The 235786-nt window shown below is 34.8% G+C and overlaps 10 protein-coding genes across 17 annotated transcripts; 5 read left to right on the forward strand and 5 right to left on the reverse strand.

Moving 5' to 3' along the window:
* Positions 1-15365: 15365 nt before the first annotated feature.
* LOC129800585 (splicing factor 3B subunit 3) lies at positions 15366-31432 on the reverse strand. 2 transcript variants are annotated; one of them, XR_008751636.1, is made up of 9 exons: positions 31285-31432; positions 30778-31032; positions 25080-26078; positions 24836-25012; positions 24211-24362; positions 19428-21536; positions 19189-19229; positions 15704-15746; positions 15366-15509 (listed from the first exon to the last, which is right to left on the reverse strand). XR_008751636.1 is itself a non-coding variant. In XM_055845076.1 (8 exons), exons 2-6 carry the CDS (start codon positions 31001-31003, stop codon positions 19428-19430), a joined length of 3663 nt encoding a protein of 1220 aa, XP_055701051.1. In that variant the 5' UTR covers positions 31004-31032; positions 31285-31423; the 3' UTR covers positions 15366-15746; positions 19189-19229. The 2 variants fall into 2 exon arrangements, 1 of the variants encoding a protein (XP_055701051.1); XM_055845076.1 differs by having other exon boundaries at positions 15366-15746; positions 31285-31423.
* A 432-nt stretch (positions 31433-31864) lies between these two features.
* On the forward strand, positions 31865-37383 carry LOC129800592 (peroxisomal membrane protein PMP34). The gene is made up of 3 exons (XM_055845088.1): positions 31865-31951; positions 32092-32152; positions 36207-37383. The coding sequence occupies exons 1-3, from the start codon at positions 31880-31882 to the stop codon at positions 36998-37000; spliced, it is 927 nt and encodes a 308-aa protein (XP_055701063.1). The 5' UTR covers positions 31865-31879; the 3' UTR covers positions 37001-37383.
* LOC129800590 (serine/threonine-protein kinase tricornered) lies at positions 31946-65896 on the reverse strand. Its single transcript, XM_055845085.1, has 5 exons — positions 64983-65896; positions 60438-61267; positions 56593-56756; positions 53333-53441; positions 31946-32145 (listed from the first exon to the last, which is right to left on the reverse strand). Exons 1-5 carry the CDS (start codon positions 65259-65261, stop codon positions 32118-32120), a joined length of 1410 nt encoding a protein of 469 aa, XP_055701060.1. The 5' UTR covers positions 65262-65896; the 3' UTR covers positions 31946-32117.
* Positions 40670-42841, forward strand: LOC129800591 (uncharacterized). The gene has a single exon (XM_055845087.1). The coding sequence runs from the start codon at positions 41330-41332 to the stop codon at positions 42683-42685; it is 1356 nt and encodes a 451-aa protein (XP_055701062.1). The 5' UTR covers positions 40670-41329; the 3' UTR covers positions 42686-42841.
* Positions 65897-65950: 54 nt separating the features above from the next.
* On the forward strand, positions 65951-67141 carry LOC129800595 (transcription initiation factor TFIID subunit 11). The gene is made up of 2 exons (XM_055845092.1): positions 65951-66444; positions 66506-67141. The coding sequence occupies exons 1-2, from the start codon at positions 66014-66016 to the stop codon at positions 66825-66827; spliced, it is 753 nt and encodes a 250-aa protein (XP_055701067.1). The 5' UTR covers positions 65951-66013; the 3' UTR covers positions 66828-67141.
* A 5082-nt stretch (positions 67142-72223) lies between these two features.
* Positions 72224-80511, forward strand: LOC129800597 (protein crumbs-like). The gene is made up of 3 exons (XM_055845095.1): positions 72224-72627; positions 73010-73155; positions 80140-80511. Exons 1-3 carry the CDS (start codon positions 72576-72578, stop codon positions 80320-80322), a joined length of 381 nt encoding a protein of 126 aa, XP_055701070.1. The 5' UTR covers positions 72224-72575; the 3' UTR covers positions 80323-80511.
* A 175-nt stretch (positions 80512-80686) lies between these two features.
* On the reverse strand, positions 80687-107641 carry LOC129800586 (cold shock domain-containing protein E1). Of its 6 annotated transcripts, none has more exons than XM_055845080.1 (10): positions 107527-107611; positions 106741-107011; positions 102895-105685; positions 97645-98250; positions 93776-94219; positions 89637-90230; positions 86667-87092; positions 82716-82895; positions 82463-82658; positions 80687-82381 (listed from the first exon to the last, which is right to left on the reverse strand). In XM_055845080.1, exons 3-10 carry the CDS (start codon positions 103708-103710, stop codon positions 82365-82367), a joined length of 3279 nt encoding a protein of 1092 aa, XP_055701055.1. In that variant the 5' UTR covers positions 103711-105685; positions 106741-107011; positions 107527-107611; the 3' UTR covers positions 80687-82364. The 6 variants fall into 6 exon arrangements, with proteins under 6 accessions (XP_055701055.1, XP_055701053.1, XP_055701052.1 ...); XM_055845078.1 differs by having other exon boundaries at positions 102895-105758; XM_055845077.1 differs by having other exon boundaries at positions 102895-107011; positions 107527-107641.
* A 2913-nt stretch (positions 107642-110554) lies between these two features.
* Positions 110555-216512, reverse strand: LOC129800583 (kalirin). 2 transcript variants are annotated; one of them, XM_055845071.1, is made up of 21 exons: positions 216308-216511; positions 210479-210787; positions 206146-206347; positions 200861-202825; positions 194554-196783; positions 191065-191186; positions 190490-190699; positions 162032-162284; positions 153092-153170; positions 140400-140775; positions 137660-137761; positions 137435-137550; positions 137228-137344; positions 136972-137161; positions 136743-136880; positions 130627-130899; positions 130284-130516; positions 115307-116162; positions 111527-111774; positions 110915-111455; positions 110555-110856 (listed from the first exon to the last, which is right to left on the reverse strand). In XM_055845071.1, exons 2-21 carry the CDS (start codon positions 210655-210657, stop codon positions 110743-110745), a joined length of 8544 nt encoding a protein of 2847 aa, XP_055701046.1. In that variant the 5' UTR covers positions 210658-210787; positions 216308-216511; the 3' UTR covers positions 110555-110742. The 2 variants fall into 2 exon arrangements, with proteins under 2 accessions (XP_055701046.1, XP_055701047.1); XM_055845072.1 differs by lacking the exons at positions 110555-110856; positions 110915-111455; positions 111527-111774; positions 115307-116162 and adding an exon at positions 120525-120585 and having other exon boundaries at positions 216308-216512.
* A 265-nt stretch (positions 216513-216777) lies between these two features.
* On the forward strand, positions 216778-217988 carry LOC129800594 (elongator complex protein 5). Its single transcript, XM_055845091.1, has 3 exons — positions 216778-216920; positions 216994-217709; positions 217767-217988. Exons 1-2 carry the CDS (start codon positions 216869-216871, stop codon positions 217704-217706), a joined length of 765 nt encoding a protein of 254 aa, XP_055701066.1. The 5' UTR covers positions 216778-216868; the 3' UTR covers positions 217707-217709; positions 217767-217988.
* A 2348-nt stretch (positions 217989-220336) lies between these two features.
* On the reverse strand, positions 220337-231773 carry LOC129800588 (xylosyltransferase oxt). Its single transcript, XM_055845083.1, has 3 exons — positions 230399-231773; positions 225699-226634; positions 220337-222041 (listed from the first exon to the last, which is right to left on the reverse strand). Exons 1-3 carry the CDS (start codon positions 231353-231355, stop codon positions 221172-221174), a joined length of 2763 nt encoding a protein of 920 aa, XP_055701058.1. The 5' UTR covers positions 231356-231773; the 3' UTR covers positions 220337-221171.
* Between the last annotated feature and the right edge of the window lie 4013 nt (positions 231774-235786).

The raw sequence follows: 235786 nt of genomic DNA on the forward strand, positions 1-235786 counted from the left end.
AAAAAATATTTAAGCTCAAAAATGACGAATTTTCAAATTTTTACGTTGATGCTTGAATTTTAATATTTTTAATATTTCTAATTTTTTTTTAAGCAAAAACCTCTTTGGACTAGAAACTATAATAACTATACATAATATTTCTCAACAAAGTAAAAATTATAGTTTATTGGTATTTTCGGGAAAGCTTCATAATTTTTATGGATCATATATGACCCAATAGTCCTTAAACGTAAAAAACACCGAATTTGTCTCTAGTGGATTTTCGAAGATTTGAGGTTAGACTGTTTCATGTTTTTGCTTATGGGTACGCAAAATAGTAATTTATTCGTGTAATATTGTGTGATTTATCAATTAGCTGAGATTTCCCAGTGCAATACTGACTGAAGAAGGTAATATTTTGATAATTTATAAGATAGTTTTGCGTATATGTTGTAAATTCATAACTTTTTACTCTTGTACATAACTTCAAAAATGGAAAAAAAAAATCATGATCAATGAACCCGAAATCATCCACATATTATGCCCGGAAAATAGCGATGATGCCGACAATCTTGTCCTGAACGAAAGCGACATAATATATTTGGAACAAGACGTGGATGAAGTGGACTTTAAAGTCTTCATCGAAAACGCATCGACTCCGGAAGAACTCCCAGATCCACAGCATTGTGCAACTGTACGTCTTAAATTCCCAAAGACAAACAACATTGCACTTACCCATTACCATCAAACATGTTTCGAAGAAAACTGAGGTGCACATGATGCTATCAGAAAAAAAGGATTATAAGACCAATTGTATTTGTAAGGCATGCGACATTTATCTCTGTGTTACCTTACCAGTATGCGAAATTTGTTTCGATTAATATCATAAAAATTAAAAATGAAGTAAACAATAATACATTTTTTCATAAAAATTATTGTTTTTGTGTGCAAGTCTTCAAGAGTCTTTGAGACCAAAAATTGAATGAGATTTTTTAAAATTAATTTTTGATCGTTTTAATTTTTACACGTACTCTAATTTTTTTTTTATTATTACAAATATATTCAAGTTATTTTCTTTCAAAAATAACAGAGCAAACGAGTAAACTAGTCGTCTGGAAAATGTTGTGCTTTTTTACCTTTAAGGACGATTGGGTCATATATGACCCATAGTTTTCCAGGACTCCTAGGGATGGGAAAATTTCTTTTTAACCGTAAATCTCTTATTTAGGCTAAAATATCGAGGGAAACTTGATTTCATTGAATTTCGCTGAGCGGAAAGCTTCTCGTCCTTAAAGGGTTAAATCAATGGGATTTAACCACTACTCAATCATAAGCAATATTAAGATATATCTTGACTAAAAGAATGGATATCCTCAGTTTCATTGTTTTAATTCTATGAACACTTTTTTAGAAATTGATAAAAATTGTATATTTTGACGTCTTAGTTTTGCTCTTTGCGTTTTATACCATAGCGATATATAATCAAAACTTTTTTATCTCATTAGCTAGCAGTGCAATCTGCAATCTTTGGTGTAATATCAGTTTTATGAACAATTATTACACCAAATTGATTACCCAATTATTACAACAAATTGATTTGTGAAGCGCCCGTTTTAGAGCAAAATGTAAACAGCCACAAATTCACTAATTTCCTTATAAAATATTATTATTTCATGAAAATCTATTTACTCACCTTGTAGGGGAATAATTGCACTTCACTTTTGATTAAACCTTTGGATTTAATTTTTTTCACAAGGAAAAAGAAATAATAAATGTTTTCAATCAATCAGCTGTCATTAGCGAAAATATCTCTGAAAGAAAGTTTTTAGTACAGAACTCAGCTGGCACAAGTTTGAAATGAGTCGGTTACACTCACTTATTAACGGATAAAAATATTATTTTTGCTTTTTCTCAAAAGTGAATAATTATATTATGTCATTGTAGTGACTATATTACGAGAATAAAAATGAAAATATTATTTGAAGTGGATTTTATCTAGGGTAAAGTGGTACAAGTTGGACAATGGTACAAATTGGACAGGGCTTTATGTGTTGATAAATTTAGTACTTCATTTTTATTTGTATATTTTTAATGTTTTAGTTTTATAATTTGGTTTCTTGGTGCTTAAAAAAAATTAGTACTGTATTCATCAAGAAAAAATCCCTGTCCAACATGTACCGGCAAATTGTCCAACTTATAACACTAATTCCAAATTATATCACTTTACCCTACTTAGCGTAGTCATAACGATCCACATAGTGAAGTGTCCGGATTAGCGCACTTGACAGTATCTAATCATTATTTTATTAGGCAAGGACAACTTTCCGGAAATTTTAGTCATTGAAAATATGCATGTTTGGCAAATTTTATCCTGATTTTTTTTTGCATATAGAGCGAGAAAAAGGCTTTTTCACTTTTATTAGATATTTAGGGATATTGCTTGGTTTTGTCTGGCAATAAAATTAGATTCATTCGTCAATATTCATTTGCAACAAGAAAAGAAATAAGCTAGAAAACTAGGGGTTTTCTAGAAAATAATTGTGTATCGATGAGAAAGAGGGTGTTTTGTTTGGAATAAAGTCGGTTGATCAGACAAGAGTTGCTAAATTGCACCCAAAACTCCCCCTCAAACTAAATATTCCCTCTATCTTTAGGCACGTGTCGCATCCACGTGCTCATTAAGTCGATTGCATTCCATGTTATCCATTTTTATTTCAGGGTTCAAATTAATGCATTTCACATGCTCAAACTTTTAATAAAATATCACACTGATGGAAAAATTCCCTGAAGATTGCCATCGTTAGCGGGATGGGGTTGATAAATGTCCCCCAAATTGGGGAAATGGTGAAGCGCATGAGCCAATCAATAAGATACGCCATTTTGCCCGGAATGGCTCCCATTGAGGATGGTACGCCCTGAGTTGCCCCTAGCAACCCTCTGGCCACCCTTCCTGAAGAATAACAACCTCCATCCTCCATCTCTCCTCCCAAAAAAAAAAAAAAAAATCCGGAAAAAAGGAAGCACTACAGTGGCTTCCCTCAGTGATACATTTGCAAAAGGAAATCTTTGGAATTTATGTTGAAGAAAATTATGACAAGTGTCCTTGTGCCAAGCAAATGGATTTCTAATGAAATTATATGAACAGAGAACAATTTGCTATGCAACCCCAAACGCTTGAACTCTCATTCTGGCATGTGGCGTGTCCTAATTAAATTCTTGCACATCCCATTTGAGTGATTTTCCTCCGGGATTTTTAGCTGGGTTTTCCAAGGGGTTGCTTTTGCTTTGCTCACTTACGGCCGTTGGCTTGGGAGGATAAATACAGCAATTTTCATTTTTTTTCACTGGTGGTTCATCTAACAGATGAAATATTTTGGCCATTTGTTCAATTTTTAGAGATGGTTTTAAAGTTGAAAAAAACAAGAATCGTTTTAGGGTGAATTTTTGAGACTTTTACTGGCAAAATAGTCCAATCGAATTATTTATTAGATATTGAGAAGAAAATCAATTTACATAAAGGAAAATGTGTTTATCTTTCTTAAAAAAAAAGAAAAACAAAACAATTTTTAACAATGGAATAATGAACTAAATTCAGATCAGGGATAACGATAATATTCTTCGAGTTTCAATGATACTTTGTGTACATTGTCCGCAACATTAGAAACGAATTAGCAATGTTTACAAAACATCGCTAATTCCAGAAAGATGCCATTAACTCTAAAAAATGCGACCAGGTTTAGTGTAAATTTTTTTCTGTTTTCATACACATTTCACGAGATATCTCTTAAACTCCGTAGGTTGTCAATTTGAGCTTTTCGGTTGCTCATTCCATACTAAATTGGCTTTCATTTTGTATTTGTATTTTTTTCTAATTCATTCTACAATGACAGAAAACACCGTATAAACTCCAAAGTTTTTTCGGCACGCTAGAAACATATGGGAAACATAGGAAACGTCATGCCCCTGGCTAATTCTAGGATCTTAAAATGGCTGGAGACAACCAACAATTTTACTATTTTTTCTGTAATAGGGGTAATCTTAATAAATGTTTTGACAAACTCGTGGAAATTTGCTAGTTGATAAAATTAATTGATATATCAGACAACCAAAGCTCTAAAAAGAATTTCATAAAAAAATACCAGAAAGTGTTATTTGTGTGAGGTAAGGGAAGAGTATCAGCGATCGGCAGTGTTCCTCGGATCGTCAGGTTATTACCATATTGATGCTCCAAATCAAATGAATTTTTAAAAATTATTAGCTATTTTTTACCATTTAACTCTTACAAGAATGCACTGTATTAGCTCTGATTTAATTTATAAAATCAAATTTCCGTGAGACACCCGATTGAATTCGTGACGATCCGAGGTACAGAGTACACAGTAGCAATTACACCTAATTTTTATTAATTTATTGTAAAAATTAAAAATTCTAATGCAAAGATATAGGTTAATGGATCACAAATATACTAATTAGCATGTACAAAAATACCAAATAGTATTTTGATGCTTGTATTTTCAACTACGAGAATGAGCCTGCTCACAAGTAGATTTTGATGCTCCAATAGTGTCTTGGATGAAAGGTAAATGGAACTCTATTTGCACAAAAAGTCGTTGAAGTTCGAAGAATTCAAATTCAATTTCGAATTTTCATAATAAATTTTCGAACAAGTTGGGGAAAATTTATCAAATATCACATTAAAAAGCTCGCAAAGGAGTTACTCAGTGATTATGGAGTGATTAAATACTGGGGCGAGAAGAGTAAACGTCGTTGTTCAGTTTTTTTCCTCACAACAATGTGAAGACCGTCACATTTTGACACTTGAGCACTTCGAAATTCGAACAGGATGTAACTTGCGCCACCTTGCGAAAGTATTAAGAAGTAAGAAAGTCTCTTTTTTGGATCTTCAAATAGATTTTCGAATTTTTCAAGATCTACTTCTGTACGGAAAGAATGGGTGTAAACATAAATAGATTTTGATTCTCCAATTGTGTCTCGGATAAAAGGTAAATGGAACTCTATTTGCACAAATAGTCGTTGAAGGTCGAAGAATTCAAATTCAATTTCGAATTTTCATACTATCCCGTCAAATCATTGCTCTGCCTGCCGATTTTACTCGGAGGTTTTTTGAATTGTAACGGTATGTTCTAGTACATTCAGAGGAAATCTGTAGATTTTCGGCAGAATTTCTGCGTAGAAAATCTGTAGATTTTCGGCAGAAATTCTGCCGAAAATCTGCAGATTCTCGGCAGAATTTCTGCATTGGAAATCTGCATAGTCTTCATTGTCTCAAGAAAAATATTGTTGATTTATCAAGAAACTATAGAAGTTACAAAAAATGGTATGCTCTGCTTAACAAGCATTACCGATTAAACATTTTAGATAAATAAAAAAATGCGAGCAAAAATACTAATTTCTTAAAAATCGCCAATCGAATGATACAAAAACACGAAATTTAGGTTGACACTGTGTTTAAAGTTATCACTTCACTATTCTCTACTTATAACACGGCGTCGCAGAATTCTTTATTTTATATAAACACTGTGATATCACCAAGAATAACTCTATTAAATTTTGCAAACTTCAGTGAAAAATATTACATCTTTTCAGACACAGCTGTCTGGAAAGTCTGGAATGTAGATAAAAATCCACAGAAAATCGGCAAAATATCTACAGAAATTCGTCAGAGTATGCATCAGGATTCGTCAGAAAATCTGCAAAAATTTCTGACGAATTTTGTCCCAAGCCCAAATAAAATTCGTAGGAATATCTACAGATTTCTCGGTAGATTTTCGGCAGAGGTGTAGATATTTTCTGCAGAAAACTTATCTGACGAAATTATTTGACGGGCAATATCCTCTGTAGTGAAACATTTTTCGTATAAGAAATGGGTAACAAACCTTTTCTTACATTTCAAATTTTCATTACCAGTCATTTTAAATAAAGATCTTGTCGTTTTTTTAAATTATTTATTTATTTGTCATAAAAAAAAATCGTAGCAAAATATAAGTTCCATCAGATATTCTATTTTACTCAAGACGTTGGGAGTGTAAGAACAGTTGTAGGATAGATTTTATCTGAGAAACGAAGCGCAAGGGTGTTATATATTGTTATAATCATGAACTGGCTTTCCAACTAGTCTTGTATAAAAGCGTATGATATTAATAGACCAGTAGGGGAATTCTGTAACTCTCGTGGCATTTTCACGCGTGAGTTCAAAACCTGACAATGCCAGTCGAGCTTTTTTTGTCATATCATATGAGTTCGAAAATGCATTTCACTGATTTTTTTAATGAAATGCCTTAACTTAGTGATATTATGCAAATACAGTCTGATTTGGTTGATTTGTTTAACAACATTCATTGTCATTCACTGAGAAAAAAAGAGGGTGCGATTAACTTTTTTTCCTCATAATTTTAACATTTTTTAGGTGTAAAAATATATCAACATTTTTTAATATTAATTTTACACCTTTTTAAGGGTAAAATTAACATGAAAAAGGGTAACTTTTACCCCAAATACACCTAAAAAGGGTAATATTTACACCGATTTCGGATACTACAGGGTAAAATTAACATTTCCAGAATGTTATTTAACCTTTTTCGGATTTCTCTCACTCAGTGTTTGAATTGCCAGGAATCTTAAATATGTGACTTCTGACAATGTCACGTGAGCTGAAATGACAATGTCACGGCTACAGAATCGCATTTTCGAAAAAGCTCTACTGAGATTCAAACCCAATTTGTCATATGGCATTGCCAGAGCGTTACAGAATTCGGGCCCAGATTAGTCTACCCCGAAACCTCGCCTTGTCGACGAGACTGGTAGGTTTAAATATCCTTTTTTCTTGTGTGCCTTGCAGGCAATCTCTATGCAAAGGTGCAAAATTGCACTTGGCACACCGGGATGTAAGACAGGCTAGAAAGTCTTTTGCTTGAGAATTTGTCGCGCCAATTCATTTGGCGCCTATCGTCTAATTTCCTCCACCCAAAAGCGGATTCTTGTCTTATTTGGTTGGAGTTTAAAACGTGACGAGACTCTCCTTTTTGCACTGGGCGAGACACTGAATGTGCGTTCTGAGACAAAATTAAGAACCTCTCACTCTTCAGATATTATAAAATCATTATATACCTGACGAGAATGCAAATAAAAGAATTGAGAATTTTCTTCGGGGGCGGAGATTGAATTGAAATTTTCCTCAGGTGCACACTCTCAAGACAATCGATTGTTTAAGCGCCAATACAACCTCAAGAAGATTTCCTAGAACCTACATTTAATTAACAAGCTATTGGTAATTTGTCGTGGACTCTTTCGTTTTGTTTTTTTTTTTTTAAGTCACACCTTCTCCTCCCAAAATGGTGAATCTATCATCAATTGTACACGTTTTTTCATCCACCAGAACTTCCGCTCAAAGACGTGACTCTTGATCTCAATGCTGTTGGTCTATCTTGTGCATTTTTTTTGCTCTTTGTAGTTCATGGGGCTTTGAGGAAAGATCACATTCTCTATTCCTCTCCATATTAATAGCAACTTGTGGTCCTGTGTGGTCTTCCTCGGGCTCTTTTGGTTCGCGCACTCTCCAAAGCCCAGCAAAATGGACAGTAAAATGCAAGAGAGTGTCCAATTAAATGAAGAACAAGAGCGCGACCACTTGGCTTACGGGGGGCCTCGGCAATTAGAACATTGTGAGAGAGGCTCAAATCAATGGAACACGTGCTAAAACAAAATCAGCCCAAGAGGGCGAGTTGCAGGAGAACAAAGTGTTCCAATTTGCACCGGAATCAGAGCGACACAGGGAACGTTCAATGCGGGATTTTTCATGCCATGTGTTTGATTGCAAGATTGCAAATAATTAATAAATAAGAGCGACTCAGCCCTATATGGAAATTTCTCTCAAGATGAATTAAAAACTGTTAAGGGGTTACGTGGGTCCCGAAAACTAAAAAAATGGGGGGTTCTTTGCGGGTAAGTTAGTTCGCTAGAGCATGCTGACTTGTGGGGGGGGGGGTCACTGCAGACCGGAAGTCAATATCTCTTACCATTTAGCAGCCAGGATGGTGAGGATTTGAAAAAAATTGATTGTGAAAACTATGCTCTCTCTTAGAGTTCGAGCAGTTAAAAAGTAAGGGAGACTGGGGCAAAAAGTAACAAAACGGATATTTTATTATTTTACAAGCTACTCGATCGCTTCAAAAATTTCTAATTAGCGCAGTTTTATAGGAAATTTACCGCTCTACAACTTTGTGAAAGTCATTTTTCTCTATTTTGTAAGGAAATACGTTTATCGAGCCAGTTTCTAAAAGGTAATTTTGTGACTATTTTCAAAAATGCTGGGGCAAATAGTACCAGACATGGGATATTTCATATTTTGATTCGCTTCATTACGGACTTCCGTAATTTTGAAAAAATACCTAGAAGAAATTTCGATATTTTTTATTTTCTAAATTCCTTATTCGAATTTTAAGAAACTTACGACATTGAAGGTCTATGGAGGATATCTATAGAAAAAAAATTGAGCCACTATCTTTATTATTATCTTTATTCTTAAATTTATTTAAGTTAAATTATTTATTTAACTTAATTTAAATATGTCAAACGGCTGAACCAGCCTGGCCTTTCTCTTGTTGACATCTCCCAAAAAAAAACAATGTACCCTATTTGTTAATATGGCTTATACAACCAGTGAAGGAGTTTTTCCATCGTTTTATTCTGGAGGTTGGTAATCGACGCTAAGACGGCGATGGACGCGGTGGATGATGTCTCGAGATGAAAATAAATACATACAAATTGATATTTTCTCAATTCAAATTTAAGAAAGATGTTTCACTGTCAAAAAATTATCATAAATAGGATCCAATAAAAGTATTTTGTGGAAAAAAAATTAAATAAAAAAAAATATATAGAAGAAAATGTGATTATTGACAAGTGACCTTATGATTTTGATACACTGGAAAACCATAAAAATCAGCATTTCTTCAATGGAAATATGGGAGAGCCGTTGCAGTGTCAAAAAATTACAATAATCTATTGTCAATTAATTCATTTCAAAGTATTTTGCAGAAAAAAATTTAAATAAAACGAATACAGAAAAAAATTTGAATTCTGTAAAGTTACCTTATGGTAATGGTACGCACTTTATACTTAAGAGTCTTATTTTGACGAAAAAAAAGATGTAAAGAAATTATGCATGTTTTTTATAATCTGCGTGACCTACGTAATCCCTTAAGAAAAAACTATTTCAGGGAAGACCAATTGCTGAAAATCAGCACTCTCTTAATTAAATTTTCGTAATTTTTTGCACTATTTTGCTAAGTTTCAGCATTTTGAATACGCTAGGCTGTTACGTTTTAAAATTAACGGATGTAGAGGAGACTGGAGATGTTTGGGACACCTTTTCGTGTTCTGAATTTGAAGCATTATTCCAAAGAGTCAAGAAACTGTCTTAGAATTTTATACAATCAGTCGAATACAGGTATTGACTTTAAAAAAAATGAAAAGGGAGAATGTTTGATGTGTCATTTTATCCCTAACATCCTCAGTCTGGGACAGAGTGGGACAAAAAAGGGGCAGTTCGGGTCGTGGTGTTTTTGGCATAAAAACGGTAAAATGTTCAAATTTGGTCAGCTTTTTAAGCTTAGATGTTGAAGTAATTTCTCATTTTCACACTTTAACTTTTAACTAATTAATTTTGTTTTAAAAATTCTTAACTGACCATCAAATTCAACAAAATATTGTCGCATCCGCTGTAACTTGTAGGCCAAGCGCCTGGCAAGTTGGCCTTATTATATGGAGCTATTTGAAGCCAATTCCTAAATTTATCTCGGACTCAGCTCACAGTGCTCCGAGGAAAAAATTTATTTAAACTAAAATTTAGTATATTTATCCCTCCATACGGAAAGGTATCTTATAATACGGGAAAACTTCTCACTTTATAAATATTTAGCATAACGGTAGCGAGTGCAAAAAAATTCCCATATAAATTTAAGTGCGAGTATGAGAAACTAGCTTCAAATTTCAGGCAACTTGCCAGTGGGTTGTTGTAGGCCATCATAAACGATCTGGCAGAAGGGAACCATCAGGAAGAATGTTTGAGGGAAGAAAGATCACCGCGGAGGGATATTCTTGAGAGGAGAGAATCCCATGTGGACTACAAGAAGTCTCTCACGGAGTTTCTGGATGAAGCCTCAGCTGAGCAATTTGCTTTCTTTTGCCCTTTCCTTTATTGTGCCTTCTTCTCTTTCTGTGAGAGTATTTATGGTTCAATTTATTGTCGCGACTTCCAAGCACACGTGTGAATTCCGGGGATAGAAATTCTGAAGCTGAGACACATGAAAGACTCCCAAAAAAAAACAGAGGCGACGACCAAGAAAGACTTTCCCTATGAATTATTCTCTTTTTGCTTTTTGAACAAGGGACATTCGCGAAAGTTCAATAAATTCTCAACGTCGACGACGGAGAAATGCACGTGTTCAACCCTTGACGGCTGATTCTTTTTTATCCATTCAAAAGGACCCCAGTCGCAATGATGGAAGCCAAACAAGAAATCGTCAATTGCGTCTTTGTACTCTGAGGCTCTCTTCAATGGATCTCAGGAATTTTCCTCACCCAGCTGAACAACACAAAAGGACACGCATTTGCCTCTCCTCAGAGAAGAAGAAAAAAGGAGCCAGCCAGAGATCTTGGACAAAATGTTTCTCATTGTTTGCTTGTACACAAAACACCGCAAAAATTTGCAGGTAACAAGCCCCCAAAAGAATTCTCATCCAAGCATCATCGGAGAAATTTGCCATGAAGAGATCCTTCATCTTTGATATTTCTTTTCTTTTCGAAGAATTTCTTGTGCAGAAAAATCTGAAGGAGACTGAAAGGATTCCACACTCTTGTATCCCTTTTTTTTCTTATTAATTTCGCAGAAAAAAAATACCATCAAACGGTTCGTCGACATCTGCTACATCCTTTCTTTGAACTATTGTTGGTGATCCTTTCGCTTTCTTTTAAGAAATGGACAGAGGAGATCCTCCCAAGGAGCTGGAGAATTGATTGAGGGATTTCGCAACATCAATTAGATTATTTTGTGGATGAAATTCAGCTCAAAGAAAAGGGATATTTCTTCAGAAATTGAATTAAAGTAGAAAATTTTGGGATTATTGTTACACAATATCAATGAAGAAATTCGAGTGATTCTGGCAAAATTATATCACTGAAATTGCAAAAAAAATAGGAATAGTACTAATCAAGTTCATTATAAAAAATGCTTTAAAGAATTTTTAAAAACAAAAGCATATTTTAAACAGCTTTATGTAAGATTTTGCAGAGAAATCTATATGTTCGACTGGTGCTAACCCAATGAAAATTAACATTCTTTTTTAGCACACGACTGTTCTTAAGTGCTTCTACATAATCGACTTTTTTATGTCTATTTCTGTAAAGGCTGTTTGGTGGTTATTTTAGAACACGACGAAGTCTGCAGAAAACAGTCGATACAAGAACCAACACAAAGAATAGTCGATAATACAGAAGCACTTGAGAACAGTTATGTACTAAAATCTATTTAACTATGGATAATAGGAAAAAATTGAATTTATGGAAAACTGCCAGTTATTCCAATCCTTAAGATCTAGTCCCCGGCGAGTGGCCTTCAAAGTTGAACTCAATTTCTTACTTTCACATACAAATGCGTATGGGAATTTTTCTGCACACGTGATCATTATGCTAAATATTTAAAAAGTGAGAAGTTTTCCCGTATTATAAGATACCTTTCCGTATGGAGGGATAAATATACTAAATTTTAGTTTAAATAAATTTTTTCCTCGGAGCACTGTGAGCTGAGTCCGAGATCAATTTAGGAATTGGCTTCAAATAACTCCATATATAATAAAAAGGCCAGGCGCTTGTATTTGTACAAGTATGTTAACGTCCACTTAATACAAATTCGTCATACTAAATAATTAAATTATTACAAACACCATTTATTTATAAAGTGTAACTAATTAAAAAAAGAATTAGTCTATCAGAATTTAAATCAGGCATTGGAACGAAGGAAAATATTATCAAAATCGACGCGATGTCAAAGAAAAGAGCCCCTGCCGGAATATATTTTTTTCCACATCATTAAATAAATAAAAATACTTTTCAAGTAATAATTCGAATATCACTTGCGCAGAAATAAATTAAATCGTTCATTTTGCGAAATTGTCCCTAGTGGGGTTATTTAATTTGAAAATATGACATAATAAAGAAAATCAAATTGATAAAATACTGTTATTAAATAATAAGAATTTTATGAAATGTGTCCAGTTAAAATTTTATCAACATGTTATTAAACAATTATTTTCATTAAACATTTGAGTCCCATGATGTTCTCGACGTGACTGAAATACTTCATAAGGGTAAATATTTTATTACTTATGGATAATTACTCAAAAAACCAAAGAATTGAGTCAATTTAGAACTCAAAAATGCTGTTAAATTAAGGATTTAATTTCCCTTTACGTCCTTTTAATGTTTACTGCTTGAATTCCGCAGAAAGGGGGCATTAAAATTCTTTGATTTTTTGACCCCCCAAATTTTCATCTCCCGGAGATCAGTTTTCTCAACAGAAAGTGATGAGATCAACGAAAAAAATTATTAAAAGAAGGGGGCAAAAGGTTGTGGAAAATCTCAGCTGAAATCAAATCTTGAAAACAGTCAGCCTTTCGCTGATAGTCAACGATTGATCAGATTTTTTAACTTGAAGATATTAATGCATAAGAATTTTCAGAATGTAAAATTCTTTTGATTTTTCATCATGCAAATTATACAGTAAAGCGCTTCTATAGGGTAAGTGTGCCAAATTTCGGCATAGTTGCATATAAGCACCGAAGTCCTAAGTTTGAAATACAATATTTTTAATTCATATTGATATTTCTTGTTAGTTCCTTTTCGGGAGGGTTGTGTGGAACCTTGAAGACTAGTTTATCATCTTTGTTTTCTTTAAATCACTTCCTAAAATATTGAAAAATTAATAAAAATATGGACATTGCTTTGGGTAGTATTCCGGACAGTTTGTGTGAAATACCGGACACCTTTTTTCTGACCACCTTTTGTGACGCAACGGATAGAAAATTTCAAAACGTCAAACGGAACGAGTTTAATATCTAGTTTAACCCTTTAACGACGAGACACTTTTTAAGAAACTGAAAATCAACAATAAAAATTAAACTAGGAAACATAATCAATGATAAGTCTTACATTTAACTTTGGAAACTCTAACAGAGTCCGATTCGGTGCATATTGTGCTTCTATGAACGATAGGGATAAAAATAGCCCAAAAATTTAAGTTATTTTTCTGACAATACCAATGAATAATATTTTTCGCTTTAACGAAAAATATTACGTATGAGTATCGTAGTTTTTATTGCCAAAAGGGTTTTGCTTAAAAAAAATTGAAAGTATAAAAAATTAATAAAATCAATTATGAATTTGAGAATTTAAAAATTCGCCATTTTTTGAGCTTAAATATTTACTACATAGCAAATAGCTAGAGACTTGCAAAAATATTCTAGATTCCTTCAACCTTCTACTTTACAATTATAAACAGACATAAGAAAAAAATAACTTTAGGTAGTCAGGAAAAATTATTTTCTTTATGGGACACCGGTGTCCCAATCGTCCTTAAAGGGTTAATACGTTTATATGACCCATACGCCCTGAGATCTTCCGTGTAATTTGTCCTGAAGACCTGAATAGTAGCATCTCAAATTTACGCGCAGATTCCCGTAGCAATTTGTCCTTCCTGAACTCTTCCAAGGCCTTTTCCACATCATCATTTTGATAGAAGCTATGGGTTTTTTCTCTAGACATTGTAGAACTCAGAAAATGAAAAAAAAAAACATAAAATGAATAAGAAATTTAGGGAAGTAAAAGATGTTGCCGGAATAGGCAACACTACCTCACCCACCGGAGAGACGCTTACTAAGCATCTACTTTTTACGCGAAATACAGAATCCAGCTGGGAAATTTTACCCGAAATTTAAAGATTGATTCATTATTAACATAAACAGAAATAATCTTTAATGAAAACTAATAAATTTTCATGAAAAACACCGAAGGAAAACCCTCTGCACTTCACCACAAATCACAAGACTGCTAGAACACAATCGATCTGTCACATTTTTTGTAAGACTCTTTCCACACTGAGTTTTTTTACAATACAATTTAAATTCAAATTATATCTAAAATTTAACGGTCTTTGTGTTAATACATCCTAAAATGAATAAATATTTGAAAGCAAAATGAATTCATTGACTATTCGAAGATTACATACATAATTTTAATTAATTTAGTTCCATGGCCGAATTTGCACTGAGAGAGTGGCCGAAATTAGAAGCTGGCCGAAATTTGGCACACTTCCCCTAATTTTTTATTAAATAAGTCATATTTTGCAGTAGAAATGTTCAAAATTTACCTTTCTGGAACGATCTTTGGATGATTCCTGAAAGTATCTATTGCAGGCATTTTAAATCAAAACGTTCTAATTACCTTGAAATTGCAAATAAACTGTAATGAACATTTCCAAGAGAATTCTCCCAATTGCTGGAGAAAATTGCAGTGAGAATTTCTTGAAAGAATTTGAAGAGGAAATGGGGAGCATTCACAGAAGCAGAACGTGGTTTATTCTTCTCCCAAATTAACCTTCCACGCTTCACGGAGTCTCGTCTCTCCGTCACACAAGGTAGAAATCACATCCGGAATCTCCTGCGAGACTCCTTCCTTCTTCTTTTGCTGCTTCACCTCCTCTTTAGTTTCTTATGTTGCGCCGTCTGAGCAGAAAATGCTATTCAATGATCATTCTCTCTCTTCTCTATAAAACGCACGTGGCCTCTTTCATTAACTCCCATTCGAAGTGATAAAAATCTTCCCTCCGGCACTGTATGTTTCATGCATGTTTCATTCAAGTTTCATCCATGTTTCACTCTCCCATTGAATCTGCATACTTCCAGGGACGGAGGATTTTTTTTCCATTTCATAAATCTCTTCCATCTCTTCAAGTCATCAGAAATCATTCATCACATCGCTCTCAATTTTCTTTCTGTTCTTTTTTTCAAGCTTAATGGGCTGGCGCAAAAGAAATGCCATTACTTCTCTGGGATAATTTAATATTGTCTTCCGGATAAATTTAATTGCCAATCTCACACCGTTATATTCCTCCTCTTTGTCCAATTATCGCCTCATTTCTTGCCTTCTGTTCTTCAGCGACCCACTTTCAACCACCCAGGAAGACTTTCAGACACCTTCTCTTCTATCCCTGTGGCTGAGATTGTGATCTCTCTCTTCTCTCACAATGTTCTGGCCACTCGAATTCTGGCGTAATTTTCACAGACTGTGACAACAGGGAAAAGAAAATCTTCTTTCGCAATTCTCACAAATTTATTCTTTTCTTTTCATTCTTCTTCTTCTTGGTCTATAGTAAAAGTTTTTATTCTTTTTTAATTCAAATACTTACTGATTTTTTATTATTTATAAATAATTCTACCGCAACTCAACGTCAGCATCTACAAAAAATAAATAAATAACTTTTAATGGGACGACTTAATAAAAAAAATATCAATTTTTTCTCAGTGAATATTTTCAGTTATCTTGTAGATATTTTCAGACTTTAAACTCAAAGGTGTCCCAAGAAGTTGCATCATGAAAGTCTTTCTAGAAATTAATTAAATTACAAAAAAAAAACTAGAGGATTTCTCACCTTAGACTAACATTCTTTCCAAAGAAATGGATCCAAATACTCTCTGAAACAATGAAGTAAAAAAAAAGTTGTTAATATTCTTTCCAGAAGGCTTTGAAAGGAAAATTCTAATGAATATATCAACCAATAAGAATTTAACAGAAAGAACACAACGTGTGTCTATTAGGAATTTTCTTGAATTGAACACTATCACGAGAAATCGTGATTGAAAATCTTTTAATGTTTTACAAGGCATTTATCCTACTTGTGGCCCACTTAAACCAGGGTATTTTGTGACTTAAAACAAATATCTCCCATCAAGATTTATCATGGTATCATTTAGCCTACAATTCGGCGTATAAAATCTCCTCCAAGGGCCCTATTAAGCGAAGTGGGATTTCGAATAAACCAATTTAGTCCAAACTTTCTTTAAACTTGAATGAAAAAAACTAGCCGAAATAATCAAGAAAATCGTCTAAAAGTGCATAATTAAGGCAAAATGCCCATGCTTCGTACGATCCCAAGCTTCATAATAACTAAATTTTTCCTAGGTTTCCCAATAAAAATGTGACTTCGCAATGTGTTTTAAAAACAAGACACTTTTTTCCCCTCGTTTTTAAAAAATGGGTGCGATGAGTCACATTTATCGCGAAAACCAGTGATAAGCCCAAATAAGCTTATGGTAGCTCAGATTCTTTACAGGTGATTTCGGAATGCGTGAAAATTCGATTGTGAATTGAATTTTGGGGGTAATGGCTCCGGCACACCTTTTAGGTCGGGAGAATTTCATGCGACCGAAATTTTCATCCCTTTCTTTCTAAAACGTTTTGCATACTTCTATTCCACTCTTTCGCACTAAGATCCAAGTTGTATTTGTTGTGAGAAATTAGGTCCATGAATTTCGGCTATTCAATTTCACTAAAAAACCTGTAGATTTGCATGTGGCCCCCCGAACGCTGAATTGCTTTTGAAGTGTCTGACCATTCACGAGGATGCAAACAATGCGGTAAGTGAATATGCTATGGTTTACCAAAGTGCGAGATTTCTTGAGCGTTTTAATGCAAGGGAAGTAAGATATTCAGTGCAAAACCACCAAAAACTATTGGCAAAAGGATTTTGCCAAAAAAAAAGTGGAGAATAATAGGACAGGAGCTGCAAGTTTCTAGTATACGTCTGAAAGGCTTCATACTGCAAGAACTCGAAAGCTTATTGCATCATTTTCTTAGCGATGAATCTCAGAAGGATTGAAAGAGATTGAAGAATTTCTACTATTATAGCCTGGGCTCTAAAACTGTCCAGTGGAAATGAAAGAAAAGGCATATATAAAACTGGAAATCATCAATTTATCGAAAGATATCATTTCTCCGAGAAAAGGACGCGTATATCCAAACTTGACGCAACTGCAAATCAGCGCATATTAATCGTTCTAAATTCATCTAGTGAAAAACCGAAATTCGCTCGATCTAAAAGGTGTGCCAGAGCCATAAAGAATCGCGTCGAGCCAATTTAATCCATTCACTGAGAGAAATCCGAAAAAGTTAAAATAACATTTCGGAAATGTTAATTTTACCTTGCATTATTGATCCGAAATCGGTGTAAATATTATGCTTTTTAGGTGTATTGGGGGTTGAAGTTACCCTTTTTCATGTTAATTTTACCCTTAAAAAGGTGTAAAATTAACATTAAAAAAATGTTGATATATTTTTACACCTAAAAAGTGTTAAAGTTATGAGGAAAAAAAGTTAATCGCACCCCTTTTTTTCTCGGTGTTTCGACCGACAAGAACAGTTTACTCGACGCGATTCTTTACTCCCAAAATTCAATTCACAATCGAATTTTCATGAATTCCAAGTTGCACGCATTTCGAGGTCACCTGTAAAGAATCTCAGCTACCATAAGCTTATCTGGGCTTATCACTGGTCATTTTCTATTTTAAATAGTCTGAGTGGGGAAGGCCAACAACAGAAAAAAAAGTTCATTGAAATCGGTTAATAAACATTAGAGATAAAGTCCGGTCCATATGGATATAGTAAGGATCGGGGTACAGTGCGTTGGAGTAGAGACGGATGGGACCCATTATTGAAAAGATCGTGCTCTCAGATACAATAGGCTAAAATTTCTTCGAAATCGCTTCAGAAATACTAAAATTCAGTCCGGGTAAGACATTTTTGATTCTAGCTCGGGTCAGGGAACATAGAGTGAGGAGTGTTACCCATCGTTGGAAAGGTCTCGACCTCAGCTATAACATACTAAAATTTAAAGAAAAACCATCGTCTAGTTTTCGTAATATTCGAAATTGAATTTTCAAAAATCGATTTTACGATTAATCGTACCTTCGATTAAATCGTATAAAATTGGAGTGTCACGGGGGTTGTAGTACTCCACGAAAACTTTCCAAAACACTAAAATTTTTGAAATTCCGTTAATTAGAACCGGTGATATGTCCATTCGAAAATTGAATTTTTAACCCCTTATTGCTCAGGTCAGGGGGGTCAGGGGGGCTTAAGTTTGATACTGATCGAAAGCTCTTAGACCCAGCTATGACGTACTAAAATTTGAGATTGATCGATGCCGTAGGGGCCAAGTTATTAAAAAAACAAAATTTAGTGGTATTCCAAAATGGCGGTAGGGGGGGGTTGGATCTGGCATCACCTATTTCTAGCCACCCTTCGACATTTAACCTTTGCCGAAAACCGCTTGTCGATATCTCTTCCGTTCTCTCTCCAGAAGTGGTTATACGACGGACGGACCATCCACGAAAATCGATTATAAGCGCATTTGATATTCGTGATCAAAACGTGTAAATCCAAAATTTGGGCGCGATCTGAAGGGGTCGGATTTCACCAAATTTAAAATTCAATAATGCACGGCACTCATTTCCTAAAAAGCACCGCGAGGCATCTCCTAGGCACAGCTTGCCTCAAAGCAGGTTCGCAACAGTACATTATAGCTCCTCTACATTCAGACAGACACTTGCGCACGGATTACAATCATAACTTTGTTGCAGAACAACACTTAATTATTATTTTTATTATTTTAAATTGTTGTTATTGTTCCAGATTCTGTCCCCCTCTCTACAGCGCTAGTCTTATTCGGGTCAGCAGAACCCATAAGTAGCCGTGCTATTGACAGACTCGAGGAGTTGGTCGGGAAATTTAGACAATAAATGTCTTTAATATGAAGCTAGCGTTTTAATATACGCTTCAACCTATTTTATCTCAGAAATTGATCATTAGAGCTTTTTTGAGACCTAACCGATTAATAATACTGTCAATAGATGCATTAGAAAATATACTTTCATCTGAAATTTCAATTTACGTTAATAAACTAAATAATTAAAATAAAAATATTTAATTGTCAATTCTTCTTTTTATGGCTGATTTCATTAGATTCAGTTGTCTTGTAGATATTTTCAAGCTTTAAACTCAAAGGTGTCCCAAGAACTTTCATCATTATTGCAAACTTTCCTTTACCACAAAATTCACTCAAAATAATAAATTACTTACCTTTTGACGATATTTCCTTCACCAATAGCTTTGTAAGTGTTCTGAAATTCAGTAAAAATCCTATTAAATTTTCAATTGAAAACAAAATCAAAGGGAATAATAAAAATTTAAAAAATTCAGCCAGCCAAGGTTATAGTTTCATTTCTTTAGATCAATAGTCTAGCATGTATAAGTTGTTTATCATCATGATGAAGAAGATAGAGGTAAACTGGTGAAGTAAAATAGTGAAGTGAACTTACTTAGAAGGCATATCGCGTCCGGATGTCTTCTAGCTTCTTAGCCACTTCACTGGGGATCCTTCCCAAGTCTGATGCGATATTTTTCTGTTTGCTTGGCTCCAGGGATGTAAATTGCTCACAGAGATCTCCATCCATGACATTCTTGACGGGATAGTAGTAACTGCGATAGCTGAGATGATCCCTTCCACAGAGTGGAGGATTTTCATTTCTCATGTGCATCTCCAGATGCTGGAAAAAGTCAAAATCCTCGCGACTGGTAAAGGGCACAAGGGCTCCAACAGTTCCACTGAGAGTGGCATAGAGAAGGGATTCTGAACCTCCTGGGATGAGTGTGGCTTTCTGCAGGGACATTACCACTTCACCAACGTGAAAAGTTGACACATTTTCTGCCTTCTGTGAAGCTCCACTGAGCAGACCACGATCCCACAGGGATTTATTCCCTGTGGGATCCTCATCGACGTCATCGGTGACAGAATGGGGCAGTCGAAGGATTGAGAGATTGCCAAATTTATCGGCTGTTGCGATGGTGTCGTAATCAAGGAGAGTTGTTGCTGTGATCCATCTTGGATGAGTATCATCAGCAAAGATGATCAATTGATTTTCTGCTCGTTTGTACTTGAGGAAGAAGACAGATTCCTGGACATCAGATGCATAAATCCGATGTCCCATTGTTTGAATGTTGACAACATTGTTGGGAATGTGCTTATTCTCACACTTTCTGAGGAGTTTCTTCTTGCCGAGATCATAAACGCGCAGTACTCGTCCGACTCCTGCCAGAAGCCGTCCCTGGAAACTAGCTAGAGCTCCAGGAACATCATCAATCTCTGTCCTGTGGACAAATTCGAAGGAATTGCAGGAAGAATCCACTCGATAAATGTCAATGTAACCATTTCCTGAGATTCTTGGATTCAACTGAAGTTCCTTCGTTATCCCAACAGCCAGGTAATACCTTCCATCTCCAGCTGCATGGAATTTAGTCAGAGCCATTGACATAATGGCTTCATTCTGCCCTAGGGGCACTTTGTGGATCGTATGACCATGAATGGGATCCATAATCCTAATCTGCGATGCCCACATTGTCTGTCCGGCTTTTGGAGCGGAAAAAACATCCTCCGGCAAGACTTCATTGATAAAAGCATCGGCCATTTCATTAGCCAACTCCTGTTCATCCTCTCCAGCTGCCTCCCTCATCTCATCCGCCATCTGTTTCTTCCTCAGAGTCTTTGTCTCTTCAGTATACGCATTGTGATCAGTTTCTGACACCAACAACCTCCCAGTATCCGGATGAATGGCAAATCTCCTCGGGGTATATTCAAGTGGAAAGGTTATTTGATTGAAAACAGCTCCCAACTTCTCCAAAGCCAAAATTCTCAGAGTATTCGTCGAAATGGCAACAATTCCCTCCGAACACTGCTCACTGGAAAACCCTGAAGCATATTCCAACGTTTCATACGACAACGGCGTCAAGTGGAAACGATTCTGATAGTAATAGCTCAACCATGTTCTACTAGACATAGCCAAGACAGCTTCAGATCCCTGCATCTTAATCCTAAACAACTTCACCGGTCTCGATCCTAAATATCTCGTTCTCGTATCCGCCAAGTCACCAGAAACCGGATCGAGGACAGTTCTCAACAAAACCCCATTGTTCAATCCAATATTCAAGTAAATCGACCCTGTCGCAGTTGAAACTCCATCTTCCTGACTACTACTACTCTCAGCTGATCCCATTTCCACCAAGCAAAGTGACTCTGCTGCCGATGGCAGAGCCTGCATTGACCTCGGGGAGAGACAATCTGAAGGATCAAGAGAAATAATCCTAACAGTATTGTCCGCCAGACCAACAGCCAAGAACCACGAACGCTGTTCTCCCGGCGGAACTGTACCCAGAGCCATGCACATCACATCCGATGGCATCTTCTTCCGTTCCGTGTACTCATTCAATTGTCCCGTTGGATCCATCTCAAAGTACACCAATTCCCCGCCCGAAAGGGCAATCACCACTTGACGCTGATTCACTGCACACTTAACAATTGTCTTCTTCCCAGGCGCCTTCCATTCATTCACTCGCTTATCTGCCCTAATGTGACGAATACCATCCGGATACACCTTAAAGTGGGAAGGAACAAAAGGCAAACTCTTGGAATTAACAGGGATACTTTTAACAAAGCGAAAACTTCTTTTCTAATGAAAAAATCAGACTGTAAATGTTTAAATCAAAGTATTTCATCTGAAACACGGATGAGTATGCATCATGGTAAAAAAAAAGTATTTTGTTTTTAAGAAAATGTAGTCCGTAGATAAAGTGTCTTCTTTGGTCTACTTTTAGAGATATACTGCAGCCATTTGTCCAATGGAACTTGGCCGGATTTCCCGGTTTCTTGTGGCACGGTTGCCTATAATTAGAATTTTTCTTGTAGCAGGGCGGTTGATTTGAGGTAGCGTGGAAGTAATCTCACGCCGTCGTTCGCCTATTCCCTCCATCCGTCACCTAAAATTATTACTGAGCTCAGCTCAGTCCCCATTGTCTAAGAATCTAAGGTCATCACCGACAATTCATGAGTTCCTGTTGAATATGTTCCATTTGGCCACAATGAATCTATGAGCAATTTCTTCGTCAACTTCATGGGCAGTGCCTCAAATGTTGCAGCTTTCATTACCGTGAATGCTAGCTGCTTCCTCTAATGAGCCTTTCCAGGTCGATGGAAGGATAATTTTGTGGTTGATTGAACACAGTCAACAGAATACAATTTTTCGCATTCAATTTGGCCAAGATTATTTTAGGAAATTCCATATTTTATGGTTGGCCAACATGAATAAAATTTTACAAAAACTGTATTTTTTAGTAATAAAATTTAATAAAGATAAATTAAAAATGTAAAAAAATCATTTACATACCAAAAAAATGTAAAATGTTCATTAAATTTGCCATGGAGAGTTCAAATCGACAGCTCCAGAAGTGTCGCTAAATTAGTGGCGAGAATTATCGACACTAGCGACAAAAAATGCAAGTTATAATCTAGATCGCGCATAATCGACACTCGACACTAGCGATGCCTTTCAAAGGGACAGTTATAATTTCACCCCTGAGCTGCCGCTCTTTTGATATCCTCCAGTTTCAGCACTTCTTTCTTAAAGATTTTAATTCTCTGGCTTGAGAATTTGGAACAATAGGGTGGAGTAAGTACTTTTGGCCACTTTAAGGTTTCATGTACTTGTAATTTTTATAATCTTTATTTAAATAAAATGAAATTTTGTACGAAGATTCCTTAAAGCCGTTTCTTCCTAATAATCCAAGAGAATTCCCAAAATTTTTTGGATATTTTAGTGAAAAATGCATTTTATGCAACTATGCAACTTTCAGTACTTTTGGCCACTTTGTAAGCACTTTTGGCTATTGTGTGTAAGCACTTTTGGCCACTTGTTTCCAATAGAATTTTAATAAAATAACAGAAGAAATAGCTTTCGAAAACTTTCACAAATACACAGCACAAGTCCTATTCTTATTTAACATCAATTTTATGTAATTATTAGAGTATTTTAAACGACTTTTTGAACATTTTCTATTTGATGTAAAAATCAGTCAAACGTCACGATTGTTTTTACTAAAATCCGCGAGGTGCGCCACGTGTAAAATGTATGGCAAAATGAATGGCCAAAAGTACTTACACAGCCGAAAAAAGTAAGCTCTTTTGGCCACATCCGATTTTCATTTAATTTGTTAGAAAATTTTATTAAGGATGATATCACAATAAAATTTAGTTAATTAAGAAATGGACTTTCATTGAATAACATAAAATATTTTCATCAAACATATGAAATAATGCAAAACAATTTCTCTTAACATTAACAAGTTTCTTAAGAATCCCATGATTTTTTTAGTGATCGTTTACCTTGTCGAGAATTTCTTTAAATAACTTAGAATTAATCAAGTCGATACAAAATCAAATCTGGTTTTCTGATTCGTTAGATTAGAGGTCACGAAATAAGACCCATTTTCCTGTTCAAAATAAACTCATAATTGCCATACAATGTGATTTTACTTTAGGTGGCCAAAAGTGCTTACATGGCCAAAAGAGCTGACTCTACCCTAACATAAAATGTGTTTGTTCCAAACTGTTTCCAGACTCTCTCCACAATCCCTACAAGTTGAGGAGGTTACGTCTACACTAACTTTGCAAGATGTGATTTTAGCCAGTGTCCTGTGTAAATTCCTATAATTACCCTCAAGTTCCCCCTGTTAAGATTTAACAGGAGTTGATATCTATTTAAATCTGATCCATCTATTACGGATTTCGCGAAACTACAGCCTCTTACATTATTCCAAAGCGCTGTATGCTCTATTCCTGTAATATATTGGAAGTAATCTTTCCGTAAGTCCTTTTCAACTCCGAAGACTGGTTCAGGGCCTGTAAAGTCCTGATGTGCACCAAAATCTTCGCGAGTTGATCTGCTATTTCATTACCTATAATATCGTTATGATCAGGACACCACAGAAGAATAATATTATTATTCTCTGCTAATCTACAAAGATTAGTCCTGATCTCCTTAACAACTTCAGATGTTATAATACCCTGATATGGCGCAGAAAGTGCCCTTTTACTATCAGAAGTAAAATAAATATCTTTCCCTCTGGGTTTTTCGTTCACTAACATATTCGTTGCAATCAGAACAGCTCAGATTTCTGCCAAGAAAGATTTCCAGATTAAATATTCAGACACTTTATCCGGGACATTCAGGATTTTCTTAAAGAAAAAAAAACCAAATGGAAAATGTAACTAACCTGAACAAGAGCATCGTCTCCGAGAGAAGAGCAACTGAGCGTTGGAGTTGTTCCCAGGAATCCACTGTCTGTGACTTCTTCAACCGTATCGCCAATGCTCAAGACAAGAGTGGCATTCACGAAGGATACAATAATGTAGGCATCGTACTCATCTGAAAAGAATAAGAAAACAGTGTATAATATTTCTTTCTTCATCCAAAAACAAATACATCCCCAAAAAGATTTTTAGCAATTAAAAAATTATAATTAATCGGATGATCATCCTTCCACTTTCTGGCACTTGTTCTTCTTCTTCATGTTCAGCATTTTTAAAAACTTACCCGGATGAGTTTAGTTTTTGGGGGGCATCTTTAGGGACTTGTGGCAAAATCATCCCAAAATAATTTTTCACACAATTGGTCTGGAATAGAAAAGAAACTGGTGTTTGAATGATGTCTCTCAATTTTTTTTTTTTTTTTGTATCATCATTTTAACACCAGTTCCCATTAGTATGTGCTCGATAAAGAAATTGTTCCCCTTTTTTATTTTTATTTTTTTTTATTTTTGGGAATTTGAAGGAAAAACTCTTGGAGTTTCTAAACGAGAAGTGGGTTTAGAGTGAAGAGAGAAGCATTTGAGTACTAACCATCAATTCGTTTCTTCACAGTCCACACGGCATTGGGATTTCCAGGAAGTTCTGAAACAGCCATTTCAGACACTTCCAATCCATGTCTGAGCACCCTAATGGAAGATCTTGGTCCTCGCCCGCACATCAAATACAACTGAGGGGTGTCTTCATTGGCAAGATCTGCCACTTGACAGCCTGAAAATCAAACAAATGTCATTCTCGAACGCAAAACAAAAATAAATGTTGAAAAAAAAATCCTCACCGAGAATCGGAGCGTAGGAGGGCATCTCATCGACCAACACAAGATTTTTCAGTGGACGCGGAGCAAAGAAGAAAGTATCTCCCTCCTCCAGTGGCATTGCCGAACTGAATTCTGGTTCATCATCATCATCTCCAAGGTGAGCAATTTGATAGAGATAGTGATTGCCGAATTCGCAAGCCACAAACAGAAATCCCGTCTTCATCACGCACATTGTCGTCGCCGGAGGAACTGTGTCAAAGTACTTCAACTTAATCTCCGACACAACATCATCATCCGTCTCCAGGGTCACCTTGAAGATATCTCCCTGCTCTGTCTGCACCAGGAAGAAGTACATGGACTTTGTGCGATGAGTAGCTGAACAGATGAAGATCATACCCCTCTCAGGATCATCCAAATCATTCCGACGACGCGGTATTGGACATCGGATATCATGTTGATCACCCAAATTCTTGTACGTCAGATAATTCTCTGAGCAAATCAACACTCCACTCGGTCCATCATTCCCTCCCGGCACGGAAATCAGGAAGTTCGCGTGTTCCTCCAGGGGCTCAGAATACTTCCGGACAACATGATTGAGTCCCAAATCCAACTCATAAAATGTCAGTGTTTGCTGAGTCTTCTGGGCAACTTCACCAGTTGGATCCGAATCAGCTTCTTCGTAGTCAATTTCGAGGCAGGCAAACATGGGATTCTCGTAGCCAACATCAACGCCAACCATGTGGTAGCACAGGGTGTTGGACTTGTGTGCTTCCAGGGGCGAAGAAATAGTCAAACGTGCTTCGGAATCTCTGTTGAGGATATAAACGAGCTTCTGCTTCTCAATGGCACCAATCATCACAGCTCGTCCTTTGGGATCAATTGCTGAATATTGACCAGGAACGATTCTGCGACATCCTGACTTGCCAAATGTCTCCTGATGCACCTTCTCCAGGATATTCTTCGCTGGGATATACTCCAAAATTACCACACGCCCAGAATCTGAGCCCACAATTGCGTAATCTGGAACATAAGGCGTTTGATAAAGATTACATGAATAAAAGTATTTAACTCTCTAACCCCTCTATCGGTGTTTTCTTTAATATGCGATAAAAAGTTCTAAAACAATGTTTTCTAGGATAATTATGATCCAATAAAGTCGAAAACACCATCCATTCTTAATTATCTTTTTTAGTTTAGGCGCTAGGTGAGAAAATATAAAAATTTTTGAAACTCTTTTTGCTTCTAAAATTCACATTTTTAGTTCTTTCAAATTTTCATATCTTTCAGTAATAAATAAATTTATTTTAGTCAGATAACTTTAAATCGGTATTTTTATGGAAATTGAAAATGAGTTTTTTTGCACTAATATTTTTTGTTGCTTTTTCTATGACCTGTCACACAAAACTGGGAATCGCAACAAAACGGAGATTCAAAATGAGTTCAAACTTTCAAGAGATGTTTATAAGACTATTAACGAGGACACTATAGCACTTTTAAATAAATAAAACCTTTATTGTCGCTGTAAATGCGATTTTTGTGAAGACCGCCTGGAGGCGGTCTTACCCGTTAGAGGGTTAATTTTATAAAATTTTACTATGTTAAAAAAAAATCAAGAAAATGCTTGCACTTTGGATACGGTGTGGGTGACTGCAATTTTTAATAAATACTAAAAAATCAACAATTTCTGATAATAAACGACAATAAAGTTCTTCACATCTAAGGGTAAGATGCACGAGATCTATAAGATGACGTGGTCGCCATCTTGATTTGACGTTCCCGTCCGCCATTTTGAATAACTGTCAAAATTTAAAACTGGTCCTATTGGGCTGAAATTTTAGTAGGGTCATTTGCCTAAAGCGAGACAGTTTGGAAAGTTGGACAAAGTAGTGTGGAATGTGAGACACCTCCCTAAAATTGATTGATTGATCGGCAGCAACCACGAATAAAATGAATTGTATAGTTTAATATAAAATCTATGGATTTGTAAGACACTAAGTGTAACAATAAATTGAATTGAATTGAATTGATTTAATCTCATGTTGCATTCAAAACAAGTTTTATGAAATCTTGGACAAGTTAATTTTGTGAATGAATTTGGTGGTTTTGTGCTGTGAAATCATGTTAACAAGAACGACAAAGATCCTTAAGTATCCGGAGAAATAGTTTCAACAGCAGTTAGCAGCTGATAAGGAGAAAATCTCCTGGAAAAGGCTGCCAAGATTTTCATATTCCGAAGACCACTTTTTCTGACAGAATGGATAGTAAATATCGCAAAAACTTCTGGAGAAAGACAAATATAGGAGCCTCTACCGAACTCCCAAAGCAAGTGGAAAAGGACCTGGCCGGATAAGGTATCCAAATCTGCTAAGAAGTTGCATCCGCTTTAAAGCTATAACTGTTGGACAGCGCGAGGCGTCTGTGAAATTTACAGAACCTCTTTTTGCTTGGACGTCCAGGAAGTTCTTGTTAATTAGCGTTCCTCAATTGTTACCCGGACATAAAGCAGGGATTAACATAACCATCAAATATGCACGTATACAGAGCAAATCCTCAACATTTGATTTTCTACATATTTTGTATGATATTTTGTCATTAATATCACTATGTCCAACTTTCCAAAATTTTGTCCATCTTTTCAAAATGTGTTATTTTCTAATTCTCCTGAATTTTCCAATTATTCGGTTGCAATATTTAATAACAACTGTTATGATTCTATTAAAATATTTGTCAAAGAATCCCATGATACAAAAAAATGGTAAAAAATAATTATTTATTCAGCTTAAATATGCATTTGAAATTGAATTTTTTCTTAAGTGTCTCGCTTTCCACTATTCACCCTATGCATATTTTGGCGATTTTTATTGATCTTTATTTTCTAATTCTGAATTTTGAAACCTAAAGAAATGCCTCAGTAACCATTAAATATGGTTGAGATTTTTATTTATTTATTTACTCTAACGTAATTAAAAAAATAAATAAACGAAATGCGCATTTATTTATTTTTTCATCTTTGCAAAAACAGTTTTATGACCAGCGCACAATAACTTTTGTTTTGTAAACATGTTTTTGACTTTTCTGTGAGAGTGAATGAAATCGAGATCTTGTGATCTCGCTCACTCTCACAGACAATTTTGAAAACATGTTTACTAACAAAAGTTATTGTACGTTGAGCATTATGCCCAACGCACAATAACTTTTGTTTATTACACATGTTTTTGACATTTCAATGAGAATAAGTGAGATCTAGATCTAGTCATCTCGCTCATTCTCATGAAAAATTTTAGAAACATGTTTACAAACAAAAGTTATTGTGCGCTGGTCATTACAGATCCTCAAAGAATATGCTGTTATAAACAAAAACATTACTTTTGTTTTTGTTTGTTTTTAGATCTCATCTACTAACGTTAGCGCTGTCTTTTTTCTGATGGATTCGATAAAAAAAAACTCGCCCCGTGATTCAGTATTCATGAAAATGTCAAAATTTTGAACTTGGAGTCCCAGTATACAAACAATTCCTTGACCTAGGCCGGATTTTATATATGTTCTGAAAAGGCCTTAACATCAGCTAGAACATACTAAAATTCCAGCTCAATCGGATGATATTTTTATTTTGACAGTTATTCAAAATGTCAAATCAAGATGGCGACCATACCATCTTGTACATCTCGGTCGTTTTATCTTAAGTTCTGAAGGAATTGGATAATTTTTAGCCAAATACTTCTATAATAAAGCTTTTGAACGGCCATTAGCAAAAAAAAAAAACATTTTAATAAAATAATGAACAAAATCGAAGTGGATTATTCTAGCTAGATAAATTTAGAATACATTTGGGCAATTTACTACTCTGAAATCAATTTTGGAATTGCAGCTTCAGATAACTTTTTTACGGAGCCATTTTTTTACAAAAACCATATATTAGCATTTCATTGACTATTACTGAAACTGCAAGATTCCTTTTGAGGATCATTGTATCTCACTTGGTACATAACATATCCCTATGTACTTTGACATGGTAGACCAGATCGGCGAAGACTATCAATTAGTACTAGAATTAATAAGTCTCACGAACAGCATAGTGCAAAGTCATTCCCCGAGTTCAAAGTCACCCACAACGACGGTAGTCAGGAAAAATTATTTTCTTTATGGGACACCGGTGTTCCAATCGTCCTTAAAGGATTAAGCAATTTTTTCTCAGTGTTTTTACTCAATTAATTCCCTATTTATTGAAGGGATCGTTCTCTGGAATGGTTTGCCTCGCGAGCGGAAGAGGGAGCTTATCCTTAGATTTATGGCTGCCACGCATTCCTCGTGTTCTACATGAGCTGGGGTGACATGATAACTCTCTCTAATTGTCTCATCGCTAGTGTCGAGTGTCGATTATGGGCGATCAAGATGATAACCCGCATTTTTTGTCGCTAGTGTCAATAATTCTCGCCACTAATTTATCGATACCTCTAGAGCTGTCGATTTGTACTCTCGAAGTGAAATTTAGAGAAGATTTTACATGTTTTTAGTAAGTAAATGCCCTCATTTGTTTTATATTTATTAAATTTTAATAATATTAAGTATAATTCTTGTGAAATTTTGTTTGTTCTGCACGGAATAACCTCGGGCAAATTGGATACGAAAATTTATGTTCTGTTGATTCTGCACAACCACAAAATATTTTTGGACCATCCGGGAACGGCTTATCAGAGGATGATTTTATTATACTCAGTGATTGAGTTTGACACACGCACTGTCCAGAAAGTTGATTAAGATGTTTCTCATGGATTCGTTCTCGTGAGATTTAATTTCAGAGTAAGAAATGGTCACATATACGTGTGATTCCTTCAGATCTTTTGCTCCTCCTTGCCAAATTTAAAACACTACAAGCCACCAGAAATCAGCGCGACTGATAAGATGAAAAATAATACCTTAAATTTCTGGAGTCATTTTTTCAGTGACTGACTTGCAGCAAGTCTTTGAGTGTCAAGTATTGCGTGAGAATGTAAAAGACAAAGTGAAAAGATCTGCGTAAGGCAGAAATTATTATATATAGATGATTTTTTTACTTGCATTTCTTCCGGAAGCTCCAGAGTTGTTTTTATACCGCAATTATCTCATCCTCGCTCCAAATGAAAGATGAGTTTCCGGGACTTCCTCAATAGCCCAATTTCCATAAAAATATAATTTATGGGTTGACTTTTAACTTAAAATTAATAAAATAACTGAAATACTCCGATTGCAAAATCAAAACGAGCGAGAGTGAGGTTATGTTTCACTGTCCCAAAGTGTCACAATAACGAGCCGACAATGCGTGAAGAGCCGACACTCATCATTTGGATTTAACGATACTAGAGATTAGATAGTATCGAATCGATACTAGCGAGAGTCAAAGTTATCATTTCACCCCTGTTCTTGAAGTTATTATTATTATTTTTTGTATTTATTTGTACAGAGGTCATATTGTCCTATGAAATATTAATAAATTGAATTGAATTGAAGAATTGAATTAAAATACATTAACAAAGAAGTCGGTGAGAAAGATGATTATAGTTAGACTGTTCCTGAATCGATCTAATCAGATGAGAACTATTTAATCTCATCCAATTGCGACGATTAGGATACTTTTCTCTGGCACATTTATTATGGTCGTCTTCTTTAGAGAAATTTTAATTTTTCTTCAGAAGCAACGCAGAGGGATGTGCTAATGAATTCCCTTTCCCAAAAGACTCACCTTTAGTTCCTCCCGTCAGCCGGAAAGCGATTAGAGAGCGAATGACGCCAAACACTTCAGTGGTAAGGAGCGTGTGAATCTTTCCGGTATTGGGATCTGGGCGCAAGAGTTCCAAACTCTTGCCACGTGATATAAGAATCTCTTGGATTTTCTGGCCAGAGAAGCTTCCATGGACCGCATGGGTGATCCCCGTGGCCTTCTGAAGGGTCAAATTGTACAGATACATACTGTAGATTCTTCAATGACGCCGGGATTCTGCAAAGACAAGGGTGAGGTTATGTCTTTCCGGAAACCTTTTACTCAAGCTTCTATCAATTCATTGCAATTGTATCTCCTAGTAGACCATGATTGCGGTGGAAATGCCACAAAATGCAACCAAACGATAAGGAGATGTGGCTAATATAGCACAAGTTATTACGAACAAAACTCCTTGGGAAAGCAGGAGGACTGCAGATACCTCTAGTGCAGGTTTCCTGGTGAAAAAATCAATTTATTCTACTTCCTCACCTTTAAGGGACACCTTCAGTTCATCTTTCAGCTGCCACAAGTGGATTTTTCACAGAAAAATGGGTATTTTTTGTGAGAAAACGCTTAGAAACGTGTTGACTTTGCGAGAGTTCAGCCGGAAAGAACAATTTTTGCAATATGGCGGAGCTTCCCGGGTTCTCCAAGCCGTTTACAGTGCCATCTAGCGGAAAGTCAAGCTAAACACTTCAGTGGGGCATGGCCAGCTGATCAGTCGTCAAAAACAACTGCAGGGGAGAAATTCTGCTTCTGCCCCGGGGAAGAGTAATTGTGACTGAGATCTAGCGTGACAAGTTCTACCAGGCATTTTATCCAGTATTATTGAGTGTAATTTTAAGTTTCAATTGCCAATGGTAATTGCAAAAGTGGGGGAATTCTCTCGCTGAAGTCTGTGATTTTTTTTTGGCGGATTTCGGAGAGGTTTGCTTAGAGTACCGAGGAAAAGGCGGGCTCTGTGTCTTCCCCAGGGCTGATAAGAGATTGTACCGAATCAGTGATAGCAGTTGGTAGGATTAAAGAAATCAACCAAAGGCACTCTCACAGATTATTTTGGCCTAGAAACAATTTTTTGAGGACAATGTCCAATTCCAAGGGCTTCAAGGATGTCTTCAGCTACAATTCCTGGGTTCATGCAGTGTCAGGAGCCTCGGTGAGTTGATTACTTCCTGAATAATTCATGCAATTCATGCTGGAAGTGAAACCAGTGGCCAGCAGTCGGTCTAAATAACTTTTCCATGGAAATTAATGCAAATTCCCGGGCGGTGTTTTCTTTTCTTTTCTCCTCTGCAGGGAGCTGTTGTGGCAATGTCAGCCTTCTATCCCCTCGACACAGTCAGATCCCGGCTGCAATGTAAGTTTGAGAAATCCATTAAGATATGCAAATCCTATGGATTTGCGATAACTCGTAGGTTTTGTGCATTTTTCTGATTAACTACCCCAAGTAACATTTTATTCTCGTCGCCTTTTAGATTTTTCAAGATAAAGAAATACTTTATCTCTTCCCTCGGCTTTGTTGATAAAAACGAGAATAGATTTACTTAACAGCATTTTACATATAAAAAAAACATGCGAATTTCTCAGGAAATTAAATAAAAACACGCTTTTTCATGAGGAAGATCGTAAGATCCTCATTAAAAACCGTTTAATTTGTTTCAAGTAATCGTCGTTTCCAGCAGCAAATGTCGTATTTTTGTTATAGTAAAACGTTAAAGTGTTATTGAAAACAAGAAAAACTCTCGTGGAATTTATACTGATAATCTTATCAAAATGCCTATACGGATTTATACAATCAAGAAGTATGGAAATTATTAATCCGTTTCAACTCCAAAACACGTAGGAGCAACCAAAAAAATTGGTTTGAAATCTTGGTTAAATTTTATTGACGCAACTTTTAAATTTTGTAGCCCTATTGGGCCTATTAAATTTTTTTTAAGAAAATAAGGCCTGAATTTTTGGTTTGGTATATGTGAGGTTAAATTTACTCAAGCTCACATTTTTTAAAGTTTAGTTGATTTAATTATCTAATTTCCCTGATGTTTATTGTCTAGATAATTACCAGACAATATTTTGTGCCAGAACAAAGGCTACTGGGCTCAGAAAATCACAAAGTAAAGAGGTTATTCTAGAATTTGAGGTTATGTATGCCTTAACCCTTTAACGACGAGACAGTTTTCGCTGACCGAAAATCAGAAATAAAAATGAAACAGATAAACCAAATCCGTAAAAGGTCTTACATCTAACCTTAAAAAGTCCAACGAAGTCTGATTTGGTATATTTTTTGTCTCTATGAACGATAGAGACAAAAATAGCCCAAAAATTTAAGTAATTTTTCTGATGATACTAATGACTGGTAATTTTCACTCTGATGAAAAATATTATGTTTGAGTGCTGTAGTTTCTTTTACCAAAACAGTTTTGCTTAAAGAAATTGGAAGTATAAAAAATAAATTTAGAAGAATAAAAAATCAATTTTCAATATGAAAATGATTTTCTGACAATACCAATGAATAATACTTTTCGCTTTAATGAAAAATATTACGTAGGGTAAGTGTGCCAAATTTCTGCATAAATAAGCATTGAAGTCCTAAGTTTGAAATGAAATATTTTTAATTCATATTGATATTTTTTGTTACCTCCTTTTCGAGAGGGTTGTGTGGAACCTTGAAGACTAGTTTATCATATTTGTTTTCTTTAAATCACTTCCTAAAATATTGAAAAAAAATAATAAAAATATGGACATTGCTTTGGGTAGTATTCCGGCCACTTTGAGTGTAATACTGGCCACCTTTTTTCTGACCACGTTTTGTGACGCAACGGATAGAAAATTTTAAAACGTCAAACGGAACGAGTTTAATATTTAGTTTAATACGTTTATATGACCCACAAGCCCTAAGATCTTCCGTGTAATTTGTTCTGAAGACTTGAAGAGGAGCATCTCAATTTACGCGCAGAGTCCCGTAGTAATTTGCCCTTCCTGAACTCTTCCAAGGTCTTTTCCACAACATCTTTTTCATAAAAGCGATGGTTTTTTTCTCTGGACATTGTAGAACTCAGAAATTGAAAGAAAAACATAAAATGAATAAGAAATTTAGGAAAGCAAAAGATGTTGCCGGAATAGGCAACACTGCCTCACCGGAGAGACGCTCACAAAGTATATACTTTTTTACGCGAAATACAGGATCCAGCTGGGAAATTTCAACCGAAATTTAAAGATTGATTCACTATTATCATAAACAGAAACAATCTTTATTGAAAACTAATCAATTTTCATGAAAAACACCGAAGGAAAACCTTTTGCACTTCACCACAAATCAGAAGACTGCTAGAAACACAATCGATCTGTCACATTTTTTGTATGTCCTGGACACACTTACGACTAAAGTCCAGAGACGACTAAGCTCGTTCATAGCCAAGTCAGTTCCTGACACACTACAAACGAGGCTTAACAATTTCTGGCACTCACAAAACATAACTTTCGTGGGTTTTTATACAGATATTTCAACTGAAATTGCACTAGTAGTCCTTTGAAAATGAAACTACTTTTAAATTTACTTCACAATTCACGTATAACAACAAGAATTATTCACTAGAATCGCCTAAATTGGCTTAAGTCGCGAGTTAGCTTCTACCTCACAAATAATTGTAATTAACAATAATTATTGGACGTGTACTGAGACATGATATTACAAATAGTTTCATTTTCAGAGGAGTATTAGTGCATTTCAGTAGAAATATCTGCATAAAAACCCAGGAAAGTTATGTTTTGTGAGTGCCAGTAAGCGTTAAGTCTCGTTTGTAATGTGTGAGGAACTGACATGGCTACGAACGAGCTTAGCCGTCTCTGGACTTTAGTCGTAAGTGTGTCTAGGGCAACTCTTTCCACACTGAGTTTTTACAACGCAATTTAAATTCAAATTATACCTAAAATTTAATGGTCTTTGTGTTAATACATCCTAAAATGAATAAATATTTAAAAGCAAAATGAATTCATTGACTATTCGAAGATTACATACATAATTTTAATTAATTTATTTGCATGGCCGAAATTACACTCAAAGTGACCGAACTTAGAAGCTGGTCGAAATTTAGCACACTTACCCTATCGTATTTTCGTTTTATTTCCTCAATTTTCTTAAATTATTTTCACCTAGTGCCACCGAGTATGAGACAAGGTAATACGCTGAGTGTAAATTTGCGTAATAATTGCAATGAAAATGCGTAAATTAACGAAATACGGTGAGCATTTTACTGTCAATGTGATTCTGCCCTAAATTGAAATCGATTAGCATTTGGTGCTCGCTGGGACAGAAGATGGTAATATTTTAAAAAATCCGTCTAACCAAATTTTTGTTGATCGGTTTTTGAAACATTGCTTTGCATAATTTTAAAAACTAGAAATTCATTTAATATTCTACAGTAGACTCTCAAATTCGGGCATTTAGGACCGAAATGTCAACCGAATTAGAGAGAAATTCGGGCGTCAAATTGTTTGAAATACAACGATTTTTTGTTTATCTGCATTTCTCATATTGAGTTTGCATGCTCATTGATGCTCATTGCTATTAACAATTTCATGAAAACTTCTTAATAATGCAAAATCACATGAAAACTAAGACAAATCATGACAAATTTGAGCATATTTGCTTCATTTGATAATAATAATCGAACTTGGAAAGTGTCAACAAACGTTTTTCGAATTTAACCCATTCCTTACCATGGTATTATGCATCATACGCAAATTGAGTGATTTTTGATGATTTATTTCTGGGAAATTTTTATCCGAATTGCTGTCGGGAATGGATTTTTAGTAATGTTAATTATTCAATTACTTGGGAAAAATAGTCCGACAGAGATTAAAACACATACATTCCGTCGAATTTCTTAAAATAGGCCTCTTTCCTCTTTCCTGATTTGAATTCTAGTTACCAATTGGTGTTCTTGGATAGTTACTCTATCTAAAGCAATAGAGTTTGTAAAGAATTAATGCACAGAATTTAAATTCAGTGACCGTTAAGACGAGTGTTTGAGGGCAACTCGCCGCGTCACCATAATGGATAAAAAATTTTTCTTTTCAAGAAATTCATCTATTAATCTGTAGGAAACTAATCCCAAAATATGAACATTCTATCTCAAGTATTTCTGGTACATTGACTGAATGGGTTAACTGTCGCCCGAATTAAAATGTAGCCCGATCTTAAAAGAGCCAAATTAGAGAGAGTCTACTGTATTAGCATAATGAAAATAATCTGTAAGTGCAGGAGTGCCTTGATAACCAAAATCTAACCTATTTCTTTGAGGTTAAGTCCGATATAACCTTACTTTTACAAATAATCTCTTAATATTAAGAGAATGAACCTAGCAATGTTGGTTTGCTAAGGTGTTTTTTTTTGCTTCTTGGGTTTGCAGTGGAAGATCCGGAGAAGCGAAAGAACTTGAGTACTCTGGATGTACTCAAGCAGCTGGTGATAGAGGAGGGTTTTGGGACTCTCTATCGTGGACTTGTGCCAGTTCTCGAGAGTCTCTGTATCTCGAATTTTGTCTATTTCTACACATTCCACAGCCTCAAGGCACTTAGGAGTGCCGGAAAGGGTCAGAATGCCCTGAGAGATTTGATTCTGGGATCTGTGGCTGGTGTAGTTAATGTTCTGACCACAACACCATGCTGGGTGGTCAATACGAGGCTCAAGATGAAGGGCATTAAGGCTTCAGGAGGCCAGGATAATGCTCCGTATAGCAATCTCTTTGAGGGTTTGCTGTACGTGGCTCAAACTGAGGGAGTTGCTGGTCTCTGGGCTGGGACTATTCCATCCCTCGTGTTGGTTATCAATCCTGCCTTGCAGTTCATGATGTACGAAGGCATTAAGAGGCGCCTGGTGAAAGTTTATGGAGATCTTCCGGCTGTGGGATATTTTGCCGTTGGAGCTGTTGCCAAGGCATTTGCTACTGTCCTGACCTATCCACTGCAACTGGTCCAGACCAAGCTTCGCCATGGAGATCGCAATGCCAGTCTGCCCCCAAATGCCGGAACCATCGAGATGCTTCTGTTTCTGGTGAAGAAACACGGAGTCATTGGGTTATTCAGGGGCCTGGAAGCTAAGCTCCTGCAGACTGTCCTGACCGCAGCTCTAATGTTCACGGCATACGAGAAGATTGCCAAATTTGTGACATCACTCCTAATGCGCCAGATCAATGGAAAATAGCCACATAAGGCACTTTTTCCAAAATTACTTCTTCTGTTCTGTGACTAATTTAGGAATTTTTTTTTTCTATTTATTGCGAGGCTTCTATTTTTCATCATTAATAATTTATTCTTCAGATGGAAAACCAAAGAGACAGGCAGTTTTTTTTTTAAATGAGGTAAGCTTTTTTTGTGTTGGTATTTTATTATTTTATTCTTTTTTTTTAATTTTAAATAACACCGGTGACTAGTGATATATTTTGCAAAATTCTTGTATATTCCGTCATGAGCATCGTCATGGCATTTCCCGCAAACAAAATAAAAGCAATTTTATATTTAAAAAAAAAATTGAGCGGGTGATAAAGTGATTGAGAAAAATAAAAAAAAAATAGTATCCATGACAAATTGTTGCATTTATCTATTTTGGGGTGTGAAAAAGAAAAGGTTTAATCCTTATCGCAAGTGAGTTGGAAAGTTATCTGTGAGGCTTTTCCTGTGAAAACTCTCACCATGAGACTCAACAGGATGAGTGTGGAAATGAAGTCAAATGGAAAGTGAAGGGGAGAGGGATGTGCATTTTACAAGCGACGAGGGAAAGTGGGGGAATGTGTATTTGGGGTGAAAATTCCCTCTTGGATGATTCTCTCCCTCAAAATCGATACGGACATGAGCAAAGAGGTGGATTTTCTCATAGTTTTTCACCCCCAAAAGGCATATCATTCCACAACAATTTGTACAAATAATTTTATAAATTTTTATTTTAAGTCTGGAACGCAAAGAGAGAACAGTAATATAATCCACTTTTTTTGCAACTTCATGGCTAGAGGCCAAACGGTAAGAGTAATCGACTTTCGGTTTTCGACGGACCCCGCATAAGTCAACATTATACAAGACAGTGCGTGTTTTGCTTCCCTCCAAAAATCATGTTTTTTTTATTTATTTTGAAAACGCCTCCTACGATTTCTTTCATTTTCGAATATGTTTTAGGATGAATATTTCGTCCTTCGACACCTATGTTCGAAAACCATTTCGATATTGAATTTTCGAAGATCAAAGTTTAACCACCTTGGAGGCCCAATTTTTCAACTGATTTGCATAAATTAGGTTTTTTTTGAAAGATCTTGAAATTTCCAACACAACTGCATCAAACCTAATCAGTGTCTTAATCAGTGACTCAATCAGTAGTGAATCGGTAATATATTAGTAGGGGAAAGTGCTCTCCCTTCGAACGTTCATGCCTTCGAATAATGTGAATATCTTTTGTTTTTCGTAAGAGATTTACACTAAATTATCACGGAATTATCAACAATTGATGATAAGCCAACTAATATTTAATAGAAATATGTAAGTCTCTTAGGTAAACTAAAAGAAAATTCACATTATTCGAAGGCATGAACGTTCGAAGGGAGAGAACTTTCCCCTAAATGATTTTACCTTATATCTCCATGACGTTTTTTGTTATTATCCCTCGAGTGTGTCTCGGTTTAATTAAAAAGTATCACAGACGATTTTATTCCTAAAACTGTAAGGGGGTAATTTGTTGTATTGAAAAAAATGGTGAAGTAATTTATGTCCAGTTACGAAAATTTAAGATGGAAGAAATGACAGAGTATAGGATCCATTTTTCTTTCAAACTTTTTAGTTTCTTATTAAAATGTTGACTAAAATTTTAGGAATATGACGTTTGCCCACTTTTTGTTGAGTGAAAACGAGGTAAAATTATTTGAATTCCCAAAATTAAAATAATTTCTATTATAACTTTTCTCTGTAAAAAAAAATGTCTACAATTTATAATTTAAAATTCGAAATTTTTGGTTAAATACTGTATCGACCAAAAGTTTCTTGACAAAGTTATATTCAAGAAATCAGATGGGAAAAATGCTAAAAAATTACTTTTTTTTTTAAGTTTTTCTTTTTACAAGTGAGTTGAATGCCATCCAAAGATGTTATTTATGCATATCAAAAAAAAATCAACTAATTTTGTGTCATTTCAAAAATAGTTATTTTACAAAAGTTGATTCATCTTCATCGGCCAAAAGTTTCTTTTGAAACATTTACAAAGTTAACTTTTTCAAATGTGTCAACAAACTTTTAGCCGATAAAAAATTATCAAGTTTTGTAAAACAATTATTTTCGAAATGATATAAAATTTGTTAATTTTTTTGATATGCATAAATAACATTTATAGACTTTATAGATTACAGTCAACTCACGTGCATAAAAAAAAACGTAAATATGTAGTGATATTGTCTACATTTTTTCCACCTGAAGGTAATGTTTGGGCTTTTTGGAAAGGTCTTGGAATTTCCGACAAAGCTGATCCAGTTCTAATCGATTTTATACCAGTAATGAATCGGTAATTCAATGATATTAGACTTAAGTTATTTTCTGCAATGTTTTGAGTGATTTATAAATCCGTTGAAATCGGTTGTGAACCGGTAATGAATCGGTCATTAACTGATAAATAATTTTTGTCTGAAAATCAATTTTGTTACTCTTTTTGTGGAATCTTTTGAGTGATTTATGAATTGGTTGATAGTAAACGGTAAATGAAGCGAAACTATCGCTTTAAGATCAATACCGCTATGAAAGCACTTTAAGATCAAGTGGCCATCAGTCGTGAATTTGACATGGCTTTAGGAAGCTTCGGAAAATATTTTCCTAAAAATATTTTAAATTCAATTCCCAAATGTCACAATAGTGAAAAATTATAAATCCACCAAATTTAGAAGGATAAATATTCTCGGGGATCAACTTGAATCTATTTAACCCATTCAGTCAATGTACCAGAAATACTTGAGATAGAATGTTCATATTTTGGGATTAGTTTTCTACAAATTAATAGATGAATTTTTTCAAAAGAAATTTTTTTTATCTATTATGGGGGCGCAGAGAGCCCCTGTCAAACACACGTCTTAACGGTCGCTGAATTTAAATTCTGTGCCTTAATTGATTACAAACTCTATTGATTTAGATAGAGTAACTATCCAATAAAACAAATTGGCAACCAGAATTCAAATCAGGAAAGAGGATGAAAGCCAATTTTAACAAATTCGACGGGATGTCGAATTTTCCGCCCGCCATTTTGAGCAAAAGTTTTGCATGAACTTCCGCGAAGCAAGAAATCAATAACAATGTATTTGCATCTCTGTCGGACCATTTTTCCCAAGTAATTGAAGAACTAAAATTACTTAAAATCCATTCCCGACAGCAATTCGGATAAAAGTTGCCCAGGAATAAATTATCTAAAGTCACTCAATTTGCGTATGATGTATAATTCCATGGTAAGGAATGGGTTAAGGCTTTACTTAAGATTTCGAGACATTTAGGGACTGGAATAGGCCTCCAGTCCGAAGGACCGTTTTCTGATTCGGCAATTGTCTGGTTTTATCGGTTGTATCCATTGAGAAGAGAAAGTACCAAATATCTTGTACAACACACCATTTCCTCTCTATCCGAGACACTTTCCTTCCATGAAGGCGGAATTATCTCGATAAAATACAAACAGTAACTGTCGAAATTTGACCTGATTACGCATGGGAATTGCCCTGAGCCTCTTCGTATTTATTCAAAAGATTGATGAGAGCACTTCAAGATTTAATGATTAGATAGGCCATAAGAGCTCATTGCTTTGCACTTTAGAATTCTCGAGATTAAAAGTGCTGTTCTTTCTTTTTTTTATCTTACCACTCAAGATTTAAAGCTTCCCTCTTTATATTTATTTTCTGTATGAGATTTTTTTTTCTATTTAATTTCTTCTGGTGCCTTTTCCAATTCGCTGACAATCCCCTTTCGTGGGGATTTGTTCTGCGTGTGGACGCCAGAGAAAATTTTGGCATAGGAGAGATCTCAGTGGAAGAGTGTCGGTGCTACTGTGAAAATTACCACCTAATACTCACTCCTCCTGGCCCTATTAAAGTTAAACACCGCGTGAAAGATCTCCTGGCTCTGTTCTGTGAGATATTTTTGGCTGAGTGAAAGTCCTGTCCTTTGACCAATTTTCCATGGAATTTTCTATCTCGTGAAATTTTCCCTCCATGCGCCCTCGTGAGACAACTTAAAGACTGCCACATTTGGTGAAAAAGCTCTCTCTGAACAACAAAAGAAGTGCATTTAGTAGGAAATTAATCCACCGAATCTTTATACACCAGAAGGAACCAAAAGGAGGAAAGGCTGTTTTTTTTCTGTGGCCAGAGTGATAGAAAGTCCGTGGTGAGAGTTTGTGTTAGAATTGAAAGTGACCCATTGGCCTAGAAAATTTTGAGGGAGTGAGTTTGTGAAATTTTCAGTGGAATGGGAGAGAAAATCCATAAAATGTGCTCCAGAGAGACGCAGAAGGAGGACTGAGAGGATGGACATGTGCGCTGATGGACGAATGGCAGATCTCTGCCTGCATGGTCCATGCTGCATCATCTTCATGATCCTGGGCGCCATTCAAATCACCTCTGGCATCTACTACTACCTCACCATTCCCGTGTTCAAGCTCATCTTCAACATTGCCATTGGCTGCTCTGTGGTGGTCATTGGGATCTGTGGAGTCATTGTCGTTTGCATCTGCACATCATCAATCAAGAAATATGAGATTCTTCTCTATTGTTCCACATCCATCATCTTCCTCAACACAGTTAATCTCATTTTGTTGGAATTCGGGCAATTCCGGGAAGTTTTTCACGATCCCGGCCGACCAGGAACTCTCAGGCTTCGCGAAGGACACTTTGAGTTCATCCCATCGGAATCCGGACGCCTAATCACTTCAGTTACTGCAATTGTGAGTGTCCTGGTGGCCTTCCTGGAATCCCAAATAACCTTCTGCTGCCTCAATCGAGTCCACCATGCTCAGCAGAAAGCCCTAGCGGCCACCTATCGCAAACGCCAAGTGGAACGTGGCTCAGATCAAGAATATGTTCTGGACAAGAAATCCATAGCACCAGAACCACTTCCTGGTCACTCGCAGAAAAAATCGAATGGTGAAAGTACGAAAATCGAAGTTTACGCACAATCCTGGGTCTTTGAGGAGTCCAATGCACTCGCAACTGGCATGCCTCCTGAATCTCCGGCTTCTATCTCCTCCCCGGACGAGAAGAAGCAGCCCGTGAAAACCCACAGACGCCACAGACGCACCAAAAGTGGCAGTTCGCAGATGGTGAGCTTCTCAAGAGCAGCAACCCCAATCCCATCGCCAGTTCCTCCAGAACACGACAGATCACCATTCGGAGGACATGTGCGCACCAATAGCGACTTCCTGGCCGTCACGACGCCCCGTCGGGAAGCCCGAAGCCCCAATCGACCGCCCAAGATGGGCTTCAATGACTTCGACTCTGTCATGAAGCTCAAGAGCAAAATTGCCAACACCGCTCAAGCAGATGCTTCCTACGCCACCCTCATGGCTGAACTGGGAAGATCTCTGAGCGGCAAGCAAGTACATTCACCTGCTTATTCCTCAGACGACAGCATAGCCACCCTAACAGACCATCCTCGATCAAATTCATCAAAAGAAGAATTTAGCAAAGAACTAGAAGCAGCTCTTCAACTCATCCAAGACCTAGAAACACCCTCGGAATGCCCTCCAACTGCCACAACTTTCGGTTATGGGGAACTCAACAGAGCTGGCAGTGATAAAACCCTGAGTGCTGTATCCCTAACAGACTTCACGTCACCCGATACAGCACCAGCGACTGTTTTTCCAGCTCCCGGAGGCACATCCTAGGCAAGGTTCATGGCTCAGTATTAAAATTGAAAGTCAAGGGAATGGATAGGACAGTCACTGGTTAGCCAAAAAACATTTCGGTCTAAATTATATTTAGGGTAAGTGTGCCAAATTCCGGCCAGCTTGCAATTCCGGCCACCTTTTTTATTCCTCGAATTTCCATGAATTTTTCGTTTTTACATACTCTAGAGATTATACAATGCAAAAGTATTACAAAAAATGTAGCTTCGACAAACGAGATGACGTGAAATAGACATTGAAAAAAATTCCTAAAGCTGGCTATACATTAGACATAATTTATTGAAGTATTTCTTTTCAATGTCAAATATTGACAAGGATTCCCTACACATTGCAAAAATTTATTGACATAAATGTTTCAATATTGAAGAAAATTGTCCAGTGTGTAGGCAAATATTGAAATATTTGTTGCAATATGGAACATTTTATTTCATTATTTTGAATGGCTACAAACTAGGCCAAATCATTTCAATAAAAAAATTCAAAGTCACATTGAAATAAAATTTCAAAGAAATTCTAATATCAAATTGATTTGATATTTCCTTCAATATTTTTTAATGGTCAGGAATCTTCGTCCTTCAGAACATCACAGAACTGCTGGATTTTCCTTGTTCATGAATGAAAACACATCCAAGATCAAAATCCAAGTCAAGACACATCTCTCCTGCTTCCTCCAGAAAATCCCAGATTCTGCTTTTTGCATAATGAACAATAAAATCCCAGCAGATCTGGGATTTCCTGGAGGAAGGTCCAGGAATCCTCTGACCACAGAATGTATCTGAAGTGCTGTGGGCATTATGAACAAGAAAATCCCAGAAGATCTGGGATTTCCTGGAGAAAGCTCCAGGAATCCTCTGACCACAGAATGTATCTGAAGTGCTGTGGGCATTATGAACAATAAAATCCCAGAAGATCTGGGATTTCCTGGAGAAAGCTCCAGGAATCCTCTGACCACAGAATGTATCTGAAGTGCTGTGGGCATTATGAACAAGAAAATCCCAAAAGATCTGGGATTTCTGGAGAAAGCTCCAGGAATCCTCTGACCACAGAATGTATCTGAAGTGCTGTGGGCATTATGAACAATAAAATCCCAGAAGATCTGGGATTTCTGGAGAAAGCTCCAGGAATCCTCTGACCACAGAATGTATCTGAAAACTGAAGTGCTTTGGGCATAATGAACAAGAAGATCTGGGATTTCCTGAAGGAAGCTGGAGAAATCTTCTGACCAACTTGGGTATTTTTGGGTGTTCTTGTCAAAATACGGAAGAAAATCCCAGAAGATCTGTGAATCCCTGACTAAACTGGTGTTTTTAATATTGAAGTTTTAATATTGAAATCAATTTGTTCAGTGTGTAGACAATTATTGAAATATTAGGTAAAATATTCGCTTCAATATTGAAGTTTCTTTTCAATGTCACTTTGAAATGATATTATTTCAATAATTTGTCTAACGTGTAGACAGCTTAAAGGGCAAAGAACTATGAGAATGAAGGTGGCTGAAATAGGGCACCAAAGCTATGTCTATATTTTTATTCATTTTAAAATGTATTAAGAATGATTCTAGAGTAAATAAAGACGATAAACGGCTTACAAGGTTCCAAGCAACACTCCTTAAGAAGAAGGAATAAAAGAAATCAATTTTTTACATTTTAAACTTGAGACTTTGGCGCTTGCATGCAACTATGCCGAAATTTGGCACACTCACCCTATCTCTTCCCTCCCCCAAAAAAAAGGAGATAAATTTTGCAATTCTATTTATACGTAAGAGAAGTTCTAAGAAGCTTCTTATGGCTCTGTAAATTGCTTTATATCCCAAACGTCTGACCAGTTTCAACTAATTTATTAAGCTAAAATTATCTTACGTATACCGGATTTATAATGAAATCCTTGAAATATTGTTATTACAAAACTTTGTTGGTTCTCAGTTAATTAAACATTCAAAGGACATTAAATATTTAATCTGCATCCAATATTTCAGAAGTGGGAAAATATTCTAAAATTAGGACCATTAAAAAATCCTCCATCTAATCCTTATCAAACAACATGAGCTTGGGTTGTTGTTGATTTTTTGAATGGGGACAAATTTAGCACAGAAAATTAACAACTGCTATTTATTCTATTGAAGGATAATCCAAGGATTTAAAATGAGAATATACTAGACAGGGATATTAAACCAAAACAAAAAATACAAGTGAAAGAGATAAGGACATATGATACTCGAGCACAGTTTGATCTTCTGATTTACTAATTTGAATAATTAGAAATCCTATGCACAAACTCAAAAAAATGTTCCCGAAAAGCTCTGTTGATTACTTATGGTTTTAATGTTTAACGAAGGGTTTATTTATTAAAAATTGGCACAAAAAGTAATGTTCAGTAGAGGAAAGTACTCCCCCTTTGAACATTCATTCCTTTGAATTATGTGAATTCTTTTATTTTTCCTAAGAGACTTAGATTAGATTAGATTACCGTAATCTAATCTAATCTAAAAGACTTACACATAATTATAAATAATTTATAATATGCTAAGGTATATGTAATGGAAATTTGTAAGTCTCTTAGGAAAAATAAAAGAAAATTCACATTATTCGAAAGCAGGAAGTTCAAAAGGAGAATACTTTCCCCTAACAAGTTATGCCTAACTGAACATAAACAATTTCTCAATCACTCGAATTAGGTTTTTTTTAATGTTAAATGTGAAAAATGAAAATAATTACTTATAAATTGATAGTAACAAAAATTTAGCTAAATATTCTGCTGCAATTTGATCAGTTATTTAGCTTTTAATGCTGCGTAGCACGCACAGTTACCTGAAAACAGCAGCGTTTTCAGCATATTCTTGCTGAGTCGATCATCAAAAATATGCTTACCGGTCAGCAGTTCTCGAACAAAAAATGCGCTTGGTGCTCCTGGGTTCCCATGCTAATCGATTTCAATTTAGCATGATTTCAATTTCCAAGCAGTGCCATTTCCATATATTTGGTTAGCACTTTTTATTCCAGAACTGCTGACCGGTCAACATATATTTGCTGATTACTCAGCAAAAATATCCTGAAAACGCTGTTTTTTTTTCAGCTAACTGGGCATCGCTGGATTATCAAATTTATGAATTTAAAATTGAGCTCCTAACGGACATTTTATAAGGTAACTTATTTAAAAAAAAAAAATAGACTGATTACTGTGCATAGGCTTTCTAGTTTAATATTAAAAGCCAATTTAAAAGAAAAAGAATGCATCTAAAATTTAAGGATACTGCAAAGAATCTCAGTTAACAAAAAGCATCAGGGTCACCATTATTTAAGATCAACAAAGCACTGTACACTGAGAAAAAAAAGAGGCTGCGCGATTGACTTTTTTTCGTCATAACTTTAACACTTTTTGGGTGTAAAAATATATGAACATTTTTTATTGTTAATATTACACCTTTTAAGGGTAAAATCAACATGAAAGAAGGGTAACTTTAACCCATAATACACCTAAAAAGGGTAATATTTAAACCGTTTTCGGATCAATAATGCAGGGCAAAATTAACATTTCCAGAATGTTATTTTGACTTTGTCGGATTTCTCTAAGTGTACAAATGAGTAGTAAAAAATTGGTCAGGAAAAAATCAAATTTGATCAGTTTTTCGGACTTTAGAATGCAAGTTGCGGCAAAGAAGAAACAAGATGTTTTCGTTTTTCTGCAATCATTTTCGATGCAAATTTATATAAATTAGATCTATTTTTGCAAAGATTCAGGCTTTTTACTGACCAAAATTTAATATTTTACTGTTTATTTTTAGTTTATCGCTATACTCATTTAATTTTTGCTTTAATGAATTACTTAAGGATTATAATCTAGTATAATTATATGGGTTCTTGACACTCAAAATTATAAGAAATTTTAGGGATCTTCAAAATGTAATGGATCACTTGCCCTTATCCAAAACTAAGTCAAAATTTTCCCAAAAATCTTGCTTAAAAAGAATTTAGAGAGGTCAAGCCATATGGCTAAACGTTAGATCTGAAAATGGTATAACCGAAAAACAAATCACGGAATCTCAAACTATTCCTGGCTCAAATATTTCTTGAAAGATAAGTACAATACTTCTTGAGTATTCTTTTCAAGTGAATATTCTTTGTATAGGTTCAAAATTTCATTGAAAAGACTTCATACAAACTAAATTAAATCCATTGGGCTCATTCATGGTTCGCCAAATCAAGAAAAATTAACGAATTTGCTTTGAAACATATCATCAACATTTTCCACATATCTTCATTGCGAAAAAAAAACCTTTTAAAATAATTTCCTCGCTAGTCACTAGTCTAGAATCAATCTACCTCAACACTACCATTTCCCTGATGATTAAAAAAAATCTAAATTGCCCATCGACAAAGAAAAACGAATAACTCAGCGGCCAGTGACTGTTTGAGGGCAGATACAGAGATGGGAAGACGATTAACCCATTGATTATCTTCCACAGTTAATAGCCAGACAAAACAATATTGTGTTTGAGAGTTGTGTAGAGCAGATGGCAAAGTATATCACGAAGAAAACATATTGCGATGAAATAAATCTGTGGTACGCGATGGCAGATAACAAAGGAAAAAATCTACATTATTATTAACTTCTAAAAAGAAAACAAGAAAAAAATTGTTGAATATTGCTCGTCATTGTTTCAAATTATCATTCTTCATTAAAATAAATAAATATATATAAATAATAGTTGAAGAAAAAAATGTGAAAATGTAAATGTCCGGAATATCGTGTCAATTGCGCTTAAGAAGATATATATACAATATACTATACCTTCATTCTTTTCTCTCGATGTACACAGAAATTTACATAAAGAGAGCTGGAGAAAAAAAGAAAGAAATAAAACCAATATTCTATATACACGTGTTAGGATCTCTGTTTTAAGAAAGGTAGTTGAAGGATTGACAAAAAAAAAACAAACTGACGATATGACTCTCTGTGGCTGTTTCTGGGATGAAGCAGAAATTCAGAGAAAGATCACGGATGGAGACAAAAGAACGTCGAGAAGTCAATAAAGAAAGATCATTCTGAGAAGATTGTCTTTGCCTTTTCTCTTTACTTAGCAATTTAATATCAACTGCATTGAAGACGCCAAGCCAAAAGGGCTTTCAACTGCCGATTCCAGAACATCAATTGCAATCATTGCAACATTTAACGTGAGTATTTCAATTAGAAGCTATCATAACTGAGCAAAATTAAGTATATAGCAGAGATTAATTGGTTAATTTGAAAATTGATCATTATGGCTTCGGCACAACTTTTAGATCAGGAAAATTTCATGAAGTCAAAATTCGAATCTCTTTCTTTCTCACATGCTTTACATATGTCTATCTTATTCTCTCGTACTCTTCTTCTTCTGGTAAACCTCAATCCAATTTCATTTTAGATCAATCGAATTTGGTATGAGAAATAATGGGATAGGCGAAACATGTGAAAAATAAAGGGATTCGATGTGAAAGCTCTCCTTTTCAAGGAATGTAGTACTCAATGTTGATCAACAGTAAAAAATCAAAATTTTGAGGAATGGTATTCTGATTAAGATTGTTTTGAAAACATGCACAGCTTAAGCATGAAATGGTTAATATTGTGCTGAAAACATGCACAGCGGTTGGACTTCATAAAACATATGATGCTCGTCAAAACCGGTACAGCCGCGCACAGCTCAAGAATAAAATGGTTAAAATTGAGCGTAAGTCCTGCATAGCTCAAACAAATTGAATCTAAATTTTTAACAGTTTTCTTAACCTTAATCGTTTTATGTTTAACAGCTGTGCGTGGTTTCAGCACAATATAAACAGTTTCATGCTTCAGCTATGCAGATTTTATGCACAATACCTGAGAAGTACGAGTTTCATGCACAATCTGAACCATCTTATGCTTGAGCTGTGCGTATTTTCAGCACAATTTTAATTTAATAATTTTGAAGTATTTTTTTTTATTTCAACTCGAACTCTTGAAAGAATATAAGGACAAAATGCATTTTAGGAGCAAGAGGAGCGCCAAGAAAGCTCTGCCAGAAATTAGGTGAGCCCAAAAAGCACCTGAAGAAATTTGAAGTGTCCCTTTTTACTTAATCATGAAATCATGCAAAAATATAAGGGCAAAATATATTTTGAGATCATTATGGCCGCCAAGAAAGCCTTTAGAACAGTTGGATCTCCCAGAGAGGGAATTAAAAAAGGATTATTCTTTACTTCAACGCGAAATTTTGATAGATAAAGACAAAATGCATTTTAAGAACTTGAGAGTTGCACGCATTTCGAGGTTATCCGTAAAGAATCTCAGCTACCATAAGCTTATCTGGGCCTATCACTGTTTCTTCAGTCAGCCTCACAAATTTTATCTCTTACCTCTTTCTCATCTTGTTGAAAAATTGAAGTAAATACTATTCGAATTGATTTTTATCTAATAAGAGTATAATGGTGTTATTCCAATGAAAGGTAAACATGGTTAGCCCTTTACTGTTCTAAAGTGCTTCTGCATTATCGACTTTTCTTTGTGTTGGTTCCTATAGTCGTGATAGAAACCAATAAAAAGAAGTTGTCTAAAGGGATAGCTGACGGTGGGGTAACTGAGCTAAGTTTTTCAGGACAATCTGTCCTTCTGGTGAGCGTCGGAATTTGTTGATCAAATCCTATGAATCAAACACAGAATTTCACCAGAGCTTTCGACACTTATCGTGTCTTCCTCAGTGGTTATTGGTTGGTCTTTTCTTTAGGATTTTTGTCACTAATTCCTCTATTTTCTTATGCGTCAGTTTTGAATTTGGTTAGGAGCTAATTTTCTTCTTTCTTTTCTGCACAGCGAACGGACTGGTAGACATATTAAATATAGATATATTTCAAGTACCAGTCCGTTCGCTGTGCAAAAAGGAAAGAAAATTAGCTCCTAACCAAATTCAAAACTGATGCATAAGAAAATAGAGGAATTAGTGACAAAAATCCTAAAGAAAAGACCAACCAATAACCGCTGAGGAAGACACGATAAGTGTCGAAAGCTCTGGTAAAATTGTGTGTTTGATTCATAGGATTTTATCAACAAATTCCGTCGCTTTTCAAAGATGAACATGGATACACAACATTCAAATATTTTAAGAAATAGTTCAATGTTCTTTAACTCTTTCGTCTCTTTTGGGACTGTAGTACCCAAAGAAGCATATGAATATTCTATGAAAAACAATGTTTTTTTAATTATTCAGAACTAATAAAAATCCGATTCTTGTGGATGATTACAAATTATAAGGATGTCCAAATGTAAGATATTTTTTGTAGGACCTCAATTAATTCCTGAGCTTAGATATTTTTGATTAAAAATTGTGAAATTGGCTTGCAGCATATGCTGCGGTCCGCAAAGAGTTAAAGCCCACTTCAAGCACATGTTAATGGTGTAGGGACTTTATCATCAAAATTTACTGCGAATCCCGATACATCTTGTGAGGGAGCTATCATCAAACAAGTGCTTTAGACTAAAAAGGCAGAAAACCTTCATCTTTCTTCCCAGAATGTTGATAGGATCCGTTGAAAGACTGAACTACTAGAATAGAATATTGAGTATTGCTGAGTAATTGCAATGCCCAAGGATGGGGCATGTTATTTCCCTTACTATAAGGGCCAAAGGAACGGGACTAGTCTCAATATATTTTCTATATCCTTAACTAATAGGATGATAGAGTCTCGTCGTTTAAGGACCCATAGTTTCCTTAATATATCAAAATCACTTTGTGCAATTTGCTCTTAAAAACTTCTAAATTTATCGATATTTGACTTGAATTTTCAAGGACTTTTGGAATGAATCCTGGAACAAAATTTGTATCAGAGTATTTCTGGGACTTTTAATTCCAAGGATTCATCCATAGAATCCTAATCATCTTTACAATTTAGCTAATATTAATGGAAAAGGTTATGATGTTTTCCAAATCATAAGAGCAAAATTGTACATTTTTAAGGCTAAATTTAACACATTTACAAAGGTAAATTGGAATTTTGACCTATGGCAAACTATTTTTGAAATATTCAAAAATATGTTTGCTAAATCAAAATTATAAAATAATCAATAGTTTAAGAACTATTGAATATTAAAAATATCTTAATTTCCCATCAGTAATTGGGTCACCCGCAATTGTGAAAAGCGACACCGGGAACTAAAAACAAAGCATGCAATCAGTCAGCAAAGATTTAGTAAATAATAGAATTATGTCATTAAAATTGCATATTTAGTTTTGGGTCATATTTTGATATTGAATGCTTGAATTGGGATATCAAAACTTTGTATAAAAGCTTTAAAATTTTTCCTTATAAATCAGACTAAAGCCAGCAATCAACAAGGTGTTTCACTACCGGCAGCAAAGTACAGCGGCATTACTCTTAGAAAGAGCAAGTGCCTTAATGACTTTGCAGGGCTTTTTTCTCACCATCCAGGGCCTTCCTGATCATCGGCACTTGAGTGCCTAAATAATTAACGGCCCAGCTCCAATTGCCTCCAGTGGCAATTTAGAGTCGGCTTTCAGAGAGATTCCTAGTGAATTTTCTGCTGAGATCCTGCATTGAGGCTCCCCATAGCCGAGTTGCGTGCAGATTTTTCTGCCCTTCCCCAGAGAGGCAACTGATTGTTGCCTATAACAGGTGGCATTTCTGCCCTATACCTGAGGCCTTTTGGCCAACCATTAGAGGCTATCGAAGGACGCCAGGGACAACTCAACCAGGATCCGCAGACTAGGAAACTCCTGGAGCTACTCGTAGAGCAGGGAATTGTTCTGAGCTATTCGGAATAATTTCCTCCTCTAGCCTGAGCTCTGCTCAAAGCGGAGCTTGGACAGACGCTCACCGGAAGGACAGATTGTCCTGAAAACCCTAGCGCAATAAAAAGAAGAGTCGATAATGCAGAAGCACTTGAAAACAGTTATGTGCTGAAAAATGTTAATTTTTCATTGGAATAGCACAATTACGGTGCTGAAAAATGAACATGTTTATTATAGGGCTGGGAAATGCCGTCGATACAAGCACCAACACAAAGAGAAGTCGATAATGCAGAAGCATTTGAGAACAGTAAAGTGATAAACATGTTCATTTTCATTGTTGCAGCACCATTAGTCAGTATATCTGTAAAAGAAATCAACAGCAGCAAGTATCAACTTTGCCTGAATTGTGAGCCCCTTTGGCAGTGGAGACTGTGTGAAATGCCAGGTGATTCATTGGACAATTAATTCTTCCAATTGACCTTTTAGGATTCCATTCAACATATATTTACACAGAATATCTCTTCCACAGTTTTGTTTTTAGAAAAACTTTATCCTCCTCACTTCTATTTCTTTTTCTTATCACTTAAACGGGTTAAATTTTCATTCAATTGTTATTCTTATGCTATTTTTTTCTTTAATTTACTTTTTAAGTTACGTGGTGTGTAAATTTTTTTTCTTGCATGAGAGAAGCCTTTTTTTGATAATTCTCCTTTGTTTTTTTAATTTGTTGAAAACCATCTGAATCTCATTTTTGCTAAAATTGCAATATTATCTTTTGTTTTTTTTATGAGTTTCACTTTAAAATGGATATTTTGTGATTTATTTTTCTTTTGTTTTTAGAAGGAATCTGGGTGAACTATCTCCTTAGAGAATTTTTTTTAATTATAAATATTATTGTTTTTTCTTTGTTAATTGCATGAACAGCTGAAACGTGGCTTTTGCTGATCATTTTTTTGCTATTTAAATTTGTTTTTTAAATATTGTTTTTTTTTACAATTAATGCATTAGCCTGATCTGCGGTGAAAAAACGTGAATAATTTAGATAGGCTCTCACCATTTCTTTTTGCTATTTTTCTTAATATTTTTTTTTTCTTTTTACAATTTGTAAATTCGAAAAGTGTTCTCTTGTTTTTTTTTTATTGAACACATCTTTCTCTCTCTTTCAATCAAACTCTAAGCCCTTTGTCACACACTCTTTTTCTCAATTATATTTTTTTTTTATATTTAAAATGTTACTTTTATTTTATTTTTTTATGTTTTGTTTTCTATTTGTTATTTAATTGAACTCACTGCAAGTCTTGCGGTTTAAAAATTCGTGTTGATGTGAATTTTTCTTTTTTTTTCTTCGTGTAGAATAAATTATTTATCTGAAGCGGTGACGAAGAGAATTAAATATTTTAACGATTTTTGTTTTCAATGGAAGTGTTTGTGTGTTTAATTTTTAGTAATGTAAAGTTGCTTTACTTTTTTTTAGCTCACACCTTTTTAAAGTTCCTAACACAGAAAGGAGAAACTTTTTCCTCTTTAGTATGCATTCTTCTCTCTTTTTGTTTTTTTTTACTATTTCTTTTCCAAGTAAAATCTACTTTTTTTGTGGATTTTTGTGACGTGATAAAGCATTCATATTTTTCTTGTAACACGATTTTTTTTTTGTTGTTTATAGTTTTTTTTGTTTGGACAGAGAAAAAAAGCAAATATAGGAGATTACTACGCGCAAAAGGTGAATACTAAACAAAGAAGGAACAAAAACCCCTTGAAAAGAACTCTTGGTGCACATTAACTAATTAACTTATTTTCTTTTTTTCTCTCTCTCTTTGTCTCACTAAAAATAAAAAACAAGAGAAATTTTTTGATCAATAATAATTTTTGCTCACTTTTTTATCGGTGTCCCTCGCTGAGTGAGCCCCTCGAAGCGCTTAAATGTATAATTAATAAATACCCAATCCTTGAGGATTTCCCCATCCTGTGGATGTGGTGCAGACGCTGCAAAGAAAATACAAAAAAAACGGCGAAAATTCAATTACTATCAATTCAGATTGAAGACATTTACAAGTGGACGCTTGAGTCAGCAAATGTTCTATTCTAATTTTATTACTACACTGAGAAAAAAAAGAGGGTGCGATTAACTTTTTTTTGCTCGGTAACTTTAACATTTTTTAGGTGTAAAAATATATCAACATTTTTTATTCTTAATTTTACACCTTTTTAAGGGTAAAAATAACATGAAAAAGGGTAACTTTAACCCCTAATACACCAAAAAAGAGTAATATTTACACCGATTTCGGATCAATACTGCAGGGTAAAATAAACATTTCAGGAATGTTATTTTAACTTTTTCGGATTTCTCTCAGTGTACTCTTCCGAAGGCACCTTATCAATTCGATAGTTGTTTTCCTTTATTTAAAAAAATAGTGTTAAAGTTAGACCTCCCAAAGTAGTATAATCCAAAAAGAGTTTTAGGCCACGCCCCCAAAAAAAAAAATATTTTGTAAAAATGTTCTTAAATGTTTGTGAATTCCTATGGGGGACTGACGAAATCGTATAGCCCACAAACAAGTTCGTAAAAGTTTGTACTTTTTAAAGGTACACAAACATCACTTGACGAGCATTTTTGATACTTTTACAAACATTTGTTCGTAAATGTTCGTAAACACACAAAATATGTTTGTAAAATTTTGCCATTTGTTCGTAAATTTTTTGTTTCCCTGACGAACATTTTACTAACATTTACGAACAAATGACAAAATTTTACAAACATTTTTGTGTGTTGTTTACAAACAAATGTTTGTAAAAGTACAAAAAATGCTCGTCAAGTGATCATATTACGAACGTTACGAACAATGTTTGTGAAAAAGTACAAACTTTTACGAACTTGTTTGTGGGCTATACAATTTACGAGCATTTCATAAGTTCCCAATAGGAATTCACAAACATTTACGAACATTTTTAAAAAACTTTTTTTTCTGTGCATTCTGAAAACATTATTTTTCTTGAACAAATAAAATATTAGAATTCTAAACCTTCATTTAATCCATTAAAATATTAGAATGTTCTTGGGGGTCTCGGTAAAAATCCAGGGATGCTAAAATCCTAAAATCCCGAATAGCCAACATTCTGAACAGCCAAAATTCCGAAAAGCTAAAATTACGAATGAATTGTGTTAAAATTCCGAATGGTCTCTAAAATCTCGAAAAGACAAATATTCTGAAAAGCTAAAATGTCGAATGAATCGAAATCCCAAATGAGTCGTAGACTCGAGAAGCCGAAATCCGAAATCCCGATTTGGCCGAAATTCTTAGTGGGTCAAAATTCTAAATAGGTCGAAATTTCAAATGCGTTGGAATCCTGAATAAGTCGTAATCCCGAAAAGACAAAAGCTGGAATTGGCCGAAATCCTGAGTGAACAAAAATCCTGATCGAGTCGAAATTCCGATTGGCCCAAAATTCTGAATATGTTAAAATTCCAAATGGTCTAAAATCTTGAAAGGCGAAATATTCTGAAAAGTGAAAATATCGAATGATTAGAAATTCCGAATGAGTCGCAGTCCCGAAAGGCCAAAATCCGAAATCCCGAATTGACCGAAATCCTGAGTGGGTCAAAATCCTAAACGAATCGAAATTCCGAATAACTCACAATCCCGAATTGGCCAAAATCCCGAATTGGTCAAAATCCTGCTTGAGTAAAAATCCCGAATGGGTCGAAATCCGTATTGGGCCAAAAATTTTGGAAATCTGGACACAGCTACTTTTGTGGGTGACAGTATATACTGAGTTTCGCTTATAATTTCCTATAAAAGAAAATTATTTTATTAAGAGCTGCCCTTAATAAAATCTGTGTTTAATATCGAGATAAAAAAAAGTGAATTTTTTTATGGATAAAATGAGTTTCAGAAGCTTATTGCAGAAACTTACCGATGTCCAAATTCAATCATTTATATATTTTTATAAGGAAAAAGTTTTCCTAACTTTCCCAACAAAATATTTCCCATTGCATATTTGATTTGAAAAAAATTATTAAAAAAAAAGTTTTCATAAGAAAATCTTATGAACTCACTAAACAAACTTGTTCTCATTTTTTCAAAGTGTTATAAAAATGAAACTTTACTTTTATTGTAGGGTAAGTGTGCCAAATTTCGGCCAGTTTGCAATTTCGGCCACCTTTTTTGTTCCTCGAATTTCTATGAACTTTTAGATTTTACGTACTCTAAAGATTATACAATGCAAAAGAATAACAAAAAATGTAGCTTCGACAAACAAGATGACGTGAAAAAGACATTGAAAAAAACGAAGAATTAGAAGAATTCCCGAAGGGCAAGGAACTATGAGAGTGAAGGTGGCCGAAATAGGGCACAAAAGCTATGTCTATATTTTTATTCATTTTAAAATGTATTAAGAATGATTTTATTAGAGTAAATAAAGACGGTAAACTCTTTACAAGGTTCCAAGCAACACTCTTTCAAAAGAAAGAATAAAAACAATCAATTTGTATTTAAAATATTATATTTCAAACTTGAGAATTTGACGCTTGCATGCAACTATGCCGAAAGTTGGCACACTTACCCTAATTTTAATTTTAATTTTTAATTTTATAAAAAAAAACTATTGTAAATTTTTCAGAATATTTTTTCTTAGTTTTGTGAAAAAAATCAAACCAAATAAATTCAGAGATTTTAATCTTACTTTTTTTATAAAAAAAATATTACACGTTTTGCATTGGCACCTGTCAAAAAATAGTCGTTTGAATCAACAATTGTCGTAACTGAATAAGTTACGACAAACACTGATCCAAGTGACGGAATAATATCCCCCTAAAATCAATTTGTGTTAGGTTTTTTTTATTTTTTATGATTGAATTACATCATAAAAATATTAAAAGTATAATATATCAAACAATGTAATTCTCAGTGGAAATAAAGTAGTAAAATTTCAAAAAATGCACTAGGACAATTGCTGATCTTAGCGACGAAACAATTTCTCCCTTTAAATCCATATTTTTGTGATTTTATAAACCACAAAAATATTAAAAATAAAATATACCAATGTATTTTGGGTGGAAATAAAATTATTAAATTTCAAAAATGCATTAGGACAATTGCTGATCTTAGCGACAAAATACACTGTAAAAAAAACTTACGAATTTCGAGAGATACATCCGGAAAGTCGTCAAAATTGGATGTATCATCGATTGAATGCACTTCAACTGGTATTGCAGCTGGCCTCTCACGGATGTGCTCCCAGTCGACGCCACGGAAGAAGGGCACAGATTTTGTCTCCTCAATTCCAAGGTGTGAGCCCAATCTGTCCCCCAAAAAAAGAAAGAAAAGAAAAACAATCCTACAATAGAAACTTTTATCGAGCATTCCACAAATTCTCCACAGAGCAAATTTATTCCAGAGGGCAAGAGAGACGACATCTCAGAAAGAAATTTTTATATAAGAAGAAACCCCCAAGAGATACCGATAATTACACTTTGTTCTCTTGCTCTTGTCTTCTTCCTCTCTACCGCAACAGCAACAACAACAGCCGAGCATTCTTCATTATTGAACAACAAGACTGTGTAAGATGATGAGAGCAAATATTTCGACATCACTTATCTATACACAAACCACAAGTATTTAGTCGAGATTGGAGGTTTTCTGTCTACCGATGGCCTCATCCAAAACCATTCATCATACCATTGGATTTTATGGTCAAAAATTTCAACTACAACTTCTTAATTACTTTTTGAGACTGAAAGACAAACAGAGCTCAACTTTGGGGAGGCAATTTTGCCTCGTGCTTTAATGATTTCGGCAAATTTAGTAGAAAGTTGAGGAAATTGCCTAAATATCAGGTTAAGGTCAGATCAAAAAGTCAAAGTGATGATTAATAATAATTCAATAAGGAAACAATCACTTTTAAAAAGGGAACTTCAGTTTTTTCCAAATTAATTTCCTGAGATTTAAATGCCTGAGAATATTTGCAATTACAGGAGTAATTAATGCAATAAAGGATAATTGGAATATAAACTTTATATTGCTTCTGGAAGAGTTTTCATCTTTGTTGAATATTCAAATTGATCAATAAAAGATTAAACAACTTTGTTTGATTTTATGGGCCATTTTCCAATCATTAATTTCGATTGCTTTCATTTATGGTAAGTAATAATTTTATTTGAATATTTTTGGAACGAAATGAAAATTTAATTCAATAATGTGTAGAACTTCATAGACTACTCCAAGTATATTAATACTTTGACTTATTATTTAAAGTGAGGTTATATTAAACCTAACCTAAATAAAAAAGCAGTTATGTAGGTTGTAATAGAGGGCATGAATGTGTAATTGACTAATAAATTGTTTAACCAGACACTTCTTTTTTATTCCTGGTTAATTCGAATCCTGGCAAATCAATAAAAAAAAGTACTAAAATTCAAAATTCTACTAAATTTCACTTTTCTTATGATTTTAGGTTATTTTATCCTAACCTAAAAAATTCAAGGCATATTTTTTGTTTTAGAATATACTAGGTAATCTGCAAAAATCCATGGCCCACTATGCCCATTATAAATCCTATCTAGAAATTTTTGATATAAGACAAACTTCCGTTTTTAAGGTTAGATCATAACCTTAAATTCTGAAATTAGAGCATTAGGCCAAACTAGAGAATTATGCCGAAAACATCAGTCAAAATGCACTTTTTAGCATTGAGTGTAGTTCTTTTATTTTATAATGAAATTCTAGATCAAGAATTTTGAGGCTAAATACGGTAAAAGATAAAAATGGAAAGATACCTTATAGAAATTTCCGAACTATAACATGATATTTTCTTTATAATTAGTGAATCAGCAATTACTCTGAAAAACTCTTCAATTTTTAAGGATATTCTTCAACTAAGAGGTTTCAGCCGAATTCGACGACAGGGTTATCAGAGCTCGACACAGAGACGCCTTAACGGAGAGTGAAAATCTGAACTTAATCCACTGAAAAAGAAATCTTCTGTCGGTTTTCCGAAAAAATGTATGGAACTCCACGTTCTCCGAGTTCCTTAACCTTAATCTTTATGAATAAATCAGTCATACCCAAAAATTCTGAAATAACCTCTTTACCAAATTAGAGTATTAGGGGAAGTGTGCCAAATATCGGCCAGCTTCTAATTTCGGTCACTTTGAGTGTAATTTCGGCCATGGAAATAAATTAATTAAAAAAATATGTAATCTTCGAATAGTCAATGAATTCATTTTGCTTTTAAATATTTATTCATTTTAGTATGTATTAACACAAAGACCGTTAAATTTTAGGTATAATTTGTATTGAAATTGTATTGTAAAAACTCTGTGTGGAAAGTCTTACAAAAAATGTGACAGATCACTTGTGTTTCTAGCAGTTTTACGATTTGTGGTGAAATGCAGAAGGTTTTCCTACGGAGTTTTTCATGAAAATTGATTAGTTTTCGTTAAAGATTGTTTCTGTTTATGTTAATAATGAATCAATCTTTAAATTTCGGGTAAAATTTCCCAGCTGGATCCTGTATTTCGCATAAAAAAGTATATACTTTGTGAGAGTCTCTCCGGTGAGGTAGTGTTGCCTATTCCGGGAACATCTTTTGCTTTCCTAAATTTCTCATTAATTTTATGTTTTTATCAATTTCTGAGTTCTATAATGTCCAGAGAAAAAAAAACCATCGCTTTTATGAAAAAGATGATGTGGAAAAGGCATTGAAAGAGTTCAGGAAGGGAAAATTGCTACGGGAATCTGCGCGTAAATTTGAGATGCTACTCTTCAGGTCATCAGGACAAATTACACGGTAGAAAAAAAACCTCTAAACCTCTTTTTAACCTCTCTTTAACCTCTAAAAAGAACTTTTTATACAAGGGAATATTATATCAATGATCCAAGTAACACTTACCAAATTTTTATATTTAATTAAAATATTTAGAATATACATTTAAAAATCCAATTTTAACTAATCCAATTTTTGAGGTTAGAATTTAATTTGGTTAAATTCCAAAGCACTCTTAGATCAGTTTCTTGTCGCGATTTAATTACTGATTATAAAATTTTTCTAAACAGCAGATTAAGGATTTCTTACACTGAAAACATATTCCTTGTATTTTTAAGGTTTGGTTTAGCATAACCTAAATCCTTTCGAATTAACCTATTTGGCAAAATACAATAGACTCTCGCTCAATCGAGCGAAAAATTTTGTTGACAATTTTCACGTTTAATTATGAAGCATATTTGCTCAAATTCGCTGTAGTCCTTCCTATTTTATCGTGATTCTTTATAATTGAGCGCTTTTTGTGGAATTTACAAAGGCTTTGACGCCCAAATCTATCGATAAACCGGATGACATTTCGCCCCAAATGCCCAATTGAGAGAGTCTACTGTAGATGAAGTTAATTGCCAAATTTGTTGGATAAATAAAGTTATTTTTAATATATTCTCCAGAATATAAATATTATTAGAATTTCTAAATTTGGGAAGGGTAAAAGACAAAAAAAATTAAGAGGTTATGGTTTCTAACTTGAGGCCAGTCTTTTTTTTAAATTATTTTCTAAACCAAATAGTACTTTTCTCTGAAATAAGTGAACTATACCGATTACAATTGGTATTTTCCTTATTCTTTTTTTTAGACAACTGGGATTTAAATATTTTTTAGGTTATGTTCAAAATAACCTCAAATAATAAGAGTGAATAAAAAGGCCAGTAATTGGTTATTTAAAAAAAAAGAAATAAAGATAAAAATCTTCAATTTTATCATTGAATTGAATTATCTTTGAATTCAAGATGATTTCCTAATTTTTGATGGAATAAAAAATTATCATAACCTTAAAAAAATGATACACAAAGAACACTAGATATTTTTCAGTTTTTATTGGGAATTTTGTTCTATTTCTTATCTGTTTGACGTCATAGAGAGGAAGAAGCTTGATTTAAGGAGAAGTCTCTTTGTAAAATATTTAAAAGTAGAAAAATATGGGAGATTGAAAGGACTCACCTTCGCTCAGCTTCACAGCAGAATCGGATTATTGTCTCCTTGGCCTCCTCCGAGATGGGCGTCTCGGGCGGAAAGATGAGCGTCTCACGCCAATTCATCACTTTGCGGTAGGTATCTTGGGGATTGTCGGAGCAGAAGGGCGGATAGCCCATCAGCATCTCATACATAATCACTCCAAGTGACCACCAGTCGCACGCTGGCCCATATCCCGTCTGCAGGAACACCTCAGGTGCAATATAATCCGGCGTCCCTACCGTACTGTACGCCAGCGCCCGACGGTTCCGCTTCCAACTCTCAGCACGCCTCTTGGAGTCCATGGGACTGGCGCAGGTGCCAATGAAGTCGGACGGTTTGGCCTGCGACAGATCCCGATAGAAATCCGTGCGATGGGACTTCTTGAGACCCGTGCACAGCCCAAAATCCGACAATTTCAGGTGCCCCCGGGCATCCAGCAACAAATTATCCGGCTTGATGTCCCGATGGATAAAGCCCAGTTTGTGGATGCTGTCGATAGCCAGGGCAGTTTCGGCAATGTAGAACTGCGTACAGTCCTCCGAAAGTGTGTCCTTCTTCATCAGCAGCGTCATCATGTCTCCGCCTGGCAGGAATTCCATGATGAGGTAGAGATTGACCGGATCCTGAAAGCTGTAGTACATCTTCACGACCCATTGATGATCAGCCTCCACCAGGACATCACGCTCAGCACGCACATGAGCCACTTGCTCCTTCTCCAACATATCCGCCTTCCGCAGCACCTTCATCGCATACACATGCCCTGTATCCTTCTTCTGCACCAGGCGCACCTCCCCAAACGCTCCTCGCCCAATCACCTGCATTTTCCCATCAAAATTTGTCGTGTCAAAATCACAAATCAAGGATTTCATTGAGGCTCTGATTGATGGAAAATTAATTCCCGTCGAAAGCAACTTTTAAAATCAATTTTAGAACTATTTTTGGATTACAAATTAAATTTAAAATTAATTAAATTTACTTGAGAAAAAATATCGGACTTGATACATACACTGAGAGAAATTGATACAAAATTGGTGTAAATATTACCCTTTTTAGGTGTATTGAGGGTTAAAGTTACCCTTTTTCATGTTATTTTTACCCTTAAAAAGGTGTAAAATTAACATTAAAAAATGTTGATATATTTTTACACCTAAAAAGTGTTAAAGTTCTGAGGAAAAAATGTTAATCGCACCCTTTTTTTTCTCAGTGTTGGTACTTGATATAGGACTATTTTCCGACTTCAGCGTTCTATAATATAGCTTTAGTGTTGAATTTTGGAAATCTGAAGTTTCGCGTTTTTTGGCGTCACGCTGTTCATCTGATGTGTCCGTCTGTTGGCAGCTCTAGAGACCAACCGGAAAGAGATAGCGATTTGAAGCATTCGGAAGACCCCCACCCCATAAATCGACCCAACACAGAGAAATCCGAAAAAGTTAAAATAACATTCCGGAAATGTTTATTTTACCCTGCAGTATTGATCCAAAATCGGTGTAAATATTACCCTTTTTAGGTATATTATGGGTTAAAGTTACACTTTTTCATGTAAATTTTACCCTTAAAAAGGTGTAAAATTAACATTAAAAAATATTGATATATTTTTACACCTAAAAAGTGTTAAAGTTATTAGGAAAAAAGTTCATCGCACCCCCGTTTTTTTCTCAGTGAAGGATCGTTAATATTCCCCTCATTTTTCGTCTATACCCCCCCCCCCCCCCCAAGCGGCTTTTGACATCCAAATAATGTATGTCTCAAATGTAACCAACATATTTTCAACATAATCGAGCTAATATCTAAAAAAAATATAAAGTGGACATGATGGAAGTAATATTATCTGAAAATTATGTGCACTGTATGCCAGAAAAATAACTGAATTAAAAAATGTATAGAAAATATCAGTTATTTACTATTAAGAAGAAAAATAATACATTTTATTTTACAAATTCCAGTTAATATATCGGTATTTCCCCTTAAAATTACGACTAGGGGAAGGTTTTGCACCTTCGTAACGTCGCAGGTTCGTAAATGTTGATTTTTTCCCAAGTTACTAAATAAATATCATCCATGGTCATATATTCTTATAGCTAGTCCTACATCTCACATTTCCTGACAAACTTGGAAGCTAGGCCTTTTTTTCCTGGGTCCAAAAGGCAAAAATAAAAAATGGGCCTAAAATCGTAATTCTGATGTGCAATATTTTATGCATTTTTGCACACTTCAAGTGTCTTTTCGAAAAAGCAACTATTCCAAGTTATAGAGGGTTTATTACGGTTAATATTTACTGTGAAAATCTTTTGCCTGAAGGGGGTTGTTTTTGTGGGTGGAGGAAAATTCATAAAAATTACCGCCCTTGCAGCTCAGGAGAATTGAATTTTGCAGCTTCGTAAAAACATCTGACCACCAAAATTGAGAATTCCTCACTGTTTTGGGTCACACTGTGCATGTCGCTCTGGATATTTGACTCAACAGAGATTCCAGTGAATAAATTCACAAGAAAATTGGGATATTAAACAATTTTCACTAAAATCTCGAAGGAAAACACGCACTTCCCCATCAAAATGAGACTTCATCAGATGTTTTTATTTCACTTCTGTCAAATTAAACATTAAGCCTGAATCTGTTTATGGTAGGTGTGATTCTTTCATTGCCCATGCGATGCGTTTTGAGAATTTTTCATCCAATTTGCTTTGTTTTCAAGCGGAATTTTTCACATTTTATTTTAAATTAATTACTGGTAATTCTAAGAATCACTGATGTTCAAAAAATGTTTTGTAAGACAAATTCAAGACGTTAGAGAAAAAACAAGGATTACAATAGGTGTGATTACTACTTTCTGATTTGTGTAGTGATGAAACTAGACTGCTTATGGTAGATGTGATTCTTTAATTGTCACTTCGATGTATTTTGAGTATTTCTCATTCAATTTTCCTTGTTTTAAAGTGGAACTTCCCACATTTCACTTTAAATTGGTGGCTGGTCATTTTTGAAATAAGTTACGTCCGAAATATGTTCTGTAAGACCCATTGGAGGTGTTAGAGAAAATCTGAGGATTACATTAACTGTGATTATGAGAGAATCATACCTAACCAAGTTCTTAACTGACTGTCAGAATACAGGGAAAAAATGGTTTTCCGAGTGTCAAAAAACATGTACTAGAAAAATAGCTTAAAATTGATTTTTAATGCGTGATACCTTCTACAAATGGTGAGAACAAGTAGATGAATGTTCCATCTAAGTAATGATGCCCAATTTTTTGTGTCCGGTGTAATGTTTCCGGGGAAAATAAGGCCTACAGAGGTGGGAAAAAGTGGTACGAAGCTGAGTTAACCAGAGCACCTTCATAAAAAATGCTACTACATTTTCATTTTCCTGTAGAGGAAAATCCAAGGACTTCCAGGAATTTTGTGAGGCAGAATTATGAACCCAATAAGTGAGATATTTTTTTGACACAGTGATATAATTGATTCGGTTTGTGTGGCATTCAGTAAAAAATCTTAAATCTTGGACTCCTTTTTTAATACGAACCTTCAAAACCTTCCCCTATAAAGGCGTCTACACATTGGGAGCAATTTTCATCAAAAATTGCATTTTTGACAGAATTTTGACGTTTTCGCATACAACACTGTAGGAAATTTCCTTCAAAAAATCAATTTTTGACGAAAATTGTTCCCTATGTATAAACACCTTAAAACGAATGGGGTCATATTTGGGCTCGTTGGAAAGGTCTTTTAAAATTGAACCGCTTCCACTCAGTTCTGAACCGGTTCATAATCGAAAACTAATTTTTATTCAAAATTCAATTTATACTATACTCTTAATGTGTTTTGGGCAATGTTTTGAGTGATTTGTAGATCGTTTCAAGTCGTCTAAGTCGACTAAGTCGTCTCTCGGCTTAAGTCGTATGTGTGTCTAGGGCATAAGTCACGACGAGCTCTACCACTTCGTAAAGCCTGGGACGATTTGCCATCCCTTTTCTTTGCTATTTAGTGGAATTAAAAGAAAATTCTAAATTCATTTTAAAACATGAGAAAAAACTAATTTCAAAGATGCCCCACTTCTCCCTAATTGGATATTTAATTCGAAAAAAATAAGGCGCTGTTCTCTGATTGGCTAAAGCCTAAAAACATTCTAAGCTTAAGCCAATCGGATGCACCTATTGTTTTATTTTATTTATCCTAATTTTTTCAATTAAAATATTTGTATTAAAATATACTTTTTTAAATATTTGTATTTTAAAAGAATTTATTCAATTGAAAAATCTTACAAATCACCCCCTGGTTTAGGTAAATAGTTTATTATATTTTTAATTTGGTATTTTCAAATAAATCTTTGTTTTATTATTTTTTGCTGGCTTTTTTTAAATGGGGTTTTTGCATGAAATCTGATAAAGCAATAAAGAGACCAATAACAATCTTTGTTATTAAATTCAGGTGATACGGAAGAATTCACATAAATAAATTTATTATTAGATGATTCATCAGAGCCTTTTAATAAGAATTTTCGAGGGAATTACAAAAAAATATCTTTGGTTCCTACCTTGAGTGCATCAAAATCCTCAACTCCGAGCCTGGAACGCTTGAGCCTGAGGAATTCTGTTTCTTTCTGAGCATGCTGAATCCTTTTCTCTTGCTTCTGCGTTTCCGTGAGTGTGTCATCCTTGAGGGAGGCTTCCAGTTTGGCCAGGCGCTCTTTTCGCTCCCCGTGCTGCGTGATCAAGTTGCTGTAGTAATTCTCCAGAGTCACCTTTGCCTTGGTCGCCTTGTCCAGTGTGTGATCACTGAAGCGAATGGAATTCTCAGCTGTCGCCATATTCATCTTGCTTGTCTCTCAGTTGCTGCCTTCTTCTTCCCCCAAGACCCAATCCCCCACCAAAGCCCCTTCAGAGTAGCTGTCCGGAAGGTGTTTGCTTGACCACAGACACCACTCCCGTGCTGTCGTCACGGGATCTCATCCGCCAACACAAGGCCACACGGTGTCCGGAAGAGGTGCGACTTTCACCCACAAATTTCTGTGCAGTGAGAGAATTACCTTCAAGGCGACCTATATTGCTCCCTCTTCGTCAAAATACGCCACAACGCAATTCCTCCCGCAAATAACTTAACTCTTGATCACTTTATGCCACCCCCGAAGCCACAGACACTGTCCTCGAGGTCTTTTTTTTGCACTTCTTTTGTCTCTTGCAATGCAAGGGCACTTTTTTTCACCTTTTACAATGATGAACACCTTCGTAGAACCACCAACTTTGCAGCCATCCTTTTTGCCCGCTTCACAATCATCTCTCCCAGTGCACTGACAGCCACTTTTCACACACCACTCCAACACACAACTGGCCAGGAACGTCTGACCACACAATTTGGCCACACCGAATGGGTCTTTTCAGGGAATTTATGTAATTTTTCTACCTGGCGCAGCCAGCAAAGAAAGCAGACACGGAAGAGCAACTTTTGACACTGAAGTTCGAAAAAAACATGGCGGCTGTTTTCGAGAATCTCTTTTTCGAACCAATCCGTCAGGCTGGAAAAAGTGTAAACAAAAACAGAAAAACTGCCACAGGGAGCCCAAGGAGGATGGAGAGCGTCCTGTATCGACACAATTCAGGCTCAGAAGGTGATGATGATTTCCCGGACACGAGATTGCATCAAGAGTACCCCGAAGAGAAGCAAGTGAAGGAGGAAGTGACAGAAAATGTTCGGATTAAGAGATCAGACAGCTTCCTCAGTCCATCGGATTCAGAGCCTGGAGATGAGGATTTTGACTCTTCCGACATGGCACATGCCATTGAGGAAAATCTCCTGCGAGAGCTCGATGACAAATCCACAAAACCCATCAAAATGGAAGAAGAAACAGGGAATCGAATGGAAGATGATATCATCCTCCCGTCTGAGGTGCAGCACACAATCTCCGACAGAGAACTCGAGCAGAGGAACCGAGACAGACAGAAGAGGAAAGAATTGAAGTCCCGGAAAGAAGCCGAAGAGGAAGAAAGAGAGAAAATGCAGTAAGTCTCCTTGGAAACTTCCAGAACATTCTCATGACTTCCCTTTCCTTTTGCCTTTCAGGGTTTTGGTATCGAACTTCACGGAGGAACAACTCGACAGATATGAGATGTTCAGGAGATCTGCCTTTCCAAAAGCCGCCGTTAAGCGCCTGATGCAGACAATAACCGGATGTTCAGTGTCCCAGAATGTCGTTATAGCCATGTCAGGGATAGCCAAGGTATTTGCCGGGGAAGTTGTCGAAGAAGCTCTAGACGTAATGGAGGCTGCCGGTGAGACAGGAGCCCTCCAGCCAAAATACATCAGAGAAGCTGTCCGGAGGCTCAGAGCACGAGGAATAATCCCTTCCGGACGAGCCCATAAGCAATTCTTCCGGCTGAACTGACATGCTCTGCTACTGCCCCCAAAAATATTCATCTGAGAGAGACAAAAAAAAAAGCCGGGAGCAAAAATGAGGAAGAATTTGAGAGGGCAACGACTGCTTTCCTTATCATACGCGTGTTTTTTTTTTAACTGACTCCAGCGATAATTTCTCCGCGGGCTTTTTCCTTCCATCTCTCTCCCCGGAGAAGCTCTGAACATCCCTGTGGGCTATTGCATAAAAATCCCATCGAGCAAAAAATGCACTCGCCTTAAAAAAAAACTAATTTACTGATAAGGATGTTGCAAGAGATCATTGAATAAACAAAGAAATTCACACATGTGTTTTTTTTTTCTAAAGAGAGATTGCATGGAGAAAAAAATCAGGATCAGGGTCTGGGCGGCAGAAAAAAAAAAACAATTAATGATGCAGAAAAACATCCGTCAGCTGGAAATTCTTCGTCAGGCTGCAATAAGAAGAAAAAAAGCAGAAGGAATTGCCTTTCTTTGTATTTCTCACATAAACATGCAACAAAAATAGCCTCCGGGAGAGAGACAGAGATGAAGAGATGAGAGGAAATTGGAATGGTCTGCCTTGTCTTGAGAAATATACAGATGCTTCCTATAAGAAAAATATTATCACGGAACTGCGACTTTGGAAGAACAAGGGGAAAATATATCTTTCTATAAAAGTCAAAAACGTGCCAATTTAAATTAATAAAACAAATAATAATCATAAATAATTAAAATACAAAAAATAAATAAAACCTTAAAAATTCAAGACTTAAAAATCTTCATAAAATATAGGAGTTTTTATTTATTAATGTCTATTTATATTTTTTCTTTTTTTAACAAATTATTATAAGCCAAGATCGTATCATCTCGCTTTGATAGATAATAGCGTTTCGTAACATCGCATGATAAAGCATATGCTGCATAGGAGGCATATGAATCAAAAGCAGTAGCGAACCTAGGAGGAATGGTAAGGTAATTTAACTCTTTCGTCTCTTTTGGGACTCTGAGTACCCAAAGCTGCATAATGTATATTCTGTGAAAAACGATGTTTTTTAATTATTCATAACTGATAAAAATCCTATTCTTGTGGATAATTACAAACTAGGGTGGAATCACCAGTTCTCGCCACTTACATTGAAATCGCTATTTTTCGCAATTTATGAAATAAATGAGTCGCAATTTTTTTGTATTGTTTCTGCTTCTACGCATAGAATCGAAAAATAATAATTATTCGTTTTGGATTCACGATTTTGATCATTTTTTAGAGCAATATTTTAAGCAAGTGCATCGAATCCAACATCTCTTACCAAATGTACTAAGTGTCGTCAAATATTCATCAGGCCAAAAATACCTATTTGGGTAAATAATTTGTCTATTGAATATTTAATTGCACTTGTTGAATACATAAAATTTGTATTTAGTCAATTAATATTTCATTTTATATTATTTTTGTATAAAAATGAGGCATGGCGAGAAGTGGTAATATTCTGGAATTGATTTTACCACCTGTCGCCATATCTTTTCAATAGGCGACGCTAACTTCACTTCGTACCTTCTCAGTTGTCAAATCTGCATTGTTTACTTTCTGCAAAAGCCCCATAATTTGATTTCTCAAATAAAAGTGAAGAAAAATCATTTAAAGAGAGTAATAATAAAGTGATTACAAGGAAAGAGAAATGGTGAATGTATTCTTTTCATAGCATTGCCTAAAATAACCGAGTGTGGTTCTTTTCAAGTGGGTGGCGAGAAGTGGTTACAAATTTTACAAAACTGGCGAAAAGTGGTAAAAAGTGGCGACGAAATGGTTATTTTTGCATTATTAATAAAAGTCAGTTTTTTAAGTAGTCCAGCGTTATGTTCTAGGATTATTGTTTTCACGTATCTAGAGCCAATACATCTAAGTAACTTTGTGTCAAATTTGACTTATCTTGTAACAAGGATTCAAAAGTTATGATTAAATGAATTTAATTTTTTCCTAAACATGGCGATAGCCGGTTATTCCACCCTATAAGTATGTCCAAATGTAAGATATTTTTTGTATGACCTCAATTAATTCCTGAGCTTAGATATTTTTGATTAAAAAATGATGAAATTCGTTTGCAGAATATGCTGGGGTCCGGAAAGAGTTAACGGAACCAAGGGTGTAGCAAAAAGGGCCAGGGAGGGACCGTTGCCTCCATACACAATATTAAATAAGTAAATAAAGGCATTGAATAAACGAGCAGTAAAAAGTCAAATTTGGTCAGCAAAAAATTCGAAATGATCAGTAAAAAATTAAAAAATGGTCAGTAAAAAATAAAAAAGGGCAGCAATAAGTTTAAAAAGATCAGTAAAAAATTAAAAAAAGAGCAGTGCTTTATTAAAAGCGGTTAGTAATTTGCTGACCAATTTTTATATTTTACTGCTCCTTTTTAATTTTTTGCTGACCACTTTTTAATATTTCACTGATCAATACGAATATTTTTAATGATAATTTTTAATTTTTTGCTGACCACTTTTTATTTTTTACTGCTCATTTTTAATTTTTTACTGCTTTTTTAATTTTTTTGCTGCTCATTTTTAATTTTTTGCTGATCAACTCGAATATTTTTACTATTCATTTTTAATTTTTTACTGACAGTATTTTCTTTTTACTGACCATTTTTAATTTTTTGCTGATTAATTTTCAATTTTTTTACTGATCAACTCGAATATAGCTACTGATCAATTCGAAGTTTTTACTGACTAAATTTAACTTTTTACTGACAAAATTTTACTTTTTACTGACAAAATTGATAAATTTTTGCTGATTATTTCGAATTATTTGCTGATCAAATTTGATTTTCTGCTGACCACTTTTGACTTTTTACTGACCATTTGTTTTTTGCCGTTAATAAATAAATAAAAGGGGGGCAAAGGGTCCCAGACTTTACGAAGTGCTCGAACTCGTGATTTAAAACTCCATCCCTCAAAAGTACTTTTCCATCATTGACCATTCATCGGTTCTTAACCGATTTAAATCGATTCGTACGTCACTCAAAAGATCCCGCAAAAAAATTTTAAGAGTAATACAATTGATTGTGAGACAAAAATTAATTATCAGTTCATTATCGGTTCACAACCGATTTGAACGGACTTATAAATCATTGAAAATATTGCCCAAAATCACTTAGGAGTAATATAACTCAATTTCGAATAAAAATTAGTGATAGGCCATGAACCATTTCAGAACCGATTGGAACCTGTTCAGTTTTGTGGGAAATTCCTAGACCTTTCCAACGAGCCCAAATATTACCCCATTCGCCTGATAAATGCGCTCTCTAGCCTTTTTTAGCCTTTGACCTTGAAAACCCGTTATTAGAAATGATTCAACCAGCTTCTGGGCGATGTGATATCATTGAGAAAAAAATGGGGGTGCGATTAACCTTTTTTCCTAATAATTTGAACGATTTTAACATTTTTAGGTGTAAAAATATAACATTTTTAATGTTAATTTTACACTTTTTTAAGTGTAAAATTAACATGAAAAATGGTAACTTTAACCCCTAATACACCTAAAAAGCATAATATTTACACCGATTTCGGATGAATACTGCAGGGTAAAATTAACATTTCCGGAATGTTATTTTAACTTTTTCGGATTTATCTCAGTGCCCCGACTCGACGGTCACAGTTGTGAGTTCGAATCCTGGCCATCCTGGCCGATGCAAATGACTCAAGCGTCTGAATGGACATATTTATCTTACACATTGTAAACCGAATAACTGTAAACGGAACAATGCACCACATGGCGATAAAAACCCGGTACACCAATAATAATTGCAACAATAAGATCCGTTCTGATTTGTACGTAGGATCGGATATCTTTGAACTCTCTGAAAGATCGACTTCGGTTCGTCCGAAGATGATCTTATGGGGGCGAACTCCTTGTCCCCGCTCTTTATGTATCACAAAAACATTGCAATGTTTCTTTTAAAAATTCCATGCTCATCTTTATTTTGATTATTTTGAGCAGATATCAAAAGCTTCAAAAAATCCATAGAAGCTCTTTGAAAGCATTGCAGTTTTCTTTGAAAAAAAATTGATCAAAATTTTTTTTAATTTCTTTCAAAACTTAATTAAAAAAATTTTAAAAATGTATTGTTTGAGAAAAAATACCGAAAATGAGCAAAATCTTAAGTCTTTGGTTTCATTCTTTTACTAGTTACTCAAACTCCACGGAGAGAGCAGTAGCACTCAGAAAAATAATCGAGTAAAACTTACTAGAATCGATGTTAAATTAACTCTTTTTCGTTGTGATTTTCGATTAACTATATTTTAGAGCTGATTTTACTTCTATTTAGGTGTAATATTCGGAAGAGTTGTTTTAACTTTTTTGTCATATGACAAAATAGTGTAAATAACTCTTTTTAAGACTGAAAATAATTTGTTTTAAGAGTTAAAATAACTCGTTTCAAGAGTTAAAAAAATCTTTTTAATATAAGTCTTTCAAGTCCCAAAATGGATAGTTCTTGCAATTTTATGTATTTTTTTTTCTATTTTATCATTTTCTTTATGATTATTTTCTTGACATCAAGTTCCTTATGTTCCGAGCGAAATGTATCTTTATGAAATACTGTTAGGCATATTTCTAGTTGATGTTCCATATGAACTTTGTCACATGAAAATCTTCTTGACTGAAGTATATTCTTAGAACGAAAACACTTAAGCGTATACTTCAGTCGAGATGAAATTTTACATAGAAAAAGCGTAATAATTACATCGATATCCGACGAGTTAATTCAACTCGATGATAGAGTTGTTTCAACTCTATAGTTTTTTTCTTAGTGTCATAATGCCTCATATATGAAGTCAAATATGAGACTAAATTTATTAGACAAAATTAAGGATAAAAAATTAAAAGAATAGTTATCTCGTAATTAATTCTATCTAAACGGTCTGAACAGAAAATGTACAAACCGTACAAACTTCTAACACTTGAATAACTCTTAACGGACGGTCTATTTGCTGTTCTTGTTAAATATTAAATCTTGTGGGAATGATACTCGTACAAATAGAGATTACTTGATAGATTAAACTTACTTCTGTGTAACCAATAAAAGTTAATTAAATAACTTATTATTAGTGGGTTAATAAAGAGGTCCAGTTCGGATGAATTTGACGATTATATCTGTTCACTCGAACTCATAAAAGTCGCAATAAAAGAGTTTATCTGAATCTGCTGAATGGGTCTTTCATTAGGAAATTGAGAAGAAATATATTTAATAATTTTTGTCTAGTGATCAATTGAATTCTGGATAGTTTTTTCTTGCCCTCTTTCCTTCAATTAAAATTCAAGTGTATAATTTTTCGCATCCCGCAGTGGACAAAATAATATAAAGTTGCTGGAATAGCTTGAATGAATAAAGTTGTTTGGTCGTTAAGAAGGTCAAAGCATCAATCGTCTGACTGAAGTGTGACCGAAATATTTCCCGGGATGTATCTGTTTTTGGGGAGGAAAAGAGTCGAGAAAATGATTACTCTCTTCTTTCCCATTCACTCTACCATCTGAGATTTGCTGTACTCTTCCCCAGTCTTCCAAGATTCAGTCTCAGTCAGCATCTTGGTCAAGAATGAGCTATTGCTAGACTCCCGCTCTCTTGCCCAGTACAAAAAAAAATAAATTAAAGTGATCCCTCTTCCCAGTTGCCTCATTTGAAGAAAAAAAAAATAGTGCCTTGTGCTGATTGATACGGAATATCTTGGACGTGATATTTTTTTCCGGAGAGAGACAGAGATTATGTGGCGCCAAGTGATCATTTCAGTTATCATCTTCACAATCTGTGTTCTGGGTAAAAGTAGCCACAGTGAGATAAGAAATTCCTCCCGTCCTCCTCCTCCTCATCCGATTTTATCTCTTATCCCTTGGGCATTGTTATCTGTCGTCATTCCGATGGAGATTGACCCACGAAGAGTCCAAAGGCAAAAACGCACCCACAATGGGAATCAAATGGGATAAAGTGCCTCCTTCTTTGTGATTATTTTCATCACACACGCCACTCTTTTCCCTCTAACTCTAGATTCTCCTTCTTCCCTCCCATGTCTGCGGGAGGCAATTTTCCCAAATGTTGGGCGTGGAGTGAAAGATAAATAAGACAAAAAAAAATGAAGAAAAGAAAATATACATAGACAAAATTGTAATAATGCCTTCTTCTTCTCCGAACAAAAATGCAGCGTTCAGCGGCCTCGAGGCGTGTGAATTGAATCAGAATCAGACGCAGTACGGATGTCGAATTGATAATCGTCAGTGCACTTGTGCCTACGGATGCCGCTCAGAATTCCGCTATTTGACCCGGAAGGAATGCCAGGATGCTCTCAAGGTGACCCCTTTTGCTTGATAAATCTCTCGAGGCTCTCTCGCGAGAGGGTTTCTTTATCAAAGTCAATTTTTCCCTAATGGGAATTCGTTACGTCTAGTCTAGATCACTTTGTTAAAAATTTGTAGCTTATCAAATTTCTTATCAGTAATCAAGTCAATCAAGTGAACGTTATTTGAAGGAAATCGTTTGTGGAGGAAGATCATGAATATTATTGTGCATAAACTAGTGAGATTTGATGTGCATAGTAAAAAAAATTAACATTATTATAGTGTGTAATCTTTCACACCACTATTATAGTGTTAAATTTGGAAAAAGTGTTTAATTTAAAATTGTGTAATTTAAAGTTTGTTGAATTTCTAGATGTTGAATTTTTATGTGTAAATTAAAAAATTGTTGAATTCTGTTTATTGTTGAATTTTCTTTTCATTTCGAAGATTTTGATGCCTTTTTAGACGTTTTTTTTTTTTGCCTTTTTAGACATTTTTATTGGTTTTTCCTGTACTCGGGATTCCCCCTAATGCGAAATGATTACATCTGATGCTCAGATCTTCACGATATACTTATTATGCATATAAATATTTGATGTTCTATATGACTTTTGCCCAATGAAAAGCATCTCGACTGAAGTATAAGTCTTAATTGGAAATTCAACAATTTTTACACAACTTTTGTTTAAAAATTCAACCACTCTTCACTGAGAAAAAAAGAGGGTGCGATTAACATTTTTTCCTCATAACTTTAACACTTTTTAGGTGTAAAAATATATCAACATTTTTTAATGTTAATTTTACACTTTTTAAGGGTAAAATTAACATGAAAAAGGGTAACTTTAACCTCTAATACACCTAAAAAGCATAATATTTACACCGATTTCGGATCAATACTGCAGGGTGAAATTAACATTTCCGGAATGTTATTTTAACTTTTTAGAATTTCTCTCACTCAGTGTTGTCTCAAAATTCAACAAATTTAGTTGAAATACACAAGGCTTCACACTATATTAGTGTTAAAAATTATGATCAAACTATAATAGTGTTAATTTTTAATCATGTCACAAAAAATACAATAAAGTTGTGTATTTTTTCATACTATAATAATGTGAAAAACTGTAATCATACTATAATTTTTAGAATTTGTCAAACAGTTTTAAATCACTAAACATTGTTGAAAAATTTTTATGATTATTACAGTGAGAAATTTTACATAGATCGCAATTAAATAATTAATTTATCTGATTTCACACTATTATAGTGTTAAAATTTTACACATTTTCAAATTCAACAACATTGTTGAAAATTTTTCAACTATAATAATGGTAATTTTCAATCACGTGACAATAAATTACCAAAATGTTGTGTATTTTTTAAACATTTTTAAATTAAACAACAAAAATGGCCAATTTTGCACTATTATAATTGTAAAATTTTACACATTTTTTTAAATTGTGTGTCAAAATTGCAGCAGCGATTTGAGCGTTAACAATTTCCTCGTGTGTCTGTAATAGGCAAAGGAATATTCAGCATTTCTTTGGGTTACTTATTCAAAGCTCAGATTCTACCAAACGGATTTAGATCACTTACGGCCCAAATGAAAGGTTTCAATTTCGTTTACAACTTAGAACGAAGACTGAAAAACTAACAAGAAAATTTCATGAAGTCGAATTTCGGATCCATTTCTTTCTCACATGTTTTACATGTCACTTCAAGCTTTTTTTTTAATTGATAGGCTCAATATCAAATCGACCATTCACTAAAATCGTTTTAATCGTTTTTTGGATAATTCTTTATACCCGCTACCTTCAAAAATCCTATGCTCTGCATGTAAAATCTCAGCTTCAAATCGCTCTCCTGTAAAATTTGCCTATTGCGAGTTATTCGTTTCTTATTCAGAGTGGTCGAAATAGGTATTCAGAGTAATTCAATTGCGCGGGGCCCACCAAAAAATCGGGAAAGATATTCTTTTGTTGAAGAATATTTTTTTATAGCGGTCCTGGGTGGTTGGACAACTAAAAAGAAAGTTCAATATGTACTCACTAATAGAAACCCTCAGATTCGAGCTTTTCACCGATCATGGAAAATTATTTTCGCACACTCTAGCAGACTTCATCACTAAACACTAACCACTCCAGTTCTTGGCCAAAAAGGTCAAGAACCGTTCACCAAATTTTATTTACATTCTGGAAAACAATTTCAATTTTTGAGGTCGCTTCGCTTGTTCCTTAAAAAATGTTCTAGCACTTCCTCTACCTGAGGTTGATTCATTCCTGAAAACGTTTTTTCAAGGTCATAGATAAAATGGCTCTATAGAGAGGATATTTTTTAATCAAACAGAATCAAGTTTAGGTTCATTGGAAAGGTCTTGCATTCTCTGACAAGTAATAAATTGAACCTCTTTCAATCTGCACTGAATCCGTAATTAATGAATTGTTTATGAACCGATGAGAAAGTTTTGTCCAAAAATCATTTGTATTACTAAGCTATTTTGGCGGATCTTTTGAAGTTCTTATAAATCGGTTCTAACGTTCTAATCAGTTGTGATCCGGTAAACGGTAAATGATGCGAAAGTACCTGGTTATCGGTAATTACTAGGCGGTTTGAAAAAGTGGCTGGAATATAGGTTTCTTGTTGAAGTTGACAAGGGTTCGATTCCACATAGATCCACTTTTTTTCTCCCTTTTTATTGTTCGGAAATTTCCTTCTAACAAGAAGCACTCAATGAGTCAAGTTCGAATCCTCTTTAGGTCACAATATTTTTTTCTGGCATTAAAGGTATTTTTTTTAATAGAAAATCTCGTTTGCGGGAAGACCTAGTTCCTCTACACTAAGAAAAAATATAAAAAGTTAAAACAACTCTATGACAGAGTTGAATTAACTCGAAGAATATCGATGTAATTGTTACTCTTTTTCGTTGTGAATTTTAGTAAATAAAGATGAAACAACTCTTCGTGCGAGTTGAATTAATTCGTCGGATATCGATGTAATTATTACTCTTTTTATATGTAAAATTTCATCTCGACTGAAGTATACGCTTAAGTGTTTTCGTTTTAAGAATATACTTCAGTCACGAAGATTTTTGTGTGACAAAGTTCATATGGAACATCAATTAGAAATATGCCCAACAGTGTTTCATGAATACAAGTGCAGTGCATCATAGGGGAAGTGCTTATAATTTTGGACAGTCTGCTTATAAGCATCGAAGTTCCAAGTTTGAAGTGCGATATTTTCTATACTAATTGACATTTCTTGTTACTCTCTTTTCAGAAGGGTTGTTTAGAAACTTAGCAAGCTATTTAACGTCTTATTTTTATTAAAATTAGTTTTAATACGTTTAAAAATGAATTGATAAGTAGAGGTGACCTTGGCTCTTATTTTGGACAACTTGGTTATTCATTTTTACAACTTGTCTGTAAATTTGGACAGCTAATCCGCCTCAATAGGATGCCCATTGTTCTTCATTTGATGAACCAATCTTACCAAGTCCTCTTCCTGTTCATGTAAGGGAAACGTAGAATGTCACAGAAGCCCGGAAACTTTCCATATCATTCATTAAAGTGAGTTGACTTCGATACTCCAAGTACGTGCAGATTCGCTCATTCCCTGACCTTTCCGGGAGTCTTTCAAGGCATTTCTCGCTACATCTCTTTCGTAGAGATGATGCTCCTTTGTTTCTCCAGGCATTTGTCCAACCTAGTCATCACAAAAGCTAAAACTTCACGAAATTTCGTGAGAAAAACACCTGTCCAAAATAAGAATCATCACCTCACTGGTGAATGTCTTAAAAAATTTCCCATTTTTCACACGAAAAATCTAATGCACAAGGCAAATCTCACTTCAGGTCAAATGTACAAATCATCAGTAACGTGAATCAACACAATATTCAATGAATATTCAATAATATCACTCAAAAACAGCGAATAAACTTTGTTAGTACTTCACCAAAACTAAATAAGACTGAAGTAAGCCACGAAGTTCTGTCATATTTCTCGTAAGCAATTGCTCACACTGAATTTTCAACAAAGCAATTTCAACTCAAATCATATTCAAAATTTAACGTATTTAGTGTCAAAATCTTCCAAAAAGAACAAATATTTAGATAGAATTCATTTTTCATCAAATATTGGAATAAAAATCCATCATTTTAATCAATTTATTTTTAGTGTCCAATTTTACCCTCAAAGTGTCCAAATTTAGAAACTGTCCAAAATTATGAGCACTTACCCTATGTGATATCTCGCTCGGAACATGATGAACTTTAGAACAAAAAATATTAATAAAGGAAATGATAAAATAAAAAAGAAACATAAAATTGCAAAATCTATCCATTTTGGGATTTGAAAGAGTTATTTTAACTCTAAAAACGATTTTTTAACTCTTAAAACGAGTTATTTTCAGTCTTAAAAAGAATTATTTATACTCTTTTGTCATGTAAATTTTAGGAAAAAAAGTTAAAACAACACTTCCGAATATTACACCTAAATAGAAGTAAAATCAACTCTATAATATAGTTAATCGAAAATCACAACGAAAAAGAGTTAATTGAACATAGATTCGAATAAATTTTACTCGATTATTTTTCTGAGTGTATGGAATCTTGTCTCACCATTAAAATTGTTTTTTCCGTCTAACGTAATGTGAGTACTCAATGGGTCAATTGGTAGCGCACTCGTTCTATGATGCAAGTATCCCAGGTTCGAATCCCCTTTAGGTCACTAGGAATTTTTCTGGTGTTAAAGGTGTTTGGATTGCATCCAGTGAGCTTCACTGAAATTGATTCTACGGGGTATGGGATTGATAACCCCCTAATCCCTGTATAACAAGGGAGGTCATAGAGTCATCAAATTCAGAGGGCCAATTTTTGAAATTCTCACTCGCACCCGCGAGCTCTTTAGTGATCGAGAGAAATTGACTAGCACACCCCGGAAATTCTTGAGTACGTGCAACGAGTACTTTATGTTATAAAGAAGACGTTACGGAAGGATTTGAATCTACGGGGTGTGCGAGTGGATTTCTCTCGGCCACTAAAGAGCTCGCGGGTGCGAGTGAGAGTTTCAAAAATTGGGCCTCAGATTGGCTTCATATTAAGAACATAGACGGGGATGGGTATCACAAGGAATGTGTCATACTCAAGAAGTGCCACATTTTTTTTCTTTAAAATAAAGCACTTTTAATTATGTCATAAAGGGCATAAGATAAAGCTGATTCCAAAACTAGCAGAAACAGCGGTGACGCAGCGGGCTAGCGCAGGGTGTTTATAACGCAAAGATCTCGGGTTCAATTCTTGCTTTGTCCTATTCTTGATTTTTTAATCTTGTTTTTTTTCTTGAATTTACATTTTTTGTGGCGTTTTTATTAATTAGTGACGGTAACTTTTCATAAATGTAGCAATATTTGCTGCTTTGCACTGTAATATACTCGCTCTATGATGCAAATGTCCCGTGTTCGAATTTTCTTTAGGCCACGATTTTTTCTGGCATTAAAGGTATTTTTTTAATCAAAAATCTCATTTGCGGGAAGGCCTAGTTCCTCTTTGGAATATTGTGTCACTATTATTATTATTATTTTCCTTCCAAAGTGGTTTTCTTTCAGTGTTAACTTTCACAACATTTTGCTAAGAGATATTTTTCCTTGATTAGCGATTCTTCCTAGAGAGAAGAAACGATGGCCTGTCCAAAGCTTTTTGTAGTCTTACTGTGTTGTTACACTTGCACATTAAAATTTTAATATGATTCACATTAATTGTCGCTGGTGAGTGTCCAAATATGTTATTTGTGTGTTTCAATCATTTTATATTCAAAATTTGATCTATTTATTGAGGTAGATTTGGCCCGCAAAATTTGATATATAAATTGATTTATAGCATTAGTGCGAAAAGTTAATGCGATTTTCTCTTTAATTTTTTAATGTGAAAAATATTTATGCATTAGGTAAATTTAAACTTATTTTTGCAGGCCAAGTTCACTTCTTTATCAATAAATAGAAAAACCCCAAATATTAAGTGACTCAAAGACAAAAATAACATATTTGGACGTTCACAAGCGACAATTAATGTGAATCACATTAAAATTTTAATGTGCAAGTGTGATAGCGCCGTTAGGCTGTTTTGTTTTTCTTTTTCTTTTGATTATTTTACTTTTTCTTTTGTAAATTCTTTTTGAATGATGCAGATGGCTCATACAACCTGAGAAAGAATTTTCGGAATTTTCACTCAGGAGGTTGGTCACCAACGCTAAGACGGCGGTGGCCGCTATTACTCAAATATGAGATTCTTTAAACTCTGTACTTCTGAAATATGCTTTCAAGAGCACCTAGCTCAAAAGCAGTTATATAGGGGAAAGTGCTCTCCCTTCGAACGTTCATGCCTTCGAAAAATGTGATTTTTTTTTTGTTTTTCGTAAGAGATTTACACTAAATTATCATGGAATTATCAACAATTGGTGATAAACTAACTAATATCGATCCCTCAGAATATAAACCGAACAACACGCGAATGGCCAACTTTTCAGGAGAGCGATTTAAAGCTGGGATTTTACATGCTGATCATAGGATTTTTAAGATTTGGAACCCATATAACTTTGGGAATAATTAACTTTTCGGTATAATATTCACCGGGAAGGTAAAGGGTGTCAAGGAGTGCCCGAAAAGCAAAAAATAAAAAAAAAACGAATTTTGCAAAAAATCGAGTTGTTCGGATTATATTCTGAGGGATCGATATTTAATAGAAATGTGTAAGTTTCGTAGGAAAACTAAAAGAAAATTCACATTATTTGAAGGCATTAACGTTCGAAGGGAAAGTACTTTCCATGCCCAACACACAATAACTTTTGTTTAGTAAACATGTTTTTAACTTTTCACTGAGAGTGAGCGAAATCTAGATCTAGTCATCTCGCTCACTCTCATGGGAAATTTTGAAAATATGTTTACAAACAAAAGTTATTGTGCGCTAGGCATAATAATAATAATAACAAATAAAAATGGATATTTTCAGGGTCGTGCAGGTGATATTTGCAGTGGAAATCCCTGCCTCAATGGCGGAGCATGTATCCAAGTATCAACAATGCCAGGGTACAAGTGTCGCTGCGAAGGCACCGGATTCTGGGGCAATCGATGTCAACTGCCCTGTCCCCTGACCCGAAACACCAATTACCCCTACGAGTGTATCGTGATCTAAAACCATCAGCTCGAGAAGTTCAGCGACAATTTCTCTAATCACTTCACTTCTGGGAGTCTCTGCCCTCTACTAATTCCTCTCGATAGCTCTGTCTCTGCCCCTCTTTTGTGTCTTCTTTTTTTTTACTTACCATGTTCCCATTTATTTATGAAAACAAAAATATTGAAGAATAAAGTAATTGAAACTGTATGTTGTGGTTATTCTTCTCTCTGTATTCGATGTTTGATAGTAGTTGGATGGAGAAAAACGACGCAAAAAAACGCTGATAAGAGCGCGTCACACAAAATAATTTCCGGAAACTGGACAAAAAACCTTCTGTTTTTCTTGTGCCCATCTTCCTTTCTCTTCGAAGTTTTTCGAAAGATTTTTTATAAATATTCCACAGTACTTTATTTGTTCTTTGTAAGTTTTTATCATCTTAAATGTTTCATTTTTTTCTTCTTTGTTTTTTTTTATCATTTTCTTTAATCTTTTTTTTTCTTTTCTTTTTATTACGATGCAATGCTTGAGTTCTTATAATTTCATGCGTAGCATTTAATGTTTCTCCTTTTTTTTACTTCATTTACTGCTTCTCTTATCTTCAATGTTTCTTCAGTTACTTTTTTTTCCTTCTTTCTTCATTTTATTTTAAACGCATAAATTCAGTTTCAATGTATCGCATAATGTTGCAGGGTTTCTTTCTTTTATTTTTCATTTTTTTTGTTTGGTATCCTTATATCTTCATGTTTCACATTTCCCACCCGTTTTCATTTTTATCCCCTTTTATGATTTTTATTTCAATAATTAAAAATAAAATCATAAAAATAATTCACAAACAATTTCTTGAGTAAATTACTTTAAATTTCATTACGCACTTTTTTTTACTCCTTTCTTTTTTTTAATAATTACTTTTATTGTAAGGTAATTCATTTTTTTATTTATTATTTCTTGTTTTTTTTCTTTTTAAATTTATTTCTGTTTTATGTATTTTGGTCAATTAATTAGAATTTTGTTTTTTATCAAGATTTTTTTATATCATATATTTTTAAAGATTTTTTTTTGTATAGCTTTTCACGTTTTTTTTTTTGTATATTTCTTCTTTAGTGTGTATATATAAATTCATAAAATTAAAAGTTTATTTCTTTATAATTTTCCCCTTTGCATTTAGTTTTTTTTTTCAAGGTTTGTTTTTTAGTGACAAAAATTTTAAATATATTTTTTCATTCCCTCAAATTGTGATTCCATTTTTAAACTTCAAAATTTTTCTTTTTTTCTTTTTTTTTACTTTTAAGGTAAAATAAGAAATTAATATAATCTATCAGTATTTCATCTCAAATCGTCAAAAAAATGTATCAAGGAAATTTTGTGGCTTTCATTTTTAAATGGCTTTTGTTTGTTTTTTTTTTCTTATTTAAGATGTGTATGTGTTTTTTTTTTAATGTGTAAAGTTTGAATAAGTCATTTACGTTCCTGTTGCATTATGTTTTTTTTTTCTTGTTTAACTCTTCATCTACTTCAATTTATTCATAATTTCAAAATTCTTGAATTTTTCTTCATTTTTCCGCGCACATTTCATCATTTTAAAAGTGTAAGTAAGTTAGGAAGTGGATTAAATTTTATTTTTTTAATTTCCCATTCACTAATACCTTTATTTCTTTTATTCTTTTTTTTCAAGAAATTTGAAAAATTCTACCTTGATTCTCAGCTCTCTATTTTAGACGAGAAGAAATTAAGTAGGATTTTACTAGGATTTTTTTTCTGGTTTTTTTGAAATGCTCAAGATTTTTTTTTTTTTAAATATTTCAAGGATGCATTTACAGGTGTCTTTTTTTTCATTATACTTCTATCTCATTATACGCGTTTTCTTTTAAAGCAAATTAAAATTTGATATTTTTTTTTCGGAGGAATAATTCCCGATTCTTCTTCAACTCTCCCCCGATTAAATTCAAAAATTTGAAAGCAAAAAATTAATCAAAAATCATAAATCGCTTCTAAGCTTTCCTATCACTCCCCGTCGTTATCTCTCTCTCTTTCTCTTGATGTCACACAACGCTCAGAAAAGCTTATTCCACAAATATTCCTGCATTCAAAAATTATTTTAAAAAAAATGTTAGACCGAAACCTGAAAAAGAAAAAAAACAAAAGAAAAATCTTCACTGACCTGCAATCCTCGGATTCCGATGATGAAGTGCAAATCCCTTGGTACCATCTGGGCCCTTTGGCGGTCGAATCACCATGAGACGCGGAACACTCTCATCCACTGAATTGATCTTGAGCCGTGACAGAAGTCTCTCTGGACGTGCCTGTGTGTTGTCCACAACTTTTACCACATTGCAAGCGGATGATTTTCCATTTCGCTGAAGGGAAAATGAACTTAGAACATTCATTGCCACCGGCACCTTTTCCACGCTCACCTGATTGGTGACAATGGAAAATTCAACAGTGTCACCCTGATGGAGACTATTGGAATTCCCCTGAACCTCGGACATGTGGAAAAATAGCTTCTTGCCCTCCTCCACTTCAAAGTCCAGAAAACCAAATTGACCCTTAATTGAATCTACATTGGCGCGCTTCTTCTGCCTAACAGCAACCACCTAAAAAAACGTCAACAGAATAATCCCCAAATACAAAAATATAATTGATTTAAATTTAAATGCCTGAAAACTTTTTCTTAGCATTTTACTCTTCTCAAGTGCTTCTACATTATCGACTTTTCTTTATGTTGGTTCTTCATTGAGAGAAATCCGAAAAAGTTAAAATAACATTCCGGAAATGTTAATTTTACCCTGCAGTATTGATCAGAAATCGGTGTAAATATTACCCTTTTTAGGTGTATTATGTGTTAAAGTTACCCTTTTTCATGTTATTTCTACCCTTAAAAAAGTGTAAAATTAACATTAAAAATGTTGATATATTTTTACACCTAAAAAGTGTTAAAGTTACGAGGAAAAAAGGTGCTGAATTTGCAACACGAGCAAAGACTGGGGATAACAGTCGAGACAAGAACCAACACAAAGAAAAATAAGTGATATTCTTAACGTGAGCTAACTCGGAATGCATGTAAATTCGATTTAGAGCTGAAGTTGGGGACGCCAATCAATTATCTTGAATAAAATTCATGAAATTATACAAATTTTGTATTTAAACCAAAACATCAAGGACTTGGATGGACTGACAGAAAAGTGATATATGGGTGAAACGTAGACCAAAATGTTCTCTACAATTTTGCCGAAAAACTTGATGTTATTATTGTTGCTCAGGAGCCGAGATAAATAAGGTTACAGTCGAGTTCCTCCACTGAGAGAAATTCGAAGAAGTTAAAATAACATTCTGGAAATGTTTATTTTACCCTGCACTATTGATCCGAAATCGGAGTAAATATTACCCTTTTTAGGTGTATTGGGGGTTAAAGTTACCCTTTTTCAAGTTAATTTTACTCTTAAAAATGTGTAAAAATAACATTAAAAAATGTTGATATGTTTTTACACCTAAAAATTGTTGAAGTTATGAGGAAAAATGTTAATAGCACCCCCATTTTTTTCAGTGTCAAATTTGAACGACGTTTGCATTCAAAATGTAAAATACGAGGTTATGTAAAAGAAATTTTGCATGGAATCTGAATCAGACCTATTTTTCTCTAGTGTTTCCTCAATATTGCCGTATTATATTAAGTTCCTCAACAAATTCCACCTATTTAACAACAAATAACAAATTCAATTGATAGACTTCTCTAAAGTTATTTTCCTTAATTTAGGAAAAGTGAATTGCATATCGTCAGTTAAATCAGCATTTGTCGTAACTTCATTTTTGCGATTTTGAGATATATACATATTTGGAATCGGAGTAATTTTGTTTATTAAACGCACTTGAGAAACAGAAACTTTTATAAGCCCATTGAAAACTATTTTACAGAAAAATTATCGTAAGTGCTCTTAATGAATAAAAATTTATCAGAATTTGTCGTAACTTCCATTTTTGGAGTAGTTACGATAAATTTCCATACAAAATTTTCAGTAATCATCATTTGCCGTAACTTCTTTTGCTCACTTGCGTGGCTTGTAATTTGCGGCAAAATTGCAATATTTCTCAATAAAACGTTTATAAACTCTTCCATATATCGAAAGACAGTGCGAATAGTGTAACATTAAATCATTTTAATTCGATATTTGTGAGAAAAAAGTGAGAAAAATCCCTGCCCATCTGTCATTAATTCAAAACAAAACAAGTGACACGGCGCGCAAAATTTATTCAATAAAATTTATGAAATAAAAGCTTTTAGGGACAGGGATAACAGTATTATTGACTAATTTAATCAAATAAAAGCGCTTATTATCACTAGAATAATTCAAATTGATCTAATGCATTTTAGAAAATTGTCGTAACTTCCAAGATCTCCATACATTGAAAGTTACAGCTTTATAAGCGATGGAAGTTACGATAAAATATTATTGTGTTTCTTCTAACATATTTCTCAATATTTCAGCTTTTAAATAATTTTATAAAGATTTTCTCAAGTTAATTTACAGTTTATTAGTGCCACTTTTATTATTTTGGCTCAAAAGTATCGCATTCGGGGCTCATTTTTAAGAAAAATAATATTGAACTGAAAATTTCGTCTCCTGAAAAGTTGTCAAAAGGAAGTTACGACAAATGCTGATTTAACTGACGATATGGCATTGCCAGAGCGTTACAGAATCCCCTCCTGGACAAAGAAAAGGTCAATCTTGATTAACAAAAGGGAACAATTTTGGTCAGAAAGGAGGACTAATTTTGTTCAATAAGACAAAATCAATTTGGCTTAGTAAATAAATCGATTTTTGGCAGCAAAATTTTTTTGTTTAGTAATGGCTCAGGAAGACCTTTTGGAACAAGGAAATTCCATGTAATCGAAATTCACACATATTTCTTTCTCAACATTTTGCATATGTCTATTCCACTTTTTCGGACTCTTCTTCTTCTTTTAAACATCAAACCAAATTAAATTTAGTTCAATCTAATTTTGAGCGCAAAGAATTAGATACATATATGCAAAACGTGTGAGAACGAAAGGGATGTGAATTTTGATTTCATAAAATTTTCCTGATCTAAAAGGTGTGTCAGAGGCATAATAAATGTTTTATGCCAATTATGCATACTCAATTATTTGTTGAGCACACACCTGAAAACTTGCATTTCGAAGCTTGGATCCAATTTATATTCTTATGGCTCCGGCACACCTTTTAGATCAGGATAATTTCATGAAGTCGAAATTCGTATTCCTTTCTTTCTCACTTGTTTTGCATATGTCTATCTCATTCTCTCGCACTCTTCTTCTTCTCTTAAACATCAATCTAAATTCAATTTAGCTCAATCGAATTTGGTAGGAGAAAGAATGAGATAGTCATATGCAAAACATGTGAGAAAGGGTTCCAAATTTCAACTTCATGAAATGTTCCTGATTTAAAAGGTGTGCCGGAGCCATTATGTCTCCGGCAAACCTTTTTGATCAGGAAAATTTCATGAAGTCGAAATTCGAAACCCTTTCTTTCTCACATGTTTTACATATGACTATCTCATTCTTTCGCATACCAAATTCGATTGAGCTAAATTGAATTTGGTGTGATGTTTAAGAGAAGAAGAAGAGTGCGAGAGAATGAGATACATATACATATACAAAACATGTGAGAAAGAAGGGGATCCGAAATTCGACTTCATGAAATTTTCTTGGCTCGGGCACATCTTTTAGATCAGGAAAATTTCGTTAACTTAAAATTCGAATCCTTTTCTTTCTCACGAGTTTTGCAAATAGCTATCTCATTTTTCCGCATTTCAAATTCGATTGACCTTAATTGAATTTGGAGTGAAGTTTAAAAGAAGAAGAAGAGTGTGAAAGAATGAGATAGAGATATGCAAAGCATGTGAGAAAGAAAGGATGCTTATTTCGACTTCATGAAATTTGCCTGATCTAAAATGTGTGTCGGAGCCATTATTTAGAGATTATGGAAGTCCTGTTCAACTTCAAATTTCACTGAAATTCTCAAGTAAAATCCAGGGATTTATCTTAATTTACTTTTAGAATTGAGTATTTTATAAGGAAGCTTGCAAAACGTTCAATAAATTTAATTTTCAAGCATTCTCAAATTTTCTTCATAACATCAATTCCATGTTTTTACCAGTTTAATACTAAATCTTTTATTCATTCCTTGTGTTTTTGTTCGAAGCTTCTCCACAAAGATAGAAAGTTAATCTTTCAAATAAATCATCCCAAATGACTTTTAATGCTTCACAAAAGGCACAATAAAGCTTTGATTTATAAGTGAAGATATTCTCTCTTTTTGCTATAATAAAGACAACAATTCCCAAGAGACTAATAAAGATCCACTCACCTCAGCTGCGCGTCCCCTGGCGTCCAGCTTAAATGACACAGCATCGTTCTTCTGCAGCAAATCGCGCTTATTGACGAGGCTCGTGATGCCAAATTCATGTGTGGACACCACTTCACCAGCATCACTAATCAAATTTATGACACCACAATACTCCGCCTGATCGGGATTAATGCACCTGAGCGGCCGAGAAACCACCCCATTGTAGATTCCATCGTGAATTTTGGGCTGATTTATCGTACCCTTGGGCACAATCTTCACATTCTCAGCCGGCAGACAATTTCCACCGCTTGGGGTTGAGCCACGTGTCGACAGACTGTACTCCACCTCCTGGCCCAACTCCAAATTGTTGGTGTTGCCGTAGAAATTGCTAAAGTGGAAAAAGACTTCCTCATCGTGATCCAGAGTCTCGATAAACCCAAAATTCTCCTGCAATTTGAACATTATTGACATTGATAGCATTCAGGAATTTCTTATCCTTATTGCAGTGATGCAACTGGATAAATTTGAAAGAATATAGCACGAAAAATGTTTTGATTTTCGTACTTAGTTTTCGAATATCACTTTTGAAAGTACTGTTTCGAAATAGTTTTCAATTAAGGATTTCTTGTTCAAATTTCGAAGTTCAAGCTGTCACAATCAGAGTTTTTTTTCAAGGAGAAAGACCTTCGAAAACAGATTTCGAATGCCAATCTTACCAAACACAAGAATACAGTTTGAAAAATTCGAAGAAGTTCTTCGAATTATTCAAAAGCCAATGTAGCTGGGAGTACTTTCTTTTCGAATTTCGAATTATTTGAATGTCAATGTCAGTCTTTAATTTTTTATGATGAAAATCACAAAACAACAACGCTTATATTCCTGTCACATAAGAAAATCACTCCATAATCACCGAATAACTCTTGCCAGTTTTATACTGCAATATTTTATAAATTTTCCCCATCTTTTGCGAAAATTTAAATATGAAAATTAGAAATTGGGTTTGAATTTTGAATCTTCGAACACCAACGACATTTTATCTAAATACAGTTCCCGTTATAATAATTTCATAATTTTTTTATAACTTTGCCATTAAATTTTTTGAATGAAAATTCGAAATTCTGTTTGATTTTTTCGAATATCAACATATGCTTCTTACACAGCTGGAGTTTAAAAAATTCGAAGATCGGTTTCGAATGTCAAAAACAAGACATTTTTACGTCGCGCTTCGTCCGCATGGTGACCGAAGTACTTCTAGTTCGAATTTCGAAGTATCTCAGGTATCAAAATGTATCTGTTTTTGCTTTGCTGCTGGGATAAAAAAAAGAAGGATCCTTCAATCAAAATTCACGTTCCTTTCCTTCTCACACGTTTTGCATTAATTTTTCTATCTCATTCTTTCGCGCTCCAAATTCGATTGAACTAAATTGAATTTGTTGTGATATTTAAGAGAAGAAGTATGCGAAAGAATGAGATGAACATATGAAAAACGTGTGAGAAAGAAATGGATTCCAATTTCGACTTCGAAAGTCAAATAGTTTTGAAGAGCCTTGGTTGAATTTGTTTTTTTTTTTTCTTTGAAATATCATGGAATTTCCAATCCGGCTGCATTGATCATCTAAATCCATAATGGTTTTCGATAGAGGTTGGAAAATATTTTCAAAATCGAATTTTACATACTTTAGGCGGCAAACTACAAGGGGACATTTCTTAAGCGATTTTGGCAAATTGGGATTTCAAAGATTTTTTAAATTTCCAATTCGAATGCATTGGCCCAAATTGATAAAAGTTAACGTATTTTTTTGAATATTTTTTTTTGTCCGAAAATATTTTCAAAACCGAATTTGTAAAGTCCAGTTAAACTATTAGACTTTAAAATTATTGGAGACTAATTTCATAACCGATTGGGGCAAATTAGAATTTAAAATGACTTGAAATTTTCTATCCGGTTCAAAACGTATAGTAGTAATTTTCGAAATCGAATTTTTTGAAGTCCAGTTCAATTACTGAGGGACATATTCCATCACCGATTTGGTCAAATTGGGAGTTTGAAAGCCTTCTTAAAATTTCCTTTACGCCTGCATCGGTCCAAATCGAAAGGTTGATTTATATTTCCAGAATTTTCTTTTCTATTTGGCCGAAAGTTTGTCCGAAAATACTTTCGAAATCAAATTTTTAAAGTCTAGTTGAACTTTAAACAGTCTAATCAAATTTGGATGTGAAAAATCTTAAAATTTCAATTCGAGTACATCAATCCAAATTGGTAAAAATTACTTATCTCTCCAGAATATTTTCCTAGACATTTCACTGAAAGCATGACCGAAAAAAATTCGAAATTGAATTTTTCAAGGCCAAAATTGAACCACTACAGCTGGGGGATTTATTTCTTAACCGAATTAGTTAAATTTTGATTTGAAATGTCTGGAATTTCCGTCGGTGTAAATATTATGCTTTTAGGTGTATTAGGGGTTAAAGTTACCCTTTTTCATGTTATTTCTACCCTTGAAAAGGTGTAAAATTAACATTAAAAAATGTTAATATATTTTTACACCTAAAAAAGGAAAAAAAGTTAATCGCACCCCCGTTTTTTCCTCAGTGTTTTATCTTGTTCATCCAATTCAATTTTTACTATAGTATTCTGGTAATTTATGAACCAGATTTAATAACCAGTAAACCGTTTCGGACTCAAACATTCTGCGAAAAGATAATTCAGGGACAGGGAAAGATCTATCTCATGAGTTCTAGTATTCTGGAATGTTGGAACACTTCCGCCTTTTTGTACTAAGTTTCAATTTCAAAAAGCATTCTACAGGAAAGTTCTTTGTTAACTTTCTTAAAACCGATTTTTTGTCATTTTCCCGGGTAGTCACTTTATTAAGACGGCGGTGGTCATTGCTTGGAGTAGGGAAATTTTCAACTTTGGGAAACAATAAAAAGAATCCTAGTTGCGTCACTGCTATAAACAGAAAAACATAAAAAATTTAAATAACTAACCTTGAGAACCGCGATAAATCCATAGAAGACAGCCGGTTTAGTTCCATTGCCATTGTTGTTGTTCTTAGCTGAGCTATTTGGACTCAATTTCTGGGCATTATTGGCAAGGACATTCATCTGACTCCCATTGGCTATTGTATTCTGCTGCATCGATGTGATGATAGAGATACTGCCGGTTGATGAACCACCACCACCTCCACTGACTGAATTGATGGAATTGGGAACAATTTCCTTAATATCAACAGCAATCAACTCCTTATTGCGCTTCACTTGGCAAATATTAAATCGCACATGATCCCCAATTCTCGGTGGTTTGTCGCAGTCTCGCAGAAAGTACATGATTGTTTTCTTATTTCCAACTGCCCCATAGCTTATAACACCACCCTCGGTGCGTTCCTGAGACTTAATGGGACTCTTTGGAGCCTCACGTGTCACCATACCCTCAATATTGCTCTCAATCAGCGTCTCAAACTGCACCGTACCCTCGGGCAGGTGTTTAATGCGAATTGCACTCTGGCGAGTATTTGCAAAGCTGGAATTCGGATCTTGAATCATGGTGAACTCAACTTCATCACCCACACAGATCTCACGCAGCTGCAAGTCGCCACGAAAGAAAAAGCACAAATGTATAGAAAAAAAATCACCAGGGGAAGTTTGAAAACTTTTTAGCTTGTGCTAAATGAAATTCTTAATTATGATTAATTTATTGACATTTGAATTTTAAAAAGTTTAGAAAAGAAATTATTTTTCTGCGCAACTTTTGAAATCTTTTAAAGTTCACTTTAAACCGCTAGAAACACGAGAATTTCAGTAATATTTAAAAGAATTTTTAAAAATATACTAAAGAATTCTAAAAAAAAGTAAAATCTTGGTAACACTTTACAAAATCTAAAATATTGTAATAAAAGAAACCAATTTTCAGTAATTTCACCAACACGGAGAGAAATCCGAAAAAGTTAAAATAACATTCCGGAAATGTTTATTTTGCCCTGCAGAATTGATCCGAAATCGTTGTAAATATTACCCTTTTTAGGTGTGTTAGGGGTTAAAGTTACCCCTTTTCATGTTAATTTTACCCTTAAAAAGGTGTAAAATTAACATTAAAAAATGTTGATATATTTTTACACCTAAAAGGTGTTAAAGTTATGAGGAAAAAAAGTTAATCACACCCCCTTTTTTCTGTGTATGAGGAAAAAAGTTAATCTAACCCCCGTTTTTTTCTCAGTGTGCTAAATGAAATTCCTAATTATGATTAATTTATTCACAGGTGAATTTTAAAGTTTTGAAAAGAAATTATTTTTCTGCGCAACTTTTGAAATCTTTTAAAGTTCACTTTATTGCCGCTAGAAACACGAGAATTTCAGTAATATTTAAAAGAAATTTTAAAAATATATTAAGAAATTCTAAAAAAAAAGTAAAATCTTGGTAACACTTTACAAAATCTATAATATTGTAATAAAAGAAACCAATTTTCAGTAATTTTGCCAAGAGGGAAAAAATTATGTTACACAAGGCCAAGGAAGGTCAAACATTGTGATTTTTTCGGATTTAGAATAAACGCCAAATAGATAGTTTCCTCTAACTCCCGTTTGCACATCCACCAGAAACGTTTTTCTGCGATTTTATTCACTTTTGTTTGGAATTTGACAACATGCTTATTTTATTCAAACATGCGAATGACCTTGAGACATTTTTTAAGAGAAAAAGAGTAAGAGAAATCCGAAGAAAATTTTGTAAGAGAAATCCGAAAAGTTAAAATAACATTCTGGAAATGTTAATTTTACCCTGCAGTATTGATCCAAAATCTGTGAAATTATTACCCTTTTTAGGTGTATTAGAGGTTAAAGTTACCCGTTTTCATGTTCATTTTACCCTTAAAAAGGTATAAAATTGACATTAAAAAATGTTGATATATTTTTACACCTAAAAAGTGTAAAAGTTATGAGGAAACAAATTTAATCGCACCCTCTTTTTTCTCAGTGTTCGACAATTTATTTTCGTGAAATAAGATTGTTTGATAAAACACATTTAGGGTAAGTGTGCCAAATTTCGGCATAGTTGCATGCAAGCGCCAAAGTCTCAAGTTTGAAATGTAATAATTTCAATAAAAATTTGATATTTTTGTTACTTTTTTTATAAGGGGTGTTACTTGGAACCTTGTAAACAGTTTATCTTTATTTTCACTAAAATCATTCTTAATACTTATATTTTAAAATGAATAAAAATGTAGACATAGCTTTGGTGGCCTATTTCGGCCACCTTCATTCTCATAGTTCCTTGCCCTTCCAGAATACTTTCAATGCCTTTTACAGATCATCTTGCTCGTCGAAGAGATATTTTTTGTTATTTTTTGCATTTTATAATCTCTAAATTATGCAAAAACTAAAAATTCATGGAAATTTGAGAAACAAACAATGTGGCCGGGATTGCAGGCTGGCCGGAATTTTATGCATTTACCCTAATTCTCTGATAAATACAAATCGATATAGGGTAAGTGTGCCAAATTTCGGCATAGTTGCAAATAAGCATTGAAGTCCTAATTTTGAAATGCAATATTTTTAATTCATATTGATATTTCTTGTTACTTCCTTTTCGGGAGGGTTGTGTGGAACCTCGAAAACTAGTTTATCATCTTTGTTTTCTTTAAATCACTTCCTAAAATATTGAAAAATTAATAAAAATATGGTATTCCGGCCACTTTGAGTGAAATACCGGCCACCTTTTTTCCGACAACCTTTTGTGAAGCAACGGATAAAAAATTTCAAAACGTCATACGGAACGAGTTTAATATTTAGTTTAATACGTTTATGTGACCCACAAGCCTACAGATCTTCCGCGTAATTTGTCCTGAAGGCTTGAAAAGTAGCATCTCAAATTTACGCGCAAATTCCCGCGAAATACAGGATCCAGCTGAGAAATTTTACCCGAAATTTAAAAATTTATTCACTATTAACATAAACAGAAACAATCTTTAATGAAAACTAATCAATTTTCATGAAAAACACCGAAGGAAATCCCTCTGTACTTCACCACGAATCGTTAAACTGCTAGAAATACAATCGATCTATCACATTTTTTGTAAAACTCTTTCCGCACTGAGTTTTTACAATACAATTTAAAAACAAATTATACCTAAAATTTAACGTTCTTTGTGTTAATACATCCTACAATGAATAAATATTTAAAAGCAAAATGAATTCATTGACTATTCGAGGATTACATACATAATTTTAATTAATTTATTTGCATGGTCGAAATTTCACTCAAAGTGGCCGAAATTAGAAGCTGGCCGAAATTTGGCACACTTACCCTCCTTACCCTAATCGGTGTGACCATTTGACCTTGAAAATTGGTGAAAATGTCTCGAAGATTTGTAAACATTAGGGCAACTACATTAAAAGCATTTAGTACAAAGTACTTAGAGGTAAATAGTTTAAATGTCATTAGTACAAATTACTTAGTTAAGGACTTTAACCAAGGCCTTAATTAAGTACTTAGTGCTAAGGGTTAAATAAAGAACTTGAAAATTTGTTTAAAAGATTCAACAAAATTTGTGAAAATGTGATATGGCGAAAATTCATTTTTCACTGTGTCTTTTTTTCTTTTACAAAATTTATCTTGAGCATTTAAGACAAATTTTCTTTTAACTGACTAGTGTACTTGACATGTACCCTAGAGTTCTCCCAAAAGTTCTGAAATACAGAAACTTAGATGGTTTTTTTTTTGAAGAAAATCTATGTAAAATTTATAAATTTTCACAAAGTAAAAAAAAAACCTAAAAATCTTTATAGAAAAAATAAATTGATGAGTCCAAGAATTGGAGTGAAGGTCCTACCTTTTTTGTTATGAATGTTTGCACTAACATTTTCGTTTTCCCGATTTTACGTAACTTTTTTCCTCGATATTTCTACGAACATTGGTTTTTGAAAAAAAAATTAGTCATCTTTGACGTTTGCTTTTCAAATATTGCGAAATTATTAAAATATTTTTGAATTTATTTTAAATTTAAAAGAAAATTCAATAGTTTATTCCTGAAAACTAAAAGTCTTGAAGAAAATCCAAGGATTTGTAAAGCATTACCAAGATTTTTCCTGTTTGAAAAGTGTAAAAGAGATATAAAGAAAAGATTTCACACTCACTGTATCCAGGACTTCGGTGAAGTGGAAAAAGAGACGAGTATTGCGCTCGACGCAGCGCAAAAAGCCAAATCCTTCTTTCAGTGCTGCCACAACGCCTTGCTCCCTCTTCTCTCCGGACACCTCAAAAGTTTCATCGAGCAGCGAAATGGCCGTGGCCCGTTGCAGTTGATCCCGTCGATCTGTGGCCAGAAGGAATTGCACCCAATCCCCATGACGCAGCGTAAAGTCACCCTTCTGATCCTTATCCCCAAATGGCACTTCCACCTCTGAATGATCCGGTGCCCGGAAACGAATTCTCCCAGGCAATGGATCATTATTGTGCCTCAGTGGATTATTCCTGTCCAGTGGCTTCAGCACCTGCCCCTTGTAGACATGAGTGCCCACATCTTCAAAAATCACCGATCCCGGAGGCAAGCGTGTTATATTGCAAGCCACTTCCTTGCCCTGAAAATCCATTTATTTTATTTTTTTGTCTCGTCCAAATAAAATTCTCTCGGCCTATTAGGTGAGATTCCTTCACAATCACACCTATTGTAATCAAGATGTTTCAAGTATAAGGTGGGCCAAAGCGAATTGCCAGTGACGTAGATACTTTTACCCGACTGGTACAGTGTTAACAACTCAGATTTGTCAAACATTTGTAATAGAAAAATAAGAATCGAATAATTTTGCAAATATTAATTAATTTTCTTCATAAATGAAGATATATTTATTGTTTCTCGTCTAATGAACTTCAAATAGGTATAATATTAAAAATTTTGATTAAAAAAAATCTCCGTTTTACTAATATGACCACATTCGGTATGATATTAAAGTTGCCTAGGATAAAATATTGTTTATATATACCATTAAAGTAAATAATTTCATTAAATCGATTTTCCATTGTTTAATTTTAAAATTTCATCTTATTTTGCAGCTAAAATGTTTAAAGATTACATTCAAAATTGTACACTTCTTTGTCAATTTTCAATTTTATTAAGTTTTTTGAAAAATTATAGACTACACATAAAAAATTCACAGCGTTCTAGGCAAGGCTAGCCTTACTGGCCAATCTAATATATGGGGTGTTGGATTACAGATTTTTTTTGTGTAGTAAAAATTAAGATTTATTTTCGATTTTCCCGGAAAAAGATGGTAACTGAACTGCAGAGAGCACTTTTCCCTAGTGTATAGAATATTTAATTAACTTTCTCTTTGTGAAAAAATTATTTGATAACATTTTTATGATTTAAATTAAAAAAAAAATAGACCAAGAATCAGAATATTGGGATATCATTAGAAAGTGCGGTAGAGTGCCATAAAGTGCCACATTTCTTATACAGAGTATAACATCATAAATGAATGAAGAATTGAATGAATTTTACCACAATTAAGACTACAATTATCAACAAGAAAGGTCGCGTTTTAAACCAGTATAGAAATTATGAGAATAACGCAATTGATTCTCAAAAATTCCGAATATCGTAAATATTTATCTCTAAAGTATTGGCAATATCAAAAAAAAAGAAAACTCGCTGAAGATGAGAAAATGCCAATTTTGTCTTAATGAATTTCCCTCGTTGGCAAAGTTCATCAGGTGATGACATTTTATGGGTTTCGTGGCATGAAAATTGGTTTAAAAACACAAAATAATTGTAAATGTAAAAATAATTGATAAAAATTAAGTAATATAAGATCCAAAATAGTCGTAAAATAGTACTTAAAGAACCATAAGTTGAGAATTCAAATATCACCTTAAATTTCTTTTCTGAATTGCTCTTGACAGTTAAATAAAATTTTCTGAAAAACTCATACTTGATACATACGTAAAAATGTCAATTTTAGAGGAAAGTATATTGGTATGTGTGATAGAATTATCGCTAAAGTGTTGGAAAAAAATAATAAATTAGCTTTTTGTTAATAAAAATAAAATCTATGAAAACTCATTTTAACATTTTTCGTGTTTTTTCTTAATTTAACACAAAACCACAAAAAAAATGTGAAAATCTTAATGAGGAAATGGATTTATGAGTCCATATTAAAACTATCGTAGAAGTCTTACGAAATTAAAGAAAATTAATATTTGCTTTTTGTTGAGAATGTCTGAACTCGGCATTTTATATCAAATTTGGTATTCTACGTGATTTATATTTTGAATTCTGTGTTATTTTACCAAGTTTTTTTTCCAAAGAACATATATTAGTATTGAATGTTCTGACACATTTGTGATTTGCTCATATGCTGTATGGTCTGCCGGGTTTCGTGGAAATAATTTTTGTCCAATGGAATTTTGTGATGAGAAAAACAGAAACAACATGAAATATTAGTTTAATTAATAATAATAGTCATTCCTGTTAACAACTGTCACGAACAGATGATTTTTGACATAACCTCCAAAAAGTATCTACGTCATCACCAGCCCGATCTGGCCCACCTTATTACTTTGTTATTTGTTTTTATTCATCTTGCTCGTAAGGTGGCATATACATATACGGTAAAAAATTTCGGCACGTATTTGTTCCAAAAATTAGCTCGTAAACGGACACCATGATTTTTGGAACAAATTTGTACCTTCTAGGAGGAACAAAAAGATACCCAATATTAGTAATGAATGTGTTCCAATAAATAGCTCGTCTAGTATAAAAGCGTATCCCACCCCTCACACTCAGTCACCCGTCACCGAAGTGAAGAGGACGCCAAATATGTGGCAATTTTCGTGCTACATGGTTTCACTTTTCAATTCGAGTTTCTGTTCCCCTTCTGCTGCCAGCACTCGCATATGATTTCGTCATGCACGCGTCTGTATAAAACTCTAGTTGATTCTTATTTGATGTTCCTTATGAACTTTCGCCACCGAAATCCATCTCGACTGAAGTATATGCCTTAACTGTAAGACGAAATCACTTACACGGATTTGTTCCCGACAATAGGAACAAAAAGATTCCCCATATGAGTAACAATTTGGTTCCAAAAATTACTTCGTCCACGGACATGGAAAATTTTTGGAACAAACATGTTACAGATGTAGGAATAATATTGTTATAAAAAATAAGTAGCAATTTGTTCCTGACAGTGGGAACAAAACAGCCGAGTGCAACAAATTCTGTTCCAAATTTCAGGAACAAATTTGTATAAAACGAAATCAACTCAAATTTGTTCACATTCCACTGTATCAAAACGGTTCCAAAAGAAAACACTAACAAAATTGTAACTGTATTTTGTAACGAAACTGTAAAGAAAACTTTTTGGAATAAACAAATATCTTCTCTAGGTACAAATTGATTCCAAATAAAATTGTTCCAAGGAAAACTTGTTCCAATATTTTGGTCAGTGTCCAAAAGTTTTTACCGTATACACGATCCGCGATGTCTTTCGCGGATCTTCGCGGAGTTTTTCGCGGAGTTTCGCGGATCGCGTATTTTTTCGCGAATTTTCTCGGGCGCGAATTTTTTCGCGGATTTTCGGGGGGCGCGATTTTTTTGCTGATTTTTACGGGGCACGAATTTTTTCGATGATTTTCGTGGGGCGCGAATTTTTTCCCTGATTTTTGCGGGGCGCGCATTGTTTCGCTGATTTTCACATGGTGCGAATTTTTTCGCGGATTTTCGGGGGTCGCTGACAGAGGTTCTCAATGAATGTAAAGTTTGGGGCCTCTATCTCTCATAGTTTCCGAGATAATCGACTTTAAAAATTTTCAGACACTTTTATGCATTTCTCATCCAATTTCCCTCATTAATAACGATAACAAGTTACATACAATTTAAACGAAATTTGCATTATTTATGTATAAATATCGTTCAAGTTGGCCACAATCCGAAATTTGCAACGAAGGAATCACACCTCTATAAACTGATCTAGGCTTATCACTGGCTTTTTTTTCTTGAACTTACATTTCTGGTCTGAATGATAAACTCGACATCATCACCAGGACGCAGTTCCACAGTCTCATCGGCTTCTGAGAAGTGAAAGAAGATCTCCTTGACAACATCAGCACGCTCAATGAAGCCAAAGGATTCCTTCATTGAACAAACAACTCCACGATATTTCACCGGATGCACCGGATTTTCCAGCCGAATGTGGCACGCTCCCAAATTCCCACGCTGATTTGTGGCTATCTGAAAGCTGACTTTGTCACCAGAATGCAGAGTCACATTGCCCTCGACGTCATCTTTGGTGTATGGCAGAAAGAAGCATTCACCGCTATTCTCATAGCTAATTCGTCCAGTTGTCTCACTCGAATTTCCCGATCCATTGCTACTCCCATCTGACTTTATCTCAGTCGTCACTGTCCCCGTGACACGTTCCTCCGAAAGCACCACCTCGGGCGCAATCTTCGTCACCAGGCTAGCAATGGGCTTTCCCGTGCGACGATCATAGGTCATCTCAAATTCCACAGGATCTCCAATCTTCAGATGTTCAATATTTCCACTGAATTGCGAAAAATGGAAGAAGAGACGAGCCTGCCTCTCGCAACACTGGATGAATCCATACGAGTGCTACAACAGAGGAGAGACACAAGAGTAACAACCCTCAAACCTCTCTCTCTATCTGTTCACCAATAAAATTTTATCTTTCGCCTCTGCTTGCGGCAGGGAATAAAAAGCGACAAAATAATCCCAAATGTGCTCCAAAGAAATTTGTGATGGCATTGTTTTTGCCTCTGACCATTTCTCTGGCTTTTTAAAGCTCGCAATTGACTACTATTTTTTTTATTTTGTTAAATGACGTGAGTACGCGAACCAAGCAAACTATTTAGCATCAATGCAGTAATTGTCCTATACATTGTCTCATGATAGAATTTTTGATGCTCAAACTTCATAAAATTTTGCAATACAATTTCACCATTTTGAGATATTTAAATTGATTGACCTCATTAACCCCATTAGCCCTTTAGCCTAAAAGCTTTAGGGCATTGTATTTGTGTATAATTCCAACACTACTGAGAGAAATCCCAAAAAGTTAAAATAACATTCCGGAAATGTTAATTTTACTCTGCATTATTGATCCGAAATCGGTGTAAATATTACCCTTTTTAGGTGTATTAGGGGTTAAAGTTACCCTTTTTCATGTTGATTTTACCCTCAAAAGGTGTAAAATTAATATTAAAAAATGTTGATATATTTTTACACCCAAAAAGTGTTAAAGTTATGAGGAAAAAATGTTAATCGTAGCCCCTTTTTTTCTCAATGCACTGAGAGAAATCCGAAAAAGTTAAAATAACATTCCGGAAATGTTAATTTTACCCTGCAGTATTGATCCGAAATCGGTGTAAATATTACCCTTTTTAGGTATATTGGGGGTTAAAGTTACCCTTTTTCATGTTGAGTTTACCCTTAAAAGGTGTGGTCTTTTTTTTCTCAGTGAAAATCTATTGCTCGCTTAGAGGATACCCAGATTGAAATAGGGTAGAGTAAGTACTTTTCGCCACCTTAAGGTTTGACACCCTTATAATTCTTACACTTTTTGTCGAAATAAAATGAAATTTTGTGTACAAGTGCTTTGAAGCATTGTCTATCTATTGAACCAGGAGACTTTCCGGGAACTTTTGAGTATCTGGTTGAAAAAGTACATTTCCTGCAACAATTCATGTTTCAGTACTTTTCGCCATCTTGTAAGCACTTTTTCGCCACTTTTTTTTAGTTGATTTTTAAGAAACAGCAGCTTTCGAAAACACCCAAAAGTACATGGCACAGTACTTTTCTAATTTAACACCGGTATTAGACAATTATTAGAGTATTTCGAATGAGTTTTTGCACATTTTTTTATTTGCGACAAAAATCAATTGAAAATTACGCCTGTTTCAACTAAATTCCGCGAGGAGCGCCACTTGTAAAATGCTTGGAAAAATGAGTGGCGAAAAGTACTTACACAACCGAAAAAATTAAGCCCTATTTCACCACATCCTTATTTCTTTATTTTTTTGGAAAACATTATTAAAAAATCATATTACAGTCGAGTTCTTCAAACTTGAACTCCTCAAATTTGAACGACGACGGTTGAGTTCAAAATGTAAAATTTGGGGTTATGTGAAGAAAGTTTTGCGTGAGTGCCATTTTTCTCTGGTATTTCCTCAATATTATCTTATTATATTAACTTCCGCAACAAATTCCATTTATTTCATGATAAATTACATTGATATATTCTCTAAAGTTGTTTATCTTAATTTACGGAAAGTGCATTTCACATGAATTCCGTTACGTTTTTGAAAATATCGTTCAAATTTGAGGAGTGAGAAATGTCATCTATACCCCCCAAATGTTCAAAGGAGAATGGTCCAAAACTATATGGGCGCTGGTCCCGGAATCGCCACAAACGAGAGTAGGCGCATTTTGTAGGTACTGATATAAGATTGAAAAATTGACGGGACCCAGGACGATAAACGCTGGGAGCCCTTCTAAAATGGCCTTTATCCTTCCGAAAAATCGCTGTTTTGACAACGAATTACACAAGAACTGCTAAAGTGATCTTGATGAAATTCGGTATAGGGTCACTGTATGACTTAAAGTTTTTATCCATGCATATCACCCCCTCCCCCCACCCTCCATTCTGATAGCCCCCATACAAAATGGGGGCGCTTTACCTTATAACTCCTTTCTAAGAGGAGGTAGAAAGCTGAAATTCGACAAGGGAACAAAGCTTAGGGAAGACTTTTAAACCATGTATAATATCTCCCTCCTCTGTCCCCCTTTCTGGTAGCCCTCATACAAAATGAGAGCATTTCACATTATAACTCCTTTCTGAGAAAGGATAGGAAGTTGAAATACAGCATGGGAACAAGGCTTAAAGAAGACTTTTTAACCATACTGACCAAAGTCTTCCTCCATCACCCCTTCTGGTAGCCCCCATACAAAATAAGACTATTTTACTTTATAACTCCTTTCTAAGAGGAGGCAGAAAGCCGTAATTCGACTAGATGTCTATAAAAGCATATAAAATCTAGAAAATTATTGTTAACGTTATAAGTTATTCATTTTTTTCATTCTTTTACAAACAACTACTTCTTCTCAGAAAGGAGGTCAAAATGCTCTCATTTTGTATAGAATTACTAGAAGGGGTGGTGGAGGAGCGGGTTAAAATGCATGGTTGAAAAGCCTTCCATAAGTATTGTTCCCTTGTTGAATATCAGCTTTCTACATCGTCTTAGAAAGGAGTTATAAAGTAAAGTGAGCCCATTTTGTATGGTGGCTATCAGAATGGAGGGTGGAGGGAGGGGGTGATATGCATGGATAAAAACTTTAAGTCATACAGTGACCCTATACCGAATTTCATCAAGATCACTTTAGCAGTTCTTGTGTAATTCGTTATCAAAACAACGATTTTTCGGAAGGATAAAGGCCTTCTTTTACAAGGACTCCCAGCGTTTATCGTCCTGGGTCCCGGCATTTTTCTCAACCTTATATCAATATCTTCAAAATGCGTCAACTCTAATCTTTGTATGAAGATGAACCAGCGCCCATATACTTTTGATCATTCTTCATCATTGTAAAAAATAGTTTTTATGCTCTAGAACTGTTCCTCCATGGTTTAGAATATTGATCCCAGAACAAAAGTTGTTACCTATACTAATGTCTATCCAATGACATAGGTCCCGTTCGTGGCGATTCCGGGACCGGATTTGACCATTCTCCTTTGAGGAACTCTACTGTAGAACAAAGCTTAGTTAATAACGGATTGACTTTCAGTGAAAAAATATCGAATACTGTACTGAAAAAACATAAAATAATGCAAGACAATTTGTCTGAGCGTTGACAAGTTTATTAAGAACTCCATATTTTTTTGGTGACTGTTCACCTTGTCGACAATTTCTTTAATTAACTTGCAAATAATCTAGTCGGTGGAGCATCTGATATGGTTTTCTGATTCATTTGGCTAGAGGTCACAAAATAACACTCATTTCGTAGTTCCACGAACTCATAATTTTCTTAAAATGTGATTTTAATTTAGGTGGCGAAAAAGGGCTTACTGGCGAAAAAGTACTGACTCTACCCTACCATGCAGTTGTCGTAAAATCAAACAGAAATCCGCCAATGAGTTCAAAATTAAAAGTGTTAAAATAATCTACTCGCCTGAGGAATTTGATGATCATGATTGCAATATTTAGAATTAAAAAAAGCAAATAATAGTAAATGGAAAATAAGAAGAAAATACTTTAAATAATTGATTGACAATAAATGACTCAACTGTAGAAATAAAATTGATAATAATTTCTAAGTATGAAATAAAAGATGAAAAATTTTTATTTTTATCAGAAATATTTTCATTCTAGTATTTAAAATTAATTAACGTGCTCCAATAATGCAAATTATGCGAGAAAAAATGCGTCCCATACTGCCCCACATCGGGGATGTTTGGGACAAAGCGTCAAGTTAAATGTTTTATCTTCTCCAAGAAAACTCAGTTGTTTTCCAAGTTCTATCGAGTACGTTTTATAAAGTCAATACCCATAAGTAACCTATAGACCGCATAAAATTGTAATACACTATCGTGATTTTTTGGAATAGTGTCTCAAAGTCAAGACATGAAAAAGTGTCCCAAACCTTTCCGGTCTCCCCTATTTTTTTTAGGACGAACAATAATTATTTAGAAATTGTCCTTTATATTTTCAGATAGTCAATACTCAAGAGAAACTAACGTAACGTAGGTAGTTTAAATATGGTTCATATTTCTTTAGTAAATGAGTACTAAAAAAAAAGATCAGGTGTGTGAAACTGCCCCATCCTCCCCTATAAATCTTAAGCTCTTCTTATAGATATTTTTTATCAGGTTTAATAACTAAATAATTAAAATACGGATTTCGAATCATTTTTGGATATGCTTTCTGCAAACTGACAGTTTGTCCTTGTATGCTAATGACCTTCAATTATTCCTTCTTGAGGGTTTTTCAAGGTCAATTTTAAAAAATCTCAATTGAACGGATTTTTCAAACAATTCAGACAAATTTTAATTCGTTTCAAAGGTATTTGGGTATCTCAAAGTGTTTTTCACCATGCAGAGCAAATAGCATTAAAAAGTTGACTTTTCCTAGCTAAAATCACTATAATCACAATGTTATTAATAGAAGGAGCTTCGGGAAAGCTTTTTATAAAGTTTGAGATGACATTATAAAGTAATTTGATTGGAAACTAGATAAATGGACTCACCAGAAGCTTTTCAATGATGCCCGTCTCTCTGATTCCCTGGTTGACATCTCCTCCATTGTTGTTGCCGTACGTCTGCGGAGTGCATCCATTCATCATTGGTCCACTATTCCCTCCTGGATTGAAGATACCCATGCTGCTGGTTTGAGCTGGTCCACTGCCACTGCCACCATCGCCCATTCCATACCCCGGAGAGACACTCTCCAGCGTAAAGGTGCCAATGGGCGGGAAGGCATTGGCAGCTGCTGCAGCAGCAGCTGCATTGGTTGCACTCCTTGCAGCCTGGGCAAAAATGTCCCTTGACGTGGAAAAGTCCCCGCCAAAGTCATTTTGCTGGCCATAGGTGTCTCCACCATTGCGAAAATGGTGATTGGCTTGACCATCCATGGAATTTCCAGGACCACCGCCACCACTGCCAAATCTATGGACATCTCCTGAGGAGAAATCCGTGGCAGTGCGATGGGACAGGAAATCCATGCCACTTCCATCACTCAAATGGCTATTTTGCTTGACAATTGACCTTCCCGTTGGCTGCTGCTGCTGCTGCATTGCTCCCATCCAATTGCGATAGTCTGCATCTGAGGCTTTTCCAATGCCCGGACGTATTCCGGGAGCGGTAAGGGGAGACTTGAGGGCTAGGGCTGGGGCTTGGGTAGCATGTTTGGGTATCTTGAGGTTCAGTAAATTCATATGATCCGTGGCACTTCCATTCATGCCCCCCGAAAGGAGCTGCAGTTCCGGTGACTGAAGCCCAATGCCAACTCCACCACCGCCACCCAGTACCAGGGAATTGTTGATGTCAATAAAATTCTTCGACATGTCTCTTGTCTCATCCAAAGGAATCAGGAAACTTTTGTTTGTCTTTCACTTCACTTTCACTTTTATCACTTTTTTTCAAGTCTTTTCAATTCACAATAATTCTTTTTTTTAATTGTTCTATAACTAGTTATTTTTCCTTTTTTATTCTATTCACTATATTTTTTTTAATTCTTGTTTTTTTTCACAATATTTAATTCTCTTTTTTCTTTATTACTTTTAATTCCCACTGTGTCTTCTTCAACTTTTGTGGCTTTTTTTTACACTTTATTTAATTTGTTTTTTTTATCAATAGAAGGAAAAAATATTGTCCAAAAGAAAGGAGTTTTATCTCAAGATTTTTTTTTTTAATTCATAAGGTTTTGTTGTAATTTCGTTTTGTTTTTTGTGTTCCCCGATAGAACGGCGCAACACTTTTGGCCGCAAAATACACCGAATAGTTCTTTTTTGATATTCAAAAGTAGATTTTTAAAGAAAAAAAGCTAACACTTAAAAAAAAATAATAATTTTTTCAAATATGACTTACAAAAGAAAAAAAAGTGGTTTTCAGGCGAACACTTAAAGTTTTCTGTTACATATTTTCACGAGCAAAAAAGAATATTGTGTTCAGAGTCTTTCCAATGTTTTCACTTGGATTTTCTTTATTTTTTCAATATTTAATAAAGTTATGTTTTATTTTTTAATTATTTTGTAAAGTCCTCTAGAGTTCATTTCTTTCAGTTTTTTTCACTTGTTTGTTTCTTCTTTTAGTTTAGAAAAGACTCAACCGATAACATGTATTTATATATATCATACAATTATTAATATATATCACAGAACTGTTTTTTTTCTTTTTGTTTTTTAAAAATTTCTTTTTTTTTTACTTCTTTTCTGTCTTCACGTTACTCTTCAATGCAAATGTCTCTCCTGTGTTTTTAAGCTAAATTTTATTTTTTTAATCGCTAGTTTGTTATTGGTTCACACTTTTACTGGTAGGTTTTTTTTTTTAATATTCTTTATAAGCATTTAAATTATAGAATTAATGACGATATATTGGAAGTGATAGAGATGTATAGGGATGTGACTTTACCTTGTTTCTTTTTTAGCGGTGTGTGTTTTAGAGTCTCTTGTTAGTTTCCTTTTTTTCTTAGTTTCTTTTTGTACTTGACTGAGTAATTTGTTTTTTTTATTATTATTATTTTTTTTTGAAAATTCACTTTACTGTTGACTTGGATTTTTTTTTGGTTGATTGCAGAATGTCCTTTTGGTGACTTTCACAGCATCCAAAAGTCCTTTTAACACACACTTTATTTATTTTTTGTTTTTTTATTTTTATTTATTTTTTTTATATTGTTTTATCCCAAATACGAGTTGAAAAAAATTCTTTTTTTCAAGGAAAAGAATGAAGAAACTGGCTAGACGTTGGTCAACGAAAAGAAAAAAAAGCTTTCGACTTGTTTCTCTTTACACTTTCTGTCTCTCTTAAAAAGAAGTCACTTAAGAAATCACTTGTTGTTTTTTTTGTTTCCTTAACTTCTAAACACGATTTTTTTTTTAAATTACTTTCTCCTTTTCACACTTCACTTTTTATTCTTTTCTTCTTTTTTTGGTTAAAGGATTTCTGTTGTCTTTGCTTTGCACTTTTTAATTATCCTAATTTTTCTTTTTCACTATTTCCTTTTTTATATATTCTTTTTTTCTTCACTCTATCTCCGTTGACTATTTTTTAGTTTCTTGTTTTATTTATTTTTTAAATTTGTGTTTTTTTTATTTTTAATCCTAAGGTTTCTCCTTGATTTTCTTTTTATTTATTAGATTTTTTAGATTACGGTGTTTCGGCTTAAATGTGTTTTTTTTTTTATTTCACTATTCACTGTACTATACTAAGTTTTTTTTTTAAATCGTAGAGTCAAGAATTGAAGAAAAGTTCTTGTTTCTTTTTTTTTAATATTATTACAGTTCTGTTGCTCTTGGGATGTTGATTTGTTTCCTCACTAAACTACAATGTTTTTTTTTTGTTGTTAGATGATGCTTTTCCAAAAACGAAATTTTCGGGTTTTGCAAAATGACGTCTGCCGAATTTGGGAATTGTTGATTTGAAGATGGGATTGGTTTTTTTGAAGAAAATGAAAACAAAAATCTAAGATCTAAGTTCAATGTCGTCAATGCGTGCTGAGTTGTTTGAACTTGTGGGATTTCCAAATTTTGCGTACTTGTCCTCTTGGCCAGAAGGACCGAGAAGAATCCCGGAGGATCCACCCGCTCAAGCACAGGACCGAGAGAGAGAGAGTCTTTGTGGAATAAATTCGTGTTTTACAGGTGATTTAGTGGTGTCAATATCACAAATTCAACTCTTAGGACAGTTTTTTTTCTTTTTGAGGCTTATCTTCACAGTTAAAGTTTTTTTTTTTTGATGATAGTTCTTTGAAGAAGCAGTTAAACAAATAGTTCCTTTCCTTAATCTTGTTTTTCTTATCTTTTTTTCTTTTTTGGATAGTAAATTAAAAACTTATTGTACTCGTTGTTGAGCCACTTGTGGCCAATATTCACTTGTTTTATTTATTTATTTTATTTTTTTTAATTTCACGTTTTTTTTTTACTTCATTTCTATAAAGATTTTTTATGTTTTTTTCTTATTTCTTGTATAATTAACACAATTATTTAGTCTTGCAATTTACGATTTCTCTACTTTGTAGATTTTTTAATAATATATACTATATTTTTTTTTTATTATTTCTTAAATCTTTTATCTCTCTCGCGCCTCTGTGTCCTGAAAACGAAAAAACCAAAAAAATCTCTCTGAGCTTGATTAGCGGGGATCAGAACCTCTAATCTCGTACACGCTCCTATCTTCCCCTTCAGTCCGTTTTTTTTTTTGACACTTCCGGGAAGAGTTCTGCGAGGTGCACTTTTTTCGATTAATCTTTCTTTTTTTTTTCAGAGGTTTTCCGACACCTTTTTTTTCTTCTCAGTGGGGCTAGCGATTTGTATTTTATGAGAGGACAAAGGGGGGACCACACAATGGCAAAATTATCGATTTAGATTTTATACTACTTTTGGCTTCACGTCGAGTTTTTTTTTTCTTTCACAGTTCCGTTGCAGATACGAGTGTTGTTCCAATGCCGTTTTTTTTTATTCACAGTGTTTCCGTTTATTTTATTATTTGAATTTGGGAGTCAAAATTTGCAGAAGTGTTTTGAATGAGAAAATTTTTTGCCGTCTTTTTTACGTATTAGTTTTGGATTGATTTTTTTTATTTATCTTGAAATGGTTGCAGTTTTGTTGGTATTTTTGAGTTGTTGAAAATTTAATTCAGAGACACAAGCTGCAAAGGGAGAAATTTACATGTTTTTCTTGTTCATTCTTTCGGGAGTTTGGGCAGCAAAGTCGTCTAGTTTCCTGCCCATCCAATAAAAAAAAATTGCGTGATGGCTTTGAATGTATGCGAGCAGCAAAAAAAAAAGGCCAGAAAAAAATGGGGGAGGGCAGAAAACTCGACGAAAATGCTAAGAAAACACCACCCGCAGAGGCACCTTCCTGACCCACAGCATCCAGGATAGACTTCCACCCGATAAATCCACTCCCGGACACTTTTCCAGCCAGGAAAAACGACCCAGGAAAAAAGTGTCTCCCTTTTTTTCTTCAACCGACTGGAGAAGAGACACCTTTTGTCGGACAATTCGTGTCAATGATGCACAGCCAAAAACACCATAATTCCCTCAATTTTCACTTGTATTCCATGGGAAAACTACTCCACGGACATTGGTACCTTGCTGGACGGCTGATGAGGGTTGAGAAAATGCCTCCGAGGGGGAAAAATCACAGAAAATTTGCACTTACCAACGACACAGCACTGCACGAACGACATGCGGCCATGTTGATTTTAGTTGTTCTCCTCGCATGCAAGTGCAATGCCGAATCGATCAGCTTGCTTGCATGCCTACTCACATGCCAGCACTTTGATTTTCTCTCAAAAATTCAAATTTTAACCGTTGCGAACATGCTATCTTCTCCGAGGGGTTACGTCTTCTCCAATCTTCTCAAAATTTTCACTTTTTTCCTAGTTTGAAAAATAATTGCAGACACGAAATACGCTTACTACAAAAATGTAATAAAATATCACACAAATATTGTAGAAAAATGTACTTTAATACCTCAATGGAGAGAAAAATCACATAAAAGACTGAAGCAAGGGGGAGATATTAGGGTCGGAAGTGGTGTACAGCTGAAAAGGAAGTTCTTGGAAGTCTTTGGAAGTGGGAGTGATCAAATATAGAGTTTTTTTTGTCTAATCAGAGGAACCAACATATAAGGAAAAAGTCGTTTTTCTGCTTTTGTAGTGGTAGTCGCCAGCATTTGAAAAAAGCATCGCCAAGATTGCTTTTTAAAGCCAATTTGTGAAGTTTAATTAATGAAATTCCAATGAAAATTGATGTTAACATTAAGGAAATAGTTTTTAGAATTAGTTTAGTGACATAGAAATGGTTAAAATGCGTGATTTGTTAGTAAAAATAGGCTAAATATGGGTCGCCCAGCGACTTTAGGAAAATTTCATAATTCTTTGAAAATTGTGAAGATGACGTGGAATATCGGTGATTTATGAATTAGAAAAGAAAATTGGAGAGTTTTGGAAGCATTTGAGACTATTTATTTTTTGAATTGTTCGTGGAAAATCCTCTGGAAAACGTCTTGAAAAAGTGCTTGCTTTGCTCGAAAAAATGAACCAAGACGGTTCAGTTGTCAAATAAAAGATGGCGGACGGTGTCCTTTGCGATATTTCTGTTGATATTTTTCACGTAATTTTACACGGAAGTAACCAAATTTCCGTAGTAAGTTCATTAAAAATTATTAAAGAATTGGCCAGTGAAGAGATTTGTGAGAAAATTCTGTGATTTTTCCTGTTTTTTCTTGTGTATTTTTAGTGAGAAAATTTCCCTCCAAAAAGAGCATGCAAACTACATTTTTCATTTGTTTTGGGGCTCTTGAGACCTTTTTTGGGGCATCTTGGCATACTGTCTTCTCAGGAAGAGGCCCTAGAAGGTTTAGGTAGACTTCCAGATAATCTGTGCACTTGTAAAAAACCTCCTGGACAATAAAATTCATTCCATTTGATCACCATAAGTGTCACTGAGTGGAAAAAAAAATCCTTTTTATCCTTCTAGAATTGGAAAAATTTCACATGCTCTGCATTGTAAGGATTCTAGAATAGTTTCTTTTTAGTTGTAAAGGAAGAAAACAAAAAAAAAAACTTAGAAGAAACACAAAAATTTTCCAATTTTCTATCAGTGTTCATTAAGCTACCTGTCTTTTGGTCTCAAAAAAACCTGTCTTTTGGTCTTCTTGCCTGCAAAATTAGGCAAGAAGATTTCCACAAGAATAATAAAAATTCCTAAAAACATTAAAAAAAAATAAATGCAACATCAGCCCGCCGGGGGGTAGGTGCAGGCCTGAGCTAAAAGAAAACCCGAATAGAATTTGGTGGTGCCTGTTGGCATTTTTCGAAATGTCGCGAAAATTCACGTAGAGAAAATGAGAGATTTTTTAATGTGAAAATTGTTTAATTCCTTAGAGTTAAGTCATTTTCACAAGAAAATTCTTTTAATGCCCAACGCACAATAACTTTTGTTAAGTAAACATGTTTTTTACATTTCAATGAGAGTGAGTGAGACCTAGATCTAGTTATCTCCCTCACTCTTATAGGAAATTTTGAAAACATGTTTACTAACAAAGTTTGTTGTGCGCTGGTCATAATAATTAAGTTGAATACAGCTATTTGGGTTAATTGTAAATACTTGTCGATATTACAACAAAAACTTTGGGATAAAATTTTGAGCTGGAAGACTCATATTCTTTTGAGCTGTCTCAAAATTCAGGATAAGTTTGAGAAAAATTCTTTTGTACAATACTATTTTGGTTAATAAGGAATGCAAAAGTACATATTACAAGAAAGGACACGACCTGCTAATAAGGATAAAATAGAGAAGAAAATATTTTGTCGCATTTCAGAGATTTTCCTTATTGTTTTTCCTTATTCGGGTCTAGAAATATCAAAAAAGTCACAATATCTGCAAGGAAGCAGAGAATCGAAAATTCACGATTTTTGACCAAAAATCCTGGAAAAATCCGATCCTGCAAAAATATCATAGATTTGGACATCCTTATAGTTTGTAATCATCCACAAGAATCGGGATTTTTATCGATTCTAGATAGTCCAAAAATATTCTTTTTTCCATGGGTACCCAGTGTCCCAAAGGAGACGAAAGAGTTAAGACAAATGGCAGCAGTGTGAATTTTTGTAATGGCTATTGTAATTTTGTGCACACATTTTTAAAAATCACTTTTCTTGTGCAAATATTACCGGAAAAATTGTGAAATTTTTTATTTAACATCGTGAAACATAAAGTAATTAAACAATTATATAATAATTACTATTCATGTAGAAAAATTATTTTTTTATCCATCAATTGGAAGAGAAGTCGATATTACAAGCATCGCTTGGTCGATATTAGGAGCGTTTTGGTAATACCAGCGTCTACCCTACATGCAGATTTTTTAAATAATTTTCCTCGGAGATAAACTTAAAGTCAAGTTTAATTTAAATTCAATTCAGTCAACTAAGCATGAAGAGCCATTGAGCAAGGTTTGCAATGAAAAAGTGCAATAAAGGCTCAGAAACCTTGCCTAAACAGCACACCGTGCAGAGAATTTCAAGACCTTTCCAACGTCATCTCATTTGCCCAGATTGCATAAATAATAGAGCAGAAAATTGAAGAAAATTGTGACATTGCAAATAAATTGATTTGCAATGTCGCCATCTTTATTTTTAATTTTTAGGTTATGAGAATCCCAATCCAACGCATAAAAAGACATTTTCCTCTCTCTCGAATAATACAATTTATTGATCATATTGACACAGCCAAGAACATTTTAAAGACAATATCATTAGAGATATTTCTTGTTCATTTTAAGTGCGCTCTTATGCCACATTTCCCGGCCTTTTCAGCCACACTCTCAATATAGTTTTTTTTATTAAATTTATTCCTAATTATTACTGGGCTAATTGTAATTGACGTAGAATTTACTCGTAGGAACAGCAAAATTCACCTTGGGTGTCCGTCGATCCACAAAATTCTGCAAGCGCGACGTTGTAATCACGGACACTCGAAGATTCTGCAACAAAAATTGCTCAATCCCTGAAATTTTAATTTTCTCAAATGGTTGTCCCTACCTGAACAATCCATGGGGCTTCTAGGCATTGATCTGCACTGAGACGCTCCTCAGGATTCACCAAGAGGAGCTTCTGCACGAAGACAATGGCCTCTGGGGAGATGCCCCGGAAGTAGTCTTCGGGGAAGCAATAGTCGCATTTTTGGATATTGGCACTTGTCTCTTCGGAAGAGTCATCCAGGAAGGGAGACACCCCACTTAGGAACACATACAGGAACACTCCCACGCTCCACATATCCGTGGCTGGACTCAATGGGCGATCACAGACCACCTCAGGAGCGACAAATTCCAGATTATTCGCCGGAATCTTCTCTCCCAGGGTGTATCTCACGTGATTCCCAAAGTCAATGAGCTTCAGCACCGGAGAATAGATATTGCTCACATCCACGAGAATATTCTCAGACTTAATGTCCAGGTGGACGATTTTGTGGGCATGGAGCCATGATACCCCATTCAGGAGTTGCTTCATGAAGAACTGAACAGTAGTTTCGGTGTATTCCTTGTTCTTGCAGATGTACGACAGCAAATACGGCCCATGAACGCTGCGTCAAATTTCATGCAACATAATAAAGTTTCATGCAATTTGTTTCATTCATGTTTCACATTTACTTACTATTCCATCACGATGGTATCTGTTCCCGGATGAGGAGCATTCTGGTAGAGACAGAGGCCCTTCACGATATTCGTATGCTGAATTGATGCAATTACTTTGTACTCAGCCTGAGTTTGAGCAAAAGTTTGAAAGTTGCGTGAGATTTGTTTCGATGCAACCAACTGGCCAGTTCCTGTGTCTCTCGCCAAGCGAACTACTGAGGACTTCCCTCTGCCCAGCTCAGACACAATCGTATAGCGATGGGAGAACTGAAGAATTGCAAGATAAAATTGATTTTTGACTTGGAAATTTTACAAAAATAAATTTCTTTTAAAATGACTTTCTGTAATGGTAAAATCGACTAAAAAATATGTAAAATGGAAAAAATCAGGAGGGTGCCATTAGCTCTGAAAAATATGACCAGTTTTAGTGTAATTTTTTCCTGTTTTCGTACACATTTCACGAGATATCTCCGAAAATACGTAGGCTGCCAATTTGGGGCTTTCGGTTGCTTATTCTATATTAAATTAGCTTTTATTTTATATTTTTAGTTTATTCTAATTCATTCCACAATGACAGAAAACACCGAATAAACTCCAAAGTTTTTTCGGCACGCTAAAAATATGGGAAACAGGAAACGTCATGCCCCTGGAAAAACTTGGTAATTAAAATAACTTCTGTAAGATAAGTATTTTTTTTTAGAAATTCCTCTCCAAAATACTACAATAATATGCTAAAAATAAGACTGATTTATTTTCAAAATAATTTTTATCTAAATTGGGAATGACAGTTGAACATTTTGAATACCATTTCCCTAAAAAGGTGCAACTGTTCTCATTTTCGCCGTGACTCTTCTAAATTTTGCCATATCTGTTCCTTATTTCGCCATAACTGTTCCTAATTTCGCCGTATCTGTGTCTATTTTTACCTTATCTATTCCTAGCAGGAAATAGACGGAGACACTGAACCTTTCTTGATTTTCACAATTTTATTTTATTTTCACAATTTCTTGAAACGTCGTAGAGAATAAAATTGTGAAAATCAAAAAGGTTCAGTGTCTCCGTCTATTTCCTGCTAGGAATAGATAAGGTAAAAATAGACACAGATACGGCGAAATTAGGAACAGTTATGGCGAAATAAGGAACAGATATGGCGAAATTTAGAAGAGTCACGGCGAATTAGGTATCGAATGTGGCAGGAAAAATTACGTACAGGTGGGAGTTGTTACACTGTACTTGAACTTTGATCACAACTTAATCCGTGATGTTCACAGAATACACCGTGTGACACAGAATTGTGTGTCAGCCAGTTGAATGGTGAACATCACGGATCAAGTTGTGATCAAAGTTCAAGTGCAGTGTAACAAGTACGTGTTTTTCCCTGCCATATTCGATACCTGATGCAGAGGACATTCATCCTCGAAACGTCGTAGAGAATAAAGTTGTGAAAATCAAGAAAGGTTCAGTGTCTCCGTCTATTTCCTGCTACATTCTGTCGAACCGAAATTCTTCTGAATTATCTATTCCTGTGTTAAAATACCGAGATCATTTTCAGGATTTCCGGAATCTCTTTCGTGTTCGTATAAGTGTCTGTTGTCTATTATTACGAGTGACAATAAGGTGTCTTCCCCTCTCAACAGGGGACAGTCTGGGATAAGCAGTAGATTTCTCTATAAAGTCAGTGGGAGGAATCAAAGTAAGGGAAGTACAAGAGCCTGCAGTCCCTGCCAGCCTGATGGAGAGAGGAACACTTTCTGAAAACCACTAGATAATTCCCACAGAGGGAAGAATTGGAACCTTTTGAGGCCGAGAATGGATGATCTGGTGGAAAGGTAGAGGAGAAGATGAAATGGCAAGGCCTCAGGTGGTTGAAGCGTTTTTTAGAGAGTCTTATGATCTTGAGATCTTGTGATCTTGATAAAATACAAGAAATTGATGTGAGTATCTATCAGCAGCAGTAAATATCACCAGGTGGAAAAGAGATTATTATAGTTCTGTCCTATTTCTTCCTATTTTCGTCTTATCTGTTGCCATTCTCACCATATATGTTCCCATTTTCGCCGTATGTGTTCCCATTACCGCCGTGTCTGTTCTCATTTTGCCGTTTGTGTTCCCATTTCTACCGTATTTATTCCAATTTTCGTACAGTCCATATTTTCAACGAATGTGTTCCCATTTTCGCCGTATACGTTCATATTTCCACTGTATCTGTTCTTATTTTGTCATATGTGTTCCCATTTCCACCGTATCTCTTCCAATCGGTTTCCATTGTCGCCATATATGTACCCATTTTGGCCGTATCTGTTCCCATTCTCGCCGTATATGTTCACATTCCCACTGTATCTGTTTTTATTTTGTCGTATGTATTCCCATTTCCACCGTATCTCTTCCAATCTGTTTCTATTTTCGCCGTATTTATTCCCATTCCCGCCGTATATGTTCCTATTTTCGAAGCGTGTCTTCCCATTCTTACTGTACCTGTTCTTATTTTAGCCGTAAGTGTTCGAATTTTCGTTCCATCTGCTCCTATTTTTGCCGTATGTGTTCCTATTCTCGCCGTGTCTGGTCCCTTTTCACCGTATCTTCCAATTTTTGCCCTGTCTGTTCCTATTTTCGCAGAATGTGTTCCCATTCTCGCTTTATCTGTTCCTATTTTCGCCGTTTGCGTTCTCATTTCCACCGTATCTGTACCTATTTTCGCCATAAGTGTTCGAATTTTCATTCTATCTGTTCCCATTTCCACCGTATCTGTACCTATTTTCGCCATAAGTGTTCGAATTTTCATTCTATCTGTTCCCATTTCCACCATATCTGTTCCCATTCTCACCATATCTGTTCCTATTCTCACGATATCTGTACCCATTTACGTCTTATCTCTTCCCATTTTCGCCGTACGTGTTCCCATTTTCACTGCATCTATTCCAGTTTTCGTTCTATCTGTTCCCATTTCCACCGTATGTATTCCCATTATCTGTACCCATTTCCTCCGTATATATTCCGATTTCTGTCTTATTTTTTCTATTTTCGACTGATCTGTTCCTATTTTTGTCGTATGTGTTACCATTTTCGTTGGATTAGTTCTCATTTTCGTAATCTCTATTCCTATTTTCGCAGCGACTGTTCTTAATATCGCCGCATGTCTTCCTAATTTGCTAAGCTTGTTTCTAACTTGCATTTGATTTGTCAACAGCGCATCAGAGCCTTCCTTCAAAACCTTTTTCATATTCTATTTCAGTTATTAAAAATTTGTTATAATAAATTTATAAATGTACTACAATAATCTTATTTTGTTTTTTAAATATTCCGATAATTTTCTTGAAAAAGAAAATTATTTTCAGTGAAAATAATTAAATTTAATTCTTTCGAATTTCTATGAACTGTGAATACCCGAGGGAAAATCGTAGATATTCTGTGAAAAATGATTTTTTTGGACTGTTAGAATTAATAAAAATGCCCAAAATCTAGTATATTTTTTCAGAAGTCTGAATAATTTCTGAAATAAAATATTTCTAATCAAAAAATGTCATCAAGTTTGTAAGAGGCGTGGCTTATCATTTTGATTCTTCATACGCGTGATACTATTTGTTCTTAGTTTAACCTCTTTAAAGGATTTTGCTGGATAGGGAATATATTCAGATTAGAAGCAATTCACAATGAATTGGGGGTTCAAGCGTTCAAGAAATATAAATTTATTCAGTCACAATCATTTAAAGGGGCGTGGTCTAAAGTTAACAAAGGCCGAAGGGGAAAAAAGACAAATATTTAAGGTTTTTTTCAAAGATTTTAACTCAAAGATACTCACATGCTGTTGCTGCCAGAGCTCCATATCATTTGTGGGAAGAGTTACAGAGAGACTGGATACGCCCGTGAGTCCAGTGGATGGATTCACCAAGCGGAATGAGTAAGTCTCTCCGGGCATGAGATTTCCCACTTCGTAGCTCGGCAAAACAGGTGATTTGGTCTCAGTGACCCATTCTGCAGCCCCAATCTGGCAGTGTTCGATGATACAGGGATTCGGTGGACTCCAGGTGATCTTCACCGTGGTGGAGTTGACAATACTGAGGATGGGATCATCGTGAATGGGCGTCGGAGATGCCAGAACAGTCAGTCCAATTGTGCACTGCAGATTCTGCGACAAGTGCAGACTATTCTCTACCCCACAGACATACAGTCCGCTGTCTGAGGTCCTGGTGTTCTTGACAATCAGCCTGGCTTCTCCATTTGGGGTCATTGAAACGTCAAATTTCTCATCTTGCCGAATGATAAAGGTATCGGGCTCAGTTTTGCGCCACGTAATCTTGGTGTATTGATGATTGCGAAGGCGACAGCTAAGAATAGCCGATACACCTTCCTGAACAGTAACATCCTGACTCCGGGAAACGATCTCTGTGCGTCCACTTCGACTTATCTGAACAACAACTCCCTGAGATGTGGCTTCATTGAGGGACATTGAGTGCTGGAACTCCCGGGAGAGTCTAGAGTCAGCTAAAGTGTTGAAATTAACCTCATCTGGGGCATTGCTGTTGCGATTGTCAGCATTCCATGCCCGACGATTGTCCAGTCGCGTGGATGGGGATGTAGGTTGCAGGGAAAAAACTGGCTGACTGTGGGACTTTCCAGAGAGATGATGCAAGCAGTCCGGGGTTGTTGCTTTTTGTCTTGGATAATTCGAAAAACAGAGAGGTTAGAAATTCGTGAAACATGTTTCAACGGAGGGAATTTTGCATTTCTTTGGTGTTTCAAAGAAGTTTCAGCGTTTTTACAAAATTCCACTCCACTTTGGAAGTAACGAAATAAAAACAAATAAACTGCACCAATTGAAATTAAGAGGTCAATTTCCAGTAGTTCTTATTTTTGTGCATTTTTTTTTGACGGGAACCAGAATTTTGCATCCTTTCAAATTAACCAATACAGTTTTTTTAGGTTGCCCAAGCTGAGACGGCGGCGGACGCATGGTACGGGAGGTTAAGTAGAATTATTAAAAAAATATGTTTAAAAAAAAATTGTGCCAATGGCGAGTTTAAACTTTGAAAACCTTGAATTGCCAAGGTCAGAGCAAAAAAAAACAGCTTCGTATAGTGTAAATGTCGTAATTCAAAACCATTTCCAGACGCTTTAACTTTGACAGAAGATTCAACACAATAAGTTCATATTTTTTCTGAAGAGAATTACATAAATTTGCTCCTTGACTCTTCTAGAATGTAACTGTTTAGTGAAAATTCTTTTATTATAATTTGAAAACTTCTTAAATACGAGAAAAATACGCGAATGTAAAATGCTTCTATTGGAAACATATTTTTCCAAATGGAGATAAGGGAAAGTTTCTAATTGGAGACAAACAGTGTAAGTGCAACCGCGACGAAAGGCTTCCAAAACTTTATTAAGTTGCTCTTGAGTGCAGGATTTGTTCTTATTCCTGGTCTTTTCTCCATTTCCATCTAAAACGATAAGAAAATCTCTCCAAAAAAATCATATTTCCGGGGTTTCCTATTGAAGCATTTGCAGACCCTTCAGAAAAAAACCCTTTTTGTTCACGAAATAGGTAATTATTTCATTTGAAAACTTCACGTACCGTTAACAATAAAGATTAGAACTTAATTTAACTAAAATTGGCCAGAAATATGACATAAATGTTAAACAAAACGAATAAACAACAGTCACTTCATTGCGTTTTTCATTGGAAAACATGGTCGATCTATGAAAAATTCGATGGTGAAAAGGTACACTTTTAATTTTTCTGAGAAATTAACAAAATAAAATTTGTGAATATTAATGTATTTTCGCTTTATTTGGAGCAAAATTAACTAAATAATGAAACTGTGGTATAGAAAATATATAAATATAATAATTTAGTACTGTATTTATCATGAAAACAATGACGTTTCCATTTGGAGTAGCGAAAAAATTCCATTTGGAGCAGGTTTTGAATTAGCTTAATTTACCCTATGTTCTTATTAAAGTAGCCCACTTTTGCTATGAACTGGCACAATCGATACGTTTTCAAGATTTCCGTAAGTTTTTCTTAATTAAATCCAAAAGGGCGTTATCTAAACATTTTCACTATATCTTGTAGAAAAATTCTAGAAGATAACCCCGGGATATTTTGGAAAAAAGGGATAGCACATTTCATTGTGTAAACCTTTCAATTTCATGACTTGTAAATCCAGTCAAATGCAGATAACGCGGAACATTCATCCGTAACGCTTTAAGTCAAGGAATGCACATGGGTTCCTCGGGTTCCCCATGGACTCTTGGGGTTCTACGTAAATTGTAAAGTATTCTCCATGAGTTTTTTGGGTTCCCTGGAAGTTATTATGGTTCTCCAAGACCTATCTAGCATTTCCCATGAACTTTTCGAATTCCTCATGATCCAAGCATTCCCCACGGATTTCTCTGGATCCCTGTGGGTTTTTGGGGCCCTTCGTGAAATCTAAAGTATTTTTCATGAATTTTATTGGGTTCACTGTGAGTTATTTTGGGTTTCCCAGGGCTTATCAAGTATTCCCCATGGGTTCTTCGGGATTCCCGAGGGTTTTTGGGGTCCTCCATGAATTGTATGAGTTTCTTTTCTTGGATTTTCCAGGGATTTCAAGCAGTTCCCATGATTTTTGCGGGTTCCCCAAGAGTTCACAAGCATCCCCCATTCATTTCTGGAGATCCCCGTGGGCTTTTGGGGTTCTGCGAAAATTCTGAAATATTCCCCGTATGTGAGAAATGAAGAGATAAAGTAGAAGACCAACGATCAAGTAATTTCGAAACTGAGCAACTGAGCAATAATTTTGTAGAATCTTCATGAATGTTCAAGTGTGGCTACCAGAGAAAACGACGCGTTTGAACTCCGAGAAAAAGATTAATATCTGTTCAAATAAGTCCTCTATTTACTTTAAATCCATTGTCAATAGTAAATTTAACTTACGTTTATTAGTAAATTAAAAAGTTATCGAAGAAAATCATCGAATTTGTGGAGAAATGAAAGAAAAGGATAAAAGAGTTTAGGCGTCTCAGACTTTAGACCCGTAGAGTGCAGCAGGAGAGTCTTTTGAGATAAAGAACCTATTGTGGTCACTCAGCCGAGATCGAGAAGCTTTACGAAATTGGTCAATTCGACCGGATTGTCTATAGAGGATTTTATCTTTATCCATTTTCTGGTCAGTTAAGAAGTTCGAGGGGGTTTTCATTTTGAGAGTGGAGTACTTCTAACGAGTTTTTGGTCATTATTCAAGAAGTTTGTGCGGTTTGTGTAATCACCGAGGGGTGTGTTATTCCACTGCTGGAATACCTCTAAAGGTTTTTATTATTACACAGGTTGGTAAAGCTCACATCGTGAGTTCCTTGAGTTCTCCAGGGATTATCAAGCATTTCCCATGAATTTTTCAGTTTCCTCAAGAATTTATAAACATCACTCATTCATTTCGTCGGTTGCGGCTACCTCTGTTGTATCTGAATTTCTTTTGTGTCAGCATTTCACGCAAGAGGGGACGTCTGTATTGTAATTGCTCCGAATGCGGATACAAAAAAAATGCAGATACGGCAGAGGTAGCCGCAACCGACGATTTCTCGAGGTCCCCGTGGGCTCTTGGGGTTCTGCATGAATTCTAAAATATTCCCCATGAGTTCCTTAGGTTCTACAGGGATTATCAAGCATTTCTCATGAATTTTTCGGTTTTCCCAGGAGTTTACAAGCGTTCCCCATGGGTCCCTCGGGATTACCGTGGGTTATTCGCGAATTCTAAAGTATACCGCATGAATTCCTTGGAATCCCTGTGAATTATTTGGGTTTTCTGGGGATTAGCAAGCACTAAAATGGATTGTTTGGGTTTCCAGTGGGCTCTTTGGGTTCTCCGTGAATTCCCAAGTGTTTGTCATGATTTTTTCATGTTCCACACGTGAGTTATTTGGTACACAAGCGTTCACCTGTCGATTGTCTAAGTGTTTGGAAGAATTAGGAAAAACTGTTAACATTATATGGGTTCCATCTCATGTGGGAGTGGATGGAAATGATCGGGCGGATCAAGCAGCTAAACAAGGAGCAGAGATATCCAGTGAAGAAGGATATTTAGAAAGATCTGAGGACTGGTTTGCGCTATTAAAATGGGAGAGTTTTACTCAGTGGCGGGTTGCATGGCAGCAGGATGAAATGGGCAGGTACTGCCATTCTATCCTACCTGATTGCAAAGAAAGTCCTTGGTTTAAAGGTTTGGGTGATTTAACCAGAGGAGTTATCACAACTATTGGCCGGCTAATCGCAAATCACTATAGACTTAAAGCGCATTTGTATCGTGTCAATGTTGTAGAGGATCCGCTGTGTCAGATGTATAATGTACATGAGGACATTGATCACGTCCTCTTAAAATGTCCGCACTTCAGAATTGGAAGAGATGAGCTAGTGAACTCCTGCAGCCGTATATTCCCTAATCTTTGTGTTAGGGACATTTTAGGGCTGTGTATGGAGCACAAGCTTCCAGGACTCTTGAAGAAGATTGTGGCGTTTCTAAACAGTAACGACGTTAGAATATAACTGATAGTGATAGAGTTTTATTAAGGACATTTGTAATTTGTATAATTGTTAAGTATTTGATTATAACGGGATCTTGGTCACAATAAGTCGATAGGCTTCAGACCTATATCAAGGGTAAGGGGGAGATAAAAAAAAACAAGCGTTCACCGTGGGTTCCCTAGGAGTTTACAAGCGTTCCTTATGGATTTCCCAGATTCCCCATTTGCTCTTCGAGTTCTTCATCGCGTTTCCTGGATTCCCAAGCATTCCCGATTAGATTGATTCACGTTCCCCGCCATTCCCCGCAAATAGCCACTTTTTTTTGTTTGTTAAAATGCCCTACACAAGATGGCGCTTTTACCTAGTCTCCAAAAACACTAATATATTATCATAAATCTCTCCAAAATCTTTTACCAAGAATAACCCCGAAATATATCAACAATTTTTATTAATTTATTTTGGCATATGGAAAATGTTTACTGAAAATTGACCTCTAAATTGTAGCAAATTGTGATCTACCTACTTTATTGAGAGAGAACAATTTCTGTACAAACTGTTGAGCAAGTTGTTAGAGAATGAGATGGCTAAAGAGAGATTGAGATTATTCCAAAATTAGAGTCATTTGCGCTCACGCAGTGTTAATGTTATATCCAAAAGAAGCTGGCTACGGATTTTCTATGGATTTGTCCAATTTGTTGGCATGCAATACAGAGAAAAAATATTGTTAGAATAATTAGCAAAAGATTGACTACAAATTAGTTATTCACACAATTTGCAGGAAGCAACTACTTTTTACTTATTTCCATTTTTATTATCAATTTAATATACATTTCTAATATATGAATATTTACATGATAACATCAAAGCATTTTTGGTTGATTTTTTTTTGGTGTTTTTTTTCTTCTTCACTTTTAATTCTTTCTGTTTTGCTTCTTCATTCGAACTAAAAAATTTTTCAACCCAAAATTTTTCTCACATTTTTTTTATTTGGTCTTTTAGCAATCGTCCCATTTTTTGAACGATGTTTTTTTTTTCTCTTCTTGCATTTTTTTTGTCATAGAAGTTTTTCCAATTAGGAAAGGAAAGTAGTTTAAAAAAACCTAATGTTTCGTGGAAATTTTCCAATAAATTCAAAAAAATACTTCTAAATATTTACACAAAAAAATTTAATACTTTCCACAAATAATACGTTTTTTTTCTTTTAGGAAAAAAGCATTAAGTTTTCTGTTGTTTTTTTTAATGTTGTGTTTTCTTCTAAGCAACACGATGATCTTCTTTCACTAATATTTTATCAAAAATATCGTCTCTTCCTACTTTTGTCCCTTGATTCAAGTTTCTTGTTTTTAAATCGTCCTCTTCCATCGCTACATTATATTTTCTCTCTTTCTTCAAGTGCTATATTTTTAATGTAAAATTAATTTGTTTAAAAAAATTCTACATTGTGTCTTTTTGGTTTTTTTTCATCTTCTCCATCTCTAACCCTCTTTTTCTTTTATCAATTCATTATCTCTTCACGTAGGCATAAATATATTTATAAGTCCATGTAGAATATTTTTGTTTTTTCATTTTTTTAAATACATTTAATATTGTTTTATTCATTTGTTATTTGTTTTCTTTTTATTCTTTTATAAATATTTACATTTTAATACCTTCAATGTTTTCTTTTTAGTTATTTTTTTTCGTTACTCATTTTTCTTTCCTATATATACTGCAGTGTTGAGAAGAATTTTAAAAAGTGTTTTTTTTTTCCTTAAGCAAAGAATCAAGAATTTGTTTTGCTTAATTTTAAAGAAGGAAACTTTTTTTTTAAATGCATTTCAAAAGAGTGACCTCCATTTTTTCATCAAATATAGAAGGTGCTTATTGAAAGTATTAGATTAGCAAGGGAAGTTTTGTTTTTTGTTTTTTTTCTTTAAATTTTCAAAATTTTATTCCGAATTTCCCCAGCGGTTGATTTTTATGCTTCTACATTTTTTTTTAAATATTTTTTTTATCCTCAAATATCCCTAATAAAAAACAGACTACAACGATATACAATATTTGAAAGGAGGGTGATTTTTTTGCATACCTTGGAATTTGAATTATTTCGATATCTCTTTTTGTTAATATATTTTTTTTAATATATCCCATAATCACATTACTATTAAATATAGAAACACTAACATTGAGTAGAGATGATGAATATTTTTTTGTCCTTCTTGCTATTCATTTTAATTTTAGCAGAGATTTTTTTGTTAAATTTTTACTAATTTATGTTTTTTCTTTAAAATTTCAAACAGGAATTCTCCACCATTTGTTGTTTTTTTTTAGTTTATTTACCTAAAAATTCATCTCAAATTGTTTGTTGATAAAATTTTGTTTTAGTCTAAAAATAGCCGAAATAAATGGTCGACAATCACTTTGTGAGAGTTTTCTCTTTTTTTCAAATTTTATTTCTCACTTTTTTTTTTTTTTTCTTTTAGAATTAAAATACTTCACACACATTTCTCCAAAAATATCCAATTGCAAGTTGGTTAGGGTAGGATTTTTTTTTGTTTTCTTAAAAAATGTGTCGACAAAACTCGGGAATAGAAAAAGTGCTTGTCTTTTTGTATATTGCTTTAGCGCGTATTTTTATTTTATTTATTTTTTGGAGAAAATACCAATTTTCCTCCGCCTGCAGTAAACCTGGCTTATCTATAGTTTATTGTAATACTTTATACCACTTTATACAGGAAATCAGTGTCAGACCTTCTGAGCAAGATCTATCAACATGTAATTTAGACCACGCCCCTTTAAGTTTTACAATCAATTTCTGGGAAAATTTTAGAGTTTAGGCTGTTAACTAAAATTTAGAAGCTACGAGAGTGTTTTTTTTCGCAGTTACTCACCGCGGTGTCACATATAAGATTAATATTAATATTAAGAAAAGCCGGAGAGAGAGGTATATAGTATTCAAAATTCAAATGGAATATCACGTGTGTTAGAAAGAGTACACTCTAGTGGAGTAATACGATGAGTAAGATATTACTGTTCGTATTAATTGCTTTCTGAATCGTATTACTGTCAATTCGAGCAATTTTCCATGCGTGCCAACTGTGATTCGGTCAGTTTTCGAGCGAAACGCGAAAGAGAGGCATGATGAAACACTTGCTATCTTTTTTTGGCATTCTCGCAGTTCAGAAAGTATTAATCTTAATATTAATCTTATATGTGACATGGTCATCATCGTGGTGTCATATAAAATTGAAGTATACGTGTGCTAGAAAGAATCTAGACTAGAGGAGTAATACGATCAGTAAGTGTTCATATTAATAATTTACTGAATCAGCAGAAAATCAAATTGATGAATTACCGAAGTGTGCCAACTGTTTTTTCGGGCAGTTTTCGAGTATTCCCACGCCTGCCAACTTTATACGACCGTGTTCGCAAATTGGCAAGAGCGAGTCGGAGGCAAGATCAAACATTTGCTATCCTTTTTCTGATATTCTTGCAGTTCTGAAAAGTATCCACATTAGTGGAGTAATACGATTGTACAGATATTACTGTTCATATATCAATTGTTCTCTGAACTATCTGACAGGCAATTTGAGCTCATTTTCCATGCGTGCCAATTGTTCTTCGATCAGTTATCTATTAGTTTCCATGCTTGCAAACTTTGCATGCCAAGTGTTCGCAGGTTGGCAAGAGCATAGTAACATGGTGAACGCTTTACTGAAGTGATAGCAAAAGAGATTCTGTAACTTACGATAGCTTCACGTGAAAGGATCACTTTGAGGTTATGTATTTCCTTATCAATTTTTCAGTGAAATATGATGTTATCACTCGGTGAAGCCAGTAAAATTTTTTTCCATGTTCAGCTTGAAAAACAACACCACATCATTTCTAATACTCAATTCTAGTGTTTTTCATAGTCATTTATTTGAGATATTGATGAAAATCTCAAATTTAATGAAAATTTCAACACACTTCCATCTCACTTCACACAGTTACAGAATAACTTTTCTAGCAGTCGTGAAAGGAAGCTCGTGAACCTTTCACTAGTGGTTTCACTTCAATTTATACCCTGGAAGAATTCGGATGGGGCACAAAACTGGGCCGTTGCCGGGCAATTGACCGCGATAAACCTTTGTTTCCCTAAGGAATCTTTCTTGTTTGCAACACTACGGTCAGTCCCTCAAGATGCAATTGTAATAAGGGGATCCACTACAACCGTACATTCGTAACGATCGATGGTAGGGTAAATGTCCTAATTCAAAACCATTTCCAGACGCTTTAACTTTGACAGAAGATTCAACACATTAAGTTCAATTTTTTTCTAAAGAGAATTACATAAATTTGCTCCTTGACTCTTTTAGAATGTTATTTTTTAGTGAAAATTCTTTAGACATAATTTGAAAACTTCTTAAATACAAGAAAAACACACAAGTGCAAAATGCTGCTATTGGAAACATATTAATCCTAATGGAGACAAGGGAAAGTTTCTAATTGGAGACAAACAGCGTAGGTGAAACCGCGACGAAAGGCTTCCAAAACCTTGTTGACTTGCTCCTGAGTGCAGGATTTGTACTTATTCCTGATCTTTTCTTCTTTACCATCTGAGACAATAAGAAAATCTCTCCAAAAAAATCATATTTCCGGGGTTTCCTATTGAAGCATTTGCAGACACTTCAGAAAACCCTTTTTGTTCACGAAATAGGTAATTATTTCATTTGAAAACTTCACGTACCGTTAACAATAAAAATTAGCACTTAATTTAGCCAGAAATATGACATAAATGTTAAACAAAACGAATAAACAGTCACTTTATTGTGTTTTTCATTGGAAAACATGGTCGATCTATGAAAAATCCGACGGTGAAAAGACGCACACTTTTAATTTTTCTAAGAAATTAACAAATTAAAATTTGTGAATATGAATGGATTTTCGTTTTCTTTGGAGCCAAATTAAGTAAATAATGAAACTGTGGTATAGAAAATATATAAATATAGTAATTTAGTACTGTATTTATCAAGAAAAAAATGACGTTTCCATTTGGAGTAGCGAAAAATTTCCATTTGGAGCAGGTTTTGAATTAGCTTAATTTACCCTATAGATATAGAAGAACTTTCCAGATGCGTTAGAGATACTGATCCTTTCAGAATCCAAACAACAATGGTTTATAGCCAGTGAAGATGGCGTACTGCTGCGCCGAAAGCTCTAGCGAAAAAAATATTATTGTTTGATCTTTGAAAGGATCTGCATCCTTAACGCATCTGAAGGGAGGTTATTTTCCTATTACATCGTTTCCTAACAAAATGATTTAGTTACTCAAATTATTTAAAAAAAAAAATTTCACATTCTTAAAAATCGTTTTAAGACCTTGAAATTCCAAGTGGGCGGGGCTTAAAAATAGCTGAAGTATTATTATTATTTTCTTTGCCTAGATTTTGTACTAAAATAAGTTTCTCTTAAAAAAAAACTATAAAATTTCGATTTAAAGTTCCTTCGACTTTGGAACATTGGAGAACATATAAAATTCCTCTTAAAGCTTAGAGCAACCTGTTAGTAATTCTTGAAGGGGGCGTGGCCTAAAATTACTATTGAGCAGACTTGCTCCAAAAGATTTAAAACTCCTCCTCTGCAGAATGTGAAATTAAAAATAAAGTAACAATAAAATGTAGCACTCTCGTGGTTATTTTCCCATCATCTGATAGAAAATGGGATGAAAGTGAGAAAGCTTTTTGCTAAGAATGGCTGCTAAAAAGAGCAAGAACAAAGTGTTATACCACCTTTTCTTATTTATCATCATCATTTCACCCTCTAATTTTCTCTTGCCTGTATCGTGTAGTTGTTCTTTGTCTCTGTTGCATTTTCCTATTTAATTCATTATATGCACTACATTGTTAATAAAATTCCATAAATAAATGTTCCAGTGACACTATTTTTCCTTCTTTTTTTCCCCCTACTATGATTAATAATTCTCCTCTATCTATTGTGGCTTTTTCTTTTAAATTTCTTCTTTCTTTTATCATATCCTTTTTGATCAGTACATTTATATGGAAGATTTGTGAGAGTTAACATACAGTTTACAATCATTATTCTATTTTTATCCCTTGTTTTTTTTTTATTATTCATCTTCTGTTATTTAAAATCTATATTTCCTAAGAGATGTGTTATTTTTTTTTATTACGAGTGTATAGTATGATTTTATCGTTGGAATGATTATTATTCTAAAGGAAGAAGCATTGAAATTTCTTCCTGAAGAACGTGAGTGTTATGTATAAAATATTTGAGGAAAAATAGCCTTTGGTATTTAGTGATAAAATACGTTTTGTCTGAGTGATGACAAAGAAATTTCCCAACTCTTTTTATTTTCGCAGAAGAATAATTGGAATTGCAACAAAAACTTAATAATTTTAAACAGAAATATTAACCACAACCTCCAGATTGTACTTTAATCGATTTATTTACCTTTTCACAACTTGTTTTTTTTCTTTATTCCTGTACATCCTACCTCTGGAAAATCCCAAACGAAGAGGAATAGATAAAAGAGAATTATTCTCTCCTTAATAATTTTTCTCCTGTGAAATTTCTTTTTCATCACTCTGTTTTCTTTTACCTAGGATACTTTTTTTTCTTTTTTTTCAACTTTGTTCATGCACACGACATCAGATTTTGAGCAAAAATTCCATGCTTGAGTGCTGTTTGATTGAACTTTTTTTCTTTAAAATCAATTAAACAACTGCCTTTAATCACATAACCCCTTGCCTCTCTAGCCAATATCTCACTCATTCGTTTACTTTCCTCGCTGTTTTTTCATCCTTTCAAATAAAAGCTCTCCCTTTAATCGTTTTCTTTTTTTTTCTTTCGTCAATTGAGCTCCTGAATTTTACATCAGTTAATTATTTTTGAACTCACTGAATTTTGCATTATGGGCTCTGCACAATACTTAAGATTGAATTGATTCCAAAGTTATTATTTTCTCGTTCTATTTAGAGAATATTCCGCATTAGAGTATGCAACTGAAGAAGAAAATAAAGAAGAAAATTTTAAAGAAGTACTTTAGCTAAGTGCATAGAAGAAGTCCTTAATAAGTACTTAAGTTAAGGCATTTTTAGGTGAAAGTAGTGACGTCTGGCGGAAAAGCGAATTATTAAAATAGCGAATAAGATGGGCGCATATAAACCATTGGATAGAAAGAGGTGGGATTAATCTGATATGTCAGAAAATCATAACCCCAAAATGTTACTGTAAGTGAGAGTGACTTTAACACCCCCCTGTTCATAAGCTTTTCTTTACTTCTAACGACGGTCTTTACCGATCCGATCTACAGTAGACTCTCACTCAATCGGCTCTTTCTCAATCGGGCGACAAATTTTGTTGACAATTTTCACGTTTATTTATGAAGCTAATTTGCTCAAATTCGCTGTAGTTCTTCCTATTTTATCGTGATCCTTTACAATTGAGCGCTTTTTGTGGAATTTACAAAGGCTTTGACGCTCAATTCTATCGCAAAACCGGATGACATTTTGTCCCAAATGCCCAATTGAGAGTCTACTGTACAAGGAGGCCATTTAAACCGCAGCATTAGATTGATGAATGTTCCAAATTGTCCCAAACCTTAGAAAGTGCATTTGAAGGGATTTTTATATGCAAGTGATTGTTATTTTTTGTCGAAAAAACCGAAAATCTCCAAGAATCTTAGTGAAAGAAGCAAGGACAAGTAAAAATGAGTGATAAAAAGAACTATAGTCTATCGAAGAAACGTAAATATTTGCTATGTTGAATAATAAAAAATATCAGAACTCTGAGATTTTCAAAGTTGTGAAAAAAGACCTCCGGAACACGGGACACATGCCAGATTGCAAACACCTTGAAATAAAGTTTAAAAACTTGAAGCAGATCTAGGGTAAATGTCCTAATTCAAAACCATTTCCAGACGCTTTAACTTTGACAGAAGATTCAACACATTAAGTTCATATTTTTTCTGAAGAAAATTACATAAATTTGCTCCTTGACTCTTCTAGAATGTTACTGTTTAGCGAAAATTCTTTAAATATAATTTGAAAACTTCTTAAATACAAGAAAAATACGCGAGCGTAAAATGCTTCTATTGGAAACCTATTAATCCAAATGGAGACAAGGGAAAGTTTCTAATTGGAGACAAACAGTGTAACTGAAACCGCGACGAAAGGCTTCCAAAACCTTGTTGAGTTGCTCTTGAGTGCAGAATTTGTTCTTATTCCTGGTCTTTTCTCCTTTCCCATCTAAAACAATAAGAAAATCTCTCCAAAAAATCATATTTCCGGGGTTTCCTATTGAAGCATTTGCAGACACTTCAGAAAACCCTTTTTGTTCACGAAATAGGTAATTATTTCATTTGAAAACTTCACGTACCGTTAGCAATAAAGATTAGCACTTAATTTAACTAAAATTAGCTACAAATATGACATAAATGTCAAACAAAATTAATAAACAACAGTCACCTCATTGTGTTTTTCATTGGAAAACATGTTCGAGCAATGAAAAATTCGATGGAGAAAAGGTACACTCTCAATTTTTCTGGGAAATTAATAAATTAAAATGTGTGAATATGAATGGATTTTCGCTTTATTTGGAGCAAAATTACCTAAATAATGAAACTGTGGTATAGAAAATATATTAATATAATAATTACTGTATTTATCATGAAAACAATGACGTTTCCATTTGGAGTAGCGAAAAATTTCCATTTGGAGCAGGTTTTGAATTAGCTTAATTTACCCTATGTTACTATTAATGCGCACAATGCAGAATCGGGTAATAATCAAAGTACCTAATCCTCCTCGTCCAGTAATAACCTTTCCGATTTGAGAACTCTCTCCGGTTGAGGTTTTCCTTATCCGGAAATTAAAATTAAATTACCTTGACATTGCAAGGAAAGTGGACGTAATTTAATTCTAGTCATCTTGTTCACTGGACAGTTCCAAAAACATAGTTACAAAACAAAAGTTATTGTGTGCTAGACATTATGCCAAGCGCACAGTTTCTTTTGTAAACATATTTTCGAAATGCCTATAAGACAGAGCGAGATGACTAGACTCACATTTCATTCGGTCTCAAAAGTCGAAAACATATTTTACAAAAGAAGAGTTATTGTGCATTGAATGTCAAACGGTTGTCAGAGCCTGGCCTTGTCTCTTGATTGAGTTGACATTTCCTGACATTCCTCAAAACATTATTTATGACCAACGCATAATCTTTTGTTTTATAAACAAGTGTTTGACATTTCAGTCAGAGTAAGCGAGATGACTAGAGCTTGTTTTCACTCACTTTCTGTTCTACTTGTCTAACTTGCTTTAATTCAGAATATCGTAAAATACGCAGGATAGTTCATTTGCCTCTTTGAAGATTTTGCGTATTTTTTTCACATTTCAGAAAGAGACAAAATATTCCAATTGTATTATTGTCTCCCTCACTCTCACGAAATTTTCAAAATACGTTTATAAAACAAAAATTATTGTGTATATTCTATTTTCCTTTCCAAACTCTGTTTTTTTCTCTATTCAAATAATTTACTGCTCCCCTTTTAGATTTGACACAATAAATTTTCTTAAAATATTAATTGTGCAAAGCCCATTAGACAAATTTAAATATTAATCCGTCGGTATAGTTAAGTAATAAAGCGATAGTTTTTGTGTAAAATTCCAACTCTTTACAGTGGTATTATTAAATTTTCTCGTCTTCCGTCAAGTAACAAAGCCAATTTCAAATACAAAAAAAATTACTAAAATGAACCTTTAAATTTTTCTCCCACAGTTGCTATCACTTCTGCTTCCGACAGAAGCTTTTGTATTTTTTTTTCATTCATTATTTTCATCACATATTTCCTAGTAATATCATGATCTTTCTTTTTTTTAGAGCAGTTATATAGAAGCAATTTGTAGTCTTTTGTTGAAAAATGAGAATAATGGAACAATTCTTCTATGATTAAAAATTACCATAATTATTGTAATGTGTATGATTCGATTTTTGGTTTTAAGTAATTATATACTTTAATTCTTTATGTGTCTTATACCTTTTTCTCTTATCAGAGAAAATGCATAGAAAACATTTTTTTTTTCAAAAAGAAAAAAATAATTCGCATGAGTAAAAATGTCGATCTAGGCGCAATAAATTATTACACAAATTTATCCCTTTGCCGCATTTTTTTTATGTTGTTGCAGGGTGTTAGTTAATAAAAAAAGAAATGATTTTGTGGCTGCTTCATTACTTCAAGATGGTTGATTGTTTTTTTTTATGTTTTTAGTGGGTTAGTAGAGAAAGAAATTGTGGGACTCACGAATTCTTCTTCTGCTGCTGCTCCTTCTGGTAATCAATGGGACGCTGAATGGCATTGGCAAAATCACTTTGATTCCTGATGATTTCTGATATTTTATCATACCACTTTTTGTGCATCTCACTAGTTGATGCACTGCAAATATATCCGACTCCCTGACGCTTATGATCAGTGGATTTTATCAGGAATTTTTCACCGCTGGCATTTGAGATATCCTTCAGAATCATCTTATTGAGCTGTATAGATGTGAGCAAAGTAAAAAAAGAAAGAAAGAAAAGGTTGAATTTAGAATCATCAATTGCATTTGATGGCAAGTTCACTTATATTTCCACATAATCTCACGTACTTGAATGTGAATTTTATAGATGTATCCTGGATTTGAAAATTGAGTCTTCTTGCCAGATATCTCAGAAAATATAATACTCTGATCAAAGAGAAACACTTGAAGTTCCTTAGCTTTTTGCGTTGTACTGGAATTCCTTTCGGAATTTGCACCATTATTGCACTCAATACACAACAGTGGACCATGTAGCAGAAGATTACCCTGAGCTGTTATTTTTCCCTCAAAATTCTGCAATCTACCCACATCCATCATATCGTTGGCCTCTTTGGGAATCACCTGCAACATACAAACACGAATCATGCACAGAATTATTGTGCAGATTTTGTGCCTCATAAAATAAAAAAAAATCACACAGCTAAAATCGTAATAGTCGATAGATGGCGTTATCTCAATTTGCATCGGGCAATACTAATTGTCACTTCATCGCGCAACCAGAGGAACCACCCGGCCGGCTATTCGTACTGACTTTACAGATCCTACTGAGTATATACAGCGTATTTATGTGAGGAAAGTACTAATTTCCATACTTTCTAGGTATATACTATGTATTTACGTGAAAGATATACAAATTTAAATATATAGTCAAGTAATACGTTGTATCTCTACGCAAAAAATACTATGTTGAAGAAGTGCCCGGAATATATCGAGTATAAACTTTTGTATTTCTGGTTTAAAGTCCCTACAACTACACAACCTTGCTGTGTCGGTGTGCCCGTCGACCATTTTCTCTCTAGTTGACAAAGTTGTGACGTGTCTGATGGTGAAAGATTTGCGTCGCTCGTGGAAAAGGGTAAGTTTTCCTTAATTTATATTAATTATTTTCAGTTAATTCAATCAAAAGGGACGCCTCTCAGTTCCATTTCACAAAAACAATCTGGAGATAAGTGTGCGCGGTAGTTTTCGTGAACAAATTAGAGGAAAAAATATATGTCATTTTTAGTGAAAAAAAGTGTTCAAGCTTCTTGATGTTCGTTCCGGAAACCATTCGAATCCAATGTACTTAGCTTTCGCGTTCAGTTAAGCATCTTGATGATAGGGATTAAGACGGAAAACAAATGTCGTATTGTTGATAATCTCTGTTGAAAGATCGTTCTGTGAAACAAGTGTAGGCTGTGCGTGTAGAAAATTCTGCGAGAAATTATAATGATGGTTTTGGAGGATCAAATCATAAACCACATATTGTTAGACAGGGTTCGGTATTTGTTATAAGTGATATACAGAGATATATTTCAGAATCTGTTGAAAATTTCCCATCTTTCTCATTTTCTTGCGCATAGTAATTTTAAATTAGACTTGAAAAATTGTACGTTATCATCCTGTTTGTTTACATTTTTTTCCAGAATATTAAAAGATCGAGATTCTTTGCTGAGACACATCACGTTCCTGCCATATCCACCAGGACTATTACATTCCCGGAACTAGCATCGCACGCAGATCAGTTACCGGAAGTCGTCTATAATGGCCTCTACTAAGGATTACTCTACTATGGATACTTGGTTAAAAATGTATTTTAAAAAAAGTTCAGATAATAAATATTTATAGAAAATAAAAAAATTTTAGTATTTACTTAGTATAAATAACCGAAAAATACTAGGTATCACCTCAGTACCAATACACGAAAAATACTTAGTATAAATATTAGAAAAATACACGGAAAATTTGTTGAAAATTAATGAGGAAAATCAAGTAAATACAAAGTAAATGTACTCAGTATATACTCAGTATAAATGTCGACTCACACACACTAATGATGAGTATTTGGGACATTTCATACAAAATCTACTATGTATTTTATATGGGCATACTAGTTTCGTACTAAGTATTATACTCAGTTTATACTGAGTTTGTACATACCCGGCCGGCTATCTACTATGTACAAACTCAGTATAAACTGAGTATAATACTTAGTACGAAACTAGTATGCTCATACAAAATACATAGTAGATTTTGTATGAAATGTCCCAAATACTCATCATTAGTGTGCGTGAGTTTACATTTATACTGAGTTTATACTGAGTACATCTACTGAGTATTTACTTGATTTTCCTCATTAATTTTCAATAAATTTTCCGTGTATTTATCTACCATTTATACTAAGTATTTTTCTTGTATTGGTACTGAGTCGGTACCTAGTATTTTTCGGTTACTTATACAAAGTAAAAACTATATTATTTATTTTTCATAATTATTTATTATCTAAACTTTTTTTTAAAAATACAATTTTTACCAAATATCCATAGTAGAGTAAACCTTCATAGAGGCCATTACAGAAGCCTTCCTGTAACTGATCTGCGTGCGATGGTAGTTCCGGGAATGTAACAAGCCTGGTGGATCTGGCAGGAACGTGATGCACATCAACAAAGGATCTCGGTCTTTTAATATTCTGGAAAAAATTTAAACAAAGTGAACGATAACGTACAATTTTTCAAAACTCCAATTTAAAATTACTATACGAAAGAAGATGAGAAAAATGGGAAACTTTCAACAGATTCTGAAATATCTCTGAAAATAAGTTCTAATCAAATACCGGATTGTGTAACGATTTGTGGTTTATGATTTGATCCTCCAAAACCATCATTATAATTTCTCTCAGAATTTTCTAGACGCACAGCCTACACTTGTTTCACAGAATGATCTTTCAACAGAGATTATCAACAATACGCCATGTGCTTTCCGTCTTAATCCCTATCATCAATATGCTTAACTGAACGCGAAAGCTAAGTACATTGGATTCGAATGGTTTCCGGAACGAACATCAAGAAGCTTGAACACTTTTTTTCACTAAAAATGACATACTTTGTTTTTCCTCAAATTTGTTCACGAAAACTACCGGGCACACTTATCTCCAGATTGTTTTCGTAAAATGGAGGCTGAGAGGCGTTCCTTTTGATTTAATTAACTGAAAATTATTAATAAATTAATCAAAACTTACCCTTTTCCACTGAGCGACGCAAATATTTCACCATCAGACACGTCACAACTTTGTCAACTAGACAGAAAATGGTCGACGAGCACACAGACACAGCAAGTGTGTGTAGTTGTAGGGACTTTGAACCAGAAATACAAAGTTTATACTCGATATATTCCGGGCACTTCTTCAACATAGTATTTTTTGCGTAGAGATACAACGTATTACTTGAGTATATATTTAAATTTGTATATCTTTCACGTAAATACATAGTATATACCTAGAAAGTATGAAAATTAGTACTTTCCTCACATAAATACGCTGAATATACTAAGTAGGATCTGTAAAGTGAGTACGAATAGCCGGCCGGGTAGTAGATAGCCGGCCGGGCACTACACCACTACTAAAGGAAAAAGTCGTTTTCGCATTCGAATCTGGCAACACTAAAAAAAGTAGCTGATGTTGCATTTATTTTTTGATGTTTTTAGGAATTTTAATTATTCTTGAGGAGATCTTCTTGCCTAATTCTGTTACAAGAAGTCTAATAAATATAAGAAATACGATAATTGTGATAAATTTGTGAAACTTGCATGTTTTTTTGAGAACAAATGACAGTAAGTGAAAGAACGCTGATGGAAAATTGGAAATTTTTTATGTTTCTTGCAAGTTTTTTATTCTTTTCTTCATTTACAAGGAAAAAGAAACTATTCTAATATCTTTGCAGTATAAAAAATGTAAGATTTATCCATTTTTAGAACGATAAAAGGGATTTTTTCGTGTCAATGACATTTATGGTGATCCTATGAAATGAATTTCAGTGTCCGGAAGGCTTACAAACAGCACACAGATTGTCTGGAAGTCTACCTAGAACTTCTAGGGTCTCTTCCGGAAAAGATAGAATGTCAGGATGACTAAAAAAAGCCCTCAAAAGCCCCAAAAACAGACGAAAAATATGGTCTGCATGCTATCTTTTCCAGGGCAATTTTCATACTAAAAAAAACACAATAAATGGCAGTAAAAATCACAGAATTTCTCCAGAAATCTCTTTACTGGTCAATTATTTATTAATTTTTAATGAATTTAGTACGGAAATTAGCTTACGTCCTTGCAAAATAACGTGAAAAACATCAACACAAATGTCGCAAATGGCACCGTCCGCCATCTTCTATTTCACAACTGAAGTACTTTTTCAAGACATTTTCCTGAGGAATTTCCACGAACAATTCAAACAACAAATAGTCACAAATGCTTCCAAAACTCATCAATTTTCTATTCCAATTTACAAATCACCGATATTCCACATGATTTTCGTAAATTTCCACGAATTATGAAATGTTGCAAAAGTCGCTGGGCGACCCATGTTTAGCTTATTTTTTCTGTCAAATCACGCCTTTTAACCAATTCTATGTCACTAAACTAATTCTAAAGACTATTTCCTTTATGATAACATCAATTTTTAATGAAATTACATTAATTAAACTTCACAAATTAGCTTTAAAAAGCAATCTCGGCGACGTTTTTTTTTTCAAATGCTGGCGACTACCACTACAAAAGCAGAAAAACGACTTTGTTGTCCTTGTTTTCCTGTCGAACATTTACGAACAAATGACAAAATTTTACGAACATTTTTTGTGTGTTTACGAACATTTACGAACAAATGTTTGTAAAAGTACAAAAAATGTTCGTCAAATAATTATGTTACGAACAATGTTTGTGAAAAAAGTACAAACTTTTACGAACTTGTTTATGGGTTATACGATTCACGAGCATTTTGTAACTCCCCCATAGGAATTTACAAACATTTACGAACATTTTTACAAAATATTTTTTTTCTGTGTACCTACTTAACATCATAAATAAAATCAATCATATTCACGAAAAGGTAGAGGATAGAAAAGGCTGTATTTGGTCTTAGAGCCAGTTAGTCTGTTTGGTAATAGCTATAAGCACGTATCGGCATCCTTGCTTCTACGAGAAGTAGAATAATGTTTCACAGTATTCTGCTCTCAAAACAACCAGGTAAAGCACCGGAAACGACCTATGCAAGGCAAACTGTTGCTTCAAGTACTGGTCCCCGAGGGGTTCGGAAGGCATCATCAGAGCGACCGATGAGAGTTTGGTGTGACTTCTCGCGACCCCGATTCAAAAAGTAATCGATTTTGACTACAAAAATAATCACATTAAAATCTTCAATTTCAATCTAGATTGACAACTTCAGGAAGATCAAATATTTATAGAATATTTTAACTTCATTCTAAAAATTTCATTGGATCATTCAATTAGTGCTATATAAGCATTTTGACAGCTTTCTCAGATACTTTTTAAACCCCATTCTTCCATCAAATTGAGCACTGAATAATAGATTTGTGAACATAACAAAAATGTTAAGAATGAAGATTGCTCAAACGAGATTTTCGGATAAAATTTTTTATCGTCTTTTAAAATATTCCTAAAAAGGGCACTTTAGGTTATGTAATTTTTTAGCTTAACCTCTTTTTCTATCAGATGAATTTATCTTTCCGTAATAATTATCCGGAATTTTTCTAATTCTATCGTCCAATCCTATGAAAGTCTGTATTGAGTAATGTCAGTATGTCACTGTTTATTGAGTAAAACCTGTAAAACCTAACCAATAATTTATAATGTTAGGTTACATTTCTTCTAACCTGAAAAAGAATGAACACGTATTCAGCCCTAAGCTCCTTAAATTTCTTTTATTACTGATTTAAATTTGTATTTCTGCCAATTTTTAACAGTTTTTGTTGGTTGGAAAATCGTCAGAAATTATGATTTTTAGGTTAGGAAGTAATACGTTTCGAAATACATAAAAATGTAAAGATAAATAAATACGGAAATGTTTCAATTTTCTCTAATTGTCCACCTTAATGCCCAGTGCACAATAACTTTTGTTTATAAACATGTTTTCATAATTTCCTATGAGAGAGAGCAAGATAACTAGATCTACGTGTCATTCACTCTCATTGAAATGTCAAAAACATGTTTTTGACATTTCAATGAGATCTAGATCTAGTCATCTCGCTCTCTCTCATAGGAAATTTTGAAAACAAGTTTACAAACAAAAGTTATTGTGGGTTGGGCATAATACAGAAATATTTATTTTTTATTTTATTTTTTTAGATGTTTTTAGGTTATGTAATATAACCTCACTTTTCAAAATAACCTTTTTAAGGAAATATTAAAGGATACTTACATTCATAACATTGATGGCCTGCTGCAAACTTGCGCATTCTTCTTGAAGACCTGCTTTTTCAGTTTGCTTCAGGACATCCTTGAGAATCAACTCGTACTTCATCAATCGCTGAACAGGCTTTATCAGAAGGTCATTTATCTTTTGTTTTCCACAGAAAAAAAAAGAAATATTAGACCAAGTCCAAAGAGAAAAATTCAATTTGCCAAAAGCAAAAATCAAAGAAACTTACCACTAATTTGTGTTTAAGTTTCAACCGGATTTCTTCAAAATATCCCGGATGTTCAGCAACGATATGTTCAGATACTGGCTTATTTTGACAGTAAACTATATACATTCTCAGTTTTATCTTGCTTTTCTCAATCAGAGGCCCCAATTTAGCCGGATGAGTTACACACGGATGCAGTTGCTTAAGGAAATAGCTGAAGAAAATGGGATAAATTGCACAAAAAAAACTGCAACAAACTAAAATCTCGTAATAAACTTACTCTCTATGCCACTCGTAAATTGCCTCAATATTCCCAAAAACCATCCTCTCTTTGCCACACTTTAAATCTTCAGGAATTACAATGTCACTATTTGGATTTCTTATCTCCGGAATGTACCTATATAACCAATTCCCAAAGTAAAGGAAGAAAAGTAGATTTATATCCCTTCAGTCAATAAATCGAAAGAAAAATAAATATATTTCTTACCCTTCAACAATAAGAGCTAAGTCTTCAATATATTTCTCCTCTGTCGCTATTAACTCCTTGAGAGCGTAATTTCTCTTCCTTAGTGCATTTTCTACCGTATTTTCACTTCCTGTCGTCTACATTTGCGCACGGAAAAGAGGAGAAAAACGAAGAAAATGAAATTACATTTGCTGCATTTGCTGCAGAGTAGTGCAAGTTTTTGAAAAGTGTTTTCCGTAACAATACCTCATCCGCTGTCTCATCATGTCCTTCCTCACCAGCTGCTGTAGAATTTTCATCAATTGATGTCAATGTGTCCAATCCTTTAGATTTCCCTTCGTGCTGTTGCTGCAATTTTAATTGACAAGTCATCAGTTACAAAAAGCTCACAAAATAGAGCTCTTTTTTTTTCTTTTGAAAGTGAGATTGCTACAATGTGCAACCGCATCTAAAGAGTGAACGGCGAGAGATGGCTACTTGAGGTTTTTTTTTAATCGGAGGTTACCAAAAGACGGCCAAACACTGAGAAAAACCTCACAATGGAATAAAAGTCGCAGAGCTTTCCACTTATGAATATGAAATCCTGTCAAATTCTTTTTTGGAGATTTTTAAAATAACATTTGAAAGGTTTACAGTTTTCTGCGAACGAGGATTTAACGGTAGAATCGAACCTAGAAAAGTAGCACCACAAATCTAGAGTTTTTCTTTCACTAAACAACTGAACGCCCTGAATTATCCATGAAAAATAAACAATTTTTTGTTAGAAACTGTTCAATTTCAAAGGTTTTAAAACCTGTTAAATGCAAACAATGAATAATATCAGATTCCAATTTTAACATTATATTCTTCCATTTTTTCTAAAAAAAAAAATTATATCCGGAAATGGGATTTTAATAGTTTTTCCATGAGTCTTCCCCGTACATTTTTGACAGTAAGCACTGAAAGTTACACAATTAAAGATTTTAGCGGTTCTGATCGAAATCCCGAATGGGTCGAAGTTCAAATGGATAAAATGCTGAAAAGCTAAATTCCCGAAAACCAAAATCTCGGAAGCCAAAATTCCGAAAAGCCAAAATGTCGAAAGTCAAAATGCCGAAAGTCAAAATTCCGAAGGCCAAATTCCCGAAAGCTAAAATCTCGAAAACTAAAATCCCGAACGTTAAATTAACGAAAGTTACAATCCCGGAATACAAAATCTCGAAAGCCGAAAAACCGAAAGCCAAAATTCCGGAAAGCAAAATCCCGGATGCCGAAAACCCGGACGCCAAAATTCTAAAAAGCCAAAATGTCAAAGCCGAAATGCCGGAAGTCAAAATCCCGAACGCCAAAATTCTAAAAATCCTGAACGCCAAAATCCCGAAAGCCAAAATCAGGGAATACAAAATCCCGAAAATCAAAATTCCGAAAGCCAAAATCCTGGAAGCTAAAATTCCGAACGGCAAAATTCTAAAACGCCAAAGTTCCCTGAATACAAAATCCCGAAAGCAAGAATCCCGAAAGCCAAAATTCCAAAAGCCAAAAACCTGAAAGCCAAACTCCCTAAGGCCGAAATTCCGAAAACTAATATTCCGAAAGCTAAAATTATAAAACGCCAAAATTCCCTTAATACAAAATCCCGAGTACCAAAATTCCAAGATCCAAAATCCCGAAAGCCAAATTCCCTGAATACAAAATCCCGAACGTCAAAATTCTAAAAAGCCAAATTGCCGAAAGCCAAAATTCCGAAAGCCTAAATTAAAGCCAAATTCTCGTAAGCTAATATCCCGGAAGCCAAAATCCTGAATGCCAAAATCCCGAAAGCCAAAATCAGGGAATACAAAATCCTGAAAACCAAAATTCCGAAAGCCAAAATCCTGGAAGCTAAAATTCCGAACGCCAAAATTCTAAAACGCCAAAGTTCCCTGAATACAAAATCCCGAAAGCCAAAACTCCGAGAGCCAAAAACTCTAAAGCCAAACTCCCTAAAGCCAAAATTCTAAAACGCCAAATATCAAAAAAGAATACAAAATCTCGAAAGCCGAATCGAAAGCCAAAATTCCGGAAACCAAAATCCCGGAAGCCGAAAACCAGGACGCCAAAATTCTAAAAAGCCAAAATGTCAAAGTCGAAATGCCGGAAGTCAAAATCCCGAATGCCAAAATTCTGAAAAGCCAAATTGCCGAAAGACAAAATTCCGAAAGCCAAACTCCCTAAAGCCGAAATTCCGAAAACCAATATTCCGAAAGTCAAAATTCTAAAACGCCAAAATTCCCTGAAAACAAAATCCCGAGAGCCAAAATTTCAAAAGCCAAAATCCCGAAAACCAAAATTTCGAAAGCCAAAATCCTGGAAACTAAAATTCCGAACATCAAAATTCTAAAACGCCAAAGTTCCCTGAATACAAAATCCCGAAAGCCAAAAGTCCAAGAGCCAATAACCCCAAAGCCAAAATTCCGAAAACCAAATTTCTAAAACGCAAAAAATCCCTGAATACAAAATCCCGAAAGCCAAAATTCCGAAAACTCCTTTTGTTTCATTTTTGTTGATAAATTTCGATGAATACCTTATGCCCTAGACACACTTACGACTTAAGCCGAGAGACGACTTAGTGGAAAATTATGGAAATGAAGTTTAACCATTATGTCGAGTATAATTACGCTAAGCCGTCTCTCGGCTAATCCTCAGGTCTGTCAAGGCCCTTAGGCTCTATTATATCATGGGTCTACCTAAAATTTGATTATGATATTATAGCTTGATCTTAAGCCTTACCATCTATGGAGAAACATCCCACTTCAGACTCGAAAAGAATTTTGAAAATTTTCTTTAAATGATTACAACTCCAATTGCGAGAAATTGCAACTTTTCAGAACATTGAAAATTCAATTGCCTACCGATAGGAGCGGTACACTATACATAACCTCAAATATTATTACTGGAAACCGATTTTTAAACGCACTTTGAGTTGGTTCACAATAAGAATCTCACCTAGATCTTCGCATCAACTTACCATTTTCTCCTTGAAGATCCTCTCGATTTCCGTGAGATCCGCCGGTGGACACACGTCGATGTTCTTTAGCGTGGAACTGTCAGCTGTGGCTGAATTAGGCGCTGTAGCATTGACCACAACCGTAGGATCCTGGATGGGCTTCATGGGTGGCGGAAGCTCAAGTGTTGGCTCCTCCTCAGCCTCCACTTCCCCATGCGTCGGTGGAATCTGCAGTGGGGATGTTGGCAATTGTGCCGTTGGCTCCTCATCCACAGACACCTTATCCGATGGCAATTTAAATCGCTTATCTGACCCCTTCTTAATCAATGGCCGATCTGTCGGTTTATCCACTTTTCCTTGTGACAATTTCCGCAGAGGCGGTGGTAACCACTTGCGCCTATATCCATTGGAAAATACGAGGAAATCAATTAAGTGTTCACATTGATTGCATATCAATTTAGCCACCTCCCCCCCCCTCAAGCTCAATTTTCAATTAGAAGGATGCTATTTCAAAATTATCAAGCACTTGTGTGTGCTCTTGATAATTCCCCCCTCAAGTAATATTCTCCAAGCGGAAATCTTTCCTGTTAAGACCATCTCAAGGATTAATGAATTATTAGTTGCACCGGAAGAATTTCTCCTTTTAGCTCTCTAAAAGTATCTAATTTCCGGCTTTTGTAAGCAATCTTTGCAGGCAAAGAGGATTTACTTCATTAACTCCATCATCTTGGTAATTCTGTACCAAGGTTTATGTTCAAAACCAAATGTTCTTGTGCGGTTTTTGTTATTTACAAAATGCTTCTTATTTAGAATTACTACTCTAAATTATACCCAGAACAAAATCTTCTTGCACAAACAACATAAAACAATATTGAATTTCACAATTTACGTGATTTGCTTCTGCAAAACTATTAATTATGACGGATTTGCACTTGAATATGCATAATAAATCATAATCTCGCTAATTTTGCTGGGAAATGCAATATTAATACAGTATTTCTCAATTAGAGAGCTGCATTTTCTGCATATAAAAATTAAATTAAAATTCTCTACAATGTCCGCATAAAAATGAGAAAGATCTTAATATTAGTAACACTCTAAATATTTTAATTTCTTGGCCTAAATCACAAACAATAAATCAAAGAATAATTTGTATTCTGAAGTAAAAATGATTATATAGATTCGTGTGTTGATAAGACTTTTGGGAAATAAAATATCTCAAACACTCAGTTAGTTTTGAAATGTGAGATTTTGTTGATCTCTCAGTAAAAAGCAGAACGATAAGGTATACTTTTGTGATGATTTAAAATAGGGAATAATGGGGCACTTTCATACATTTTTTTTTAATCATAACCGTTGGTGAGCATATTCAAGATAACTATAGGTGAACTATATAAGTGAAGGCGTACTACGCACTACCTTTGAACGACTTAAGCTTCGGCCAACTCATTTGTTTTTGTTATGTTTTTAATGAATTGCATAAACAGGTCTTTTGTGGAAATTTGAGGCATTGTACCAGACATTAAAATATAATTACTCTATAATGGGCTAAATTAATTTTAAAACGCATTGAAAAAAATGGTTGGGAAAGCGTCCCATGCTTTACGACATATTTGAACTCGTGACTGGCTATCCCTCAAAAGTACTTTCGCATCATTAACCGTTTACCGGTTCTCAACCGATTTAGACCAATTTGTAAATCACACGAAAGATCCCACAAAATAGTTTTAAAAGTAATAAAATTGATTTTCGAACAAATAATTCTTATCGGTTCATTACCGGTTCATTACCGTTTCATAAACGATTTGAACGAATATGCCCAAAGTGTTATAACGATTTATAAATCACATTGCCCAAAATAACTTAGGACTAAAATAATTGGCTCAAAACCGATTGGAACAGGTTTATTTTTGTTGGAAATATAAAGACCTTTCCAACGAGCCCAAACATGAGCCCAATCACCTAATATAAATAAGCTCTTTAGAGCCTTTTTTAACCTTCGATATTTTCACACATGATCAATTGTCCGCCTGGCTCATTTATAAAACATATCCAAAAAGTAAAAAAAAAATCGTGTGACCCGTTTTCGAGCAATCCCAAAAACCAGGTTTTGAAGGAAAGGGGAGGGGTGGGGGTAAAATGAGAGACATGTTGAAGATCCCTCGGTCGACTGATGGGGAGGTCCCCCTTTTAAGATATTCAAACCCTTCTAAAACCTCTCAAAGCCTTGAGACCAGAATTTAATTCATTAAAAGTTTAAATACTTTAAATAATTAGGGAAAAGTACTCTCCCTTCGAACGATCATGCCTTCGAATAATGTGAATTTTCTCTTAGTTTTCCTAAGAAACTTACACATTTCTATTAAATATTAGTTATCATCAATTGTTGATAATTCCGTGATAATTTAGTGTAAATCTCTTGCGAAAAACAAAAGAAATTCACATTATTCGAAGGCATGAACGTTCGAAGGGAGAGCACTTTCCCCTATTATCATGGATAGATTTTATTGATAAAAAAACTTTGAAAAATTTCAAAATATCAGCCGTTGGGACATGATTTTCAGAGATCTTTTTTGAAACTTTGCAATAGTCACGATTACTCAGAAAAAATGTGATGAAAATCAGCAAACCAAATACTTTCTGCAAGCGGATAGGGTGGAGTAAGGACTTTTGGCCACCTTAAGGTGTCATGTGCTTGCAATTTTTATAATCTTTATTTAAATAAAATGAAATTTTGTACAAAGATACCTTAAAGCTGTTTCTTCTTAATAATCCAAGAGAATTTCCAATTTTTTTTGGATATTTTAGTGGAAAACGCATTTTATGCAACTATGCATGTTTCAGTACTTTTGGCCACTTTGTAAACACTTTTGGCCATTGTGTGTAAGCATTTTTGGCCACTTGTTTCCAATAGAATTTTAATAAAATAACAGAAGAAATAACTTTCGAAAACTTTCATAAATACACAGCACAAGTCCTATTCTTATTTAACACCAATTTTATGTAATTATTAGAGTATTTTAAACGACTTTTTGCACATTTTATATTTGATGTAAAAAAAATCAGTCAAAAGTCCCGATTGTTTTTACTGAAATCCGCGAGGTGCGCCACGTGTAAAATGTATGAGAAAATGAATGGCCAAAAGTACTTACACAGCCGAAAAAAGTAAGCTCTTTTAGCCACATTCGATTTTCATTTAATTTGTTAGAAAATCTTATTAAAGATGATATCACAATAAAATTTATTTAATTAAAAAATGGACTTTCATTGAATAACATCAAATATTTTCATCAAAAATATGAAATAATGCAAAACAATTTCTCTTAACATTAACAAGTTTCTTAAGAATCCCATGTTTTTTAGTGATTGTTTACCTTGTCAATAGGGCACTCAATGGGTCAAGTGGTAGAGCACTCGCTCTATGATGCAAGTGTCCTGGGTTCGAATCCCCTTTAGGTCACCAGGAATTTTTCTGGCGTTAAAGGTGTTCGGATTGCATCCAGTGAGCTTCACTGCACTTGATTCCACGGGCATGGGACTGACAACCTCATCCCGTACAAGAAAAAATAATAATGCATGTCTAGAAATCCCCTTGCGGGAAGGCCTTGTTCCTTCATGGAATGTTGTGCTAGCATTATTATTATTATTATTACCTTGTCAAGAATTTCTTTCAATAACTTAGAATTAATCAAGTCGATACAAAATCAAATATGTTTTTCTGATTCGTTAGATTAGAGGTCACGAAATAAGACCCATTTTCCTGTTCTAAATAAATTCATAATTGCCTTACATTGTGATTTTACTTTAGGTGGCCAAAAGTGCTTACATGGCCAAAAGGGCTGACTCTATCCTAAGTTAAATTCGTTCTTGAATGAAAGATTTTTTTTGAATTCTTTGATTTTGGTAAGTTAGGTTCTTCAAATGGACAACTATGGGCACCCTAATGAGGCGGATAAGGTGTCCAAAATTACAAGCAAAGTGTCCAAAATTACATGCAAGGTGTACAAAATTATATTCAAATTTACACAGTAAAAAAATATTACAAGGATAATCGTTGGTTTGCTGTTTTACTACGATTGTTCTGAAAATAATCTGATCTAATTTTTGAAAAGGTGTAATTTAAATTTTATTTGATGGTAAACGGTGTAACCAACTGCGAATGATTATACACAGTTGTGTACATTTATTTTACATGTAGTGCAAATTTACACAGCTTTCAGACAAAATGTGTACAAATTACACAAATGTCTATCAGTATAGTACACACGATTACATGTTTATGTAAAATTTATAATGAAAATCATGGTAAAGTACAGAAGACTCTCGCTAATTCGGGTCCTTTAACATGAGGCTACTTTTTAATTCGGGCAGCAGTTGAATTTGAAAAAAGTTTATTGACAGTTTTGAAGTTCGATTATGATTATCGAATGAAGCAAATATGCTCAAATTTGCCATGCTTTGTCTCAGTTGTGATGTGATTTTGCATTATTAAGGGACTTCAATGAAATTTACAATTAATATGAGCATGTAAACTTAATATGAGTATGCAGGTAAACAAAAGATCGTTGCATTTCAAACAATTTGATGTCCGAATTTCTCTCTAATTTGGGTGACGTTTCGATCCCAAATGCCTGAATTTGAGAGAGTCTACTGTAGCTGGAAATTTTTTTACTGTACATCTCTATATATTTATTCATTTTTAAACATTTTGAGATTAATTTTAGGAAAAAGTAAAGATGATAAATTGCTTGTCAAGATTTCAAATCAAATTTTTCAAGATTTTGAATTTGTCAAAAAGATTTTCAAGAATTGGTCAAGATTTCAAAACAGATTTTTTCTGTAAAGGCAGCAACAAGAAACTTGAATTTGTATTGAAAATATTGCATTTCAAAATTGGGACTTTGTTGCCTATACGCACCCTGTCCCAAATTACAAGCAATTTCCCTACTTCTTTTTCAGGAGTGTTCTTTAGAATCTTCTTTAGAACCTTCAAATACAATGTTGCTGTTGTGTATTATCGGACACAGTGTTTTCCAAACTAGAAAACTTGAAGTATTCCAGGAATTTTTCTATAACATCTCATTCGTAGATGTGCGCTCTTTCGTTTTTTTTTAACATTGTAGAGTCTCTAGAAATTGGGAAAACTAAAATTTCATGGAGTTTTGAGAAACAAAAGAATTGTCCGATATTGCAAACAAACTGTCCGAAATTTTGTACAGTTTTCCTATAGAATTTTTCTCTCAAGAAATGCGCTATTTTTTGGGGAGTTTCGTTTAACATAACCTCACATTGTAAAATAACCTTTCAATTTATGAGTGAATGAGGATGAGTTAGGCCGAATTTAACCCATTCAGTCAATGTACCAGAAATACTTGAGATAGAATGTTCGTATTTTATGACTAGTTTTCTACAGATTAATAGATGAATTTTTCGAAAAGAAATTTTTTTTTTAATCTATTATGGGGGCGCGGGGATTCGCCCTCAAACACACGTCTTAACGGTTACTGAATTTAAATTCTGTGCATTAATTCATTACAAACTCTATTGCTTTAGATAGAGTGACTATCCAAGAACATCAATTGGGAACTAGAATTCAAATCAGGAAAGAGGAAAGAGGCCAATTTTAACAAATTCGACGGGATGTCGAATTTTCCGTCCGCCATTTTGAGCAAAAATTTTGCATGATCATTCGCGAAGCAAGAAAACAATAACAAAATGTATTTTCATCTCTGTCGGACTATTTTTCCCAAGTAATTAAAGAATTAAAGTTACTAAAAATCCATTCGCGATAGCAATTCGTGTATCAGTTGTCCATGGAATAAATCATCTAAAATCACTCAATTTGCGTATGATATATAATACCATGGTAAGGAATGGGTTAAGCACAACACAACCTCAGGTTCTTATTTTAAAAAACCTTCATTCCATTTAGTTCTTTAAATCTTCCATTGATTTCTTGTCACATTGGTCTAATTTTATACATCAGAATGTGTAATGGAGTAATTTGTTGATTAAGATTGAGATTTATTTAGAACAGACACTTCCTTCTGTTCTACCAATGTCATTCTAATTGCGATGTGATAGACAGTGAACATGCAATGGGGAGGAGGGTAAGAAGAAGCATAGAACATCTTCTTTAGCCACATAAAATCGTACAAAATAATTTTTAAGGTAAAAATCTCGAGATAAGATAAGAGAACCTTTTTGAGCGTTACGAATGCAGAATTGTTGCAAGAAATTGCAATTCAATTTGATTCTTGCAAATGCAATATAGACGTTTTAAGAGGAAATCTACATATAAAAGGTATTATACTTTTTCTTTTGCTCTTGTAAGAAATTTTCATTCAAATTTCCCTTTTTTATTTTATTGGCACTGGCTGCCTTACCTAGATAAACAGCAGCACAAGCAGCAACAGCAAAAATAGTAAATGCAATCACTGCATGAATTCAATCCCATTTTCTCTCAACACAATTTTCACTTTTCTTCCTTCTTTTTTCTTTTTGCTATTGGTGTTTTCTCCCCTTTTGGCACACACAGAAGAAACCGTATATGCATGAAAAATCACCAGGAAAGTACACATAAAAATACCTCACATACACACTCTTTATATGCAATTTTCCTGGAATACCATATCCTTCATGTGGTTTTCCCAGAAAAGGAAACGGGGAGAAGTGAAAAGTTGAATGTCAGATATTGCAATTTGAGATGAAATTGTTTTCATGGATTGAGCACAAAATTGTAATGCTATTGAAGAGGAATATTTACTTTTTTATAAATAGAAACTATCTTTTTTTGTCATTTTCCAGTCAGGAAAAAAAAACACCACAAAAAAGCCTCTTCCGAGTTTATCAAGCAAATACACTATCACATTGCCCACCTACATTAAAATTTTCAATATACAATTAAAAAAAAAGAGTTTGAAGTTTGATGTGATGAAATTTTCAACTTTTCATCAACACAACATTTTCCCGGGAATGGACTTTGTCAATTTCTACAGCTTTTCACTAATTTAAAAGCACTCTCTCGCGTCAATCCTTACAAATGAGTTGCAGGGATTTTCACAGAAATGGCTCTGACCAGGGAAATTCTGCACAAAAACTTCCCACGCACAAAATGGACAAATTCCACAACAAAAACTTTAAGCTAAATTTTTCTATATAAAAATGTCTTCACCAGAAGCACTCACATGTATTTATTAAAGTTCCAGAAACTCATGAATAATTGCACTGTTACTAATTGTTAATTCTGTATGGCATTCGTGCCCCCAGAAAACTGGACACAATGGGAAATTTACCAAACCAAAAAAAAAACTGTCTTAACTGATTATAGTGAACTTGTATAAAAAAAAATGAAGTTAAATTGGAAAATGTGACTGGTTATCCAAGACCATTACAACTCACTCTCATACATACTTTAATAATTTTTTTTCCATTGAACAAGAAATACCTTTAAAGTGTACATTTTGCAATTGGGTGGATAAAAAAAAACAGAATAAACGTGTATTTCAAATCATATCAGGCGCTGTGTGATAAGAAAAAGACTCTCTGGGGATATTGCGGTATAACCTCCACATACAAGAGAGTTGGGTAGCACAAAAAAAAAAATATTCCCAGTATATACACAACTTCCGATAAGACACCCAAAGTCCATTTTCAGGTGAGATTTTCCACGCAAAAGTCGTCACAGGAAAACCAAAATGTATATGCGCGTGTGAGAGAGAGACAGAGGGATTTCAAAATGGGAAATAAGCTTAGTAAAAATCCATAAGTACGTCACTAACACAAGATAGACTATCTCCCTTGGTCCTCTCTGTACTTACTTTATTATTATTATTATTTTTTTCAATTTTCCCACTCTTGGGCGCTTATACACAAGTACTTCACACACCAATTCCAATTCGCACTGATAATTCCTCACTCTGATAAAATATTTCTATTTCTCACTTCCTCTAAAAGACCCAAATAACAGTCGTATTCAACTTACGAGATATTAAGTGTTGTTTTTTGCTAAAAGTTTTATACCGCCTACGGATTTTAAATAGAGTTCCATTATTTCATAATCGGTTTTGCAAATACGGCATATCCAAAGGAACTTTAGACCACGCCCAATACGTAAAGCCCAAAATAGACACAGGGATCGGCTTAGGGATCATCCCGAAAAATGGGGATTGGTGTCGATACACTCACGGATCAGCCCATAATTTGGAGGATCAGGCTGATCGTCTAAATTCGTGAGGTCTAGTGAAATTAAGGGGATTAGGCGACATCAGCGCCAGTGCTGAAAATAAAAAGCTTCACTTTGGGAGTTTTTGGGTGCTTTTCGAAATGTCAATTGGGTGAAAAAACATGGAGAGTAATGGTACGCAATATCGTAAAATCCCCATTCCTTACCATGGTATTATACATCATACGCAAATTGAGTAATTTTAGATGATTTATCCCTGGGCAACTTTTAACAGAATTGCTGTCGGGAATGGATTTTTAGTAACTTTAGTTCTTCAGTTACTTGGGAAAAATAGTCCGACAGAGATAAAAATGCATTTTGTTGTTCTTTTTTCGCTTCGTGGAAGGTCATGCAAAATTTTTGCTCAAAATGGCGGGCGAAAAATGCGATATCCCATTGAATTTGTTAAAATTGTCCTCTTTCTTCTTTCCTGATTTGAATTCTGGTTGCCAATTTGTTTTCTTGGATAGTTACTCTATCTAAAGCAGTAGAGTTTGTAATGAATTAATGCACAGAATTTAAATTCAGTGACCGTTAAGACGTGTGTTTGACAGGGGCTTGATTGGAGTAAAGAGAAGATCAGAGTGCTCCTTACTGTACGAAAAATCCATTGATGTTGCACTTAGAAAATCTTTCAGCAATCAAAGTGTGGAGATTTAATAGAAATTTACGTTGAAAACGCTAATCCTTGATCTTAAATCCTCAGTGTATGATAGTTTGGGCTGATCCTTTACCGCCAAATTTTTCGAGCTGAGTATTCTCTAGGATCAGCCTGTGTCTATTTTCGGCATAAGTCGCAGTCAACGCAAGTTGATAATTTCTGTTTTTCTTTTAGTATTTAATAAAAAGAGTACTACAGTAGAGTCTCGCTATAGTCCATATTTGGTTTCAAATTTGACACTTGGGTCGCACTATAGTCCATGTAATTTTTTAAAATTATCAACGATTTTTAGTATTGAAATTGCTCGACGGCTTCCACTTTCTTTGCGATTGTGGTACTTGTCCTTGCTCTCTTCATTGTGAATCACAATTATCACAACTACTTAATAAAGTTTGCCAAAAAAATTAAAATAATTATGCATGTCGCATACTAAAAAACATAACCTAACTTAAAATCAGTGTTTTGAAATCAACGGTCGATAAATTGTGGACTATAGAGCGATGGCCTATAGCGAGACTCTACTGTACTAAAAGTCCTCTCAATTTGAAATCCGCCGCTCATAGTTGAATGGCGCTAGTGACATATAGGGGAAAGGCTCATAATTTTGACCAGTTTCTTATTTTAGACACTTTGAGAATAAAATTGGACACTAAAAATAAATTGATTGAAATCATGGATTTTTATTCCAATACTTGATGAATAATGAATTCCATCTAAATACTTGTTCTTTATGGAAGATTTTAACACTAAATACGTTAAATTTTGAATATGATTTGAGTTAAAATTGCTTTGTTGAAAATTCAGTGTGAGCAATTGTTTACGAGAAATATGACAAAACTTCGTGTTTACTTCAGTCTTATTTAGCTGTGGTGAAGTACTAACAATGTTTCTTATCTGTTTTTGAGTGATATTATTGAATATTCATTGAATATTGTGTTGATTCATGACCATGTCACATATAAGATTAACATTAAGATTAATACTTTCTGAACTGCGAGAATGCCAACAAAGGATAGCAAGTGTTTTATCTTGCCTCTCTCTTTTGTTTCGCTCGAAAACTGACCGAATCACAGTTGGCACGCATGGAAAATTGCTAGAATTGCCTGTAATACGATTCAGAAAGCAATTAATACGAACAGTAATATCTTACTCATCGTATTACTCCACTAGAGTGTACTCTTTCTAACGCACGTGATATTCCATTTGAAATTTTGAATACTATATACGTCTCTCTCCGGCTTTTCTTAATATTAATATTAATCTTATATGTGACACCACGGTCACGTTAGTAGTGATTTGTACATTTGACCTGAAGTGAGATTTGCCTTGTGAATTAGATTTTTCGTGTGAAAATTGGAAAATCTTTTAAGACATTTACCAGTGAGGTGATACTCCTTATTTTGGACAGGTGTTTTTCTCACGAAATTTCGTGAAGTTTTAGCTTTTGTGATGACTAGGTTGGACAAATGCTTGGAGAAACAAAGCAGCATCATCTCTACGAAAGAGATGTCGCGAGAAATGTCTTGAAAGGCTCCCGGAAAGGCCAAGGAATGAGCGAATCCGCGAGTACTTGGATTACCGAAGTCAATTCACTTTAATAAATGATATGGAAAGTTTCCGGGCTTCTTGTGACATTCTACGATATTTGCCATCCTGTTGAGGCGGATTAGCTGTCCAAATTTACAGCCAAGTTGTCCAAAATAAGAGTCAAATTCACCTCTACATATCAATTAATTTTTACTACAGCCAACATGTACAATCGAGTATCAACCGAGAAAATTTGTTAAATGCTTCAGACAGAAATGGTGATTTCGATGCAAAGAACTAAAAGACCAAAAATAATTAATGGCGCTGATCTATAAGCGTTTCTGGATGAAGATTATAAAATTAGCTTTCTGGGGCATTAAATGGGCTTCGGTGAAATATTTTCAAGGGTTTGCATTCCATTGAAAAATCAAAACGAAGGAAAATGGGTGCCACATGAATTGACACAAAAAACAGGCAAAAATTCAAAATCCACTTCCGAAATTTTGTCTTTGAAGGATTTTGTCTAGTAAAATACCTCGAAATATTTCCCTTTTCAGAAAATAAATAAAATAATAATCGATTTTAATTAAGCAAATATTCTCAAAAGGGTGTTGCCTGTTATTATTTTTGGGCGTGGCTTATTGAAAAAGTTGAATGAAGAACAGAAAAGAATATAAAATAGCTAACAAGGAGCATGGAATATTAAATGTACAACAAACAAATTAAAATTCATTGGTTAAAATTTTACAAAATGGTGCACTATAAAATGAGATCTAAGAAGTTGAGTGAGGCTGTAGCTGTAGCAAAAGTACCCCGAAAACATTAAAGAAAATTGCAAATAAAATATTCTCTGCACACAAACCACTCAAAAATTGACTCTTCAATCCACCAAGAAAAACTATATATGAGGAAAATCCACAAATGTAAGTTTGTTGGTACAAAATTCTGCCCCTTTGACTTTACATTTTCATCCTCATTCAACATTACTCACTTCCGCCACACTCTCGCACACACATCATGGTCAAAGAATCCCACACATAAATTGTGGATCTCTCCACCCAAAGCTCCCTTACTCCAACATCGCGCGCACAGCATACAAATATATGTATGTACACACTTTTCTATATTCCCACCATAACTAAAAATAAGTGTTAGAAAAAATCCCCCGAGATCTCAAGACTCTGGTGCTTTTACACATTGTAGAGACCTTTATTTTTCACCTCTATCTTGCAAAATATTTACCCTGCAAATCGCTTAAGGTATTTATGCTAAAACGCAAAATGCATCCCAATAATCAAAAAATGATAATAAAGTTCTTTCAAGTCAGAATAAATGACGTAGTTTGTAAATGCAAATGCACATTCAACAGAAGCAAATATCTTTTTCCCATGAATTATGCTTTTGCAATGGAAAACATCACTGTGAATTTTCCATGAAAAATATTAACTTTGAAAATATTTGTAATATTTAAAATATGAATTTTTGGAAAAAGAGAATTTAAATTTCGAAATCCCCTTTTCGAAATCGAAATCCCCCACTGAGGTTTACCCTGAACCAGGGGTGTGCAAGAACCGTTGAAACCGAATAAACGTCAAAATAAGTTTGTTCAGGTAGCGTTTTGACCAGTTTTGACCGTTGACGTACATGTTTCATTTGACGCTTGTTCGGTTTCAAGCGGTTCTTGCACACTTTTGCGCCTGAATCTTCTGCAAAAAGGTTTATATTCGAAATATACTTTCGAAAATCTGACAGGATCAGCTGTTTTGTGGTGCGAAGTGAATTGGATAACTAAAGTTTTTTTTTGTTAACTAATTGAAACTACAAAGCTACAAAGTGCAACATTGAAAATAGAATTAAAATGTCTTCTCATTGAAAAAAAGTTTTTCCAGAAATAATAAAATGATTCCCTATAATAGAAAATTTAATTTGAAGCACTTGAGGTTATATCTGAATTTCTCCTTAGTTATTAATTAAAATTTTATGTTTTCGCAATTTTGAAAGTTTGCTGTAGAATCAATTTAAACTTCGTCTAGCATTATTTTGTAATTGGCTGAATTAATAATTTTTCCTCTTCCATTTAACCTGCAATAAATCTATGTCGGAAAAAGGACGCATTTATACCAATTTGCAATCATCGAAGCAATTCCGCAGTTATACCCAAACCCTTCCTGCAAAATTCCACAAAATCCACTCAATTTTCCACCACGGACTCCAAATTCAGAGACACTCTCGCTTGATTTTGGGGAAGGGGTTGGCTAAATGGGACAGTAGATGGAGGAAATTAATCGGAAATTTACATACCCACGTCGTTTATTGACCGGTGAAGCTGTACTTGTAGCATTATTTTCACTGACTGCTCCTCCTGCTGCTTCAGCCGTGGCTGCAAAAAAAAGAGAAGAGAAAAATGTGAAATGGGAGAAAATACTCAACATGCAAAGTAATGACAAAGGAAAATTCACAGAATGCTCGAATTTGGAAGAATTTAATAAATTCTTCGCTATAATTCTGATTTACTATTTTGGTTGTGCCTTTGAAGGCCTTTGAAATAAATTACGTTTTAAATTGGTTCGCTAATAATCTTTCGAAGAGATGAAGACAGTTCAAAGCCATACCAAATCTGTTCGAAAATCGACCAGAAATCTGAACCGCAAGTTTACATATTCGCCGCTTTAGCGCTGGCTGTTCTTCCATTTCGAATTTTCGGTATTCATGACAATTCAACTTTTAACAACGTTAACAACACTGAGAAAAAAAGAGGGTGCGATTAACTTTTTTTCCTCATAACTTTAACACTTTTTGGGTGTAAAAATACATCAACATTTTTTAAATGTTAATTTTACACATTTTTAAGGGTAAAATTAACATAGGAAAGGGTAATTTTAACCCCTAATACACCTAAAAAGTGCAATATTTACACCGATTTTGGATCAATACTGCAGGGTAAAATTAACATTTCCGGAATGTTATTTTAATTTTTTCGGATTTCTCTCAGTGAATAGATCGTAAACGTTTCGCTGCAAAGTTTTTCTTTTGATATTTTTTTTTTTGAAATTTCAGGATAACAAAACGCTTCAATGTCAATTTCATTAACTAAATGTTCTTTTTCGTTAACTTATTCATTTTTCTACAACTCGTCAGTTTAAATTTTCGAACTTCCAGCGGATATTTAGATAAGTTCTCTTCAAAGAACTCTATAAAGATACAAAATAACAAATTATTATTGAAATCGCTTCATAAACGTTGCACCAAACGTTGGCAAACTTTCGACTTCAGCTAACATTCTAAAATTTCATCTACACTAAAAATGGAAGTTTCGAGATATTTGACATTGAATGTTCGAAAACCAATTTTTCGATTAATTGGACATTCGACTAAATAATAGGATGAAGTTCGGGTGTTTAGTAAGGTAAATTTGATCAATGGAACGAGGATGTCTCCAATTGCGGAATTATGAAATTCCTTTTCAAATGTACAATGTTAAAGTCGGGCAAAAAAAATTGCTATATCGTAGATGCGAGAGATTTTGGTCTTCGCGTATGACTTCTCCCCTTCATAAGGTTTGCTTTCTCTTTAAGTTTAGCATATAAGGATGGTCTTCTCCTAGTTCAATCTTAACCAAAACATCTCTTTACTAAAATAAAGTTTTCAATACGGGATCCCGAAATCCTTGGAATTTTTATGTTTTGAGATATCGAGATTATTACGGGGAGTTCCGGCTTAAGTGAAAACGGATTGAAAGAATTTGATATGAATTGCACACTATTGGGAGCTCATTTACAGAATATTTTTTGAAATGCCCCTAAAAGTAAGTAAATATTTAATTTCCTATGAACCTTTGGCGCTGAAAATAGTCTGAAAAATTGGCGCCGAATACAGTAGACTCTCTCTCAATTGGGCATTTTGGTCCAAATGTCATCCGGTTTATCGATAGATTTGGGCGTCAAAGCCTTTGTAAATTCCACAAAAAGCGCTCAATTATAAAAAATCACGATAAAATAGGAAGAACTACAGCGAATTTGAGCAAATTAGCTTCATAATTAAACGTGAAAATTGTCAACAAAATTTTTCGCCCGATTCAAAAAGAGCCGATTGAGCCAGAGTCTACTGTATGTTTTGCATACATCGCGGCGTTTCCGTAACTTATTCCAAAGACCTCTCCTGTGGGTGTGCAATTTTTTCCGTGTCACTGAAGTGAATTCGCGGGTTTTTTTCAGTCCCCAGAATTCCTTTGAAAGCGAAACTCCCTGTAGAAACGGACTCTAGGATTCCGAAAATCTTTAATATTGCGATACCGGGTTCTCGAAAATCTCAGGATCTTCAATATTCCCGAATTCCGAAAATTTCGATGACCTAAAAAACCTGTGATCTCGAAATCTCGGGATCCTGAAAATTCTGAAATGTCCAATAGGTAAAGACTGAGCTTAAGTATAAGAATTAAAGAAAAGTTTAGGAATAGTAGGGGGTCAAAATCAACTGCATCTACGGAAAATAACATTCACTATAAATTTTTTTACGGCGAGCGACACATTTGATCTAAATCGGATTAATCCTAAATAAAGCAAGTGCAAGTGACATTTACCCCCTCCTGTTCGTAAGTTTTTCTTTAATTCTAATGTTTAAGAACGGTTCTCACGGATCAGATATTGTAGATCGGATCGGTAAATCAAGAGAACAAATGTTCAGATTTTTTAAATCTAATAATCAGAAAATCTTACAAAAGAGAAATTAAAGATTAGCAGTTTGAACTATATAACTGTACACTCAGAAAAAAAGAGGGCGCGATTAACATTTTTTCCTCAGAAATTTAACACTTTATAGGTGTAAAAATATATCAACATTTTTTAATGTTAATTTTACACCTAAAAAGGGTAAAATTTACACCTATACAGCAGGGTAAAATTAAGATCAATACAGTATATATCAATACAGTAGGGTAAAATTAAGATTTCCAGAACGCTATTTTAACTTTTTTCGGATTTCTCTCAAGTGTAAGTACGGATGACATTGATCCTATGCGGGTGAATTTGACACCCTCCTGTTCGTAAGCTTTTCTTTATTTCTAGAATTTAAGAATGGTCTTTACCGATCCGATCTACCATGCCTGATCGGTAAAGATTATCCTTAAGTTCTAGAAATAAAGGAAAGCTTACGAACAGGGGGTGTCAAAGTCACCCGCAGGAGACAAAGTCACCCGCACGTGGTCTTGAGACTACAGGCTTAGTATTGGAATGGTACGGTCAGATAGTTATACTTGATGATAATTTAAAACACGGATTATGACCTATGTTTGGATTTATTCAATTGTAACTTCACACGACGTTTCGGAGATGTTTGTCTCCTTCTTCAGGTCTACAAATTTTGTATAAGAACAATTTAAAAACATTAAATAGCAAAGATTTTTTCACATTACATTTATATTGACTGATAACTGATACAGAACATATACGAGAGTATCAACAAGAAAACAAGCGCGAGAGGAGAAAAACTTGCTGGAATCTTTCGTGTTTAATGTTATTAAGCCGTCAAGTGGTTCTTCATTCTCCCACTCCTCACACTTGATACACTTTTCACCGGGAGTTCAACATTTTCCTCAGCCACCTTTTCCCCGCATACCTTTTGCCATGTTCAGTTAATAATACAATAGCAGAGAGGTCTTTCGTGACATGGGGTGTATGTGTATGTTAAGGGTGAAAAGTTGTGGGTAAATGGGGCGGAGGGTTTGAGAAAAATCCTTCATGAGAGTCCAGTATTATTGCATTTAACACGCAAAAAACACACCTGTTGTAACTGTCGAGTCCTTTCGATTGAAATTTCTGTAGATTAACCTCAAGCTCAAATCCATGGTTTAAGAAAAAATAAACTTTTAAAACTTGTTCACTATTGCAATTTATGAGTCATTTAAAAAAAAAGGAATTTTGGCGGTAATTGGGAAAACTTGAAATAAAAATTTCAATGTTTCATGGGTGTTTCATTTAGAAAATTCACCAAGTGCCTTCCTTATCACATCTCTCTCTAAATGATATCTAAACTAAAAATACCCCATGTTCTCGACTCACAATTATTACATAATCTCATTTTTCACACTTGAATGACAAAATTGAGATGCAAATTTCAAACTCCAACACACACAGCACAGCATCAAAACCATATTTCTTCATTTATTCCATCGATTTCTGCTGGGTTGGGGTTTGGGGAGTTGATTTGTAATTGGCACTTTCTTCATTATTTTAATAATTGAATCACACTTCAGTAGCTCCCAAGATAAATCTACAATCTGAATTTTCCTCCTTCACCCACACAATCACTCACTCGCACACGAAGCCCAAGATAAGGCTTCAAATTACTCACAAGATTTTATTACTAAACACATTTGCTTCTCACACCCCCCACACAGCATCTTTTATATATCACTTCTATTTATCCATCTCATAGAGCCACTTTGCATGTTGCGAATATTATCCGAGGATGCTGCCTCATCCACCACATCGAGAATATGTTTGGGACTATTTAGACGGAAAATTCATGTATCAATTGGATGTACAAATAAACTATTAGATCAATTTTAATTTGCCCGAAGTTTACACAAAATTTTATCGTATGTTTCTCATATTTTCCCACCAAATTTTGTTTTTTTTTTTTACTTTTCTTGTTATTTCACTTTTTAGTTTACCAACTGTTCAATCTTTTTTTTTTGTTGTTGAACAATATGATTTTGTCACTCAAGTTCGGACATTGATTGCAATTTGCCCCCGAAAAAATCATGTGCCAATGGCATCAGACACAAAATGAGGTGAAACACTCGACAGAAAATCAGTGCCAAGGAGTTTGGAGGTGACGACGAGATTCAACAGAACCCAAGAGATCTCTCGCGAAAATGCGACTGTCTCGCCAAAGTGCTTATGATTGACTCTCTGCTCAATTCACTTGCTCGAGTTAAATCCCCCCAAATCTCAAATTAAAACCAATCTCTCGCTCTTCAAAAAAACCTCTCTTGGGTGATCTTCTCCCTGACCACAAACAAAACAGCCTACACGGTAAAAAATGTGTTAAATTTAGCACTACAAGGGTTTGGCTGTTTCAGCATAAGAGGACAAACGGTTAGAGACAGATAGCGACTTGGGGTTTTTATAAGACTGCCCTATAATTCAAACAAGAAACTTTAGACCAATTTGGATTCGGGGATCTCAGAATTAAGCATATCGGGATTATGCGTAGGGTCATTTGCCTAAAGCCGAGACAGTTTGGAAAGTTGGACAAAGTAGTGTGGAATGTGAGACACCTCCTTAAAAACTTGATAAAACACTTAAATATTTAAATTTTCGATAAAAAGATTATTAAACTTAATTGTATGATGATTTCAGAAGTTAAAAATGCAAAAATCGTTATAAAACAATCAAAGGGTGACTTGCAAGAAGAATTTAAAAAACGTATTGCATGCGTGATATTCATAACCTTCACACGGTAGTTGTTATTTTCTCTGTTTCTTATGGAAGTTGCTGGGAAAATATAAAAGTGTTTTGTTTGATTTTTCGGCATAATTTGAGAAATATTATTAAGTCCGTAGTGAAAATCTAAGGACATACATCCAGGTGAAGGTGAAGAAAATATATTATATTAAAAAAGGATAGAAAAGTGATTTAATTTTGCGTTGCATTCAAAACAATTTTTATGAAATCTTGGTCAAGTTGATTTTGTGCATCTGGTGATTTTGTGCAGTGAAATCATGTTAACAAGAACGACAAAGATCCTTAAGTATCCGGAGAAATAGTTGGAACAGCAGTTAGCAGCTGATAAGGAGAAAATCTCCTGGAAAAGGCTGCAAAGATTTCCAGATTCCGAAGACCACTTTTTCTGACAGAATGGATAGTAAATATCGCAAAAACTCCTGGAGAAAGACATATAGGAGGCTCTACAGAACTCCCAAAGCAAGTGGAAAAGGATTTGGGCGAATGGGGAATTGAAATGTGCTAAAAATTGTATCCGCTTTAAAACTATAACTGCTAGACAGCGCGAGACGTCTGTGAAATTTACAGAACCTCTTTTTGGTTGGACGTACAGGAAGTTCTTGGTAATTAGCGTTCCTCAACTGTTACCCGGACATAAAGGAGGAATTAGCATAACCATCAAATGTGCAAGCATGCGCAGAAAACCCTCAACATTTGATTTTCTACATATTTCGTATAATATTTTGTCATTAATATCACTATGTACAACTTTCCAAAAGATTTTGTCCAACTTTCCAAAGTTTTGTCCATCTTTTCAAAATGTGTTATTTCTTAATTTCCGTGAATTTTCCGATTATTCGGTTGCAATATTTAATAACAACTGTTAAGATTCTGTTAAAATATTTGTCAAAGAATCCCATGATATAAAAAAATGGTAAAAAATAATTATTTATTCAGTTTAAAAATGGATATGAAATTGAATTTTTTCTTAAGTGTCTTGCTTTCCACCATTTACCCTATGCATAAAGCCATTTCGTGCGATTTTCTTTGGTGCCGAAATTATGCACAATCCCGGGACCCCCTGTAAATATTTTGTTAATATAGGGGAACTGTGCTAAATTTCGGACAGCTTGCAATATCGGACACTACTTATGTCTTGGCTTGGTATGGCTAGGCGTCGCCTGTTCTCCCTGGGTTTGCGCGGTTCGGTTTTTTGAGATTTCTCTTTTCCAGCTTAAATGGTTTTCACTTTCTCTGGGAGTGGGGCGCTTTGGCACCGGAACGTGGTCTGCGAGGGTGTGGGAATGGCCGGGGGGCGTCGTTCTTTGTCTAGTTTGAAGTATCCCGCCGTTACTTATTATTTCAATTTCAATGACATCAATTAATATTAAAAGAGATATGGTTATAGTTTTGTTTTTTTTGTTTTTCTTTCTTTTTAATTTATCTCTCTATTTAAAATAAATTTTAAGTTTCCGGAAACCTAATCTCCTGTGCCTTTGCGCTAGGCTTCTGTTATTGAAAAAATTATAAATGATTTTTTTTATCATCGAATATTTGAAATATTACACAGCCAGTGATTATTAAGCATTCCTGCCGTTTGGATTCGGAGGTTGATTGTTGAGGTGAACGCTAAGACGGCAGCAGACGAATCGGAGGGTGGGAAATATAGAGTTTGAAGAAATCATTAATATTATTATTATTATGTACAATTCAAAAAAGAAACACTAAAAAGCGCGTAATTGCGATAAATGTGCCTTTCAAAAAGCTTTGGAAGAGTTCCGAAAAGGCAGGAAATTTAACGCAACTTTGTGTCCGATATTTCACACAAGCAATTGGCACGATTCTTTCATCCCCTATTCAATGTCAAAAATTCAATGTCAATGTCGAGCTAAATTGGCATGAAATTTCAAAGGTGATTGCTAAGTTAAAAGCTGTGATACACTTGAATGATTTATTTTCCAAAAGACTTCTAAAATATTTCCTTGTTTAATATAATTAAGTTTAACTGGAAATTCGATATATTTTGAATTATTTATCCAAAGAACTTCCAAATTAATATAGGTTATTAAAAAGTTATTTTGAGCTTTTCATCTAACTGATTTTTAACTGTCAGGATTTTTTTAGGATTGCAGTCAGTTCCAAAAGGTGATTTATTTTGGCTGCAAGAAAATGGGCAGTTTTGGTTTTGGTTTTGGTTAGTAAAAAAAACTGTTTTTTTTACTAACCCAAATTAATTTCTTTACTGATAAAAATCATTTTTTTTACTACCTCAACTATTTTTATGGCTCCGGCAGACCTTTTAGATCAGGAGAATTTCATTTAACATCGCTTTCTTTCTAAAAAGTTTAGCATATGTCTATCCTACTCTTTTGCGATCTTCTTCTTCTTTTGAACATCACACTAAATTAAATTTAGTTCAGTCTAATTTTGAGACCGAAAGGGTGGGATATACTTATGCAAATCTTTTGTGAAAGAAAAGGATGCGAATCCCGATTTCATGAAATTTTATCGGTCTAAAATGTGTGCCCGAGGCATTACCATCCAAATTGAATTTTTTGCTAGTCAAAATTGACTTGTTCACTTAGGAAAATTTATTTGTGTTAATCAGTGATTATAGTTCCGGCACACCTTTTGGATCAGGAAAATTTCATGAAGTCGAAATTCGCATCTCTTTCTTTCTCACGTGTATTGCATATGATAATCTCATTCTTTCGCATACAAAATTCGATTGAGCTATATTGAATTTGGTGTGATGTTTAAAGGAAGAAGAAGAGTACGAGAAAATGAGATAGATATATGCAAAGCATGTTAGAAAGAAAGAGTGATTCGAATTTCGATTTCATGAAACTTTCCTGATCTAAAAGGTGTGCCGGAGCCACTAATATTAATTTGATTATTGAACTAAATCCATTTTATACAGACCAAAAAAATTTTTACTGATAAAAATGGTTTTCTTTACTAATCTAATTTGTTATTGTGTTGACTCAATTGGATACTTGAGTGATCAAAATTGATTTATTTACTGACGTTTTTTAACTGATCACAATTTTTTAGTTTCAGTGACTTAATTTGTGTTTTTTTGACTTCGGCACATCTTTTAGATCAGGAAAATTTCGTAAATCAAAATTCATAATCCTTTTTTTCAAAATTGAGTGCGAAATGTGCGCGAATTATTAAAAACATTAAACAGCGTCACAATTAAAATTACTATACCGAGTGATAAACCAAATGGAACACAAAATAATGTTAATCGTTTTTCACCGTGTAGCCATAAAGTTCTTTATTTTCCTCCCAGACCACTTACTCTCTCTCTCTCTCTCGGGATTCTCGCAAATATTTTGGGAAAACTCATACACTCAATCCTGGGCATCCCAACAAAACTGATTCACCTTCAGTCATTCACATCTTAATGAGTATTTGCAAAAATTTTCTCGAATCTATTGCCATTACAGCACAAAGGAGTTTGTGTGTTTGTTTGGCTCAAAAAGAAAAGCCCCAGAGTGTTGTGTTTTCGCGTGCCGCTGAGCTAATTGTGACCTTCCCGCCACATTCTCCACTTAATCAGCTTGAGGAGCCAAGAAAATATACATTACTCTTCTCCTCACCTCAGCCTATACAATTCACCCACTATTTTGCAGAGATTCTCTCATTTTCTCTCTCTCTCTCTCTTGAGCATAAATTTGAAAAACACAGAATCTCAGGGAGCTTAAGGAAATGTGCGCAGAAAATTGATTTCCTTGCATTAGCTCCCCCATATAGAACAAACAAACATTAGAATGTCTTGAGATTAACTCACCTGGCTGATCGAGATCGACATTGCGTCTAGGACTGGTTTTATTGAGTGTCGGTGGTGGCTTTAGAATGGACAGGGGTACAAGACCCTCCTGAGGATTCTTCCCTGATCCATTGAGGCGCACCAAACAGAAATCTGGCTGAGTTGAACTCACTTCCAGTACTTCCACTTGCTGCCCCTTTGTCACAGATAACTCTCCACTTCCCGCCGTGGCCACATAGTCTGATATCACCCATGTCATCTCCACTGTTCCCACCTGCAATCCAACCAAATAAATTTTATTAATTTCCACCGGGGAAAATTACTTTGTTAATTTGCTGTTATGACTTTCTACCATCATTGCATATTTATTCAATATACGAGTAGTAGACAGGAAAAAATAATGAGAATAACGATACAATAGATGGCGTTGAAGTCATTTCTTGCTGATTCCAATTACTCTTATTAACCCATTAACCCTTTAACGACGAGACAGTTTTCGCTGACCGAAAATCACCAATAAAAATGAAACCGACAAACAAAACTTATGAAACGTCTTACATCTAGGTTAAGTGTGCCAAATTCCGGCCAGCTTGCAATTTCGGCAACCTTTTTTGTTCCTCTAATTTCCATGAACTTTTAGGTTTTACGTACTCTAGAGATTATACAATGCAAAGGAATAACAAAAAATGTAGCTTCGACAAACGAGAAGACGTGAAAAAGATATTGGAAGAATTCCCGAAGGGCAAGGAACTATGAGAATGAAGATGGCTGAAATAGGGCACCAAAGCTCTGTCTATATTTTTATTCATTATAAAATGTATTAAAAATGATTTTAGAGTGATTATAAAGACGGTAAACTCTTTACAAGGTTCCAAGCAACACTCTTTCAGAAGAAAGAATAAATAAACTCAATTTGTATTTAAAATATTACATTTCAAACTTGAAATTTTGACGCTTGCATGCAATGCAACTATGCCGAAATTTGGCACACTTATTCTAATCTTCGAAAAGCCAACAGAATCTGATTTGGTGTATTTTTTGTCTCTATGAACGATAGGGACAAAAATAGCTCAAAAATTTAAGTAATTTTTTCTGTAAAATTAAGATGAAAAGGGTAACTTTAACCCCTTACATACCTAAAAACCCTAAAAAGCATAATATTCACACCGATTTCGGATCAGTATTGCAGGGTAAAATAAACATTCCCGGAACGTCATTTTAACTTTTTCGGATTTCTCTCAGTGTATGTATTTGTACCCGATATCGCAATTAAAAAAAAAATATTATAAAAAAGTACGATTTAAGAAAAATCACAAGTGATATTACTTAAATCGAGTTTTTTTGCCATAATAACATTATTTAGAAAATATAAACTATTGATCTTTTTAATAAAAGTCCCTTGGCGATATTTTGCAAGTACAGGCTGTCTTTGTCAAAAAGTAACTAAGTCAATTGAATTGCCAGAAATCTAAAATACGTAACTTCTGATATTGCCAAGTGAGTTCGAATGACAATGCCACGGTTATAGAATCACATTTTCGAAAAATATCTCATGAGATTCGAACGAAATTTGTCATATGGTATTGCCAGTGTTACAGAATTCCCCCTTGAGTTCTTTTTTGTAAATTTCCAAGTACGTTTTACAAGACAAAATAGGGAATTTCGAAAAGGTTAGATGTTCGAAAAAGGTGCAAAGAAATTGTCACAAGCTTTTTGCAAAAAGCACCAAAGGGAAACGTTGAATTCTACGTTTTTAAAATAAATAATGTGAAGATTACGTTGTGTCTATAAAAATTTCTGATGTGATAGCAAAATGTTTGTGCTAAAAATGTTGTATAGGAAATTTTATGTTCCTTAAAAGAGACAATTGTAACCGGAGGTAAACCTCGGTGGGAGGTTTTTATTTCGAAAGAAATTCCGAATCCAATACCCTTGCTTAAAGAGACAGAAACTGCCTAAAAACATAATTCATCAGCATCTTAGTACAGGGAGTCCTGTCTTGAAAGAATTATTCGGGACTGAAAAAAACCCACGAATCAACTTCAGCGACTTACGAAAATAATTGGAATAACTTACGAAAACGCCGTGATGTACGCAAGTTTTTCTGCGCCAATTTTCCAGCGTATTTTCAGCGCTAACGGTTCATAAGAAGTGCATTTCCAATTTACCGCGCGAAAAACATTTGCATACAGGAATTTAAAAAATGATTTTTATAAATTAGTTCCCAATAATATGCAATTCATATCAAATTCTTTCAGTCCGTTTTCTCTTAAAAAGAAGCACAAAAATAGGAAAATTATCAAAAATGACCAATTTTGCAAGTGATAATAGATCACATGGGGCCCTAAAGAGCCCATCTAAACGAGGTAATTTGGCTCAAAATCTCCATTTCGTAATAAAAGTGCCCCACTGAGCTTTAACCCGGTCTAATTTGCCTATTTTTCTGGCGTTTATAACCTTTTTCTTTAAAAGTTCTGTGGGGTTGGAATATTTTGGAAAATGTTTGGGAAACTGCCTAAAATCTACTGTATTTTTTTAAGGTGGAGTAGAATGATAACTCTTCGATACTATCGAATCGATAGTATTGATAAATCTATATCTGTTAGATCAAGTAAATTTCGACTTTTTAGGTATTTTTGGGCCATTTATTGGGACCATTTTTAAAAGAATTTGACTGTTGTAAATATCTGTATGAGTATGAGTTACAGGAAGTGCAGCTATCGATTAATTTTTTTCAGAATCGACAGTCTATCTATACTATCGAGAATAAGTTATCATGCCACCCTTGATTTAATAAATAAAAGTTATAGAATTTCTAAGTTACGGAACAATAAATAGAAGTCATAATTGAAAGAATTATTCCAATTTAGTATGTCCATAACCAGACGTAATTAGGCATATTATAACTTTTGAAATGTCAATGTTTTGTTTGTAGAACACCGTGTAACAGATCTTCAATACGATTCGAAATAAAATAGTCTGTTAGGGAGCGTCTAAACGGGGGGATTTTATTTCGAAACCGCCATTTTGACACAAAAGTCCCCCCATTGAGCTTTAGACCGGTGCATTTTTGTCTATCTTTCGGCGCTTAAAATCTCCCTCTTCGAAAGCTCAATTTTATGTTCGAATATTTTGACATTTCAAGCGATTTTAATTTTTTTTTATTGTTTTTCAAGAGATGTATTTCTCGTGAATTATTTTCAAAAAAGTCGAAAAGCAGGTGAAATAGGGACACGGTATCGATCACTCTTATGAATGTATCGTTTAATCTTTATTAGAATATGGTCGAATTGTTAAATAGACATCCTTAAATAGAAATAAAGAAATAGTCGAAATAGTTAAATAGAATAAAGTTGATTTATAGAAAAATAAAAACTTAGGATATTTTCTTAATTTAGCAACAATATTGGCATAAAATCCTGCGGTAGGACGGTTTTGATGTAGAGGATGGGTGCCCCATCTCCTCTTCCTTATAAAGTGTTCGTCACCAGGCATAAATATTAACTTTACCACTCTTTAACAAATTCTTTGATTGTAAAACACTGTGTGATTGACGTTTGAAACGTTTCGAAATAAAATAGAAAGTCTTCCAGATTATCTATTTTAGTTAGAACAGACTTGGAGTATTTATAACAGAGGGTGGAGAAAATTTATCTCAGGAATGAACCACTAGGGGGAGATTTTCCGAGACTCACCGGTGCATAGTACAGTGGAGTGCATTTCGAAATCCCCTCGTATAGAAGACGCCTTAGACTTTCTATTTTAGTCGAGACACTCTTAGGGATATTATAACAGACAGTAAAGAAAATTTATCTCAGGAATGAACCACTTGGGAAGATTTCCCGAGATTCACCACTGCATGACACAGTGGGGTGTATTTCGAAATACCCCTGTTTAAAAGAGCCTCAATGGGTTAATTTCCTGTAGACTGAAAAATTATCATCACACTTTGTTTTTTATCCTCACAGTGATACGATTTATATGCCTCTCAATGTTCTCTTCTACTGATGCTGAATTGGTACCCAATTCATTATCACAAGATTTATGGCAGTTACAAATTTAGGTCGCCAAAATATTCCCCACACTCTCTTAGTTGCGAGCTAAGAAATATCTCTCAGCATCTTTTTTATCTCCCAACACGCATCTTATTTTGTAGCTCCTTCGTCAAAAAGATTTTCCTCTTATAAGATTCCCGTCAAGGTTCCCCCCTATTCATACACTTATTATATATATTTCTTTTTTTTTCTCTTCCACTTATTGGGATTCTCTTTCTCTACCCATCCAATAGTCTGAGTATGGAAAACAAATAAAAATGAGGGTAATTGCAAACAAATGGATATTTTAATCAAAATCTATCCCAAAGCTTCAAATACACAAACTCCTTTGAGTCGTAAAATATGATTATAATTGATATATAATTGCGCTCTTTTCTCTCTCTCTCTCGTTTTGATTTTCCTGAAGGAATATACCCACTGTGAAAGAGGAAAACTTTAATAAACAAGAAATGATGAAAAAAAAATCCACCCAATTTATTCAAAGAGCCCCCTCATTCACTTGACTGATCATTTAAGCAGAAATATTCACAAATTATTCCACAAAATCAACCTCAATTTTCTTTTTCCATCATCTTTCTTGTAACCATCCATTCAGACTTCTCTCTTATAACAAATTTTTGATTTTACTGTAAATATTATTTCAAAAAAACCATGTTAACCAACACATGTAGTTTTTCCATGCAGATTTATTCGACAATATTGTCTAAAATGGGGATATAAGTGTTAGAGAGATGGAAAAACATTCAAGAGGATATTTTCCACGCACTCAAACCCCCATCAACCTTTTCATCTTTAAGCACACAAACCCATTTTCCTAAATGAGAAGAATTTTCGCAAAATGAGAAAATTTTAATGCCATCTCATCCTTCAATATGGCATAAATTCCATGAAAAATTCTTGCGCTCTGCAGGGAAAATTCCACATAATATACGTGAGTCATTTGGCAAACCCATCACAGAAAAGGGGTTTGTAATGGTTGTAAAGTAGTTTGACAGAGAAGAATAGTCACAAGTTTGCTTCAACTTGTGGAAGGTGAGATTCCCATTGTAAACTATTATAATTCGAAATTTCGAAATGCACTGCTGCATACCGCTGAGTGTCGGGAAATCATCCCTATTGGTTCGTTCCTGTGATAAATTTTCACCGTTGTCTGTTACAATTTCCCTAAGTGTGTCTCGACTAAAATAGAGAGTCTGGCGTCTTCTATACGGGGGGATTTCGAAATGCACCCCACTGTGCTATGCACCGGTGAGTCTCGGGAAATCTCCCCTAGTGGTTCGTGCCTGAGATACATTTTCTCCATCCTCTGTTATAAATTCTCCAAGTGTGCTCTAACTAAAATAGATAGTCTGGAAGACTTTCTATTTTATTTCAAAACGTTTCAAACGTCAATCACATAGTGTTTTACAAACAAAGAATTTGTTAAATAGTGGTAAAGTTAATATTTATGCCTGGTGACGAACACTTTATAAGGAAAAGGAGATGGGGCACCCATCCTCTACATCAAAACCGTCCTACCGCAGGATTTTATGCCAATATTGTTGCTAAATTAAGAAAATATCCTAAGTTTTTAGTTTTCTATAAATCAACTTTATTCTATTTAACTATTTCGCCTATTTCTTTATTTCTATTTAAGGATGTCTATTTAACAATTCGACCATATTCTAATAAAGATTAAACGATACATTCAGAAGAGTGATTGATACCGTGTCTCTATTTCACCTACTTTTCGACTTTTTTGATAACTTTGAAAATAGTTCACGAGAAAAACATTTCTTGAAAAACAAAAAAAAATTATTTAAAATCGCTTGAAATGTCAAAATATTCAAGTAAAAACAAATGGAGCTTTCGAAGAGGGAGATTTTAAGCACCAAAAGATATGCAAAAATGCACCGGTCTAAAGCTCAATGGGGGGATTTTTGTGTCAAAATGGCGGTTTCGAAATAAAATCCCTCCGTTTAGATGCTCCCTTAAAGTCGCTTGAAATGTCAAAATATTCGAACATAAACAAATGGAACTGTCGAAGAGGGAGATTTTAAGCGCCGAAAGATAGGCAAAAATGCACCGGTCTAAAGCTCAATGGGGACTTTTGTGTCAAAATGACGGTTTCGAAATAAAATCCCCCCGTTTCTCCCTCTAGGAGACTCTCTTTTTCTATTTCGAAAAGTTTCGAACATCAGTCACACTGTGCTTGAATTTTATTTTTAATATTTTCTACTAGATTATAAATCCTCTTCATAGGAATATTGTGCTTTCGTGAAATCCTAGCGTGAAAGCTTAGCAAGTTGCTCTTCTGTTCTATATCAAAAAGCCTTGATTGACTGAAATTAAATCTAAATGAAATAGTATAACTAAATACAGGGAACTCATTTATAAAATAATTTTCGAAATATTCCTAAAAAAGGCTGAAAAATTGCCGCCGAAAAGGTTTTACATACATCACGGCCATCACGTCGTTTCCGTAACTTATTCCAAAGACCTCTCCTGTGGGTATGCAATTTTTCTGTGCCATTGGAGTGAATTCGAGGGCTCTTTTTCGGTAACGACAATATCTTTGAAAGCGGAACTCCCTGTAATTACACTATTCACTAAATAATAACTCACTGCGATACAGGATATTTTTCAAGTGTTATATAAAGAACAATTACGAGAGAATGAGATATCTCTTGCAAAACAAAAAGAAACAGCTGATTTAAAATAGCTTCACTGTCAATATATTCGAACACAACTACACAGAGCTTTCAAAGAGAGAGATTTTATGCGCCAAAAGATAGGCAAAAATGCCCCGGGGACATTTCTTTCGAAATGGAGATTTCGAAAAAAATACCGCTGTTTAAATGCTCCCAAACGATCTTTTAATTTAAAGTTTGTCTATATGGCTTTTCTAAATTTTAAGCATTGAAAGTTGTTTAAGAAAATTTTGGAAACATTCTGAATTAATAATGGAAATTAGTTGATAAAGTATTGAGATGGAGATTACGTTTTGAAGAAGATTTTTGTTTTATAAGAACGCCCATACCGGAAGTCTAAAAAAAAACTTTTAATGTTTTAGAAAAGTTATAAATCGATTTATGAGATAATCAAAAACGGTCAAATAAAAAAACCGAGATACAGTCTAATGTTTTACATCTTTGTTAACGAAGACGTAAATTTAAGTTTGGGAGAACATATCCACACAGTAAAAAAATATTACAACTAAAATAGTGGGTAATTTTTTGCATCACTATTTTAGTGGTAATTTTGAAAAACGTGTAATTTTTGAAACGTGTAATTTCCCGCGTGTAATCTCTTGCGTGTAATATGCAGAATGTAATCTAGAATTCTGTGTAAAGTGGTGAGTGTAAAATACAAAAACTTGTAATTTCAAACGTGTAATTTTATTTATCTCAAATCTTTTCACAAAATATAAATTGTTATTTTCCCGCTCTTTTTCTTGCTCCATAATTTTTTCTGTTTCCAACAGATGATGTCCAGAGTACTAGGGATGACTTTTTTGTTGATGATTATGAGCGAATCTGTAAAATAGAGATAATTTTTTATGAGAGATTGAAATAGAAAATTTACTGTTCCGGGAGCGATATTAACACGATCATGAACATATACTCACGAAAAAATAAGAAAAAAGCTGAAACCTTAAGGGTGCTGCTATCTTCCTTCACTGCTCCACCAGCTATTCCTCCTTCACGTCCTTACAAATTGCTGAATTCCGTCTTCCTGTCATTCCGTCAGCCTCTTGATTTTTTATCCCGTCTTGTTGTCCATCCCCATAATGTTTTCCTCTGTGAATAGAAAATAAACCAAATTGTATAAAAATGGGGATGACGTGAACCCTTGATAATCAGAGATTCTCTGTAGGGAAATTGTTCCCGGAATGGCAGAAGTGCGACTGGAGAAATTCCATAATGAAAAAATGAGCTTAAGATAAATCAGTTGAACATGCGGGGATCACTGAGGGATGAATTTTGAACTCACTAAAACCACAGGAGAGCACTACAGGACAGAACACCGAGAGAAATCGTCTGTTCCGGGAACAATACATGGAATTTTGACAAGTTTGGAACACGTTCAAAACCTGTTGAAATAAATGCAGTTTTTTCACCGTATTTTTAAGGGTGATCATCACTGTAGGATGATGATCACCCTGGGGGGCTACTTGGGGGGCCACCAGTGGCTAAAAACTGCCCTTTTAGACAAAAAACTTGTGAGTAAAGTGACGCTCCGCAACCAAGCATTTCACACTGGATTTTTTCACTATTTTTCGCAATAACACTTGAAAACCCGCACTGAGGAGATGCATTTTACTTTTTACTTAAGAGATTTGGTCGTTTTTAAACAAAATTAGGGCGTAAAACTCGAAAAACAAAGGGAAATACTCACCGAAGTGGATGCTTCCTGCAGCTGTCAAACTGTAGTGGAGAATTTACACGTTTTCGATTACACGCACCAAATTTTACACGCAGTGGAATTTTTACCACTTTTTTAGTGACACAGTTCCACTTGAATAATGGTAAAATTACATTTTTGAATTACACGCTAAAAATTTTTACAAAAATTATTTTTTACACAAAATTTACCATTTTAATAGTGGTAAAAATTAAAATTTACAATTTTTTTAGTGGTAATTTGGAAATTACACGTTATTTTTTTTTTCACGATTTTTTACTGTGCAGTTAAAGCCCATTTAAACGGAGCTATTTCATTCAGAATCTCTCTTTAAAAAAGTCCCCTATGTGCTCTCTCTAAGTTCGTTTTGCATACATTTCGGGGCGTAATAAAAATGAAATGCTATTTTTAAATTTATGTTTCTAAAACCCTTTACTCATAACTTTATTACGTTTCAAAATAAAACGCTAAATGTACAGTGCCCGCTCTCTAATGCGGAACGCCGTAATCCGGACGAGTTATCGACAGTTACATTTAAAATCATTTTGAGGTCATGTATGCATGTGTGTTCAGCAACGAAAACGAATTATCTTGTGATGTTTTTGGTTGATAAATGAAGTATAATAGCATAGAATTCTCTAATTATGTATTTTTGAGCTTCTTTAAAACTTTTATTCTAATTCTAGAAAAAAACCTTGTATTATATTTTCGAGACGTTGAAGAAATTCAAAAAAATTCATCCGGATTACGAAGTGGACATCTGTCATATTGTCCCCCAATCATCCGAATAACGAAGCGGACACTGTAAAATGGTTTCTATTTTAGCTGAGACACACTTTGGGTATTATTTTCTAACATAAAATGGTACGTAGAGGGTGGATTTCAAAATACCTCTGCATAAAAAGGATGCCGATGTTTCTTTCTTTTTGAAATGTTTTAGAGATTTTAAGAAATGGAGGTAAGACATTCATTGAATCAGTTTACATTGAATCAGTAATGGGATAGATAAACAACAATCCGGTGATGGTCAGTGAAATTCAAGTCACTTAAAAAAAAACATCATTTATTCAATCTTGCCTAGAGCTTCAGGTCCTGGTCACTAGTGGGATTCTCTACGATACAAAGGTGTATAGAGCAGTAAACTGAATTTCGAAATACCCTCGTTTAAATCAGAATATTTTAATTCGAAACCTCCTTATTGGAAATTCTTCCAGATTTTCTTTTTAGTCGAGACACCCTAAGGGAGATTAAAACCGACAGCTGGACTGTTCTATCTCAGAAACAAACCTCGAGGAGAAATTTTCCAAGACAGATCAACAAAGTGGGATGAATTTTGAAATGCTCTCATTTAAACTGGTAATTAAGGGTTAGTTTTTCCGATAGATCTTGGCAAGTAATATTTATTTAAAAAAGTATGATGTTCCAATCAAAAACTAAGGAGCGCAAAATTAAATTTTGAGTCTTTTTAAAATTCCAAGTGGTTAATTTTTTTATCTTTTTCATATCCTACTGATATGTAACATTTACATGAAACCCTATGTCGGTATCTCTAACTGTTCTCTCTTCGGAAACACTCTTATAACAGATAGTCAGTTAGCCAAGATATTTCTAACTGTTGTCATTTTCTTGACCTAGGGAACCTAATTCGTGCTTCCCCTATGTTCAGAGCTTTCTCCGATGACTTTCATTTTCCACGTCAATTACATTAAGTGGGGTTATAAGAATCTTATCTAAGTACAACAAGGACTATGTAAAATGTCCTGACTCATTGTAATAATACTTTTTGTCCATTAGAGAGACACTCTCCTAATTTCAAATTAAAATAATTTTCGCGATATTTTCCTCACCCAAAAAACACCCACAAAATTAATCTTCTCATTTTATTTATTTATTTACCTACATCCCAGTGTAAGCAAATAACACACGTTTTTTGTCCAAATTGTTTTCAATGCCATCGAAGAGGAGAATATACAGCGATGCTACACATTTAAATGGATATTTTTGTACATAAGACTGAGAGTGAGTGAAAATAAAGGTATATCTCAAGATGTGGTATAAGTTTTGGTGGACCCAAATTGAAGGGGACAGCAACACCAAATACAATTGACTTCTCTCACTTTAATTGGAGATAGTGTACCATTAATTTTTCATAATGTACCTTTATCTTGTTGACTGAGTTTTTTTTTCACAATAACTATATACTTTACGACAGTGTAAAAATGTATCTCATTTATCGCATTTTATGCTCAATTAAAACGTAATGACATGTATGATAAAAAATTAATTCAGCAGCATTGCACAACAATTTACCGAAGCATTAAAAACTTAAAAAAAAATAATAATGAAATCAAACATTTTACTCAAATTCTTGTAATTCCTGGTTGAAAGCGGATTACGAGAATTAACCGCCTCTACTGATACGAATTTTCCAGAATTTAAAGTGCATAATAGTTGAAGATAATTTTCACCATTATTGTGAAGAAATTAATTATTGCACTTCCATGAAAACTTTTAATGTTATTTCCGAACTAAAATGCAGTATATTCAGAAAAGCCAGCGATAAGCCTAGTTTACCCTATATGCGATGAAATTTAAAGTTTAGCGCTGAAATTACTAAACGTAATGTGTATATATATATGTAGGGGAGACTGGGGCAAAAAGTTACAAATCGAACATTTCAAAATTAAATATCTTCCAAGATAAAAAAGATAGCGACTTAAAATGTTTTCTATAGATAGCCTCCATAGACCTTCTTCAATGTCATAAGTTTCTTAGAATTCGAACAAAGAATTTTGAAAATAAAAAATATCGAAATTTTTAGCCCTATTTTTGAAATATTTTCCTTGCAGATTTCAAAATTGAATTTATTTTTCAAAATTGATGCACTGGTAAATATTTTCTAAATGACTTGGAATCTTTGAATACGAAACCGCTATCCGTTTTAGAATTTTCGAAATATTCTTTCATCTAGAAATATTACTAAAAATGACCACTTGGGGTAAAAAGTAACAAAAACCGGAGCAGTTTTCGATGTCTCAAAGCGAAAACTAACGTCACTGCTATGACTCGCCGCTTGTTATTTGCAATGGTCAAACCGGTCAAACGATTTGTAATCTCTAGTTACCCTTTTATCATGTTGATTTTACGCTCAAAAGGTGTAAAATTAACATTAAAAAATGTTGATATATTTTTACACCTAAAGTGTTAAAGTTATGAGGAAAAAAAGTTAATCGCACCCTCTTTTTTCTCAGTAGTGTAGGAACAAATTTTCTGTGAAAATATGTCATTTAAGTATTTTCTTTTTAAATTTAAGGAAGCCCGTAATAAAGCGAATCAAAATGTGATAATACCCCATGTCTGGTACTATTTACCCCAGCATTTTTGAGAATGGTCAGAAAATTACTTTTATGAAAACGGATCTATAAATGTATTTCCTTACAAAATAGAGGAAAACGACTTTCAAAAACTTGTAGAGTGGTAAATTTCCTATAAAACTGCGCTTATTAGAAATTTCTTGGGCGCTCGGGTAGTTTGTAAAATAATAAAATATCCGTTTTGTGACTTTTTGCCCCAGTCTCCCCTATCCAATTAAATTGGAGACATAAGCATGAATTTAGTAAATATTTAGGTTTTAGTATTAAATAAGTTTCGCTTATAGATAACGAAAAAGAAATGTAGTAAAATGAAAACCATGAATTGGTATAGGTTTTTTGATACATCAAACTGAAATCCGTCTTTAGTCGACTAGGAAAACCTCACAGTCATAATAATTTCAAAAGGATCATGGCCTAAAAGAATGCTTTGCATCAAAGTATTTTTACCATTCAAATAGATCATTTCAAAGAAATTAACACTTAAGCGTATACTTCGGGAGAGAAAACTATAATGATTTAGTTAAATACAACATTCTGCCAAGAACGCCAAACTGGCATGACTGGAAGCAACTCTTTAGAAGGCTATGTTTCCTCCGAAGTTAGTCTGGAATGTTCATTTTTTTTAGAAGACGATGGGGGAGACTGGGGCAGAATTAGATTAGGATTAAGATTTGTCTATGGGTCGGTTATATTCTTTTGGAACCGTTTTTCATATTGTTTGTTACGATGTAAACAATTAACAAAAGTAACCGCTTTCAAACCTTGAAAATGTCAGCGAACTTTTTTTTTTTTAAATTTAATTGCTGCCCGAATTAAAAAGTAGCCCGATCTTAAAAGAACCGAATTAGCGAGAGTATACTGTACATAGATTTTTTTCTCGAAACTTACTCGAATCGATGTTAAATTAATTCTTTCGTTGTAATTTTTGATGGACTATATTTTAGGGTTAATTTTACTTCTATTTAGCTGTAACATTGAAAAGAATTCTTTCAACTTTTTTTCAGAGTAACTTCTCTTACTCTTTTTGTCCTAATATTTACACGGAAAAAAGGTTATACTAACTCTTTTTAAGAATTAAAATAATAGATTTTGCTATTTTATGTTTATTGTTTTATTTTTTTTTTATCATTTCCTTTACTATTTTTTTTCTTAATCCCAAAGTTAGGTATATTTCTATTTGATGTTCCATATGAAAATCATCTTGACTGAAGTATATTCTTAAGTCTAAAACACTAAAGCATATACTTCAGTCGAGATAAAATTTTATGAAATGGGATATTTTTGAATTGGGGCAGCTTTGAAATTAAATTTTTTCTCTTACTTTTAAATTAAACTGGACCTTATCATGATGAAATTTTTGCTCCACAAATTGGGAATTTTAATTACATTGTAATAAGGCTAAATTCAATTTAAAAATAGGAAAATAAGTCCTATTTCAAAGCTGCACCCTTTACCAATTCAAAGGTGCCCAAATTCTCTCTACACTGATATCCTTCGAGTTAATTCAACTTGAAAGACACACTAAACAAAGAATTCTATTTAAAATAACTAATAGATAACCATAAGAAAACTTCACTAATTTTGAAGTATAAAATAACTCCCATATAGTGTTCAAATTACGTTGGAAGAGGAACCAAATTTGATACTTGGCAGAACTTCTTGCGGTCCCCTCGGAAAACCCAATATATGACGTACACACTCTGTGTTTGGAAGTATTTCTGCATATAAATTATTATGGCATAAACCATGGAAGAAGGAAATTCCTGTACATTTTCTCGTCTGAGAGCGAATCTTCCCATCGACTTTTAACCCTCCACCCACACTCAATAGACATTCTTCTGCCTTCCCCCCGTTTTCCTGGCCATTCGAAGCTAAATACCATCGTCGTACCTGACATTATTTTGGATGAATATTAAATAAAAATCACGTTTTTATTATGCACCAACGAGAGAAAATGCCAAAAAAGGCGACTGTCCAGCAGGTGAGTGGCAAAGTTGAAGTGAAGGTGGATGTGAGAATTAAAATAAAAAAGCTTGTATTGGACTAAAAGACTGTCTCTCTAATGCCGGAGGAAGATGTCGAATTAAAAAAAAAGGTCAACCTGAAATTTGCCGGATGGAAAGCGAAATGATGCTGGTGAATCGATGGTGTGTTGCCTGGAGAGCCCCGGATGCGGTGGCGTAACGCTGTTCTGCCTGAACCATGGCAATGAAATTTTTCTGCGACCCTTTTGGGATTTTGTGGAGAAGAATGAGGACGGTCCTTGATTGGATTCAGTCATAATTTTGCCGTTTTTCGTATCTCTCCTCCTTTGTATATATATCTATATATATAATTTTTTTTGGCTGACCCCTCGTCAACTTCACATTCAATTAACAATACACAGGTTTTTGGGACGAACAAAAACCACGCACAGAAAATAACAATGTTTCACTATATTCTTGAAAAAGTTCACAGAAAAATCTTTTTTGGGCGTCTAATGAAGATGTTACATAGAAAAAATCTCTTCTTTCCTCAAGCTGGCTACATATTGCGAGATTAAGTCAATAATTTCAATCAATATTGCATTATTTTCTTATAAAAGTCTCTTTAAGGCGTTTACACATTGGGAGCAATTTTCGTCAAAAATTGCGTTTTTGACAGAAATTTGACGTTTCCCCCTACAACGCTGCAGGGAATTTCCGTCAAAAAAAGCAATTTTTGACAAAAATTGCTCCCAATGTGTAGAGGCCATTAGAGTCAAAAATACGTCAAAATATTCCATTTTGACAATTTTTTTTGACAATGCGCAGAAGATATAAAGACCCTAATATAGTGACATAAAATTTTCGAAATCAACCTCTATATATTATAAATTTTGTTCATCCATATTTGACGTATTGAAGCAAATTTTGTCTACGCATGTTTACAGAAAAAAAACTGTCAAAATTTCTTCAATATGTCAAATATAAAGAAGTTTTCATCAATATTTTGAATATTGAACAAAATGGTTTACGCTTATGGTGAAACCTTGTTAAAGTTTAAGCTGTCAAACAGTTTCAAGAAAACAAAATGTCATATTTTGACAGGATGCATTTGTGGAACCTAAAATGTCTTAGCTAAGAATACATATATTTTAAGATTTTCCACATTTAACGAAATGTAATTTTTGACGAAAATAGTGACTTCTTTTTGGAATTTGTTGAAATTTCGCCACAAAAACTAGGAAAACTGATTATATCCTGAAGAACATCCTTTTGACAAACTTTTATTTAATTTTTTTCTCTGAGTAGAAAATGGCTTGATAACCAGATTTCCCTTTAAGATAGTTAAAGAATATTCTGATTATCAGTTTCCCAGTTTTTCTAGGAGCTCGTGAGAAAATACAATAAACGTTTTCTTCACATTTTGTCCCCAGTTACTCTAAAGGTCTCTACACATTGGGAGCAGATTTTCGTCAAAAATTGCCTTTTTTAAAGAAAATTACCAGCAGTTGTGTTGGTAGAAACATCAAAATTCTGTCAAAAATGCATTTTTGACAAAAATTGCTCCCAATGTGTAGAGGCATTTACAGATGGAAACGTCAAAATTCTGTAAAAATGCAATTTTTGACGAAAATTGCTCTCAATGTGTAGAGGCCTTTATAGATGGAAACGTCAAAATTCTGTCAAAAATGCAATTTTTGACGAAAATTGCTCCCAATGTGTAGAGGCCTTTACAGATGGAAAAGTCGAAATTCTGTCAAAAATGCAACTTTTGACGAAAATTACTGAGAATGTGTAGAGGCCTTTACAGATAGAAACGTCAAAATTCTGTTAAAAATGTCATTTTTGCCGAAAATTGCTCTCAATGTGTAGAGGCCTTTACAGATGGAAACGTTAAAATTCTGTCAAAAATGCAATTTTGTCGAAAATTGATCCCAATGTGTAGAGGCCTTTACAGATGGAAACGTCAAAATTCTGTCAAAAATGCCATTCTTGACGAAAATTGCTCTCAATGTGTAGAGGTCTTTACAGATGGAAACGTCAAAATTCTGTCAAAAATGCCATTTTTGACAAAAATTACTCCCAATGTGTAGAAGCCTTTACAGATGGAAACATCAAATTCTGTCAAAAATGCCATTTTTGACGAAAATTGCTCTCAATGTGTAGAGACCTCCACATATGGAAACGTCAAAATTCTGTCAAAAATGCCAGTTTTGACGAAAATTGCTCTCAAAGTGTAGAGGCTTTTGCAGATAGAAACGTCAAAATTCTGTCAAAAATGCAATTTTGTCGAAAATTGCTCTCAATGTGTAGAAGCCTTTACAGATGGAAACGTCAAAATTCTGTCAAAATTCAATTCTTGACGACAATTGCTTCCAATGTGTAGAGGCTTTAATTTAAATTCAAAGAGGCATTTTTTTTAATCATTCAATTTTATATCAATAGTGCTTTACAGTATTATTTATTGACATAATTTGAGCAATGTGTAGCCAGCTTTACATTACAAATGGATGAAAAAAGAGAATGTTTTGTCTATTTTTCTTCTATGCTTCACGACACAACAAAATCTCACTTAAAGCACCAAGTATATCTCTTTTTTCTTGTGTTTTCTCAATTTTTCACAATTGCTAATAACACTCCCATGACCTTCCTTTTGGTACCATATGAAAGTAGCAAAAGTTCTTCAAATGCTACCCATCAATTTTATATGGCAATTTCTTTCACCCTCCCCAGTTTTTCAGTCACCTTACACAACACTGACCATTCCAATGGTTTTCACACAACTGCCCAGAGACTATTCGAAAATTTTTCCGGATGTTCTCCCCAGAGTACTTTTCTTATCACACATTAAACACTTCACTTGTGTCTCTCTTGAGAAATCTTGAAGCTAAAATAGTTTATTGTTTATTTCTCCTCTTTTTCACAACTCTAAATCAATTAATATATCAGTGATATTGTGCAAAATGTTCCTTTGGCAAAATACAGGGAGAAATTCGAGATGGGGAAAATGTGAGCAATTTTCAATTGAGACATTGAGCCAATTTTCACCATTCACGGATAGCATTTTCTCAATCGGCATTCTTCTCTCCTTTTTCTCTCAATTGTACAACAAAAAGAAAATCCCCGAATCACTTTCTTTTCACTCTCAACAATATTTCTATATTTGTTTTTTTTTTTTATTTTATAAATTGGTAATCACTTAAAAATCTCTATCAAATATTTATTCATCATAATCATTCAACATGGGACGTAATAATTGTTCTATTTTAAAAAAATAAGTCTGCCATCTCAAAATATATAAAAATAGCTTTAGAAAAAATGTCCTTTTCTTCTCACAAATCTCATTTAATCAAACACATTGTTTTTTTTTCCTTTTTCCCCCCACAAGAAAATTCTATATTATTTCACAGAGTTTTCTTTTTCTTCTTCTCTGGATTATATCACAAAGACACTTTTTTCTCTTTTTTTGTGTGGTGTGTTTGGAAAATTTCTCAGTCACTAATTTTTAAACATTTCGCACAAATTTTCCTCCGGGATAACTTGCAATTTATCCTCTTCCTCTTTATGTTGCGCCTCCCTGAATTTTCAGAGATAGAAAAATCCCGTGAATTCACATGATTTGGCAAAAACAGCCATTTAAGAGAATATAGATAAAAATCGATTTTCCCCGCACTTTCCGGGCGGACACAGCATTTTCCACTGTCTGTGCCGTTTTCCACACAATCTCTGTGGTCGCGAAAACTCGTCAAGGGTAAAACTGACTGTCCATGGAGAAGCAAATTTTCCAGGGCGCATCACACCCTCTCCCTCTCTCTCTTCCCTCCCCCTTTTATTTTTGGGGAGGATGATGTGAAGATACAGGCAAGATATTTTTTGAATTGAAAATCCCATCACTTTGTTTCATTCACACTCACATCATTTTCCTTCCCCCAAAAAACCATAAATTTCCCCTCTTTTCTCGAGACACTAACACACCATCAAAGCCCAATATTGTACATATAATATTTTCCTCTCTCAATGTCACTGAATTGAATTTTGAGGCAGGAAAAACAGGTCCAAGATATTTTCCACACATAGAGGAAAATTTGGGGGTGAAAGAGATCCAGAGAAATTTCAAGAGGGGAAAAAGCACAAAATTTTCACACATTTTCCCCATATTTTCTCTGTCTCTGTTTTGTCACACACCAAAAAAAAATAAAGATATTTTCCTCTCCGCAACATAAAAATTCCCCATTTCGTGATAAAACAGTGCACTGAAGAATAATAAATTCAACATAATTGTTCAGGGTAATGTATGAAGGTTTGCATATTTAAATTTAAAAATCAATTTTCATAACAGAAAAATTCACGCGAAGGGTAACAATATTTCAAAGTAAGGTAAGTGTCCCAATTTTCGGACACTTTGAAATATTGTCCACATTGAATGAAATATCGGACATTGCAATTAAAATCACTGAAACCAGGGGCATGAAGTTTCCTATGTTTCCCATATGTTTCTAGTGTGCCCAAAAAAACTTTTGAGTTTATTAGCTATTTTTTGTCATTGTAGAATGAATTACCAAAAAATATAAATGCAAAATAAAAGCCAATTTAATAATGAAGAGGCAACCGAAAACACTAAATTGGCAACCTACGTAGTTTTGAAGATATCTCGTGAAATGTGTACGAAAACAGGGAGAAAATTACACTAAAACCGGTCGCATATTTGAGAGCTAATGTCACCCTCCTGACTGAAACTATGAAATGACACTCCTGAAAAGGTACTAGTAAATACACTCCAATTTGTAATAAAAATATTATATTTCAATATTATATTGGAGCTTTATATGCAACCTGTCCAAATTTTGTTATAGTTACTCTAAAGAAAAAGTTAAAAAACAAGGTAGAGGAAGTGTTCATAATTTTGGACAACTACTAATTTTGGACATTTTGAGGGTAAAGTTAGACACAAAAAATAAATTGATTAAAATAGAAAAGCCTTAAAAAGGTCCCGGAAAGATCAGGGAATGCGCGAATCCGCGCGTACTTGGAGTACGTATATATAAACTGGACGACAATAACATGCTGGTGGTCAGAATGGTTCAGTCGCATTCTGACCACCAGCATGTTATTGTCGTCCAGTGTATATGTACGTAGTTATTTTGTGTCCAGCCTGTTTCCCACCCATTACTTTGCATTCCTGAGGAAGGGGCCAACAAGCTCCGAAACGTTGTCCTAGTAAGAAAGGAGGAGAAGGATCTAGGTCAAAATCCGTGTTTCTTTTCATTCAAATTAATCTACTGACCGAACATCTAATATTGTTATCTTCAGATCGCTAGGTCAGAATTTGAGCGCCGGTTAGGCAGTCTGATTTGACGGTTACCTTATCGTGAAAAATTAGGGAAAGGCTTTGAAACTTCGGATGACAGAAGTTCCGTGCCAATTGATTTTTCCTATATTTCTCAATGAACTTGACTACTGACCCTTCCTTTTCAGGACATATTTGAACAACGTTCCATAGAGGAACTAGGCCTTCCGCCAAGGGGTTTTCGGGCAAAGGCAATCAAAATCCTGAACAACAAAATCCCGAACTCGGGGATCTCAGTGGCGCAATAGGCAAGACCGTTGGGGTTTTGAGCGGACGATTTGACTCGCAAAGTTATGAATTCGAGTCCCGCCCGGAATCATCCACACTACGGTATACATACACAATGGATATTAGCGGATTCTTCGGTAATAAAGTATTTCGATACGATCAGTAATAAATACCCAAGGACAAAATCCCGAAAGTCAAAATGGTGTAAAATAATTTCCCAAGTAGGGTAAGTGTACAAAATTTCGGCATAGTTGCATGCAAGCGCCAAAGTCTTATGTTTGAAATGTAGTATTTTTAATACAAATTGAATTTATTTGTTACTTTATTTAGGGAGTGTTCCTTGGAACCTTGTAGGCAGTCTATCGTCTTGATTTTCTATAAATTCACTCTTAATACATTCTAAAATGCATAAAAATGTAGACATTACATTTGTGGCCTATTTCGGCCACCTTCATTTTCACAGTTCCTTGCCCTTCTGGAATTCTTCTAATGTCTTTTTTTAGATCATCTTGTTCGTCGAAGCGACATTTTTTGTTATTTTTTTTTCATTGTATTATTTCTAGAGTATGCAAAAACTAAAAATTCAATGAAATTCGAGGAACAAAAAAATGTGGCCGAAATTACAAGCTGGCCGGAATTTGGCACACTTATCCTAGCTATTACACTTTTAAGAATTCCGGATTATGGCTTTCGGAATTGGGACCGGGACCCATTTTCGGGATATCTATTATTATTTTTTCTTATACAAGGAAGGGGTTGTTAGTCCCACCCCCCGTAGTCTCAAGTCCAGTGAAGTTCACTAAATTCAGTTAAAACACTTTTAACACTTGAAAAATTACTGAGGACTTAAAGATGATTTGAACCCAGGACACTTGCATCATAGAGCAAGTAATGCCTTAACCCATTCAGTCAATGTACCAGAAATACTTGAGATAGAATGTTCATATTTTGGGATTAGTTTCCTACAGATTAGTAGATGAATTTTTTGAAAAGAAAAAATTTTTATCTCATATGGGGGCGCGGGGAGCCTCTGTCAAACATACGTCTTAACGGTCACTGAATTTAAATTCTCTGCATTAATTCATTACAAACTCTATTGCTTTAGATAGAGTAACTATCCAAGAACACCAATTGGCAACTTGAATTCAAATCAGGAAAAAGGAAAGAGGCCAATTTTAACAAATTCGACGGGATGTCGTATTTTCCGTCTGCCATTTTGAGCAAAAATTTTGCATGACCTTCCGCGAAGCAAGAAAACAATAACAAAATGTATTTTCATCTCTGTCGGACTATTTTTCCCAAGTAATTGAATAACTAAAGTTACTAAAAATCCATTCCCGGCAGCAATTCGGATAAAAATTCCCCAGAAATAAATCATCAAAAATCACTCAATTTGAGTATGATATATAATACCATGGTAAGGAATGGGTTAAATATGAAATATAGGACTTGGTGTTAAAGTAATGTATTCCAGGTCCTTAATACGTAATGTTTCGCAAGGTCGATACGTTATACAAGGTTGTTCTCTTGATTTCTTGCGAAAAAAATGACTAACTAATAAAATGATTAAGAGTTAATGCATTATTCTTCGTAGCACTGTTTTTTCGATTGTAAGTGAACTCTCTGGGTGAAAAACCACCCTCTTTCTCTTTCCATCTCACACACACCACATGAATATTTGGGAAAATTGCGGCCCACACAGAATCACAGAGGCACGAAAAAAGCGCGTGACATTCAAACCGCAGCAGCTGGAGGAACACTGAAAAACCCTACCACAAGTATTCTCGTGATATACTATGAAAAATCTGTCCCATTTTTTTTGCCGCCAACTCGCCATCAGCAATCTCTCGTGCAAATAAGGAGGCAAAAAAAAAAGTGTAATATTGTGACAATTTTTTTTTCTTTCCATACAATCTCTCTTTCGCACTTAACCACTATTATAATATAGTAAATTTTTATCAGTATCGTCTCTCTTTCTTCTTTTTTTTTGTTATATTCCTTCCCATACCACCCACAGAGTTTCTGATAACAAATAAATCGAAATTGTACATGCAACTCTCTCCATCCAATGAATTCCCTTCCTTCTCAAGAGCCCATATCGATCACTCAGAATAAGAAACGAACAACTCGCGAATGGCCAACTTTACAGGAGAGCGATTTAAAGCTGAGATTTGCATTTGCTAATAAATCAATTAATTTAACTTCACTTTCCTAATATTGTACATCAAACGAAAGGATTCGATAATAGCTATCTTAATTCCATAAAATTTTCACAAAATAATGTGTATTTTAATAACTATTACAATATTTTCCGAGTTGTAATATATTTTTCCTGAGCTGTCATACAAAAAGCTCAGGATAAGACCCGAACAACTCGAGTTTCCCACGCTGCCAAAAGACCCGGCTGGTCACGCATCATTTGTCAAAATTGTTTTGATATCATTCCCCATACGCATCACTATCTATGTATACCAATTGTACTAAGTAATTTTTTCACGACATTTTAACACTTTAAAACCCGAGCCAAAAAATCACGTAAAATACCAAACTGGCATGAAAAGCCAGTGCAGATATTCTCCACAAAAAAGCAAATTTTTCAATAGTTTTTCGTCCCGTAAGACTTCTACAGCAGTTCTAGGACTCATAAATTATTTTTTCAATAAATATTTTACCATTTTTCTTGTCATTTATATATGAAAATTGACAACAAATGCCAAAATAAATTTTTACAGATTTTCGTAGCAAAAAGGCAATTTCTATTGAATTTCCTTTTTTCTAGCAATTTGGCGAGAATCCTAGAACTCATATCTATATATTTCCTTTAAAATTTTCAAATTCTCATATATAGTTTGTGCTTTTGTTTAAGAAAATTTTATGTGAAATTCCAACTGGGAATCGAAAAAGAAAAACAAAGCGAAAAGTGAATTTTCACCTTACTTTTTTTTTACATTACCATTCTACAACAATTCTAGTTTTTATATTACTTAATTTTTAATAATTATTTTAACATTTTCACGTATTTCTTACGATTTTTTTCGAATCGTGACAAAACGCAAAAAATGTTAACATTTTTTAAGTTATGTAGTATAAGCCATTCAAATGTCCATTTCGGATGCCAACTCCATATAAAAAAAAGGTGGCATTTTACGCCAATTTGGTATTCTACGCCCATTTTTTGGTTTTTTTCAATTTTTAAAATAATAAAAAAGTTATCAACTATTTTTCTACTAAACGAAAGCTAATTAAATTCTCTATATATTAGTGTTATCACTTTAGCATAATATTGAATAGAATTTCTACAATGAAGCTCCAAACTTAAAATTGGAGTAAAATGCCACTTCGGGTTTTAAAGAATTAATTAATTGCATTTTCGAACACATGTGATATGAGAACAAAAGTTCGATTGGCATTGACAGGTTTCAAGCGTGACTATTCCACGACAATTACAGTATTCCCCCTGTGGGAACTGTAGTGAGGGGAGATGTCGATCAGTTGGTGTGTGTCTAGATTGGGGAACAGGAAGAGGAAGAAGAAGAACATGAAGAAGTGAAGTATGGAATGGCGGCTAATTATCCGAAAGAACATGTACAAGACTTTCATGTGAAAATTGATTACAGTAGAGTCTCCTAAATTCGAACGTTCGGGGGGTATTTTGACATTTCTCACCTCCCAATTCGAACGATTTTTTCAAAACTAACGAAATTTGTGTGAGATTAAATTGTACTTTCAATCAAATTCCCGTACTTTCTCGCAAGTCTTAGTGGTAACGTACTTCCTTTTCAATTTATACGATCATAATATACGTAAACATTCGGGAAGAAGCACATAAATATGATTTTCATTCACCTAGAATACGAACTTTTTAACATAACCTCACAATTGACATTTTGAATCCAAACGGCGTTCGAATTTGAGATATTCAGATTTGAGAGACTCTACTGTAATAAAGATATAATTATCGAACCAAGAGGAAGTGTTTCAGTGAAGTAGGATTCCCAGGACGGGTAACCCACACCAACTATAGGTCTTATATTATTTAATTTTTATTATTTTCATTTTTCACATATATCTTGTTATTATTTCAAACCAGTTTTCAAGCAATAAAACCTATTAAAAGTTAACAAGGAGAAGTTTCCTGCATAACAAATTAGCATTTTATCGCTTTTATCCAGTTTTTGCAACACTTGCAATACTCGAGAACCTCAAAAAATATCAAGATATCAGTAACATTAGATAAATAATTGCAATATTCGCAAAATTTATATTCTGGATTAAATCGTGAAATTTTCTTTGGTCTTTATAATAAGAGCCATTCAAATGTCCATTGCAGCTGTCAAACTCCAGATAAAAAATGTTAGCATTTTACGCCTATTTCGTATTCAATTTCCACTTTTTAGTTTTTGATCCATTTTTTTTAATTTTATAGAAGATTTATTAACTATTATTAACTATATTAGTTATTAACTAGTTATTACCAAATTGAAGACTATAGGGGAAAGTCGTCTGCCTTTAAATGCAGCAGCCTTCAAATGTTGCGATTTTTTCGTTGTTCTCAAAAGCATAAATTATATTCTATTAACTATTAGGTAGCTATCCATCATCCTCACAAATCATAAAAAAATGGAGAGCCTAGCTCCTATTTCCTAGATGCTAGATCAAAAAAATGAAAATGAGCTCTAAACTGTAATTTTGATGTTCCACAAATCATGTGATTTTTCATAGTAAAAACCATTTTACAAATAAATCTTCCATTGTGACACATAGAAGGTTAATCAGGCTTAATATTTCTGTTAAATACATTTTGGTTCAGATGACACAATTTTTGTGGGTGGCAAAAATTTGCAAATATCACCCTGCAGCAGCCTTTAAATGCTAATGTCGTGTGCCTTTAAATCCTATCTTTCCATACATCAAAACATGTGAAATCGAACTCCTACTTTTCTCTGACGAACGTCATACAAATACTTATAACCTGCTATCTTGCTCCGGCCGGGATGTTTCAAGATGACGATTGTCAACTTCAATTGCTTTTTCTTCCAAATTTTCAAGTGCAAAACAGTGCTTCAGAAAAATGTGAAGAAAAGTTATTGTGTAATGTCTTTTGACTGCAGTGATGATTTTAGTGAGTGCCTTAGGCTTCAACCTAATCATTTATAGCCCATTTAGTTTTATTGATTCAATATTCTCAGTGAAAAAAAAACATTTAAAGGCAGCTGCCTCGCGTTTAAAGGCAGACTATGCCAGCTGCCTTCATACAAATCGACATCACTTTTTTTAATTTCCTCAGAAGGAAGTGCTAAATGACGTAATCATATACGCTGAATGAACAAGAGAATTTTTTGGTGTAGTAGAAAATAAAATCCATTTTGTGGATTCTTCAGAAAAAAATCTTAAATTTGGAACTCCATTTTTCGTTTGAAGGCAGACGACTTTCCCCTACATTACATATTTGCAGCCAAATAATAGCTTATCTATTGTCGTGAAATCAGCCGGGATACTTTTGACAAGCAAAATGATGGCGTCACACGGTCGAGTTATGCGGCTCTTATCCTGACTGAATTGAAAAATGAGTAAGATTTTGCTTTTTTAGAAAAAGCGCTATAACTTTGGGAATAATTTATTTTCCGGTATAATATTCACAGGGAAAGTAGAGGGTGTCAAGGAGTACCCGAAAAGCGAAAAAAAAACGAATTTTGCAAAAAATCGAGTTGTTCGTTTCTTATTCTGAGGTATCGATATACACAATTGGTCGTATATATTAATTATTTTGCATATTCCCACCACATATCCTATCTTTAGCTCAAATGTATGTATATAGTATCATATTGAAATATTCATATCTCGGCTCTCTTGCAAGGAGACACCCTGACACCAAGTGTCCTGGCACACGAATAAAGGTCAGACAGAAGCCCTCCCGAGGCATCGTGAATTTTCGGGCGGGGAGCACGTGAAGAGGACAAAAGTACACCCATATGGAGGGGTAGTTAGTAATTTTGCAAGAGCAAGAACACGAGATATTTTGCCTCTGAAGCTTGCGCACTTTCAATTTCCCACGCAAATAACACACAGACACAATTTTCCCCCCAAAAAACAGCAAAAAGAAAAAAAAAAACACCAACCACCCACGAGATATAGGTGGTGTGTGGAGCACCAGCGGCAGCAGCAGCAGCAGCAAAAAAGAGCATATATATTCTTACCAAGGGAGTCACCCGCACTAATCGACCCGAAAAGTACCAGCGACAGTATCAAATGACTGATTAAACATCCCTCCCTCTCTCGAGACCTCCCACCAAAAACAGGCAAAAAAAAGCCTCCCTCAATGAGCCACTCATCTCTAATTGCCCAAAAATCAACAAGCCCCCCAACTGAGGCATCTTAGGCAAATTACTCATTATCCCCCCCCCAGTCCACTTGAAAGCACTAAAACAAAAAAAAATAAGAGAGAAAGGAAATCATGGAGAAAAGCGCGTGGAAATGAGCGGATTTTCACACGATTGAAACATACATGAAGCACACGTGAAACACGTGCCATTCTCCGGAGGACAAATTTGCCATAAATCATCCGAGATTCACATGTCATGCGTACAAAAGGAACAGGATATGCACTTCATTTCATACGGCATGAGATTCGCTATCCAATTGATAAAAAAAAATAATAATAAGAACTTTGCTTTATAGAATTTATAGGAGAAGCCTTCAGGCTTCGCACACATTCTGGTTTCGAACATTTCATATTTTTCCATATTCCTTTAGTGAATCTGACCTCACTCATCAGATTCATTAAAGTATTATGGCAAAATATGAAGTGTTCGAAGCTAGACCGTAGTGCCACATATAAGATTAATATTAATATTAAGAAAAGCCAAAAAGAGAGGTATAGGAGAAAGCTTTGATCGTTCGCACATAGGGTAAAGGCTCATTATTTTGGACAGTCTGCTTATAAGCATCGATGTTCCAAGTTTGAAGTGCGATATTTTCGATACTAATTGACTTTTTTTTGTTACTCTCTTTTCAGAAGGGTTGTTTAGAAACTTGGCAAGGGTTTATTGTCTTTGTTTTTACTAAAATTAGTCTTAATACGTTTAAAAATGAATTGATATGTAGAGGTGAATTTGACTCTTATTTTGGACAACTTGGTTATTAATTTGGACAACTTGGCTGTAAATTTGGACAGCTAATCCGCCTCAACAGGATGCTCATTGTTCTTCATTTCATGAACCAATCTTATCAAGTCCTCTTCCTGTTCATGTAAGGGAAACGTAGAATGTCACAAGAAGCCCGGAAACTTTCCATATCATTCATTAAGGTGAGTTGACTTCGGTACTCCAAGTACGTGCGGATTCGCTCATTCCCTGGCCTGTCCGGGAGCCTTTCAAGGCATTTCTCACTACATGTCTTTCATAGAGATGATGCTCCTATGTTTCTCCAGACACTTACACAACCTAGTCATCGAAAAAGCTAAAACTTCACGAAATTTCGTGAGAAAAACACCTGTCCAAAATAAGGAGTATCACCTCACTGGTGAATGTCTTAAAAAATTTCCCATTTTTCACACGAAAAACCTAATTCACAAGGAAAGTATCACTTCTGGTCAAATGAAATAAACACCACTAACGTGAATCAACACAATATTCAATGAATATTCAATAATATCACTCAAAAAAAGCGAAGAAACATTGTTGGTACTTCAACACAGCTAAATAAGACTGAAGTAAACACAAAGTTCTGTCATATTTCTCGTAAGCAATTGCTCACACTGAATTTTCAACAAAGCAATTTCAACTCAAATCATATTCAAAATTTAACGTATTTAGTGTTAAGATCTTCCAAAAAGAACAATTATTTAGATAGAATTCATTATTCATCAAATATTGGAATAAAAATCCATCATTTTAATCAATTTATTTTTAGTGTCCAATGTTATCCTCAAAGTGTCCAAAATAAGAAACTGGTCAAAATTATGAGCCTTTCCCCTACACTACCTTCAAACACTTTGTATTTCTTCTGTATTCATTTATGAATCTTACCTATTGCTATTATATTTGAATAACTAATCTTAAATTCCACTTTTTCTGAAAAAATTGGGAGTCTAATCCTTTTTTCCTAGTTTCAGGAAGCAAACATTAAAAACAGGTCCAAAATTGTAATTTTTCTGTGTAAAACAACTCTTCGAAAAGTTCCAAAAAAGTGATATTAAAACGTTTTAATCCTTATAAAAACGGTTTAATCAAGTAGATTAGAGTTCCCTTCAAACAATGATGTGCAACTTTTAGTGTCCGGTGCAAAATTTAAGGTAAAAATAGGGTTTCAATGATGACGTGAATCGTGTGCGAAGATGGAAACTTGATTGAACTTTCGCACAAATCGCCATTAAATTTTCATTTTCCTCTAGAGGAAAATCTGAGAATTTCCTGGGATTATCAGAGGTGGGATTATAAACCCTACAAGTAAGAGACTTTTTTGACATACTTGGAGAATCGATACGCTTTGCATGGAAGTCAGAAAAAATCACTAGACTTGAACATCATTTTTGTGTGCGAAAGTTCAAAGCCTCCCTCTATATTTGGAATATTTTTCTTTCGGAAAATAGCAACAAAGATTAACTTTAATTAAAGCATATTTCTCGTTAAGATAGAAAAGCATTGTCTTTGACAAAGTTTCAGGGATAAATTTCCTATAATTCAAGTCTGTAATCGTTCCTGTTCCTTTGTTAAATGTTTTGTGAATTCTATGAGAATACATTGGACAATCTTTTAACAAAAAATTACAAAGTTTCTTCCTAGAGTATACCATTCACAGAAGAATCTCATATGCTCGAAATTTGATAACGAATTTTTTTGGATCAAGTATTGAAACAGAAACCAAATGTTTACAGATATAAATTTGGAGTTTCCGATGACCCCCCCCTCAATATTTTGTTCTATTCTCGATTTTCATTACTTATTTGCTATGCAAAAATGTTCATAAAATCAAATTATAGTAACGTTTTTGCCTGATCGCAAGGCTACACTTCAGTTGTACGGTTCTTATCATGTTTTTCTTCAATGAATTACATTCCCTTCAAGATGATTCGAATAATAATAATTTGATAAATAATATTGGCAAAGAAACTGAAAGAATTCACTTACCTTATCGCTGTCAGTGGTATTCCCAGAACCAAAACTGGCCAGAGAGCTGCCGTCATTGTCATTCTCAGCGAGAGCTTCGTCGAGATCCCTCGAGGATCTCTGTGAAGATGTTGCCTTTGCAGTTGTTTTTGCCGGTGATTTTGGGAATGTCAGGGATGCAGCTGAGAAGTACGTCTCCTGAATCACTTCACGCAATTTTTTCACCCACATCTGCAAAACATTTGCAAACAACAACCAAACAATCAGCCCAGAAAATTAATTTCAAAAGCAATATTTTTTCTTTCTTGTCTTATAACTGGAAGTTATTGCGCAACATCAAAATCTTTTACCGGGTCTTTAGGCATAATTACTTGATCTCTTCCACTGAAAGGAATTTAGAAATTCACTTAGCGTAAAAAAAAAATATTATAGTAACTAATAAATTTATGATGAAGTTATGTTGTGTCGGAAATTATGACTCAACTCCATGAAAATTTCATGTACCATTGGATTAAATTACAAGATGCAGTTGAACATCAAGTGCTTCACAAATGTTTAACTTTCTAATAGCATATTTTTTCTTTCTTTTTACTCACCTGTTTCGTCTCCAAATTGTGAGCCTTCAGCACAACACGGAAATCCGCCACCATTGGAGCTCTTCCTGTCCACACCGCAAACTTTGTCTCATCGCCCTCAATGTGCTCAGTCACTCCGAGTTCTGCAAAAATTTATGGTTAATTGCTTAATGTCTTCCTAGAGCAAGTGCCCAAGAAGCATTGAACCCTTTAAGAGGTCTTGTTGCTACGTAAAATTGAAAAGTTGCATAATACAACTACATACTATCGATCATGTTAATAGGATCATGTGAATATCATGATAGACTGATAAGCAAATCCTTAAGAAGATTCAATTTATTACTGGCACACTTTATAGAACTCTTCAATAATTTTTTAGAAAATTCCCAATAGAGACATGGAAATTTTAATAGGTTTTCTCCGAGAAATCCGAATGAAATTAATTTTTACATAAAGATATACTTCAGTCGAGATGTTTTAATTGAAAGAAGTTTAAATAGAACGTCGAAGATTAATATTTGGGTATAGTATTTTAAGCAAAGAATTAAGGAAGAAGTACAGGGAATATCTGGAAAACTCAGTAGCCTATCTCAAGGAAGCCCCGAGGTTATCCCTTAGGAAATCAAAATTAGAAATATAAAAAAGGTAAATTAGATTAAAAAATTATAATAACAAAATATAGAATAAATTTATCCTTGGAATTCCCAGGGAAATCTAAATCTAGCTGGGTAAGATTCAGAGACCTTTCCTGGAGATTTATTTGGGAAACATCCTTAATTTTTTTCTAAAATTCAACTAAATTTCTTGGGAAAGTTTCAAAATGCACCCCTATAAAAAAATCTGCGGCATTCCATAGGAAAATCCATAAGAAGTGTCATCACTTCCTCACCGAAAATTCTCCAACGGGTACTTAGGGAGAAGTATGGGGTGGCCAAGTAACAAAGCCGAATTGGCATGTAACGCAACTTCCTAGGGAATCTTCCCCATCTCGGGGAAGAAGATTCTTCAGGCTCTCCTTGAGAAATAGTCCTCCCCAGTAATATGGCACAGGAAAACGGAAATTTTTCTTAAGGAAATCCCGGACACCTTTCTAAGAATGATGAGGAAAAACTGAGAGATTTTACCCAGGGGGATATACCAGTGAACTCCCCTGAAAAAGTCAGGGATCTGAAAAACTACAAGACTTTTCTCAAAGAAATTCCTGAGAACTCTTTGGGAAAGCTTGGAAAAATTTGAGAATAATTCTCAGGAAAATCCTTAGGAAAAACCATAAAAATATCCCCACATTTTACTTTCTTTTTTGATTTTTCCTTTATTATTTCTTATCTTTGTATTTCTTTTTCTTTTAGGTCTCTTAAATTTTTTCCGACGTTCCTTTTGAACTTTTCAACCAAAAAGCCATCTCGCCTGAAGTATAAGCTTAACTTTTACAGAATTTCTCCCAGAACTTTCCTTGAACTCGCCACGGAATTTACATATTTTATTTATTTATTTTATTAATTTATTGAAATACGCTCGAGTTCCTTTACAATATATCTCCATCTCCCGAAAGAATTTTCTCCTCGATTTCCCTGGGAAATCTTCGAGAATGGTCTGGGAAATTCGAAAACTTTTCCTTGGAAAATTTGAGCGAATCCTCTAGCAATGGCAACGGAATTTTCCCAATCACTATGAGGAAATTTCCCCTTGAATTCATCGGGAATTCCCTAGGAGCCAGCCAAACTTTCTGAGGGAAAATTTAAGAAAAATTTTCCAAGGGAATTTAAAGGGATCTCTTTGGAAAATGTCGACACTTCAGCAGAGTAGTTTTTCCAGACATTCCACCCTAAGTCTCGTTGTTGAAATCGCCGAAGTTTTTAGGAAAAAAAATCCTGACATATCTACATTTCGGTGGGAAATCCTAGAGAACAATAATAGAAATTGCACATAGAAATTTCTCTAGGAATACCATTGAAATTCCCTGGAAAGTTACCATGTTTACCGAAAGAAGAAAGTTCCAATGGGGTAATTTGGTACCATTTACAATTTGGGACACTTGAGATTTTCTCATTATTTCAGATCAACAAAGAGAAAACAAAGACCGCGAAATAGAAGAAAAAAACGATTAAGAAGAAATGGAAGAACTTTTCATCCTTTTGAATATCTTAAACAGTGAAAAAAACTCAAATGTCCCTAATTGTAAATCGTTCCAAATTACCTTAGTTTACCCTACTTTGGAAATTTCCACTCTTTAATGGGAAATTCCTTGAGCAATTCCACTCAAAGTCCTATGACGGGTAATCTTGGAAACTTGTGGAGGAAAATTCTTTTGGTGTCTTTGAAATTTCCTTCGGGAGGATTTCTTTTTATAGGGACGCAAGGATAATTCATCAAGCTTTCCCTGAGCATATCAGTGGCACAAATCCCCCAGTTTTCCAGGAAGATTTACTAATATTTTTCCGTGAAATCTGTAGGAAATTTCCCCAGAAAATCGGGAAGAAGTTCGTCAAATTCTCCTGGGAATGTCCCTAGGACAAATTCCCCGTTTTCCGTTAGTCTCTTCGAGATATCTCGAGGAAATCTATAGGAAATTTCCTCAGAAAATTGGGAAGAAGCTCATCGACCTCTCCTAGAAATGTGCCAAGAACATTCCTAGGAATGTCCCTAGGACAAATTCCCCATTTTCCGGTAGTATGTTCGAGCGAGGAAATCTATAGGAAATTTCCTCAGAAGATTGGGAAGAAGTTCGTCAAATTATCCTAGAAATGTCCCTAGGACACTCCTAGGAATGTCCCAAGTCAAATTCCCCGTTTTCCGGTAGTATGTTCGAGATATCTCGAGGAAATCTATAGGAAATTTCCTCAGAAAATTGGGAAGAAGCTCATCGACCTCTCCTAGGAATGTCCCAAGGACACTCCTAGGAATGTCCCTAGGACACTCCTGGGAATGCCCCTAGGACAAATTCCCCGTTTTCCGGTAGTCTCTTCGAGATATCTCGAGGAAATCTATAGGAAATTTCCTCAGAAAATTGGAAAGAAGCTCATCGAACTCTCTTAGAAATGTCCCTAGGACATTCCTAGGAATGTCCCTAGGACAAATTCCCCGTTTTCCGGTAGTCTGTTCGAGATATCTCGAGGAAATCTATAGGAAATTTCCTCAGAAAATCGGGAAGAAGTTCGTCAAATTCTCCTGGGACTGTCCCAAGGACACTCCTAGGAATGTCCCAAGGACACTCCAAGGAATGTCCCTAGGACAAATTCCCCGTTTTCCGGTAGTATGCTCGAGATATCTCGAGGAAATCTATAGGAAATTTCCCCAGAAAATTGGGAAGAATCTCATCGACCTCTCCTAGAAATGTGCCAAGGACACTCCTAGGAATGTCCCAAGGACACTCCAAGGAATGTTCCAAGGACACTCCAAGGAATGTTCCCAGGAAAAATATGAAGTGTTCGAAGCCAGAATGTGTACAAAACCTGAAATTTCCTGGTGAAAAACCTAGGAGAAATTATTAAAAAGTTGAAGTGAACTTACCAGAAGTCATTAGCTTCATCTTGTACTGGTACTTGACCACTCCATTGGAGTCCTTGGTCTCCTTGGCCAGCAACACGTACAGCTCAAATAGGAAGACATGGCGTTCTCTGCCCTTGCGAATTATCTGTTTATTGTCCCACGCCAGGAAGGAATCCTGCAGAACAACTTCTCCCAAACTGTCAATCTTCACATCGCACTGCTCCAACAGAGACAAGTGCATGGCATCATTGGCCTTCTTGGGAACATTCAGCATCACATCAAGTCCATCCCGGATCTCTCCCTGACCCTCTTCGCAGCACGACTGGAGATCTTTGAGCAGCAATTGATACTTTGTTATGCGCTGAACGGGTTTGATTAGAAATGCCGCCAGAGGATGTTCTATTTTGTGTTTCTTCTGGATATCCTCGAAGTATGTGCCTCCATGCTGTACCATTAGATTATTCGACAGTGGCTTATTCTTGCAGTAATGAACGTACATGTCAAATTTCAGAGCCCACGTAACGAAACAATGCCCGACGTCTTCAGGCATTGTTTCGTACTTTTCGAGTTCTTTGAGGAAGATCTGTTCATGGAACTTCCAGATCTCCTCCATATTGCCAAACAGGACATCCTTCTTTCCCAGCAAACCCGCTGGAACATTGCTTCCGGATTCCATTTCTCGCATAAAATACTTTATACAGATCTCCAGATCTTTGACGTAGGTTCTTTCTGTTTGCATTAATTCTGCCATTATGAATTCCTTTCGGCGAGCAGATTTCCTCTTGTCCTCATTGAGTTCCTTGCCTCCGGGTTGGGAAGCTGCTGCACTGAGTTTAGTCTCCAGGGAAGGGTCAGAGTGACGATCTCCTGGCATTCCTGAGGAATTTGACGAACTTAGTGAATTTTGATCTTCCTGAACTTGAGCTGGAATTCCTAGAGATTTTTCCAGGTGAGCCCGATAGGCATCCATTCGACCACTGAAATCCTTGTAGCGATTGTCCACAGCTGCTACCCATTGCTTAATTGACGCTGCATGGGCATGTCCTTTCTCCACGAGGCTGTCTGCCAATTGAATAAGAAGTTTAACTCGTTCCCGGGTCTCCTTGGCCGTTCCCTTGAAGTCATTGTGCTCCTTCAGGAGAGCATCAGTCTCCTCGGGATTCTTTCCAATGGCATTCGTACGGGAAGACAAGTAGGCTTCTCCGGTATTGTGAATCCATTCAATGGCCTGCTTAGCTGAACGTTCAAAAAGAACAAATTGCTGACACTGATCCAATCTCTTTTTGCGCTGTGTCCAAAATTCTAGAACTTGATTTTCCTGCGTCAGCAATTTGTCTAGGATCTGTTTGACACGGGATTCACTCGTTCCTGAACCCTGATAGTCGTAGAACTGAAGAGATCTTGAGGTATACTTCAGAAACGTCTCAGCTGTCCTCCTGGCCAGAGTGCAAGCCTTCAGAAAGGCTTCCTTCTGCTCCTGATGCTTCGCTATCAAATGTGCCACTGTCTGGGCTTTATCGCTGGATCCACCACTTCCGCACCAATCCTCATCTCGCCTGTACTCCCTCTCCAGGCTGTCCAGCACCGTACAAACTTGCTCAGCTGTCTTGAAGAAATTTATCGAAGCCGTCACGAGTTTATGCCTCTCCTCGGCAAATGTCACCAATTTCTGCCATTTCTTCGTGACTTCCTCCGAAATATCCCGGATACTTTTGGGATCGTAGTGATTGGCATTTATCAGAGCATCAGCTCGATACTTTACCTGAACTGCCGACGTATGGGTCTTCTCAATGGCCATCTGAAATTGTTCATGTTCCTTCCGCAAATGTTCAGCTTCCTGCAAATTCTTCGGAATTGTAAAACTAGCCACGAGCATCGCTTCCCCATTGCGTATCCACGAAATAACCTGATTGGCATCATTCTTGAACTGACACAGCTGAACAGCCTGTTCCAATTTCACCCTCTTCACCTCTCCCAAATCCTCCAAATCCAACTCACGATCATGCAAAAACTCTATCAAATACTGAATCCGCGACTGTGCCGTATTTGTCCCATCGGCCATTATAATAAACCCAGCAGATTCAAAGATCTGAAATAACTCCTGACCCTGCTGCAAAATATCAAATACCGTACTCTGCATCTGATTCACCAATTCATTGTGCATCCTCAGCAACTGTTCAGCCTTCTGATAGTCCATAGAGAGCTCCGTGTGTTGCAGTTCTTCTGCCCAAATCTCCAGCTGAGACGAAATCTACACCAAATTGAAGGTCAGTGACATTGTTGACCAATTGGGCAATTGTTTTAAACTTTCACTTGACCAATTACACAAAAATGAAAAATGTACGAGGTATTTAAAAAGTGAGACTTTTTATGTAATTGATGAATTAATTTGGAATATACAGTATTAAAAATGTTGGAATGAATTATACGGCAAAAATAAACACAAAATTTTACTGTTAATTGTGATTACAAGAAAGCATTTGGAAAATTAATTTCTGCATTGAAAATAAGTTTTCTTCTATCTACCATCCAAGGGGCATATCATAAAATATAAATAATTGACATGTCGTTTCTATAAACATGTTTTTTGTTTCAAGAATGATGAAAAGTGAAACTTATGTTTCTTGGAATGCATTTTAGCATTTCTAGAGAAGGGATTTCTGAGATGGGAATTCGTGTTTCTAGAAAGATTTTCGTGTTTCATTAACATGTCGTCAGTTAAATCAGCATTTGTCGTAACTTCATTTTTGCGATTTTGGGATATGTAGGGTCATTTGCCTAAAGCGAGACAGTTTGGAAAGTTGGACAAAGTAGTGTGGAATGTGAGACACCTCCCTAAAAACTTGATAATAAATCAATTAAATATTTCAATTTTCGATAAAAAGATTATTAAACCTAATTTTATGATTATTTTTTAGAAGTTAAAAATGCAAAAATCGTTATAAAACAATCAAAGGGTGACTTGCAAGAAGAATTTAAAAAATATATTGCATACGTGATATTCATAACCATGACACGGTAGTTGTCATTCTCTCTGTTTCTTATGGAAGTTGCTAGGAAAATATCAAAGTGTTTTGTTTGATTTTTCGGAATAATTTGTGAAATATTGTTAAGTCCGCAGTGAAAATCGAAGAACATACATCCATTTAAAAGGTGAATAAAAAATATTTGTGAAATATTACATTTATAAAGAATAGAAAAATGATTTAATTTCGCATTGCTTTCATAACAAGTTTTATGAAATCTTGGACAAATTGATTTGGTGGTTTTGTGCAGTGAAATCGTGTTCACAAGGAAGACGAAGATCCTTAAGTATCCGGAGAAATAGTTTCAACAGCAGTTAGCAGCTGATAAGGAGAAAATCTCCTGGAAAAGGATGCAAAGATTTCCAGATTTCGAAGACCACTTTTTCTGACACAGAAAATATCGCAAAAACTCCTGGAGAAAGACAAATAGGAGCCTCTACAGAACTCTCAAAGCAAGTGGAAAAGGATCTGGCCGAATGAGGTATCCAAATCTGCTAAGAAGTGCATCCGCCTTAAAACTATAACTGCTAGACAGCGCGAGGCATCTGTGAAATTTACAGAATCTCTTTTTGGTTGGACGTCCAGGAAGTTCTTGGTAATTAGCATTCCTTAACTGTTACCCGGACATAAAGAAGGGATTAGCATAACCATCAAATGTGCAAGTATACAGAAAAAACCCCCAACATTTGATTTTCTACATATTTCGTATGATATTTTGTCATTAATATCACTATGTCCAACTTTCCAAAAGATTTTGTTCAACTTTCCAAAGTTTTGTCCATCTTTTCAAAATGTGTTATTTTTTTTAATTTCCGTGAATTTTCCGATTATTCGGTTGCAATTTTTAATAACAACTGCTAAAATTCTGTTAAAATAATTGAATTTTTTCTTAAGTGTCTCGCTTTCCACCATTCACCCTACATATTTAGAATCAGCGTAATTTTGTTTATTAAATTCACTTGAGAAAAAGAAACTTTTATAAGCCCATTAAAAATTATTTTAAACAAAAATTATCGTAAGTGCCCTTAATTAATAAAAATTTATCAGAATTTGTCGTAACTTCCACTTTTGGGGAAGTTACGACAAATTTCCATACAAAATTTTCAATAATCAGCATTTGCCGTAACTTTTTGAGCTCGCTTGCGTGGCTTGTAATTTGCAGCAAAAATGTAATATTTCTCATTAAAACGTTCACAAACTCTTCCAAATATCTAAAGACAGTGCGAATAATGCAACATTAAATCATTTTAATTCGATATTTGTGAGAAATAAGTGAGAAAAAAATCCCTACCCATCTGTCATTAATTCAAAATAAAACAAGCGACGCGGCGCACAAAATTTATGAAATAAAAGCTTTTAGGGACAGGAATAAGACTTTAATTGATTAATTTAGTCAAATGAAGGCGCTTATTCTCACTAGAGTTATTGAAATTGATATAATGCATTTTTGAAAATTGTCGTAACTTCCAGAATCTCCATACATTGGAAGTTACGGCTGTATAAACGATGGAAGTTACGATAAAATATTATTGTGTTTCTTCTAACATATATCTCAATATTTCAGCTTTTAAATCATTTTATAAAGATTTTTTCGAGTTAACTTATAGATTATTAGTGCTACTTTTATTATTTTGACTCAAAAGTATCGCATTCGGGGCTCATTTTTAAGAAAAATAGGGCTGAACTTGAAATATCGTCTCCTGATAAGTTGTCAAAAGGAAGTTACGACAAATGCTGATTTAACTGACGATGTTTCTGGGGCTTAATAGAAAAGTTTACGTGTTTATAGAAACGCTTCCGTGGTTCTTTAATGAATTTCTGTAATTGTTAAACCGTTTCTGCATTTCTTGAAAGTGTTTCCCAGATTCTAGAAACTCGAAACGTTTTCGCGCTTCTTAAAGTGGTTTCAATGTTTCCAAAAAGCACGTTTTCACAGGTGCCTTTATAAATGTTTCCAAGTTTCCTGAATGCGTTTCCCTGATTCCAGAAACAGTTTTCGGACTTCGCGAAACGTTTTCGAGCTTCTTGTGTATTTTAATGTTTCTAGCAAAAATGTTTTCAAGCCCATTTGCAAATGTTTCTGAGTTTCTTGAATGTGTTTCAATCGTTTCAATGATTCCAGAAACAGTTTTCAGGCTTCACGAAACGTTTTCGAGCTTCTTAAGCGTTTTAATGTTTCTAAGAAACACGTTTTCAGGTGCCTTTACAAATGTTTCCGAGTTTATTGAATGCGTTTCCCTGATTCCAGAAGCAGTTTTTCGGACTTCACGAAACGTTTTCGAGCTTCTTGAGCGTTTTAATGCTTCTAGGAAACATGTTTTCAAGCGCCTTTGTGAGTTTCTTTAATGCGTTTCTCTTTTCTAAATACGTTTCCGTGTTTCAAGAATCGTTTTCGCGTATCTTAAGACAACATTTATTTATAATATACTCATATTTAAGTACTCTGTATTTTTGGGCATGAATAAAATTCAAATTCAATTCAATTCAATTCAATTCAATTCTTAAGAGCGTTTCAGTGTTTTTTTTTTTAATAGAAATTTCACAATTTATTCCCGAGTTCCTTGACAGTGTTTCCATGTTTCAAGAAACGTTTCTCTGCTTCTTAAATGCATTTCGGTATTTAAAAATATTCCGGGCTTCTTGAATGCGTTTTCGCGTTTCTTTACAAATATTCCTGTGTTTCTTGAATGTGCTTCCCATATTTCTAGAAACATTTTAGGTAGTTCTTGAATGGATTTCCGTTTTTTTCTAAAGTTTCCGCATTTCTACAAACGTTTCTGTACTTTTTAAATTCATTTCAGAGTCTTGCAAAAAAGTTATCGCGGTTCTAAGAACCTTTACAAATATACCCGAGTATTTCCGTGTCCCAAAAGATGTTTCTGCATTTCAAGAAACATTTTCTTGTTTCTGTAAATATTTTCTTATTTCTCAAATGCCTTTCAATGTTCCTAAAAACAAGTTTCCCCATCTTTTATTTATGTGCATTTTCGCGTTTCTATCGTTTTTAAGTGATTCTGAACTTCTCAGGGAACCCACGCGAAACCCAAGGAACCCATATATTTTTTCAGGTTTCTAGGGATCAGGAGCCATTCTTTTCTCAAGGAACTCAGGGAACCCACGGGAAACGCAAGGAACCTATATATTTTTTTCAGGTTTCTGGGGACCGGGAATTCAAGTGACTTAGATCGTTTATGAGTTGCCCCTTGGAAATATTGTGAAGATTGTTTTTTCAATGTTAAAATCAAGCTGAAAAAATGTTAATGAAAGGATAGTCAAGATTGTTATCAAATGATTCAACTCACCTCAAGGGCATCCCTCTCGAAGAGTCTCAGCCGGAGGAACAGATCCAGTCTCATCTTCCTGGCTGACCAGAGTTCTTCTAATTCAATTCGTTGCTTCGAGAGATTCTCGATGGTGGTTTCGATGGCATTGACAGATCCACTTGGATCAAGTTCCTCCGTGGCTCTCAATTCCTGCAGCAATGCCTCTCCCTGGGCAATTGTCTGATCGCAAATGGTAAGTGTATGTGCCTTCTGATCCTGACACTGCTGCAGTAGCCTTTCCGTGGACGAGAGATTCTCCTCCGGGAGCAAACTATCACTTGCCGTGATGTCATTGCGCAGCTGAACCACCCAATTGCAGATCTCCTTGTCATGAGTATAGAATAGCACAGCCAACTCCAATCGCCTCCTCCTCTGTTCCACTCGACTGGCAAATGATGCCACGTGCGTCTCCAATTCACGTGTCACATTGTAAATCTCATTGGGAATAACTTCTCCGGATCTGGCCAGTTCGTCGGCGGCTGAAAGGAGTTTTTCGGCATTGCTGTAGGTATTTTGAGCGACATTTTCAAAATGCTCATGAGACTTCTGATAAACTCTGGCCTTTTGCAGATTCTTTCCTATTCCTGTGTTTTTGCGCAGGAACACTTCTCCATGGTTTTCCAGCCAGTCTAGGACTTGCTTAACATCTTCCTGGAAGAGCCTAAGAGCTAGAGTTTGATGCAATCGAACTTTTCCTGCATGCCATTTGGCTTCAAGGGCACGATGATGCCCTAGAATTTGATGAATAACCGCTAGGACATGGGAAGCTCCTTCGCTGTAGTCAGCTGCTGGATTCCCAGCTCCATAGCTCGATCCAGTTTCTGATTTTTTGTGTTCGGGCACTCCCGGAGGCGGAGGTTGATTGCAGACCTGAACGAGGTGATCCAGTTGATAGAGGAGCTTCTTGCTGGTCGAATGAACTTCAGTGTAGGCCTGACACATGGATTCATACAAATTCTGATGCGTACAGATAATATTCTCCAAACTCTGAATATCCAACGGAAGTTGCTGTCCAGCCTCACAGGCCGAAGCCCAAGATGGTACATTATCACAGTACTGTTCGGCTTTATGATGAAAAATTACACTGAGTGCCAGGACTGCCGTTCTCTCATCCAATCCCGCCGCAAAATCCTTCCATGTCCTATCCAGGCGACTTGCCACCGTTCGAATATGTTGAGCTGCATAGTGATTGCCCTCAATGAGTTTTCCCGCCACCGCAAGAATCCTATTGATATTCACGCAAACATTCATCGATGCTACGGCAAATTTCTGATGTTCATCCTGAAGATTCTTAGCCACAGTGTAATTGTGCCCAATTTCCACGTAACTCATCTGAAAGATATCCCTATTGTGCAATATCCAATCGAACATCTTCTCACAATCCTGCTCAAATAACTTCAACTGAAAGCACTGATCCAATTTATTCTTACGCTGTTGCCACATTGTCAGCAAATACTGCTGTGCACTGTGAACAGCTTCCAACTGCTGAAGTATCTGATTCACCGATGCAATCCTATCTGGATTGCCATGTGATCCATTTAGCGAATGAGTATTGTTTGAATTTGATGCATGTGATGCCGAATCTTCACCACCACTGCCACTTCCACCCGGACATTCAATATTGAGCTTAGCCAGAAGACGTTTTCCCTGCAAATCCAACTCTTCCAGTGGCAACTTCGTAATCTTCTTCTTCATCATGTCCTTGTGATGATCCAACTCCAGCAATGCCCCATTGGCATCTTCAGCAAATTCACACCGAGATATATCCTCCTGAAGATCATCAATTCTGTCCAGGAGATCACTAGCCTGCCACAGAAATTCTTCCAGTTCCAGCCGTGTATCAATCCAACTGTTGTGGTCATACTGAAAGGTTCCATCGAGATCTGGCGTCACCTGGGACGCATCAATGATCTTCCCCAGAGATTCAAGTGAGATTGAGATTGTCTGAAAGGCAAACAATCACTTTCAGAATCCCTCTCTAAATCACCAAGAAGAAAACTGGATAAATGACGTTTTGGTCTTACAAGCCCCGCCCACAAAATTCATCAAGTCACGCCCCTTTTAACTCTTTCCGGACCGCAGCCTATGCTGCAAGTCAATTTCACCATTTTTTAATCCAAAGTATCTAAACTCAGGTATTAATTGAGGTTCTACAAAAAATATCTTACATTTGGACATCCTTATAGTTTGTAATCATCCACAAGAATCGTTGTTATCAAGGCGTTGTTATCTTGTAATCTGTATCTGTAAAGGGCTGTTAAGGCCATCATCGTGAGTGGCAAAATAGTCACTTTGACGTTTCGTAATCTTGTTAAGTTTTTTTGTTTACATTTTGGTGTTTGTCGCCACAATGAGTCGCAAATACAATAAACAGCGTTTTATTAATTAAGAAATTGATTTTTTCATTCCTTCTACTTAAAGAGTGTTGCTTAGAACCTTGTAGACAATTTATCGACTTTATTTACTCTAAAATCATTCTTAATACATTTTAAAATGAATAAAAATATAGACATAGCTTTTGTGCCCTATTTCGGCCACCTTCATTCTCATAGTTCCTTGCCCTTCGGGAATTCTTCCAAAATCTTTTTCACGTCATCTCGTTTGTCGAAGCTACATTTTTTGTTATTCTTTTGCATTATATAAGCTCCAGAGTATGCAAAAACTAAAAATTCATGGAAATTCGAGGAACAAAAAAGGTGGCCGGAATTGCCAGCTGGCCGGAATTTGGCACACTTACTCTAAACATTTTATAATGAGTATATTCTTATAGGAAATTTACTGCTCTACATTGCAGAAGATTATTTTCCTCTATCTCGAAAGAAATGTGATTTTCAAATCATTTTCTAAAAGTCGATTTTGTGGAGATTCTCAAAATTGCTGGGGCAAATTTTGTCAGTCTACGGATAATTTGTTAAGATTTGTTTTACTCTCGCAAACGTTAAAAATATCAAATAGAAATTTTTTATAGGAAATTTATTCCTCTGCAACTTTGTGGAAGATAATTTTTCTCTATCTTAACGAGAAATGTGCTTAAATTGAGCTAATCCGGATTGATATTTTCTGTAAGCCAAATATTCCAAAAATAGGGCTCAAAATTTCATTATTTTTTTATTTTACATAATCCTTTCTCGAATCACTATTACGAACTATTACAAGATAAACTACTTAGATGCATTGGCTCTAAATTCGTGAAAACAATAGTCCTAGAATTTAACGCTGGACTACTTAAAAAACAGATTTTTATTAACAATGCAAAAATACCACTTCGTCGCCACTTTTTACCACTTTTCGCCAGTTTTGTAACCACTTCTCGCCACCCACTTGAAAAGGTCCAAACTGGATTATTTTAGGCAATGTTAAAAAAAATACATTCGGCATTTCTTTTTCCTTGTGATCACCTTATAATTACTCACTTTAAACGATTTTCTTCCTCTTTTCTTTGAGAAATCAAATTATAGGTCTATTGCAGAAAGTAAACAATGCAAATTTGACAACTGAGAATCTACGAAGCGAAGTTAGCGTCGCCTATTGAAAAGAGATGGCAACAGGTGGTAAAATCAATTTCAGAAGATAACCACTTTTCGCCATGCCTCATTTTTATATAAAAATGATATAAAATGAAAAATTAATTTATTAAATACAAATTTTATGTATTCCACAATTGTAATTAAATATTCAATAGACAAATTATTTATCCAAAATGATATTTTTTGCTTGACGAAAATTTGATGACACTTACTATATTTGGTAAGAAATATTGGATTTGATGCACTTTCTTAAAATATTACTCTAAATAATGCTTAAAATCGTAAATCCAAAAAGAATAATAATTATTTTTCGACTATATATGTAACAGCAGTAAAAATACAAAGATTTTGCGGCTCATTTATTTCACAAATCGCGAAATATAGCGATTTCAATATAAGTGGCGAGAAGTGGGGTACTGGCGAGAAGTGGTGATTCCAATCTATTATGGGAAAAATCAATTTTTTCACACTTAAACGACAAAATTGGACAGAACAAAACATTATATTTGGACGAAATATATGTAGATATAAACGTCATCTACAATTATGTCGAAGTAATCATCAAGATCGGTTAATCACGTGTCGAGATAATTGAGGTTATGTGATATTGAAATTGGTTTTTCGACTGTGGCGCCTTTGGCGTTGGTCCTACGAAGTTAAAATGTTTTAAAAAGTTGTAGCGCTTTATGAGATCTTTAAATTGCGCCCCCACTCGTCGAAATCGATCGAATAGAACCAGAGATATGATTTTTTGAATTTCGTGAACTTTGAGCTCTCATATCTCCGGTTCTATTACAGCGAACCCACGCCACTTTTTGGAAACTTCGTAGCCTAGACCTAGACTACAACACTTTAAAATTTGATTAACTTGCATAAAGGAATTTTTGAGAAAAATGAGTTTGAATTTTGATGAATTTTGACGGTATCGCAGCGCCACCTGTGGTGACTTTTTAAACTTCCATCTGAAAGTGCTCATTGAGACGAAATCAAAAACCCAAAATTTAGCTCAAAATGTTAACTAGAACCGGAGAGGCCGGTCATTTTTCGAACTTTGACTTCTTATAACTGGGGTCAGGGGTTATCGATCGACTTAAGTAGCGGAGACCGGAGAGGTTTGGAACAGGGGTAGTGTGGGACGAACCGTTTTTTTCATTAATTATTAAAATAAATGGGATTTCACCACTACTCTATCGTATACAATATTAAAATGTATATTGACTAAAAGAATGGATATCCTCAGTTTTGTTGCTTAAATTCTATGAACAGTTTTTAAAAATTGATAAAAAATGTATATTTTTAATGTCTCATTTTTCCTCTGTATTTTATATCAGCTATATAATAATCAAAATTTTTGAAATTAATTATCATGGTTCAATAATAAAAATTATGCAAGGAAAAAACGCGTCCTAAACATCCCCTTTTGCGTCCCATACTGCCCCAAATCGGGAAGGTTTTGCAAAAATACTTCTAGTGTGTAGACGCCGTAAAAAGTGTGTTTTTAAAAATTGTTCCTAAAGGCTTTTAAACTGTTCCAATTTTTGTTTGAGGGGCAGGCCTTTACGAATAGTTTACAAATAAATCAGTGAAATAGGCTTTCACAAAGGGTAAAAGAGCAACTGAAATTATCGACATTAATTGATCATTTATCTCTCAAAAAGGTTATGGGTCATTTGGCAGGTCAAAAGTAAATAAGATTGTTACTATTAATAAAAGTTATTGCAAAAAAGAAACACTCACTTCAAATTTGTATTTGTGACTCGAGATAGACGATCGTTGCTTCTGCCAGAAATTGTCGGATTTTATAATGACCACCTGATGTACAACTCCGGTGACAAAATTCTCCTGGAGCGTCTTGAAGATAGCCTTGAGACTTCCAGAGGAACTTCCGCTGCCGCGATTGTCAATCACCACGGTGAATCCAATGGATCTGGCCTCATCACTAAAAACACACGCACACACCACATTCTTACAAAAATATTCTCCCTCTTCACAGACTCTTTAACTCAATAAAAATCAATTGAGAATTTATTGAGAATTCCACCGATCAATTGATTATATTGCTCATTTTAGCTCTAAATTTATGCAGGCCCGATAAAAGTCACATAAACATCTCAAAAACTGCATGTTTAGATGTTTACATTAATGTTTTTTTTTTGTATTAGCACAAAATAGAAGAATATGAGAAAGAATTTCGCGTTTTTCTATCAATTATTATTTTTTTTAACTGTAAAATTCAATTCGAATAAATGTTTTCTAAATTAAAGAAAAAAAAATAGCAGAAAGAAAGAGCTTATGGGCCAACATTGCACTTCTTCTGAGAAACAATTCACTTCTTGCCTCGCATCTTAATCAACTTTCCACGAAATGCAATTGAGACTTTACTTAATCTCTCAACACTTTCTCACTGCTACTTCATTTTTTTTGGTCTCTAAAAACCACCCCCAAAAAATTGGGAAAAGAAAAAGACTCCCTCAAAAGTCAATATTCTACTTTTGCAATTGATTATTGTGAACGAAAAGAAAAGTACAGTGATTACATGAACAGCGGACACGCAAAAATTCCACATTAATTGAATCACACCTTTATCCATAAATTACATTGTTTATCCAAGAGGTTATTTTTCTGTGAAATTGTGCTGTGATCTTTTTAAACAGACTTTTGCTTTTTGTTTTTTTTAACATTCATGACCTATACCTATACCAAAGTGGAAATTCCGTAAGATGCAAAACAAAACAAATTTCTAGAGCATTGAAATATAAATTAAATCATGGGTGCTGTTCTTGGTAAAATATTCCTAAAAGGAAATTATAATTTTTAATAGATTCTCAGGATAATCGAGTCTTCGTGAAGCTTCAGACAGGATAAATTGGTAAAAATACTTAACATTCCACATTCATCCAAGTGAAACCATGCGTACTTTTATCCAGATTTATATTATCCAAAAAGATAATAGGATTATCCAAAATTAAATTTCCTGGAAATTTGAAATATTATCTAGCTAAAAAAGACATTTTACTTAATTTTTCCTAAATTTATTCTTAATTTTAGAGCATTTAGTATCTAGGGTAAAATGGTACAAGTTGGACAATGCGGTATAATTTGAACAGGGCTTTTTGTCTTGATAAATTTATTACTTAATTTTTATTTGTATATTTTTAATGCTTTAGTTTTATAATTTGGTTCTTTTTGCTTAAAAACAAATTTTGTACTGCATTTATCAAGAAAAAGAGCCATGTCCAACTTGGACCGGCGAATTGTCCAACTTGTAACACTAATTCCAAATTATATCACTTTACTCTACTAGATAATTTCTTCACTGATATTTAAAGAATCCTGGATAAAAGCTCTAAGAGTAGATAAAAATTTAAGGAAGTTTCTTTTTTAAGAATCCAAAATTAAATGAAAGATTTATTAATGTGAAGAATGTCTTTCTATGCCATTTAAGCACATATTTATTGTATCTTGGATAAAAAGATGCAGTCCAATAGATTATCCAAAAACTTGTTTATTTTTCACAATCACGATGAATAATGAATTATTCACTTAAAGTGTATTTAGTTGTTTCTTTATCTTAATAATTTAACTTTGAAATTGAAATAAATCATTCAGTGAATTCTTAGATGTTAATTCTAAAAATCCTGGATAAAAATTTAAAAGCAATCTTGGACAATTTGACGTATTTCTGGGAAAATTGAAATACCTCTGAAATTTATCAGTGAATTAATCCTTTCGATCTCAATTAAACGTATTTTTCAATTATTTCTAGATAATAAGACCACTAATAATTATTATCCAAGTTATCCACATAGTCATAATGACTCACTAAGATGAAGTGATTATTTTTCTTTAAATAACTGAAAACATTTTGTATAACAAATTAGTTTAATATTGAAATTGAAACTGATAGAATTTTCCTGGATAAAATATTAAATATGTTTCAAAGCACATCTATATTAAATAATAAAGATCTTTAATCTACATGAAATTTATTCCAAAAAAAAAAATTTTATAACGACTTAAGAGCAAATTTAAATTCATTTGGAATGTATTATCAAATATTTATTATACCAAATCTGGCAGTGGACAAAATGTGTTATGAATTTCTTTCACGTAATTTCTTCATAACAAATTATTAAAAAAAATCATCATTCAATTGACAAATAAATTTGAGAAAATCTCCACCAACAATAAATCAATTGCAAGAGTTTCCCTATAGTTTCGGATAACTTTTTTGAACATTCTGAATATTTCCGCATTTATTCCTAGTTAAATAAAACACTTGATAAGAGTTTCTGGATTTTCCATAACTTTTTAACAACTAAAAGGGATAATCTACAATTCAGTAATTATCCAACTAGAATACTGCAAGAACTTGCTGACTTTTTTTCATCATTTTAAGTATTCTGGATAACTTAAACTGGATAATATTAAACCTCAGGTTAACTTTTGCAATCTTGGATAAAATTTCATGTTGTAATCCTATAAAGGTTTTTTAAGTAAATCGTGAGTCTGACCAAAAAGCTTCAAATCTTAAACAACGCACTCACATTTATTATCTGATGACACAGTATTGTAACTTGGATAACCTTTCTTTTGCTAGATAATATTACACGTAAGGTTAAATCTTGGATAAAACCCCATATTATTACCTTACAAAAGATCTTATAAGAAAAACACGATAAAAGATTAAAAGAAAACTTCAAAGCCAAGTTAGATAAAGCACTGGATTAGATTATACAGCTTATCCTTAAATTGCTAGCATTAAATAAGGATAAATTCTTACATTTAAATTATCCAACGAACTAAGAATCCAAGAACTTTCTGACAATTATTCTGCTCTACATTGTACCTTGGATAAGGTAAAGAAAGCTTGAAAGCCAAGTTAGATAAAGCACTGAATGAGAGTATCCAGTTTATCCGTAAATTCCTAACACAAAATAATGATGAATTACGACATTTTAAGTTTAAAATGATAAAACCTTAAGAATTTTCTGACAATATTTCTGCTCTACATTGTATCAGGATAACCTTATTTTTACTGGATAATATTACACGTATTACACGTAAGGTTAGATCTTGAAATCTTGGATAAAAACCCATATTATAACTCTATAAAAGATCTTTTAAGAAAATCGCGAGAATAGATTAACAGAAACCTTGAAAGCCAAGTTAGATATAGCACTGGATTAGAGTATCCCGTTTATCCGTAAATTCCCAACATTGAAAAAGGATGAATTACGACATTTTAAGTTAAAAACGATAAAACCTTAAGAATTTTCTGACAGTTTTTCTGTTTTACATTGTATCCTGGATAATTTCATTTTTCCTGGATAATATTACACGCTAAATCTTAGAATCTCGGATAAAAACCCATATTATAACTCTATAAAAGATCTTTCAAGAAAATCACGATGATACATTAAAAGAAACCTTCAAAGCCAAGTTGGATAAAGCACTGGAATAATTATCCAGTTTATCCGCAAATTCCTAACATTAAATAAGGATAAATTATTACACTTAAATTATCCAACAAACTAAACATCTAAGAAATTTTTGACAATTTTTCTGTCATAAATTGTATCTAGGATAACCTTACTTTTATTGGATAATATTGAATTTATGTTAAAATCTTGGATAAATATTAACACTATAACTTTATAAAAAATGTTCTAAAAAAATCGGCAACAGGATTTAAACAACGCTTCAAATAACGTTATCCTCAATTATGTTATCCAGCTTCTCCATAATCACCTAACTAAACAGGGATAATCCGCAACAGTTTTTAATAATCCAATGATAAAGCTTCACGAAGTTTCCGGCAATTTTTCATCACTTGCATCTTGGATAATCTTACTTTAGTTGGATAATAGTGAATCTATAGTTTTAAATCTTGGATAAAAATCCTAAACGCACCACTATGAAAGATCTTTTGAGGAAACCACCAGTACGTGATTAGAAGTTGTAAACAAAAAGACAAAAAGAACACTTTTACACGAATAGCACCCACAATTTCTAAGAAACTTTTGAACTTTTTTGAAGTTTAGGGAAAATTGAACAGGGGACAACTCACTTTGGTATTCCGATCAAGTAGCTGAGGAGTCGTCGCCAATCCTCAAGCTTGGCTCTGTCGCGCCTCGTGGAACTGGGGAAACAGATGATGGGTCCACCACGATTGTCCCGACTGCCCGGCAGAATGGCCAACTTGTCCTGGAGCAGTGGCAACAAGTCCAGCGCCCTCAGGCCGTCCATTGTGCAATGTGGTGCTGGTCCTCGTACTCCCACTGGGAAAAGTGCCACCACACTCACTCCCTGGCAATTTGGCTGGTCTGTTTTCCTCGCACTCGATGCAATTCTAATCTTCAGCGGCACCCAATCGTATCTGCACAGTGCAATTAAATCGTATATCATTGCATGACTGTCTGATGATTTTGCCTTGCTCAAAAAGCCCAGTTCATTTTTTGCACTCATCATCATCTCTCTCTTTGCATCTCTCCCCCACAAACGGATTTTTTCTTCTTTCTTTCTTTCTTTTTTTGCAGTTTAATCTATCTCTCTCACTTTATATGTGCATTTCTGGCCGAGATTGTAGAGCTCTGGAGGAAAAGGCACTCACGGGGCACAGAAAAAAATGTTTTCTGGGGAGTGTACATAGCGCGAAAAATAAAAAAAAAAACGTGTGTGTGCAATAAAAGTCGAACAGATTTCACACATAGAGTAACTCTTCACTCTTATTAATTATAATTGCAATATAATAAATATTTCATTTTTGATGCAATCAACCGTTGAAGGAGTGAAGTAAAAATCACAAGCTCTTATGCTGGAAGGCGCCTCTAAAGCTCTTGTACAGTGCACAAGAGAGATTGTGCACAACTGCCAGACTTTTTGAGAGTCTCTGGCTAACCCTCAAGTCCGGAAGCATTTTTGTGCCTCATTCTCCCGCCAAAAAAAGAAAAACTCCACCAAACATGGGCCAACAGTTTTTGGCCAAAAATTTTGTCGATTGAGTGGGTTGGTAGAGCCATTTCCACCCGCAACATAAAAGAGAGAGAGAATGGTGGAAGACACTGCGATTTGATGGCTTCTTAGCCGTGTTATCGACAAATCACAGCTATAGCCATTCAACCTGAGGCATTTTTCTCAATATTGTGACATTGTAGAACATGGAAATTTCAAATAACTTCCGCCAGGGGCATTGTAGTGGGCAAACAAAACACCGAAATACAAATAAACCTGCATTTCTTTACGATTTTCAGCCTTATTTGCAAATCACAGCTTATGCCTTTGAAAATCATGTAAATTTCAAATAATTCCCGCTAGAGGCGTTGCGGTTCTCGTAATAAAAATGACAATTAACAATGTTATTTAAAAATCACAGCTATTGTATTTGAGTTTGTAAGATTTTTTCGATCTTCCAACATTTCAGAAGTGGGATATTGTGAATCCAACATTTCAGAAGTGGGATACGTGTAGGGTGAAAGGAACGTTTATTGACACTTTAAGAACACGTGTCAGCACCTATTAACACCCTACTCTGTACCATTTGGGATATGAAATTTGAACATCTCTGTTTGTAGTAAAATGTATATTACAGAAAAACCGTTATATTACTTATGTTTTACTAGATACATTAAATAATTTTCAAGATTTTGACAAAAGTGTCAATAGGGGTTCCCTGTCAAACAGACATTCCTCCGACACTACATATCTCCATTACTTCCTATTTTTATCTCCTAATCAGTCATTGTCATCCTATCAAACGCATGTTTCTAAATTCCATAATTTTAGAGAACAATTTTAGAGAGAAAAATTTTGTAAACAATTTTCACGCTTGATTTTGAAAGAAAAAATTGCTCAAATTTGCTATAGTTCCTCTTGTTTTATCACGAATCTTTATAATTGAGTGACTTTGATGCCTGAATCTCTCGATAATTTGGATGACATTTTGCCAAATATGCCCGATTGAGAGAGAGTCTACTGTATCAAGATCCATTTATTGAAGGTTTCAGAGCATTTACTTAAATTATAATTCCGAAAAAGCTCCAAAGGTTCCGAAAATCAATTTACGTTAAAAAATACACTGTAAAGCGAGTATAGCCCATTCAAAAGGTCTCAAAATCCTAAATAGCAACCAATTTTATTGTTTTTTCCGAATCTAATGGGTAATTTGTCCTTAATAATCCAATTCTAAGATATTTTTTTCCAAAAAGTCTTGATTAATTAGGAATTAGAGCAGTTACTCCATATGGCTAAGCCGTAGGTCTGAAGTCAGTATAATATTAAATTAATTTATTACGAAGATTACTAAATTTTGAATATCTTATTAAGAATTTCCAGAATTGAAGGATTTAGAATCGGTATAAAATGTAGTTCAGAATTAGTTAACACTTTCCAGATTTTCTATAATTCTTGGGAATCTATTTAAAATCTAAGAAAAAATCCCTTTCAAATCCTGTCAAATAATTTAGTAATTTCCATTTTCGAATGGAAATATCTTCGGTTCTAATTATCGGAATTCGAAAAATGTTAGTGATTTAATCAAACTTCCGATTAATCGAAAATTCAATTCTGAATAATTCAAAAACTAGACGATGCCTTTTCTTTAAATTTTAGTATGTTGTAGCTAAGGTCGAGACATTTTCAACGGTAGATCCCCTCGATGTTCGCTGCCCTGAGGTATAACCAAAAATGTCTTGATCGGATCATATTTTCGGTGTTTATGAAGCGATTTCGATGAAATTTTACTATATGTTGTATCTGAGATCGAGATATTTCTAACGATGGGTCCCATCCATCTACACTAACCCACTGTACCCCGACCCTTACTATATCCATATGGACCGGACTCTATCTCTAATTTTTATTAACCGATTTCAATGAACTTTTTTTTCTTTTGTTAGTCTTCCCCACTCGGACTATTTAGAATAGAAAATGACCAGTGAAAAGCCCAGATAAGCTTATAGTAGCTGAGATTCTTTACAGGTGACCTCGAAATGCGTGCAACTCGAGGTGCTTGCAACGCGTAATACTTGAAAATTCGATTGTGAATTGAATTTTGGGGGTAAAGAATCGCGTCAAGCCAATTTTATTCATTTCGACCGACAAAACAGTTTACGCGAATTTTCACGCATTCCGAGTTGCATGCAAGGTCATCTGTAAAGAATCTCAGCTACCATAAGCTTATCTGGGCTTATCAGTTTTTTTTTTTAATTATTGAGGACATTATCACAAATCTATGGGGAAGAAAGGCTTCGTGTAGTGTAAAGGATAACTATTCCATTTTCAGGTCTTCTTACTGTGTTATCACACTTGCACATTAAAATTTTAATACGATTCACATTAATTGTCGCTGGTGAGAGTCCAAATGCGTAATTTGTGTGTTTGAATCATTTTATATTCAAAATTTGATTTATTTGTTGATAAAAAGGTAGACTTGGCCCGCAAAATTTGATATAAATTGATTTATAGCATTAATGCGAAAAATTAATGCGATTTTCTCTTTAAATTTTTAATGAGAAAAATGTTTATGCTTTAGGTAAATTTAAACTTATTTTTGCAGGCCAAGTCCACTTCTTTATCAATAAATAGAAAAACCCCAAATATTAAGTGACTCAAAGACACAAATAACATATTTGGACGCTCACAAGCGACAATTAATGTGAATCACATTAAAATTTTAATGTGCAAGTGTGATAACGCCGAATTTTCATCACTTTCATAATAAATTACCTAATCATTTTTTTTTAATTTTAAGAAGTAAAATAATAAATACACGTCTTTTTTTTTGATAATTGGCCAAACTTTCTTTTTTATCCTAGACACATCTGAGAGAATTACGTAACAGAAATCAGGGGATCTTTATCCGAGGAACAAACTTTAAAAAGAGACTTTATTACTTCTTAATACTTTCGCAAGGTGACGGAAGTTACATCCTTTTCGATGTTCGAATTTCGAAGTGTTCAAGTGTCAAAATGTGTCGGTCTTCGCATTGTTGCGAGGAAAAAAAACAAAACAACGCCGTTTACTGTTCTTGCTCCAGTATTTAATCACTCCATAATCACTGAGTAACTCTTGCCAGCTTTTTAGTGTGATATTTGTTGATAAAGTTTCCCCACCTTGTTCGAAAATTTAGTATGAAAATTCGAAATTGAATTTGAATTCTACGAACTTCAACGACTTTTTGTGCAAATAGAGTTCCATTTACCTTTCGTCCAAGACACTATTGGAGAATCAAAATCTACTTGTGATTAGGCTCTATAGTAGAGTCTCTTAAATTCGAACGCTCGGGGGGTATTTTTGGCATCTCTCACCTCCCAAATTCGAACGATTTTTTCAAAACTAAGGAAATTTGTGTAAGATTAAATTGTACTTTGAATCAAATTCTCGCACTTTTTCGCAAGTTTTAGTGGTAACATACTTCCTGTTCATTTTATACGATAATAATGTATGTAAACATTCAGGAAGAAGCACATGAATATGATTTTCATTCACCAAGAAATCGGCCGGAACAAAATCGGAGCTATAACATATTTCCATGATACTAGTCTGACAAAAATCTGAGTCCGATTTGCATTATATTTTTCATTTTAAAATATATGATATTCGTACCCTGTAATTGTCCGAGATATGTTCCACTCATTCTACAGCAGAGGTGTGCAAGAAACCGTTGAAACCGAATTAACGTCAAATGAAACATGTACGTCAATGGTCAAAACGCTACTATAACAAACTTATTTTGACGTTAATTCGGTTTCAACGGTTTCTTGCACACCTCTGTTCTACAGTGTCTCTGATATGCTCCACTGCCACAATAGCACCGAAAATAAATGTGCAATGTTTTTACTATTTTTCAAAGATTTATACGAAAATAGGCATAAAAGTAACCAATGAAGCTTAAAAATTACGTTTCCTGTAAGAAAATGGCCTCATCAGATGAAAAAATTAATTGTGATTCACACGTACACGGCAGTCACACCAATACTAATGCTGGCAAAAAGTCTCTTCCACTAGTAAAACGACACAGTCTTTTATATGGAGGGTAGGCCTACAATCGGCCTACTATCCCGACTATAGTAGGCCTACTTTCCCTATTAGTATATAATATTTATCTAATATTGTATAACATTTGTTCCGGCCGGGAATACGAACTTTCTAACATAACCTCACAATTGACATTTTGAATCCAAACGGCGTTCGAATTTGAGAGATTCAGATTTGAGAGACTCTACTGTACATTTTATCCAAGACACTATTGGAGAATCAAAATCTACTTGTGTTGAGGCTCAATAGGGATATTTCGCAATTCGAAAATGGAATAGCAGGACAATTGCTCAAGTCTGTACTCACTCCATTTGAATATTTTTCCGTAAGTGCCCTCCCCAAATATCCCCAATAGCCCTTCAAACCGAAGCAGGCCAACCGAAAGAATCACAGAAATTGGGAGAATTTTGGGGCATGCCGTGGGCTTTCTTGACGCAATCGATGTGATGATGTCTTGCGGTGGAAGGAGCTGCTCCATTCCATAAATACACACACTCCGTCTCGCACTCTGTTGGTGCCTTTTTCCTCACTCTGGACGCCCCATGTTCACCAGCATGCCCAAAAAAAGCCACAACAGAGCACCGAATGAGCCAATGCTCTACTTCCGGACGCCGCGATGGCTCCTTTTTGGCCCACTGAGACTCCGCAGAGCGCCCCCCGTGAGATGTTTTTTTTTCGCTTGCGCGTGTCAAAAGGCCCAGTGGAGGCCTTCAGGCTGGCCTCAAGGCCTTCATAATTGGCACAATTGCACCCCCTATGCTTGGCCATAGGGTCAAAAGGGTCCCCTTGGGGGCCAAGAGAGAGAGAGAGATGCTCCAGAGACAAACAACGACATTTAAAAGCCCAAAAATTGAGTATTTACCATCGACATTAAAGTAGGAATATTTTTGCAGCCACACTTTGTGAATCCTTACTAACACATAAATTATACGGGGCACACATTATTGTCACGGTTACAACTCCACTTTAGCTGAAAAAACAGATATTTTGCTGGGAATTTTCACAAAATTTTCACATATGCCACAGAAATCTCACCACACAAAAAATACACAATAATGGCGACTAAATTGAAGTCAGACTTGACGTGACAGCTTTACTTAAATTTGAAATGACCGTTGGTACACTTTCTTCACCTCTTCAATATTATGGAAAAAGTGCTTTTTCTGCAGGAACTTTTACAATTTTCAAGCAGATTTTAATTTTAATAAGTTTTAACAGGAAAATTGTCATTTCCTTCAATTAAATTTAAGAGGAAAAATCAGGAAAAAGGGAAAATAAGGTTTTTTTCTCACCATATTGCCTTCAGCGCCAATTTTTCTCAAGCGGCCGACACTTGAAACATGACAAAAGTGTTTGTTGGGTTGCTTGTTTCTCCACGTGAATCTGTGAATTTTGAAGGCAATTTTCCCAGGCAATTTTCACCATGCTCTCCAGCTTGATAGCCCAGCATCATCAGAAAATCATACTCTTCGTAGGTAAGTTGACATATTTCAACGTCAGCTTGCAATATCCCGGGAAAGATTAATGGAAAAAACCTCCCGGAATTAGATCGCATTGGCTGGGAGGAAAAACAGTGGAAAGCTATCTCCAGGGCTCTGCTGGAGGATTTAAAAGCCGAGAGGATTCAGGAGGATTTCCTTGAGATCACAAACCACTTTAGTGATATTCGTAAGAGCATAAATTTTGATGAATTGGAGGGTTTTTCCGGAGGAAACACAAGTTTTGTTCTGTCTCCTGTCGCTTCTGTCTCCAAGCAATTTGATCTGGAGGATTTCTTCAAGCTCATCTCTAAATTCCGGTCTTGCCAGTTTGTTAGGCATGTAGTGATGTTTGCCACGGAGAAGTACATCCAGGAGAGATTCATTGTGCCTTTCCTGGAGCATCTGGCTGAGGAAATCGTGACGCTGGAGGGGAAAAATGACTTGAAGATTGTTTCCCGGAAACCTGGAGGTTCCGTCACGAAAAAGTCTTACAGCTTCACGATAGAGAATCACAGGATCTCGACCAAAGAGTCTGCAAAAGAGGAACTTCCCAGGATTCCCGACATAGCGGCAAATATTGACAATCTCGGGACGTTCAAGATTGCCCTGAGCGAGCAAGATCTCCTTGCCAGGAACAGACTAATCCTGCCCTTCGAGAAGCATCTCCTCAATAAAAATCCCCAGGAACCTAGTGAAAATCCCGCCGGAAAGGTCATTTACTACCCAGAAGCCGACGATGACATTGACGAGGAAGATCCAGATGAAGACTTAGAACTCTGACCGGTAAGTAAAACTTCCAAAATCGATAGAAAAAAATATATTTTAGGTATTTCTTTCTAGTTATTTGATACACTTTACACGAAAGAAAAAATCTCAATACGATTTTACAAGATCATTTTCTTCACTCCCCGGAAAAAAAGGATCTTTTGAAAATGTCTTTAAACATATTGCGTGGTAATTTATTTTATTAAATTTTAAATGGCACTGCAATATTTGAGAGATTCCCTGGGGAAAAGGGAACAGAAACTGCGGAGAATAAAATTTCTTACATGTCCTAAAAAATGTCTTTGAAATTTTGGTGAAAGGGGAAAAAAGAGAGATGTAACATTTTTTTCTCAATTTCATGATATTTCTTTAAAAGGGAAAAAACTTCACAATTTACGTCACTCTCCTTTACAACAAACTTACAAACTATTTTCTCTCTTCAAATATTTGAGATGATTTTCTTCTGCTGCAGAAAGTTTCAAGGCAAGTGAAACTTTGTCTGTGAGGGGGCTATCATTTTGGAAGCAGGGTACAAAGTTGTTTCTAGGTTCCTGAAATTGTTTTCGCTTTGTCGTTTTCTTCAAACATCGACTCAGCCAGTGGAAAACATTCCTTGTTCCTTGAATTTCCTGTACTCTATTCAGACTTTTTCCTTGAAAATGCTTTCGTTAAGTTTCACGAAAACTTTCTTTGTTTTGTAGCGCATCGCGGATAATTTTGAAGTCTTTTCACTCTGAATTTCGCGAAAATATTCCTCATTTCTCAGATTTTCAAAATGCTTTCGTTAAGTTTCACAAAAACTCTTAGTTTTCTGGCGTATTGCGGATGATTTTAAAGTCTTTTCATGGTTTTCATCATGAATTTCGCGAAAATGTTCCTCATTTCACAGTTTTTCAAAATGCTTTCGTTAAGTTTCACGAAAACTTTTCGTTTTCTGGCGTATCGGGGATGATTTTGAAGTCTTTTCAGGGGTTTCATCATGAATTTCGCGAAAATATTCCTCATTTCTCAGATTTTCGAAATGCTTTCGTTAAGTTTCACAAAAACTATCTACTTTTTACCTTCATTTTTTTTCAAGGATTCCAGATATATTCATTAAGATTCATGAAAACTATCTTCTGTTTTTTTTTTGATATAGCGAACACTTGAATTTTTCTGAGTTTCCACGGGTTGAGTGAAAAGTTTCATTTTCTTGGATTTTCTCAATACATTCGTTAAGTTTCACAAAAAAATACATTGTTTATTCAGGGTACTTTTGAAGTTTTTTTTTCAGGTTTCATAGATGTTTTCTTAGACTTCGTGAAAACTTTCTTCATTCACTTGAGTATCCAAAATAATTTCGTTAAAACTATCTTCATTTTCTTGGATATCGCCAGTTTCGCAAATACTTTTGAAGTTATCTCGGATTTACAATTTTTCTTGATTTTACGAAGATTTTTTTTTTCAATTTTATCAGGGTTTCCGAATACTTTCGTTAAGTTTCACGAAAACTATCTTCATTTTCTTAGGTATTGGAAATACTTTTGAAATTTTCTCAGGCCTTCCAGATAAGTTTATGTTAAAATTTATGCAGAATTTTTGTTTACTAGAATGGCGAATACTTTTGAAGTGTTCTTATCAGGATTCACAGACCTTTTTCTTGGGTTTCCTGAAAATTTTCTTTATTTTGTCGAATGTCCACTGCTTTCGTTAAGTTTCGCGAAAACTACTTTAGTTTTCTTGGATATTTGGGTTTAGCAGATTTTTCCTTGGAATTTGCAAACAATTTCTTTCACGAGTATCCAAAACATTTTCGTTAAGTTTCGTGAAAACTTTCTTCATTTACTTGGTCATTGTGAATACTTTTGAAGTTTTTTTTGCGTCACAGGGTTTTCTTCCTGAATTTCGTGAAAATTTACCTCACTTTTCAGATTTTTCAAATGCTTTCGTTAAGTTTCACGTACACTATCTTGTTTTTTTTTCATGGATATCGCGAATGGTTTACGGGTTTTTCTCTTTGCTTAATCAATAACTTTCATTTTCTCGGGTTTCCGATGTTCTTTCGTTAAGACTCATGAAGACTCTTTTTGTTAATTTGTAACATCGCGAATATTTTTGAAGTTTTCTGAGATTTCATGGTTTGTTTCTTGGAATGCGCAACAACTTTCTTCGTTTTCTCGGATTTCACGAAAATTTTCTCGGTTTTCTCAGGTTTCGCTACAATTATTTTACTTTTTTGGGTTTAATGTGAGATTTATTCGCTATGTCGCATTTTGTGTATTACTTATAAGTTTTTCTCGGGCAATTGTTCCAGTCTTCTCAGTAAAGAGTCACATTTTGAGTTAAATTTAGTTCAGTTACTTTCATATTCTCTATTTTAAACTTTTAAAAGCTGTTTTCTTGAAAATCGGCCTTCATGAATCTCTCTAAACGATTAAAGTTTCAAGGGATCCGAGGGAGGAATATAGAAAGTAGTCCGTTTTATGATATTTCGATCCCTTCAAAAGTTGCAGATCGTTTAGAGTAAAAAATGTACATTACGTGCTATTTATTCGGCCCATTTCATCTCTAGTTCGCATTTTCCGTCTTTTCTGTATCAACGAAAAGACTTTAACCTGAAACAAATTTTGGGAAATAGCTTGAAAAATATATTTTTCGTCAAGATAGGGGAAAATGGTCTTCGGCAAAGGTACCGGTAATTTTTTTTTATAAGAAAATAACTTTTGAATACAACCTCTTCACAAGATAATGAAGTCTAATCACTTTTTAGTATAAAAACCGCAAAAACAGTGAATATTTTTTTCTTTTTAAATGTATTTTTCCGATATTTTGAAAAAAGGATTATTTTTTCTTTTTCTTCAATGTCTTTTTATCGACCGGATATTTCTTGACTATCACGTCTCAAAAATATCCCTTTTTAGGTTATGATATTTTGAGGTTATGTTTCATTGACTGCAACATAACCTCTTTTATTTCAAAGGGAATTTTTCCTCATAGATTTCTAATTTTGTGCGTTGATATTGCTTATTAATTACGTCCAATTGTGAACTTTTGATAGCCTTTTTGTTTGATATGTTTAAATTTTTTTTAATATTGCATTTGACGTTCTGTCAAAGTAACCACAACTTCTCAATTGACAACCCCCGTCTCTGGAAAACTTCTTCAAAAACCTTTGAAACTTTCTTGAGCATAAAATGGATATTGAAAATGGTATTTCCCGGAGAAATAGATTTATTAGAGCGATAGTTGGAAAGATTATTTCTTGTTTCAACAACATTTTGTTAGGGAAAAGCTTCATATTTGCCTCTTTTTTTTCTCTTCTTTTTAAATCTTGTCCCAAATATCCTTTTTCCCTCTCGATGAGATATCAGACCATCTTAATTGGATAAAAAGAGTTGGGAAAGGAATTGCGAAGCTCTTCTTAAAAAGTTACTTTTTTTTTGGGAAAATGTCCCATCAATGTGCTAAAATATCACAAATTTGCCTCTATCGACGATAAATTCAGCGTTTTTTTAATGCTTTAACGCTGCTCACGTGCAAATTGTCATCACTCTTTGGATCGGGAGCAAAAGAGCTCCATGTTGTCTCATGGCACTGTTCCAGGTGACTTTGCTGTGGAATCAGATGCTGCGAACACAATTCGCGAATGATAAAGAACTGCCCAACTAAATGGTCTATCCATTGGGTAAGTTCTTGTCCGATTTTCTCGGCATTTTTCTGAGCTTTCTGCTCGAGAGGAATACGTTCCTCTGGCGTTTGGACATAAGAAATCCATTCACTGGAAGCATGAAGGGAATCACTCAAAGTTCCTCTGTGAAGTTTCTTCGCTTTCTCTGCCGAAATCTCCTCACCGGATTGAAATTCCAGTGGGGAGATGAGGAAGCGAATAAGAGCAATTGTGGTCTTCTTCAGGATGAGCTTGATCGTCCAGACGCCCGGTAAAATGGGCTTTCGGAGGTTCCCTTTGGCAAAATTCACAGAAGATCCTCCATCTTCGATGTGGAGATCAGAAATATCTGCCAAATTGCCCGTCGGATCCAGCCAGAGTGCTGTCAGATTTACCAGAGCTGTGTGATTGTCTGTGGCAATTTGGGGTGTTAACCGGAAAATGACAACAGGCTCTGACTGGGGCCCAAGGACCCGAGGATAGTTCCGTCCAATCTGCTCTTTCTGATCATAATCTGAACTTACTTCTAAACTCCGAATCCTTCGGGCAAAAGCCGAAGATTTGGCAGTTTGAACCATTTGAGTGGGTTTTACGAGGATTTCCATCAAATTGGACTGTGTTTGATCGTCTGTCCAAGATACCTCGTGCTGAATGATGAATCCGCGGTAATCATCATCTTCCATGAAATTAAGCACTTCAATAACCTGAAAATGATAATGAGAAAGAGTTGGAAAAGATGATCACGTAAAACGAGATCGAAAGCTCAGACAAAGTCAGAAAGACACAAAAACAGAGGAATCTCTTGAACGACTCACTTTGACTACGATCGGTTGACCAAAATGAAGACTTAAGAAGAGTTGCAAAGACTGATGACGTAAAATCCAAGGAGCAGTATGACAACTTCAGGAAGCTCCTAATAGTCAGGGAAGGCATTGGGAACAACTAGAAGGTCAAGATCGAAACCTTAGGCAAGGTCAGAAAGACACGAAAACAGAGGAATCTCTTGAACGGTTCACTTTGATTGCGATCGGTTGATCACAATGAAGACTTAAGAAGAGTTGAAAAGACTGATGACGTAAAATCCAAGGAACAGTATGACAACTTCAGGAAACTTCTGATAGTCAGGAAAGGCATTGGGAACGACTAGAAGGTCAAGACCGAAAGCTCAGGTAAGGTCAGAAAGACACGAAAACAGAAGGATCTCTTGAACGGTTTACTTTGACTACGATCGGTTGACCACAATGAAGACTTAAGAAGAGTTGAAGAGACTGATGACGTAAAATCCAAGGAGCGATATGACAACTTCAGGAAGCTTCTGATAGTCAGGAAAGGCATTGGGAACAACTAGAAGGTCAAGATCGAAAGCTCAGGTAAGGTCAGAAAGACACGAAAACAGAGGAATCTCTTGAACGATTCACTTTGATTACGATCGGTTGACCACAATGAAGACTTAAGAAGAGTTGAAAAGACTGATGACGTAAAATCCAAGGAGCAGTATGACAACTTCAGGAAGCTTCTGGTAGTCAGGGAAGGCATTGGGAACAAAAAGAAACCACATCGAAACCTTAGGCAAGGTCAGAAAGACACGAAAACAGAAGGATCTCTTGAACGATTCACCTTGACTACGATCGGTTGACCACAATGAAGACTTAAGAAGAGTTGAAGAGACTGATAACGTCAAATCTAAAAGGTCCTAAGATCATCTTATGAATCTTGGAGAGTCGATATCAAAAGCTCAGGTAAAGATAGGAGCACATGAAAATAGACTAATCTTTTCTAATATTAGAAATAGAAAGGATGATGACGTCAAACCTAAGGAGCGGTATGACAACTTCAGGAAACTCCTGGTAGTCGGGAAAGACGTGAGAACAACTGGAGAGTCAAGATCGAAAGCTCTGGCAGATAAAGGTGCGAAAATAGAAAAATCTTTAAGAAAGTTCACTTTGACTGTAACCAGTCGATCGGAATGAAAAAGTAAGAAGGATTGAAAACGAAAACTCAGAAATAGAAGGACACGTAAATAGAAAATCTTTTTTAAGCGAAGTTCGCTACGACTGCAATCAGTCCATCGGAATGAGAAAGGAAGGGTCGAAAAGGACACATAGAAGCAGGATACGTGTCTAGTACGTTTCGCTACAGATAGATGCGTGAAGGAAGTTTGGGGTAACCAACCCCAGTGGGAAGTTCCTAACCTGAAGCTGATGAACACGGGATTTGGTCCTTCTTGAAAAGACCACCCGTACAATTACTACGAACACCAACACAAAGCCTAGGATTGGATATAATTCACAGCAACAACCCAAGCACAGTACAAAGGACTTACAAATTGGGACATGGAAGGTCTTTAGTCTCAACTATCTCAACCGACCTAGAGCAGTAGATACATTTATCATGCAATTACGTCAGTATAGCGGTGAATGAGAGAGTGAATGCTGGAAGCAAGACACGTTTCTTTCGAAGAACATCTCTTAGCAATTGAAAACCAATGTATAGATGAGGTACAAGACCACTGTTATTACGGTCTTAAAGTAACACAGATGATCCGTACAGACGGGAGGGCACTATTGGTTTTCAAGAGATGAGTCCTACATGAATTTTGGGCTTGTGAAAACATGTTGCATCGGAGGCTTTCAGGATCATAATGAATGAATTGAAACAGTCATACGGAGAACCCAAGATTTTGCCGTCTATTCAGGCGCGTAGAATGAGCTAGCACGGTCGTGTGTACCAGATGTCTGACGATAGAATGCGTAGAAAGGCCATCCCAGAACGAGATAGAAGGACACAGTGGATGATGTCCTTAAAGAATTGGGTGTGCTTCGATACTGGTTAACCAAACGACAATAGACATAACGCCACCAAAGTTAATCAAGTTTAAGGTAAAAAAAAGCGTGCAAACTGGATATGAAGATTGAAGGATCTCTTCTTAAAGATTCACTTTGATTGCGACTAGTCGATCAGGTCCTTATCACCTGATATGCCATATATAGGGCTTACTCGTTGACCAATATGTAACTCTAAATGAAATTACTACAAAATTAGTAGCATACGGGCGACGTTAAATCGTGCTTCTTCAGTAGAACGATGGGGAATCAGTGGCGCAATAGGTAAGACCGTTGGCTCTTGGGCGGATCGATTCCCCGGCTCGACTTACTGTTGTGAGTTCGAGTCCCGCCCGGTGCAAAGATCTGAATGTCTAATTTAGACAATTTTCATATGTTAATAACGTAATATAATGCATCGCCTACGCCTAACAACTTCGGGAGCATGGAAGAAGCATCCACACTACGGTGAAGGCGCTCCTGGGCGGTCTACAAATGAACTTAGCGGATTCTTTCAACACGGGATATGGATATTGTAAAAATGATTACCTTTGTAATGAATATGTCTCGATATGATTAATAATAGTAGAACGATAGGACGTTCGAACGCAAAAGTTGAAAGTCTGTGTATCGAGCTCCCTTGTAGACCGTAACGAAACTTGCACACGAAGGCGTCCATCTCAAAATTCACCTCTCGATCTTAAAAGAGATCAGTAAATCATGTTCAAAGTGTTTTCGGAACAAGATCAAATGATCGTGGAAGAACTTATTTGGAAGGCAAAACAAAGTACATGGTGCTCTCGTTAGCAGCATCTCCGGCAACATGTATGGAGAACATCGGTCAAACTCGATCGGGGATCTCAGTGGCGCAATAGGCAAGACCGTTGGCTCTTGGGCGTTGAGATCTCTGACTCGACACTTACAGTTGTGAAAATGAATCCCGCCTGGTGTAAAGCAACAGAATGTCAGAAAAAGACATTCAGGAGCACGGAAGAAGCATTCACTACGGAGAAGGCGTTCCTCGCGTTCCTGGGTGATCTACGATCAGCAGATTCTTCCAACATGAGGCACATTGTAGAGATTACATTGTAATATCAAATAAAGTGTCTCGATACGATTAATAATAATCGGTCAAACAAGGCTCCCGAGAGTGGACTACAACTTTGAAATTGTTAACTCTTTCGTCTACCTTGGGGCAACAATCACAACCGACAACATCTCAACTGAAGCTCGTGCACGGCTTCTGAAAGCCAACAGGGCCGATTTTGGTCTATCAAGAGTTTTCCGGTCCAGAACCTTCAGCATAAAGAACCACGAACAACAACAAGATATCCTCAAAGTAAATAGGTAATTCAGCTTTGTAAAAAGAAGGAAACGAAGGAAAACAAAGGAGAGCAACTCACACGAATGGAATAAGAATCGAATAAGAATCAAGGGAGTCCTTCGAAGAACAAAGTCATTATCTCTGACCGTTTGGCCTCTAGCTCTAGTAACAAGCAAAAGTTTGATCAAGGTATTACATATTGCAACAAAAATTACCTTCCCAGGATGCAAAGCTCCTTCGGATTTCGTTCTGGCACTGATTCTTGCCAAACTTGCTGCAACAGTGAGAAGTGCGTCATCTGGCGATGGACTCTTGTCCAAGTAGTGATAAACACTCTGCCAGTAGCGATTGAGGTTCGGAGTGTCAGAAGGATAAGGGCCGAAGAGCCATTCCTCAAGCTGCAGAATGACTGCCTGATTGACAATTGGTTCAAACTTTCGCGCAAAGAACAACTGTTTAGCCTCAGTGGCTTGCAATCTCGGCCAGTCGTCTGGCTTGAAGTCATTCGGACTGCATCCGCACCAATCAACCACATGCTTATACTGACACTTGCATCCCAATCTTCGCTTCCAGTTCGTCACATGGAGATTATTATCGATGTACGTGTTGCAGAATTGCGAATTCCGGAGCACTGTGTGGAAAAATGATTCGGCCGGAAGGAGAGTATGACGAAAGATTGTTAAAAGTCCTTCGAGAAGATCATCTTCACCATCACTCTTCGTCACATATTCCACAAAATCCCTGTTCAGTGCTATCCAATCACTTCCCCCATCAATTTGCACCCCATGCGGTAGTTCCCGATCCCCAATTCGCCACATGTGAGTGTCACACTCGACAAAAGTCTTATCCAGACCCTGCTTCTGGATGAATCGCTGCACTTCGCGTCCGTGGGATTTCACAAAGTTCATCCCACGATTGGCCGTGAGAAAATCCACTAATTTATCAACACTTTTCACTGGGAAATCACTTTCACTGAGATTTATCACATAGTCCCATGACCAAGAGGAGCCCAGGAGCTCTCGCATGGACGTAAGTAGCATCTGCAGAAGGGATGCTCCGCCCCAGATTGTTGAGAATCTCTGACGAGTCAGGCGAATGTTGCTGTACTTGGATTCCAAGCGAACGAGATTCCGGAAGAGATAGTCCTGGCGCTAGAATGCAAAAACGGAAGGATCTTTGAGTTCCTAAGTTCCTAAATATGACCTAGGCCTTTTATAAATTGTCTAGTCCACCGTAGACTACCAATAGCTTCATCTTTAAATGGGTTTACTGATTTGGACGATTTGGACAAGGGGATGACATTAGCTCTGAAAAATGCAACCGGTTTTAGTGTAATTTTTTCCCTGTTTTCGTACACATTTCACGAGATATCTCCAAAACTACGTAGGTTGCCAATTTGGGGTTTTCGGTTGCCTCTTCGTTATTAAATTGGCTTTTATTTTGTATTTGTATTTTTTGATAATTCATTCTACAATGACCGAAAACAGCTAACAAACTCAAAAGATTTTTGGCACGTCATGCTCCTAGATTTGGAGAAATATAAGGTACCCTTGAATAGTTTGTATTTATTTGAACTCACAGAGGGTTTAATGTGAGAAACGAACTCAGGAGGGGAACTCTGTAACGCTCTGGTAATGCCATATGACAAATTGGGTTTGAATCTCAGGAGATCTTTTTCGAAAATGCGATTCTGTAGCCGTGACATTGTCATTTCAGCTCACGTGGCATTGTCAGAAGTCACATATTTGAGATTTCTGGCAATTCAAATGACAATGAATTTTGTTAAATAAATCAACCAAGACAGACTATATTTGCATAATATCACAAAATAAAGGCATTTTATTAAAAAAAAATCAGTGAATTGCATTTTCGAACTCATACAACATACAATATGACAAGAAAAGCTCGAATGGCATTGTCAAGTTTCGAACTCACGCGTGACAATGCCACGAAAATTACAGAATTCCCCTAAAACTCTTGGAATTTGCAACTCTTGGAATTTTCTGATCAGTCCTAAAAATTACCGAAATTGCCAAAGTCGAAATTCTGTGAAAATTTTTAGTGGCAAATTTTTTCTGACAAATTACGGAAAATTTAATACTAAAAATTGTCAATATATTGTGAGGAATTAAAGCCACAATCGCATGGATGAATGCCTTGGCCGCCAGAGGTTTTCTTAGAATGCTCAGTGTTCCTTAGTGTTCTTGACAAATTCTTCCATCGGAAATTATTTCTTTATTCTCTTCAAGTATAACCGTATCAAACTATTGGAATTGGCAATCGACACTGATTTAAGATCTGAAACAAAAATGGGGGTCAGCCATGAGAGCTTCTAAACCTAACCTTAAATTTTACCTGAGCCTTTAAATCTTGCCCTCTTAGAATCTTCCCCAATTCTGGCTTTCTTTCCTTGTTTATCCTATAAATAGAATCCTTTTAAGTCCTGTAATTCTGTCTTTCTTTAGTTTCCTACTTACAGGTATTTTCTAACTTTTAGTTCAAAATCTTCCTCGTAGACGTCCTTCAGAAACTCTGTCATAAATCCTATAAATAAATCTTCTGTGAAACGTCTAGGCTAGACTCTAGCCTAATTTTCTCTTGGTTTTTTACTTACAAAGCTTATAAATTTCCAGCAAATTATTACTTCTAAATTTTTCGTCCGTCATGATCGAATTCCCACCAAAAACTGACATCTCTACGTTTTCACCTACATGGCAATACTAAAACTACAAAATTGCTGCCCCCTTACAATCCCGTCAAATAATTTCGTCAGATATCTTTAAGATTTCTGCAGAAAATATCTACACCTCTGCTGAAAATCTGCCAAAAAATCTGTAGATATTCCTACGAATTTTATTTCGGCTTGGGACAAAATTCGTCAGAAATTTTTGCAGATTTTCTGACGAATCCTGGTACATACTCTGACGAATTTCTGTAGATATTTTGCCGATTTTCTGTGGATTTTTCTACATTCCAGACTTTCCAGACTTTCCAGACAGCTATGTCTCAAAAGATGGAATATTTTTTCGACCTAAATTTCGTGTTTTTGTATCATTCAATTGGCGATTTTTAAGAAATTAGTATTTTTGCTCGCATTTTTTTTACTTATCTAAAATGTTTAATCGGTAATGCTTGTTAAGCAGAGCATACCATTTTCTTTATAACTTCTTCAGTTTCTTCATAAATCAACAATATTTTTGTTGAGAAAATGGAGACTATGCAGAAATTCTGCCGAGAATCTGCAGATTTTCGGAAGAATTTCTGCCGAAAATCTACAGATTTTCTGTGCAGAAATTCTGCCGAAAATCTACAGAATTACTCTAAATGTACTAGAATATACCGTTACAATTCAAAAAACCTCCGAGTAAAATCGGCAGGTAGAGCAATGATTTGACGGGATTCTATCAATTTGAATTTGAATCTGCACTAAGTGTTTCATTATCGGTTCATAACTCATTGGAACCAGTTCAGATCTGTCAGAAATTCCAAGACTTTTCCAACGTATCAAAATTTGTCGAAATTGGTTGAGAAATAGGCTCTCTTGAGCCTTTTAATCATTTGATCTTTGAAAAATTATTAGGAATAATTTCATGCTGTATTTTCTTATATTGTGACATTTGAAAAGTCCTACAAAAATCTGTTTAAATTGTATGAGATAAAATGCAATGAAATTGAATGATCGTAAATTCCTTTGCTCTTAACCCTTTAACACTTCGTAGAACCCTTACTAAAAGTGTCACGGAAGGACCAAGTGGCAGCCGCTGTAATTTATCGGATTTTACAAAATATTTTGATATTTTTACTTATATTTTAATATTCGAAGCTTTAGTCAGTTCTTTTCTGGTGTCTGAATCAGAAATTTCATCTCCTTGGGTACTGTATCTAAAGATTTTTAACCATTCGATGTTTTCATCTTTATCAGAATCATGGAGTAGGGGAAAGTGGTCTGCCTTTGAATGCGGCAGCCTTTGAATGTTTAAATTTTTCTCTTATTTTTCAAAGCGAAAATTCTACTTTATGAACAATAGTTAATACTATTAACTATTTTCTATTAACTTCGCTTAACCAAATGGAATTTTAGCTTTGGGAAATAAGAGAAAAATTGAATAATTCCCATAATTATTCATATTTTCCAATATAATAATTTCCATAATTATTCTCAATAATTTGCAAAAACACTTTCAATTTGTTCTCTTAAGACTTTTATGCACTAACAATCAAGAAAATTACATCTGCAGAACGTCAAACTCCTATATAAAATGCATATGACAGCAACTGCCACTTGGTCCTTCCGAGTGCAGTTTTTTGTTTTTGCAATATATTTACATTAATATTTAATTTTTATTAAAAATTTTATAACGAAAAATAGCCAGATAAATTCTGCACGCATTCAATCGGGTCTCCAGACAATATGAAATATTCTTCAATATAAAAAATAAAATTGAAAACTAAATTGGCAGCGGCTGACACTAGGGTCCTTCCGAGTGTTAAGGACGAGAGAGTCAAAAATTTAATTTTTGGGTCACTGGTGACACAATCGTCCTTAAAGGGTTAACACGACGTCTGCTGATAAAGCATAAGTCAGCAATCGGAATCATAATGAAGAAATCATCCAAATCGGACAATAAAAATCCATACAAAGCTCTGTCAACAGAACAAATTGAATAAACAACTGATAAGGCATCGATTTTTGAGCCCCAACATAAATCCTGCACGATGAAAAAAAAAAAAACAGAGAAAAATCTCAGATAAGCCTTGAGCCAATGGAGAGTGACTTAACGATCAATCTGATAAAGTGTGTACTCTTTGAGGGGTAAATATTTGAATGAGCTATGAGAGGAGGTCACGAAGGCGGAAGTTAATTATGGAAACGGGGAGAAAAAGAAAAGAAAGGAATAGAAAAAAAGGTACTTACGGAATCAACGTGAATGTAGAAGAAATTTTGGGTTGAGTAGAGGGCTTTCAGGAGTCGATGAACCTGTCGCAATGCACGACCGTTGAGGGTGAGTAGGAAGGCGATCCGGACACGTGTCACTCCGGTCTTTGGTATCAATTCGGCCGTTTGGGCTGTAAACTTCCGGATGCCCGTTTCGTAGATGTTGACGGAGAAGTAGCCCCCGCAGGCTTCCTTGGCGTCTCCGGGGCACTTCATGTTGCAACTGGGATCGGGTAATTTGGCTGCAGCTGGTGGTTCATTGTTGCCGCAGAAGCATTCGGTGGAGTATTGGACTCCGGCGTAGACAAAGCCTGATTGCAGGCACATCTTGATGCAGTTCGATGGGGAATTGCTGCCCTTGAAGTTTGTATAGTAGCCGGAGAGGATGCGGTACTTTTTCTCATCGCGATAGCATCCGAGAGCTCTGTTGGGCAGATGATGACCCCGGGGACAGGAGCTGGGGAGCCAGGAGCTGTACAACTGACCAGTTTGGATGGCACAACTGATATTGGCGATATGTTTCTTGCATTCCTGAGTACGGGCCCGATGGATGGCCGAGATGGCTTCCCGGGAGTGAATTGAACACGGTGGACTGAAGGGAAGGTCTTCCAGGTGGACCCTGTGCGAGGATTTCTTTTCCTTCGCCACAAATTCCCGGATATTTGAATTGCTATTGTGACCATCTTCATAGTCCAATATGGCACTATTCTGACTACCTGACCTGCCCTTTCCACCCGGATTCTGACTGATCTTCCTATCAGACGATGATATGTGATGATGTTCATGGGTATCATCAGCTGACTGGGTGCCAAAGAGGGGCAATTTGAAGGATTTGTAGGCCAGGAAGATCTGCAGGGAGAGAATGAGGAGGCCCAGGAGGAAGAAGACTCTGTATCGTCGTAGCCATCGGCCAGCTAGAGTCTCTACGATTGCCATCAAATTGACAGAATCTCCTCATTCAGCTGCAACTGCCCTCGAACTCTACTTCACCACATTTAATTGCTTTAATCTGATTTCCTATTTGCACAACCTAAAACACTTTGCACTCTTTTGCACACTCCCTGTGAGATCCTCAAGACCAAAGAATCCTCGAGGTAAAGGGAAGATTGAGATATATCTGCTGCCCAGATTTCCAAGAAAATTGTCACATTTATTCACTGGACTCTGTTCACATTTTCAGCGGATTTGCGGGGTATTATGGATTGCGTCATTGTTATCAATAGTTTCCACCAATTATCTAGTTTGTATTCATATCACTCTCAAGGCGATTCAAGCCATTTTAATAGTAATTTTCACTTTTTTTCTCGTGGAGCTCCCTGCACCACGCACGCAGTGTCGAAAAAATTTACTGACTGACATTTCGATTGGGATTGAGTCTTGGGAGGAACCCAGCTGGCGAATGTTCACATATCCGACCCATTATCGATGGCTTACATGAAAGACAAACAGATGGCACAATTTTGTGGTACACTCAACACTCGACTCTTCGTTATCCTATCCGGCTGACGTGGGGACAAAATGACATTTTGTTTTCTTGAATCTGGTCAACGTTTTTTATATTTTCTGCTAGTGGGAATTTGTTTTCTGTCGAAAAACAACAGAATTTTCTTTGTGGTGTGTTTATGTTTCATTCGTTTCATTTTGTAGCACGATTGTGTGTCAAAAACTTTGATAAAATGAAAATAACAAATTAATTCACTCTGGACAAACTGCATGTTTCGTAAAAACAATCGTTTTGAATACAGAAACCGCCAGCGTTTGGCAGCTGTCACCTGGATAACAAAGTGCCGGATAACGAAGAGCCGAGTGTATTGGCATAGCATACAATAAATCAAATTTGGCTATATAGTAATAGAGCAGACCTGTGCTTATTAAAAGTCGTGTAGTATCGGAAATTTTGTGTTGATAGTTCTAATGGAAATTGCAGATAGCCTTACTGGTAACACTAATCCCGCTTATTCACGGTGCCATGATGAATATTTTTGCCCCAAAAAGACATAATAGAAAGAAAAACTCTCATAAAAATAAATTGTCTTCTTGATATCTTTATCGGAAGACGGATAGCTGTTCACTAAACACCCTTTTACTTGAATCTAGCCGAAATATGAAGGAATTTAAAGAAAATATCGAGAAAATATAGAGAGATAGAGATACAAATAACTCACTTGACAAACGTCTGGTGACGCTGCGGTTGCAAAAAATCTCTGAAATGCGACAAAATATTTTCTTCTCTATTTTATGCTTCTTAGCAGGTCGTGTACCTTCTTCTAATATATACAGTAGAGTCTCCTAAATTCGAACGCTCGGGGGGTATTTTTGACATTTCTCACCTACCAAATTCGAACGATTTTTTTTAAAATTAACGAAATTTGTGTGAGATTAAATTGTACTTTGAATCAAATTATCGTACTTTCTCGCAAGTTTTAGTGGTAACATACTTCCTTTTCATTTTACACGACCATAATGTATGTAAACATTCAGGAAAAAGCACATAAATATGATTTTCATTCACCAAGGAATACGAACTTTCTAACATAACCTCACAATTGACATTTTGAATCGAAACGGCGTTCGAATTTGAGAGATTCAGATTTGAGAGACTCTACTGTACTTTTGCATTCCTTATTAACCAAAATAGTGTTGTACAAAAGGATTTTTTCTCAAACCTATCCTGAATTTTGGGACAGCTCAAACGAATATAAGTCTTCCAGCTCAAAATTTTATCCCAATGTTTTTTGTTGTAATATCGACAATTATTCACAATTAATCCAAATAACTGTATTCAACTAAATCATTAAAAGGATTTTCTTGTGAAAATTACTTAACTCTACGGAATTAAATAATTTTCACATTAAAAAACCTCTCATTTTCTCTACGTGAATTTTCGCGGCATTTCGAAGAATGGCAACAGGCACCACCAAATTCACTTCGGCTTTTATTTTAGCTCAGGCCTGAATAGAGTAAGGGCGCATAATTTTGTACAGTCTGCTTATAAGCATCGATGTTCCAAGTTTGAAGTGCAATATTTTCAAAACTAAGGTAAAGTACCCTCTAGTCGGCCGGTTCCTCAACTAGGCCAGTTGAATTATTTAACCAATTTTTTAACGTTTTATAGTCAATTTCTATGAAATTTTCACTGATTTACGTTATATGTAATATAATACACCTTATGATATTAAATCGGTAAGACCATATTATAACAAATCTAAGTAAATTGAATAAATAGTCGCACTGGCCGAGTTTAGAAACCGGCCGACTACAGGGTACTTTACCTTAATTGATATTTTTTATTACTGTCTTTCAGAAGGGCTGTTTAGAAACTTGGCAAACTGTTTAACGTCTTTGTTTTAACCAAATTAGTCTTAATACGTTTAAAAATGAATTGATATAGGGTAAATTGTGGAAAGGTGGACACTTAAGAAAAAGTTCAATTTAAAATGCATTTTTAAGCCGAATAAATATTTTTTTTTTCATTTTCTTTGCTTCATGAGATTGCTTGTGAAATATTCTAACAGAATCTTAACAGTTTTTAAAAGAAATTTCAACCAATTAATTGGATTATTCTATCAAATTAGAAAACAGCACATTTTGAAAAGATGGACAAAATTTTAAAAAGTGGGACAAAATCTTTTGGAAAGATGGACATATTTATTATATTAATGATAAAATATTATACGAAATATGTAGAAAATCAAATGTTGAGGGTTTTCTGCGTATACTTGCACATTGGATTGCACTTGATCAGTGTTATGAGAACAAAAAATTTAACGGGACAATGGGTTGTAAGAGAATTTTTTTTTTAAATGGAATACTGAAGCTCAATGATAAGAAAGGCTCCAAATTGATGACTTCAGCTGCATCTTTTTCCGGAGAGTGTGCAGAGAATTAATGAGAGGACATAGTGACGACTCGAAGTAATGCAAATGAAAATCCCTCAATAATACAAAATCACATCAAAACTAAGACAAAGGAGACAAACCATGCCAAATTTGAGCATATTTGATTCATTTCATAATCATAATCAAACTTGAAAAATGACAACATACTTTATTCAAATGTAACCGCTGCCCGAATTAAAAAGTAGCTCGATCTTAACACTTTAAAACCCACAGTGGCATTTTACTCCAATTTTAAGTTTGGAGCTTCATGTTAGGACTTTTATTCAATATTATGCTAAAGTGATAACACGAATGTGTAGAGAATTTAATTAGCTTCCGTTTAGTCGAAAATAATAGTTGATAACTTTTTTATTATTTGAAAAATGGGAAAAAAAACCAAAAAAAATGGGCGTAGAATACCAAATTAGCGTAAAATTACACCTTTTTTTATATGGAGTTGACGTTAAAAATGTACATTTGAATGGCTTATTCTACTTAACCTGAAAAATGTGCACATTTTTTGAGATTCGTTACGATTCGAAAAAATCGCAAATATTCGTGAAAATGTTAAAATAATATTTAAAAATTAAATAATATAAAACCTAGAATTGTTGTAAAGTGGTACTGTAGAGAAAAATAAGGTTAAAATTGACTTTACGCCTTGTTTTTCTTTTTCGAATTCCTGTTGGAATTTCACATAAAATTTTCTTAAAAAAAACGCAAACTGTTGAAAATTTTACAGGAAAATATATTGATATTGGTCCTAAAATGCTTACCAAATTGCTAGGAAAAATGAAATTCAATGGAAATAGGCATTTGATACGAGAATCTGTAAAAATTCACTTTGGCATTTTTTGTCAATCTCATAAAATTTATATAAAAATACAAGAAAATGGAAAAATATTTATTGGAAAATGAATTTATGAGTCCTAGAACGGCTGTAGAAGTCTTACGGAACGAAAAACTAATGTAGAAATGCTTTTTTGTTGAAAATATCTGCACTGGCATTTTATGCCAGTTTGGTATTTTACGTGATTTTTTGGCTCGGGTTTTAAAGTGTTAAAAGAGCCGAATTAGCGAGAGTCTACTGTACCTGATTTCTCTGCATAAAATAAATAAGACACAGTAAAAAATTGTGTAAGAAAAAAGTTGTGTATGGGAAAAGTTGTGTAATATCACAAGCATTTTGGTTGTAAATTGTGAAATTACTATCATATTTGTAGTACAATACTAACATAATGCTAGTAAAATTAAGTTTGTGTAATGAAATTTGTGTATTGGAAAATTTGTGTGAGAACTGTCAAAATTTCATTATTTACTATTGCAGTTTTTCTAAGATTTTAGTCATTTTTCGCAATTCTAACTGTCTAATTGTCTTCAAGAATCATTCATTGGATTCTTAAAATATGCCTCAGCCGTGAAAAATGAGGAATAATTATGTAAAAACAGAAAACAGAGGAAACATCGTGTAAATTAGGAAAATTGACGA

Source organism: Phlebotomus papatasi, chromosome 2 (genome assembly GCF_024763615.1).
Source record: "Phlebotomus papatasi isolate M1 chromosome 2, Ppap_2.1, whole genome shotgun sequence".
NCBI classification, from domain to species: domain Eukaryota; kingdom Metazoa; phylum Arthropoda; class Insecta; order Diptera; family Psychodidae; genus Phlebotomus; species Phlebotomus papatasi.

What these genes read in the sequence shown, in the direction of transcription:
- LOC129800595 (XM_055845092.1), top strand. Translation starts at nt 66,014, where the DNA reads ATGGAGAGCGTCCTGTATCGACACAATTCAGGCTCAGAAGGTGATGAT. An exon ending in GAAGAAAGAGAGAAAATGCA is followed by an intron (nt 66,445 to 66,505) that starts GTAAGTCTCCTT and finishes TTTGCCTTTCAG; the next exon opens with GGTTTTGGTATCGAACTTCA.
- LOC129800597 (XM_055845095.1), top strand. Translation starts at nt 72,576, where the DNA reads ATGTGGCGCCAAGTGATCATTTCAGTTATCATCTTCACAATCTGTGTT. An exon ending in CTTCACAATCTGTGTTCTGG is followed by an intron (nt 72,628 to 73,009) that starts GTAAAAGTAGCC and finishes ACAAAAATGCAG; the next exon opens with CGTTCAGCGGCCTCGAGGCG. An exon ending in AATGCCAGGATGCTCTCAAG is followed by an intron (nt 73,156 to 80,139) that starts GTGACCCCTTTT and finishes GGATATTTTCAG; the next exon opens with GGTCGTGCAGGTGATATTTG.
- LOC129800590 (XM_055845085.1), bottom strand. Translation starts at nt 65,261, where the DNA reads ATGAATATGGCGACAGCTGAGAATTCCATTCGCTTCAGTGATCACACA. An exon ending in AGGATTTTGATGCACTCAAG is followed by an intron (nt 61,268 to 64,982) that starts GTAGGAACCAAA and finishes GGGAAAATGCAG; the next exon opens with GTGATTGGGCGAGGAGCGTT. An exon ending in GGATGTATCTCTCGAAATTC is followed by an intron (nt 53,442 to 56,592) that starts GTAAGTTTTTTT and finishes TTTTCTTTGCAG; the next exon opens with CGTCTGCACCACATCCACAG.
- LOC129800594 (XM_055845091.1), top strand. Translation starts at nt 216,869, where the DNA reads ATGCTCTCCAGCTTGATAGCCCAGCATCATCAGAAAATCATACTCTTC. An exon ending in GAAAATCATACTCTTCGTAG is followed by an intron (nt 216,921 to 216,993) that starts GTAAGTTGACAT and finishes TCCCGGAATTAG; the next exon opens with ATCGCATTGGCTGGGAGGAA.
- LOC129800588 (XM_055845083.1), bottom strand. Translation starts at nt 231,355, where the DNA reads ATGGCAATCGTAGAGACTCTAGCTGGCCGATGGCTACGACGATACAGA. An exon ending in TCTACATTCACGTTGATTCC is followed by an intron (nt 226,635 to 230,398) that starts GTAAGTACCTTT and finishes TTTGCATTCTAG; the next exon opens with CGCCAGGACTATCTCTTCCG. An exon ending in GAGCTTTGCATCCTGGGAAG is followed by an intron (nt 222,042 to 225,698) that starts GTAATTTTTGTT and finishes TATCATTTTCAG; the next exon opens with GTTATTGAAGTGCTTAATTT.
- LOC129800586 (XM_055845077.1), bottom strand. Translation starts at nt 103,710, where the DNA reads ATGTCGAAGAATTTTATTGACATCAACAATTCCCTGGTACTGGGTGGC. An exon ending in TCACCGAAGTCCTGGATACA is followed by an intron (nt 90,231 to 93,775) that starts GTGAGTGTGAAA and finishes GGCGACTTGCAG; the next exon opens with CTGCGTGAGATCTGTGTGGG. An exon ending in CCAGGGGACGCGCAGCTGAG is followed by an intron (nt 82,896 to 86,666) that starts GTGAGTGGATCT and finishes ACGTTTTTTTAG; the next exon opens with GTGGTTGCTGTTAGGCAGAA.
- LOC129800585 (XM_055845076.1), bottom strand. Translation starts at nt 31,003, where the DNA reads ATGTATCTGTACAATTTGACCCTTCAGAAGGCCACGGGGATCACCCAT. An exon ending in GCTGACGGGAGGAACTAAAG is followed by an intron (nt 26,079 to 30,777) that starts GTGAGTCTTTTG and finishes CTTATGTTCCAG; the next exon opens with ATTACGCAATTGTGGGCTCA. An exon ending in GAGACGATGCTCTTGTTCAG is followed by an intron (nt 21,537 to 24,210) that starts GTTAGTTACATT and finishes TCCCACTTTAAG; the next exon opens with GTGTATCCGGATGGTATTCG.
- LOC129800591 (XM_055845087.1), top strand. Translation starts at nt 41,330, where the DNA reads ATGGACATGTGCGCTGATGGACGAATGGCAGATCTCTGCCTGCATGGT.
- LOC129800583 (XM_055845071.1), bottom strand. Translation starts at nt 210,657, where the DNA reads ATGGACGGCCTGAGGGCGCTGGACTTGTTGCCACTGCTCCAGGACAAG. An exon ending in GGATCTTCAAGGAGAAAATG is followed by an intron (nt 137,762 to 140,399) that starts GTAAGTTGATGC and finishes TTAAAATTGCAG; the next exon opens with CAACAGCACGAAGGGAAATC. An exon ending in AGCTCTGGCAGCAACAGCAT is followed by an intron (nt 111,775 to 115,306) that starts GTGAGTATCTTT and finishes GCAATTCTTCAG; the next exon opens with TTCTCCCATCGCTATACGAT.
- LOC129800592 (XM_055845088.1), top strand. Translation starts at nt 31,880, where the DNA reads ATGTCCAATTCCAAGGGCTTCAAGGATGTCTTCAGCTACAATTCCTGG. An exon ending in ATGCAGTGTCAGGAGCCTCG is followed by an intron (nt 31,952 to 32,091) that starts GTGAGTTGATTA and finishes TCTCCTCTGCAG; the next exon opens with GGAGCTGTTGTGGCAATGTC. An exon ending in AGTCAGATCCCGGCTGCAAT is followed by an intron (nt 32,153 to 36,206) that starts GTAAGTTTGAGA and finishes TTGGGTTTGCAG; the next exon opens with TGGAAGATCCGGAGAAGCGA.